Source organism: Anastrepha ludens, chromosome 4, assembly GCF_028408465.1.
Source record: "Anastrepha ludens isolate Willacy chromosome 4, idAnaLude1.1, whole genome shotgun sequence".
In the NCBI taxonomy this organism is placed as follows: Eukaryota; Metazoa; Arthropoda; class Insecta; order Diptera; family Tephritidae; genus Anastrepha; species Anastrepha ludens.
Window position 1 is genome coordinate 80,836,157 of NC_071500.1, and position 288,358 is coordinate 81,124,514.

Genomic DNA, 288,358 nt, shown 5'->3' on the forward strand with positions numbered 1-288,358 from the left:
AGATGGGGTCTTCAACCTAGGCATACATTATGGCTGTATAAGGCGGTTATACGACCCATTTTATCGTATGGTTCGGTAGTTTAGTGGAAAGCTCTAGGGAGAGAGTACAATACCAAATTACTCGGCAGAATATGCCTGTGCAATAACGGTCGATGCAATCAGATCATGTCCTAGAAAGGTTCTCAATGCACTGACACACGTTATTCCAATAGACCTACCTATAAAGAAGACGGCAACCATGAGTGCATTTAGGTTAAATGAAGCGGGTCGCTGGAAAGGAAAAACTTATGGTCACGCTAGTCTATTATTGCGACAAACTCAGTTAACCTCGGTGAGGACTGACTACATCGTCCCGATGGCAACGTTCAATAGGAATTTCGCCACACTCTTTCCATCTAAAAAAGAATGGAATAAGGGATTCTCTCTACATAACTTCGATACCACAGTCTATACAGATGGCAGTAAAATGGATTGTGGTGTTGGAGCTGGTATATATTCTCATAGACTTGGAATTGAAAAATCTGTGCGTCTCCCTAATACCAGCAGCGTCTTCTAAGCGGAAGTACTAGCAATTGGGGAAGCCTGTAGGTTACTAATCGTAGATTTCTCTTTTAAGGGCAATATCGCTATTCTTTCGGATAGCCAAGCCGCAATCCAGGCGCTGGACGCGACTATAACAACCTCTAAAGTGGTGGAGCAAAGTAGGAATAGCCTCACCAAATTGAGTGAAAACCATAGAGTAACCTTAATTTGGGTCCCGGGACACCGGAATATAGAAGGTATAGCGCTCTTGCAGTACCAGTATTCACTCCACTAGGTGAGGTCAAGAATGCAATTTCCCTAAAATAAATGCGAATTGCAGATTGTGGATCGAGAGACCAGACGAAATGCAAAATCAGCAGAACGTTATGGCCCACCTACAACCACAAGCAATCGTCGACATTAATAAACATGAAACGACGGGACACCTGTAGACTTACGGCAGTCATAACTGGCTTCTGGTCTATCGGAGAACAAGCCGCCAAAATGGGCATCCCTCACAACACATACTGTCATAGTTGTAAACAACCGGATAAAAAAGAAACAATCTTCCATTTCCTCTGTGAATGCCCTGCCCTATGGAAGGACAGAATGTTAACCCTGGGCAAAGCGCTGTTCGAGAGTCTCGAACAACTGTCTGACTTAGACGTCAACAACTTAATAAAGTTCCTAAACCGCGCAGACTGGATATAGTCCTGCTGCAAATAACTGTTAAACAATTTGGTAACGAGGATGTGGCAACAAAATGGTGCGGAAGAGCTAGTTGGATTCTGGATGAATCACCATTCTAACCAACCAACCAACCGGGGGAAAGGGAAATAAATTTATCCCGTTTCTAATAATACGTTCACATATAAGTAGATGATCTAAATTTTCGTGCTTTACTCCCAATCCGCAATTAAAAAGCGAGATTTCCATACAAAATTTCTCTCCCAAAATCTGAGATTATAAAATGATCTAGATAATAACCATACTTTTTGGGTTGTAATGTTTTCTGTATTATCAATAATAATCATTACGAATGTAAAGAGAAACATCAAAATAAAAACTAAATAAAATGGGCGCCGGCAGAGAAAAGAGGTTTGTAGATATAATTCTAATAATATTTTTGTGAGATATTATTAATTATGCATTCATAGGTATTACAGAAAAAAGACGCTTTGGCCTATTATTGCTTATTATAAAATGTATAAGCGAATTTCGAATGCGTATTGCTGCCATATTTCTTCTCTTTGTCTTTTCTTCATATCGTTAATAATAACACAGGCCACCAAATTTAACCAACATTCAGACCCAGAAACCAGACTATATATTTCCGAAGGTTTATGATGCGCTGAATCCAAATCTGGCCTCAGAATTGCTCTATCAGCTCTGGTTTTCGAGATATCCTAACCCAAATGTGCAAAAAACATCGTTGTTGCCCATATTTGAGGTTATGTAGCCTTGCAGTTGTTTTCTTTCACCAAAATTAAAGGATGGCATCTTTAAATAAAAGCCTTCTCTTTTCACATGTCGTTGAGTTTGCTGAAATATCATTTTTTTTTCGCTGAGATATCGCATTTTGAAATTTTCATGTTTCTAAATTTTCCTACACCTGAAAATCGAATGAGATAACATAGACATGATATAGTCGATTACTAATTTTCTTAAATTGAGTCTTATTTTCTTAAAATTTTGTCTCACACCATAAGTGTGCTGACTCACCACACCCCTACACTATCTAACCTTTGGGTACCGATTCACACACAGCCCTAACCCCTAGAAACCACCCCTATCATACCGCAAGCAGGCTAGCCCACTTAACCCTGGGGACAGCGTTTACTCGCATATTTTTTTTTAAATAAGTCTTATTCATCTAGATATCAATTCAAGAAAATTAGTAAATTTGCACGACTTCGCTCCTCAGCTGTCCACTGCTGCGCACGATTCATCATTGAAAGAAATTCATATTCAGCCCTACCATAGAAACCGTCGTAGAAAACCATCATGCATCCGACTCGCACGCATATAAGCTGCTGGACATGCATGCATGAGCGTGTACGGGAGCTATCAGAAAGTATTTAACTATTGCTTCGGGCACACGCTCATGCATTTGCTGCCCAGCAGCTTATATGTGTGCGTATCGCGTGACACACGTACTTGCTTCGTGCCACACATACTTATTGTCGGCTTTTGCAAAAATTCTACAAATTTACAAAAACCCTTTTAGTTGACGCTCCTGTAAAATTCAATTTTATATGTTTATTATATTTTTGAAAATGATTCCAATTCTAAACTAAAGTAAAAAATACTGTAGATTTGCAAATAGCCCTCCAGTGAACATTTCTGCATACGAACTTCGTTCTTATTTAAGGTGTCTGGCAACATCAACTTTTCAAATTACACAAATTTAACAATAAATTACTTAAAAACTATAATCCTCCGGAGGGTGGGTGCGGTTTTCAGGTTTTCACGATATTTCAACGCACCATTAAAATACGGTCGTGAAAAACGTAATTTTTTATGTTTTCTTGGGGTACTATAGGACCCCTTACCCAATGGGGTTGGTGGGCGACGTCGCCCTTCCCTCCCGCTCCGCTCACCAACCAAAACAATGTAGTGGTAATGAAGAGTTTACCCCTAAATGTTCTTACAAAGTAACTGCTATTTGCGCTTTTTTTTAGGTACGTAAACAAATTGTTTAATTAAGAAAAACATTTTTCTAATAGCGGTCGCCCCTCGGCACCAATGGCAAACCTCCGAGTGTATTTCTGCCATGAAAAAGCTCCTCATAAAAATATCTGCCGTTCGGAGTCGGCTTGAAACTGTAGGTCCCTCCATTTGTGGAACAACATCAAGACGCACACCACAAATAGGAGCAGGAGCTCGGTCAAACACCCAAAAAGGGTGTACGCGCCAATTATATATGTATATATATATAAACAATTTGTTCATGTTAATAAATACATTTTTATTTAAGTAAATTTATGGAAAGTTTTCATTGATTACATATCAAACAATATGAGCTTAAAATAAAGAAACAAGAAATATACTCAGTAATTTAAAAGTACTTTGACAACCAAAAGCTCAAAAGTAAAACATTGTAAGCAATATTTTGTCTCGCTGCACTAAAACATGCATAATACAGGTAAGTTTTTCTATATTCTAAAACTTTCAAAAAAAAAAAAATGGTGCATGCAGTAATGCCAAAACGTAGCGCGTTCTTCCTAAACGTACTCTAACCCTTGAAAGACCATTATCAAAAGTAGCAGCAAAGCTGCATAATTGTATTCACATTGAAATTTAGTAAAATAGTCGCTGTTTAAATTTAAATCTTCAAAAGTTTTATTTTTTCATCAGTCTCCAGGTATAATCGTTTCTAGTATCCACATTTTGTTTTCAATATCATGCTGACGTATACGTCGGTAGTACAAACGTTGATTGCTGATTGTCAGACTTCCCAGCATCTTTATCAAAAAGTTGATCAACAATTGGTTGAAAGTGATACTTTTGTGGATAACAATCAATCTTCGAATGTACAACCGTTTACACAATTTCTTAGTTTCCAGACAAGTTTTATTTTGTGTGCTTTACAATGCTTTGCCTTTTTTGAATTAAGATTAATCTTACTACTAAGAATTAATAATAATAATATACACATATTACTAGCTCTAACTAATTTTCATCATTTCCAATCAAAAGGAAGAAATAATAAAAACATTTTTTAATTAATTTAAATTAACCTCAATAAACCTAAATATTTCTCAGAGTGAAAAAACACCAGTATTTCTTTATAACATTTACATGACAATTGTACACTCCATTTCATTCATTATTTCCCCCCGTCACACCCGCCCAACTTAATACATACTAAGGACAACATAGGATCCCAAACCATGCCCGATTCCATGGTGTTTCGCCCCCTTAGTTTGGTAATATATCGGACAACAGGTCTTTTGTTCCCGTCGGCAGAGTATCAGGGAATTTTATATCAAACGCCACAAGTAGATCACCTCTTCTCGTTGGCTCCTTAGGGAAGGGCAGCCCTCTGCCCGGTATACGCTTAACTGTGTTGGGCTTAATGATCTCCCCTTGTGAATTCACCGTAATTCTATCGCCTTGTAATGTTGATACCTGCACAACGGTACCACAGAGCGCTTGTTTTAAACTTATCTGCGCGTTGTATTTGATATCACTGCCCTCGCGTTTGAAGAGCGGATGTGGCTTGTCACGTATGATGAAAATGATATCTGCTGGTACTTTTCCAGGTGTTTGGTCATGTCCGTTAAGTTGGCCCCGCCATTTTTGAATTTCGTGTTTATTGAAATTGTGCTGCAATGTGCTATTCTTGTGCCGTATTGTGCCGCCAAAAGAAATTTTATATCTATTTTTTTTCTATTATTTTTTCAATTTTTAAATTATCAACCGTTAAGCTGGCCCCGCCATTTTCTCCGATCTGGAAAAATTAAGAAGCACTGAGTTCTGTTCGACTTGTGCTGTTTTGTGCCACTTTTTGTTTTCTCGTAATTGCCAAAATAACAGTGAAAAATTTTTTTTTTGTTTTTTCGAAACACACAAAAATTTTTTTTTGCGAAAAAATTACTTGTGCTGTATTGTGCTATGCCTGTGTAATATTTTTGCCCTCTAGCGTTTTTTTCTAAGACATCTAATTAATGGAGAAAAATTGAAAAATAATTTTTATATTCTAAAAAATTATTTTTCAATTTCTCTCCAATTTAATATAGAATATAAAAATTATTTTTCAATTTCTCTCCATTAATTTGACGTCTTAGAAAAAAACGCTAGAGGGCAAAAATATTACACAGGCATAGCACAATACAGCACAAGTAATTTTTTCGCAAAAGAAAATTTTTTGTTTTTTCGAAACATTAAAAAAATTTTTTTGCGAAAAAATTACTTGTGCTGTATTGTGCTATGCCTGTGTAATATTTTTGCCCTCTAGCGTTTTTTTCTGAGGCGATAAATTTATGGAGAAAACTTAAAAAAATAATGTGTCACGTCTCAGTTTTGTTCACTACCCGGTATATTTGTGTATTATATGGCGCGCCTGAAAGTTTACACTTCAAAACAAAACACTAACACTACAGATTTAGCACACATACGGCAGTGTTTTTTTTCCAAAAGGAAACCTACGCTATCAAGATGACACAAGCATACACAGTCTTCATCTATACTTGGACATCTTGGAGGGGCATGTACTCTTTTGTTTCGAACTGTATCAAACGAGCAGTCCAAGTGAGTGGACGTGCGTCAATAGTTTTCTGTTTTGTGCACCGTTATATCGGTGAAATTATAAAATTGGATAACAAATTAACATCACAATCTTAAAAATAAAACGCGTTCTTTTCTTTGGTAAGTAGTTTCCTCATTTATATCTCATTATAGCTCACTGAATTGAAAGTGCAAAAAACTTTATTCGATGAGCTATAAAATTGTATGCAATGTTTCGTCATCTGAACTCCAGCTGTAAGTCTACGCAGAATTGCACTATCAACATAAAACATACGGCATTTTGTTCGTTTTTTTCAGTACGTGAAAGACTCACGCCTTCGAATTTTAGCAAAAATCAATTTAATGTACTAAAAAGTCTTTGTAATGTCAGAAATATATCTCTGTATATATTGTGTCTCTGAATGTGTGTCTATATATACGTGTGTCACTCTGTCGACACTCAAGACACAATTGTGGGAACACAGATGAAAGTGTCGTACGGAAACACACCTATACCTATCAGTGTGGCCACACTGATTTCATTATTCATTTTTATTCACTATTCAACTGAATTTAACGTCGTTATGAATTCGAAGAATTAGATCATTCGAGAAGCGTTCTTACAACTACAAGACACATAAAAATTAGAGTTCTTTTACAAGTTAATATATTCATCTTAATCTTGAGTTTTCTTGGAAATAAAGCGTGTTAGTTTTAATATAAAAATATATGTGGAGTTTTATTCCCCCACACAATGTAAACAGAAACACACATTCACAGACACAATATATACAGAGACACATTTCTGACATTATAAAGGCTTTTTAGTACATTAAATTAATTTTTGCTAAAATTTAAAAGTGTGAGTCTTTCATTTACTAAAAAAAACGAAGAAAATGCCGTATGTTTTATGTTGATAGTGCAATTCTACGTAGACTTACAGCTGGAGTTCAGATGACGAAACATTGCATACAATTTTATAGCTCATCGAATAAAGTTTTTTGCACTTTCAATTCAGTGAGCTATAATGAGATATAAATGAGGAAACTACTTACCAAAGAAAAGAACGCGTTTTATTTTTAAGATTGTGATGTTAATTTGTTATCCAATTTTATAATTTCACCGATATAACGGTGCACAAAACAGAAAACTATTGACGCACGTCCACTCACTTGGACTGCTCGTTTGATACAGTTCGAAACAAAAGAGTACATGCCCCTCCAAGATGTCCAAGTATAGATGAAGACTGTGTATGCTTGTGTCATCTTGATAGCGTAGGTTTCCTTTTGGAAAAAAAACACTGCCGTATGTGTGCTAAATCTGTAGTGTTAGTGTTTTGTTTTGAAGTGTAAACTTTCAGGCGCGCCATATAATACACAAATATACCGGGTAGTGAACAAAACTGAGACGTGACACATTATTTTTTTAAGTTTTCTCCATAAATTTATCGCCTCAGAAAAAAACGCTAGAGGGCAAAAATATTACACAGGCATAGCACAATACAGCACAAGTAATTTTTTCGCAAAAAAAATTTTTTTAATGTTTCGAAAAAACAAAAAAAAAATTTTTCATTATTTTGGCAATTACGAGAAAACAAAAAGTGGCACAAAACAGCACAAGTCGAACAGAACTCAGTGCTTCTTAATTTTTCCAGATCGGAGAAAATGGCGGGGCCAGCTTAACGGTTGATAATTTAAAAATTGAAAAAATAATAGAAAAAAAATAGATATAAAATTTCTTTTGGCGGCACAATACGGCACAAGAATAGCACATTGCAGCACAATTTCAATAAACACGAAATTCAAAAATGGCGGGGCCAACTTAACGGACATTGTTTGGTCACCTTCTTTTTGGAAAGTTATCTTTGTTCCCGCCTTCCAACCAGGCTTCACAGTTATATTCAGCACTTTCTCTTCTTTACGCTGCTGTCCTGATGCTATTGACATACGCGAGATTTTCATTTTCTTTACACATCCCTTATCAACTTCCTCGAGGGAAACATATAAATTGTGTTCGATGGGAGGATCTTGTTGTTGTCTTTTACGATTTGGTTGCGCGTTAAATGATTGTGAACGGAAAGCGCCGCCACCTCCCATTTGAGAATAGATGTCATCATCATTGCCAGTAGCCATGAATATATTCTGTGAGTCACCAAACATGCGACTGGGATCGCTCGAACTAAAGAAAATGCCAAAAGGATCCGACGAACCAAAGAACTGTGCGAAGGTGGCACGGGGATCACCATGGAACTGATATGTTCTGCTGCCACCCTCTTGTTCACCTGGTCCACCTGGTATGCCACCTTTCAATCCTTCTTCACCGTATTGGTCATATATGTCACGCTTCTTCTTATCTGACAGTATTTCGTACCCCTCGGCAATTTCTTTAAATTTTTCTTCAGCCTCCGGTGTTTTGTTCTTGTCAGGATGGTATTTCAACGCTAATTTACGGTATGCCTTCTTAATCTCGTCATCATTGGCATTTCTGTTGATCCCAAGGATTTTATAGAAATCTTTTCCCATTTCGATGAATATTTATGAACTTTTGCAATTGTAGTGAAAACTGCAAATAAAAAACACAAGTGAGTTTTAGTACAATTAAATACAATATATGTATATTTATAAACGTTCCTATGTTATAGAATGCGAACTCGCATAGAGCATCGTATAAAAGGTTACATTCCGATAAAATTTAAACGTACGCGTATTATTATATATGCATGCATGTGCATACAACGGAAAACATTAGTGCTTCACTCGATAATGCAGCATATCGAAGAATTTTCTAGAACTTTTTTTTTTTTTTTTTTCTGTCACTCGCTAGAGAAAACAGACGGTTGGTCACGTTCGTATGAACAAAATGAAATTTTGCCAACTGTATCACATTTTCACAAGTTTCTGGCACATTTGGCACTGCTGTTTTAATAAAGTAATTTGCAGTCTGTCCTGCTCCAACTAAGGCTTGTTGGCCTTATTCACTGCAAAAACATTTGTGAATACAATACGCGTTGGCGAGGGCACTACCAAATTTGTCGTAAGTGATTTCATCGATAATTCAGAAAAAATCTTGAACCTTCCTGGCTTAACGTAAAAATTTTATTTATTAACCACATTTTATCCATACGAACAAACACAAAACTTTCAAGCTTCTAAGGTTATTAGCCTAACAACTTTTTTCCGTCCCGCATAAAAAAAATTTCGTTTAAACATTTACCTTTGTTCACTATTTTCTTTCAAGGTTCAGCTTTCTTTTGATGCACTCAAAATTTTTAACAATTCCCAAAACTTATAAACAAATAAGGCTGTGTTAACTAGATTTATAACAATATTTTTTCTTCTACAATTTTCCACTTAAATCACTCCGTTACTTTCTTCACTTTTAAATATATATTTATATGTTTCGTTTTCAATTGTTCTTTTATTAATGCACCCACTCGCCAAACGACACTCCTATTTATAGAAAGTTAGTTTCACGTCTTCTAGAATGTTCCAGATCGAGTTGACATTTCTCAAGCATTCCATTTCGTTACTGCGTCATTCCCTGATAAGTCAGAGCGAGTTCGTCAATATGCTAAATAAATTTTTGGTTAGGTTTGTTCACGTACCATAATTCAATAATAAAAGGTATGCTCAGCAAACAGCTCTCTCTTTTCTCGTCTCTTTTAAGTAAGTTCACATATGCCTTAATTACCAATAAATCCACAAAATTAATCTACCCGTTCACATATGGCAGATTACCTGCAAAATTGGCAATCAGCTGTTGTGAAAGGGTTTTCTTCATAGAGATTATTTTGGTGCAATATTTCGTTGTTTTTGGTTTGTTTAACTATCATTAACGATATGAAGAAAAGACAAGGAGAAGGAATAGCTAGTTTAAATGCGCTATTGGCTACTAGTAATAAACAGTTGGAGGAAATGCGTAAACGACGTTTACTGAGGTGAGGTGAGAAATCTCGCTTTTTAATAACGGATTTGAAGTTAAGTAGACAATCTAATCAAACCAAAAACTCCAAAATATTTCACAAAAACAATTTCTATGAAGAAAAACCTTTCAAACCAGTATTGACCGCTGATTGTCAATTTTGGAGATAATCTGCCATACTTATATTTATCGCTAATTGTAATAATATGTGAACAAGACACTGGGTTGCTAACTCTAAAGATTTTAAGTAAAGGTGGAGGAAAACTGAAATTTGTAGAAAAAAGATTTTGTCTTCAGAAGAGTGTGCTTATGAATAAAAAATATTAAATACATGTTGACATACCGCTGAAATGAGGATATTTTGGAGCATTTTATAGGGGCAATGCGCGTGGAAGATAGACATTTTGACAATCTGAGCCCGATACATTTCAAATATAGGTTGCCGAAGTACTTACTATGTTGCTTTAGAAATACATATGTAAGTTAACAACAAGAATTCATTTAGCAATATGTAATTAATCACAGCCTCCTAGCGGCAAATGGTTTTATATGAGGAGAAATAAACTCGGAGGTTTGTCATTGCCTGCCGAGGGGCGACCGCTTTTGTAAAAAATATTTTCTATGATATGGTGTTTCGTGTCCGGGATTTCGAGCACGTGCATTTCCGAATGGTTGTCACGCATCAATCATCCGTCGATATAGTAATAATTAATTTAAATATATCAGTAGAGGTAGTCTAACAGTCTCTTAGTCTCTTAGAAGTATAAGAATAATCGTGGTTTTGGAGTCAAAACTGCAAACTGAAGTGGGCAACGCATAGTAAAATAAAGCGTAAGAATTCTTAAAGTTTGATTTTAGTCAACTAAATTTATGAGGAATCCGCTTCTTCTATGAACTATTCATTAGGGTCATAATACTTAGGTAGCATAATAGATTCACATTGGCGAAACTTCGCAACTTCGGGATCAGTTTTGAATTTAAAAATTAATTCACAAAATACAAAATATAATTCTGGGATTAAGTTAAACCATTTTTTTGTGGTGGCCGCCGTAGCCGAATGGGTTGGTGTGTGACTACCATTCGGAATTCACAGAGTGAACGTAGGTTCGAATCTCAGTGAAAACATCAAAATTAAGAAAAACATATTTCTAATAGCAGTCGCCCCTCGGCAGCCAATGGCAAACCTCCGAGTGTATTTCTGCCATGCAAAAGCTCCTCATAAAAATATCTGCCGTTCGGAGTCGGCTTGAAACTGTAGGTCCCTCCATTTGTGGAACAACATCAAGACGCACACCACAAATAGGAGGAGGAGCTCGACCAAACACCCAAAAAGGGTGTACGCGCCAATTATATATACATATATATATATTTTTTTTTTTGTATCATATATTTATTTTTATTTCAAGTAAAAAATCACTTTCTTGCTACCATTTTTACCAAAACGGTTTTAATTTTTTCACTACTCCTTCTTAAATGTGAACTTTTTTAAGGGAGTGTCAGAAATCTAGTGTCACAAGTGAGCAAAGCTTTAATAATTGAATCATGTTCACGTACGATAGAGTTTGATATGATGGAATGAAAAGATTCCGGTTCCGGAAACGATTGCATGCCTGAATCAAAAACTCCTCATATTCAATATAATATAACGCTATTAATTGCAGCGTTCGGAGATGAAATGATGTTATGCGGATGCTTATTGATTTCACTCCCAATTACGCCCTATACGTAGTAATCCAAGGGAATAAGATCTGGGAAGTTAGGTGGCCGTAAGTTCGGCGTTATGTGGTCATAGAAATTTTCAGCCACCCAATCTTCTGTTGTCTTCGCTTCGTGTGAAGGAGGAGATCCTTGCTGAAAGATGTATGGGCTATCACTGCGGACACTATGAATCCAGCGTTTCACTATTGCCTCTATAACCTCGATATATGCAACAGAATTCACTCAAAATCCTTGAGTAAAGAAGTGTGGTGGCATGGCGTGCTCTCTGTTGCTCACAACACCTGAAATCATAACAGTGACTGGAAATTTCATGTACATGGCAACAGGAGCCTCTGTAGCATTGGAACATAGCCATCTGTCATCTTGCCGTGAGGCAAAGTAGAAAGTTGCCAACTTTGGTGTATTTCGGCATAGCGTACGGCACGTATTCGACTTAAATGCACATAATCTATTTTGCTGTCAGTGAAATTCCTTGCCACAACGGACGAAACGGACCCATTGTGACGGGCTTAAACATCTATTCTCAACGAATTTCGTCAGATCAGCTTCTTCGGCGCTTTAGTAGTGTGCAATTTCATACATTGCAGTATGTTGTAATTCTGATAACGAAATTTCGTTCGACGAAAATTCACTCAGCGATTTTATTATGTTTATACTTTAGTAGCAGTCATCTTCAGCGCCATCTATAAGTTTGTGAGGAGAAAAATAAATTCCACTTGGACAACACCTGGTGTGGAAGTAGCAGCAAACAAAATGAAATCGGTCGAAAATATTGGATAAGTCGGAAAACTTGTAAACTGCGAATAATTCATTGGAGGTGGTATTTCTTGTTAGAAACTAAGAATATGCTGACTGGAAGTTGTTAAGCAGATCATATAAACATACAATTATTTTTAAACCGAAATAATATTCTTATATTACGAATATGAACAAAATGATTGTTGCTAGAAGTGAAAATAGAAAGTGATCAAAGTGAAGGAAAAGTACGGATGAGAGAATGTTGAACAAACATACACATGTATTTGTTGGCCTACAAGGGAACGTTCAAGGCAATGGCTTTAAAAGTTCACATTTGGACAAAATAAACAAAGTTTATTAAAGACAGCGAATAAAAAATCAATAAAGAGAAGGTGTCAATACATGCGTAAAAGTTCTAATTTATAAACGCGACTAAATAAGGGGGATTACTAAACTATACTCCAGAACGAAATGAGTAAGTAGCTGTTGTCAACAGGGAAGTAAAAAATGAAAATTTACCACAAACATATGTAGATATGTATCTTATATTAGCTGTGTTTTTTACACGCATATGCGTCTGCATTTAAAATTTGTGTGAAGCAATAAGCGCACAGGTTTATTTGCTCTTATGAAATAGTTGCAGATGAAATCGGTGCTTTAAAATTTTGTTTTTAGGTTTTATCGGCTTTTTACGCTCTGCTTTATCGACCGTAAATATTAAACGAAATGTGAGCTGAGAAATACGATCATATCTTGCAATTCACTTCTACAACTCTGAAAACGACTAAACTTTACATTACTACCACGATATATTTGGTTGGGGGACTAAGGAGGAGGTGGCGTTTCACCTAATAGAAAGAGCAAGGTCACACCATAATAACGATGAAATTCACAACTTCCTAGGGTCCCTGTAGAACCGCAGGAAAAGCTTCAAAACTAGGTTTTTACGACAGTCTTTGCATCTTGTACTAAAATATCGTTGAAGAGAAATGTATAAAGCAGTTGTTAACCCAGCAAGCATTTAACTTAGGTTTTATAATTCATACTATTAATGAAAATGTTTTATTATCGTAAAATTTCTAAGTGACCCTGACGAAAAATGTATTATTTTTATAAAAAAATTTTGACTAAAAAATCGCGCAAATTTTTATTTGAAATTTTCAATTTTTATGAAAATATTTGATCCCGATTTTTTAGTCTAAAACTTCACTCTTTTTGAAAATAATGATTTATCGAAAGCTAAAGGTTAATTTAACTTTTTTAAAAACTACAAGGTTCTATCGAACCTCATTTTTGGTTGATAAGATTTTTTCGGTTTCGCTTTATTCTTTTCTCACGATCGTTCCTTTGACAATTCGTCCCGCACATTTATTTCGTGTTTTGTTTCACTGTCAAACATCTTCAGTTTGGTCTATAATTTAACTATGAATCGTCTTACAAACGAACAACGCTTGCAAATCATTGAATTTTATTATAAAAATGCGTGTTCTGTTAAGAAAGTTTATCGCGCGCTTCTTCCATTTTATGGTCAGTTCAATCGACCAACTGAAGCGGCTATCAGCAGGAAGAATTGCAAGAGCTACCAATGTATCCACAAAAAGTCACAGTTTGGTGCGGTTTATGGGCTGGAGGTATCATTGGACCGTACTTCTTCAAAGATGCTGCGAATCGTAACGTAACTGTGAATGGTGAGCGCTACCGTGAAATGATATCCATTTGTTTTTTATCCAAAATGCAAGAGCTTGACTTGCATGACATGTGGTTTCAGCAAGACGGTGGTGCCACACGCCACACAGCACGCGTAACAATGGGCTTGTTGAGAGGCGAGTTCGGTGAACATTTTATTTCACGTTCGGGACCTGTCAATTGGCCACCCAGATCGTGCGATATAAAGCCTTTAGATTATTTTTTGTGGGGCTATGTTGAAGCTCATGTCTTTTTAGACAAGCCTGTTTCAATTAACGCATTGGAAGACAACATTAAAGCATTTATATGTGAGATACCGGCCGAAACATTGGAAAGAGTATGCCGCAATTGGACTAAGCTGATTTGAAGCGTAGTCGCGGTCATCATTTGCATGAAATAATCTTCAAACATTAAATTATATGTACTGTATTATCGATTTAAATAAAAATTTCATGCATATTTCTGAATTTTACGTGTGTTTTTTTTTTAAAACTTTTCTATAGCTCTTAAAAAATCACTCTTTAAAGTAAATTTAAGAAAATTAGCTTTAAAGAAAAATCAGTACACAAATATTCAATTCATTCTAAAGCATTTTTTTTTTGTTTATTTCGAAAAAATCGGTTGAACGGGGCAGAAGTTGCTACTCTGCAGCGCCATCTGGTGGCGGGTGGCAGCAATGAGCTCGAAATCGTTATAGCCATCCCTGGTGATCAGAGAGGACCCTATCTCGTCGACCTTGCTCGTGAGTCCGTCGCAATTAAATTGAAGAAGCTTGAAGCTTCTTGGTAAGGTCGTAGTAACTCGGGGGGGTGAGGGACGCGTGGTGTTGCCTACGTTGGGCCTGCTGTGCCATCCGCTGTAGTTGTTGCGGCCTGATGATGGTGGGCGGTCGCGCCACGGTGGCGGTTGCGGGTGCAGAGCTCTGCAGCAGGGGGCAACGTAGTCAGTTGTCCACTCACGGGTGGTGCGCAGGCCGAAAATGGCACCAGCCACTGCAAGAATTGGATTTGACTGATACCAGATTCCGAGGTATTCTGGTCTGACACACGGAACAGACTGTGCGGGGGACCAAGAGCTGCTTGTTTGTCCCCGCACTGGGGTTGCAGCAGGAGGGAAGGGGATGGGCTAAGTCGGGGAAGTTGTGTTGATCCTTACCGTGGAGGAATGGGTTGTGGTGGCGATTGGTGGTGCCGGCGGAGTAGTAGCCGTGGAGGCATCAGACGCCTGCTGGCGGGAGCAACACGTGGCCACACACCGTGTGGACCACTCGCTATGGGTCTTAAGGTGGCTCCACCCGTTGCAATTATTGCTCGTAACCGAGGTGGAGTTCGGGTGGAGCCGTTTATGGCAGACGCAGCAATATAATACTTCTGGCCCAGGGTTGGATTTAATTCCAGCTCTGAGGAGAAGCATTTGGAACAAGGTTGCTGCAAGGAGTTGCTCCTGTGACGTAAGGGGTGGGGTGATATGCTGTTCACTAGACAGGGCTGGTTTACTGGGGCGGCAGCCCTTGGTCGGGAAAAACCCGAGTCATTCCGGTAACGTAGAGCCGGCTGCCATGTGAATGTTTCCTAATTTCCTCGTCTTGTTCCTGTTGTTATCTTTTCTTTAATTTCTATACTTCTGAAATGAGCAAATAAATGGCAATATATGTATTTAAATGTCAGCTGTATGGCTATACTACCAATAATAGATAACATTCAATATCGTCTTAACCATTGCGATATCACGGTTAAGGTTATGGCATTATGGTATGTCATCTCTAATTTAACCTTAGTTGGGTAATCTTTAAGCGGAGCCCACTGTTCATGCACTTGTACTTATGTGTGGCTTTTTCATCTATGGCAGACATACTTGGATGCACGAATGTGAATACATGCATGTATACTAATGTATTAAGCATCGAACAGGTCAAAAACCTTCGATACAATGCGTATTTTTATTCACGCAGAGCAGATAGAGTAATGCTGGTCTTGTTGGCAATACACTGTTCGGTTTTTATTGCGTGCGGTATTGTTGGTTAAAAAAAGAACAAATCATCATTTCCGGGGTGCATCTTTTACGGAAATAACTGAGAGCAATTTTTTTTACAGATACAGTGAAAACCCTATTGAGCGGGCAGTCACCGTCAAGTAAATTTTGCTCGACCAAGACAGATGTCCGGTTATAGGAGAGCTGATAAACTACTTTTATGATATTTTGTCTATTTCGCTATCTTTGAAGCCAATAGTTTAATAGATCGAATTCATTAATCCCAAGGCTCTGAGTAATTTATTTAGCAATTTTTTTAGCTGGAATGTTTTCGATTTTAGTTCCGTCTGGTTTCCTTAAGTTTAATTTTATTCAGCACGCATATTTATAATTTACACTTTTTCTTTCTCATATTTTTCTGTGTCATTTATTGTGTCATTTATTAAAAGAATTCAAAACAGAATTGCATAAAATATTTTATTCCAGGTTGGTTTTCAATCCTTTTTTTTATTCTGGGGGCACCTTAAGAGAAATTAATTTGTGAAAAATTATGAAGCTTAAGTGAGGTGTCCGTTTAATAGTAATGTCTCATAGATGAGTTTGAAACGCATTTAAGTTATAAACTAATATTGCAAAAAGTCATTAAAATAGTAACTACTGAGTTTTATGTCTAAATTTTTCTGACCAAAAAATATGCCTTAGTTCGTTTGTCATTACTGTGCAAATTTGTTTATGATTTGTGATTGTTGTAGCTTTTAGTGTAGATTATAGTGGTTTTATATGAATCTCCACGAGATGCAAATTATTTAACCTAAAAATAAACGTGTTTTACTTCACACTAAGTGTTTGATTTTTTCAAAATAATGCTTATACGAGTATTAATCAAATTGCTTATCTTATGTATGTGGAACAGGTGACATTGGAGTGCATATGCCCTTATATATTGTACAATAATTAAAGGAAAAGTATGACATTTATCGTTAGCAGGTGTACAATTGCCTTTAAAAAATAACCGCACATTAAAAAAGAAAAAGTTAAATAACATTTTTGCAAAATACAATAAAATTGCCATACCCATAAACAACCATTTTAAAGAAAGCATTATATATAGACATATGCTTTCTGGTATGTATGCATATATTTTTTAACGAAATTTATGATGTTATTCGCGCACGCATTGAATGCATAAGATATTTATTATTATAATATATATATGAACTTGAATGCATCCATACATATTTACATATATTCAGACCTATAATATGTGTTAATAACACATGGGCGGAAAAGTTCCGGGCCTAACAAAGAAAACTCGTTTTTTTGTTTTTTTTTTTCAAAATTAGCTTTATTCATTAGCGTAATTTCCATCAAGGACAACACCGTTATTCCAGCGCCGCTCTAACATTTCAGTACCTCTTTTGTAGAACTCTTTATCTTTTGCCTCAAAATAGGCCTCAGTTTCAGCGATAATCTCTACATTCGAGCGAAATTTCTTTTAGGTCTGCGAACAGCCAGTAGTCGCTGGGAGCCAAATCTGGCCAATACGTTGGATGTGGACGTTTGTTTTTGTCAAACGTGGTACCCGCTTTGAACAGAGCTTTCTCATGTCAGCTAACTCACGCAACTTCACACGATTTTGTGGATTTTGTTGATGTTTTCTGCACCATCGGACTCTACGACCACGTTTGAAGTCGGGAAATCATCGTTTTATTGTTGTTTCTAATTGAGCGGAGTTCCCATAACACTTTTCAAGCCATTGCTTTAAAAGCAGCCCTTAGCACAATAACTCACGAACTAAGGGGGCGTCCATAAATTACGTGAGATGTTTAAGGGGGGAGGTGGTCGAGTCAAATCTCATCTAATCTTACGTTGGAGGGAGGGGCGGACTCGGCAAATATCACGCAATTTTTTTTTCTGATTGAAACAAAAAAAAAATTATACTATTTTGGTCCATTATCCAGATTGTACATGCTTAAGATTTAATCTTAAGCTTAATCGTGGTATGATTAAGATCATTCACTAATTCGTTCGAAAGAAAATAATTTCATTCATACTTCGACATTATACATTACTGCTGTCAAACCACCATATTTGTTTTATACCAAATAGCTCAATTTAATCTGAATTTACGGTACAGTGTAGCCCGTCGTTTGTTTTCGCGCCACTATCAGCCGAACGCGCGACTCGATGAACAAGAGCGTACGAGCTGAGTGGCAGCGACACACGGACAGGTTCCAACCTTCTTTGTTTAGAGAGAGCCAATATTTACTCCAGGTACATTGCAGTTGATTCATATCAAATTTTTATGCGTGCCTATTTTATTTTTTTTTTTTTAGTTTTTTAACGAGCGCGAATGTCAACAAATTTTTATTAAGAGTTACAAAGGGAAATTGTTTTTAATTTTTTTTTTAGGTTGTGAAATGCGATGATCAGAACTGCTGCAGCCCACGCCGGAGTGATCTGCATATTATTCTTCACGACCGTTTTCTGCCACTTCCATACCCTATCACTTAGGCTGATTGACGTTTGATAATTCCGGACTTTAAAGAACATGACGGAAAGTCATTTGCTCCATTTCTAATACGCCTACCGATTCAACCGCAGAATGCCTTTATCAGCACGCCTTATGATCTCTATTGCCCAAGTATACGTGATGATTTAGAGAAAATATGCTGCAGTACATGCGGTATTTACTTCGCATCTATCACAAGAGCTGCAGAACACAGGCGAGCAGCTCACATTGCATCAGCTAAACAAGCGCGTATGTACCGCAAAGTGCGACCCTCACGGATTGTCGCAAGACGAGCTAATGAGTTACTGTGCGCAAGCGTCAACGGCTAAGAGTGATTTTACTGAAAATCATATGGACATGTTGGTCCCAATAGTCTCTCTTGAAACCGCGCAGGATTCTCCATGGACTGAATTAGAGTAGATATTCTTTTTTTAATCGCAGTAGTTACGATTTAAGTCTTCTACTCGTATTGTTAAATTTTTATTACACTTATAACTCTCAGTAATATTGATTACTAGTCTTAACTAGTCGTAAATAAAAGCACGAAGCAATTTTTTTCTTTTTACAATAACAATCCAACGCGTTTACATAAGAAACCCACATTTTGAAAAATCTCACGTGAGATTGGGGGATGGGAGAGGGGGTTGAATAAAATCTCACGACATCTCATCAGGGGGGGAGGGAGTTACAGAAAATTGAAAAAAACACCTCACGTAATTTATGGACGCCCCCTAATGAATCGAATATCATTAAAGTTTAACAACTGCAATAAAAGTAGGGCCATCTATGTGTTGGGCCCGGGACTTTTCAGCCCATGTCTAATGTGTCACACGCTATTAAAATATTTAAATTATGTCCCTTTATTGTGATTTTTCATTGTGAAATATCTACGATTCATTCATTATATTAATCTATTGTCTTAAAATCATTTCATATGTTTATACATATATATGTACATATGTAGACGCAACCATCACTTACTCTGCTGGGAAATGCACTAGTATCCGACAGGTGTGCTTCTTGAGATTTTACAGTTTTGACTTTTTCACGTTGCACGATGATGTCCTCGGTACTTGCAATTTCGTGCCACACCTTCGGCTACAATACTATATTGTACGTGAAACCTAGTAATACGACCTCTGTTAATGCGCAGAAAAACAGTTCAGACAGAGAAGAGCTGATTTAAGGGTCCTTCAGTTGCTATTAAGCTACCTGTTCAAATTTTCATGTCCGCCATTGTATAAGTATGTGAAAGAAAACTCACCAAACTGCCGCTGTTGCACTAGTTCATAGGGTAGATAGTTCTTGGTTAGATTCTTTGGGCAGTCAATATATACATACTTTAGTTTCCTCAAACGAACTTACTAAATTAAAAGCCGTAATTGTCACTCGACACCACGGTCGTAGTATATGAAATTAGCGATTACTTAGGCTTGCTTTTCGACTTTATCACTGCCACACTTTGATGGTACATCTTGCTAATCACGTAATGAGTAGCGAAGTGAGTTGCTATTGGTGCGATATCATTCTAGTCCTGAACTAAAAATTAGTTTTACTACTCCAGAATTTCCATACAGGGTGTCTATATTCAAACGTATATGTGTTTCTGTGGGAATGACCTTTTGTTTTGTTTGTGATTGTCTAGCCGAATTGAGAGTAATTAAAGAAAAGCTCAGACATATATACGAGGGCGGATCAATAAGTCCGTGACTTTTTGTATTTCTGACCTCTTTACTGAAAAAGAAATACTGCTCCTGCCAACAGGCATCTGTCAGTTGACTCCTGTCAAAATTTGAACGTGCTGCGTCAGTTAGTTTGTGTTTTACAGCTACCTTTATCAGACGACCCAGTAATTTGAGGAGAAAATGGAAAAAACTGAATTTCGTGTGCTTATTAAGCCGATTCACCCTTAGAAACCCACTCTTTCGACTGTTGTTTGGTCTCTGGTGTGTGGTGATGGATGCATGTTTCGTCCACGGTTACAAAACGGCGCAAAAACTCCTCCATATTGCGATTAAACAACGCCAAACCTTCCTGTGAAGTTGTTACACGATTGTGTTGTTGGTCGACTGTGAATTACTGGGTAGTCTGATAAAGGAAACTTTGCCGAAGGAACCATACTTCTAAAACGAATTCTGATGTCCCCCAATTTGGGTCGAACTTTTAGTGTCTTTTGTGGTGAGGCAAAAAAATCGCCCATTGCTCTGTGAAAATCATATTCTAGAGATCAAAATAAGAAACTTTGCCGAAGGAACCATACCTCTAAAACGAATTCTGATGTCACCCAATTTGGGTCGAACTTTTTAGTTTCTTTTCTATAACTCACTTGAATTAATTTTTTCATTTATCTACATATGTTCTGATTAAATAAATTTCTTAAGAGAAATAATAGATATTATTATAAATAAGTAATAAATATTATTATAAATAAAAAAAAAATAAAGGAAAAACATAGCCATTTAGCTGATTTTTTCATGTAAAGGCCAAAAATGGTGATATTTTGAAATTGGGGGACATCAGAATTCGTTTTAGAGTTGTGGTTCCTTGGGCAAAGTTTCTTATTTTGATCCCTAGAATACGATTTTCACAGAGCAATGAGCGATTTTTAAATCGACCCGCCCTAATATATATATATATATATAATTGGCGCGTACACCCTTTTTGGGTGTTTGGCCGAGCTCCTCCTATTTGTGGTGTGCGTCGTGATGTTGTTCCACAAATGGAGGGACCTACAGTTTCAAGCCGACTCGGAACGGCAGATATTTTTTATGAGGAGCTTTTTCATGGCAGAAATACACTCGGAGGTTTGCCATTGCCTGCCGAGGGGCGACCGCTATTAGAAAAATGTTTTTCTTTATTTGGTGTTTCACCGAGATTCGAACCTACGTTCTCTCTGTGAATTCCGAGTGGTAGTCACGCACCAACTCATTCGGCTACGGCGGCTCAGACATCTGTCAATACAAATTTGATCAAGCTCTGACATGTAGACCTATAATACCGTTTTTGCCGGTAACGTGTTAAAAAGTTTTCAAATTTACGTCCGGAAACTGTATTGTATTTTTTAGGCGTTTGATATTTAAGAAGTGGGATCGAGCTTCGGAGTAACCGATGTGCTGCTAGAAACTAACCTCGGTAATAATATTTGCAGACAAAATTTATGTCAATCTACTATTTCATGCATCTAATCCTCATAAAAAACTGCTTAGATATGTACCTACCCTAAGGTAATAAATAAATAGTAGTACAAAAGTATATTTTTATGTAAGATAAAATTCAAGCATTTGTTTCTTCATTTAATCTGTTTTTCAAAGTGGACAAACTGCTAATTAAAACTTAATGTGGCATTAAATATTTTGATAAATAGAAACAGAAGAAAATACTCATTGCCTACCCTATGGCTACATGGCTATAATTAAAATTAACCTTACGAATATATTGTATCATCACGTATTCTCTTACAGAGCGTCCTGTATAAATGCACAGTGGGTCGAAAATGAATCCGTCAATAATACAAACGACAGAAAAGTAGAGTACACAATTTGTACCCTTTGTTATGTAAGTACATATGCTACATAGTCACACAAAATTATTCGCACCATTTATAAAAATACAAGTCAAAGAAATATTGGGGTTGTTTCAAATAGGGAATATACGATATACAAGAGATATAAATATTATATATATGTAAATAATTGGCGCTTACACGTTTTATTGGGTGTTTGGCCGAGCTCTTCTTATTTGTGGTGTTTTATGCCGCCTCCGCACGATAGATGGGTTTTTGACGAGACGAACATTTTTCATGACACTCGGAGGTTTGCCATTGTCTGCCAAGGAGCGACCGCTATTAGAAAAACCTTTTCTATCATTTGGTATTTCAAGTTCGGGGTTTCGTACCCGGTACTCGGGGGTAGGTACGGCACCCGCCGACAAGTCGAAAACAAGCAGAAAGTCAAAGTCACAGATAATCATTCCATCGGTTAAAAAGGCGTCGAATTTCAAATTTCCCTTCTGTCCGATAAAATCCCGTTTGGCTGCACGGTAAAATGCAAATTTTACTTCGACTGTTAGCTGTAATTAAAAGTGGCAGCTCACCAAATGGTTGCAGCGTTAGGAAAGAAAATACTTCATGCGAAAAAGAAAAATGCTTGAAAGAAGAGGAAGTTTTCACGTTGAAAAGCGAGTGCTAGAGTATAAGTATATAATTCTACGGATAGTCTCAGAGAACTTATAAATGCATATGCACATACACATACGGCCATTGAAATAGATACACATGCTCAAGGTAGACATTTCGTTTACTATTTTCCGATTTGAAGATAATTCTGGAGGAAACTTCCTTTTCAATTGATTAATCGCCGCACAATGGGTTGCCTCATAGAAGTGAGTGCTCCAATCGGTTTTTTAAAATTAGCTTTATTACAAAAAAGAATGTAACATTGTACTGACTTATAGATTAGCGTGATGCGTCTATGGACTAAATATAAGATCTGTACTGTGATTCTTAGAGGAGATATAAGAGTGAGTGGTTAAAATAAAAAATTCGTGCATTCGTCTTATGGGGAAAATGCCAAACATTCTCCGTCAAGAGAAAAACTGATTGATTAAGCTATTTCCAACTTTCACTTTAATTCACTAAAGTTTAATGGGCTTTAAAACTGTGTACCACATTTTTTTTATGTAAATTTGTAGAATTTGTATAAGCCTTGTGCAAAGTTTGAAACTTGGATTATGGCATTTGTTATAAAATGAACTATATTTTTATAAAAAAATATTTAGAATTCAAAAATCAATAAATAACTCGTCCAAACTTGTTAATATGTGGTTTTTCAAAACAGATTTGTGGACTATATTCAATTCGTTTGATATCGGACCTAACAAGGCAGCAAATTTTAAAATATAAATAAATACTCATTGCGATGTGCGGCGAGCCCTTAATTTTTGTTTTGTAATTTCAACTGGTTACTTGTTCAGATAATGAAGCTGTATATATAAGTGTATGTATTTTGTTTTTTGTTTTTTGTAAGTCATTCCAAAAGCCAGAAAATGTCTACATACAACCAAGGACGCTAAGTAAATACTTAAAAAAGTAAAGTCACTTTGTAAGAAAGTAGAACCATAAATTCAAGGCTGATGGTAATGTCGATAATAAGCATGGCTGAGGTTTGACTAAAAGTACCTGAAAAACGATGACAAAACCATTACAAATTTATTCGAAAGAAATCCTACCCTAAGTCTCAGGCAAGCGATACAAAAGCTCAGTGACATTTCCATTTGAGCAATCAGACGTAGATCGAAGGAATAGGATACCAGCGTCCATAGCACACTTTAAAGACCTTTTCTTCATTGAAGTCCATATTCAAAACGATTAGTACAATATAAAACTTGAATCGGGGTAGAATCAAGGATATGTTCACAGACGAATTATCTTTCGTTGTTTCGTATTCATGGAAGAAAGCCTGGAGTGGTAAAGGCACAAAATTTTTTCAACGGAATATTAAACATCCGGGCAGGGTTCATGTCTACGGATGCTTTACTGACAAAAGATTCGGTACTTTACACAAAGCCTCATCACAAAGTTAAGGATCAAATGAGAAAAGTTTTTTAAAGTCTGTGTAAAACCTCTGTGGACCAAATGCAGCGGGTTGGTTTCTTCAAGAAGCCAATGACACAAAACACCGGAATCGACTTTGCTTATCTTGGAAAGCAGAAAGAGGCATACACAATAGCTTTACTACCCTTCGTAAAGTACGGATGCCAATTCAAAAGGTGTGGGCTCCAATGAAAGCGTAGATTTGGCGGGAAAAATGTGTGCAACAAAACAGCTTGATACATCGTGATTTGGGGGATCATTCTCCAGATTATGCTAATCAACTAAAGTAAACGAAAAATGTTCAAGACGATGCCAAGCTATTATAGACAGTAATGGAGACTGACGGCATATTAACCACAGCTCGGTCTATGTTTTGAAGTATATAACTAAAAACTAAAAACAAATGGTAAAAACAATAGTAATAAAAAATAAAAGAAAAACTAAGTATATTGGTTGTTTAAAGGGTCCCGGTGGTCTAGGACTCGAAAATTTAGGATATTTTCAAGAACTTTTTTTTTACAATAAAAAAAAAAGAAAAATCATATTTAATTTTTTTGTTTTACTTCCTTTACATACAAAAATGAAAAAAAAAAATTATTTTTAACATTAATAACTTTAAAAATAGCGTTGAAGTTGACCCTCCATTTTGGCTCTTCTATTTATCTGAAACACAAAAACGAAAACAATTGTTAATCAGAATAACTGTAGCTATGTTCCGTTTTTTTTTTGTCGGGACATACTAGCAAGTATAGCCCGAACCAACCTCTTGTAGTTTTTCAGAACATTAGGGTATCGCTCCCAGTCCTCAGCAAGGTTAGTTCAGACACAATTAAATCCATTGTACTGCACTCGGGTTCCCTTTTTAATTTTCTTTAAATCTACTCGACCTCCGAAGAAATCTGAGTAGATCTTGTGGTGCCAAGGAGTCAAGGTGGTCGCCTCTTAACACATCAGTGCCAAAGACCTCAAGCCTGATTCAAGCGAAGGCGGGGCAGACGTATAGAAAGTGGTCCGCCGTCTCATCCTCCTCTCCACATGCTGGGCAAAGTGCACTGTTTGCCCATAGAAAGTGACACGTCATCGGTCCAACCAGCCTCCTACGGTCCTCTCTGCTTAGGGACAGGTGGTTGGACATGGACATGCTACCTGGTAGCATCAAAAACATTGACAAAATGGCGCGGTTTTGAGTTTGACACTCTAAAAATCGGTTTTTTTTTTCAGTTTTTTTTATCAAAAAAATACGAAACAATAGAAATAATAATATGATTCTATGTGAGCGATAGCCATTGATGCTGTGAAGAACATATTAAAATCGATACGGTTGATTAGTTTTTTCATAACACCAGGCCGAAAAAAGTCGTTTCGAGATAAATGAGTTTAACGTTTGAGGTACAGAAGCGCGCGGACCGCTCTTTACCTAGTTAAGTAGACTGTGGAAGCTATAATATTGGGAATTCCCGCATGAAAATTTCACAGATTGCAAAATTACAAAAATCTATTTTTTGAAATTTCTAAACCACCGGGTCCACTTAATCTATATTCGAACAAAACAATTATTGTTTTTTTTTTTTTAATATAAATGTAAAACTTACATATTTAATTTTTGTTTTCTGGATGACTAAATCCAACTAACTTTTTAATAAATTGATCAGAATTATTTTAACTAAAAAAAAATAGTACAGCAATGTTGAAGAGGACTTCCGAGGAGTTCTACGTTAGTCAGTTCTACGTTACCGGAATGATCGTAAATCCGGCAAAGGACTCTCACACCAGTGGCATTCACCAAACAACAGTGGGAAGATTAATGTTGTTACAACAATAACAAAGATTGGGATTCCAAATTTTACTATCTTTCCATTTAAAGAAAAAAAGTGCGCAGTATTTGGGGACCCTTTATAGATCAACGGATGTAAATAAAGAATTTTTCTTTCTACGTAGAAGGTAGGCGTAGTAGTGATTTGTGGAAAATTTGGTAGTTTATAACAATTTTGCCCATTTAATTTTTCAATCCTCCTTTAGCCAGAGATGTACGACATTTCATTTTAATATCTCTTTTTTCTACTAGATTAATATTAGGTTGGGAGAAAATAAATCCATTTGCTCAAATGGGTTTAAAACTACATATTTTATGATCGATCTCTAATTCCTGGGTGATGCTACGACTACTAACATGCCGGTCACCAATTACAATTTCAGCCTTTATCAAAGAAAAACTGTAAAATGTACCGAATTTTCTCTTTGTGGATTTCCATTGTTAACACCCTGTAACTCACAACTGGATGAAACAATCAAAAAACAGCAAAAGAATTAGTATGAAATGTCACCTTGACAACGAGTGCAAACTTCAAATTGTTTGATCGATACTTTACGAGATATCAATCACAACAGCCATCTACCGAGAAAATAATGGATTTGCTTTTCCCCAAACTAATACAATGTACAGACGGACGAGCATACATTGTAGAGATAATTCTTCCTACAGTAAAAGGGTGTTCCTATTTAAGCGACCAGCTGTGTATACTCGTTTTAAATTGTTTTAGAGAAGAGTTCCTTTACGAAATGAGCGCAAAAAAATTGTGCCTTTCTCAAGAACCGATGTCATGATGATTCGAGCAATTTTAAGTTTGAAAAATTAAAAAATTCGGCACATTTCGCTTTAGGAGCTCGGTCCATGCAAATGGCATTGCCGCAACAAACGGTCGCTGTTTTGAATGCGTGAAAGTGTGTGTGCGTGTGCGTTTTTCTTTTCGTACAACAACAACGCATCGCGGTGTTTCGGATAAAAGCGTAACGGTGTGACCGCAATTGTAGGACCTGTAGACGTATAGAAAAAAAAGTACATATACAATTTTGTACTACCAGTAATTTTTCCTAAATCAAAAGTGTGTGTAAGGGATTAAAGACGTTCGGTTTGTTGGAAAAAGTGAGTTGATAATTTTTTGTAATATCTGCAACTACAAATGCGTATCTTTCGTAATCACCGAAAATTTGCACTGTATGTATACGAATTTTATGGATTATGAAATTGTTGCAATTTCCTAATTGAAGAAAACAATTGTGACTTACTATTTTTAAAATCTACATACACATTTGTAGCATTTAAATAATCAGAAAAGCTATTCAGCTAAAGTATTGAAATAATTTTTACTTATATTCAAAAATATTCATAAAATATCAGTTTTTAAAAATAGCTTGAAAAGCTGTGCTCCCGTTGTTGAAATTGTGTCGCCATAACAGCCGCCAGTAGCAGTGTCGCGGAATGGCCATTAAAAATAATAAAACTTTCGAGTTCTAAAAACCAGTGTACGAATATTTGTGTATGACATATATTTTATGAACTGCGAATTTTCGAAAATGGTGCCCCGAAATTTATCTACATATACTTTTTTTTTTGCTGTATTCAAAAACGACATTTATATTTAATGAAGCTTAAACATGCAGTACTCGTATGTACATGCGCAACCGACTAACGGAATGACTGACAAAATTAAGTGTCGAATAAGTACATATGTGAATTTATGTACGTATGTATGCACATTTTAAATAATATGAGTGATCTAGTGTAACTGACCATATTCGAACGTTGGTCAAATTATAAAGGACTGATTTTAGCGCGATCAGTAACAACCCATATTATTTAATACATATATATGTATCTCTCATACCTATCGCTGGCACAGCAAGCATACCGCCAAAAATCAGCTTTCGTCTTTAAACCTCAGCCGCACTTGTTTCCCACGTCTTTTCTTACAATCACATCCGAAAAAAGGGCATACATAAAATAAACTAAAACTAAAAATGAAATTTAAAAAAAACTAAAACTCATTGGTGAATAAAAACATCTGAAGCGCCAGAAGTGCTAGAGATGAAGCATTTTGTACATTTCGTTGCTGCGTTATTTTTAGCTAAGCAATTAAATCGTATGTTCAACAGTTTTTTTTGTGTCAAATTTGCATTGAACGCTGTATGTTTCTGTTTGGCGTAAGTATAAAAATAACTTACTTGGGCGTCATTATTTTGAGACAGTTTTCTTTTAATACATATACTTAGTATGTATGTATGTAAAGGGTCTTTCAATAAGCACACTCTAACAGGAAAATACAACAAAATGCAAATGTAGAGATAGAAATTTTCATTGTTGATTGCATATGATTCCTCATTTGACTTGATATATTTGCATAGAAAATAAACCAGCGCCACCATTTCACCGAAAATATTAATGAAATGCTCTTTAAGTTTCAAGATCCTTGTTGTAGTTATTGTAATTGTTAACAGACACTATTGACCTTTGTTACGATCCCTGATGATTTGTTAAACTTTTCGGAAAATTAATAAACAATAATGGCCGACATGATAGTTCAAAGAAGGACGCGCTGAAAATTGTAGTATGTATTCGGGTACGAGTATATTTTCTATGGTAAATCTCAGTTGCATCTTTTCATGAGCGAACATAAATTATTCTTGAAATTATCGCTGAAAAAATTTGGCAAAAAAACTCCTATGTATGTTCTCTAGAACTTTCTAAACCTGAGTTTTATTTTAAAGTCCACTATATGATATTGGTTATAAATTTCCATTAAAAATATATTATTTCCCCATTATCTCAGAGTAATATAGTAACTGTAATATGTATCTGTCTGTAATCAAAATTAAGTGATTAATTTCTTTTGCTAGACCGCAGTTGTAAAACGTTGACCTTTGTTGTTTACCATGCTAGCACAACAATAGAATACCACCATAATTTATAACTGTCAGGGTGTCAGGCGATTGCACTTAATTGTCAGTTGCCCTGTCCTAAATGACTGATTTATTAAAAAAATTGCGATAGGAAATAGCAGGAATTTGCTTCGAAAAAAACGAAAGACTCTGGTGTTTTGAACAGAAAGTAAAAGTCAGTGCTTGAGATTATTTTTGGCCCTAGGTTAGGTGAATATGGCGTCGTAGAGAGTCATTGTACGAGTATGCAGCAATTAGGTTCCATTTTGAAGCCATATCCTTCGGATGACCGTATTACAACTAACCAGCGCAGTTGACAATGTTGGTCAAACCCTGCAGCGAATTGAAGCACTCCTAAAGCAGTCTTTCGCTTTCTTACTAAAGCTGGATATCTACATAGAAGATAGTTAACATTTTCTTGTTCCTTTTCATCTCTACAACTTTTGCTGTAGTCATTGAATGTTATAACCAGTATTCTGGATGTCAATAGTTTAATGCAGAGGTGTTAGGTAATGCAATACTTTTTGACTATGCTATTCCTTTGATTGGGCTCGAAATTAATGCAATAATTTTTGGTTAGTCTTGATTGGGACTAAAAAAGTTAGGTTAGGTTGTGGTGGCGGTCGGTCAGTATGACCAACTCACTTAGACCTCACAGGTCCGTTGTGATACCACTGTGCGACACGGGAACCTTGTTTATTTACTTTCGTGAAACCATTTTGAGGCTCTTATGAAGCGCAGGATTGGTCTAATCCCCGCGCCAGATAGTTCTGTAAGAGAATTGAAAAAGTGTTTACCTAGACAACCTGCTCTGATTTTAGCTAAGGCTGGACAATTGCAAAGAAAGTGCTCTACTGTTTCTTTCTCCTCCTCATCTCTGCAGCTTCTACAATATTCATGGGAGAATACTCCTAGTCTCAAGGAATGCCTTCCAAATAGCCAGTGGCCGGTGACACAAGCCACGACCTCGAGATATCTTCTCTTGAGAGGCTAAGCAATTCCTTTGTTCTTTTCTTGTTTATTTGCGCCCATAGTAGCCTGGCTGTTACGCATGTATCTTCTTCTTCCCATGACCTATTGGCCTCTTGGATAATGTTGTTATTTACTATTAATTTACTCGTGGCCGAAGGTATTCCAATGGTACTTTTATCGCTGAGCAGTTAAAGAGCAGTACCTTTTCTGGCTAGCTCATCAGCTTTGCAGTTTACCTCAATGTCTCTGTGTCCCGGAATCCAAATAAGGCTGACCTTGAATACGACGCTAATATCATTTAGGGCTGCTCGGCATTCCTGTGCAACCTTTGATCTCAGTATAGCCACATTCATTGATTTAATAGCCGCTTGGCTATCCGAGACTAAAAAAGTTAGTCTATATTCATTTTGTTAGTCAGGTATCGGAAGTCATCAACTTTTTATCACCTGAATGCAATTATTTTATTGCAATCACAAAATCTTTGCGATTTGCAGTCTTTTGTTGTTGAAATCTGAGACTTCGTTTATATGTATAAATTTTACGTTACTTGTGCTCTGAAAGCGAGAACAAAAAACATGCAAACCAACCAAAGAAAACAATAAACAGCTCACCCTTTTGTATGTGCACATATTCACACGCTCTTCGTTAAGGATTGCGGCAGATTGGAAAGTGCATTAACACAACATTTAACATATTGATGCAACAAAAATTTATTTGCCAGCTGTATATTCAATACGATTCTTTATTTATTTCAAATAGTTTCTAAAATAGTTGTAAAAAAAAAAATTTTGTCGCTCCAACTTGTGCGAAATTTCGATCGATTTAAAGATATTTCTTTTTCCCTTTCTAAAAACTAGTGGTTTTCGAGTTGAGTGTAACAGTCTTCCCGATATCAGATTAAATTTTAAGTGTTTAAATGAGTATCTTAATTTGCTGTAACTTACTTCTAAAACAATATTCAATCTTCTAACAACATAGTGGAATGGCTACAAAATTCAAACAAAGAGGGGTATAATTTCGAAAAAGGCAATACATTTTCCTTCCTTTAGTTCAAGTCGTTGGGACTGATACTTAAAGTAAATTTTGGTGGTGTTGTCTAGATGAGAGGCTTACATTATAAGTAATGTATTGTGATCCAGTTTTTAGTAACATGAAGCTCATGTATACATGAATATATCCAATTTTATACTAAATATTTATTCATTTTTTAAGAGCTATAGGAAAGTTTTTCAAAAAACATACATAAAACTCAGAAAAATGCATGAAATTTTTATTTAAATCGATAGTACAGTCCATATAATTTAATATTTGAAGATTATTTCATGCAAATGTTGACCGCGACTGCGCTTCAAATGGTCCATCCTTCTTCTTCTTCTTAATTGGCGCTATAACCGCTTACGCGATTTTGGCCGAGTTTAACAAAGCGCGCCAGTCGTTTCTTTCTCGTGCTAACCGGCGCCAGTTGGACACACCAAGTGAAGCCAAGTCCTTCTCCACCTGATCTTTCCAACGCAGAGGAGGCCGCCCTCTTCCTCTGCTACCACCAGCTGGTACCGCCTCGAATACTTTCAAAGCCGGAGCGTTTGTATCCATTCGGACGACATGACCCAGCCAACGTGGCCGCTGGATCTTTATTCGCTGCGCTATGTCTATGTCGTCGTAAAGCTCATACAGCTCATCGTTCCATCGTCTGCGATATTCGCCGTTGCCAACGTGCAAAGGTCCAAAAATCTTACGCAGAATCTTTCTCTCGAACACTCCAAGCGTCGCTTCATCGGATGTTGTCATCGTCCAAGCTTCTGCGCCATACGTTAGGACGGGCATGATGAGAGTCTTGTAGAGTGTTAGTTTTGTTCGTCGAGAGAGGACTTTACTACTCAATTGCCTACTTAGTCCAAAGTAGCACTTGTTGGCAAGAGAGATTCTACGTTGGATTTCAAGGCTGACATTGTTATCGGTGTTAATGCTGGTTCCTAAATAGACGAAGTCTTTTACAACCTCAAAGTTATAACTGTCAACAGTGACGTGGGTGCCGATACGCGAGTGCGCCGACTGTTTGTTTGAAGACAGGAGGTACTTCGTTTTGTCCTCGTTCACCACCAGACCCATTCGCTTTGCCTCTTTATCCAGTTTGGAGAAGGCAGAACTAACAGCGCGGTTGTTAAGGCCGATGATGTCAATATCATCGGCATACGCCAGCAATTGTACGCTCTTATAAAAAATTGTGCCTGAGCGATTAAGTTCTGCGGCTCGCACGATGCTCTCCAACATCAGGTTAAAGAAGTCACACGACAGGGAGTCACCCTGTCTGAAACCTCGTTTGGTATCAAACGGCTCGGAGAGGTCCTTTCCAATTCTGACGGCGCTGTTGGTGTTGAGCAACGTCATCTTACATAGCCGTATTAGTTTTGCGGGGATACCAAATTCAGACATCGCGGCATACAGGTAACTCCTTTCCGTACTGTCGAATGCAGCTTTGAAGTCGACGAAAAGATGGTGTGTGTCGATTCTCCTTTCATGGGTCTTTTCCAAGATTTGGCGTATTGAGAATATTTGGTCGATGGTAGACTTTCCAGGTCTGAAGCCACACTGATAAGGTCCAATCAGTTGGTTGACGGTGGGCTTCAGCCTTTCACACAATACGCTCGCTAGAACCTTATAGGCGATATTTAGAAGACTAATCCCGCGGTAATTGGCACAAATTGCAGGATCGCCCTTCTTATGGATTGGGCAGAGCACACTTAAATTCCAATCGGCAGGCATGCTTTCATCCGACCATATTTTGCATAGGAGCTGATGCATGCACCTTACCAGCTCCTCGCCGCCATGTTTGAATAGCTCAGCCGGCAGTCCGTCGGCGCCCGCGGCTTTGTTGTTCTTTAGCCGCGTTATCGCTATTCTCACCTCGTCATGATCGGGTAGCGGAACGACAATTCCGTCGTCAACGATTGGGGTATCGGGATCTTCACTTTCTCGGTGACATGCGCAGCTGTCACTGTTTAATAGGTTCGAGAAGTGTTCCCTCCATAATTTAAGATTGCTCTGTACGTCGGTCACCAGTTCGCCGTCTTTGTTCTTACAGGAAAACGCCCCGGTCTTAAAACCTTCTGTAAGCCGCCGAACTTTCTGGTAGAATTTTCGGGCGTTGTTCCTGTTGGCCAGCATCTCAAGCTCTTCGCACTCACGTATTTCGGCCTCTCGTTTCTTCTGTCGGATAATACGTCTCTCTTCCTTTTTCAGCTCTCTGTAGCGATCCCACATGGCTCGCGTTGCGCCCGATCGCAGCGTGGCTCTATAGGCGGCATCCTTTCTTTCTGTGGCAGCATGACATTCCTCGTCGTACCAATTGTTTTTTCGGGCTCGCCGGAATCCGATTTCTTCTTCGGCGGCGGTACGTAGAGAACGAGAAATGTTGCTCCATTGTTCGTGGATGCCGGTTTGTTGGGCAGTACTCTCTGAGAGCAGGAGTGAGAGTCGAGTGGCGAATCTTCTGGCTGTCTGTTGTGATTGCAGCTTTTCGAGGTCGAACATTCTTTGCGTAGGTAGATGCACGTTTTTTGCTGCACAGAGGCGCGTGCGCAGTTTGGCTGCAACAAGGTAGTGATCCGAGTCAATGTTGGGTCCTCGGATCGTACGTACATCTAATACACTAGAAGCGTGTCTTCCATCTATCACAACATGATCGATCTGGTTTCGCGTTTTTCGATCAGGGGACAGCCAGGTAGCTTGGTGTATCTTTTTATGCTGGAATCTGGTGCTGCAGACTACCATGTTTCGGGCCCCGGCGAAGTCGATCAGCCTCTGTCCGTTACCGGATGTTTCGTTGTGTAGGCTGAATTTTCCGACTGTGGGACCAAAAACTCCCTCCTTGCCCACCCTGGCGTTGAAGTCGCCAAGCACGATTTTTATGTCGTGGCGGGGGCAGCGCTCATAGGAACGTTCCAGGCGCTCATAGAAAGAATCTTTGGTCGCATCGTCCTTCTCTTCCGTCGGGGCGTGGACGCAAATTAGCGATATGTTAAAAAAACGGGCTTTGATGCGGATTGTTGCGAGACGCTCGTCCATCGGAGTGAACGACAGTACTTGGCGACGAAGTCTCTCTCCCACAACAAATCCGACACCGAAATGGTCCATCCGCTTAGTCCAATTTTCGCATATCAACCAAGGCATATCTATATATGTATATATGTATAGATACGCCTTGGTTATCAACCACCCCAGTAACACTTGTTTATCATCATAAAGAGATCGCAGCAGAGAAAGTACATGAACATTCTCTGCTCTAAGCCCAGCTAAGGGTATATTCAGAAACGCATTATAATGCGCAACGTACTTTTGCAGTGTTGGCAATGCGTTCAGAAATGCTAATGTGGCAGTACTGCAAATACATCGCGTTCCAAAACGCCATTTTTGTATCAAACGTCACGCATTACTTGCAGGAAAAATTGTAATACTGCCGCTGATTACGCTAATATGATGTCTGATGAAAACTGAGTATAAAACTAATTTTTTTAGCTTTTAATGCAAAGATATATTAAATATACGTTATTAAAACAATATTTTATTACATTTTTCTTGATTTTAGCGATTATCTAAGTACATCGGAAGTAAATTTGTTTCTCAGAGTCCGACTGAGCATGGAAAGTGAATTTGCTTCAGGGAGGAGGAAAAAGAGTGTTTTGTGGAATAAGGTGACGGAAGAAATAAAAAAAATGAATAAAGATTTGAAAATAGACGGGCAAATCGCGCGGCGAAAATTTTCTAATTGTTTCAAAAAAGATTTTTTTTTTTGTTTTTTGAAAATTGGAAAAGTAATGAATTACAATCACAATAAATTAAAAAGCCTTAGCGACTAGCAAAAAAGATTTATTTTTGGGAATTTTTCGTTTTAATGAACATCTTACTATATGTGATCTTCTTTTTAGCTTTACACGTCTTTTTTTTAAATTTAGCAAAAAACTATCACTTTTTACTTCAAATATATCGTCAACAACTAAACTCAATAATACTTCAATTTTAGTGTAAAACGCGTTCATAAATGCAACAAATCTTTTTGCAAATCGTTAACAAATCTATCAATTGCATCACTTGTCACATTGGCAGTGCTGCCAGCGCTGCAATTACTGCGCATTTATAATGCGTTTCTGAATATACCCTAAATCTTTCAAAACAGCAGTTGACCATTGTTTAGCTTTTGAGTAACTGGCGGAACAGATGGTCCTTGTTGTTTTTCAAGCACATGAGCAATAACAATATTCTGATCATCCACAGGCGGCATTGCATCAGGTGTGCTGCGGGGTGGAGGCGGGGGGCGTTTACGATCTGACTTCACAAAAAAGTCAGCATCAGCTTCTGACAGGTTAACACATTTTAAATTAAAAAGTTTGTTGCATTTGGAGCATTGAATTTTCGGCTGACCACGTTCGACTTTTTGCTTGCATGTGCAAAGCATGCTAACTGTGTCCAAGTAATTAATATTTAGTCATAAAGCCTTTATTTTTTTGTCACAGCGTGCATTCTTCTTGGCATCTATTTTCCCCCACTCTTCTTTAAAGCGCCTTCTATGTCTTTCTTGTTTTTAATAAAATGCTTTTTCAGTTGGTTTTCAAAATGAGCCCACGTTGATGTCTGGAAATTGTGGAGGTGTTTCAAGTACTTTAGAGCAGTTGTACATAAGTCATAGAGGGACATCAAGTAGCTTATGCTTGGGATCGTTGTCTTGATTGGAAATTGTTCTTAATTCCCAAATTTTCAGCACTTTGGATCAAATTTTCTTTCATAATTGTTAGGTGTTGTTGTGGTCCATATTGCCGTTAATGAAGCACAAATTTCCAGTATCAGCAGCGGACATGCAACCCAATACCATTATCATTAACTGTCGGACGTACGTTTTTTGCTGCTCGGAGAGGTCCTTCCCAATTCTGACGGCGCAGCTGGTGTTGAGCAATGTCATCTTGCATAGCCGTATTAGTTTTGTGGAGATACCAAATTCAGACCTCGCGGCATACAAGTAACTCCTTTCCGTACTGTTGAATGCAGCTTTGAAATCGACGAGAAGATGGTGTGTGTCGATTCTCCTTTCAGGGGTCTCTTCCAAGATTTGGCGTATTGTGAATATTTGGTCGATGTTAGACTATCCAGGTCTGAAGCCACACTGATAAGGTTCAATCAGTTGGTTGACGGTGGGCTCAGCCTTTCACACAATACGCTCGCTAGAACCTTATAGGCGATATTTAAAAGATTAATCCCGAGGTAATTGGCACAGATTGCAGGATCGTCCTTCTTATGAATTGGGCAGAGCACACTTAAATTCCAATCGGCAGGCATGCTTTCATCCGACCATATTTTGCATAGAAGCTGATGCATGCACCTTAGCAGTTCCTCGCCGCCATGTTTGAATAGCTCAGCCGGCAGTCCGTCGGCGCCCGCGGCTTTGTTGTTCTTCACCTCGTCATGGTCGGGTAGCGGAACGACAATTCCGTCGTCAACGATTGGGGTATCGGGATCTTCACATTCTCTGTGACATGCGCAGCTGTCACTGTTTAACAGGTTCGAGAAGTGTTCCCTCCATAATTTAAAATTACTCTGTATGTCCGTGAATATTACGTTTGTGCAATTCCGTTCTGAATTTTCATTAGCCAATGTAAGTCTTTTTTGCAATGTGTGATAATGAGAGCAGCGGTTTTTTCGATGTGTCCGCAAGTAAATGCCGTCAATTAGTGACTTTGAGTGCGTTAACACCATTTTCCCTCAAACTTCTTCAGCATCACGCAACGATAGGTTCCGCTTTGTTACAGACAAATCAATTGCACCTGCACGGGACATTTTTTGACCTTTAGGGTATGTAAGCTAAACTTTTTATTATTAAAAAGCTTAAAAATATATATTTTCTCTGGGAGCCGTGCTCCTTTATTCAATCTAAACTTAGAACTGCCTTTTTACAAACAATATTCTTACGATCTAACCTACGTTTGCCTTACTGCCGCAACGGTCAAAACTGCTGAACTGCACAAGTGAAGTTGTTTATTTCAACGTGACTTCTATGATATTTTAGTGTTACGGTTCACACACTTTGGTGTCCGACTATTTGTTATTTTATATTATGTTAATATGTGTCATGCTAATATGTACATAGGAGCACTGGTTCAAATCGTTTTTCATATGCGAAACTCATTTTGTAAAAAACACGTACGCTTTCTACATTTTTCACGGATCTAACAAATTGCACAACGCGTATGCGAAAAGGAGACGCCTATTTGACAGCATTTAATTTCTTTTTATCACGTTCTCGCTTCTATGTAGCATTGGCGCTTACACTTTTGGTTGGGTGTTTGGCCGAGCTCTTGCTCCTATTTGTGGTGTGCTTCTTGATGTTATTCCACAAATCGAGGGACCTACAGTTTTATGCCGCCTCCGAACAGAAAATGTTTTTTTATGAAGATCTTTTTCTGGCAGAAATACACACGGAGGCAATAGCAAAGCCTATTTGAAAAAACCTTTTCAAACCCGGGCACTACCGAATGTTAGTCACGCACAAATCCATTCGGCCGCCCTATACATGTGTGTGAATTTCTGCCTCCCCTCATAATATTATGTTCGTATGCTTATTATTCTATGACTCAACTTGAAGACCAAACTATTCGCGTCTTTCAACAATGTATAAATAAGCAATAGACATACAAGTGTGTACCCGTTTTTTGGCAAACTACTTCACAGCCCACAAGGTATAATAAAATACATTTTCTGTTCTATAAATATGTAAAATATATGTAAGTATGTATAGTAAACTTAAAGAATATTTTGTTTATATTCCCCATCTCATTAATTAATAAGGAAGCATTCCGATAATTTTTAACATTTGACCGAGCGATTTTCTTTTTTGTCCTTTACATACTTCGAGCTAGTTTAGTGTTTTGGATGAAAAATATTTTTCAAACTAAAAAGTATGAAATTAAAGAAGGTAGCCTAATTAGGTACCTACCACGTTAATGAAAATTCTCCATTAAAGGTATTTATTAACGAATGCCGATTCTGACCAAATATAAGGAGTTTTTAATAAATATAAATTAATATAAAAGTATCTTTTTTAAAACGTCTTTTATTATTACATGATGAAAAAATATTTTGCGGCATTATAATCCTTGAATTCGGTTATCATATTTCATGAAGAAAAAGCTGAAATGTTGATTGAAGTATTTTATTGGCTACGAAATTTAGTCTATTTATAGAGTTTATTTATTTTTAAATAAAATGGGACTGAATTCGATATTGCACTGTGTAAAAATAACAAACTCATTTCGATGTTGTTTTATTTAATTTCAGCACAAGGACACCTTAAACCCAAGCGCCCTATATGCCTCCTATACATGTGTTTTTTTGCACTCTTGCGCCATCTTTCTCTTTATCTTTATCTTTCTCATTCCGCATTAAGTCTTTGTGTTGCATAGTTTGTCGGCGCCAAAGACCACATACCATGACCACCGTCACCCTACATAGTATTGTCGTACTTACGTAAATTAACGAGTGTCTATAGTACGCCTGTCGTCCTGGCGGCTGTGCCCCCAAGAGATATTGATTAGCCAGCTAACGGCAGCGGAACATGCCACTTAGCACGTCGGAAGCGCACTCAGACTTCTCCCTTCTCTTGCAAATCACTCGTAAGATATGTAGCAACCCACTTGTGCTCTCAATCCTACCACACTCGCCATACCGTCACTCCTCTGTAGGTATGTGTTACTAAGTATATTCGTTCATGAATACTTGCATACTTTATTCTTATAGAATGTGTTACTATCCACTTGTATAACAAAAAATGTACGTCCTTCAAAAGTTGGCCTCCAATTCATTTATATTCTATGGCGGCTTTCCTCATGTAATTTATGGTAGTTATGTTATAGGGATTTTCAAGCATTTAAAAAGTAAATTATGAAGTATACATTTAGCTTTTAAAATGTGAATTATGCAATTCGTTTTTTTTTTGTGCTCCACAAAAGATTTGTTCCATTTATTTTTCTTATTAAGAGTACACATAAAACTTGAAGTTAACACTCATCTGTACTCTATTGATATACCTCTATCTGCCCCCTACCCCCAGCAGAGCAACCTGTAAATTAATATTAACAAGTATGGTTGCCAGCTGCTTTTGAAGTATGAAGTTTGAAGTATGGTAATTCTCTTTACCTAATGCTAATTCTGCGTAGTACGCAAAACATCCAACAAAAACATCAACACATCAAATTAAATTAGGTAATAACAGAATGTAAAAAAATCAGCAGTTTATTTTTAAACTTAATAACGGGTGACCAATAGCTATGAAAACTTTCCATCAACAATATACAGTGTGTGTCAGAAGAAAAGAACCGGTTTTTTTCTTGTAACTTCTAACTGCATAATAGTCCCACTCAAGGGTTACGACGCCAGTGCTAACTCAGGTTAGTGTCGTTCGAACTTTCCCGTAAACGCAACCAAACAAAAATGAGTAAGAAGTATGCAAAGCGTTTCGAGGCGGTACTTTTATGCACGCATTCGAAAGGGCCGAAATTATCCTACGCCGCGGCTGCAAAAGTAATTAAAAATTCAAAAAAGTTTGTTTTGATGTGGAATCAGCGGTATAAGGTGTACAAAAATGTTGATGACTTTTCCGAGCGCGGCTTGAAGCGAGTGACGACAAAAAAGCAGGATAAAGTGATCGTCCAACTTTTTAAGCGGAGCTCTTCTTTGTGACTACGCCAAGCACGATCAGTTCTTGCTAAAAAGGGAATAGATGTGAGTATCAACACCATCGAACGTCGACTGAAAGAGGCGAACATATCCTACCGTCCCACATCATCAAAACCACTGCTTTCAGAACAATACATTGAGAAACAACAAAACAAGAAAATGGGGTCAGAGTATTGAAAATGTGTGGGTCAAGTTGGCAAAATCTAGTCCTGTTTGTCGACGAGCTCGCACAAAAGCTGGTTCAAAGCACGAAGAAGATGCCAGGCTATACTAGACAACGATGAATACTACAAGGCTTATTGAATAATTGCGACTCGTAGTTTTGTACATACTTTCATGTAAAAAAAAAACAAAATTTAAATATATATCTTTTGTACGGCATGAATAAATGCGGTTCCTTCTTTCTGACACATACTGTATAAGGGGTGTTTCAAAAGACGCGCTTAGATGTTTCAAAATAAAACATGTAAAAATTAAGATTCTTTCACCTTTCACTATATTCTTCAAAATACGGTTCACATTGGCGGCCGCCGTAGCCGATGGGTTGGTGCATGACTACCATTCGGAGTTCAGAGAGAACGTAGGTTCGAATCTCGGTGAAACACCAAAATAAAGAAAAAGTTTTCTCTAATAGTGATCGCCTTTCGGCAGGCAATGGCAAACCTCTGAGTGCATTTCTGCCATGAAAATGCTCCTCACAAAAAATATCTGCCATTCGGAGTCGTCTTAAAGCCGTAAGTCCCTCCATTTTGTGGAACAACATCAAGACGCACGTCGCAAATAGGAGGAGGAGTTCGGCCAAACACCCAGAAAGGGTGTACGCGCCAATTATATATAATATATACATATATATATAAGCACATCTACAGGTAAAATCCGTCAAGCAGTCGATTCATGAATGCCTAATTGTTGAGAACGTCGGGATGGTTATGTTGAAGGTTGTTCAGCAACACTTTGCGCTACAGCAGCAATATTCTCTACAGAAGTCCAGTTTTTGGTGTGTCATATTTTTTTCTATCCTCGACTGATTTTTTCACCAATCTTTGAATTGTCGCCTCATCAAACGATTATTTTCACCAAAACCTCGAATTTTCCAATATGTTGTTTTTAAAGATCGACCATTTAGATAATAGGTTTCAATAATTTTAACGCCTTGTTCTACCGTGAAAATTGTACATCTATCTACTTGAAAAATTTCAAAGATGACATAAAAAATGTACCCTCTAGGAATTATTCACTACTGGCTTCTAGACGTCACATTCGAGGGACCCTTCATTAGCAAATATCAGAGTAATTTGTTATTTCATTAATGCATCTGAAAAGTAGGGAAACCATTAAATACTGGAAATCGAAATACTGGTTCAACTATAACTCAGCTGTTTGGAAAATTATCTTCTATAACAATTTTTTTTGTACCTTAATTTAATGGCATATTATTTTATTCCCACGACTATTTCGGCTATTTTCGAAATAGGGTGCGCAACACAGTTTTCATAGCCTGTTGAAAATTTGTGGCGGCACCTTACGAATGGTTCGGACAATATTCGGGATATAAGTCTGATTCCTTCCTATATTGACTACAATAAACGTAACCACAGTAATAAATAGTTTCTTCTTTGTCGTTGTGTTAATATTTTCTTCTTCTTCATCATCTTGAGTGGCGCTAAAACTGCCTAAAGGGTTTGCGCAACCTCATTAAAGCGATGCAATTCTGTAGTTTGCCACCATTGAAGAACGCAGCCTGCTGCTTCAGATGATGCCTACCCTATTCTTTCCCAGCATAACAGCGAGTACTGGATTCGGAAAGTGCTGACTTGTCTACTACTGCGATGTAGGAATCTTTGAATAAATCGTTTATATTTCAAGAGCCTCTACGGAGTCACACAGATGCATAATTATAATTCTTCTAAAGATCTGCGTTAATCGAACAACCGCATTTGCAAAAAATCTTTGAAACTTTCCAATAACGTCAATCATAATTCGCCGTTGAAGCGTAAACAAAGGAAACTCGCTGACTATTAAACGGACATCTTTCTTGGGTGGACATTTTTCCCTATATAGTACCAAGTTTTAGGTATAAATTTGAGAACAAATTACTCTCTCTTGGCCGGGCACGGACAGTTATTTTTCATAAAAGTTATACAAAAACATCTATTGAGCGGACGCGAACCTCTTCAAAAGGCAGTAAGATTTTTTATCATAACAAATCAAACAAAAATCTCCGTAAAAAATATATGTAAATGTCTTAGAGGCAATACATATCGTTAAGAAGCCTTAACAAATGCTCAAACAGAAGCCATATGAAACTGTTTCCAAGAAGCAGGTTTTAACAAAAATAGAAATGTGTCAACTGACTTCGAGAAGACTTGCCACTAGCATGAATTACCAAAAACCCTTGGCCAATTCCGATGAAATTATAAGAAGAGAATTTACAACCTACATTTCAGGTTGGATTTTTTTATTGATGAATTCATGGAAACTATTGACGATAATAGTATTGGCACTGAGAATATTACCGAAGAATCTAATGATTTTTTGTCAAACGAAACGACTTTGAATGCAGTTTCAAACTTAAAGCGATTTTGCAGCATTGACTTTACTGCTTTCGAATTGTTACAAGAGAATGAGAGCCAAAGCCAATCTACTAACATATCTAATTTTATGTATGATAGTTTATTGACTGAAATGTAATATTTATTTTTACTCTCTTTATTATATAATAATAATACTTTTTATTCAAATAAGAAATAATATTCATTGAATTAAAATATTAAAAAGTTCTAAAATAAGCGGACACCTCTCTTGGGCGGACAAAAGTTGACTGACGGTGAGTGTCCGCCCAAGGGAGGTTTTACTGTATACATATATATGTATGCCCATAGTTATTGATGAAGTGACTCATAAATGCATATGTACACATAAGATGAAAATATTTTAAAACGAGGACAAAAACAAGCAAGTAGAATGCATTAAAATTTTGTACAAATATGTAGCTGGCTGTCGCCTGTGGTTAATACTCATTGCGAGAATGGAGGATAATTCAAATTGGAATATGTGTAGCAGATCGAAATAAGTCGGCAAATTGCTACATACCTACATACGTATATGCGAAAACACCGAAATGCATTATTCATCTGGCCGTATGCGAGTTGTATAGGCAGAAGTGCAGTGGCAGTCATGAGGTAAAGAAAAGGAAAAGCGAAAAACGATATGAAGAAAAGTTTATATACTACATACATAAATCATACGCCCTTTCCAACGTGCTCCCGCCACTTGGTAGCTCAACAAATGCTCATGTGTGTGTGCGCGAATGCTTATTCGCCGTCTCGGAAAAAGATAACTGAAAAGAAAAGACAACATAATATAAAGAAAATATTTGTGCCATATTTCGCATTACACATCAAACTTTTAAATATGCCACCGAAACGAGGCTTCCATTATTATACATACAGACTGGCCATCGAGCACATATTCTCTATATCGTGCGTTTATGACGCCACGTGAGTTTACCGCTTGCATTACCGTTGATTTTACCAAAATTTTCCTCATTTGGCAATGAGCCAAGTTTCAAGTTTTGCCTCGACCTACAGTGAGTGCGGTGAGATTCGATATACCATTCATTTCCTGCTTTTCGGCTAATTTTTGAATTTCTACTTTTCCCCACAGTAGTTACCTGTAGTTATGTAGTCTGATTTGATTGCTGCAAACATTTTGAATATTTTCTTGTTTTTCTCCTTTGTGCCGCTTCTTTCTTCTTTTCGGCAATTTGTTCAAAGTCATGCCGTTTATATTATTCGTGTGCAGGTTTTTAGCAACTGTTGCTGCTATATTTATTTATATTACGCTTATCCGCCCACATGCGAACTTTCAGGTTTCTAAATACAATTTTTGCACGCAGGCATTTATTTACGCGCTTACGTGTAGTCGGAAAACTCGCTTCGTCGATTTAAAATATTATAATATATTTGTACACCATATTCACACATATATAGTAGTTTGACAAGTACATACATATGTTACTCTCTGTAAAAAGGAAATATTTCTGGCGGAAATTATATTGCTACATTAATTTTGGGCCAAAATAACAAGGATGGATGTTGAAAGCCTTAACTGCTCAGACATGCAGATACGACGCTTTTGGAATTGTTCCTAACTAATTTTTTTTAGAGCAAAATGTGTTAAAATGTATCAGCTATTCGATTTTTTAAAACACTATTTAGTAGTGTTAAGTGTTTATGATCTAATTAAAGTTTTTTTTTTTAATTAATTTGAGGTTAATATTAGTTTGGGAAAAATAAATTCATTGTTTTGAATAAAGTGAAGGCGAAAATGTAAGCTGAAATTGTGAATGGTGCCGATACTGTAACAGTTAATTACGTGTAATTTTGGTTTCGTCGATTCCGTTCAGCCATTTTTGATGTTAAAGATGCACCTCACATAGGCACAGGGCCGTAGAGAGCATATCCGGGCCCCGGGCGAAAATTGCAAATGCGGACCCTTTCAAATGATGTCTAATTCGTATAAATACGTATAATCTCGAGTCCGGGCCCCTCTGAAAACTCCGGGCCCGGGGGAAAAAGTACCCGATCCCTCCCCCTCTCGTCGGGCCTGCCTGCCGTCGTCGAAAATCTTAATAAAATCACAGAAATAATCGAAGTTGACCGGGTTATGATAGGTTAATGATAGTTTTAAGTGATACATTTAAGGAGTTAAGGGTAGTCAGAATTTTCAAAAAATTGGATTTTTTTAAGTATAAAAGTATAATATCTTAAAAATATTGTGTGAAAATTTGAAGTGAATCCGACAAATACTTTTCGAGTTATTCAACAATTAACAAAGGTCGCTCGGCCGCTCCGGAGCGTTCGAGAGCAAGTAAGCTTTAAATGTGTTTTTCTTAAAACTATGTTTTTTGAACTGAACTTTAACTTAACTTAAAAACCGCTTGGTAGATTTCAATAAAATGTATACTGCTTTTGAAAAACATAAAAAACTCGTGCCTGATCGAAGGATTTTTTTCAAAAATTTCGATTTTTTTTAAACAATTAATTGTCGGTTTTTTTCTCGAACATCTGAAAATTTGTTTGTTAATTTTGAAAAAAAAGCTTGTATCAGGCACAAGATTATCTATTAATAAAACTAATTTCTCTTGTCCGTTTGATTTTAGATGAATCTCCAAGGACGAGTGATGATCACCGCAAGGGACTTCTGGAGAAACGATAACTTGTACAATTATTAATTTTTTTTGTTGAAATTTTGCTAAAGACAAGTCGAAACATGATGTATTAATGCTATATTTTTATTTTTGTAAAATAAAGCAATTGACTAGCAAACAAAAAATATTGAAAATCATTATTTTTTCGGACCTCTGACTACCCTAACCCCTTAACCTTTTTGCAATATCTGGCACAGTTAAATGATGTTAGGACTTGATTATGGCTTTAATTTGGTTATTCATACTTTACGTAAAAAAATATCAGAACGGAATTTGTTAAACTGCATCAACTGCTTGGCGGCTTTCAAATCTTAAGGAAGTAAAATATAATAATATAATAAATTACGTCTAATATCTTTATGCAAAACTAATAACTTGCAAAACAAAATTAAGTGAATTTTGCTTTTGAGGTGCGTTACAAGTAACAGGAGAAAATCATAAATAAATTGCTTTACAAATTTTAACCGATCACAATGGGTAAAGTTAAAATTTAACGGAAAATATTTTTCCTGAAGGTTCAAATAATTTTGTTTTCACGAAAAGCGATTTATAGTAACAAAACAAAGACTGATCCGATTCGTATGGCAGCCGCTACCACGCTACCACGCTACCGGAACCTGAATTTATAATCTACTGTTTATATGCTGTTATAATAACCGCAATCTCCGAATTCAACAATCTAATCCCTTAGGATAGTTTACCAGAACAATACCTTTAGCTGCTTAGCTATTAGTTTATATATATAGGGTTTTTCAGTAAGAGCGCTTCAACTTTTGAACTTTTTTGAATAAAACACAAACGGTTTGACTTTTTTAACTAATTTTTTTTTATTATCGAGTTTGAACATGTACATTTAAGTATGAAATTCGATTTCTTTTGCATGACCACCGCGTGCACGTTTTACGAAGTCCAATCGTTGAACCCAATTTTCGACCACTCTTTTGCATAAATCGGCCGAAATTCCAGCAATTTCGCGTTCAATATTGGCTCTGAGCTCACAAATCGTCGCCGGCTTGTTACTGTAGACCAATGACTTCACATAACCCCAAAACGGGACGGCTTGTTAAATGGACCGTAAAATGGCCGTAATGCTCTTAAAGTAGCAGCAACAGAACGATTATTTTCATAAAAAATTTGCACGATTTGTAATCGCTGCTCAAGTGTGTAGCGTTCCATGATGAAATGTATACTAATGAAGTATACAAATGACAAGCGAAAAATAAAAAATATTGCGTCGTTCACCCTCCCTATCGGAAAAAAGTTGAAGCGCACCTATTGAACAACCCTATATGTGTATGTATATATAATTGGCGTGTAGTTTTTTGGGTGTTTGGCGGAGCTCCTCCTATTTGTGTCGTGCGTCTTGTTGTTGGTCCACAAATGGAGAAACCTACAGATTTAAGCCGACTCCGAACGGCAGATATTTTTTATGAGGAGCTTTTTCATGGCAGAAATACACTCGGAGGCCATTGCCTGCCGAGGGGCGACCGCTATTAGAAAAAGCTTTTCCTTGATTTTGATCTTTCACCGAGATTCGAACCGACCACGGCGGCCGCTATTAGTTTAGTTTCTTAAATTCTTATATGAAATTACTCTGGCGGAAACCTATCAACTGGGTTTTTAATATGAACTAGTGCAACGGGGTTTCAAAAATATGGCTAATTTTAAAAAATATATAATAAATAATAAGTAAATCAAATTTTTTAGTGTTAATTTCTGATAAATAAAATAAAAACATTCATAAAAATGTATTTGTATTTGGCATTTACAAAAACATTTTTTGCTTATTGCAGATAACAACGATTGCAGCAATATGGTCCAATTGGATCAAGAGAAGAGCACACAGTGTGTAGTGCATGATCTTACGCCCGGTTCAGAGCAGAAGAAAATAAATATTGTAGTGCGCTCGCAGTCCACCATTGAGAAGGTGTTTCGTAATATAAGTACGCAGTATCCCTACGAGGCATATGATTTAGTGCTGCAGCCAAAGGATAAGGAAAATCCACTGGTAAGAGAATTCAATCATTTCTATCCAATATAAAAATTTAATTTCCACTGTTATTTTTAGATTCATTTGAATGTGCGTCAGTCAGAGCTTCTTTTCAGCATACCCGGCTTTGTACCACAGGAAAAAAATATTCTTGTTTTACTGCCCTCTGGAGTTTGGGATGGAAATATTAAAAAACGCTTTGATTTTGCTAAAACAGTGACCAAAAAGAAATGCGTTTCAAAGTCAACAAAAATGTCTACAACGAAGACGCCCACAGCTAATGCTACTGCACACGATTCTGCTCCAACCGAACTTAAAGTTAGTACGCCAGCAACTATTACAAATGGTGTTGATTCCATCTCCACTTTTAACAGCACAATGAACGGTGATAAGGAATTTAGAGTGGACAACGCTAGCCACGATCAAGAACATACTGATGTCATGGCCAATAACAATCACAATGAGAGCTTATTAAAAAATAATGTGGTGAGCAAATTGGATGATGATGCTGTTTCATCAACCATAGCCGAGAAGACATCACCTATGCATACAGCGACTGCCATAGCTAATACAAGAACCACTAACACCACCTCGAATGTACACTCATTGAAATTGAGTCCTCTTTCCGATCCAGAGCTTTTATCTGACGATGATTTGGCGCTTGGTGCATCTGCTAGTCCCACCGAGACAGAACCTTTTGGGGGTGATGGCTTGCTTAAACTCCGCAGCACATCACCACGAAGCCCTAAATTCGGTCCACTTACTGAAAGTGAAATGTACCAGCAGATGACACTTGAACGTGATTTCATACGGTTAGACAGAAAGCTACAACCGACATCTGCTTCTGCGTCTACCATCACAACAACTGCATCTGCCGCGACCACCATGTCGACAATGAGTACGGGTGGAGCAAATGGATATGTGGGTTTGGTGAATCAAGCCATGACATGTTACTTGAACAGCCTGCTTCAAGCACTCTTCATGACGCCAGAATTTCGCAATGCACTCTATCGTTGGGAGTTCGATAACGACAACGAAGCCAAAAATATTCCTTATCAGCTCCAGAAACTTTTTCTCAATTTGCAGACCTCAAAGAAATCTGCTGTAGAAACGACAGACCTGACGCGCAGTTTTGGATGGGACTCAACTGAAGCATGGCAGCAGCATGACATACAAGAATTGTGCCGAGTTATGTTTGATGCGCTAGAACATAAATTCAAGAATACCAAACAAATAAATCTAATCGCGAGCTTGTATGAGGGAAAAATGATCGATTATGTGAAGTGTCTGGAGTGTAATACGGAGAAAACACGCGCCGACACCTTTCTCGATATACCGCTTCCAGTTCGTCCATTTGGCAGCACTGTCGCCTATGGAAGCATCGAAGAAGCGTTGCGTGCTTTCGTTCAACCAGAAACTCTTGATGGCAATAATCAATATTTTTGTGAAAAATGCAATAAAAAATGTGATGCTCACAAAGGTTTGAAGTTTAAAAACTTTCCTTACATACTGACTCTTCATCTGAAACGCTTTGACTTTGACTACCAAACCATGCATCGCATAAAATTGAATGACAAGTAAGCAAATAATTTGGAATGTATACCAATCAAGAATTAGTTGTTAACTTATATATGTGTAATTTTATTTGCAGAGTCACTTTCCCGCAAACACTGAATTTGAATAGCTTCATCAATCCTGCCGATCAGGAAAGCCAAGCACGTGGCACTTCCATAGCCGCCAATGTGGGCACCTCTGTTGGTAACGCTACACCCAGTGGGTTTTTGCCGAATAGTGCAATTGCCGCTAATGACGATTGCAGCACTACTGACAGTGGCTCTGCCATGGAGGAAGATTTGTGTTGCAGTGGCACTGCTACTGCCAGTTCTAGCCAGCATGAAAATGATATGAATGATGATGATGAAGGCATAGATATGAGCACCAGTACAGATCACCGTATTACCAGTAGCAATGCCAGCGTTGAACAGCGTATAAAACATAATACCGGGCCATATTTGTACGAGTTATTCGCTATAATGATACATTCGGGTAGTGCTTCAGGCGGTCACTATTACGCTTATATAAAGGAATTCGACAACAATGAATGGTACTGCTTCAATGATCAGACTGTATCACCGGTGAGTCCTGACAAAAGAACTTGTTATTGCCTTAGTTGGAACAAACTTTCGATTACTGGCAACTCATGTGGGAACGGACTGTTGTTGTTGTTGTAGCAGCACAAACATTCAACTACACCGTAGTGACAGTCCTTTGCCGGATATAAATCTGGGTCGTGCCGGTAATCATCGTTTGAACGGAAGGCTGCGTTAGTGGAAGGCTATCCCTTGAGATCACAGCGGGGTAACCGTTTGATGATTATTGACCCGATTGTCAGTTCTACGGACTGCGAATTCCCCAAAAATTTTGGTCCACCAACAAAAAAAACTCTTTTTGATGATAGGTGTTGTAGCAGCCTTGCTAACGGTGTTTTCTTCTCTCACAACAATGTCATATTTACGCCACCCTGTGCCAGAGCTGTCATTTATTTTCTCAAACTGTTATACTCTGGCCAGGCGAATGTGTGTCATTTTCTGCCGTCTAAAAAAGTGAGGGCGAGCGTTTTCTAGTTGATTTTTGTTTATCTATGAAAACTTTAATTGTTATAAAGAAACTGGAAGTAAATCGTCCATTATATTCAAGTTGTTTTGTTATATTAAATATATAATTTATGGAAGTCTTGACAATTTCTTGTTCTATCCTCATATAAAATAATACTATTTTCGTAATGTCATCATATGAAGAAAGGACATTTTTCGAGAATAAAAAACACTATAAGACATCTTATAACAATAAAAACATTAAGTATAGTTTTTTCTAGAAGTCATATGAAAGAAGTAGTTACCCGGATTCTAGCTTTAGAAAGAGAAGAATAATTTTCTGAAATAATATATATATTTTTTTAATTAATGCTGTTATTTTTGGAGTTTTGTCCACAACACTTTTGATTTTTCGTTTAATGTTAGGCGGACGACCTCTTATAGGTTTGCTTGCTAATGACTTTGTCTCAAACAAGTTTTTTTAATATTGTTTGCACTGTTGACGACCAGCAGCGATGGAATGCAAAGATTTCCCCTCTTTGCTTAATCGTATTATTTATTTGCTCTCGCACCGCAAACTTCGTCAATCGAAACTAAACTGATTTTGAGTTAATAAACAACTGATAATTATTTGGTTTTTCTCAATATTTAAAATCAAAGCGAAAGTGAAAAGATCTCAAAAAATTGAACTTTTAGTATTTGTCAGTATCTATTTCTCTGCGACTGCTTTTTCATGATGTTTTTTTCATTTAAAATTGTTTTACATAACAGTTATTTTCGGTCCCTGTTCACAAGCTTTTAATAGTGGTATTAAATGTTTTTGTTTTTTATTATTGCAACTAGATCACCGAGGAAGATATAGAGAAGTCATTTGGTGGTGGCTCCAGTCGCGCGTATTACTCAAGCGTTTATAGTTCAAGCACAAATGCATATATGTTAATGTACCGCCAAATAGATCCACAACGCAACGAACATGCGACTAAAGCGACCGACTTCCCCGAGCATATCAACCATTTGCTGCCGCAACTCCACCAGGAGGAAGAAACACGAGTTACGCGCAGCTCTGGTCGTCACGGAGTTGTCGTCTCAGATTTGTCCGTTCAGGAATTAGTGAAGCCGCGCGTCAATTTCTATAACCCTGAATTGAAAAAGATGAAATCAACGCGGGTTTATGTAAGTAACTTTAATGTGAACTCGGTCTTGGAGTCGGCCTATCAAATGTTGAATGTGGAGAAATTTGCACCACTGTCACGTTGTCGCCTCGTTGTTTACGATGATATGGGAGAACAGATTTGCCAATCTTTGGAACATATCAGCGATCCATCACTGACCGAGTTACGTCGACAAATGGATGGGGCATTGGAATTTTTGATAGAAACAAAACAAGAAGGACAGGACTTTGAGATTTACAAACCAGGCGGCGTCACTTGGAATGTATATATAGTGAATGTGTGGAAGATGCAACTTGATGGCCCTCATCTTGTATACGCGCCTACAAGAGACGCAAACTCGGCACTGTTGCACTCGATCGCAGTTCGCCTTAATTTGAATGAAAATCAATTGTTATTAGCCACAGTGAAGACTGACGCTTTTGTTGCGCTGGATTCTGCGCCACCAAATAGTGATTCACTGGAGGGTATGCAACACCAAGTTATAACACAGGAAGACTTGCAGGAAATCGCACAAGAACAATTTAGGGGCTTAACATATGTTTACCTTAATGTGCCCAATACGGATCCAAGCACGTTGGAAATCTTAGGCATACCCGCTCTAGAGACGCCCACAATTGAGGTAATGCAATACTTTCATAATTGAATTTAACAGTAAATTTAAAATAAAAACTGCTTTCTTTCAAGATCAACACTGATGTTGTGGATGCAGTGCAAATGAACTCAAATGCGATGCACACCATTAATTCCTCCATTGGTGAAAACACGTCAAACCTTTCGCAAAAGAACTGTCAGTCCTCCGGCAACTCACGCGAATCACCTCTCCTTCCCGCTACTTCTACGTTGACAGGCCAGGAATCTAACTCTGAAGACAGCAGTTTAAGTGACGGCGATCGCACACTTGTCGAATCGATGAACAATCGTTGCGGTGGTGACAGTCAAATTTCATCCACCAGTAATTCACCTTATCTGTCCAGCCCTGAGGATGATGCGTACAATAAAGCCAATTCGCTGAAACGCATTCACGACCTCTTCCAAATGGCACCCGATCGCACAATGGAGAATGCTTCGCAGTCACGCAACAATAATACGCCACAATTCTTCTATGCGGAAAAAATCAATGCGGTTGACCCCAGCACAATCTCATCAAGTATCCACAGCAGTAGCGCAAACGATCCAAACGAGGAGTTGGCACGCAAGCCGACACACTCGTATAAAATCATAGTAGATCCGCACATGAAGATGTCAACGTTTACGCGGCATGTTGAATCTCTGATTGGTATTTCGTCGAACTATTTTAAGTTACAACACAAATACGAAGTCATCGATCTAATGTCCACAGTGCTCTTCGTAAGTATGGGCGAAACGTTGAGCATTGAGCTGGGGAAAAAACTGCAACCGGATGAACACAAAGCGAAGATCTCATTTATGCGCCTGTCAGAACTAGACAATGATACTGGTAAGTTGCCCTGTATTTGTGAATGGGTCTATAAAGCCAGCATGACGGTTGGCGAGGCAAAAAAAGAACTAATAGCGAAGTTGCATCGCATTGATGCAAAATACAAAACGCTTCTTTTGAATAATTGCCGCCTGTGGCTGAAAGGTGGGCGCAATCCTATTAAAATCATGAGCGACGACGAAACATTAGGGACTGATCTGCGCTCATCGGTGGCAGCGGAGGTGAGTATGACAGATATGATTATTTTACATTTGTAGATTTTTTGTCTTTCCATTAATTAAATTTTTCAACAGTTCCTCGTTCAAGAGTGTGAGGATGGTGTAAATCCACAAGTTGGCGAAGACAGTCTTACCATTTTTGTAAGGCGTTGGTATGCGGATAAGTTGCAATTGGATAAATTCCAGGAAATCACACTAGAAAGTAAGTGACAAATTAAGCTTATATAAAAAGTTTAAACCAAAAAAATCGTTCGTTTCAGAAAATAATGAAATAAGAGAGGAGTTGGCCAAAATCACCGACATCCGACAAGAGCATATAGCCTACAGTAAGGTAAATCTAATGATAAGATTAGACAAAAAAAGTGGCCTTTGAGCGAATAAACTTGTTTCTATTTCATCCATAGATAAATGGTTCTTTCCCGTGCACAAACATTTCTTTGTTGAGTATCAACAGCACGCTTAGTTGGTTCTCGATACCAGCAACATTGGACAAATATCCACTAACCACAACAGTTAATGGAAATGTCTACTTTTACAAGTACGTTTTACTATTTATTTTTATACACGTGCACAAGTCTATTATAATTTTGCTCACATAACGGTTGTATGCAAGAGTAAAAAGGAATCAAGAAAGTGATAAGCATATGTCTGTATGCTTAGAATCGCTGTTGTAAATGAAGGAATATTAATCACATTAGGTACAAATGATGAGCCCAAAAAAGAAAAAAAATATACATATACAATGAAACTAAGAATGGGCGGTGACGTGACCCACTTTTGGTGTATTTGGTACATATATAGCTCCACACCTCATTTAGGTTCGACTTACATCAGAAGGCATCCTGTGGCTGTCCTAATAGCGGTATTTTGGCATGTCTGGAGCTTAGATATAGACTAGATATAGGAATCCACTTAGCCGTGTCTGTCTGTCCGCCGGTGCTGGCAGGATTCAAGTTAGAATTCATATATCTCAAACTCGTACCGTATATTATATTTTGACCTATGGCGAAAACTATACAATCGTAACTCCTAACGCCCCACTTCTTGTAACGATAATTTGCAAAATTGCCAAAAATATGGTATTTCAACAAATAATGAAGAAACTTTGCTAAAATTTGGACTAACGGAGGATAAGAGACGAAATAAAACTACCCACTCCTGAGTAAATGTGTGTGTGTTTCTAAAAGCCGCACTATCAAATTATCGAATGTGGTACATGCATTATACTTCATTTACGTAAATATATAGTTTTGAGGATTATTCACGTTAGGAAAAACCCCGCCTAACTCCCATGTAACATAAACAGATTCAAAACAAACAACTTGAGCAAACATTTTTACGAATCTTGTTAAACATATTAGCCTTGTCAACGTGTATAATAGTATTTAAAATGTTGAAAACTGTTAATAACCACGCCCAAGGTCTGTAACACTATAATTTTGATAAAATTAAAAGTAGAAAATATGTCGGTAGCTAATGACAAAGTTTTTTTTGAAAATTTAGTTAAGGAATTTTTTTCGAGAAAGAAATTAGGTTATTTAAATATATTCCAGAATACTCGTATATGTATAAGTACACTATGCACTAACACGAATAACATTGAAGTGATTCTTATTTCAGTATATGCCATCGGGGTTATAAACTTCGTTTCGGTCCGAATTTACACACTTCATTACTGCTTAAGTTTACATTTAAAATTCCGTTTTCTGTTTGCAGAGATGTTACCAAAGCACCCAAAGAACCGACTACCGAAGAGAGGCGCGAACTGAGCGCCCGCGAGAAGCTGCGTCTTGATCGTTTAGGCTGCATGTCAACGTCACTATATTCACCGCGACGCGAGCGTGCTCTTAAAATATATCTTGATTCGCCACAATCCAACAACAACAGTAGTACAACGACGACGTCTTCATCTGCGTCGACAGTAATAGGGGCGCCAGCAACACAGTCGGCGGAAGATTAACAAATAGACGAAATTAAATACTAATAATAACAACTACATTTTCTTGGCAAATGCTCGTACAAGTTGTGATCTGTTTTGTTGTTGTAGTTTGTCAGTTATTTTGGTCGGGGGGTTGTTTGACCACGTGTGCGAGATTGGAGGACAAAGTGTTTACGAGTGCCAAGGATGGGTATTATTATTGAGTAATCTATTGACTGATTCAAAAAACTACCGACAAATGAATGATCACCATCACCATTGTTGGCGTTTAAGAAAAAGTGATACCGCAATTTTCTTCGAGTCTTTCTGCAATTAAAAATGTTTATTCATTATTTTCATCAACAAATAAAAAATAAGAAAAACTGAAATTATATAATAAACAGTCTTAAAACAAGCTTAATGCACTATTAAATAATAATTTGTTTTTATTTTCAATATTTATAAACTCTTACGCATTACAGCGTGTGGGAATCAACCAACTCTTCCCGCTTTAGCATTTCTAGATTGGCGCGATAACCAATTAAGTGATTTTAGCCGAGTTCAACAGAGCAAACCAGTCGTTTCTTTCTCATGTTGCTGTTGTTGTAGCAAAACCCTGCAGGTGCGGTGTAGTGACTGATCGTCATCGTCTAACTCATCTAACGGTAGGTCCAGGAAGCGTACTGTTTCGACGGGTTGGGTGTGTGGGTTTGAAAGGGCATGCAAATAGATGGTTAGTATCGTGTGGTGTGCCTTCATATGCCGGACATATACTGAGTATGTTAGGGTATATTCTGGATAAATAGGAGTTTTACCTAATACAATATACAGAACGTAATTGCGCCACAGTTGCGCGGGTTTCGCGAGGCAGCTGAAGCTCTTCATCTGCAATAGGTGATTATTGTTCTCCGATAACGGCATTCGGAGAGTCGGGAAGTTTAGGAAGGTGGTAAGAGTCTCCCTATAAATGTCGTTTAACATCTGTTTGTATACTGCTCGGTACAATAGTTGTAGTTGTGTTTTGACCTGGATCTCGTTAGTGTAGTTGAGTAGATACTAAAAAGATCCTAAAACGCCGGCTCTACGTATCGGAATTGCTCGGGTGTTTTTCGACTAAGGGCTGCTGCCCCAGAAAACTAGCCCTACCACTGAACATTTATCTCGTGCTAATCGAAGCCAGTTAGGTATATCAAGTGAGCCCAAGTCGTTCACTTGATCTCTCCAACGCAAAGGAGGTCGTCCTTTTACTCTACTACCATTAGAAGGCACTGCATCAAATACTTTCAGGGCTAAAAGATTTGCATCCATTCGGACGATATGAAATAGCCAGCGGAGCCGCTGGGTCTTTATTGGCTAAACTATGAATATGTTGCCGACGAAGCGCAACGATCGGCTGTCTCATCACTTTCGAGGGTGCACTTCATACCCGAAGCGATGGAGAATGGCACATATGGCTCTATGATATATTAAACGTGGACAATAACATAAAAGATGTTCTGGAGTTTTCTTACCTGATCTACCCGGCAAGCTCCAGCTGGACAAGTTTTATTTATGCAGTATTAGTATACTTTGCATAGCTCTGAGCCAATTTTCGAAGCAATCGTCGTGGGCCTTTTTTCATCACGAGATTGAATTATCAATTCACGCACAGCATGTTTTTTTTTCTGGTACTATCCCCGCAAAACCAAGAAAACATGATGGTGCTTCATTACCAAAGATCGAGGTGAACTGACCGGTATACTGCTGCGGGTTTCATCCATGGGTGTCCTCCTCCTATTTGTGGTGTGCGTCTTGATGTTGTTCCACAAATGGAGGGGCCTACAGTTTCAAGCCGACTCCGAACGGCAGTCATTTTTATGAGGAGCTTTTTCATGGCAGAAATACACTCGGAGGTTTGCCATTGCCTGCCGAGGGGCGACCGCTATTAGAAAAATGTTTTTGTTAATTTTGCTTTCACCGAAATTCGAACCAACGACCTCTCTGTGAATTCCGAATGGTAATCACGCACCGACCCATTCGGCTACGGCGGCCGCACGTAGTTCATACAAGTGGTGAAATTCTCTAGACAAAATTTAACAGCTATTAAATCTCGTTCGTCTTCGGCTTCGTCTTCCACTTCCGCTTCGCTTTCACTCTGTCTGCATCCTTAGTGTCGATTTCTTTTTGTGTATATGCGAATTACAACTCGTCATGATGTAATCCCTTCCTCTTCTTTTCACTCGACCGACTGGATCGATGTGTCCCTTTGCCAAAAATTTAGTGATTGTGGCTATATCTTATTACTTACTCAATGGTTAAGCCCATTTTTGAAATAACCGGAGTTTTCCAGGCCATCAAACTTTTTTTTTTTGGAATTTAAGATGTGTTTGGCGGGATTTTACATCCACAAAAAGCCAGGGTGTTCTACGTTTGGTATTGAAAAATAGCTATTTTCACTATGCAAAACTAAGTGCTCTGGTGCATTAAAGTTTTGAGAATGACATTATTTAAAAGGAAATGTTGGCAGCACTAAGAAATTAAATAAAAGACTTGTTTTTAAATATGGAAACGAGGTCCGTGTATGAATCAAAAAAGCTGTAATTTGTTCTGATTTGATCAAGGAGTGGACAGTTAAAGATTCTGTGAACGTAAGAGTTAATTTCACCGTACATAGATCAGTGTTATTGGCCCCTATTTTGTGCAAATATACGCTGTCATAAGTACATCCTGCTAGTATTCTATTTACCATTTTGATAATTTTGACATCAAAGGAAGCTTTATGAAACCAAGGTTTTGTCGGCAAGCATTCGTGCAGTTTGGCAAAAAGGTTTGGTTTTTCTTCTGAGAATGAACGAAAGCCGTCATACCAATCCCTGAATATTAAATTTCTTATAATTCTTAGTGCCTCTTCAAAAGTGAATTCAACGCTCAATATTGAGCCGTAGCAGACAGTTTTCTTTGCAATAGCATCGACTCTTTCATTTATTGGAATACCAACATGTCCAGACGACCAAATCACCCGAACACTGTCAAAACCGTATTCATTTACCTTTTGTTTAAAAAGAGTAACACAGCAGTTGTTGGAGCTTGCTTTTTTGAGCAGCAGACATGAACTCGAGACTATCAGTAAAAATACAGATACTCATTTTGCATTCTTTCGCAATATTTAAGGCCTTAAGCAAGGCCCATAACTCACCAAAAGTGGAGGAGGTTCGCATTTCTATTTTAAACAAATGCTCCGTGTTGTGTGTAACATTAAAAATGCCACACCCAACGGCATTAAGCACAACAGACGCATCAGTTGCCAGAAGATCGACACCATCACGCTTGAGTTCATCGATTTTTTCGGCAAAAATAGCTTTAATTGCATGATTAGAAAATTTGCTTTTAGTTCTAGACAAGGAGTCATCGATCACCAACAAGTTTTCACAGTTTGCAATCATTAAGTTTACTTTGGTATTCACAAAAATCTCTTCAAACTTTTTGAAAACAATGCTATAACTGGATTTAACCTCTGCAGAGTTTTCAATCATTTTGTAAATGCTAGAGCTTGTTTGTTTTAGTTTCAAGATTTCTTTGGCAGTAAGACAAAGAGATCTTTCAGTGGGTGGTAACTCATAGGCAACAGCATACAGCAAGGGAACTGGTGTAGCTGGACGAACCTACCATCAAACTTAATATCAAATAAGTATAGGATAAACAAAAATTCAGAGCACTCGTAAGGCCGGTCGCGTATCACAGCAATGCATGCTTGTAGCCACTTCTCGCGAATATGCGGATTTATTGACAATTGGATAGAACCTGACCTCCGTGCCCATATAAAAGAATTTTGCACGTAATGTCATAATCATTTTAATTGTCTGATGGTTAATATGGCGACCGAAAAGTGACGCCACGTTTTTTTATTTTTCGAAAATTAACGTTTAATGGGAGGGGAGCGTGGTTATTGATTAATTTCGTAAACATTCAATAGAAACTTACCTTGCGTCGTGGGTAATGCTCTTGCCGAATTTGCCGATGGACGGCCGGAAATTTAGTTTTAACATATATGTACATACGTGATTTTTATCCGATCTCAATATTTTTTTTTTGGAATTTGAGATGTTTTTGGCGGGATTTTACATCCACAAAAAGCCAGGGTGTCTCAATAATATTTGTGTCGGATCTAAATGAGGTGGGGATCGCATGGACTAAGTTTCGCCAAGTTGTATTATTAGGACTCATTGATAGTACTTGACGGAGTCTGCTCAAATCAATCCTCTATTATTCTGTGCCTTTTGATTCCTATATGCTTTATACTCAATCGTTCCGTGGCCAAATTATAATACCCTTGTGCGCGCCAGTATAATTATAACCTAAAGTTGTAAAGTAAAGTAAAATGCTAATATAATTTTTAGAAGAATTAGTTAATTAATCTACAAAAGGTAAGCAGGTAAAAGGTAAGGTAAACATACCATTATTTAAAATATTTTACTCTTTTTAAATGTCATACTATCATTGATTATTAGTAGAGACGCTTAATTGCCTTGCTTTGGGTATTTCACCTCTAGATGGCACTTTAATCAGTAAGATATGTGTTTCGTATTGTTAAACACATTAAACATATTTTATATTAACACTAATTAATTCACTAAAGTTACTTGAAAAATGTGATCAAATAATTGGTTGGATATTATAACAATTCCAGTAAATAAACTTTTTCACACTTGAGTGCAGTGTGGTAGCTCCATCAGCTGATTGTAATATTTACATTTTATTAAGAGATGTGAGTTTCATAACACAGCAACGATATATCGAAATTGAAAAAATCCAACTATTGCGAGAAAAAAATGTTATTGTTATAGATATAAACATATTTATTTTGTTATTTTAGTATGTTTCTTAGAGTGAGGTAATTGTAATGGATTGTTCTTGTTTTCATTTTTTCTTTGCAATGGCTCTTTTTAAGATATGCCTAATGTTGCGAAATATTGCACTGTTTTCAATATCTGTTTAATTATGCTACATTACGCGAGTAGAGCACATTTTCTTATAGCTATGTACAACTGTACCTTCTACAGGTTATGTTAAAATAGCTTCGTTAAATCAGAAATGTTAGGTTGAGATCTAGAATTCCACTGTTAAAACATATCTGTCTTACCGTATTTGGTTGTTGTTGTTATTGTAGTATACTTAACCCTATTAGATCACCGGTCATCTTCATCTAGCTCATTTCACGGTAAGCCCAGGAAACTTGCTGTTTCGATTGGTTGGATCCAGAGAGAGAGGGGTGTTAGATGAGTGGATTTGATGGGCATCTGAAAAGGAGCTTAGTGTCGTGTGGGATGCCTTCACATGCGTTGGGTAGTCGGTGTCAATTCTGGATAGGTAGGAGTTTAACCTGTTACAGTATACAGAACGTAATTGTGCCAAGGTTACGAGGGTCTCTTGGTGTAGCTGCATCTCTTCATCTGCTATGGGTGTTGGTTGGACTCTGATAACGGCATTCGGGGGTCGGGAGCTTAAGAAGGTGGTAAGTGTCTCTCGATGAATGTCGTTTATAATCTGTCTACTGTCCGGACCAGTAGTTGTGGATTTGTTTTGCCCTGGATCTCGTCAGGGTAATTGAAGAGGTGTCTCCTAACGTGGCTGGGAGGCGGTTCAGGTTCAAGAAGGTGTCTGCATGGGTGAGATCTGCGGTAGCTGCTTGCCGAACAGTGTGTTGTGCTCCTTCACAGGGAGCATCTGTGCCTCGTTAAGTAAGTGTTTTAGTGAGGACATCAGGAGGTATCCCCAAGTCCTGCCGGCTAGCGACTTCAGAACCTTGTTGCGAATTTGGACTTTAGTAGCAATTGCGGTTGTGTGTGCAGAGAAGGAGAGCAAACCTCCTTTGTCCAGGTGGTAAAGAGGGTAGCCATGGAATTATTGGGGGAAAGTTGTAGATTCCTCGCAAATCCTCCGGATCTCGTGTCATTACTCTAACATCAACTGTCATTTCGTAGTCTAATAACCCAATTTTCATTTTATCGCGTCATTTGACAGAAGTTAAGATACTTTTAGTAGAAAGTTAACATAAGTAGTAGAAGGGTAACATAAATCAATTTTGCCGATGCAAGTACTTCTTATCTATATCTACTTAATAAGTTTGAGGACTACTTTAAACTAAGTAGTAAAGTCCTCTCTCGACGAACAAAACTAATACTCTACAAGGCTCTCATCATGCCCGTCCTAACGTATGGCGCAGAAGCGTGGACGATGACAACATCCGATGAAGTGACGCTTGGAGTGTTTGAGAGAAAGATTCTGCGTAAGATTTTTGGAGCTTTGCACGTTGCCAACGACGAATATCGCAGGCGATGGAACGATAAGCTGTATGAGCTTTACGACGACACAGACATAGCGCATCGAATAAAGATCCAGCGGCTACGTTGGCTGGGTCATGTCGTCCGAATGGATACAAACGCTCCGGCTTTGAAAGTATTCGATGCGGTACCAGCTGGTGGTAGTAGAGGAAGAGGAAGGCCTCCTCTGCGTTGGAAAGATCAGGTGGAGAAGGACTTGACTTCCCTTGGTGTGCCCAATTGGCGCCGGTTAGCACGAGAAAGAAACATCTGACTATGTTAAACTCGCACCAATTAAGAAGAAGAAGTTTGGTGACAGCATCGATACCAGGATTAATTGATTTTGAAATGGAAATATCGAATATCTACTCATCTCTAAATGCAGTTGTATTTATTTTCTGCGAACATAAACAAACTTTTGAATTCCTATTAATACAATAATGGCAACGTATTATTTTGTTATTGTTGGACACAATGACAATCCTATCTTTGAAATGGAGTTCACTACTGTTAATAAAGAAATGCGTGTAAGTAAATTTACAACCATATAATTTTTTAACCTGCACCCCTTATTAATTTTTGCAGAAAGAGGATAGTCGGCATTTAAGCCAATTTATTGCACATGCTGCATTAGATCTCGTAGATGAGCACAAGTGGAGAACAGCTAATATGCAACTTAAATCCATCGACAGGTTTAATCAGTGGTTCGTCTCCGCATTTGTCACTGCCAGCCAAATACGGTTTATCATCGTGCATGACAACAAAAATGATGACGGTATAAGGAACTTTTTTAATGAAATGTACGAAACATATATTAAGCATTCGATTAACTCATTTTATAAAATAAACACGCCCATAAAATCGCCAATTTTCGAGAAGAAAGCACAACTATTCGGGCGAAAGTGTTTGTTATCACTGTAAATTTTGAGAGTAAATATGTATGCAAATAAATGTAGAAAAAATAATTATAGGAAATAATACATTAATTTGTGTATAATATTATATTATAATTATGGTGTCTTACTACTCCTTTTGTGCCCGAATAAAGAGGTCTGCGACACCTCCTTACGCTGCAATGTGGTATAGGAGGAACTTGCAACTGCATCGTTATTGCTGTTTTACTGCTCCGATTTATTTTGCATTCCTGAATGACAAGATTGAATTTGTTCCAAATTTTAAATACCATGTCTGGTATTATAACAGAAATAAGTACCGTGATCATGAATTCTGGGCCAATTCTTAAATTTTCGATTTGGTATCTCTTGTAACAATAATAAATAAAAAACTGGGGCGTACACTTATGTTAGGGATTTTGCCGAATTTTTCCTCCTACTTGTCGTGTGCGCCTTCATGTTCCACAAATGGAGGGTCAGACAGCTTTGAGCCGACTACGAACGGCAAATGAGGAGCTTTTTCATGGCAGAAATTCTTTCATTGCCATCAGACCACGTACCAACCATTACTACGGTGGCCGCCGTAATAATACAATGGTATACTTCTTATCAGTTTCTTATAACAATTATAAAATGTCGCATGCATAATTTGTTAGCAGAAGCCGAAAATAGCCGTGCCACTTTTCAAAGCCGTAAATTGCTATTTTTTTATGGCATGTCAAAAATAAATAGCTCGTTGTAACTGTTATAAAAAGTTGTTGGATTATCTCTTGGTTAGGGTATCCCGGTAGATAGGCGAACAACACTGGGTGATGTGCTTTGGGAGTTTGGTTTTTAACAATGCAGCTTATTAATTGAAGAGAAGCTAGGCCAAAAATTAAATTAATTTTATTTTCTATTTAATAAATATGTACATATGTATGTCTGTATATTTATTAACTTTGTCGAATATTTTGGGGTCTCTCGAGTGTCATAGTTAGGTTGGTTAGGATAAATGGCTGCCTTTGCGAGGGGGCAACTTGGACAAATATTCGAAACTCGTCTGTTGTGACACCATACAGGGTATAGGAGAAGGGACCTTAGGGTGATCATCCTCGACCATGCACTTTCGACGACCGATGGTGGCTAATTTACGTTCGTAATTCCGCTTCAAGCTACAGATGAACTTCACCAGATATGTGATATTTAAATCCGCAATATCCGCAGGTGTAGCGAAAAAGTGAGAGACCAGATGTCTAAATCTTTGCCCGACGAGAGCAGGGTACCTGGGAAGAGGGTACTGAGATGATTCCTCCTCATCCTCCGGACTGCTTCTCCATAACGGACTTGAGGCAATTCTAAGTCTCACCGGATGAACACCAAACGGATAATGTCCGGTAAGGATACCCACCAAATTCGAGAGCTGCAGCTTTGCTAGCCTTTAGAAAAATTCCCTCGAGCGCTCTTGATCTACCCGTGGCCAGAAGGATCTAGCCCAGCGCTCGCTGAGTTGACGCAAGACCCATCTTCCGAAGAGTAGAGCACAGGATCTCAAGGGAACTCCAATTCTCATTTTGCGATGAAAAAAACTTTTGTTGAGCAGCTTTACTCGAGGAACTCGACCAACACTAAATAAAAGGTATAAGCCCCAACAATCATTTATATATTGTAGATAATTAACCTCTTCATAAATAACTTCGATTGCTTTTTATTTTCGTTCGCAATTCCATTTTTAACAGTCATCAACCTTTAAATACCTCGCATTAAACAAGATTTCATGATGTATCACAAAAAAAAAAAAATGAATTGGTCAATGAAAAAAAAGTTTTGTTTAATGTGAACCTGTTATTTTTGGACTCTCTTTGTTAGATGTCAGAGATTTTTCCGAAATTCTTTTATTATCGTATATCTTGTTGCATGTCTTAAATGAAGCGACCAACAATTTTATGCTGCTTCCGAAACGCAGACAGTTTTTATTAGTTTTACATTGCAACAATACGGCCATCTACATAGTTAGATGTACGCTTTTCGCTGCACAGAGGCGCATGCGTAGTTTGGTTGCAACAAGGTCCGAGCCGATGTTGGGTCCTCGGATCGTACGTACATCTAATGCACTAGAAGCGTGTCTTCCATCCGACACCGAATTTACACTCCTTTACATGGCAGATGTAGTAGACGTCGCAAAGTAATATGGTTTTCTTGCCTTGCCCCATCCATCGCAGCTCTTGGATGGCAGTGATGTCAGCCTTTACTCTCACGAGGACATCAACCAGCCGGGCAGAGGCACCTTCCCCATTAAGGGACCGGACATTCCACGTGCATGCCCTCAAATCATAGCCCTTAGTTTGTTTGCAGGGGTCGTCATCAGTGTTGGAAGTTCTCATCCGAGGCTTTGGGTATGTTTTCATTGGGGGAGGTTTTTTAAGTGGCGGGTCCCAAACCAAGCGCACAACCAGCTATCCTGGAATGTTTCGCCTTCTCACTTTAGCTCACTCCCGAACGGGTGTTCGGAAACTACCCAGAGGATATGCTTGATGGATGCTTGAACCATATGCAGAAGAATCGTCCTGACCACTCCCAAGTGAATGGCGATCAGTAAATTTCCCCACTTGCGGGGACTTCTACATATGGAACAATCCTCTTAAAAAATCACCCTTTATTTAATGAAGCTTGGTACATACATATATTATTCATTTCTCTTTGTTCAGGTTAGTTTGGTAGAATATAAACTCGCAAGTAAAATTGTGAAAAATTGGCGGTGCCACCTCCACATTTGGGTAAATGCGTGTATCTCGATAACGACTTAATAAAAGCCCGCTCAAACTTACTTGTATTGCTCCCCACCTCATTTAGATACGACATCCGTGCTATTGAGTTCGGATAAAAACCACGCCCACTTCCTATATGTTACACCAAAATATCCGTCCGTCCCGTGGATGTTCACCGGTCGTCTTCGTCTAGCTCATCTAAAGGTAGGCCCAGGAAACATGCTGTTTCGACCGGTTGGGCCCAGGGGGAGAGGGGTGTTAGATGAATCGGTTTTAGGGAACATGTGAAAAGGTGGTTAGTGTCGTGCGGGGTGCCTTCATATGCTGGGCATATGTTTAGTATGTCGGGGTCGATTCTGGATAAGTAGGAGTTTAACCTGCTACAGTATTCAGAACGTAATTGTGCCAGTGTTACACGTGTCTCACGGGGAAGCTGGAGCTCTTCATCTGCAATAGGTGGTGGTTGGACTCCGATTGCGGCATTCACCGGACAGTCGTTTATTGACTGTCTTAAACACTGTTTGGCCCAGTAAATTTCGGTCTTTTCGGTTTCAGTTTTGTCCTGGATTTCGTCGGCGTAGTTTAAGAGGTGTCTCCTGACGTGCCCCGGAGACGGCTCAGGCTTAAGCAGATGTCTGCAGGGGTAAAACCTGCGGTAACATCCTAGCAGGAACTGCTTGCTGAGCAGTTTGTTATGCTCCATTACTGGGAGCATTTGTGCCTCGTTGTGAAGGTGTTGAACGGAGGACAACAGAAGGCAACCGGTCGCTGCCCACTGCGTGTTACTAGTTTCAGGCGACCAGATACCCAAAATTTTGGGGTTGTTTACCGTCAGAATTGGTGTGTCGTCGACTTTTACCTTAAGGGACAGCTTGACCTCCTATGCCCAGGTGGTAAAGAGGGTCGCTGTGGACTTAGTGGGGGAAAGTTGGAGATTCCTCGCAGTGAAAAATTGAGAAAGGTCGGTGAGGCAGTTGTCCACTTTGGAACACAGGCCATCGATGTCATTGCCCGACGCCATTATCGTACAGTCGTCAGCTTATGAGACCAGGGAGACTCCCTCTGGTGGCTGGTGAAGCTTCGAGATGTAGAAGTTGAACAGCAAGGGAGAAAGGACACCACCCGGGCGGTACACCTTGCTTAATCTTCCTCTGCTTTGATGTTTGATCTCGAAAAATCACTGACGAATGGCGACCGCTCAGGTAGTTTGCGCACCACCTCTTCAGCCCTGGCGTGAGTGTCGACTGATAAATATCATCTAGTAGCGTGGAATGGCTGACTGTATCGAAAGCCTTCTTCAGGTCGCTACTAGGACAGTCCTCTCGCAGGGGCGGTTTTGGTTAAGCCCGCGATTTATCTGGGCGTTTATGGCGGTGAGTGGTGGTGCTATGCACTCGTTAGAAACCATGCTGATGTGGGGCTGGGGCCAGATGTTTCGTGAAGAGTGGGAGTAGGAGGGCTTCAAGGGTCTTCACTACTGGGGAGAGTTATCGGACGATAAGATTCCCCTTGGTTGGCGGGTTTCCCAGGTTTCAGTAGTGGGACCACTTCCCCTGCTTTCCACTTGTCAGGGATGATGAGAGTGGCCAAGGCCAGCTTGAAAACCCTTATGAGAAACCCTACTCCCAATGGTCCCAGGTTCTTCAGCATCAGCGCGTTCAGTCCGTCATGGCCAATGGCTTTTCATGTTTTAGATTTATTGATGGCCCCCTAAACCTCATCACCGGAGAAAGCAAGTAGCGCACTGTCGTTCGTCAGTTTGTGCAGCCTTCTGGTAGCACGACGCTTGGTTCTGTCGCCCGGAGGATGCAGTATAAAGAGTCGTTGAAGATGTTAGCCACCTTGTCGTTGTGCTTCGTCGGGTTCGACAGGGGCCTAACGGTATACCAGAGCTTACTCATCCCAGAGGTGAGGTTACAGGTCTTCAAGTGCTCAACCCGTTTAGTCCGCTTGTGTTGATCTACCAGCTGCCGGATCTCCAAATTGAGATCCCTTATGCGGGGATCTCGGGATCGACCTGGCGTAGGTGGTCACGCTCGTTTGCCAAGTTGGCTTCTTCGGCAGCAGGAATGAAGCGAGCCGCAGCAGCTGTGAGCACCTTGCGGAATGCGCGTTCGCCTGCGCGCACATCGGTGGGGATGGGAAGAGCGGCGAAGGTGTCTTCAGTGAATTCCGTGAAGCCGGCCCAATTAGCTTTTTTAAAGTTAAAATAGGACCGGTCGTTCGCGGAAACGAAGTCGGCAGGTCTCAAGCGATAGCATAGGTCGCCACGTTATGCTATTTATCAGACCCGCGTTAGTTATTGTTAGATCAGGCGAGCTGCTGCAATTGCTCACTACCCTGGTGGGGGCGTCGTCGTTCACAGTGCTGCCGGTTCTACGTTACCGGAATGACTCGGGTTTTTTCCCGACCAAGGGCTGCCGCCCCAGTAAACAAGCCAAGCATAACTCTCATTGTCTATAAGTCTGTTTAATTCCAAAAATTAACAGCCAGCCCAAATTAAATTGTATTAAAATGAGTGTGGGTATATAAAGCTCAGTAGAGATCACACCGTACGTCCTTATCGATAGTAATACCATTTCAAGAAATGATATACACCTGGGTAATTATGGTCAGGACAAAAGTATATATATATATATAGTAGGCAGAGGCGAGGTCGCAGTACACATCTGAATATCTGTCGATTGTCTCTATACAAAACTAGTGCGAGAAGATAGTGCATTTTAGCTACGTTCACGCCATTTTATTCCACCTCCTCTGCAGAGAAGGAACAGTCGAACAGCGATCAACCTTCCCCAGCACAAGAAAAGTGTTATGCTCAATGTTATCTTTAGGACCTCAAGCAAAATGTGAATCCATGGAGTTTTGTTTGTCAGAACTTTGAAAATCAACCGTTTAGCACTAATGAAATATTTATTGTTGCACTTCATGTGGAATACATTGAACATCTAATGCAAATGTTTATTTATAAAGGAAACTTACAATACATATACAGAGGACAAAAGAGGCTTCTAAAATTCTTTTCATTATGAAACATTTTTAAATACTTTTACGATAGAGAAATTCTTGGAAAACTTCAATTCAGAAATGAAAAGGATTTAACATAAACGTGCTACTCGTATATAAACAGAAAATATTCTTGTATCCTTTTATTAGTTTTTCATTATTAATTTCTATAGAACTTGTTTTGTTATCGTCCTTTTTAATTCTTACATATTTATTTATACATCACGTGAATTTATCAATGCTTAACATCAAATACATTTTTATTTTTTATTAGTTTTATTCCAAAAAATGTATATATCTCACAATGACTGTGAGTGCTCGTACGTAAACACTAGTTCCTACTACTGGATCTGCATAGCAAAATAATATTAAATTAGAAATTGCAACTTTCTATCCATTAAATCTATAAAATTTTCATACATTGTATAATGTATGTGAAGTATTGAAATAGATTATATTTCTGTTCTCATCTGAAAATATATTTTCATATAAATAAACAAATTTTCTCAGTGTATATTTGTTAATAAACATATATTGTTATTGGTTTCTAAAACCTTTTCGAGCTTTGTAATTTCACAAATTCTATCGAACAAAGCGCAAATATATGCATGTATGTATAATATAAACAGTATGTGCAGTTCGAAAGCATTGAAAATTGCATTTTACCGTTCAAAATGTATATTCCCCATACATTTAGACCAAATTCACATGCTACTAAACGAATTTGTGTGAGGAAAGAATACATATTACAATACCCTTGCGTATAAATCATTTACGTCTTAATGAATTTATTTACATAGTTTTCGTTTCCGGCGCACGCGGTACTACTTGGACTTTTTCCCCGTAACCGCATGCCGTTTCTGTTGAATTTTATCTTTGAGATTTTTTATTAGACTTTCAATGTCTTCCACATTGTACGCGTATATAAGTTTGCATTGTTTAGCTTGGATGTTGCCATTGTTCAGGTTCTTCAATGCATGTTGCAAACAATATACATTTCCTTCCTCTGTTTTAATCATTGAGATGTACAAATTAGCTCGGCATAAGTCACACTCATTTTCAATAGATTTATGTGGTGGTTGCTGTTTTTTCGCCTTGGTACCTTTTTCATTGGCCACCTTCTCCGTAGATGTGACACCAGCAGCCTAAATTGAAACGCAATAGTGTAAATATTTGCAATATTATCAATTTATCATTAGCACATCCTAACAAACCTTAAGTTGTTCCCGAGCGGCCAATTCTTTTTCATATACCTCTTGCAGCATAGGAAGCATTTGTTGCAAGGTGTCAGATGTTACACGTTGATCATATCCCAAAGCAAAGAGCAACTGCTCTAAGGAGAACATGGCTGGTTCGCAGCTATCATGGATGTCCTTAAAAATTTTAAATATAATTATGAAATAAGAAAATCGAATGTGCTTTTTAAGTGCTTACTCTAAAGTCTTCTTTTGCCAGATCCAGCCAGGATGTAGTAGCGAAATAAACGCTTTCAGAAACTACGTAGCCAGTAGCCAAGCTAGAAGTGTAGGCACGAGGAAACACAACAATAAATTCGCCTGGCTTCTGTTCTATGCGACATAGCGACACTCCGCGATCAGTGAGCATGTGCGGTGGAACCATAACCGTGTCACAAGGCAGCCAAATAGTTTTATTTTGGCAATGTGTGGGAATGAGTGAAGTAAGTGCTGATCGGAAGTTAGCGCTCTGGTCATCTGGAATGCCGTACCACAGTTTTGAGGCACCTGTGTGTAAGTACTCAATCCACGAGAGCCCGTGGGGATCGCGGTACCAGCAGCAAGCAGAAAACAGCATGCCAACATGCAGAGTTGGTACAGTTACACCCATTACAGGGCCAAGCGAACGCAATACCGATCCTGGATTATTTGTGAGCACTTTAAGGTTCCAGGGATGGCGCGCATAATTCGATCCTTTGCCCTTTGGACCAGGACTGGGGAAACCATAGCCCCAGCCGGAAGAATCGATAGAACCAGAGTGCACGCAAACGTGACTGTCACGTACAGCAACGTGACGCCAAAACTCAGCCTCTACCTCATTAACAATGGGTTCGGTATTCTTAAACCACAGAGCCATAGTATTGCGTGCAATGCGATAAAATTGACTAAGCGGCATACTGCGCCCTTTCACAATGCACTCCATTGACACACCATCCACCTCCTCCTCCGACTCCTCATCATCTTCCGAAGATACATCATCTTCCTCATTGGACACACTTTCAGTGTTCACAAATCGATCGGCATTTCGTCGAGCACGAGCTTCACGTTTCGCCCAATCTGCTTCAACCTCATCGAATAGCTTTTGACGCTCAGCCGGCGATAAGGTGTCGTAAGGAAGCAAGTACTTGCAGTATATATCATCAAGTTTCGTTACACGATCCTGTGCCAACTTCGGAATGCACATTTCTTCGGCAACGCGTGCCCATTTCTTTTTTTCTATCACCTCCTTTAAGCCACCTAGCTCTTGCACGGTATGATATAGGCGCGGTAGATCAACTTCCATGCCTCCAATCCATGGTGGGTGATTCATCACTATGCTTTGCGTTGCTAGATATTTTTTAATTGCACTTAGCTCCTTGGCACTTGGACCCCAGCGATGGAGCATCTTATGTACGTATTGATTGTAAGCTGTGAAACGCATTTCATCCGAAATACGGCATTCAGGTTTGAATGTTGGAGGAGGAATTATTTTGCAAATGCCGAATCGCGCTGCAATGGGAGTGATACGTTCAATAAAATCTATAGGGTCTGCGAATTCCTTTTCTGTTGGTCGGAAAATAGGCGCCTCTACCATCTGGGTGGGATCGTCGTGACGCGGGAAAGCGGTGTTATTTGACATTTTGATGGGTGTGTCATCCTTGAATTTCTTATTTGCACCATGAGCTGATGGACCGGGACCAGCCCCGCCCATTCGTGATTTTGCCGAACCTGAAAAAAGTGAAGAGTTCGAGTTGACACGGACTAATCCACTTCCCGCACTTGCGCTTGCAGCTGCTGCCGATGTTGATGGCTGATTTGTAGCATCTGCACCTCCTTTGAATCTTGGCTGGACAGTGCCGATTGGTACATTTTTCAAACTATTTGATGAAGATTTATCCACGTTTGATGTCCCTGTTGATGCTACAGCTGGGATTGCAGTATTGGATTTTTCACCTTTTTTTGAAATTTCTTCACCAGAGATATTTGTTCCTGATGTCGTGGACGACAATAGTGTTTGCGAAGTTGGTATCAAAGTTTTCATAATGTCGGATACATTCATAGACTCTGGTAGTGGTTTTGAATTTGAGCCCATTTGAGCTTTAGTCACCAATGTTGCGTGCATTATAACCTTTTGGTTTGGGCCGTCAGGACCCTCTCTACCTAACTTTACAGCGACACCTTGGATGCCTCCTTCGCCATCTCCACCGGTCCCAACACCTTGCAAAGGAATATAAAATGTATGGCCCTCAGAATCGGAATCGACGTCATTATTTACGATCTCTTGCTTCTTGACGCCTTTGGTTGACTTGGCAGAGGATGTTTTGCTGCTAACACCGGGTTTTTCAGAATCCAAACTTACTTTCACAAGTTTACAATTTTCTGATGGGCTCAGAGTTAAGGATACAGAACTGTTTTGTGATTTAGCAGCTGTTTCTTTGTTAACTTTCTCATTACTAGATGCAGCTACAGCGCGTTTCTTTCCCGGTGAAGCTTTACTAGTTGGAGTGTTTGGAACAGACTCTTCATTTTGCGAATCACGGCCGCTTTGTCGTCTAAATGCTGGCGTTGAATGTATTTTCGTACCCTCCGCTTCATCATCATCTTTATCGAAAGAATAAATTGATTTCTCATTATCTGCGGAAAATGCACCGTATGAAAAGGGCGCCGATTTCTTGTGACTTGTCGTTGTTGTTTCTTTTAATTCAATTTGTTTTGGTTGGTTTTTCTGATTGTAAACAGGAGTTCGCTTTGGCGTTTTTGTAGTCGCCGAACTACTGATCGAAAGAGTATTCAATGCAGGTTTAACTAGAGTGACATTTTTCTCATCTGCCGCAGGTATCACCGTTGTAGTTGTAGTGTTCTTTTTTCGATTTTGCTTCGGCGTTGGAGGAACGTCTGTAGATAATGGAGGAGTAGATGCAGGCAATTCCGGCTGTGCCAGCTTACCAACAGCAGTTATTTTGTGGACCGCACTGGAGGTCGTTGGAGCGTCTTTTTCCTTTTCAACTTTATTTTGCTTATTGTCCTTACCTGTAGTTTCGCTAATATTTTTTTCTTCTTTGAATTTTTTAACAGCAGTATTTTTTTTGTCTGTTTTTTCGGAACGTGTTGCCTTAGCGGGGGTTGCGGTCTCGCTTATTATGTTTGCATTTGAATTTGTTTTTACGTTTTTCTTTTGTGTTAGATTTATAGCTTGGCCACTTGTTCTATCATTATCAGATGGCATGTCCAATGGATTAACTGTATCCATTATTTTGCCATCATCCTTTCGGTTACCTGTTGCAATTACTGGCGTTGCCTTTAGAGAAGGACCTTTAGCAGACCAAGCACTTTCGCTCTTACCTAAATCACGTGTGGCCTTCGATGATGAACTGAAAGAAGTACTTTCCTTGTCATCGCGCGTAGGTGGCGGTGTAGTAGCGAATAGATTTGGGCGTAAATTGTCGTCATAATCGTCGTCCAAATCATCTTGAATCTCATCCGGATTTGAGGAACACTCAATCAACCACTTTTGTATTTGTTCATGTGTCATGTTAACTTTCGCTTTACGCCGCTCTTTACTCGATAATTGGTCACCAATATAGCCTTCCGTGGGCACAACGGGTCCCAATACTGGTTTATGAATTGAACCGCACTTTCCCAAAGTACACTTTGTGTTGTCCGGTCCTGAACTTTGAGCCAAACTAACGCTAGCTATGCCAAATACCTTCCCAGATTCTTCTTTACTGGGCATCAGACTTGCTGTAAGAATGCTCCCAATTTCGTCTTTCAACGGATCTGCGGATGTAGCTGCTTGTCCAGCTGTAGCCGAGGTGGTTACACTGGTCGTTGCGGTAATTGCCACTGATGCGCCTGTACCGGGAATTGCCATTTTCGACGACAAAGATGAGCCGCCAAGTCCACCTTTCGTAACTGAAGATAGTTCAAATTTTACTGGAGATGGTGAGGGAAAATTGTTTGTACGGGGTAAGGTTGTGCGATCAAATTTCGGTGTTAGAAAAGTTGGGTTTATCTTCGGCGACGGATATGCTTCAATTGGTGGTGGATAAGTTGTTGGTGCGGCTGGATATTTTAGTGGTGACTGCGGTGGAAGAGGCACCTGCAAATGTGGTGGTAATGTAGTACTACCTATGGGAGTTGGTGCTGTAGGAGACTTCGCCGTTGGAAATGGATGAGCAGCTGGGCGTACATGTGGTGCGTGGTAGTGCGGCGAAGCTGGTGGCATATATGATGGTGTTTTGTTGAAACTGGAATTCATTGTTAAATTAACATTTGGAGATGGAGGTGTAGCCGAAGGTATTGCATAAGTTGCCGGTACATTTAATATTTTGGATGTTGGAACTGGGGACTTCTTTTCAATTGTTTTAAACGGACTAGGGATCTGTGGAGTTGTACTCTGTGGCGTTACTGCATTTACCGGGGAAGCGCTGGCAACTGGTGTTGATGAATTGAGAGGAGGAGTAGAAATGGGTTTACTCGTTATTGGCAACATCATCAACTGATTTGGTGGCAGAATGTTTTGAGATGTACTGTCACATTTCCTTGAGTCTGAGTGGTCAGAATCTTTATCATTCGATTTTATATTAGCCTTAATTGCCAAAGGCTCGTCGTCGGAATCACTGAAATTTTTCTCGAGTTTGCGTTTAGTTTCGTTTACCTCTTTGTTCAACAAAAAATCCTCGTCGTCAGAATCAGCTTTACTGAGATCCGATTTCTGTTTATTACTTGGTGCACTTTCTACTGCCGTTGTTGATACTTTCGCAATTGCCCCCTTCTTCACAAGCATTCCTTCAATTTCTCGTTTAACCGGTGCTTGTTTATTTTGTTTGGGTGGGCGTCCGCGCCTTGCAGTCATTGGTTTTTCAACAGGAACTGTTAGTTCTGTTGATACTGGCTTTGGGGAGTCTCCTTTCAAGACAGGCGCACTGTTTCCAGCACTTGTACCAACCCCTGTTGCTGCATTCTTTTTTAATTCGTTTTCCATTTTTTCCATTTCTTTAACATTTGGTCGGTCGGGAAAACTATTCAATGATAAATCATCATCTTCATCTTCAGCCAGCTGAAGTTTATGCCCGATTATACCCATATAGATAGCAGCTGCCTCCTTTGTTTTTCGCGATGGCCGTTGAAATCTTGCTTGTGCACCTGTGGTGGTCTCATTTTCTTCTTCACCATTTACTGCGGAGATATCTGACTTAGATTTTTTGTTTATTAATTGGCGTGCAGGTGACTGTTTTTTCGGAGATGTTGGTGCTACTCCTTTTTCTACCTCTGGCTCTATCTCCACCCCTTCATCCATTTTCTTTTTTGCTGTTCTGCCTCTGCCTCTACCTTTACTTTTAATAATTACTTGCTGTTTATCTTCGGGCACTTCCTTTTCATTGCCATTGGAAATTGAAATTGCTTCAACTTCACCTTTCACTGCATCGATTTCCCCAGAAGCAGATATTTGCTGTTCTGCCTTTAACTCCGTAGTTAGTTTCTGTGGAGTTATCTTTCTTGCTAACTTTCCTACACGGCCAACTTTCTTAGGTGTTCCCTTAGCGCCCTTTTTAAGTTTCATAGACTTAGCCAATGGCTGTTCGTCATCTGACGAAAAATCAAAGACATTTAACCTATCTTTATTTTGAGCATTCAAATCCTCACCTTCCTTTTTTTTACCTTTCTTGGTATTTTTGTTTGCGAGCTGCATTTTAGGAATATCTGCATTCTCAGTTTTCGGATCATCCTCTACAGCTTTTTCAGCTTCAGCATCTTCTGTGTGAATCACTTTTACAGGTTCAAAAAACGCACGCTGTCTTGTCATACGTCCTGACGGTTCAGGTGATGGTATAAATATTGGTGACTCTTTTTGTCTGGGTCTTTTTATTGATATTTTTTCTTTCGCCTTTGGCTTCTCATCTGGCTTCTGTGTTGTTTTTGTGGATTCTTTGGAATTCATTTCTTTTAATTCCTCTGGTACATCTTCTGTCGTAACATCTTTCCCTTTTTTGGTAGCTGAAGGTGGCCTGCCCTTTCGTGAACGACACGTTTCGCTTTCCTTCGAAGGTGTTTCCGATTTACGCTCCTGTATGGTGGGTGTTTTCGATTTTTTCCCATCCCCTTTTCGCACCAAAAATGACTCTTTTTCTTGTTCTTCCACCTTAGACGCATCATCTTTTGCAGAATAAAATTCATCGCACTCCTCATTTTCGTGCTCAGTTATTTGTTGAGTGTCCTTTGCAACACCACGATTTGATCGTCTCTTTGTATCCGGAGAATTATTGCACTTATCAGCCTCCGACGAATTGACGGGTTGTCGATCTGCTGGAGGACGACTACGACGATTACCCCCAGGAACTACTTCTGCACGCTTTCTTACAGCAAATGATTTAACATTATTATCAGCAATATCAGGTTTACTTTCTTGTTTCGTAGAAACTGCTGAGACTGGTTCATCTGCTTTGGTTTCCGTAATTTCGGATGCTGCTACTGCGGTTGATGTTGCATGCTTGGATGTCGAGGGCTTTGGTTCTTCCTTTTTTGATATGCTGCCCTTCGGTCGGCCTTTCTTGCCTTTTTTACCACCTTTGCCTGGTTTGGAGGCGGGTTTTTTGACTTTGCCCTCCGCTTCATTTGTCTTTCCTTGATTCAAAAAGTCTAAATGTGCTGGCAATGCAGGTGTTCCCCGAAAACATAAAAACGTTAGAAAGTCTTCCGTTTTTGGACGCTTGTTTGGTAAAATTTCAGTTGGAGGCTCACGGCTCTCTGAAGATGTGCTCGGTCCGGTATTTGAAGATGAAGATGCTGCAATTACCGAGCTGTATGACGATGTTGGTGCATTTTGGCCTTGGGCAAACTTTCGTTGGGCTTGAACTTTGGTCCTGTATATGAAAGAAAAAAAATATACATAGGTTATTAAGAGGTATAGCACTATTTATTAATTTAAAAATAATAAAATTATCGACAACAACAGCTACTTGCATATTTAGGTCCGTTTGTTTTATCTACTGTCTATTAAAAAAAAAACAAGCAACTTATGCCATTGCTGTAGCGAAGTGGAATTTAAACAAAGATATGTGATTGGCTTTTGTATTAAATTTTGTAAATACTTTAGGGCATCCCTTAAAAACACTTTAAAATGCTGAATCTTTTTAATCCCACAAAATTATGATTGACACTAGCGAGTCAATGCTTAGTGATGGAGAAAGACCAGGTAGTTCACAGAATTACACCCAGGAAACATCGAAACACTACGAGATCTCCTAAAAAAAATTAAAGTAGTAGTAAGTAAGTTATCGATTCCTTAGACAACTATGAATCGCTTCTTGAGCGAGTTTTTGGTCTGAGTAAGCTCAGTTCAAGAATTGTGCTTCACAATCTGATAATGCACTATCTCATCGGCCAGGACCACTATCCTAAACAACTGCCCTGAAAAGGGCATACGAGGGTCGTTTGAAAAGTCTGTGCAAATTCAGAGAAATGGCTCTAGTGACGCGTATCGAGGTTTCGTTTAGTTAGTAGCATTTCCTGGAAGAACACACACCAAGTTACAGCCAGATCGGTATATTTCATTGTGTTTGGCATTCGTTTGAATCGAGGAAGTCGAATGAATTTCTTTTTCGATCACGACATCGCACCAATTCACGCCTTAGCAGTTGTGGTCGCAAAATTAATGGAAATAGAGTTCCAACTCGTTTGACATTCCCTCTATTCGCCAGACTTGGCTCCTTCGGACTATTTGGAATTTGAATTCAAACGAGAAAAAATTCTATTTGGAAAGGATCAATAAACTAGAACAGCGTTGGTCGAAGTTTATACGCCTAAAAGAAGATTATGTCGAAAAATATAAAAGGTTTACCCTAAACATAAACTCTGCGTTCTTCAGAGTTGCCCGAAATGGAGAGAGCTCTTTATCGTTGGTTTATCCAAATGCGAGATAAAAACTGGCCAGTAAGTGCTCTAATGTTGAAAGAAAAGGCAAAAACACTGCATGCTAAATTTAAAAAAAAAATGAAGCAAACGTCTTCGCTAGTGATGGATGGCTCCAAGGATTCAAGAAGAGGTACGGTATTTGTCTTCTTAAAATATGAGGCGAAAAACTGTCTTCGCAACCTCAGCTAGTGGATCCGTTTAAAGAAAAACTTAAAGCTAAAATGGCCGAATTGGAGTTGTGCAACGATCAGTTATATAATTCTGATGAGTCGGGGTTATTCTGGAGACTTTTGCCAGAGAAAACATACGCGTCAAGTTTGGAGAAGAGAGCCCCAGGGTTAAAGTCTGAGAAGCAGCGAACCACGTTTTTATGCTGTTCAAACGCCACTGAATCCCACAAGCTTAAGCTTTTGGTAATTGGAAAGGCGAAGAATCCACGCTGCTTTAAAAACTTTCAGTGTCCCAACGACTATAAGAGCTCGAAATCCGCCTGGATGACGTCGGCTATTTTCAAGCAACGGTTTCAGGAGTCATTTGATCCACAGGTGAATATTCCTTTTAAGTTTTGTCCGATTTTTAAGGTTAACTGGTTGTTGTTTAAGATTATATCGTTTTTAAAGGAGAAAGCCTTACCAATTAAAGCTCTCCTCCTAATCGAAGACGCTCCTTCTCACCCAAATGAGGCTGAACTGACAACGGAGAATGGGCAAATTTCGGCAATGTTTATGCCACCAAACGTTACTCCCCTTATTCAACCGATGAATCAGAATGCAATAAAAATCACTAAGTTGCATTACAGAAATAGCCTTCTAGCTTCAATAGCAGCAACAAAGTCTGATTTGCTTGAGTCGTTGAAAAAAATTAACTTAAAAACAGCTATAAATCTTTTGCATACGGCTTGGTTTCGTGTTGGTGAAGCAACATTAGCTAAGTGCTGGAACAGTATTTTAAATATTGCTGTAAGCAATGATGATCCCGAAGATCCGTTGGCGGTTTTAAAAGAAAAATGGGAAGCTGTACTTCGCACCTTGATGAGCAACACCGTCGATCTCCTTAGTAGTTTAAATTCTGAGGTTCGTTCGTGTTCGCAGATATGCGCAAAGATATGTATGTGGTTATTGAAAAAAACTTTTTTTTATTAAAAATTTCAGATTGAATTCACGTTAGCAGCCATTCATGAATGGAACGAAGATATCGAGGAGGGCAATGCAGATGACGATCATCAACGAGAGGACGAATCAGATGATGACAGCGTATCAGACCAAATGGAGAAAATGAATCCGACTGAAACAGTTGAAATTTCCAACAAGGCGTTAATATGGGCTGATCATGAAGACATCGATTAAAATGATATGAGTGTGCTAAGACGGTTAAGGGAGAAAGCTGTACTTCAAGTTTTAGAAAAACAGAAGATACAAAAAAAGATTACTTATTTTTTTGAAATAAAACCATCTTATGACTTAATTTCCAATTAATATGTAGCGAAAACAAGAATAAAATGTGAATTTAAAAATTCTCACACTCCCTTACAAAAGGTCGCATTTAAGAATGGCGAAGAAAATAGAAAAATTAATTAGTAAAAATGGTATCTATAAATGGTACAAACGGAAATTGCCAGGAGTGATATTAAAAAAAAGGTTATTAAGTTAAACCCAGAATGATATAATATTTTGTGAATTAAATTTTAAATTCATAACTGATCGCAAAGTTGGGAAGTTTCGCTAATATGACACTATTATATTACCTAAGGTTATGACTCTAAAGAAAGTAAATATTTCATAGAAGAAACGGACCTATTCATAAATTTAGGTGACTAAAAACAAGCTGTGAACATAGCTACGCCTTACTTTACTATGATTTGCCCACGTAAGCTTAGAGCTTTAACCCCCAAGCCGCTATTAATCTTACATTCCTAACTATTTGACAAACTACCTCGGGCATGAAACACCAAATGATAGAAAATGTTGTTTGTAATAGCCGTCGCTCAGGCAACGGCAAACCTCCGAGTGTATTTCTGACATGAAAAAAAATCTTCATGAGAAACCACCTGCCACCCGGAGGATGTGATTAATTACATATTGCTAACTGAGCTCTTGTTGATAACTTATGTATTTCTAAAGTAACCAAGTACTTCCCCAACCTATATTCGAAAGGCATCGGGCTCAAATTGTCAAAACGTCCATCTTTCACGTTCATTGCCCCAAAACGATGCTCTATGATACCCTGATGTTAGAATGTTTTCCATATTGTTTTGGTTATCGACTTACCGAGCAAGTTCTTATACTTAAAAACCCTTTTGAAAATAAAATGAAAGTCTTTTATTATTGAACCATAATGAAACATGAATTTCATCAATGCTGAATATATTAAAATGGTTAAATGTCAAACCATTAATAGGTCTATTTATAAGTTCGTGCGGTTTTACAACAGATGGCGTAACTTGATTATTATTCCATCGATCCACATTTCCAAACATTCATTGGAGAGCTACTGTCGTAAGGCACAAACGTCAGTATAAGTTTTTTATTTGAAGCGTAAACAACAATATTTTTACCACACTTGAAAATGTCGAATTTCGTGCCAAATAATGTGTTTTTGCGGGGAATTCTTCTTCATTATTTTAATATGAAGAAAAAAGCAGCCGAAAGTCATCGTATCTTGGTGGAAGTTTATGGTGAGCATGCTCTATCTGAGCGAACGTGCCAGAAGTGGTTTGCACGCTTTAAAAGTGGTGATTTTGGCTTGGAAGACGAAGAACGCGAGGGTGCGCCGCCAAAGTTCATGGATACCGAATTGGAGGAATTGCTCGATCAAGATCCGGCTCAAACGCAAGAAGAGGTTGCAAAAACTTTGGGAGTTGATCAATCAACCATTTCCAAACGTTTAAAAGCCATGGGAATGATCCGAAAGGTAGGCCATTGGGTGCCGTATGAATTGAAGCCAAGAGACGTTGAACGCCGTTTTATGGCATGCGAACAACTGCTTCAACGGCACAAAAGAGAGGGTTTTTTGCATCGAATTGTGATTGGCGATGAAAAGTGGGTCCATTACGACAATCCAAAACGTCGGGCAACGTATGGATACCCTGGCCATGCTTCAACATCGACGTCGGCGCAGAATATTCATGGCCTGAAGGTTATGCTGTGTATCTGGTGGGACCAGCTGGGTGTTGTGTATTATGAGCTACTGAAACCGAATGAAACGATTACGGGGGATGTCTACCGACGACAATTGATGCGTTTGAGCCGAGCACTGCGAGAAAAACGGCCGCAATACGCCGATAGACACGACAAAGTTATTTTGCAACATGACAATGCTCGGCCACATGTTGCACAAGTGGTCAAAACATACTTAGAAACGCTCAAATGGGATGTCCTACCCCACCCGCCGTATAGTCCAGACCTTGCGCCATCCGATTACTATCTCTTCCGATCGATGCAACATGGCCTGGCTGACCAGCACTTCCGTAATTACGATGAAGTCAAAAAATTGATCGATTCGTGGATTGCGGCAAAACCGACCGAATTTTTCACAAAGGGAATCCGTGAATTGCCAGAAAGATGGGAAAAAGTAGTAGTAAGCGATGGACAATATTTTGAATATTAAATTTGTAACCATTTTACGTCAATAAAGTTTCAAATTTCGAAAAAAAACCGCACGAACTTATTCATAGTCCTATTAATTGTTTCTCATAAAATGAAATTTACTTTTAATGTTAAGAAAGGCGCTCTCCCGAAATATTTGAGTCACAATTCTTGTTATAGTAGCTCCACACAATTATTTAAAAGATAGGGATCATTTTAAGGGGGGAGCCTCATGTGGAAGCCTCAAAAAATCGATTTTTTCTTTCGATATTCTGAAAATATAGTATCTTAAGAATATACTGTGAAATGTGCATGCCGAAATTCTCAATATTATAGCTTCAACAGACCATTAACTACGTAGATAGCGGCCCGCGCGCTCCTGTACCTCAAACTTTAAACTCAATTATCTTGAAACGACTTTTTTATAAACTACTCGTGTTATAACTCAAAAAGTTATCGACCGATTTGTTTGAAGTTTGGTGAGGCCTTTCTGTACATTACTATCGGAAGGATAAACCTAAAATTTGAGATATTTCGCGTTGATAAATTACTTTTTGCGGGTTAAAAATGTCAATAAAATAGCCCTAAATTCTGATTTTTTTTTCAAAGGCTTATTTTATAATTAATTTTATACTTGTCTTTTAATTTTATAGGTTCATCCTTTCCGTTAATATGTTATAAAAAAACAACCAATTCAATTTTTTTGTTTCAGATCGATAGATTATATATACATATATAATTGGCGCGTACACCCTTTTTGGGTGTTTAGCCGAGTTCCTCCTCCTATTTGTGGCGTGCGTCTTGATGTTGTTCCGCTAATAGAGGGGCCTACAGTTTCAAGCCGACTCCGAATGGCATATATTTTTATGAGGAGCTTTTCTATGGCAGATATACACTCGGAGGTTTGTCATTGCCTGTCGAGGGGCGACCGCTATTAGAAAAATGTTTTTCTTAATTTTGGTGTTTCACCGAGATTCGAACCTACGTTCTCTCTGTGAATTCCGAATGGTAGTCATACACCAACCCATTCGGCTAGGCGGCCGCCTAGATCGATAGAGAGAAGTTTCCACGACAGTCGGTTTTACGTTACCGAAACGACCCGGATTTACATCCGGCCATGGACTGTCCCTCCAGCAACATTCCCCGTATGTAAGTATGGGGAATGTTTATGCTGCTACAACAACAACAACAACAACATCGATAGATTAAGAGTAATAAATAGAGCAGTTTGGGACCTCGCGCCGTAGGCAGCCAACAAGAAATGATCCTGAGCCGCCATTTTGGAAAAAAATGAAACAAATTTTTTTTGTACACTCGAAAGGGTAAATAAAGTTGTGTTAAAGCTTCAAAATACAATAATATAATTATTTCATCATCTATAAAAAATATGTTTAAAAAATGACCGATTTTGAGGCTTCTGTATGAAGCTCCCCCCTTAAGCTTCGTTATTGCCAAACAGAAAATGTGGAGCAAGATCTGAATTAAAAAGATTTGAAAGTGTATAATCTAGACTGCTAGCAGATATAAATGTAACAACTAGATGGCACTCGTTTTATTGCATTCATCTCTTTTTCAGTTAGTACTAACCTTAAAAGGACAGCTTTTAAGATGATATTCTATTCATTAGTTCGAGAGTTATTGTGTTAAGAGCGACGCTATTTTTGTTATTTTCAAAACAATGAATCAACAAGAATTTCATGTTTTAATTTTACACTGCTTCTTGATGAGGAAAATACCATTCAAGCGAATCAATGGCTTGAAAAGTGTTATGGACACTCCGTTCCATTAGAAACGAGAATAAAACGTGGTCGTAGAGATACCGAAGATGAGGCGGTAACACCAGAAAACATCAAAAAGATCCACACAATCGTTTTGAATGATCGCAAAGTGAAGTTGCGTGAGTTAGTTTACATGAGAAATCTCTGTTGAAAGAGGATGCCACGTTTGCTCACCTTTGACAAAAACAAGAACGTGTTGATGGTTCTTGATGTTGGGAAAACTACATGTATTGAACTTCGAATCGCTCCCACATTCACCGTATTCGCCAGATATGGCTCCCAACGACTACTAGCTGTTCGCAGACTTAAACAAAATTGCTCGCCGGTAAGAAATTTCTCTCGAATAAAGAGGTTATCCCTGAAACTGAGGCCTATTTTGAGGAAAAAGATAAATCGTTCTACAAAATTAGCATTTATTCTTGATGGAAACTACGTTGACGAATAAAGTAAGTCTTGAACAAAAACAAAAAAAAAAAAAAAAACGGTTTGTTTTTTGTTAGGTCCGGGACTTTTCAGCCCATGTGTTATAAAAGGTGGTCAGATTGGGCGTAGTTTTTCCCAATAGGGGGTTTTTTTTGACAGATCACGCGTGAGAACTGTTAAACTAATAAATAATTTTTTCAGTATTGGTTGACATTTCATCTTGGAAAGACTCAACAGCTTTTACAAATCGTACGGTGTATTACGAAAATCGATGCTTTGTGAAATGTGTTCATCGCGTACCCAGGCCAGTTTATGGTGTTCAGCGGTGAGGCCCAATTTTGATTTAATGGCTACGTTAATAAGCTAAATTGCCATATTTGGGCTGAAGTGCAATACGAAGTCATTCAAGAAGAACCATTACGTCCATTGAAAACAACCGTTTGGTGCGGCCTAAGGGCTGGAGGAATGATCGGCCAATATTTCTCCAAAGACGAGGCTGACACCAATGAAACTGTGAGTGGCGAAAGCTATCGCGCAATGATAAATGACTTTTTGATGCCGAAAATTGAAGCCCGTGATCTATACCACATTTGTATTTGTTTTCTTCAAGATGACACTACTTGCCATCGTCTCGGGTCGGGGGATTGGTCACTAAGATTGTGTGATCTCACACCTTTGGGCATTTATTTCTGGGGATATATAAAGTCGAAATGCCTCGTGGATAAACCAGCCTCGATTTAGGCATTTTAAGGCAACATTACTACTAAAGTTATTCACGACGTACCGACTAAAGTCCTCCAACGAGTCATTCATAATTGATGATTGCGGATAAACGAAATACGGCGTAGAGGCGATCAACATCCGAAAATAAATGTCATGAATGGTTCTAATAAACATTGCCCAATCAATTTGAATTTTTGTTGCTTTATTTCAAATTAAAAAATTGATCACCCTCTATATATAGATTGAAAATTTTATTTTACTTAATTTGTTTTTAAAGCTTAAAAAGGCGTTAATAAATACAAATATATAATATAATCAAAATAATATGAAGATAAAAGAGTATAATTGCTTCATATAGACTATTATACTACATAAATGTATAATTCAATGGTAATCGTTACTGATATTCAGTTATAACTAAAATTTTCAAATTATTAGTATACAAAAACTCGGAAATATTGAACAATCTATGTTAATATGCACAAATAAATTATAAAAGAAAGTACAATCCAATTCTACGCTTTAAAAATTTAAAAGGCCATTTAATTTATTCTTGTGTCGATAGTTCTTTACTAAGTATCTTCCTATAACATTTATGTAGTTGTTGGCGAGCTTTTAATAACAGAAGACACAGTGGTAGATTTAGATTTGTCTAAGTTAGGGAAGATTTAGTGTCTAACACGACAATCTCCAATGCGACTATTTTTCTTTCGGAAAGTTAATAAGACGGCATACTATTTCTAGAGTATAGTTAATTTGCCGCAGCCACCGTTGCCGACAGAATTTGTGTGTGTCTTCGATTCGGTAGAACTCGGGTTCGAAACCCACTATGGACATGAAACAGCAAGTGCAAGAAAAGAGTATTAGCTATTCGGAAGGCAGTATTAATAATTTTGAAGAAATAAAAAGCAAATCATTGCTGATTATAGTTATTATTGAATAATTAGCACAAAATTTAGTAATTTCCGTTAGCTCATAAGCCCACCAATTATTTTAATTAGTATAAAAAATATAATATAAAATAAACATCTAGATTGTATTTTTGAAACCATAGGGATTATATCAATCGTTTAAATTTCTCGGACTCGCCCACCACTAATTTACACCTTGTTATTTGGAATTTTATATACATTACTTATTGTGGAAAAATTGCCGAGGTGAGGAATGTAAAAAAATTAAGAAGATAATAGGCTAAACGGGCACCATTATTAGCTTAATCAACGCTATTTGATATTTAAAATACTCTAATATTTAGCAATGCACATACTTACGATTAATTCCGTTATTTCAAAAATAATATCTTTTTAAATTTATTAAAGTAGTAACTTATGCCATGTGTAGATCAATTTATGCATGCCCGTAAAATATATATCACTATTTCTTATGCCATTATTATTTAAATATTCAAGGAATGACTTATGCCCTATGCCATTATATTGTATGTACATACCTACATATGTATACAAAATAATTCATGAACAGGTACATACACACGTACGTTATATATGTCTATCTACATATATATTTGTAAATGAATGGCATTCTTTTTTTTACTATATTTGAGATAATTATCCACACACCCCTCAAAATTCTCTGTTTACCCTCTTTACATTACTAATTCGTAATAATACGTATTGATCTTCAACACCGGCCTTCTTGCAACTAAACACAATTCTTACCTTTTAGGCATTTCTGGTGACGACTCTACTGCTGTCGGTTGAGGTGGCGGTGACTCTTTGCGTTTCCGCTTGGAGTCTTTGGAGACGACCATATTTCATTCACCCCTTTCGCCTCTTCGCCCACTCCTAACTTTTCAATTCACACTTGAATTCACTTGAAAAATATTTGCGATGCTAATCAGCCGCTTCAAATATTATTACAATCCGAGTTCTCGTTACCTTTTCTAAATAACACCTTCTTACAAGTTTTTTCAGTTTTTGTCAATTTTAATTTAATGTGTACAAATCGTATAAATTACTCCAATTTACACACACCACCACCGCAACTTCCCATTTTTTCCATTTGCAAAATTTTCATCGACGTCGTAACTAGAAAATTTAACTCCATTTTTCATTGCTTTCACTTCAAAAACTTGCTCATAGTAACTTGCATATAGTAACAAGCAGTTCACTTCAATAATTTTCAATATTTAGTACAATTTGTGCCACATTTTTGCCAGGAAAAATAATATTTCATAAATTCTTATTTTCTTCTCCGATTTGCAATCGCTTTGCGTTTTACCAATGCTTCCAAAACTGTTTGCTTTGTGTCATGGCGGACGAAATACAGAGGTGAATTTTGCAGCACTGCATTATAGTTTAGAAGCATTTGTTGTACATGTATCTGAACATTTTTGTTATTTCAAAATAAAACATCATTTTCGCTTACTTTGAAAGCAATATGTTATTAAGTATATTATTACTAAATACTTTGTTATATTTCCATTTTTTTATCCATTTTCATATAATAGAAAATAAGCGCCAAAATGCTTTTGGAAATATACTTATCGTGACGGGCAGCACTGGAAAAGGGGTTGCTTTAGAAACTCAAAATACACTTATATCCTGAAACATATAATAAATTATTTCGTTTGAATCGCCTTTGACTATCCGTTTATACATCCAGATATATGCGAAATCCAATAATCAGCTGTCATATTTGTTTTGTTTGCACCCTCAAAGCTGCAGTAGTTTCTTCTCCTTCAAATTAAGAAGAAGTTCAATTTCTTCACTGCCATTATAATACATTTTTCTTGAAAAAACAAGCAATACAAATATTATTCAAAATTATGTTGAAATTATCTTTACGAACTACAAAAACAATACAAAAAAACCACAAATTTTTGTTAACGAAATTATCTTATGTAGTTTCATTTATAGAGTTACTATTTCCTTTATTGTAGAATTTATATGTTTTTATAAATTTTAATGTTGTATACCAATGTATGTGATTTACATAAAGAATTCTCAAATAAGTATCTGTTATATATCATTGTATTTGCTATAATAATACTATTGCTAAATAAAATATTGGAATAGTGGCAATTAAATTTGGGTTTACAAAGTCGAAGCAAACAAAACTCATAATCTGATAAGAATTGCCAATCTATTAAATTCTCCAAAATTATTTACATGGAATACCATGGTTTTCCTCAAAAAACCGTTCTCATATATGGTCTATATAAACTCATCCTAAACAATGTATATTTAATGCTCTTGATCACCCGTGATTTCATACTTTATTTTTGTTTGGCAACGGGAAAAACACGGAAACCCTGTTAATAGGTGCGCTGTGAATTGCATTTTTACCATTTGGCAGCTAAAAACATTGTGTGTCAAAACCCTCTGTTGAAAAGTTTTTAAGTACAACCAAAAGTCGGCTATTATTAATATAATTTTAATTGAGAAATAAAATGGCGGACGGTGCAGGCAGTTGGTGCTTAATTGAGAGTGATCCCGGGGTATTTACGGAACTGATTCGTGAATTTGGCAAGTTTATTTAGCATTGTTTTTAGATTTATTTAGTATGCTTTTTGTTCGGCTTAAAACTAAAATTAAGCAATTTTTTAGTGAATTGCAGCCTCCAAAAGTAGTGTAGAGTTATCTAGACTCGATATAGATAGGTATAGGTAATTGTAAGAGTGCGGTCAAGCAATATAATGCCCAAGTCCCGTTTTCACGGATTATTATTCACAATTAAATAATATTAATTTATAATTTAAATGAAATTATTTTTCTTTAATTATTAAGCATAATGTTTGCTTCTTTGTAGGATGTGAAGGGGTGCAAGTAGAGGAAATTTGGAGCTTAGATCCTGACCTGTTTAAAGACCTCGAACCTATACATGGTTTGATTTTTCTATTCAAATGGGTCCCAGACGATGAACCCACTGGTTCAGTAGTGCGAGATAATCGGCTGGATAACGTATTTTTTGCAAAACAAGTTATCAATAATGCTTGCGCAACACAAGCTATTCTTAGCATTCTATTGAATTGTAATCACGAAGACATAAAGTTGGGAACAACTCTTACCGAGTTCAAGGAATTTTCACAATCTTTTGATCCTTTAAATAAAGGCTTAACCCTAAGCAATGCCCCAAAAATCCGCTCTGTTCACAATTCCTTTGCGCGACAAACACTCTACGAACTAGACAGCAAAAATCAAAACAAAGATGATGATGTTTATCATTTTATTGGATATATACCTATAAATGGGCGTTTATATGAGCTGGATGGTTTGAAGGAGGGCCCAGTGGATTTAGGCGCTGTATCATCCGATCAGAATTGGATCGACGTCGTTCGTCCTATAATTGAGAAGCGAATGCAAAAGTATAGCGAAGGAGAAATCCATTTTAATCTTATGGCGCTTGTATCTGATAGATTAAAGATTTATCAACAAAAAATAGACAAACTTTTGTCTACTGCTGACGACGCTATGGAGACCGACGATGATCGGCAGACTGAAATAGCTAAATTGCGTTCGAAAATTGAATACGAAGTCGAAAAAAGGAAACGTTATAAAGTATGTAAAAATAAAAGCTATAATTATACCAAACATTAGTGTTTCTATTTGATTTGCAGATCGAGAACATACGGCGTAAGCATAACTATTTACCATTTATAGTAGAATTACTGAAAATGTTGGGAGAACAAGGTCAGTTAATGCCTATCTATGAGAAGGCGAAAGAACGCGCTGTAGAGAGAGAAGCAGCCACCTCAAAAAGCAAATCTTAAACACTTAACTATTGACTACATTCACAAATCTTACGCATCGTTGTCATAGCATTTTCATTGCACTCAATACTATTAATTATAACATTTGGTTATCTCCATTCATTTATATTCATCCCGTAAACGGATTGACTGCCATGGAAGAACAGAGGTGGTTCCATTCCGGTTTGTTTAGATTTTGCAAAGGAAATAGCCGAATAAATCTAATTTGTGCTATTGGTAAAAAAATTGTTTTATTTAAAGTGAGCCTATCAGTAAAAATGATCGTTAATTTGGTGTTTTTAATTTATTACTCGTAATATATTTCAAATATTGGCATTGATATATATAATATATAATTTAATGTATATATAGTTAATCTTTATTACAATATGTATACTATACAGATTTTATTCGGTTTTGTATTTATAATATGTAAGTATTGTATATAGGAATATTATGTTAATCAGTGATTTTGTCGGTTTCTAGGTTTTATTCATCCAAATTGTGGATTGACTTTCAAGGGTTTTGATTCTAGTTTGGTGTTGTATGCATATTTTGCTTTGGGTGCGAGTGTTTGATTTACTTATGTAGTCTTTGAATTTTCATTGAATATACATATCTATGTTAATATGTTTGACTGTAGAAAATTGAAAATTATAGCATTAATAGCACAATAAAACATAAGCAAGAAATCATTTACAACGCATTTATGTTTAAACAAAATAGATACTAGTTCACATAATATTGACAAATTTATGTTGTTACCCTAAACAAATATGGATTATACATATTTACCTCTTCTTCTGAATGCATTTATTATATGCCTAATATATTCTCTTGAAGTTACAGAGGCAACCCTTATTTTCTGCAATATTTTTGATTTACTTTTAACATTTTTTTATTTATTAGTTCCTTATGATTAACTTTGAATTTTTATATTTTTTTACGTACTTTTAAGATACATATTAAATTTCTTTTACCGTTCTTTTGGTATTGTATAAGCTGTTTTTCTTAAATTGTGTTTCTATAATTAACTTTTCATTTTGCTCAATTTTTTTTTGTATTTTCAAAAACAAATTTTGAAATTCGCTATCATAACTTCTAAATTTAGCACTTACGAATATTTTTTTTAATTTTGAATTAATATAATTGTTTGCATGTAATTTTGAAGACACAACAGTTTCGGGTCCAGTTCAAGGAAGTATAATTTCTTGTTATTTTGTTTAATGTTCTCTCTTTTACACCATCTTACATGCCGCCATACGTCCTTTAACCAATGTTATTGTTAAGTCTTAAATCCATCGAGATGCGTAGTTTGTGCGGAGGATTGTTGAGCGGGAATTGCTTGCACCGGTTCACCACTTTCTCTATGAACTGTAATTGTATAAATGATTGTTTTTGTTTTGCTTGTTAACATTTCAATGATTCCTAAAATGATTCTATAGCATTTTGGAAGCACATCAAATTGGAATAGTCATGTTTGGAAAAAATTGATTTGTCTGATTAAATTGAATTGCCGAATTGGTCGAATAGTGATTTGGATTGTAAGATGGAAAGCAATTGTTTGGCGGCGGTATACCTGCAGCTTGCATGCGATTGTATAAGTTCTTCCTCTTCTTCTTTAAGATCAAATCTAAATTGTAGCCATCAGAGGTTGTTCTGTCAATTGTTATAAAATAGAATAATCAAGAGTTTTAATATGTTATTACTCACATATGTATACACACACACATATGTATGTAGATAACTTACTTTTCAATGCGATTCATTCCCAATAAATCCTTGAAGGATAGGTATATTTTGTTCAGTGTCAAACTCGGTAATCCCTGCCCCAAATATCGTACAAACTTGACCTGCTCACATTTGGGTAAACCACTCTCATGGAAGTCCAAAAAGGATCTATGATCGGAAATCTTATATTCCTGGAACAGTAAAAGGTGGACACAAAGATGACCATTAAATCATTTGTAGGTACAACGACATACGTTCCAAAGGCAAATTTGTTAGTGCATGCTTAAACCTTTGTTTCAGTTAAACTGTGAGTAAGTTTAAAAGCAGAATTTCGCTGGGTTTAACTTCGATTAAAAATTAACCAGTTAAAGACGCACTAAAAATTGGCCCAGGTATATAGCTGTAGTTAGTCGGGCTTGTGATTGTTGTATTCGCAGTTAACATTAATATTATATGTTTGTAATAATAATCAAAAACATTATAAGAGTGTAGGTAAATAATTTACCTATTAAAATTCAAAGATAAGAAGGTGTCCAAAAATTTGCGCAAGTGGCAACTTTAATAGGAAACAGGTCATTTGTTCATTCGTTGTAAATATTTTTTGATTTCTAATATCTACACTATATACAGTACACTATATTTTTCTATACTTCTGTCTTTTTTCATTGCCACACTTTACTGCATAAGTTGAGAAAATTAAATTACGAAATCTTTAGTGAATTTCGGGAAATCTGTTTGTTATTTGGCTTCAAATAACAAATGCATTTAACAGCAGAGATACATATATTCTCATGGCAGTCGGTTCTACGTACCGGAATGACTCGGGTTTTTCCTGACAAAAGGCTGACACCCCAGTAAACTAGCCTTATCGCCACTGGGGCAGGTCCCTGCAGTAAAGTTGCTCCCAATCTCCTCAAGGCTGGCATTCAGACTAACCCTGGACCCGAAGTCTACTCCTGCTGCGTTGACCAAAGACGGTTCCACCTAGATCGTGTAGATGAAACCAGTGCACCGGGTGGTACCACCTGAAGACTTGCTCAAGCATAAGGAGTGATTCACACAGTATGAGCCACATGTTGCTCACGCCGTCCGGCGCCATTAGAACCCACGGCTTCTACCTCGCGCAATACGCTGGTGCAACCATCCAGCAACTCAAATAGAGTCTCTACGTTTGCCCTTCCACCTTCATGCGTCAATGCCCATGCGAGGCAACCAGCAGCTCTTGGTGGGATACGGTACACTAGACAGGGCTAGTTTACTGGGGCGGCAGCCCTTGGTCGGGGAAAACTCGAGTCATTCCGGTAAAGTAGAACCGGCTTCCATGGGAATGGCATACTAAACATATGTCCGGCATGTGAAGGCACCCCGCACGACACTAACCACAATATCACATGCCCCATCAAACCCACTCATCTAACACCTCTCTCCCTCTGGAACCAACCCGTCGAAACAGCTAGTTTTCTGGGCCTACCGTTAGATTAGCTAGACGAAGACGACCGGTGATTACACTACACTGACAGGGGAAAGGTACTGCTACAAAAACAACAACAGCAGCTCTTGGTCCCCCTTACAGAATATTCCATGTGTCAGACCAGAGTACCTCGGAACCTAAAATCAGTCAATGGTGGTGGTCTAGTGTTTATAGTCCATCACACTATGCAATACCGTTTTTTTAATATCAAAGAGTAGCTGTCCGGTCAGGTGATGCCGAGCTCGAAATATTCAACACATATATACCACCTGTCCCCTGCTGCCCGGCTGAATATCACCCTAAATTTGGTGCGCTCATCAGAGGTGGAAATCGTTTGGTTGTAGGCATGGGTAACTGCAGCAGCCCGCCTGACCTAACAATTGCTAGCGCTGGCCTGATCAATAGCATAACCTGGCGACCTAACTATTTACGCATTATCGTCTCTATTGAAAAATCTGCTGACTTTGTTTCCGCGAACCACCGTTCCTACATTAACTTCAACAAAGCTAAATTGACCTTCTTTGCGAGATTCACCGAGAACACCTTCGCTGCTCTTCCCATCCCCACCAATGTGTGCATAGGTGAACGTGCGTTCCGCAAGATAATCATGGTTGCAGCGGCTCGCTTCGCCCCAGCCGGGAATACTTCCTAATTTCCTACCCCAAGCAACCACTCTAGCAAACGAGCGTGACTACATACGCCAAGCTGAGCCCGGGGATCACCTAATTAGGAAATTCTATTTTGAGATTCGGCAACTGATTACCTAACATAAGCGGACCAAATGGGGGGAGCACATAAGCGGACCAAATGGGGGGAGCACTTGACGACCTGTAACTTCACCTTTGGTGTGAGTTAGCTCTAGTCCACTGTAAGGTCCTTGTCGAACTCGACAAAGCACAACGACAGAGTTGCAATCACCTTTGGTAGTTGTACTTTGTCGGACCTGAAGTGATTTGCGAGTTTCTTTAGCTGACAATCAATTTTGCGCCCTCCGGTCGATAGGTCCAAGCCTCATGCCACCAGACGACTGCACAAACTGCCAAACAACAGTTCGCCACTTGCTGTCTTCAGCGATGAATATATTTTGTTTGTTAACAACGAATAAAAATATACTATTGTAATATAAGTATATTTTCTAAAAAACCAATCGCAACGTTTAATTTTTAGTCATATTTGTCTACTTTTACGGGCAGAAACATTTAACTCTGTTTATGTCAAGTATGCGCGTCTTCGCTGGGAAATAATTAAGCAGGCAGAAAAAGTTTTTCGAAACAAAATTAAACAGTTAAAGGATTAAGACTTTTGTTTGAGATATTTTATGTAAACTAATTCAATGTGCAAGAAGTAAATATTCTTTTTATGAAGTTTCTTGAGTAATTTGCACAAAAAAACAACAAATTAAGCACTCAAAGCCCATTTTTCTAATATTTGCGATATCACTTGGCTACTTGGCTGAAATTTGAAATTGAAAGGAGATTTGGTGGCTCCTAAAAACACTCAGGCTAAAAAGCCCATTGTATTTAAAGCTCTGGAAAGGGGATAAATAGACAAGGAGGGAAGGAGAAAATTATCAGAGAAAGACATAGGCAAGATTAGAGACAGAGATAGAGATAGTTAGTCCTGAGAGAATTTTCCAGATTCTTTGGCAAATCTATAAATATCCTCCTGTTTTAGAGAACGAATATTACTCAATCTCACGACATCGGAACCCAAAACTCGTAGCCGTGCTCTTGCAAAGGCAGGACACTCACAGAGAAAGTGCTCAGTGCTATCCGCCTCCTCCAAGCACGACAGGCACATTGGGTCCTTAATGATTCCAATGGTGGTCATATGCTGACCCCATGGGTTGTGTCCTGTAATGATACCGACCATCAACCGAACGTCTTTCCTTCCAAGTTTTTGTTTTCTGTTCGGACTTGCCACAAAACACTTTGCAGTTCTGCAGCGTTCTAGACCGCACCATCGCTCTTTATGTAGATTGCTTACATAATCGCTGATCCAATTCATGATTCCTGTGGAACTGATTCCGATTATTGGCTCTGGCCCTTGTAGGGGAAGCGTTGATTCACGGTCAGGCGAATCACCATCTGACTTTATTCAAAAAGAAAAATATTTAAAATAGCAGATGAAAACATGCAAGTGCCACGATCAGCGTATAGTAGTTCTGTTCGTTGGTAATCCCAGTATGAAATTGCCTATAACAAAATTCTTGAGAGCTTTGAATTATTCTCTAAATTCAATAAATGCTGATTGCCACGGTTGCATGTTAAGCAAAATACAACAATTAAATAAAACTTTTGGTCGAAAGTTTTTTAGTAAACATTATAATCAGTTCATAAGTTTACAATTCACATATAGTTTTCATGTGCCATAAAAATACCAACAAATATTTGCTTTCTGACAGTATTTTGTCTGGAGGAAGATTGCTTTGATATTCGCTTTACAAACAGTGTTGTAAGGTCTCGTTTTATGCGGTAGAAACGTCCTACAGAAAAGTGAATATAAAAAATTCGCATTAAAGAAGACTTTACTTGCCTTGAAAAACAAGCAATACGTTCCGTAATTTTTCAAAATCGCATAAAACCAAAACAACGAGTTAAAACTTAACTTAAAGCGCATAAAAAAGATGGCAGAAATTAAAAGAAATAGGCTGCTTCGTAAATTACTTCGAATGTTTGAAAGAAATTCATATAAAAACTTAACTTAACCAACTTCCTTGACCCGGAGCCCGTTCTGCCCCACCCTTCTGCAGCCATCAAAGCCACGGTTAGCAAACGGGTTACTCTAACCCACAAGCGAGCTTGGCAGGCTGAGAGAGGCTGCAGATGAACAAAACTGATGTTACCTGTCATGTCCGACCGACTGTCGCAGTTCCTCCTGTCTCTAAGCAGGGGGAAATGTAGGCGGGTGGTTGGACTGATGACGGGCCACTTTCTATGGGAAAAGCACATGGAAAAGGTGGGCATCTCAGACAGTGCACTCTCCAGCGTGTGGAGAGGAGGATGAGACGGCGGACCACTTTCAGTGGGTCTGTTCAGCCTTCGTTGTCACAAGATCTGCTCAGATTTCTTCTAAAGAAAGTTAAAAAGGGAACCCGAGTGCAGTACAATGGAGTTAATTGTGGCTGAGTGCTATACTTGTTAGTCTGTCAAAAAAAAAACATTATCATTAATAATTATCTCTATCTGATAATGCTTTGCACCGTTCGCGAGGTGGTTCCAAATCATCTTCATCACCAGACGAGACCTACAGTATTTGGCTATTTGACATACGAAAATGAGTTCGGAACTATTATTAGTTCATATCCCTATTGTTTCTTCTCATATACACCCCGTTGCAAAGTTATACAACAAAAACCATATAACGCAAAAACCATATAACAGGGTTGAAATATATATTTTTTTTAATTTCATTAAAACTTTCAACTTTCTGGGTATGCACTTTTATAGCCCATTGAATTTAAGTATAACAAAATGTACATGAGTTTCATGTGACCACAAAATCCATTAATTTTTGGGACATTTTTGATTGCTTATTGCCATTAGCTTTTACGGTTTCACGCTTCCAATTTTTACTAAACGAACGGACTGCCCAAATTTAGTTTGTGTACTCAGAAAACTTACAAGGAAGGGGAAATTGAGCAAGCAAAGTGACATTTCAGTTCATGCTGAATATTTTTTACTTGTAGTTTGCCTTCTAGAAAAACAGCGTAGTATCTGTGATAGCTGTTTTCAATCAAGTTTCTTTAGTAAATTGTCGACGAAAAATGCTCACGGTCATCGTTCTAATACATTTCATGGCTATCGATATTTCACAAATTTCGCTGTCGAAAATGTACAAGAATTAATCTTTTTGTTCCGATTCACTTCTTTTAAGATCAAGGTAGGATTAAATGTGCAACTACGAAGGCCACCATGTATTTTTTTTTTTTGCATTTTGATGTGATGAATGTCAAAAATCTGAATTTACTTTCAGTCAAAATCTAATATTTCTCTGGCGTAAAAAATAAGGGGACGGGTGACAAGCAAAACAATGGTCTGGTAGGTCTTATTTGCCATACCCCTCGAAAATAGTTCATATAACTTAAACTAACATGCTGTCATTATAAAAATTCCATCAGTCTTTCGCTACGTAAAATGTTGAAAGTCTTAATTAAATATCTTCATTAACGACTTCAAAAACGTAAGTATGCCACTCCACTGCGAAACAGGCGTCTTTTTAGCAATAAAATATAAATATGTGTTACAATCAAATCAAATATAGGCCAAATAAAAATGTTTTTTTCTAAAAGCAGTGGTGAGCAAAACTGTTAACCTTCTTACTAAAATCAACTAAATACCATTATAACATTTGTTCTACCAACAATATCAACAACATTTATATACCAGAACGACGCTAGAACTCTCATTTTTTTAAACTGGTAAACAAAAAAAAAAAACATTCTTTAGCAAAAATATACCTACGTTTAATTTCATTTACAAGTATGTTTGAGAGTTTTACGCCACAGAGCAATTTGGTCTGTTATGACTGAAATAGTGATGTTGCTCGAAATTTCGAGCAGAGTTATATCAAATAATTATTTTCTTATTCAATTTTTGATTGTCGTGTCGATCAGTGTATATTTCACGTGTTTGCAGATTAACAAAGAACAAATCAAATAATAAGTGCGTTTAAAAACTGTTCCCAATTAGACCTAATTTATACAGACTTTTTGAAAACCTTTGACAAGGTGGACCACTCAATACTTTTGTATAAGTTGGAATACAATGGGACTGGAGGAAATCTCTTGAAGTTCTTCGCCAGTTTCTTAAAAGGTAGGAAACTACTAGTGAAAATTGGACCCTTTGTGTCTAAAGTATAGTCAATGCATGGTCTGGTATACCGCAAGAAACTCATTGCGGCCCTTTGCTGTTTACTATTTTTATAAATGACTTACCTAAACATTTCAAGTTTACAATGTTTAATGTTCGCGGACGATACAAAACTCTCCAATAGATAGTCAAAACTTACAGTCGGATCTCGATGCCTTTCAAAATTGGTGCTCATCAAACAATCTATTTCTGAACGTCAATAAATGTTTTATTTTAACATATACCAGGAAGCCGAATTACTATTTTGTTAACTACAAATTAAATAACTGTATCCTAAGATGAAGGTGGGAAATGAAAGATCTTGGTATTATTTTTGATACTAAACTTTCATTCACTAAACATATTGATTATTGCATATCTAAAGCATTTGCATTGGTTGGTTTCATCAGAAGAAATTCCACTGATTTTAAAAACAGTCAAACGTTGAATCTCTCTATGTTGCCTTAGTACGATTTCGCATTCATTAATATGGAACCCATACTTTGAGGTTCATTCGAGGAAAATCGAAAATGTACAAAAGATTTTCACAAAAAGTGTATTGTTTAAAATGGGCTGGCAAGATTATTCGGCCACTTATATAAGTCGCCCTAAATTACTTGGCTTACAGTCATTACATGATAGGCGAATATACTTCTCAATAATCTTTGTCTATAATATCATTTATGGTAATTCGATTGTAAAGAGTTATTAAGCCAAATCACAGTCATTTTTCTTTTTATAGTCTAAGAACTAATCGTTTATTTAACATTTCTAATAATACCTCTAATTATGCAGTTATTGTAACATCATCTATACTGTAAAGGTGAATGAATGTCTGTACGTTGTCCGCGCATCACTACGAAACGACAACACCAAATGACGTAAAAATTTTTATACATTAATATTTTCACCCAATGAAGGTTAAAGGCATGTTTTTATGATGGATTTGAGTTTGAGATAGAAAATTAATAAAAATAATTTTGCTTGATATTTTTCTGATTCGTTGTTTTGATTTTATTCAACGAGGCATAGCAACGGATGCCGGGTATTGTAATGTTATGGTTATTAATAAAAATTTATTTTCTATGAAGTAATTGTAATTCTTTTATATATATATCCTTAATCCCTCAAAACTATTCCTACGCGAGCGGGGCCGCGGGTTAAAGCTAGTTAACTATAATGATAATATTGTGCGATTTAAGCTCGATCTGTTTACCATATTTAATTAAGTGAATTAGTCTGTAAGAACATTTTCTGTAGACTGAAATAAATAAATAAATAAATTACCCAAGACGTCGAAGAAAATGTTACGGTTTTGAATTAGAAAAAGCATTCAACTAGAAAAATAGCTGAAAAACTAAATGTAAGTCGACAAATGGTGTTCAATGTGAAAAAAGACAAAATATTGACGGAGCTGTAAGCAATAGTGGTCGCCCTAGGAAGCTTACTGATGCAGATAATACAAGCATCTCCTTGATTATTATTGCAAAAAAAAAAAATAGGGCACATTTTCCGCGAAGCTGTTGCTCGGCTAGAAGTTCAAGGGAGTACGGGGATAGTGCGACGTGCTTTGAATAAAATAGGTACGGTTGCCGCATAAAAAGAGATATACAAGTATAAGTACATACATATGTACTATATGCGCTGGGTGAGTGGATTATCAAAGCAAGACTTCAGTTCCCTAAAGAACGGCAAAATTGGACTATTGAGGGCTGGGAAAGGATTATACAGTTAGACGAGTTGAATATAAACTGGCACCAATCCGATGGTAAGGCATATTTTTGACATCCATCGCTTCCAAGAAAAACTTAAACGGTGACAGGTGAAGCAAACTGTGAAGCTAACGGCTGGATTTTGATGAGTTCGGCCTGCTTCACGAGGGGACGAGTTGGCCCCCTATATACATATGTAGAATTAATAAAATCAGAAAATGTATATCCACATTCTGCAATCACATTTGCCTGACTTCGTGGACGAATGAGCATATCCTGCTGAGAAAATTATTGTCTAGAAAGATGGCGGCGACCCGAGGCATACTGCGAAAATTGTCTTGGCTACAAAATTCAACTTATAAAAATTTTAAACGGCCGGCACAAAGTCCTAGCCTTAAGCGAATAGAACATCTGCGTGCATACATACATACATACATAGCCCATAAAGTCTGCGTTTACCTTACGAATATTTTTGTGTTGCTTAAAACTACAATATAAATGTAGGTATTGTTCAAAACAAAAGTTATGAGATTTTTCACTTCATTATAAAATTATAAAATTGAGAAAAGATAGAAACAGTTTTCGAAATATTGTCAAAGATATTGGGAGAACGTTTTTCTCTGTATTGAAAAATTACAAGCAAAGCGGGATTTTAAAATCTAAGCTCAGGTCTGGGCGTCCAAGAACACTATCGATCCCAGAAGTGCGCAGCATAATCAACAATGGTAGCAATGGTTAACTTTCGAATTACATAATCAAAAGCTGTCGAATACGTGCGCCAAACATTTAAAAAAAGTAACTGCTAGAAACGTTTTACGTGACGCTGAATACCACTTGTGAACAAAACAATATTTATTGCGATTGCATAGCGCTAAGTGGTATGAGTCAGTTGGAATTTGAATCGACGTTGCATAAATGTAATTTGAAACAGAGTGCCGAAAATTTTGGACTAACAAGAACGTTTTGGTTCCAACAGGATAATGATCCAAAACACACCCAATGACCAAACCAACAAAGCTGCCAAATACTTCCGCAGAATATTTCTTTCAAACACTTCACAGAACGCTTCGGTGATATTCACACCGTTCAAGTTTCTGCGCCATACGTTAGGACGGGCATGATGAGAGACTCGTTCCCCACCAACCCCATTCGCTTTACTTCTTTATCCAATTTGGAAAAGCCCAGAGCCGGCGTTAGTGGTATTGAGCAACGACATCTTACGTAGTCATATTAGTTTTGTGGGGATACCAAATTCAAACATCGCGGCATATAGGTAACTCCTTTTCGTGCTTCGAATGCAGCCTTAAAATCGAAAAAAATATCGTGTATCATTTCTTCTTTTATGAGTATTTGCCAAGACTTGGCGTATTGTGAATATCTAGTCGGTTGTAGATTTTTCAGGTCTACAGGGTTTGATTGAAAAGTAATGAGCCTTATTTTTTTAAGCAGTTTTATTAAACCTTTTGGCTTATACAACTAATATTCTTTAAAATAGGACCCTCGAGCGTCAATACACCGCTGGTAGCGGTCCTTCCACATCGCGTTCAATTCGGCTGTCACAGTTTTTTGGATCGCCTCGATGGAGTCGAAACGCCTCCCCTTCAGCTTTCTTTTCAGGCGCGGGAACAAGAAGAAGTCCGGCGGGGGCAGGTCTGGGCTGTAGGGAGGGTGGGTGAGCACGGGAATCTCCATCTTGGCCAGTGCAGAGGTGCAGAGGAAGGCGGTGTGCGCCGGCGCATTGTCGTGATGAAGGGTTCAATTGTTGACGAGGTCGGGCCGAACCCGGGCGACGCGGTTTTTCAGCCGAAGGAGCACTTCTTTGTAAAATGCCGCATTTACAGTGCTTCCTGGAGGTACAAACTCCTTGTGGATGATGCCTCGAGAGTCGAAAAAGATGATCAGCATGGTTTTGACCTTGGATTTCGACATGCGCGCCTTCTTGGGTTGTATCGATTGGCTCGTGTGCCACTCCGCTCTCTCTCTTGCCCTCAGGATCGTACTCAAAGCACCAGGTTTCCTCTCCTGTGATACAATTGTCAAAAGTATTATCCTGTTCGTCACTTTCCAATACTTCACGACTCTTTTCCACACGCAATTGCTTTTGTTCATCAGTCAAAACCTTTGGAACCAATTTGGCACACTCTTTGTAATAAGTTAAATTCAACTCTCCACTGATCTCACGTAGACTAGCACGACGGTCAATGTTCAAAAATTCACGAGCCCGGTTCACATCTTCGTCTGTTTGCGTCGTCGAAGACCTTCCAGATCGCTGTTCGTCTTCGACGTCCTCCCGGCCTTCCTTGAACGACTTGTGCCACCGTTTTACCTGGGCACTGGACAGAGATTGGTCCCCGTAAGCCTCCTTGAGTAGCCCAATGGTTTCGGTACTCGTTTTGTTTAGCTTTACGCAAAATTTGATCGAGTAACGTTGCTCCAACGATCGCTGCATTTTCGCCACTGCAAAATCCTAACACACTTTTAAAAGAGCTTTCACGCGCGGAGCGATGTTGACTGCACCGCTGTTGCCAGCGAACTGGGGCCGGTTTCTAGTGGAAGGGGAAGGTCCAACGATCATTTTCCCCTACCAGCCGATTCGGTTGATCGCTTGGCAGACGCTCCGTGCGGGAAGGCTCATTTCTTTTCAATCAAACTCTGTAAAGCCACACTCATAAGGTCTAAACTGTTGGCTGACGGAGGGCCTTTCATACAATACGCTTGCTAGAAGCTTATATGCGATATTTAAAAGACTAATCCTGCGGTAATTGGCAGGATCACCCTTTTTATGGATTGGGCAGAGCACGCTTAAATTCAAATCGGCAGGCATGCTTTCATCCGACCATATTTTGCAGAGGAGCTATATTTGCAGGTTGCTACAATTACTTACCGTTATGCAAAAACTGAAGTGAAGAATCTCGTTATTTTGTTTGCTTTTGTAAACTAAGAATGCAATAGAGAAATAAATAAATATATGTTTTAAACTATAAATTTGTATTTGATTATATTTTTATAGTTGGTTAAAAAATTTAAAAACATTTGTAAGATGAACGCAGACTTTATGGCATATGTGTATGTATGTGCGCAGTATCGAAATTCGCTATCAAACATGGAACAATTGTGGCGACATATGCAGGCGGAGTGGACAAATAACCCCACTGCATTATTGAAAATTTGGTAGAAAGTATGTACTATATGCCCAGAGGTGTCAAAGTGTTTTTTCAAATAAAGGTTCATGACAAAATATTGATATCTATACGAGATTTAGTTTTAAGCGTAAAAGTGTAAAGAGTAAACTACCATTTTTTTGTTTACCAATTTAAAAAAGGAGAGCTCTAGCTACTATGTTTTGGCTTATAAATGCTGTTGATATTGTTTGTAGAACGTGGGAACCGGTCCATATTTTTTTCTTATGTTGGTAGGACTGTAAGACAAACATCTATCACTACTTATCCGTTTTGAAGCGTTTGAGAGATGCTGTACGTCACAAACGGCCGGAAATGTGGGCAAACAATTCTTGGATTTTGCATGATGATAACGCGCCATCGCATCAAGCCCAAATTGTGCTGGATTATTTGACCAAACACCAAGGAAATACCATCGTGCAAGCAACGTATTCACCTGATTTGGCCCTGTGCGCCTTCTTTTTGTTTCCCAAGTTGGAGTTACCACTTCGTGGAAGGGGATTTCAGTCGATAGAGGAGATCAAAGAAAATGCGACGAAGGAGCTGAAGGCCATCCCTTCGTCGACCTACCAGCGGTGCATGGAGGACTGGGTTAAACGTTGGAACATGTGTGTTGCTTCAGACGTGTTGCTTCAGATAAAATAAGTTAGCCTGAAATTTAACTCTGTTTGTGTTTGTTTAAACATTCCCGGTACTTTCTGGCCATAGGATATATATACAAGTATGTATATACAGTATTTAGTCGCGTTCAAGAAACGTGTTGACGGTTTTGCTTCCCACTGTATGTATTAATATGAACATATGGGTAGACATAAATATAGAATGTGTTTATGTATATGTATACGGATATTTGGGATGCCTTCGTATGCTTCCTTCGTTTGCTCACATTGCAAAATTTGCTGAAGTTCTCGACGATTATATACTTTTCGTAAAAAGTTACTGTTTGATTACTCTGAATACCGAACTGTTTGAATATTTCCTGTTTTTTTGGCGGCAAACGCGTTATATGTGTACAGACCCCATCTTCAACTCTGTGCGTTTCATGCACATCGAAATTTTCGTAGATTATTAAATTTTCCAAAACTTTTGGCATGAGACATCTTGGTGGCAGCGATTCAAAATTACTTCCTACTCTAGAAGCACAGCTACTGTCCAGCGAACCGCTAGTATTAGGTCCAAAATCCATGCTATCGTTTGATTGCTGCTGAACCATGGTTTTTAGATCTACAAAAAAAAAATTAGGACACTTAAAAGCTAATTTCAATAAACTAGATAAATACAATAAATGAAATAGTGGAACGAACATTTGTTTGGCAAAAAACTCTATTTTTTAATAGAATATGGAAAACATCTTACCCCAGTCGAGCATATTTCCTCGCAAGCAATGCGAGTATGTACATACATACATATGTACCATAAATATACACATAAATACATATTCAGCACATAAGCGCGTATGTATGTATGTGCATACAAAAGCTCTCATAATTGATTGCATAGATAAAGAAATACGCTCTCATAGAGGCACAAGTGTGCCTGAATTTACACGGCAAGATGGCGCGCGAAATGGATTTAGCGATCGTATTAGAGTCTCAGCGCTATGCTGCCGCGATGCCAACTATTTTTAGTTGCTGCAAGCAAGCTCGATCCGTCATAGTAATCCTCATATAAAGAAAATTATGAGAGCAAATACAAACAATAAAAAGTATAATATAAATGAAGAGACCAAAATCGCAGTTATATGTATCACATGCACGTATTGTGCTCATGTGAGAGTAGATTTGATAAAATAAAATAATTCTATTAAGTTTATCCACCTAATTAAGTTTTGCAAATACAAGTGTTCACTTCAATGAAACGCATTTTTAGATTCAATGTTTTTTTCGACAAATAATATTTTGATTAAAAAAAATCTTCATAATCTCCTTTTGCTAATACATTTTACAAAAACAAAAAACACATAAATTCTAAACACATAAGAATAATCGTTTTAGGACACACATTTAGCATGTTATTTGTATATGCATGTGTATAGATATGAACATGCAGTTGAAAACTTACATAAAACATGTGTACTTATGTAAAAATGCAAGTGCTTACACGGACTATACATTTTATAGCTAAGTAAATTTAAATAATCTCTTTCAACGGAATAACATGGCATATATATATGTTTATATATAGTCTATTATGTGTGTATGGATGTAGTATGTATTTAACTGTATGTAGAAAAATATGTAAAAGATAGTTAAAGTTCTAATTCTTCAAGGAGTATTGTAAAATTAATTTTATTTTAATTTTGTTCAATTACTGAGGAAAAGTCACAGAATAATATAGTTAAGTTTGATTTTTTGTCCATCTCTGTATAGTGGCCCAGCTAACGTACGAAATTTAATTTAATTCGGTTGTAAATAAAAGATGCATACAAAATTAGGTTCGCAACTAAGTTTCCCCAACTAAGCTCAATAGATGCCGCCAGCAGTGTGTGCTAGTCGATTAACATAACCTAAACGTCATAAACCAAGCTTAGACGTATGGTAAACAAACTGCTTCCACACATTAGTGATTTTGTTTTGGTATCATATACTTTTGGTTTTGTGAAAATGTCTGATTTTGTGCCGAATAATCGTCATTTGCGAGAAGTTTTTCAAAAAGTTTCAAAAAGTTTATGGAGATGCTGCTTTAAGTGAAACAACGTGCCGAGATTGGTTCTGTCGCTCCAAATACGGTGATTTTAATGTTGACGACCGTCCGCGTGAAGGAAGGTCAAAAACTTTCGAAGACGCTGAATTGGAGCAATTGCTCAATGAGGATCCGTGTTAAACGCAAGAAGAGCTTGCTTCAGTATTAGTATGAGTTAAAACCAAGGGATGTTGAGTGTCGTTTTTTCGCCTGTGAGCAACTGCTCCAGCGGCAAAAAAGGAAGGGTTTTCTTCATCGCATTGTGACGGGTGATGAAAAATGGAATGAAATGGGCAATACTTTCAATGATTCACTTGTAACCATTTTTTCAGAATAAAGTAGTATTTTCATAAAAAAAACGACGAGAACTTAGTTGCACACCTAATATATATTTTTTTATTAAAAAGAGTAAACCTTGCAGCGTAGCCCATTCTGTTAAATTCGTTTTTCGGCACATTTTTGCGAGTTTTGGCACTTACAGTGCTGGACAAAAGTTTAAAAAGGATTAAAAGTTTCACATCATACGAACATAAAAGCGTAGAATATGGGAATAAAACGCAATAAAATTATTTTCTTTAAAACTGAATGAGAAACCATATAGTAGGGAAGACGTCATTGAATATTAGTAGAGAAAATTATTAAAATTAAATTTTAAATAATTCGAAACATTAAAACTTTGCATTTTGAAATAAAATGGGTGGTAAAAATACAACTCCTGAAGAAAGCGAAATTATTGAAAATTTTTTTTTAAGATTGAAAAAGCATTAAGGAGATATGTAAAAGTGTTTTGAGGCGCCAAAAAGCGGAAGAGCATTCAAACTTTCACTTGTCGACAAGCGCAGAATTATTAGTTTTGTGGAAAAGAGCATAAAACCAGTTCCTCACAAAAAAAAAAACAGCAACCATTTCGGAAAAAAATAACAATGAGGTCATTTCATTCACATAGGCTTCTGAATAAAGCAGATTATAATGCAAGAATATGCCAAAGTGATCTAGCAGCCACTAAAATACAATGAAAAAAGAAGACTACTTGAATATTTTGAAGGAAAGCTTAAATAAAAGAGCAATAAAATTGAGCTTAGGCAATAACTTATATCTGCATCACGACAATGATCCGAAACACACCGCCGAAATAGTGCGACTTTGGATACTATAAGTCGTTCCGCAAATAAAAACACATCCCAATCGCTTGACCTTAACTCAATCGAGGAATTATGGGACGAGCTTGAGAAAAGGTTAAGAAAGTATACTATAACATCCAAAATCGACTAAAAGCTGTTATTTTAGAAGAATGGCGGAAAATACCGGCCGAAATACTACGCGTCCAAGTGTCCAATATTTTTGTCCAGACATAAAGTGAAGTGCTTCGATGTTTTGAATTATTTGAAAGATTTTTAACAAATAAAATCTACGAATTTGTGATTTGAAATATGTGCCTTTAATACTATTTTAAAGAAACTGATATTTATTGAATTTTACTCCTATACTCGATGCTTTTACATTAATATGGTGTGATGGCGGAAGCTTTTGTCCATCACTGTAGGTATGCATCTTACCATGTTGTAATCTTGAACCGACTCACAAAAATTAATCTAATGAATCAAAACGCAACTTCTGGTCGGCCAATTAACATCACCGATTAAGCTGATTATCCTATTTTCGATTTTAACGTCATCAGTCATAAAAGTTTTGCTGGTACTCACGAAACTGCTATGAAACTATTCGCTTAATGTTTGGTTATTGTTTGGGTCTGTGGTTTTTCCGTTATTGTTTCTAGATTTTGTAAATGCCTAACCCTTAACTAAATTTACGACCCATCACGGATATTATTTTAGCTGTCAAAGTCAAAAAATCGATAGTTCAAATACTAAACGCTAGATGGACCACCCAGTACTTAATCTACGTGCACATTTGAAGGAGGATTTTAGCTTGAAAAAATAATCAAATAAAATTGGAAATAACGTAATACATATATTATATAATACATATTTTCTAATGCATATTTTACAGATTTAACGCTACTATAGTTTTGATTAACTAATTTTCCAACTTATTCGATTACGAATTACATAAATGTTAATATCAAAATCATTTGGATAAACCTCTTGACATTGACATCGGGATGTGTAAAGGTTGCTGGTGTTGTTGTTGCAGCTGATGGAAGTGGCCCGGTGGAAGTTGTGGAGGTGGTGCTTGTAACAGTAACTGTGGATGTGATTGTGTTTGTGGTGTTTTTGGAAATTGTGATTGTAAAGGTTGCGGCTGTAACGGTTGTGATTGTAATGACTGTGATTGTAGCGGTTGTGGTTGTAACGGTTGTGATTGTAGCGGTTGTGGTTGTAACGGTAGTGATTGCAGCGGTTGTGGTTGTAACGGTTGTGATTGTAGCGGTTGTGGTTGTAACGGTAGTGATTGCAGCGGTTGTGGTTGTAACGGTTGTGATTGTAGCAATTGTGGTTGTGATTGTGGCACGCATGGATTGCTTTTACTGGAAGCATTACCTAAAAATCCAAAAATAAAAAAAAAAACAAGTGCATAAAAATTATAAAAATGTTCATCAAATGTGCTTATATGTGTATTATTTAGAATTTCTTTAAGTACTGCGCTTTCCGACTTTTTCTGGAAAAAAAAAATTATTTTATAAAATGGATGACTTTTGGGAACGAGGTTTTTCGATTCGATTTCGGATTTTTTACAATTTTAAAAATTGTCTGCAATACTCGTATTTTCGCTTTTTATGCTTGTGACAATACTATTCCTATTACACTAGTTTACAGCCATTTTGCACTAAGTGCTTAAGGGGTTACATGGGTTTCGTTGGTTGAAAAAATCGATTTATTTTTTTTTGGCTTATTAATTTCTACAACATCTCAGGAATATTTCCTAAATTTTCAAGTCGATCCGAATAATAAATTCGGAGATACAGCCTTTGGAATGTGTGCCCTCCAAGCCACTTTTATTGTTATTCAAAACTTTAAACGCGTTTTTCTGGAACCGTGTTTTCAAAGTCGGTTGTCAAATGTTCTCGAAAACTACTCAGCCGATCTTGATGAAATTTTACGCAGGTGTTCGAAATACAATTTACTCGTGCTTGAACGAAGGATTTTGATTTTTTTCAATTACAACTATTTAAAAAAACAAAATGTTAAGCAAATTTGACCGAAATTTTCATTTTTTTGCAAAAATGTCTGCCAAAATTCCAATTTTTTTTCTTTCCTTCGTTCAAGCACGAGTTTATGGTCTTAACTAAAACACTTATTTTTGTTTTTTCATTTTTGATGAGCCTGTCAGGAGTTATGCTGACAACGCGGACGCACCTTTTTTTTCGTGGGGTCACCGGAAATAACGTCACAATGGAGGAGTTTTAATTTTTTTTTTTTGAAAATTTCAGAAATTATTCTTTAAATATGTATCTATAAGACAGAGAAAAGTTTGAATTAAATAAATAATTTTTTACATAGAAAAAAAAAAATTGAAAATAGGCCTTTTTTACCCGACGAAACCCACGTAACCCCTTAATGTACGTATATAGTAGTTGCTCGAGGGATACTATCTATCTATTTTTTTTTTGTTTTTTTGGAAAAAACAAAGATATATGTTGATATTTGTTATTGTAATTACTAAGGTCTGTATTGGACAGTGACCTTTCGATTATGGCCTCCGAAGTCATTTACAAGACATATCGCACACATTCTTCGAAGGTGCCACAACTAAACACTTTACAAACCCGATTTTTTTGTAATATTTTACTATTCAAATCTTAATCTGCTGCAGTATATACTTAGTAGCATCTCACAAGTAGCTCAAGCTAATTATCTGCAATGAACGGTGATCAGACTTCGCGAAAGCTCGCCCTATTGAAAGTTCCTTACATCCTTAGGCTGACATATGAATTGTTGGACTTCGCCAATAATTCCAAATGTATTTTTCGAACATGTTTCAGCCTCTAGTATGTGTGAAAAGAGAGAAGAGAAAAGGCGAACAAGAATGTAGGAAAAAGAAATTACGATCGGAACCGCCTTATTATTATCCCCATCGTGTGTGTTGCAGCGATTTAACTATCTTAAATGGTGTAACTTCGGCTGCCACGTCACCGGGTAGTCAGCAACAGAGCTCTACTACTCATTTCACTCGTATTCACAGACTCGTTCAATCAGAAATCGTGCAGTCGACAACGAAGTGTCATGAGTGATGGTTCCGTTGATTTTTTTCGAATATCAGCAACACAATCTCAGTTTTTTCGTAATCAAACCGCTGTCATGACTCCGGTTACGTCAGTAAATTAGCAGATTCCTTGAAAATTGCAGAGCCGTTTAACGGGCCGATGTAGTGTGGCCAACCTTCTCAATTCTTTTCACCACGGCTCTCTTATATTGAGAATAATGATTGTTCGTTTAGTTGCTATGTAACAAAAAATTTGAACATTTTACATTTCCTATATTACAGTTGCCGCAAGTCTTGTTACTTTTTGGAAACAGAAAAGTATTTGTGTCGAAGTGCTTTAGATAAACAATTATTCTCGTATTTCGTCGGGTTGAAAATCCAATAACATGGTTTCGATTCCATATGCATAGGGCTAAAATGCATTGCCTGCTTAGATATGACTTTCTTGATTTGCCTTTCGGTATCTAATCCATTTGATTGACATTTTTCGTTCAATATTAATTTTTATTAGATAAGCTGAGCTTTTACATGCATCTCAAAATAGAAACTGCCCATCAATATGCTTGCAGCATTACGTCATAAGTGTTGTTTTTTATACAACAATTTTCAATAATTATTGCAAATTATCCCAAACAGGCGTTCGTTAGCATCAACAAATTTGACACTAACCAAAAATTGCAAGAGCAAAGTGACAGTTCGATGCGAGAGAAGCATGGAAATATTTTCCCTAGCAGGAATTATCCATGGCGAAAATATAGGAACTAACAACAAATGATTGTAATTTATGTAAACAGATTGGTGTTTTTGAAATTTGGACTTCTGTGTGCTTTTTGGCTGCTTCTGTGGTACTTTACAGTTTGAGATTTATAATCAAAAACGATAGCATGAGCAATTTAGCAACGGAAATTATTACCGTTCCGAAATGTAAACTGGTAAACATTTGCTTCTGTTGGTGTTCTTTTTATTAAAAACAAACTAACTAACAGCACTAGCTGATTGGTCTCATTCTGTATGATTTTGTTACTGATTGCAAATATTGTGTTCGATACCTATTTTGATATTCATGACTTTGTTTAAGCTTTTGATTTTTATTGCTATGGCTACTATTCTTATCGAACAAACCTAGAACTGTCAATTCAAGTCATTTTTGCCAAGTCATAAGTGTGAGCACATTACAGGTATACTTTGGTATATAGCCTGAACATTTTTTCGAGATGAATTTTTCAAGACAATGCAATCAATCAGAATACGACCAACGCCAAAACGATTAATGTACATATGCCATTTTGCATAAAAAAAACGTAAAACTTTAATGTGGCACTCCTTGTAAATTTCATATAACATATTTTACTTTTCATTTTCTAACTCACGAGTTGGATAAAACTTTTATATTTTATTATATGTACCTATGTACATATACAGTGTCTCTTAGCGATTTTTTTATTATTTGTAAACCAGTGTTATTAGGTAATGTTTCTATTAGGCTTTCAAAATGTCCTCCCAACTAGGAATTTTAAGCAGATGGTGAATAAAAAATAAAACGCAATGATTTTAAGAAACAAACATTAAATAAAAGTTAATAACTTAATGAACAAAGATTGCAGAAAAAACTAAAAAGAATATTTTCGATGTAATATATAAGTATATGTATGTGTGCACTTTGAAATTGTATATATGAGGCTAATAGATATGTGAAATTACATAGATTAAATTTATTTATGTAAATGCACATGCTTTAAAAACGTATTTATATGTACATTAAGGCGGTCCTTAATAGGGCTTCAAATCCTAATTATTTTTTTATTTTAACAAAGACCCTCAGTGTGTAACAAAATTGTAGAATGTTAATCCTTAACGCAAATATATTATAACTTAATAAAGCATCATTATAACATAACATTTGTATAAGCTATCAAAACAGTTTTTATTTTATTTTCTTCATCATTAATCGTACTATGTTAAACAAAAAAACTCTTATCAATTATCTTTGTTATAAACCAAATGGCGCAATTTAGATTTGATTTCTCTCATTAGGCGTTGGACATTAGTTTTGGGTTACGATATCTGTTGCTCTCTGTCAATTCGTTTTAAACTGCTGCTCATTTTTAATTTCTGGTTTAGATTTTATTAATTTTCTCTCAACAATTGCCCAATATTTTTCAATGGGTCGCAATTGTGAACAGTTTAGTGAGTTGTGATCCTTTTGAACAATATTTACCATACCACGTGGTTTCCATTCTAGTTCATGGCAATGCGGTTATAATGACACGATGCTAAATCGGGCCGGAGCAGAACTGGGTCTGTATGTTGTTTTATGAATGGTAGCAAACGTTTTCGCAAATACTACAATAATTCATATAAATTTCTTGATAGTGCCCTTGGTAATGAACGTTTTGCCTTTTATACCACGCAGGCAGATGGCTTGCCAAACCAAATATTTTTCCAACATTTTTAGCTTAAAGACACCTGCAACTCATTCTCTTTTCGTTGCAGTATAAAACTCAGTGGCCTGAATCTGCTCAAAGTAAGCTTAATGTATAGGGTTATTCAATAGGTGCGCTTCAACTTTTTTCCGATAGGGAGGGCGAAAGACGCAATATTTTTTATTTTTCACTTGTCATTTGTAAACTTCATTAGTATACATTTCATCATGGAACGCTACACACTTGAGCAACGATTGCAAATCGTGCACATTTTTTATGAAAATAATCGTTCTGTTGCTGCTACTTTAAGAGCATTACGGCCATTTTACGGTCCATTTAACAAGCCGTCCCGTTTTGGGGTTATGTGAAGTCATTGGTCTACAGTAACAAGCCGGCGACGATTTGTGAGCTCAGAGCCAATATTGATCGCGAAATTGCTGGAATTTCGACCGATTTATGCAAAAGAGTGGTCGAAAATTGGGTTCAACGATTGGACTTCGTAAAACGTGCACGCGGTGGTCATGCAAAAGAAATCGAGTTTCATACTTAAATGTATATGTTCAAACTCGATAATAAAAAAAAAATTAGTTAAAAAAGTCAAACCGTTTGTGTTTTATTCAAAAAAGTTCAAAAGTCGAAGCGCTCTTACTGAAAAATCCTATACATATGTTTTATTGTCCATAACCACACAGCCATGTCTTCACTGTTTAATTTTCTGCACTCTTATTTGGTTTATCATTTAGATTGGGTGCCATAATCTTTTTATATGATCATAAACCTTCACTTTTCCACACTTTTTGAACATAACCTTTCCACCTATAGACCTGTTTTGCAGCATCTCGAATTGGAAGGCATCGTCTTTTTCGAAATAATGACACCACTTCTTTGGCTTGTGGCTGCGACACAAATCCATTTCTCTTCCACTTTCAGGCTTTCGTTCAACCGACAAGGTTTCATTAAACTTTCTTAACACATAACTTACCGCACTTTTCGGACTATTTAAAGTTTTTGGATGATTAAGTTTGTGCTTCTAGATTATACGTTTTACTTATTATACTTTCAGGCCCTCTTTTAACGTAAATCATTGCATTTTTTTGAACCAAATAAAAATGATCATAAGCCATAAAATGTCAAATTGCCTTAATAAAAACACTAGCGACATATTGTGATTCAAACAAAAAATGTGTTAATTTTTAACATAGCAGCAGTCCCATTTCCAATACTTTCGCTTCAATTTCCGGGTTAGCTCCATAAAATATAATATGTAGTTGCCAATAATTTTTTGGGAATGCTGCTGGGATGATACTATTTGGACGGAAATAAATCAAAGACTCTGAACCAACTTAAACAAAAATTAGAAGGGCTTTTTGTGCAAAAGTTAAAGTTTGAAAATAAAGACCACCTTTGTGTAATCACAATTCACTACTACAATTCATCCTTCGAACTAACCTGCTGTAGTATTCGATAGGAATCGTTTCGTTTTGTCCAGTATATAAGGCAGATTGTAACCATCTTTTGTGTATCTGTGCGAAAAAAAAAATTTAATTTCAAGCATTAAATTAAATTAAAATTAAAATTAAATTAAAATTACATGAAGATTTATTGTTTTTAATCAAAATCATTTCATTGCTATTAATCATGTGAATACTTACATTTCTGTTCGTTTGGTGCAGAAAAGATTTTTGAAATTACTATAAATGCAAAAAAGCGTAAAGGTTGGTAGTCCTTGCCCCAAATAACGAGCAAATTTAATTTGGTCTGCCTTGTTTAAGCCACTTTGATTGAGTGAAAGAAATGGCCGATGGTCCTGAATGTCATATTCCTTGAAGAGATTAAAGAGAATAGAAATTAGGATTTAGTGTATTATATTTTTGACATTATAACTCTAAAATAAACTCGATAATAATCATCCTCATCATTGAGTCCATCGTAGTAAAGTTACCAATACAACTCTCCTGTGGACTCGAAAGAAGTGCTGCCAAACTTAAATAACAAATTTTAATGCTTCGGTATTAACTGGCAAGACGTAAACAAACTAGCTTTAGCCTAAAAAATTATTTCTTTAGCGTTATTTTGCAATTATTTTCCTTTTCTTGCATATAAAATGAATTCTATTGTATGTGGGGTAATAATATTTTTGAATGAAGAAAGGCGAAAATTTAGAATACTTCATACAGTGGAAAAAATTGAACATTTGATTCTTTTAAAAACAATACTTGCTTGCTAAAATATATGTGACCTGGTCTACGAAAAGGTACCTTACGTGCGAAAACAAGTTTTCGAGAAAACAGCAGTTAAAGTTTAAACTTCTAAAAACCCTTGTAACTTTTTTAAATATTAATAGTTTTCAATCCGGTTTGGCTTATTTTCTTCAGCGTAGATCACAGTATCAATAAAATCACAGAAGAGTTGAAAAACATTTTTTTATAAAAAAAAAACCCGAATAACAGTTTTTAAATATTTTAATTAACTTTTGATATTGAAACAATGCCACAATTCGTGACAAAAATTTTGACAAATCCTTAAAAACCACCATTTATAAAGTTATGAATACATTTTTTGTAACAAATTTTTTGTCTTCGTTATTCTAATTTGTATCATGACAAAAAAATCAGTCTTTTTCGTATTTGTACTTTTCTTTTTTTTTACTTTTAACAAACTTTTAAACAAATTATGACTTTCTGGTTTTCACTATTTTAAAGAGCCTTTCACACACTATTCGAATCAACAAAAAAGTGAAAAATGATTTTTTGACACGTAAGGTACCTTTTCATAGACCAGGTCACATACCTATGTATATAGTATGTATAATTTCAAAAGTTTTAAATTACAGATTTGTTAAAAATTTGTAATTGAACAAATTATCCTCTATACAAATTGCTTTGTATAGAGGATAATTCAAGTGTTGCGAATTCGTCGTCAATGAATGAGATTCATAGTGAGATTTGGTGTTAGGATTTTTTCTGGAAGGCGGTTACCAGGAAGATGTTAATAATTATGATGTACTAATTGGCCGGCCCCAGAGGGTCGGGGGAAAAATACATCTGCGGTAAGGCATGCCTGTCGTAAGAGGCGACTAAAATCCGGCAGGAGAGGAAGGGGTTCGGCTCGAAAGACCTCACATACCCCGAGTATCTCCAGCGGCAGGGCTGTAAAGCTCATCAGGATCGAGAACAGTAAGATCCTGATTACGGTATACTGGAAAATATTATTAGATTAGGAAGTCCATGGGCTGGTGAAAGTAGTATTCTATCACCTCAGTACTGGAGGGTGACACCGCACCGAAATGGCTGATAGGATAATGCTACAATCGCCTCTGTCCCGTTAAAACTCTGGCAAGCTTTCGGGTACGTTCCTTACACGCCACCATTAAGTCGGTGGTGCAGGCTCAGTTGAGAAATCCTGACTAGTCCCTGTCCTGTCCTCTCGACCAGATGTGATGTTCGACGTTTACAATGCCTGCATTACTCAAAGCATCTTCCCTAAGCTGTGGAAAATACAGAAACTGATGCTAATCAGTAAGGGTAGGAGTGACCCAGCGCAACCGTCAGCTTGGCGTCCGCTTTGCATGCTGGACAGCGCCGGGAAATTGTTTGAGAAACTCATACAGCGTAGACTTACAGAGTCTGTTGAGAGAAGTAGGAGGATTGTCAGCAAGGCAATACGGTTTCCGACGCGGAAAATCAACCCTTGGCGCAATAGAGGAGGTAGTAAGCAGCGCTCAACGCAGACGCCACTACCTGAACCGCATCACCGTGCTGGCAACGCTTGATGTACGAAACGCCTTTAACAGCCTACGATGGACAGACATTATAAAGGCACTACGAAAAAGGTTTCGAATACCTGCATAAATGCTAAGAATTCCCCAGAGCTACTTGAGTGAGCGCGAACTGCTATACGACACACCAGATGGTCAGAAAGCGATAACGTCTGGTGCAGCTCAAGGATCTATTTTTGGCCCCGATCTCTGGAATCTGAGCTACGATGCGATATTGAGCATAGAAATGCCAGGAGATACACATTTAGTCTGAGTAGATTAATGCTAAGTAGATTAATGGCAAACATCGGTGGGCCAACACAGAGCAAAAGAAAGCTAATTATGGCGGCCACAAGCTCAATTCTCCTGTACGGCAGCGAAATATGGGGAATTGTGCTAAACTGCAAAGCTAAGCGCAAAGCACTGGAGGCTGTGCAACGAACAGCTGCACCCAGAGTTGCCTCAGCCTACCGCACAGTCTCAGGCGCTGCAATTTTCGTGATCAGCGGTCAGATACCCATCGACCTCATGCTCCGGGAATGTATGGATGCGTGGGACTCCAAGAAGAAACACGCCATCACTAGCCTCCCAGAACGGAGACGCCAAACTTTGCAGCGTTGGCAAAGACGATGGGACACTGAACCGAGTGGCAGATGGATGGCGAAACTTTTTCCATCAATTGACAAATGGGTCCAAAGGAACTTCGGAGAAGTGAATTACTTCTTAACTCAGTTCCTCTCGGGTCACGGATACTTCCGGAGTTACCTATACCGTATGGACAAGGTAACCGATTCCAAGTGCTTGTACTGCGAAGCTCCGAGCGATGACGCTTTTATATTAGTTGTGACAGATGGCTCGCGGAAAGAAATGCTCTGAGAGAGCAGATTGGCGACATCGCACCGAGCAACATAATCAGCAAAATGCTTGAACGTGGAGACAGCTGGAACGCGGTATTGAAATACATCGAGAACGTACTACGAAAAAAAAGATTGACCTCGACACAGTGCAACAAAGTGAAGCCGCCCAGATAGAGACACAAGAAGACGAGCTTATAGCATGAAAGCTGGCTACAAATATAGCGGACCCAGACGTGGGGGAATAGAATTGGTCCTTTATGGATGCCGTTCTGGGCCCTCCCGAAGTAATATGGAAAACAGTTCCGGGAAGGGTGTCTACCCGGAAGGAGAGGAGGGATCGTTTTAGTGGCCACACCACACGACGCAGTAGACGGCGGTCGCTGTAAGTGCGAAGGCATTTTAAACCCTACCCACCCATCAAAAAAAAAATGTACTAATGGCCCGATCAACATTTTGTGCAATTTTGAAACATGTTTTGAATACATTGCAGTTACAACTAACACCTATGGATTAAGCAAAATACAGTTTTTCGGGTTTAATATTATAGGTGGACGAAACACACAAAATAATTTCATCTACGGAAGATAATATTCTGTACTATAACTGTAAAGGGTATTTCAGCATTAATTATAATACGGATGAAGAACAAATTCCCATACTCCACCGTGTGAAACTTTCAATAACAAAACACATGAATTGCATAATCAAATAATATGCAGAGTTCTCGAGTAAGCCATCCGAGATGCTTAAGAACATTAAAATTCAAGTAATTTCTGTTTCTAAAGTAATTTGCAGAATAGTTACCATACAAACATTTTTGTAATGCTGTATAGGATAAATAGGAAACAGTGAAAATACGTAAATTTAAAACTTTATCAAGTAGCCATTTTTAACTGTCAGGGCCTGACTAAAGTTGTTTTGATTAATAGACACATCCTTTAACTAAAACGAATAAAATTTTGTTGTTTAAATAATCTTTAAAATTGAATATCTCGAAAATGGTTCAGTTTTACGCATTTTGTCCTATAACCAAGTTAATAAAAAAATTACCTAAATATTAATGCCTTTAAGTATCTAGGACGTCTTTCACGGTAACCCTGTATAGACGGTCCGGCACTTGAAGTGTAACCAACTTCAGACCGCTAGCGCAGCTGACACACGGGCATCAGCTGTCTGTTAGTTGGCTAAATGGCAATCCAAAATCAGTAAAATCAGTAATGGATTTCAAACGTAATAGTGTGATTATACTATATTTGGCTGGAACACCACAACCAGCGATTGTTCGTGACCTCGAGCAACTTAAAGTAAATAAAGTTTTTATTTATAGCACCATTACTCGTTACAATAATACTGGTAGCATCCCGAAACGTCATAGAGGTGGTCATCAAAAGACTGCAACGTCACTTGAAATGGTTCAAAAAGTGAGGAAGCGACTTGAGCGAAATCCCCCACGAAGTGACAATCAAATGGCACTGAAATGAATCAATGGAACTGAAAATATATGACCATAGCATCCGCCGCATACTGAAATTTGATTTCAAAGTCAATTATTACAAGATCTAAAAGGTGCATGATCTTACACCAATCAGCAAAAAGTCAGACTTAGAGCGTTCATTTGGGAAGTTGAGTACTCGATTGGCCACCAGGAGGCAGCACCCGGCATAGGTAATAGTTTGAGCCCCTAATATGGGCGCTCTCCAATCGTTTTCATCGAGCTTGGCGTCAATGTAAATGCGAAGTATTATCAGGAAAGTATTCTGGAGGTTGCTTTGAAGCTGTGGGCAGACAATCATTTCGGTGGCAGAACATGGACGCTTCAACAGGACTCGGCATCGTCTCATAAAGTTAGAGTGAACCAAGAATGGCTAAGAAACAACGTTCCAAACTTTATAACGTCCACACAATGGCTCTCCCGACGCGAATCCGATGTATTATTACCTTTGAGCCATTTTGGAGAGCAAGGTCCGAACTAAAGGTCACAAGTCTCGAGGTGCTGAAAAGAGCCATTGTCCGCGAGTGGGACAAAATACCTGCAAGTCACATTCGGGCAGCTTGCGATTTGTTTCTGGATCGTAAAGTAAATTGATTCTTTTGATTTTGTAATATTTTCACACATTTTTTACTTTGAATTAAATATAAGTAATTTTCCAAACTAAATTTATGGTCGTTTTAATTGGTTACACTTCGAATACTGCACCCTGTATATACCTGTGTTATATAATTGGCGCTCACATCCTTTGTTAGACGTTTAGCCGATCTCCTTTTCCAAAGTGTGGTGAACGGACGTCTTGAAATTGTTCCACAAATAAATGATAAATGCAAAACAATAAATAAAATAAAAAAAATTTAATATACGTCGTTTAAAAAGAAGTAGAAATCAATTTTTCCAAACAATACTGTAGACGTAAACTTAACTTATGTTACGTAAGAACTTAAAGAGCTCACTTAATTTTTCCATATGTTTTTCTTCTCAGATTCGTTGAGCTCAACAAATAATCGTAACAAGAGTAGTCCCTACCTCATTTAACTCGATCCTAACTCTAAGCCTGGTCTCCTGCTTTCCTTCAGCTAAGCAATACTTTTAACTTCTTGCGCTATTTGGACGTGCTATACACGTCCAACGAAATTTGGTTTCAAAATTTAAAAGACGTCTCACTCACGCCTTTAGAGCTTTCTGAACTTCCTGTGTAAAAAATAGCCAATCTTTTATTAAACATAATATATATATAAATATCAGGTCAGTCCATAAGTTCGTGCGGTTTTTAAAGGTGGTTTTAAAATTAATAAAAAATATGTTTAAAGTATTTATTAACCAATAATATATTTTCCTTCATTATTTACAATGTCTTCCTAACGTTTAGGCAAGTTTTTAATTCCCTGCTCAAAAAATGTGTTGTCCTTGGAGCCAAAATACGCTTCGATATCCATTTTTATAGCTTCTTTTGAGGAGTAGTTCTTGTTACTCATACGGGATTGGTGATAATCCACGGAAAAGGTGATAATCACAAGGTGCAATATCCGGAGAGTATTGCGGATGCGGCATTAGCTCCTATCCGAGCTCGTTCAGCTTGCCTAATGTTTACCTTGCGGTATGAGGTCTTGTGTTGTCGTGGTGAAACAGAACTTTGCATCTATTCACTAAAGACGGTCGATTTTTTTAACTGCAGTTATCGTCTGGTTTGGTTCCAGAAGTTCATAATAAACAATACCGGCCATATCCCACCAAATAGACAGGAGAATCTTCTTGGGGTGAATGTCATATCTAGGGGTCGGTTCTGGTGTTTCATCTTTATCTAAACATTGGCGTTTGCGAACAGGATTATTGTAAAGGACTCATTTTTCATCACCAGTAACGATACGGTTCAAAAAACTTTCATTTTCAAGCCGTTGCAGCAGCTGAGAACACACATTCACTATCTGCTGAAGGTTGGCGACGGAAAGTCTATACGGAACCCATTTTTCCAGCTTTGAAACCTTTCCCAACTGAACCAGGTGCCCATGAGCTGTTCCATACGATGAATTTAACCTCTGAGCTATGATATCGACTGTCAAATTTGGCTCAGCTTCCACGAGTTCGAGCAAGACGTCGGAGTTAAAGACTTCAGGACGACCAGCGCGCGGGGCATCCTCCACGTCGCAGTTACCACTTCGGAATTTTGAAAACCACAATCCTTACACTCACTTTTCGAAAAGCGCAATCCTTACACTCACGGTATCCTCTCCGTGAACAGTGTTTATTTCTGCAGCAGCAGTTGTTGCATTTTTACCACTTTTATAAAAAAAAAAAAAAATACAAAATATGCCTCTTATACGCGTTTGAAGATTTCAATTTATTTTTTAACAACACGTGTTCCATCCGCGATTAAAATCACTTGTTGAATGCACAATATATCAAAGAAAATATAAATAGTTCCGTTATATTTCGTGAATAATTTTTTGTATGCAAAAATCGTAATAATAAAAATTACATAAGTGAAATTATGGGTAAAATACGCACGAACTTATGGACTGACCTGATACAAGAGGTTAAAAGACACACATTTATGCTAAACATGTCTTTCAAAATTGGCCTGGACTAATAATACATACATAGGAGAATAAGAGAAGATCCCACTGGGAAGAGTTTAATTTGCTCCGATACATACGAATTCGCATGGAAAAAAATGTTCGCTCAAGGGAGAGAAGTATGCTTGTATTTGGATATTGAACGATTTACTTCCACCATTTTGTAACAATTAACCCTCCGTTGGGCTTCTGGGTCTGACTAGACTGACTTTTTCGACTTCGGACTTGAATTCAACAAATTTCTATTATAGCTAACGATTTGAGCTTCCACGTAGCATCCTAAAATTTAATTTTCTACCAATTTATGGATATAACCTTTTAAGAAAGATCCTCGAACAGGACGAAAAAGCCAGACCCGGGTGACGAACCGAAGATTTTAAAAAAGGTGTCCAAGGGTGGGTTAAAATTTTCACACAACTATTTTGATGAACTTGTGTACACAGATAAATTAAAATTATCTGGCCAATGCCCACCCTCACTTTTCGTATATGGGAGAAAATTTTGCACTTTAGTTTACACGTTTAGAATGCAAAATTTTACGAATAAACAAGGAAACGTACGAATTTGCTGAGAACAAAACACGAAAATTTTACCAGTTATGCCGCGAGAAAAGAAAACGATATTAGATGTATGTACATATGTATGTAAGTATCATATTTCTTATATCCGTAAATTTTTTGTATTATATCTGCAATTTATAATATCTTAAGGGTAACATTGTTGGCATGTTTCGTTGAGATCTCTCAATTGTTATTCAAGAGCACAGATAACCGTGAAGTGAACAAAGCTATGTTACCACTAGTGGTGTTAGTGTGTCACAGCGGCACTACTATCCGCATCCCTTTGGCAAAACTTTAAAATCAAACCCAAAAGGATTGGTATAGAACTAGTCGCCTTTTGGGAATATTCTCCCATCTTATACATACAACATATATAAGTACACATGGCATGTGCTCATACTTAGACACAAATTCATTCACAGGTAAATAGAAATATATAACACATATGTATATATCTATATATTTACCTCAAGGATAGCAGTCCCGTGAGCCCGGGCGAAATTAACTCATTCAGTCGAACTGCGTAATCTCTTGACGTTTACAATTAGCTCAAACGAATTTCCCCTATTCGCCCTGCTAAAAACTGTGAGTGTGCATTATTGCCAACTTAAGAACTACGGTAGGCTCCTTACGAAACCGGATTGGAGTCAAAGCCCAGATAAATCGTACTTCTCTGTTCTTACGTACACATTTTATGCAATAATAAAATAATTTTTTTCAATATGACTTTAATTTTGTGCGATTGCTTATGTTTTTTTTATGAAGTAGAATAAATACGTTTAGAGGTTATTTCGAAGGTGGAGGTGAATATTTTTTGTTAATTTTTGTTTAATGTTTTTCTACATTAATTTTCCTTTATTATGTATGCGTTTCTGCTATATTTATAAAATGCATTCCTTTGTCTGTATTAAAAATATTTTATTTTAAAATCAGTTTATATTAAATTTTCAATGGATTAATTTGATAGCATATTTCAATGCTTTCAGTTATTGAATTTTTACTCATATTAAAAAAGTTATGTTTCAAGGTGAATTTTGGAGTTAGTTTAAAATAGTCCCGAAATCCCGGTATCAAAATTATCCGCTAATATTTACATCCCTAATGCACATACAATATAAAATTTAAATGAGTAAAAGCATTGAGTTCAAGGAAGACTGCTTACATACACACATGCGTTATGCCCAGCACACATATCCCCTGATACTGGCGTGAAAAATAGTTCATATATTATATAATATTATATATACATACATACATATGTTTTGATAAAGCAAGGTTAGTAATATCACTTTTGTGTTTACAACTTTGGCAGATTTCAACACAGCATTACTGTCAATTTGTAGTATTTTCCTACAAATGGATCCCACCATAAAAGTGTATTCTGAACGCTGAAAGAGTTTTGCATCACACATATAATATGCAGAGAGATAAACGAATTAACACTAAACCTACCATGGACGGGTCAAATGACCCATTTTAAACTTCTTGTCAGAAGTTCTTAGAAATAACATTATTAAATCGTCGTTTGCCTTCACGTCTTTTATTAAAAAAATACATCGAATGTATTTTTCAATATTTACTCTTCTCTTGCTTATTGTTTTACCGAGAAATATATGTGATCTTAATAATATATATAATATTTTAAAGACGGGTCATTTGACCCACATTGGTAGGAATAGGAATACATAAAATACCGGTAGGTTTAGTGTTAAAATCAATGCTTGCGCATTTGTAGTAGTAAATTTGATTATCTTGTAATAAGTTGACGAAAAATCTGCGTTCATTCGACCGGTTCATTTAAAACAATACTTGCCATACTTGGTACCATGCGATCTGACGGCCTATATAGTATAAAATCCGACTTAAGATTCTTAGCAATTCGAATTTTGTGACTCACCAGACCATAGAAAATCTTGGTTCGTTTGTTTACTGTTGACTTTTTGCTTACTGTTCTTTTCAAAAATCGATTACCGTAAATTGATATACTACCTCGGTACTGAATATTTAAATTAAACTGCACGATTCTGATTGGGTTTATGCTATGGAAACACTTCTTATGATGACCATCGGACATTTGTAGAGAAACATCAAGACGCACGCGGCATTTGAAGAAGCGACTCAGCGTAGTTATGCTAAGGACAGTGTGCGCTTTAATGTTAGTTTATTATTTAAGTACTTTTATTTTTCAATGTAGTAAAAGTAAAGTAGGTACAAGAAATATAACAAGATTGATTGAAGTTATTTAAGAAAAATTTGCATATTTCGTTAGTTGAGCTATAACCGTCGATAATCTGAGCGAGTTAGAACGTTTAATTGATACAACAAAATTTAGAGTAATTTTGTGAGGGTGAAATGAAACTTACTTATGTAAGAAGATTCTGAACAGCAGATAGTCTGAAAGCAAGTTTTACCCTTAGCGAACTGATCACTGTACTATATTAGATACATATTTATTTATAATTAAAAAGTAACTTATCTATGAAAGCGAAAAGATTTGAGTTTTTTTATAGCACATTTTCATACTAAAGTTTTGACTGCCAAATGAAATCGAAAATCTCAATTAATTGCCATGCCTGAACGCTCCATTAGTATTATTAATGGCTCCCCTCACAACTTTCGTATGACTTCGCTTTGTTTAAAATAATATATAATATTTTACTTTTTTAATATAGTTAAACTTTTAATTTTTTTTGAGGTTTAGCGCTTTGTAAGTCTTACCTCCAGGTATTTTTAAGTCGAGTTATAATAAAAATGTGTTCTAAATAGCATAAACTCATGATATAGGTACAATACATTTTTTGCCATCCGCGCTATTAGAGGTTTTTCTAAAATTCTGCTTTTATTAAAATTATACATACTTTGTAGAAACAGATTTTGAATCTTCCTTATTATAAAAGAGTTTTAATGTAATCAAAAAATTCATATACTAGGTATAGGTATGCATGTAGGTATAAGTATAAAGCCGATTTTCCGAAATAAGAGAGTGTTGGGTACAAAAAAACTGGAAAAGCTAAATGTGTCTAATATATCATATGAATTGCTGCAAAAAGATACGAAATATGTATTTCAGAAAACTTTTAATGAAGCTATTACGCTGGCAAGTTAGCAAGCAGCAAGTAGTCAGTTCGCTTTTAAAGGGTTGATTTCACGAAGTTTGTATGGGCTTGGTTGCTTTCGGATGTGTGAGATTAGGTAGGCTGAGATCACACCACCCTTGACACCCACTGTTTATATCTCTCTTTCCCGTAAATTGTAAATTTATCGTATAAGTGCATGCATACATATACGACCATATATGTATGTATATAACCAGAGGTACTTATGTTTGAATAAATATATTCATGTATGTACATATGCACACATGCGTTCATGTGTGCGCTTATGGATATGTGTGTATTTTAGGTTTTGATTATGTTAAAAATCAATAGAGCAGAGTGAGGGCAGGGTTAGGATGGAACGACCGAGATGAGTGGGTTGAGATCGGCTTTTAGATAAAATGCATAGAATGACTAGAGTATACGAATTCATGTAGAAATCCAAACCACATACATACATGATCATACATACATTCATGTTATACTTGTATGTATAGAAGTACGAGAGCACATAACTAGGATAACATATAAACATACGAGCAGAAACATACATACGTACGAAAGTCTATAGCTATTTAGGTATGTGCATATAATTTCGATAAGTTGTCTGCTTTTGTGTATCTGCGGCAAGTGAATGTGGAGTTTTATGCGTATGTAGCTGGAAAGCTCTAAAATTCTTGAGGCCTTACTGCACAAACTAACTAACCAAACAACCCACCTTCGATTTGACATGCATAGTTGGCGGAAGTTTAAGACGGTTGTGGTGGCATTAACTGCCTGCCTACAATAACTTTTCACCGACACACCTACAAATCAACATTCGCAATCGCACTCATATTTCCCGAAACTGATTTTCACTTTGTTCACGAGCACGAGTAACCACCAACCTCACCATCTGTCTGAGCATCTCCGTTTGGTCGCCAGTGTCGTGTGGTGTTTGGGGTGCATGTCTGCACATACGTATATACATATATGTATACATATGTAGGTGTGGCTGTGTAGATTATGTTGTGTTGCTATGGACGTGTGAACGGACGAGGAGTCAAGTGTTGATTCTATAGTTCGCAATCGCGCACAATTTCGGCTGTTGATTATGATTACTGTGCATATAGTGCGAAGCACAGACGCATATAGTAACTATGGTTCATGTACATACACACATACATCTGTACGTGCTTAGATGATCACAGGAAGAGAGAAAAAAGGAGATGGGGCTGCTATCAACGAGCAGCAGCACTCACGCATATAGTATTTTGGTAATTTAAACCCTTTGAATATTTAAATACGCTGTAATGGGGTGACTGTGATAGCGTAATATTTTGAAACAGAAGTCTAAATGCTAAAATTCTGCATGCAATACGTAAATATACACGTTGATAATATGTATGCATTTTCAATGCTATAAATTTATGAAACTTATGTACAGTAAAACCTGTAAAGTAGAACAACGTTATAGATTGGGCACACGAATAAATTAGCAATAATATTTTGCACTAAAGTAAAACAGACTTGTTTGTCTACGATATACAGAATGCAGAGGTGTGACCAAAATCAGACCGTTAACCGGTTCCTAGCGATTTGTAAGGAATCAACTGGTTTACTGACGTAACCGGGTTTTTTGACAGCGGTTTGTTTACGAAAAAAATGATATTGTGTTGGTGATATATGAACATCAACAACAAAATCAACAAAACCATTACTTCGTTGCGGACTGAACAACGGCTGATTGAACGAGTGTGGGAGTACGTGTGAAATGAACGGGCAGAATTCTGCTGTCGAGCACCCGTTAAGGTGGCTGAAGTTACTCTCACAATTTTGATTCGAATGACCAAGCCTGATAATCTATCATCCTTGTGCTTTGATACTATTAAACTGTTATTAAAAAGAATAAAAAATAGTTTAAAAAAACTAAAAAACACGCTTTTATTGCCAATCGAACTAAAAAGTAGAAAATAAATTTTAATGACAAAGAGACCTATAATGAAGTAATAGCAAATCGAACGATCAGTCATAGTCAACTACCTCAGAACAGAATTATAACAAAAATTAAGATACAAATAGAATAATTCAAATTAGAGTTAAAAGCGCAGTTATCGGCCGTGATAAAGAAGTAATCGGGATGAAGAACTTATTTCGTGGAGGGAGTCTGAGAAACGGCTACCTCACTCCATTGGCCAGTTTTTTTCGATTTTCGTGGTGTGGTGCACTATGAATTCCTTCCACCTGGCCAAACTGTTAATAAGGAATATTATTTGAGCATTATGCGTCGTTTACGTGAAGCAATTCACTTAAAAAGAATTATGGACCAACAACTCTTGGTTTTTGCATCACGATAATGCACCGTCTCACACTGCACTCGTTCTTCGTGACCATTTCGCCAAAAATTCCACGCATATCGTTCCGCAACCACCGTATTCGCCTGATTTGGCTCCGTGTGACTTCTGGCTATTCCCAAAACTCAAGAGAACACCCCGGGGAACGCGTTTCGAGTCGATTGAGGAGATAAAAGCTGAATCGAAGAAGGTGCTGATGGCTATACCGGAAATGGACTATTTGGCATGTTGCTGGGATTGGAAAAATCGTTGGCATAAGTGTATTTCATCGAGAGGGGATTATTTTGAAGGGAATGAAATTGATTTACAAGAATAAATAAAGATTTTTCATTTTACAACCAAATTCACCTTACTTTTTGCCCCCAGGTAAAAAAAGAAAATATTAATCCTGGCAATTCTAATAAGGATAATGGGAAACTTTTATCAAATTATTGCATTGTCATCGGTCCTTGATAGGTGTGCAAAATTTCAAGTCGATCAGATTTTTAGAAGCCAGTGAAAATTAAGCTCAAAGATTCCGTTGCATACATACATACATACATACATACAACCTGACCTAATAAAAGTGTGTTAAAAATACAATGCAGGAATAGCTTCGGAAAACAAAAAAAAATATAGTTATTGAATGAAGTGTCTACTATAGGGTGATGAGGTACGAACGATGTGAAAATATATTTAAATAAAACAACAACGGCGTGAGATAAGAGATTGGTTCTGTCTTTCTTTTAAAGCTACACCCAATCAGTTATGTAGGGAGTAGCACATTGTAGAAACAGACGTCTTTAGGACGTAGGACACTTTTGCTTGTTGATATAGCCGTTGAGCCAAAAATGGTCCTCATGCGGAAAGAATCTTTGCCAAAATCCGGATTTCCGTATTTACAACTAAGTCGGAATTTTGATAACAATTTTTAAGTAATTTTTTAGTAAAGTGATGGATGATAACATGGCAAATCTTACTGGAAATGTTGACAACTGAACTTCGTTGGTAACTTTTTAGTAAATTTAATTTTGTAATGGTTGCTAATTTTCAGAATCAAACAAGCTTATAGATAATAAGAGTTATAGCTTGAAACGTTAGACCGATGGACGGAAATTTCGTTTTAATATACTCGTATAAAAAGTGAGCGTAGTTTTTTTAAATCTCAATAGTGTTTATGCCGGATCTTCGTCCTAAGTTTGGGTGAGTTTTATTACATACATACGTTATCGATATTTACTCAAAAATGGGGGTGGCACCGCCCATTTCGTAACATTTTTCTTTCATCGTTTCACTTTTACCGGAGTATAGTCATTTCGATTTGTTATTACAAAAATCAGGTTTTTCTTTTTTGAAAATTACCGTTATATGGAAGATGGGTGTGGGTGTGCATCGATTTCGTCCATTTTCAATACCTTTAACAAGGGGTACTAAGTTTCATTGAAATCTATTAATTTTTGCTCGAGTTATTGAGATGCGGAGATCGGCAAGTAAGTAAAGTTAGTTGTTGTAGCAGCATAAACATTCCCCATACTTACATACGGGGAATGCTGCTGGAGTGACAGTCCTTGGCCGGATATAAATCCAAAGTAAGTAAAGTTAGTAATGAATGCTGCTTAAATATTCAATATTTTAAATCTTTCAACAAATTTGCAAAAGCCCATTTATAGTCCCTTAAATTTCGGCGATTTTGTGAAATAGTTCAAAAATCGCGTTTTTTTTTTTAATTTTGTCGCTGACAGGGTTGGATGTTGTCTTCCCTATAAAAGAAATATCGAGTATTTGTTATGTGTAGAAAATGCACAAGGCAAGTTCACAACAAAGTTCGACACAAAGTTTGAAACTTGGATTTACATATATGGATTTTGTAGGAGAATTTTCAAGAAAAACTACCTATTAACATTAAATAAGAAATAAATAAAATGCCGATACTTGTCAAAAATATAGTTAATATATTAAACGCGCTGCATATCAACAATATGGAAATGTTCATATAAGAAAAGAACAAGAAAATATCAACCCTCCCTGGGTGGAGTTATAAACAAGGCGAAGTCCAAAATAAACAAGACTGGCGCAATAAAAATGTTTTTGATGGCGCCATATTTTTAATGAGTTAGAGCGCTGGAAGTTACATACCTAGCTGACTTCCAGTGAAAGCTTGGTCACATTCGGTTCAGTGGAAGCGAAGTTATTGCGTCTAAAGTGTCAGTATGTTTGTGTCATCGATACAAAAATGAGTTCAAACAAAGAGCTAATATCAAATTTTGTTTTAAAATCGGTAAAACGTTTACTGAAGCATTTGAATTGATGAATAATGATGATGATGAAATAAGTTTGTGGCGATGATTGCCCAAAATCAGTAATCACCGAAATTGTTCGTAAATGTATCAAAAATTAACCGAAATCATCGTTGAAATTCATAGAATCGGAGTTGAGTATCTCCAAAACAAGAGTTGAATATCTCCAGACATTTCAATTGATCATTTGGGCTTACGAAAGGTCTGTGCACGTTTCATTCCACACAAGTTAACTGAGAACCAAAAATTGCTCAGAATTCAACATTCGAAAGACCTCATTGAAGAGGCGAGAAAAGACGAGAATTTCCTTTACAACATTGTAACTGGTGATGAAACGTGGTGTTTCCTACATGAACCTGAAACTATGCGTCAAAGTGCCGAATGGAAGACCCCAGACGAGCCATCACTAAAAAAATCGCGTTTGAAGAAGTCAAAAATTAAGTCGATGCTCATTTGTTTTTACAATTCCAAGGGAATTGTTCACAAGGAGTTCGTTCCACCGCCTAAACCGTCAAAGCAATTTTCTATCTTGGCGTTTTGAAGCGTTTGTTGCATCGCATTATAGTTGTAGAATTTCACACTATTAAAAGTAATGAAATTATTGTATAAACCCATGTAATAATTTTACCAACGTAAAAAATTTAGTTCCCATTGAGAGAAGCAATCACCAACGCAGATAAGGACAACTTTTGCACGTAAAGACTCTTCAGAGTTGGAAGCATTCATATTCTCAAGGACATTAGATTACCAGGTTTGGCCTGCAATTATGGTGACGGCTGTCACGTCACCGGGTAGAATTCTGCCCCTCATTTCACATGTGTTCACAAACTCGTCCAATTAGTCGTTGTTCAGACGTAATCTGTGGTTCGGACGGCAACGAAGTAGCATGAGGATTGGCTGGGTTAATTTTTTCGTATACCACAAACACAATCTCTGTTTTTCCGTAAACAAATCGCTGTCATGGCGGTCACGTCAGCCAATCGGTTGATTCCTTCAAAATCACTGAGAGCCCGGCTAATGGCTTTAAGTAAAACAAAAAACCTACTAAATGGTGAAATTAGTAAAAAGAATTTTGCTTTATACAAGTGATTCTTCAATATTTTACGAAGGGTGCATCCCTTCATCAAAATCATGAAATAAATATAAAGAAAATCGATAAAGTGATTACGACAAATGCAAGGCATACGCTTAATGTCTATAATGAATAAATCAAAATTGGTCAATGTAATAGATTTATTCAAAAAAGTTAATCGATTATACCTATTGTTCTTTAAGCGCTTATTTAAAGATTTTATGCGGAAATCCTTCCTCATTTGAAAATTAGTTTTTCAATAATAATAATTTCTCGGAAAAGTTTGTAGCGCCAGAAAATATTTCGCAATTAAACACTTGAATAATCTCCTCCAATAAATGAAAAATTAAGCTCACATACTCTAGAATGATGGGTTTTTCTGCAACTGGCATGGATTGACTTAGACTTTATTCACAAATAAGTGACATTTTAAAGATTTTCCTTATTTTTTTAAAAAAATTCAAACAGAAAATTCAAAAAAAACAAAAAGCACGTATTTTGCAGACAATAACAAAACTGCCGCTCCATTGCTGATCTGTTTGTAAACTGCAGTTGTCTAGTATACAAGTGTCAAAAAAGAATAATTATAAATCTTCGGATAGGGTGATTAAGTTTGCGCTACCTTGTGTATGTACATGCCTTCAAAGAAGCAACACATGAAACATCTAAAGAATAAAGCCAACTTTGTAAAATATGTATAAGGCAGCCGAATGACACAAAATTAACTGAAAAAGCTGCCTCAGTACTTCACCGCCATGAACTCTTCCACAAATTTTGTATGTACTGGATATACAATACATAATAAAATAGAACGACTTATTTCCAGTCTTATGTAGCCCGTACATCCTCATTTGTATAGGGTAGAAAATAATGTACTTCTGGGTTTATAAATAAATATAAAAAAATATAAATAAATAAATAAATTCTTCCAAACTAATAAAGAAATTTAAAAAATTTGTCGAAAATAGAAAAACCAAAAAATTGAACAAATTGTTTTTCCTGATTGGAAAATTTGGAGTTCAGAACTGCTTTGCTGCCTACAAAGCTTCCTGTACTGCTAATTCGTCTTAAAGGCAACTAAAAGGTATGTACCGTCGTATTCAGTGAGGCGCGGTTTCGAAATCCATTGTGAGAATGAAACACTAAATGCCTCCTATTTGTGGCGTGTGTGTTGATGTGATCGATTTGGATCATTTCCTTGTTGCAGCCAAGCTACGCACACGCCTCTGTGCAGCGAAAAGCGTACATCTAACTACGCAAAGAATGTTCGACATCAAAAAGGTGCAATCACAACAGACAGCCAGAAGATTCGCCACTCGATTCTCACTCCTGCTCTCAGAGAGTACTGCCCATCAAACCGGCATGCACGAGCAATGGAGCAACATTTTTCGTTCTCTACATACCGCCGCCGAAGAAGAAATCGGATTCCGGCGAGCCCGAAAAAAACAGTTGGGACGACGAGGAACGTCATGCTGCCGCCGAAAGAAAAGATGCTGCCTATAGAGCCACGCTGCGATCGGGCGCAACGCGAGCCATGTGGGATCGCTACAGAGAGCTAAGAAAGGAAGAGAGACGTATTATCCGACAGAAGAAACGAGATACCGAAATACGTGAGTGCGAGGAGCTTGAGATGCTGGCCAATAGGAAGAACGCGCGAAAATTCTACAAGAAAGTTCGGCGGCTTACAGAAGGTTTCAAGACCGGGGTGTTTTCCAGTAAGAACAAATACGGCGATCTGGTGACTGACTTCCAGGGCATTCTTAAATTATGGAGGGAACACTTCTCGAATCGAAGAACAACAAAGCCGCGGGCGCCGACGGGCTGCCGGCTGAGCTATTCAAACATGGCGGCGAGGAGCTGGTAAGGTGCATGCATCAGCTTCTATGCAAAATATGGTTGGATGAAAGCATGCCTGCCGATTGGAATTTAAGTGTGCTCTGTCCAATCCATAAGAAGGGCGATCCTGCAATCCGTGCCAATTACCGCGGGTTAGTCTTCTAAATATCGCCTATAAGGTTCTAGCGAGCGTATTGTGTGAAAGGCTTAAGCCCTCCGTCAACCAACTGATTGGACCTTATCAGTGTTGCTTTAGATCTGGAAAGTCTACCACCGACCAAATATTCACAATACGCCAAATCTTGGAAAATACCCATGAAAGGAGAACCGACACGCTCCATCTTTTCGTCCACTTCAAAGCTCCTCTCCGAACCGTTTGATGCCAAGCTTGCGAAGCTTGGAGTGTTTGAGAGAAAGATTCTGGGTAAGATTTTTGGACCTTTGCACGTTGGCAACGGCGAATATCGCAGACGATGGAATGGATGAGCTGTATGAGCTTTACGACGACATATACATAGCGCAGCGAATAAAGATCCAGCGGCTACGTTGGTTGGGTCATGTCGTCCGAATGCATACAAACGCTCCGGCGCTGAAATTATTCGATGCGGTACTAGCTGGTGGTAGTAGAGGAAGAGGAAGGCCCCTTTGCGTTGGAAAGATCAGGTGCAGAAGGACTTGACTTCACTTGATGTGTCCAATTGGCGCCAGTTAGCACGAAAAAGAAACGATTGGCGCCCTTTGTTAAACTCGGTCAAAATCGCGTAAGCGGTTATTGCGCCCATTAAGAGAAAAGAAGTGTTGATATTGTTCCACAAATTGAGGGACCTACACTTTTAAGCCGACTCCGAACGGGAGATATGACAGAAATACACTTGGAGGTTTGCCATTGCCTGCCGAGGGGCGACCGCTATTACAAAAAACTTTTTCTTCATTTTGGTGTTTCACGGAGATTGGAACCTATGCCTTCCGAATAGTAGCCACGCACCAAGCATTCGGCTACGGCGGCTAATAGGTTGGAGAAAAAGAAATCCATTATTTTCTAGGTATCATAGATGGGGAACAACAGTATTAATTTTTCATTGTTGACACATTTAGTCTTTAAATTTTACTCTTCACCATTGCGCAGTGCGATTACTCTGTGCTCACCAACACACTCGCAAAGCTTATTTTTGATGACTTCTGTTCTAAACGTTTGTGATACCGGGCAAAATGAATGTGCAGGACGAACTGCCATAGGAAAGATAATGACAAAAGAATAAAACGAGACAAGAAAAATTAAGAAAATTTTTATTATTATTTATTTTAGAAAACCCTTAAAAAATGATATGAAATCGGCAAGGAATATCAGTCCATATTACTGCGGTAAGAGAAAGAATTGTCTGCGGTAACAGAATGGAGTATTCTATTGATTAAGGGATATGATTCCGAGCTTTCATATTCCTCCCTGCCAACTTTTTCATTTTTTCAGAGTTGAGGAGTCGCTATTCCGCTATTTTTTCAAAAAGTTTAAAATATACTTATGGATTATAAAACTTCGCTATTTTAAGTTACAAGTAAAGAGCAGCACCGCTTCCCTAAAAAAAAAAAAGAAAATTGAGGCTCGATGTTGTTTTTAAATTAAGTAAAATTAACCTTTGGCTTTCGGTAAAAAAAAAATTTTTTTAGAGCAAATTTTCGTCTGCAGCGCTTTTGTTATTGAAATATAAATACATATGTATATAAATTTTACGATAAAACAAGATTTTCAAATATATTATGAATTATAATAACCTTAGTTAAATGCTTGCTAAATTTCTCTCGAATCATATTTCAGTACAATAAGCAATTACGGTCATAAAAAACCAAATTTTTACGGTTTTCCTGGAGGTTTAATAGGGATCCCAGAAGGTTGCGACTTTCATAGTTAGACCGGTGGTCTCGTTTTGTCCAAAAGGGACACCGAAAGGCTTAGAGGATACCAATATGGTGGACGAGCAGACGACTGCAAATAAATTAGAATTATTTTTTCATACTTGCAAATAAATGAGCTGATATATCTACTTTAGGGTTTACAAATATGTCTTTGTATCAGATATCTGGACAATAGTGAACTCTAAGTCAACGATTTTTTTTTAATTCTTTCTGCTTGAAGATTTAACCGGCGGTAACAGGGTTATGATGGTGCTGCTGCGATGAGTGGGACTTTTAAAGGTGTTCAAACTTATATATTAAAAAACTTTTGAAAGTTGTTTAGGCTCACTGTGACGTTGGTACAAAAATAGAGAAACCTATTCCGACTCCGAACGGTGGATGGATTTTCATGAGGAGTTTTTTCATGGCAGAAGCAATTTTAACTTCAATTCCTGTAGTTTTGCCATTGTTTCTCATAGTCAAATACTCATGCAATATAAAGTTAACACGTTCTTTTGATGTCTTTACGATGTCAGCTAACTTACGCAACTTCACTTTTCGATCATTGAAAACGATTTTGTGGATTTTATTGATGTTTTCTGGTGTTACCGCCTCATTTGGACGTCCACTGAATTGTGTATCATCGCTCTACGACCTCGTTGGAAGTGAACAAACCATTTCAATATTATTGTTTCTGATGGAGCGGAGTCTCCATAACACTTTTCAAGTCATTGCTTCGCTTTCCTCATCAAGAAGCAGTGTAAAATTAAAACACGAAATTCTTGTTTCTACAAAAGTAGCATCACTCTTTGCACAATAACTTACGAACTAATAACGAATAGAATATCATGACATTTTAACAGCTGTCTGAAAAAGAGATGAATACGAGTACAGTAAAACTAGTGCCATCAATGTGTTAGGTGCGGGACTTTTCAGCCCATGTATTATTTCGTGCTTGTTGCCCAGTGTTTCGAACCTTTACATTTCCAAATGGTAGTTACGCCCCTACTCATTCGGCTACGGCAGCCGCCATATGTGTACATCCATACATATACGAGGTGTGTTCAAAAAGTATCGCGAAATTTGTGTTTTTTTCAAAAATTATTTATTTATTCATTAACATCTATTTTGTCCTCTTCAAAGTAATCCCCATGAGATATTATCCATTTGTCCTAACGTTTTTTCCAATCTTCGAAGCACTTCAAAAAATCATTTTTTTTTTCTTGCTCAGCCGTCGATGCCGTCTTTATATCGTCAATCGTAGTGTAGCGTCGTTCTTTCATGGACCACTTCAGTTTCGGAAACAAGAAAAAGTCACAGAGGGCTAGATCTAGGGAATACGGTGGTTGTGGCATCATTAGTGTGTTGGTTTTGGCCAAAAAGTCGCGCACAAGCAACGATGTGTGAGCAGGGGCGTTATCGTGATGCAAGAGCCAATTTCTGTTCTTCCACAAATCCGGGCGTTTCTGGCGGATTGCTTCGAGCAAATTGCGCATAACTTGCACCATGATGCACCACGCCCCTACAATCGAAGAAAACAGTAAGCAAAACTTTTACATTCGACCGAACTTGGCGCTCTTTTTTTGGTCTTGGTTCGTGCGGCAGCTTCCATTGAGATGATTGAGCTTTGGTTTCCACGTCATAACCATAAACCTACGATTCGTCACCAGTTATGACCCTCTGGAGCAGATATGGGTTGTCGCGGACAGAGTCCAACATCTCAAATCATTGAAAAAAATCTAATGGGACGAGCCAATCGATATGCCTAGGTCCTCAGCAACTTCTCTAACGGCGATTCGACGATTGGCCAATACCATTTTCTTCACTTCATCAAGTTTTTCGCCTGTTGTTGAAGTGCTCGGGCGTCCGGCACGCTTTTCGTCGTTCACATCTTCTCAGCCGTCTAAGAACATTTTGTGCCACCGATAAACGTTGCTTTGGTCCAAAGTAGCTCGTTACGTTTTTCAGACAAAATTTGATACAGGTTCTTTGATCCATCTTTTTGAATAGGTAAAAATCGAAGACGAGCCGAAACACGTGCAAGCAAAGCAGCTGTCAACAATTAACTGAACATTCGAAATGGCCGAACTCGTAGGCATGTTCGGTGTTTAGAATTACATTAAAAAAATTGTAACGTGTCAGGAAATCAGTTTTACCGTTTCCCTTTCGTCAGTTTTTCAATTGGCGGCTACATATGAAAAATTACTGACCGAAAGGAGAGAAAAATTACAGAAAAAGTGGGTAAATATGTACATATATACAAATTTCGAGTAGGATCGAAACTGTAGCCGCTCCACATATGAGACAATACCAAAACATTTTCGAGATAGCAATGAAGGATACAGAAGGCCGCAGGAATGTAAACTAAATAGTATTGGTTCCAAATTCATTAGAATGCCATCAATTAAGAACCAGTGGAATTATCTGCAGGGTATCAAGAGGACAACTAACGCTCTGCTGCATATGACCATAATATGTTTAGTATATACATACGTAAAAGTATACAAGTAAGTACACATACCTAGTCACATTCTTATGTACATATATCAATATATATCTACCTATATATTGACATACACTATAATTCGCAACAACAGAGCGTACATATTCATGCAAATATGCACATAACCATCAGTATGCACACATACATATACATATATAAGTATGTATTACATACATATTATTATTTTAAAATTATCATAAGCGTGTGTGAGTAAATTGCGTATGTTGTATATGCGTTTGTTTGCTTTCAAGCATAGTTCAAAAATTAGACTTGAAGGGCGTTCGAGAGGAGCTTAAAGGTATAGAGCTGGCCAGGTGGGTGGTAGGAATGCGAATAAGACATTACGGACGCAGACGGACTGTCATTTCTCTTACTTGCTTTCACAACCAAACTGGGATTATAATAGGTGCGCATTCATACCTACATATTTACGTATGTTTATACTTATATACGATGCAAAATCATGTGTGTCATTTCGGCCTTACGTCTGCCACATGAATAGTTAGTTTAATTTTGGGGTTGGTTCAACACAGCAATTTATCTATTTGCCCCGTGCATGAGTACTTGGGAGCTTTTAAGCAGCACACATGTACCCATGCAGCATATCAGGATTGGTGAATAGTTTCATTTGGTCACTGGGTAGCTAAATGGAAGTGCTATGCTGATAATCTATGGGTGTTAATGGGTGGTCGCGATGAGAAAGTGTGTACTGGACGAAGGACATACGAATATGAACATCGTTGAGGGTTTAAAAATTTGTAATGATTTCTCTCACTTCAGCCTCAAAACTTTTACAAATGAGGTTACTATACAAACATACATATGCACATATATAATTACACCACTGTCCCACCCCAAAGAATACTTGCGACTTTTAAGCAACAACAATAAAAAGCCACAAAGTCGTATGTGAAATAAAATAGTTTAACGTACATATAGGTATATATGCTTGTACATATGTACATCTGTATATATTTCCATACATTCTACGTGAATATCATATTAGTGACTGTCGATATTATTACTACCGTTATGGAAGTGAGGTTAGGTAGAAGGTTGGAGCTCTTGTAACAGTTGTTGTTACAATTTGCATAGGAATATCTTATGTATGTGTATTAGTAAAAATTCATATTTCACTATATGTACACACTTGTATAAATGTTACATCTGGTTGGGAAGTTTTGAATTTGTATGCTCAGGATGCGCGCTCACCCATACATATGTATATGCATATGCACATATGTATGTATATGCATATATTAACTATTAACATGCCTACTAGAAGCCCCATAGGCCATGAAAGTACATATATATGTTATGACTTGTATATGTTGAGAGAGTCAAGCCGAATGTTACCCATCCTATCCTTGTGCAAAACCATATTAATAAAATAAATATGTACCTATGTATATGTGTAAATATTTTAAATTGGAAATTGTAAAAACTAGCATATCTATTTACATAGACGCTCATTTACAAAGGAATATGTAGCAAGCATATATTCGATATATTAAAATTAAATAATCATATACATGTACATATGTAAGCAAACTTGGCGCAGGTACAGTAACCACTATTAATACAGGCAAATATACACAAATATATAATATATATATACATGTATGTATGTACATATATAGCATAAATGCTGAATATATCTCTCTATAATAAAAAAATATGAATTCTTCTTATCCTTTTTCGACCGAACACAATGGCTTAAAATACCTCAACGAGATGGAAGGCTGACTGGAGAAATGCCAGAGAGACAAAGAGCGCACGAAAACTTATGACAATATTTGTTATTTGCAGACCGTAGAAGCAGCTGAGGATACTCCAGTCCATCAGTCAAGAAGTTATTTTTGCGATTTTTCTCATGGAACCTGAAGCCAATTAGGAACATCGAGTAAAATCCATACCTACTTAACTTGCATTAGGCTTAATTAAAGTAGAGGGCTATTCTCTCTTTTTTCAGTCTTCTTTTTCTACAGTTGTTTGTCGGCAATCGAATGGGTCAAAGCTTAGTTTCAATGTGTAGGTGCAGGTAGGTACGTCCATTAATTGCATTGACGGGCACCCTTGTTTTCGTTGACCACTCATAGGCACTGAATCGGATGATTTTCCACGGGGTATCATACATATGACATGACCAAACCAACTTAGTCTTTGTATTTGTATTCGTTTTACATTGGTCATGCCATTATAATTATCGCACTTCAGTCCGACTTCTCCTCGGTTTCGAAAAAATATATATATATATACATATATAAGACTTGCCACACAGGACGATTCTTTTACAATTGAAATAGCCCATAATTTAAGTTTTGTCAGTTAGCCTGAACTTCATGAGAGTCCTGAGTCTCTGTAACTTAGAGGAAGCTTGAGCGGTATAAATAGGTATAATTTATGCGTACCATTGCAGGAGGGCAATGCTAAGCCTCTGCGTGTACTATTAAAACGTTTCTCATAAAAACCCATCTACTGTGTGGAGGCGGGATGAAACTCCCTCCATTTGTAGGACAATATCAAGAGACACAGCAAATAGGACCCAAAAAAGGTGTAAGCGCCAATTACATGTATGCTATTATATTTTTTATTGCTAAATATGTAGTAAGCAGATAAACAATTAGCCGAAATTTAATCATAAGCATGTTAAATAAGTGCTCACCTGACAAAACTTGATAAAGTTTTCGACGACTATCGATTTGTCTGCCAGCGTCATTTGCCCGGTAAAACGTACTCCCAGTTGCTTTAAATTCTCCTTTTTCTTCGCTGGCAATTTATTCATGTGCTGAAAGATACCTTCCTCTACTTTGTGCGATGGATGCACATCGAAGTTGTCTTTGATGGTAAAGGCAGCCAAGGGCTTGGGTGCACTAGCCGCAGAACCTGACTGCAGCATTGTAAAGTCAGAACTGCCTGTAGCAGCGCCTTCAGAAGAAGTATTCGAGTTGGAGGCATTTAGGTGCGAGTTGGGGAAGGGCAAATTCGATACCTCTAGAGAAGACTCATTCGAGTTGGAGCTATTAGTGGCCGTAATATGGTGCATATCGAAGATGGTGTGCTTTGAATCATGATCGAATACATCCAATGTAGTGGCATCGAGACTATTGGAAGCGCGCGACACGGAGGACAACAAAGCGGCTGCTTTACGTGAAGAGCGAGATTTGTGTGTCGTACTGCTATCCAAGTCGATCAAACTGGACGCCGATGATTGTGATTGACTAACTTGCACTGTTGCATGGCTACCGGCGTCACTTTGACCTTCGCTGTTGTAATCGTTAGAGTGACGCAGGTACTTTAGGAATTCAAAGGAACCATCAAAGTGTTGTGCTGCTCCTGGGCTAGCGGCGATAGGCGTACCCGGCTGATTATTGCTATGCAACTGTGGTAGTGTGTGTGGTGTGCCGGGTGACGCGGTGACCATTGGATTTGCAGTTACGGCACTAGACCAACGTTGTGGAGTAGTGGGATAGCTTTGCGTCGCAGGTGTCGACAGCCCGTGTGGAAGGTGTGGTGTAGCGAGGTGATCCTGATGAAAGGCATTGGTAGCGAGGTTGCCGGTTGGGTGAGGCGCATGACCGCCATAAGGATGTTGAGCATGTGGATGCGAATGTGGCACATGAGAAGGATGCGTGTGATGTGTTACATGCAAATGGGAGCCATGTTGCAGCTGTTGGATGCCTGGCGGTGCCAAATTAGGAGCGGTCGCAGGCGTTATCGCTGACGCATTTGACGCTTCAGATGAATTTTGGGCACAATTACCGACGGCATTCGTTTGGCTCGCACCGTTAAATAGTTCTCCGCCACTTTGCACCCCCGTCGTGTTGGCGCCAGCACTTACGTTATTGTTGTTGACGCTGTTACTAACACCATTGTAATACTGTTGTTGCTGTGACGCTGACGCCTGCTGAGCTGATGGTGGTGGCAGCGGTGGCGTGCTTGAACCCGCACTCGAGCCAAATACTTGAAAATCCTCGAAGGACGAAAACTTGAGTTCGCCATTGCTTAAATACTTCGCAAACTCGGATGAATCGTTGAGGGAATTAAGGAAGAAAGAACTAAAATTATTGGATATGCAAGACATCTTTTCTTATTTCAAACGAAGACACTTTACGTTTGCGTCGATACTACACGGATTTGCTCTCCTGCTCGCTTTGCAACCCTTCGCGCGTTGCTAGTCTCGTGAGTTGATGTGACGTGTTTGCACGCTGTGTGGTACTCAGTTGTTTAGTTAGTTTACAGTTGGCTTAGTATTGTATTGTTGACGTTGTGGGGGACACGAGTGTTGGGGGAATTTTACGTTTATGCGCTTTCGCGGCGGAAGAAGGAAGGTTGTGTGTTAACGTGTTAATAATACTGTTAATAATTCCACCGACCTTGACGATTTCAACAACTAAGCGTGGTAGTTGTTTCTATTTTAGATATTGAAATTTTAAAGCTTCTTTTCAGTGTAGGAAATCAATATTTCACTATTCTTCTTGTATTTGCTTTATGTAAATTTGTTTGCTTTATTTCTTTAAATTACTTAATTTCTAATTATATTATTCGATTATTAGTGTGTTTTTGTTCTTATTTTATTTTTTGTTTGACTGGTTAAATTGGTTTACAAAAATGGCACATAATTTCTGGATCTTCCTTTTTTAGGAAGCTCGTAGACTTTTTTTTAAATTATAGACCCTTAAGGGTTTCATACGATTTTAGACTTGCTTTACACAGATCGTCTCTCTCACTCTCGTCATATATTGTCTTATTGCTTGGTAATTAATTAACTTATATTGTAACAACACTTTGCATGTTTTATGCGTATACGCAACACGTACATACATACACATGTACATACAGACACTAATACAAACACAAATACCCCATACGTCGCATTATTTCGATTTTACTTTTTGAATTAACAACACATGTATGCTTGTATATCTGATTGTGTTTTTGTTTCCTTTGCCCCGCCTTGGTCTAGCGTTTGGTTTGAGTACACGCTTTGCTTATTCAATATTCAATTGCACTTTCTTGTGCAGATATTTCTATCCACTACTGCTGCTCTATCTATTTTCGCTCAATTTTCTTTGCTTTTCTCTGTGACTGGGTTCGGTTCGGTTTGGTTTTCTTTTAAATATTAAAAATTATGAATTTTCTTTCGACACTCTTCTCTTTACGAAAATTGCTTTGCCTCGACATTCCGACGCGCGTCAGTTGTGCATGTATGTGGCTATGCCTAGCTGCTATCGCTATTTCCACTAGACTGATGCGTCTGTTGGTCGTCCGACCGCGGCCAGGCGTGCAAGTAGCAGACAAATAGGTAAGCAGTCAGGCAGGCGAGCAGCGTGTTTTAGGCGGATTTTCACTTTAATTTTCTTAGTTTTCTTTCCGTTTGCTTGGCACTTTAGTTATTGTTTGCCTTACAACTTTGTGCTGGCGTTAATGTTTCCTTTTTAATTTCTTTAAAATTTCTGTGGTGGTTGTCGTATTTTATTACATTCCTTTTTACTAGCTGTGTACAGATAACTTTTTATATTCTCGCTTTTGTAAATATTCATGCACATGTATCTATGTTATCTAGCTTTTCTTCTAATTTTGTATAGGCTGCGAGCTAGCCAAACCTGCCTATGCTTTGCATTTCTATCTCTAGATTGTCATTTAAAATTTTAGCGCTCAGTGTCACAGCTGCGACTTATGTATATACATATGCTTACTCCTACCGCTCCAGATAGTGGAATTGAAATTCTTCGGAAGAGTTTTATTTCCTTCAATTTCAGTAAAAATCGTCTATCAGTATTGTTACAATAGCATGTAGTTTATACTGCTGAAGTCCGTGTCACATGTATGTATGTACATAAGTGATGTTGTTCGCTTTTCTTACGTTTCCCAAATAGTTACTTTCCTGCACGTTTTTATTACTTTAGCCGTTTACCTGCTAGCAACTGTCGACCTGCTATACTGCACATCTAGTATGGGTACAAGTTTTCTCTAATAATTTTGCAGTGTTTTTTTTTTCTTGTTAACCACTGAACACTGAATCAATCGAAATCGAAACGAAAAATGATTTCAAGTCACTTTTGAACTAACGTCGTCACGCACCGAACCACACCGATCTCAAACTAAATGTGAATTTGTCTGGATTTACTAAAGGAAGCAGTTAGCAATTGGCAGGCAGCGACAGTTTTGAGGATTTTGATTTCTCATTTCACACTCACTTGCTCACTCATATACGAGTTTTCTTCTACCTCCAGATCTACTCCTCTTTTTTACCGTCGGCTTCCTCTTCCTTCGTCGTGATTGCGCGTAACAGGCAGGCAGGCAAACAAGCAGTCAGGGCAGCAGGCAAGTTAACGATAGCAACACTCGCTTACGAAGTAAGACGTTTGTCTGTCCTCCTGTGTGTCTATCGGTGCTCACAATTTGATATTTGGGTAGGCGAGTCCACACACTGTATCGAATAGAAAATACACGCAAAATTCGTAGATTTTACAAGATGTTTTGTTGCGTTTTTACAGCACCATGTCGTATAGGCAGTAAAGGAAAACGTGCTACGATTATGACGGAGGCAGCGATGTCGACTTTGTGCCAAGCCACCACATACTCACAGATCTCGCCGGCCGCAAAGGGGTGTTGCTCAAATAAATTTATTTTAAAATTTTAACCCTTAAACGTCGTATACCGTCACACCGGCCGTCACTGTGCTGAACAAAGACTGACACTGGGTAACGTAACGCCAATTTCAAACGCTTCGAGTATGGCATAGACAGCAAAATGTGTCCCAGCAATGTTAGCAGCTCATCGTGCTCTCGCAGTAATGCTCATCGCTGTGGTGGTAGTAGTTGGTATGATTATTGCCCTCATTATTGTTTTTGGGCATGGGGCTATGTGAGAACATGTATGGTAGGTTGTTCATGGGGGGCACCAGTGCTTTGGTGGCTATCGCCTTTTTATGCTATTTGGCTCTCTGCCTTTGTCGCCGCTCTGTTGTGACTTGTTTCTTACGTCTTAGATCTACATTTATTTCACATATTCGAATGGAGCTCAAAACAATGCCGCTCTTATTTTTCGTCCACTCTCTGTCAACATTATTAAAACATTAAGCTGCCTCTGGCGCTCGCGTTCATTCACTGTTTTGTTATGGCTTTCGTAAGGTATATGGTATATCGTTATTATTGTGATGGGTGTACGTTTTAAGTATTTTGAATAGGAATGTCCGCGGCGGTAAAGCAGAATGATTTGCCTTTTCTAAGCAGATAACAGGAAGAGAGTTGCCATTTCACCTTGTAGTATCCGAGCGCTGCAATAATACCAAGAAAAGGGTAATTTTACTTTTCAATAATTTATTTGTACGTATGTACATATATAAACTGTTTGCTAACGTGCTATTTATATTCACATTTGGGTAAGAAAATAAGATTAAAGTATATTTTATATAAGTGGGAATAAATGATATTATAAGGGGTGTTCTTTCGACTTTTTCTTTTGCCAAGTTAGAACTCATCATATAAGCTATATTCATCATGTGAATTGATTGCACACTGTAAAGCAGATGCGGCTCATGTTAGAAGGACGGGTGTTTTTCATGGTCGAGGTAGCCATATAAACTATATTGTCTGTAGGCACTACATACCATACACATTGCAAGCTAATAAAACTAAAGTATTGGCCATTTTATAGCGTGTTTAGTACTTCATTTGAAAAAGGACCTTTAAAATAGTAATACCCAAAATTGGCCGAGCGAGTCTCATACATTGAAAAAATTATATTTCTGTGTAAATGCGTGAGATTTCATGCACATTTTTCATTCAAATCAGAGTAACCCAGTAAGAGCTTAGGATGTTTCAACATCCCTTAAAAACTATTAGATTTATTACCTGCTCGATCCAAACAATATCTGTAGTAATGTTGTAATACAAAGGTACGCCAATAACAAGTACGACAGCCATGGTAGCAGTTACGACTGCTGGATGTATCTGTTCAAATATTGTTTTTATAAATCACTTGAAACTTTTGGTGAGTAGTATACACTATACTTATGTATATATTCCTATGCTCGCCTATACTCCCCTGTGTAAAATAATTTCTTATGAGTGAGCATAGGCGTGCAATAATTTGGAAAATGAATGCCTACGAGTTTTACAAAAACAAAACGACGAAGCGGGTATACGCTTTGGGTATTAGTGCTCTAAAAACACCTTTAGAATATGTACATTTATTGTTTTTCAGCAATGGCGAACGCAGTACCATAAGATATTCTTTTTTCTGGGAAAGTGTTCCTAAAAATCTTTATGATGTCACACGGGGTGAATGGTGGCACCGTTTTGCTGAAAACACAGATTCTCCAATTTTAACTCATTCGGTACAGGTCTTAAGAACTAATTAAACATAGTTTGCTACCACTCGGCAATGAAGGTTATTTAGTTTTCAAAAAACCATGGTTCGGTCTCTTTTAATAGATAAAATGGGTCTCATGGAGAATACGAGAAATGTCGATTGTTCTAAACTAAGTATTTGATTTGTTTGCATGTTCAGAGAGATTGAACATAAAAACAATTTTTCATGTTCTGTTAGTTTTTGAAATCTGACCCACAATAAATTTCGTAACTATCATCTGTCAAAAGCAAAAAGCCATTAACCGCCAAATGAAGAAGTTTTGGTATCTACAAATAGAGTGATACTTTTTGAGCCCGTGTCATATAGTAAAGGATCTTATTTTAATTTATTATAAAAAATGTTTATTATTTATTTATTACAACACTAGTAAAGGATCTTATTTTATTAACAAAAAATATTTGTTAGTTTATTGTTTGTTAGATACAACAATAGTAAAGGATTGATTGATAAAAGAAGACTGAACAATAATGTTATCAATTCAAAGTCTTTTATTAAAAGAAAATGTCATTCTTAGCATTTTCGTTATGTCTGGGAACTAATTATTTTGGTAAACAATTCTAGTGAATTCTGATGAATTGTTTACTACTTTTACAAAATCACGTAAACGTAAAAAAAATTGAACTTGCAAAGAAAATGGCAATTGTTGAATTAAAATAAATGAAATAAAAATTATAAAAGTGTAACTTAATGAATTTTTGCGTGTGAACCAAAAAAAAAAAAATATGTTGGCGCGTGTACGGAAAATTAGGGCGGCGTTTATTTATAAGAGAGAAAAAAATGGGGTGGTACTATATTATATTGGTTGGTGTTATTATAGAGATTAAGTGTCACTATAAGATAATATCCCTTTAAATGCCTTTAAAACTATATCGCTTTTGAAAGGTGAAGTTTTTCGAAGTTATCTACGAGAGTAAATAAAAGAAATTTGAATAGCGCATCTTGTGTAGCTTGCTGAAAAGCAAAACATATGCAATAGATACAACATTTGCATATGCATGTAAATGAATTTTTTAGTGGATTGGTACCAAGATTGATTTAACACCAAATTTGGACATCCGAAGCAAAATTGTTTTAGGGTATTTGACAGTACAATTATGTCTGCTCAAAATCGGTAAGTATTTTTCCAAACTATAACCATTTTTTACACTTGAAAAGCGATGTTAGGAGCTTTAGACATTAGTGTGGTATAATCATGATAGATTGGTGCAAACGTCGTTCAAAGGTGTTTAGATGTATTTTAATTTGTCGTGTATGAGAGATTCAGTTGTAAATAAAGGATTCAGTTGTAAGCCGACTCCGAATATGACTATGAGAAATTAGCCCAATATTCTCAGATAAGCAGATTAGCAAATATTCTTGTCATTGCCTGTCGAGAAGCGACCGATTTATCCTATTTAATTTCTGCACTGAAGATGCAAGACCCATGAACAAGAGCCGCACGGCCTATTTACTCTGGTTGCCATCGGACTAAGCGTATTGTACCCTAATTCCCAGAAGGTCATGCCAGGTACCAAAATATATTATAACCGGATAGTAATTCTATTGCTCAGAATTGTCCTGGCTCTTGAAGATAAAGATACGGCTAAGCATTGTTTTCGCGACTTCAATAAAAGTGGTAGTAGCAGTGCAAAAGCAATTGTATCCAGGCGCATTCATTAAAGGTGGTGGCACTAGAATAAAAAAAAATTTATTCAAGAATAAATTCGCTTTATTTCATTCTGTGCTGATAGCCACATGGACATGACGAAAGAAAAAAAAAGCTGATTTACCCATATCACCTTTAATAGATTCGCCTTGACTTGTATTTTATTTTTGAAATTTGATGCTTTGAATGTCCAAATCATATAATTACTTTACACGAACTCCACGAATTCCAATCAGAATATAAAGAAAAGAGATAAAAGTAAAAATCTTTCACAATTTTTTTTTAATATACCACGTTTCTATAAATGGATTAAAAAGTAGAAAATAATTTAATTACAATCCTAGACTTATGGAATTAGTCTTGATTTAAAAATTTTAATAAAAGTCAATGAGCAGAATTTAGTGATATGTGAAATGAAAAACGTGGGGCGCGTGTAATAGGCTTGACTTGATATGAAAAGTGATTTATACCCTACCCCAATAGTTTAAAATCGAAATCACATTGGTAGTTGCGCAGTAGACCGTTTAGGTCTAAGGCTGTGTGCGAGTACATCTAGCTTCGAAGTTCCATGTTAGCCTTGAAGCAAAATACCACCCATCACGCAATTCTATCTTGCTTGTTTTATGTTCGAAATAAATTTGATTTTCTGGCCAGCAAGATTTTTGTAGCTATTTTAACCCGATTGCCAAGGGAAAGTTGCATTCAGATTATAACAGTATTAAGGTATTATAATCAGCTGACGGATTATAGTCAACTTACGGTGTTATATAAAGCTTACGGATTTAACCTTCGGTACATACACTGTTGGGGTGCGAGTCACCCCACAAGATTTTTGATGGGTTTTGGTTTGTGTATTTCTAACATCTGGAAATGTACCGTTAGCTGTATTTTAGTAATGCCGATTTACTCTTCGAAATTAATGCGGTAAGTTCTCAGTAGTCGGTGCGCACCGAATTTATGCAGATCTAAAAAGAGTATTGGGTAAAATTTACCACAGTGTGAAATTCGCGTACTTTTTTTTTGCATATACTGCCAGCGTCAAAGGAAAGTGTACACCACATATTTGTAAGTTTTAACTATTTAGTTGTTTTTTTTTATATTTAATTTTGTAGAAAAATATAGTTCATACTACTACAAAAACCATACAACATAGCTAGCTAAATATCTGATAATACTAACTAGCTTCTTATGAATTCCCTAACTAATTTTTATTAATTTGTTATTAGTACTGTTTTTAGTTTATATATTGTAGTTTTTTGAAGTCCAAGATAGTTTTCCGATATATTTTTTTTTTAGAACGCAAAGCGTATTTCTGATAAATATTTCTTATAATATTATCTGATATCTTTGAATAAATAAAATTAAATAATCAATTTTAAATGTGTTTTACTTAAATACTTACAAGGAAAAGTGTAAATTAAAACTTTAGTTCTGTTTGTGGAAAAAAGTTTATGAATTGGGATGAAACTTACCCCAGAGTGTCGCTCACGTTAAATAATCAGGTGTGCCTACCGAAGGTTAAAAGTGTTTTTAAGGTATTAAATGCTATAAATGATAGCAACAGAGTAAGTTGACTTAAAACCTTATCAACACTGATACATATATACATCCATAAACATGACATTGTACACTTGTTGTATGTGTCGATTTTTACGAGTATATACTTATTATTCTACTTACAATTGAGCTAACTTTTTTTACTTTCTTTGTTTGGTCAAGGTGCAAAATATTCTTGATAAATAGTTGCAGACGATCAGATGGACGCCACATAATTCAGAACCGGACGGCCAATTGCCTCAAATGCCCTAAATAATACCGGTGATTTGAGGGCCTTGTTGTGGTTTTGGACCTTAGAGAAAATTGAGGTTTATGCGCCAAGAAGGAGTACAAACTATAAATGTTAACGTGCAATAGCATGGGATTATTGATAGTCGGTACTCAGTTATAAATTGATCTCTTCCGTTCAGGTGTTGAATAAGGTCGTCGAGAATTTAGTAGGGGAAAGTTGGAGATTTTTGCATGAAGAAGCAAACAAGTCTGGATATATATATATTGGTTAACTTTTGAACACAAGCCATTGATGTCATTGCCGGACGCCAATTTTGAACAGTCGTCAGCGTAAGAGATGTGGTAGTTCAGAAAGCTTCGAGATATAGGAGCTGAAAAGCAAAGAAGAAGACACCACCCTGCGCTGAATGTTGAATCGCCTATTTACTACGATCAACGTTGTCCCCTGTGATCGTTTGGTAGGTTTAGGACCCCAGGATTGTGATGCACGTTAAAGTTACCAACTACCAATCGGTTTTCACCTGCGATAGGCGCACCAACGTCAGGGCAATATGATATTATGATGGCGAAGATATTGCCCCGGCGGTCGATAAGAGCGTTTCGTTTAATTGAGTTAATCTGGAAGGCAGTTAGCAAACACTTTTGTTTAGCTTTTAGGGGAAAAGGCTTTAACTATATCTATGTAGTATTCAATTTACAGTCTAACTTTTGAAGATTTTTCGGGGCCACTGGCGACTCATTTGCTTTTTAATTCTCTTGAATCACTCTGCAGATACATTTCTGATCGAACTTTGAATGTTTTTGAACACAATAGATGTCGAAAACTTGTATATTACAAGAAGAAACCTTCGAATTTAGACACCAGCAGAAGATTTTGTATAATTCTGATTAGAATTAAACTTTTTTCGGTAATAAAACCGGTAATTTAATATTTTTGCATACCAGGCTCGATAATAAATTCTGTGAAATGCAAGCAAATTTTCTTTTTAACAGCAATCACATTTTGGCTTTGCTTTTTACAATTTCTATAACAAAACACAAACATTTTATATTCTGAAAGTAGAACTTGCAATCTTTAAAATAATATAATAAGTAATTATTCAAGAAAAATAAACAACACAAATCGCAAAGGTATTAATAGGTAAATTGTTTTTAAAGGCAAAGAGTAGAGCACAATAGGACGTTTAGGCCCAAACTAACGGGGTTAAGGCTATTAATGCTTACTTTCGATTGATTTAAATATTCTTTTTTTTTTATAAATTGATATAATAAATATTTTGGGATCATAAGTAAACGTTTTTAATTTTCTCTAATAACAGTTGCAATTTTGTATGAGGCGCCTAGATGTATGTACAATTGTGTGTATGTATATGCATGCATACATATTTATAAAATTATTATTGGGCTTATGTACACACCTGCGTAGGCATCTATTTACTTACATATGTTTTTAAAACATGTAGGTACATAAAGGTACACACAGTTACACATAATATTCAAGTAGTTAAATGCAAATAAAAGGAAGTAAATAAATTCCTTCGCACTTTCCATCCAACGCCCCATTAAGCGTTACCGTCAACCCTTGCCATATTGAGCCTCAAATTGCGGTTTTCACACATTCAAACTTTACCTTTTCCGCTTTAGTTAGATTGTTTTGTACTTCTCGATTATCTTTTATCGTCATTCATATGCACGTATTCACCATCCATACTGGTCACTAATGTTGTTCTCATTCATTCTTATTTATTGTTCACTTAGGAAAGCATTTAAGCATATGTAATTTTTCAATTAATTTTAATTATAAACTTAATTAGGAAATATATGAAAATGTATACAAATGGGGAAAAGCTCTTTCTGTTTCACGCACTTCTGGTATATTCCAACACATGAGAGAAAGTGATGGCAGATAGCAAATAAAAATAAATACACTTTGTTTAAAATCAAAATTAATTCACACACGCCGTTGCCGTTGATGTTGTCGTCTACCGTCATCCGACAAATCTTTAGCGCAGAGCTTCTACCGCAACTGAATGGAATTCATCCGAAAGTAAAACCAATGAGTGAAAAGAGTGGCGGCGTAGAGAAATCTGGTCTCAGTTGGCCGAATATTTTGCACCTCTCAGATACTCGTACATTGTTAAAGTCGCATGCGCTTCAGGGAGATTATTTGTGCCGGTAGTAACATTGCAATACAGAGAGAATATAGCAGAAAGAGCTCTTAACAGATTGGTAAAGCGCCAGCTAGTTCTCTTTTATAAACGGCCACATTCCATAAAAGCACAATTTTTATACCCGTGCACTTTTGCACAATGGTATAACAGTTATATGTAATAGCATTAAGGAGCCGCGATAGAAATAGACATTCGTATACATGCATATCAAAACGCTCAGAATGATGAGGGGAGTCGATTAAGCTATGTATATCTGTCCGTCTGTGCGCTCGATAACGCGAGAAAAAATTAAAATATTTCAATGAAACTTGGTACACCCTTTGCTTTTTTCCCAAGGTAGTTTGATGTTGAAAATGGGTGGAAATGGTCAATAACCAAACCTGCCTCCCATATAACGGTAATCTTGAAAGAAGAAAACAATTTATATCTCTGTTATAAATAAAACGAAATTACGTTGCCACATCCATGACCCACACCCACTTTTTATATGGTATGTTAAGATACAATTTCGGTCCATCCTTTTGATGTTGCAAGCTATAAATCTCATCTATGACACAAGACAGCCAACCCAATTTTATTTTTAAATGCGCAGGAATATACAAGTATAAAGTTCTGTCCGGGCGGGATTTAGACTTTCTTACTTGTTAATTCGTTTTTTTTTTTTTTTTTTGGTGGATGAGGTAGGGTTAAAAACGCTTTCGCACTTACAGCGACTGTCGTTAACTTCGTCGAATGGTGTAGCCACTATAGCAATCCCTCCTCCTTTCTGGGGCAAAGTCCTAGGTAAAACTTCTCTAAAAAGATGCAAAAGAGATATTCTGCATTCATATATATTTCGAATAGTCATTCAGTGTGAAATGTGCTCGCTCGGACATAAAGTAATCATGTAAAAATATTTTTTAAGAACTTTTGTTTCAATAAGTGAGTGATAAGAAAACCTCTCTTTTTACTACTGTTCTTTTAAAACTGTTCACAGTAAAGTTATGATGATTACTTCTGCCTCTGTAGGTTTTGAAAAAAAAAACGAAGAAAACGTATAATCAAACACTTTTCCCTCAAAAAACAGGAGAATCCAGCTGTCTTGGAATCATGCTAAACAAGTTTTTCCCTTAAAAGTGTATGAAACAATTCATGCATGAAACAGTTTTACGAGGAGCGCATTTCTATATCTATTCTCGATCAATTTCTCGATTGAAATAGTTGATTTTACGTCAAAATGACGTCACCGATCCCAGTTGTGCTTCTCTAAAAAATTAATCGAATTGATCGGCAACCGTGGTAGATAATTGACGTGTTCCATTCCATTTCAGTGCAAATACTAGATTGAAAGTATTCCGAATGAATAGATAGATCACAAGGTTTGGTCATACGAAGTAAGAATAATTTCATGCTTACTTTTCTTTATGTTGCCACAAAGAATTGTTGACTCCGTTCCACAAATTCCAATCGAGCAATTCGAATCGATTCGATATGATGTCATTATAATCGACAATTTTGTCGATTTCGTACAGAAATGGGCTGAAGATCACTTAGTAATAGGGCGGTCACAATGGGTGCGTTCTGTTCGTTGTGACAACACATTTGACTGACGTGACGTATAAAACGTACCGTGGTGCCACAATGAAAATATTGCTGCATACAAAACAGATTTTCTTGCCGTGAAAGCAAATATTGAATTTCCTTGTATATAAACAAGTTTTTAAAGAGGATTTTAATAGAATTTATGGTTGTTGTTGTTGTTGTTGTAGTAGCATACGGGGAATGCTGCTGGAGTGACAGTCCTTGGCCGGATATAAATCCGGGTCGTTTCGGTAACGTAGAACCGACTGTCGTGGAAACGGTCGGAATTTATGGTAGTCGTAGACGGTGAGTGCAACCATAACTTTGAACTCGGGACACACATTCATGTTTCAGGAGCTTTTATGAAGCCTCGCATTTTTTACACTCTTTTAAGCTTTAATCGAATAGGATGCATTTGAATCTGCTCATTTTATTTCAATTCCATTCATTTTCTGCATTTAGTTTGCATTTTATTTGACTCAAATACCTATAATATAGTTTGCAGTCAGAACGGACTCATTGTGAAGAGGTGGTTTATAAGAAGGTGGCTTTTACGTTTAGTCTTTAGAATGTGAAAATCTGTTTACAAAAATTTACAGTTCAGAGTAACTTAAACAAAATTTAACAATTTAGAGAGTAAATAAAAAAAAGAAATCAGAATTGCAACCCTACTGTTATTACGTGTTTAATTTGCCTTGGGTTTAATTGAAGAGTGATAGAATAGAAGATTTCCTAAAACTTACTTTGACGTCAGAATCAAAACAATATGAATAGAAGGTAAAGAAGTGTCAAAATTCCATACAAATACAAAAATGATATAAATGAGAAACAAATTTGAGCAAATTTGGGTAAAGATATCAAATTTATTAGTTTATTATGAAAATTCAATTCGGTTACCGAGAATATATGTAACTAGAAGTACCTCGAAGTTGCCTAAGTGAAAAATATATGATCCTAAATATCTAAATATAAGCGAAATGGTTTCAATTATAGTTTTTATTGTGCACGCATGTGGTCAAAAAAACATAATAATAAATAATAAAATCTCAATACCAATTTTAGTGAATATGTATAAGATCTTGATCGCCCTCAGAAACTAATACACTTCCTCAATTTTTTGTTCTTCAATTATAATAATTATTGTTACTACAACAGGGAAGTATGCAGTCCCGCATTTTAAAAATCACCTTTCTCTGATTTAAAGACTCACTTCAAAAAGCGTACGCTTTTTAAATGTTCATTTCTTGTTATAGCTATCTGACTGTCAAACTTAAAGCAAGGGATGTAGTCATTGTACAAGTAAAAACACTTTTCTTTTTCATATTTTTGACCAAGGGTGCCTGGTGTGAGTTTGACATGCAGTCAAGTGTGGGATGGTATGAGTGCTTGATCTTTTCGTTTGAGCGTATTGGCGCGGTTGTTATACCCAATTAAAATTTGTATGGTAACATTAAAAATAATAGAATATCTATAAATGCAAAAAAATATCTTTGACTTGAAAAAGTTACAATAACAAATATTTTTAATATATTTCCTAGCTATAATATTGCGCTTTTATTGAGAAATTTTTGAATTTTCACTTAATTTTTTAGGCATTTTATTTTTTTTAGACATGCGATTTTCTATGAAATTTAATAATTTTTATGCAAACGTGTTATAAAAAAACGCGTTTTGGAATCAGGTTATTTCAGCTGTAGACTTTTTTTGACAACCATCTAAAAGTGTTTTTACTCATGGATATGTGCAATGTATGTAGCGAACTTTAATGGCGCAACCTGTTATTCTATCATTCTTAGGCTCAACTTACGTTTGGTTTGTAAAATAGGCTTATTGTCGTTAAAATGGAAAAATGGACCATGTGGCATCATCGGGACCAGCTGATGAATCATGAAGGGCATATGTGTTCAAAACAACGTGTCTGGGAAGCTTAGGGATTTCGACAAAACTTATCCATTTATAAATAAAAGTACAGAAATTTGGAATGAAATTCGTTATTGAGAGTATAAGCAAATCTTCTGGGCGGCTTGGTCACTTAGTACAAAATGAAACAGAGAGGCTATTTCGTACACCTATGTTATTACAAACCACTAAAGTGAGGAAGGAGGAGATTCATATGCAATATAGAATTTTAACTGATGTTTTTATGTAGGGTGGAAGCATTCCGTATCTAACGCCCGAAGTTTTTGAATATATTACCAAGGAGATACCAGCGTTACAGTTTTCATTATCAACAATCGATCATATGACGGATTCACTCAAATTGTTCAATGATTCCTTCGGCAGGTATGTTGGTTATCCAGAATGTTTGTCTCTGTTGATGATTCGGAACCCGTGTGAGTTCACACCTAGCGGACATAACGATAAAGACACGGTACCGCTTTTTACAAGACGTGGGAAGGAAACGTGTACTGCAAACAGATATATGGATATTATAGAAATTATAAAACCCGATATATATCAAGGCTTTTGTGACGCAGATACAAATTTGGACAGTGCCAAAAAGCGTTTAGTAAAGAGCATCGATAGAACAGCACAGTTTATGGATATATGTTATGGGCGGCATCAAAATTCAAATATATCAAAAAAGTGCACATTGTTTGGTAATTATTTTTTATTTAAGAAAAATACTGTTGCTTAATGAATTTATGTTTATAATTTTAGTACCAATTGTTGGGGGGTACAGCATGTTTGCTCGTTCAAATTCCATTAATCATGCCAAATCGAAAGGAGGCAACGCAGCCGGGGGCTATATATTTGAGGGCTTTCATAACTACGGGCTTAGTGCCACAGAGGTAGGCGCTACTGAGTTAACATCTGTGATGACACATTGTTTAAAGGAACTACCTGTTAATAAACCAAAAATGATGCCTGGAGCGTATACACCGCCAGTAATATTGGAATTAATATCCTTGGGAGTGGATATTTTTGATACATCATATGCCTACTGTGCTGCATCCAATTATAAATTGTTAACATTTAGCTTTAATTTAACAGAGGCTAAAAGTGAAAACATGGAGCCATTCTTGGATATAACTACAGATAGGTAGTAAAGGTTTCTTTTAAATTAAATTTAGTTATCTTATTATTTTAATATTTACAGTTTAAAAGAGGATTTTACACCAGTATTAGTGAATTGTTGCTGCTTGACCTGCAAAAAGCATACACGAGCGTACTTATATCACCTGTACAAAACAAAAGAGTTGCTCGGACCAATCTTAATTATGATGTAAAGTAGTTTTAACATAAAAAGTAGTTTTAACATAACTATTATATTTTCTTATTTTCAGACATAATTTGCATCATTTGTTGGAATTTTTCAATGTCATACGTACATGCATTGGCGAGGATAAATTACCTGACCTAATACAACTTATTAAGTTACAAGGACGCGACGCTGCGGTCGATTATAGTATTAAACCAAACTCCAAAGCGACTAATATAAGTGATAAAGACAAAAATTTTGCAATTGCTAAAAACGGACTATAGTTAATTAACAATATATTATATTATTACAAAAAAAAAAAAAAAAAAAAATACATATTTATATGGGTACAATTTTTACTTGTACATCACATAAAAGCTTTTGAACAAAACTCTTGGCTTTTAACTTTTCTGATGATAAGTGGTAAGTTTAAATTTTCGGTGAGAACAATGTTTTTTTTTGAGTAAATATTAAATTGCCAACTTATAAACACAAGCCTGTCTGCTACCTTGGATTTGTTATTGTGCGAAATACTCGTAAATTTCTTTGTACACATTTCCAGTTTCATCTTTAATTTTTGTTATCACCTGTTGCTCCGTAAGACTTTCAAACAAATGTTCATCTGCAAAAAGGGAAATAATCAAGGAAAATGTGCTTGGATACAAAGAATCGTGAACCTCATATTCTATACCTCCGACCGTCACGTAGCCGGATATTTCACAAAACCCAATATTGCACACATTTAAGTCCTTCACGTAACAAAAGGATTTCCGTGCAAACACAAACACTTTTAAGGTGTCTTCAACTCGCTCATTTCGCGTAGGGGTTAGAAATAGGTTATGTGGAATGTTATGATCACAGAGCCATACTATAAAGTTGTAAAGCTTTTGCAATTGTACAACAAAAGCCTCGTCGTCAGTAGATTTTTTAAATATAAAGCATACGGCTTCTGTCGGCATATTCTCGCTTAAACGGTAAATATGTGTACCTTTCAAAACTTGCAATTCCTGCGAATTAGATAACATATTATTCAATTTAAACGAATTCGTTTAAGTATCTAATAACAAATGCTTTACCGCCTTGTCCACGTATAGATCTGTAGTAATGTACAATAGATGTAAATGCAGGTGATTAACTGATGCCAATGCACCGGGACTATTGTAACCAATTCGGAATGCCTTTTTTTCGTCTGCTATGTTAAGCAAAAATGATATACTAAATTTCAAAGCTAATGGAGTAAGGCACTGAGGTTGTCCTGCTGCAACATCTGGGCATATCAACGTATGGAACTGAGTTAGGGGACTTTTATTGATTATTAAAGAAATGTCCGTGTTTTCATATGGTATTTTCATTATCAGTTCCGGTGGATTAATTTTTTTGAAATTAAATAGATCTTCATTAAATGTTTGTCTCAATTTGGCAATGGTCTGAGGCACACGACGAAGCCGGGTTCTTTCTGGGTTATACTGAAATCAGTCATTAGTATACCGGATATAATTGTTTTTAATACTTACTTCCATGTAAATGAAATTGTTTCCGGGCAAGAACCTAGATTTTGTAACATTTAAATTATATCCGAAAACCTTAGGTGTATTTTGTAACAATAACCATTTGTGCTTTAATTCATTCAAATATTCTGTTGCTTTGGTTTTTAAAGACATAATAATCATAATAATAATTGCAAAAATCTTTTTAAGTACGAGTGGATTACAAACAGTTTATAAATTGCCAAAAATTGTGCTTTATTTACATTTGCGAGCATACAGCTGTTCAATTAAAGCGTTGCCATACTCCTTGGGGATAGATTAATATATGAAGGAGTGATGCTGGAATTGTGTACCGCAAAGTATCGAAAAGCTACAAACAATCATTTTGCGAGACATAAATAAAGCATGTTCTCAAATATATCGGCAATGGAGCATTATTCATTGATTTTCTCCGGAAATAAATGTAACCAGAGTAGCGCTGGTAGTTAAAATTCTAGCTGTCTACAGATTCTTGCTTATTACGGTGAAGCCATTCATCGACAGGAAACGGGCTGTTTCAGCAAGATGGAATCGTTCTTACTACAGTCGGTTCTAGGTTACCGGAATGACTATAACGGTTAGAAGCCTTCCCTAAACATTTCGTCTACTTATGTGTAAGAAATTTGAAATTTGTACATACAAGGGACAATGCAAAATATATCTTTGAGCCGCTGTATATTTTGGAAAAGAACATACATAATTTCGTGTAATGGCAAAACAAAATGCGTTGAACTGAACGGCGATACGTACTTTAGAATGCTCTGCATAAAATAATTTATGAGAATTGTGGTTTTTCATATGAATCTTTATATGCACGTATGCTCAAGACCGATTTCATTGTATATGTACGAGTATACAAACCATGATTCAATTATTAAAGGTTTGGTCACTTGGGATATTCGATTTTTGACACTTCTTTCAAATGGTTGTGTTCAAGAAGACTGAAGAAAGTGCATAAAATTAAATTAATTTTGATAAAAGTGGTAGCAAAAAAGTGTTTTTTTTTACTTAAATGAAAGCAAGGTGTGAACGGCCTGAAAAATAAATGTAAATTAAATTTGAAAATAAATAACATTTTTTATGCAAAATGCAAATGTATTTCATATACGAGTATGCACATATTGATGTGTATAAATAAATACACATGCCCCACATAGTCTGCGTTCCCCCTACAATAACTTTTTAGTGAATGAAACACACAGCCTGATTTTATAATTTTTATAAATGTGTATATATTTATATGTTTATTATATGTTTAAGTTTCAAAAGCAAAAATAAATTTCAAGATTCCTGACATAAGTTTTTAGATAACACGTAAATAAAGCGACCATAAAGTCTGCGTTCAGTCTTAAAGTCTAATACAAAAACATGATATGCTATTTGCAAAAATTAAATCTAATATTTAGTTGGATATCCACATTGCTTCAGGACTTCAGTCAGCCTATTTGGCATTGAACTTAGTAGTTTCTCTGTTTCCTCTGCTGTTATCTTCCTCCATTCTGCCTGCATGACACTTCACAAAACCTCTTTACTAGTAATCACTTGTTGACGAATTCTTTTTTCCAATAGATTCCACAGATGCTCGATGGGGTTAAGATCTGGGGACTGTGGCGGTGTTTTAAGCTGTTTTGGGACGTTGTGTAAGAGCCAAAGCTTAACGATCTCGCCTGTGTGCTTCGGGTCGTTATCTAGTTGAAACCAAAATGTTCTTGATAAGTCAGTCGAGATTTTCTGCACGTTGTTTTAAATTCCGTTTTAGTATGTTCAAGTATCCCCATTTATCCATCGTCGAATCAATAAATTCTAACTGACCCACCCCATTTGCCGCCATGCAGCCCCAAACCATAACCCCGCCACCTCCGTGCTTAACCGTGCCAACAAGATTTTGCTTTCAAGAGCAGTTCCAGGTTTTCGCCAAACAATTTGACGGACTTTTATTCCGAATATACAAAATTTACTTTCGTCTGAAAATATTACTTTTTCCCAGAACTCAGGAGGCTTATTTATGTAATCATTAGCAAACTGAATGCGTTTACGTCTGTTCACAAGAGAAATGAAAGGCTTTCTTCGGGCGACTCTACCATGGTATCCAGTTTAACGTAGAACTTTTCTGGCAGTTTCCGCGCAAATACTTTTTTTAAATGTTTGATTTATGTTTTCAACTAATTTTGAGGATGTAATCCGGGTGTTAACCTTTGCCAAGTAGATTATAGAACGCTCTTCCCGGGTCGATAATTTTTTCGGACACCCTGACCCGGGCTTAGGTGTAAAAATTCCAGTTTGCCGAAAATTTGTCACAACTCGCTGAATAGAGGAATACGTTCTCCCAATAGATTTTCCAATATTTCGGAAACTTTTTCCGTCTTTCCACACTTTTATAATTATTTTCCTCTCAGAAATCCGTATTTCTTTTCTCTTTCCTTCCATGTTCTTTAATTATCTCCAGTTATAAATAAAATGTTAAATTAAGCTTTGTTAACATTCAGTCGAAGTAATGCGCAATCAAAAATTAATATAAAAAAGGAAAAATATCTTAAAATTATCGGTATCATTAAAACAAGCAGGCTGAACGCAGACTTTTTGGTGTCACATTTACATGCTGCTGCAACTATTTTCCCGTTATCTAAAAAGTGAAGTGGGGAATCTTGTTTTTTTTTTTTTGGCCTTGAAAGCTGGGAATGAAGTGAATAAAAAAATTGTAAAGATTTCAATTTAATCATAATATTCTATTTTGTTTTTAATAAATTTAAGGAGGCTATTCGGGTGAACGTAGACTTTGTGGGACATGTGTATATGGTATACATATACAGAAGCTATTAGCTATCGCCGAGTGTGATATTAAAAATAAAAGGTTTAACATAATCCAAGAATCATATTTTCTGAATAATTTTTTAAATTTAATATAAATTGCGAAGTTTCGCCAATATGAAGCGAATAAATTATCTTAGCTTTTGCTTTTGAATTATTTCATATTTACCATATTCGATTATTCTTGCCTCTACTCATTTAAATTATTTATTTTTACTTTTTCAATTGCGGGATGTGATCAATTACTATACTTATTGCTAAATATACCATTGTTGATAATTTATGTATTTTTAAATTGACTTTTCCCATCGGTCACGGATGGTCAAAAGTCTACCTTCACGCATTGGCGCATAAAAATCCTATGTGATGTCCTAATTTAAGTGGTATGTAAGGACGCATTTCATGTCATACTGGTCCTGGACATACCGATGCAAACCCCCGAATGAGTTATTGCTTATAAGCACATCATTTTGAAAACGAAATGTAGTTATAGAGTGATCTCAGTCTACTGGCATGCCTGCCAATCAGGCAATGCCCTGTTAGGACCACAAGAAGATTTCTGATGTTCTTCCAGTTCAGTTTCCACAGTCGGTTTGTGCGGGCCGTGTTCCATTCTGGCCACGTCATTCTACTTCTTGCACAGGTTAGGGATTGGGTCCATAGCCTATTGGCAGCTCTGATAGTGTGTTGGTCTATAAGCATCTTACAAGTTGGTATAGGTATGTTCGCGTTGTCTAGTTGGATCGGTAATGTGGTACCCAATCTCGCTAGTTCATCTGCTTTGCAGTTGCCTTCTATGTCTTTGTGACCCGGCACCCAGAGCAGGTTTATTACAAAGTAGAGTAGAATGGGGTAAGATAGGTATGGGGGCACAATAGGTAGGTGGGGTTTTCGTCGCACTGTTTTTGCAGAGGTCACTCGTCTTATGTGAATTGAATACGTGGTGGGGAACAACGTTCGCGACTGTCATTTCGGCCGTCACCATTGATTAGTTATCCTAGTTCTGGCGTCGTTTAGTTTTTTGTGAGCTTTTCTCCGACATACCATTTTTTTTATTCTACGGTGCAGTGCATTTAATGTATACACACATACATGTAAATATTTGTCAGGTGAGTTTATTTTACGTAGAAAATAATGCTGAACACGAATAATGTGTTAGTTTTTTGATATTTTTGTTTAAAAAAAAAATATCGACACTAACATAAAACATGTGCTTGGGGGCACTATAGGTCAGCCGTCTGGGGGCATTACAGGTCACTACTTTTAATTGAATAAAATAAATTTTAATTGTTTTTGCAGCAAAATGGTGCGTAATTATGTGCGAAAAACGCCGAAACGAAGTGAAGAGGACGTAAAAAACGCAATCGCGGCAGTCCGAGATCGCGCTAGTGTTCGATCAGCCTCTAAACAATTTAAAATTCCGTTCGAAACATTACGTGCTTGCGTGATGAATTAAAGAAAAATTCCTAACTTTTATAACATGTGCAGTGTTCATACTCTATAAATAAAAGTTAAAACGTTAATTTCCAAGCCATGTACATTGTTCTTTTCCCCTCACATATAGTGACCTATCGTGCCCCCCGATTTTGAAAATATCGAAAAAAAGTACCTTTGCCTTATTGAATGCAGCTTCCAAAATATTTAGCCAAACATAAGTCAGTATAACCAAAATGTTAGCAGATAAATAACCTTTCAAAATCTTGCTTATTTTTCAAAATCAATGCAAAAACACCGTAGCAAGAGCTCTCCAAAAAAAAAATGACCTATCTTACCCCATTCTACTCTACTGTGATAGTTTTGTCAAAACGTCGATACATTCTTTTACTGTCTTCGAGTTAATATTAGGCTATTGTAAAGCTTTCAAGACCGATGGGCTATCTGAATATATATTTATATCTCTTGTGGTGAGAACACTTTTATTTACAGTGATCCGTTAACCGGAATGAGGTGTTGGCATTCATTTCCTCAGAGTGAAGGCCTCTACCTACTTGTTCATTTAGCTTGGAACCATCAGTATAGAATATACTAATTCCGCTTCTATTGCCCATTACCCCACTGTCCCAATCTTCCCCCGTTGGGAAAGTTGTGGTAAAGGATATGTTTACATGCAGCTTTTAGAACAGGTATCCTGTGTTTTTTGGTGAACATAATTAGTTCTGTTTTGTTGGGATTTACCCCAAGACCCCTCGATACATCGTTCAAAGCATTTTGCATTATATTGCAGATGGTATCTGGGAATTTTCCTCTTATTAATATTGCAACATCATCTGCGTAGGCTACTACGTGTATCCTCCTTTCCTTTAGATTCTTTAACAATTGATTCATTGCCAGGATCCACAGCAGAGGAGAAAGCGCCCTCTATGTCTAGGAAGGCTACCAGAGAATACTCCTTATTCTCTATTGATTTCTCTATCTCTGTAACTAGTGAATTTAGTGCTGTTTCCACATAATATATATAAGTAAAGAAATAAAAGATACCACATTTTTTTATGTTAATTTTTTTTTTTTATGTTTAAGTGAATATTTGTGCAGCTGTACATATGTACGTATGTATGTATATACAAGGAATTGGAACTGAATATGGAATGAGATGAAAAATACACGAATATTTAGGCATGAATATAGAATGGTTCAGGTTCATTGTGATTCTCTTCCAGCTCTTGTTTCTTTTGGAAGTAAGGATTGTGTTTGGGATCCGAATTTAAACTGCAAGAAAATATAAAAATACACAAATAAATAATAATATAAACTAATGCATTTTTGAGGAATGCGGCTGCTAATTTGAAGTGTTATTTTGTGCAACCTCATTGGTAAACTTACTGATAGTAGTTGATAGCTTCTTCGCACTTAACGTTGTACCACCAATCGCAAGCAAATTCCTTCTGATTGAAAATGGTGCCGTTGGTGCAAAGAAATGATGCGCCTTGATGACCCTCCCGACCATCGTGGCAAACATGATAGGCCTGACAGCCGGTCTCAACATTTGCATACATTCCGGGAACAGCTGGTACATTGGCACAATGGAAATTCGTGTGGGGCACTTCATGGTAAATGGGATAATCCACGCCAGGTGCACCGGGTATTTTCGAAAGATCTTGTTTTTCTTCTCTGCGATGTTCTTCCGTTGGGGGATGAAACAGATGACCGTAGGTCTAAAAACGTGAATGATTAATGAATAATACAAAGAGTTTAAAAAAATAAGGAATAAGTCAACGAATTTAATTTACTCGTAAAATAATTTTAAATTCAATTCAATTGAAAATTAAAATCAATTTTTAACACAGTGGATGTGTTTGCATATACAGTCTGTGTGAGAAGAGAGGAATCGCGATTATTCATGAAGTATAAAAGATATATAATATATAATATTTAAAATTTTTTTACATAAAAGTATGTGCAAAACTACGAATCGCAATTACTCAATAAGCTGTATAGTTTCCATCGTTGTCGAATATAGCCTGACATCTTCTCGGCATGCTTTGAAGCTTTTCTGCGTAGCTCGTCGACAAAGAGGACCAGATTTTGCGAACTTGACGCACGAGTTGCTTTAAATCGTGGACTATCTTTTCGACAAGATGTGTTTTCATAACACCCCACACATTTACAATGGTGTTGGCGTCTGGAGACTGGGAAGGCCAGTCCATTACTGTGACGCCATTTTCGTGTTTTGTTGTTTCTCAATGTATTTTTCTGAGAGTAGTGGTTTTGGCGATGTGGGACGGTAGGATATGTTCGTCTCCTTCAGTCGTCGTTCGATGGTGTTGATACTTACATCTATTCCCTTTTTTAGCAAGAATTGTGCGTGATTGGCGTAGTCGCAAAGAAGGCTCCCGCTTATAAAATTTGGACGAACACTTTATCGTGCTTTTTTGTCGTCACTCGCTTCAACCCGCGCTCGGAAAAGTCATCAACATTTTTGTACACTTTATACCGCTGATTCCACATAAAAACAAACTTTTTTGATAATTTCGGCCTTTTCGAATACGTGCAATACCGCCTCGAAACGCTTCGTGTACTTCTCACTCATATTTGTTTTGTTGCGTTTACGGGAAAGTTTCGAACGACATTAACCTGAGTTAGTACTGGCGTCGTAGCCCTTGAGGGGGACTACTACGCAGCAAAAAGCAGAGCGAAATATATCTTGAAGTTACAAGAAAAAAACCGTTTATTTTCTTCTGACACAGACTTATATGTACATAGTCACATTTGTATAAATAAATAGTGGTATATATTATATATAGAATATAAAAATTAAGCCGAAAAAAGTGTGCGTTTGTCCGCGATAATCTCAGCAACGCGTGTGAGGAAAACAATGAAAGTTTCACACATTGTTGGTGTTGCCTTGGCAAAGGTTTCTGTGAAGTTTGGTTGAAATTCGATAACGCGTGTGTGTGCGGTGCGTCGGTTAAGTGAGTGTGTTTTTGCTATTTGCCGCACGTATTTTTTGTACCGCACATAGCATTCATTAGAATTGAATACATTTTGGTCGTGTGTGTCTGGGCCGATTATTATGAAATTTGGTATATATACAATATGTATATATTTTTCCACGGAGAAGGTTAGTATAATATGCTTATTGATTCCACTCGCCACCAGGTGGCGCTGCCGAAGGCCAAAACGAGGACCCGGGTAACCCCGGTAATCTCTGAGTGACCAGGGTCTCGAGATATAGCCGAAAAGGTGGACCAAGGTACTCTTGGATGTGTTTGTACAATATGGGTGTCAGATGGAAGCTGTTGATGAAAGCTTTTAAGTGAAGTAATTTTTTATGCCCGTTTCCGGGATAAAGAAAGGAGATGGAGCTGGAGATGGAAGAGAAAAAGGAATAGCTACAGGAAGAGGAAGAGGAAGGCCACTTATTATTAAAATTTAAAAAAAAATTTTAAAATGTTACATCTACGCTTATTATATAAACGGCATATGCGGATGACATAGCTATAGTAGTTACAGGAAAGTACCTGGACACCATCAGTAATGTGATGAACAACACTCTCAAAACGATACACCAATTTGCATCTCGCGCAGAGCTAGGGATAAAAGCAGAAAAAACGGGCGTGGTACTTTTTACCAGCAAGTACAAAGTTCCGGCGTGGAACCTCCCGAAGCTAGGCAACTACGAACTACTTCTCATAGATTACGCGAGGTACCTCGGAGTAAGAACTCAACAATTAATATATACGTGGATAGTCAAGCAGCAATAAGAGCAATAAGCTCATATTGTATTAAGTCCAAAAATGTTCGACGGAGCAGGGAGGACATAGAAAGGTTAGCTGGAAACAGTAGGCTGCATATCTACTGGGTACCTGGTCACAAAGGCATTATGGGGAACGAAATAGTAGATGAGATAGCAAAAAGTGCTGTGAGACTACCATTTGAACAAGAGAACGACATACCAAAAGCGCTAAACACAATATACAACGAAATGGACGACCACATGAAAAGGCAAGTGGAAGCTAGGTGGACTAACCTGACCACATGCAAAACAGCAAAAGTCATGTGTAGAGCTAACGACAAAAAACAGACTCAATTCGTACTTACGCTCTCGCGAACTATCATATGTATGCTAACACGTCATAATCTATTGGCTGCACATGCGTACAAGATATGTATTGCTAACACGGACAAATGCAGGAAATGCAGAGAGGATGTTGAGGAAACTGAAAACCTTCTGTGCGTTTGTCCGTCATTATTAAAAACGCGTTTAAAATGCCTGGGAGCCCCACTGTTTGAGGGTCTGGAGGACGTCCCAAAAGCGAATCTCCCAGCTCTGCTTAGATTCGCCAAAAGCGCTGACATTTTACATGTAGACATTTCAGTATTCATAGAGGTCGGCCTCCATCTGGTATCGCTAGGGACCAAAAGGTCTATGCGTGGCTTATTGCCAACCAGGCTAACCTAACCTAACCGAATGACATATGTAGGTCGATTAGATGTACAGAGAAAACAAATTATACGAGTATACGAATAAAGCATGAGAACATTGATGAGTTATTATAAAGCATATTATAATAAATTAATTTCAATCTTTTTTTTGATTATTATTTATTCTTATCACCAATCAATGGTTCATCATATCCAAAACTGTGACTTAAGTGTGTACTGTGTCATAAATTTATAAACACAAGCAAAGTTATGTATATCAGACTGCAAAAAAAATTGGAAGCCCCCTTAAATCTGAGGGTCTGCGCACGGGCCTGGCTCACAGTAAAGCTTGAAACTTGTATTTGTAAACTCAATACATAAACAAGGTGGAGCAAAATTAATTACCCCATCGAAAGATTTATGGCGTCGATTGTCAATCATATTTGACACTTATGAGCTAGACAGCTCAATATACAAACAGATAAGCAATGGAGTGCTATACGGTCCAAATAAAGGTTTTCGTCACTCAAATTATTTTTTTATTTAGCAAAAAAGTTATTCAAACACAAACTTATGATTAATTTTGCATCTATTAAAAAAAATTAATTATATAATATAATTTTGATTTACATTTATTTTGCAATACACATAAATATTTACATTTATGAGTTGCAATGTTTGCTACTACTTTTTCGTTTTCATCTCAAATCTTCTATGTAAACTATTTTCCACTATTTAATTACAGTTTAACTCTACACTTTCGCTTTTGATTATCGCTTAGTATGGAGAAATTCGCGTGCCACATTCTCATATGAATTGCATAAGCGTTTGCAAAAGAAAGAGCTCAAACGTGTGCCCCCCGATGTTAGTAAATAGGCATCTAGACGATCCATTTGCCCCATTCACTATTTCACTATTTGGTGGTCACTTGGCCAGGCATTTGCAGTTGATTTTGCAGACCGGTTCCGCTGCACTGCACAACATATATGTGTATTTTCCAAATCGTTGTAATTATCCACATATCGACGAAAAATTCAAATACATATTTTTAGATCTTTCTGCATGCGTTACGCCACATCGAAATGGTTCGCTTTTTCAAACCGCTTAATTTTTGGGTCAAAAGTGAACGCTACCTTTGCTGGCCATTTAACAAGCTTAACTCACATGTGCTCACATACATACTTATGCCAGTGCACTTGTAAGTTATTGATTGACATATTAACCGCAAAGGCGAAGTGTATTGAAGTGAGCTAGTTACTTTTTAAGCAAGTATTGTTTGGTAACTCGAAAATATATGTATACCATAAGTACTTTCATGTAAATATGTTGATTGAATTATTATCTTAAATATGTATGTACTATTTACCTCCACTTGCACCGCTATTGAAGCCGCAATACAAACAAGCGCAAGAAGTAAGCTGCTGCACAATGCCACACTTTTCGTATTCATCTTGAAAATATATATTTTGTTAATATTTGCAAAGAGTTTAAATTTGTTTGATCACGCCTAATTAGGGTTTCTTATGTTTTAAAATTCCCACCGTCTTCGAGTAGCTTTAAATTGGTACTGATTGATAATATTTATAACTCCTCTAGTTGTGGCTCCAATTGAAGAAAAACTCAGCGAATAAAGTTTATAAGTTCAGTAGCCATTGCAGTCAAAATCCGTTAGAGACACAAATATTTGCAGAGCATAAATATGTGTGAGTGTGAAAGCTTCGCAACTTTAAGTCACCTTTTAACGAGCAGCTTCAGTGCATGTACCACCTATACATATACAGTCGACGTAAAGCTTTATTTGATAAGCTCCTTGCTATAGAGCGAAATACACTACACAAGCGGCTGATCAAACCTATTTTTTTTCCATTTCCACTTACACTATACAAGCAGGGCTCGTTCAACACAAAATTTTAGTTTACTTCCGGTGAGTGGTGAAACATATAGCGGCTGTACCACGACATTCGCTATTTTTCTTTCACTAAATTCTTACTTCAAATTGTGTTAAAAAGAGCGTTAAGCTGCTATTAGTGGTGTATAATGCCATGACCGTAACCATAACCATAGCCGCAACATTGCAGCATTCGTCGGTTAGTCATGCAGTAACCATAAATTGCTGATATTGAAGTAGAACTAATGACAACATTTGCATTTTGCCATCAAAAGACGGATTAATTTTCCACTAAGTCAATCAATATTTCGTCGTTAATTTCTAATATTTAAATTTTTATCGCAAATGTCCAAAAAAAAGGAAAGTATGTCTCAGCTATTTACTGGCTGTTCGCAGAACAACCAAAATTCAATAGATACATATGGCTATACTTAAGGTTAAGGCGTTATGGTACGGCACCTAACACAAGGGCTGAAAAGTCCCGTGCCTAAGACATAAATGGTACGAGTTGTATTGTATTCACCTCTTTTTCAGTTAGTACTTACCATAGAAAGACAGCTGTTAAAACTTCATTATATTCTATTAATTAGTTTTGTTATTTTCACAATTGATACAAAATAATTTCGTGTGTTAATTTCAGACTGCTTCTTGATGGGGGGAAATACCGTTCAAGCAAAGTAATGGCTTGAAAAGTGTTATGGGGACTCCGCTCCATCAGAAACAACAATACAACGACGGTTTGCAGACCTCAAACGTGGTCGTAGAGGCACCGATGATGCAAAACGCAGAGGACGCCCAAATGAGGCAGTAACACCAGAAAATATAAAGAAAATCTACAAAATTCTTTTGAATTATCGAAAAGTTAAGTTGCGTGAGTTAGCTGAAATCGTAATGACATCAAAAGAACGTTTTGACTTTATATAACATGAGTATTTGACTATGAGAAAGCTCTGTTCAAAGTGGGTGCCGCATTTGCTCACTGTTTTGTTTCATCTAGACAACGTACAGTGTCACAAGTCAATCAAAACAATGGCAATGGGTTGAACTTCGAATTGCTTCCACATCTACCGTATTCGCCAGATTTGGCTCCCAGCGACTACTGGCTGTTCGCAGACCTAAAAAAAATGCTTGTCGATAAGAAATTTTGCTAGAGTGGTTATCGTTGAAACGGAGGCAAGAGATAAATCGTTCTACAAAAGTGGTACTGAAATGTTTCAGCGGCGCTGGAAGATTGCGTTGTTCTTGACGAAAATTACGTTGATGAATAAAGCTAATTTTGACCAAAAAAAAACGAACAAAAAAAATTTAATAACTATATCAATTATATAACGGGATTGTCCTACTCTGTACTAGGTTTCGTAATGTCTCCAAATTGTCTGTTCGGTATACCTTTAAGATTTTCTTTACATCATTTATCATATTGCATCATCTTTTGGCCACATCATATAATAAATACGCTGTTTTTATATGAAGACCATCAGTTCACCAACTATGGGATTAAACTTATTTCTTAAATACGCTCTTATTTGCTATATTGCTTACCTTACTTTAAATCTTTTGGAATAATAAAAATTAGGCACCTCCGATTTGCTACTTCTCTGCTCGCTCTCTCTTTCGGCACGGCTCACTTCTCGAAAAATTTGCATGTGAATGCAACAACAAAGTTATCGAGTAAGATTCGCCGCTTGTAATATAACTCACTGTCTATATACCAGTTGCTTTATCCATTCGCTACTTGCTAACGCTTGGTGAAGAGAAGAGGCCTAATGAATATATATATATATATATAGTATATATACATATATGTATATACATACATATATAGCTATTTATATTTACTTGTATGTCTGGCCCCGTTTCTCATCCCATGGCCTTTTTGATGTTGTTCTGTCAAGGTTATAATAAAGTTAATGTAAGCCAATAACTTATTAGAATGATATACCGAAATTTTATCAAATTCTTGATAGTGCGCCTGAAGGTATGCAGCGACATTTTATACATAATATTAACCCTTTCGCAGGGGATTTGCTCAAACTTTATTTTTGAGTTTTTGGATACCCATTGGTACTTTATGTGCATAGAAACTAGATGAAGCTTGTAACTTATGTAGATAACGGTATTTTGAGGTGGGACATATGTGTCCCAACAGTATTTAAAAATGGGATATATTTGTCCCAACAGGGTACAAACTACACCTAGAAAGTAGAAACATTTTTTTGGTAATAACATATGATTTGCACTTTTATTTATTTTATAAATGTGATGAAGCGAAACATTGAATACAGAATGGCAAATTGCAAGCCCGGCAAATAATTTTTGTTTTTTTCGCGACTTTTCGAATGGCGCATGCTACGCACCGACGTCTTTTAGACTGCTCTATGGGTAAATGATCCCCCACACTTCTCATTGATTTATACCTATTCGATGATCTTCCAGACAGACGGGATAGTTTATATGCGGTAGATTTCTTTCCTTTTTCAATTAGCGACTCAGCAATCTCGACCAACACTGGTAAGAAGGCAGGTTTCTTCCTATTCAGCTCCGAATATATAACCCAGGTGTTTACAGCAGCCATCATCATGCCACGATAAAATACTTTTTTCCACCATTTATTTGATTTTCTGTTTATATCATGCAATCCCGACATTTGATCTGCCAAGTCCACACCGCCCATTATTGCGCGGTACGTCTTTACGATGTCAGGGCATGGAAACTCTGCTTCATGGTTATACGACATGACAAACATGCATCCAAGTACTCGTAATACATCAATTTCTCCGGAGTCCGTCTGAAGAAGTTTTTTTTTGTTTCGCTCCGTTATGGGTATTTTCCTGAACCTCTCATTAGTACATTGGGCAATGTACAAAGACATGCTTCTTGGAAACAATTTGCGAAAAATTTTGTAGGGGGTTGAGTGGCGCCCAATATTTACCAGAGAACGTAAATTCATATTCAATTTACGTTCATATTCATATTCAATTTACGTTCTCTGTATTTACTGCAATTTTGCATTCGCGGTGGTTACTAACCGACTTTCTTGAAACAAATGACTCATTCGGTGTGCTCCAAATAACCTTGCCTGAGTCTTCCTCACCTCGTGCAGGTTGATCGTCTATGCCACCATTCTCGTCACTCAATCCGGTCTCCTCTGAATCGCTGGAAGAATCGTCATTGCCAGTGGTTTTGTCTAACTCAGGACGATAAATATCATCACTTTCGTCACTAAAATCAGTTCCTGATTCCATGGATTCATCATCATCTTCTTGAAGTAATGCACTAATTTGATCGCGATTTAATTTCGACATTTTTGCTGTCTACGAGGTTGCAAAAATAAAAAAAATTAGCTGTGTGATACATTATGTACAACGTACTGCTGGGACATATATGTCCCTATATAAAGCCCTGCTGGGACACATGCATCCCAAAATTAATTTTCGTTGAATATTTTTCACAAAACTCTTATTAAAATATATATTTGTACTTACCAGTAAAAGGGCAATATTTTTCTTTAGAAAAATCAACACTTCTTATAAAAATACGTATTATTTCACCAAAATTACGCGTAAATTTGATGCAATATTAGCGACTGCTCACAAACAACTGATCAAAACTAAACACGATTGAAACAGTGTGGAATGCGGATAACGGTAAATTGTAAGTATTGTTCGCAGCTACTGATTGGAACATTTTTGTTGAGTTTCCTATTAAAATTGCAAGTTTCAGGGTGAAGTGAACATGTTGTGGGATATCAGTGTCCCAACAGTAGCGAAAGGGTTAACTTCCAGAAAGATTTTACTGCACTTACTATTATTTCCATTGCATTTGCGGATACCTGTGAGAATGCGGGCACATTAAGGGTTTCAACCCCGGCAACCTGGCAATTTTTTAACGAATATCCCGGAATAGTTGATACGAACTCGCGAATAAAATAATTCTTATTTTTTTTAACAAAATATTGCAATGGTTTGGAATAAAAGCTTATTGAAACAAAAAATCTCATTAATCTAACTAACGGTATTTTTCATTTTTGTTGCACAGAAACCCAGTGTGAGTGTGCTACATTGCCAACATTCAACAAATTTTATCTAACTTTCTATAGCTTTTCCGAGAACGCTACACAAATCCGGAAACCCAATGAATGCTGCAAAATTATAAAGGGTGATCAATTTAGAGGTATCGGATTTTAAATTGAAATAAAACAACGAAAATTCAAATTTTTGGGCAATCTTTATTATTTTTGTGTAAAACCATTCATGACATTTATTTTTTACAAATGTTGGCCGCAACTGCCAACTGTATATCGGACTGTTTATCCATGTTTTATAATGTCTTGGCAAAAGAAAAAGAAAAGCACGAGTTTTATTGAACAACTGACATGCAGTTGGAGGTAGCAGCATTTGGCGACACTGCGAATGGAACGGCTTTTCATTATTTCATTTTGTGCTGACATTCTAATGTGCACGGCGAAAGAAACAACAAATACAAATCCGCTGCTACTGACACCATCCTTAATAGATTCTTCTTGTAGAAACTCTTCAAAAAAATATAAATAATAGAAATTGTTTGCCTTTTGTCTCAAGAATTTATTGTGGGAAATTGTTTTGCCGTAAGCAGTCGGCTTAAAACTGTATGTTCCTCCATTTGTATGTAAGCATCACGACGTACACCACCAATAGTAAAGAGGAGGTCGGCCAAACACTCAATAAAGGGTGAACACCAATTAAATAAAGGATTTTCCAATAAGAGATGTTATTTTGATATTCAAAGAAAAATGCTATTTCTTAATATAAATGATCGAATGTTTATTTCATTATAAAGAGGAAGGTATGCCGTTAATAGTGGAAAATAACATCAGGCAAATGACCATCACGACCACGCTTAATGGACAATATCATTTTCATGAAATTTTCCATAACCGAATTCCAAAGTGGCTGCTCTATGTCCTCGATAGCCTCACGAATCCCATTTTAGAGGTCTTGAATCGACCTTGGGCTGTTGGCGTAGACCTTCTCCTTCACGTGGCCCCAAAAAAAAAGTCACAATGTGTGAAATCACAAGATCTCGGTAGCCAATTGTTATCACCTCTTCGAGAGGTAACACGGTCCGGAAACTTTTCTCGTAAAAGATCAATTGTTGCGTTGCTTGTGTGGCACGTAGCGCCGTCCTTTTGAAAATAAACGTTGTTCAGATCAATACCATCCAATTCCGGCCATAAAAAATCGTTAATCACATCTAATCTAATCTAAAGAACACCTCTTATTGGAAAACCCTTTATATGTTTCTATAAGTGTTTTAATTAATATATTTCACTTTATATGGAGGTGAAGCCGCGGGCACATGCTAATAATTTTATAAAATGGCTTTGATGAAATTTTGTCCATTTGACCATTAAATCAATGTATCTTGCTAGAATTATACCCAGTTCAATGCAAGGGAAAGTGAAAATATACTATTTACCAGGGCATATCAAGTGAGCGTTGATATAACTTCAACTTGAGTATAATCAGATTTCATTTACTTGCACAGCGTTGTAGCTCTTTAGGCCGAGTTCATACAGCGCAACTTTTGCTGCTTCAAATAATAACTTGTGGAAGATGGGAGGACGGTCAACACGCTTTGTGTTTTCTTTCTTCTCACATTTGTTGTTGGCTGTAAACTAAAACCATTGCAAACAATGGAGTTGCCGTGTGTGAATACGACGGGAAACATCAAAAGAGAATTCGCAAAGTTTAAGCAACAAAAGTTTTCCTGCATGAATGGGCCTATGTTTCAATCATACAATTTTTTACATTCTATTCGGGTTGGCGTAATAAAAGTGGGGGTAAATCTAAATTTGAAATATTTGGATAAGCGTATTTTTAGTAATGAGCATACCTGCATACATACAGGGCCGTAGAGAGCATATCCGGGCCCCGGGGGAAAATTGCAAATGCGGGCCCTTTCCCATTTTGCCTAATTCATATAATTCGAATTACTCTCGAGTCCGGGCCTCTCTGAGAACTCCGGGCGCGGGGTAAAAAGTTCCCGATCCCCCCGCCCCCTCTCGTCGGGCCTGCATACATACATATGTGAGTCCACCTAACCTTGCCTGCGCTGTTATTTGAATACTAGTTTTCATTCATTCAGCTAAACTTGATTGACGGAGACTGCAGCATCTCATCAACGTACCTTTGCGTATAAACAAAAGGCCGCTGTAAGCAATTGGTTTCACCCCTTTTTAGATTTCGTTGCCAATCACAAGCCACAGTTCTTTTTTATTTATAATTCATTTATTATTTTTAACACAAAACATAATCATTAATCTAAATAAGAGGGTCATATTACTTGTATAATGAAAAAAATAAAATAAATTGGTTTTTATTATATTAATGAAACTGTTAACTATGCATCGGCTATTAGCATTCATACCCATGTACAAGCGTACATAGGTACGTATGAACCATTATATACAAAATGCTGTGGCATGCATGCATACATATATGCATTGTATGTATGTAGTATAGGTAGGTGTACGAGATTATTTACTTATATATAATAGTACTGCTGTTGTTACAGTTTAAGTGGAGAGCTTCGTAAAAACTCTTAGATTTTATGTTTGGAACTGAAGATTGCATCTCCACCTTTGATGGCCGCACTATTTTCATGCAAATTGAAATTGTTAAAAAGCTCATCAAAGTCACTGAATAGCTAAAATAAAAGTTAAAAATTTGCTATTAGACGTCAGTCACATTAGCCGCAGGCAGTAATAACTCACATGTGCAGAAGCGCTCACGTCAGGCACATAATAATCCCCTTTGCTTCCGCTCCCTGGCAACGCTGCTGAAGATGTAGGCGCTATAGGAGTGTTAATAATGTTAAAATTTTGATATGATTGCGTCCTAAATGGATTGCTGTGGCCTTTCTTCTGTCTGGGTGTTATATCCAGGTATTCCGCTGAAAAATAAAATTATTATGGTAGTGAAAATGTAGTGTGAGCCAAGTTTAGGGGTACGTGTCATGAAATACTTTTCTTTTTGGGCTGTAACTTGACTTGATTGAGTTGTGTGTTATGCAATTGCAGTTGTCTGTATGTAGGGTAGGCAGTTTTTGATGGCGATGCATCATTTAATCGCCCGTGTATTTGCGGATAAAGATAGGTGGTTTCAATGGACGGTGTGTCACGGTGGCGATATCTGCCTTCGGTGGGAGTGTAACGGCCGTCTGAGCTGAGTGCTATTTGAAATACCACTCTGGGGTTCTTGTTGTAATATTGATACACCTTTGGGTAATGAAATAATATTATACATTAGGTAAAAATTACATAGGTACATAAACAATATTATTTTTTTAAATTTTTTTAAAGTTTAGATTTGTTGGAGTTTGCTGTTGCCATTCAAATCAGTTCGTAAAAGCGTACATACATACATACATATTGTGTATGCTTGCATGCCTCAAATTTCTGGAGCTTTTGATTTAGTAATCGCAATCACAATTGTGAAAAATAAATACGTATGTATGATATGTATGTACTTTTCATTCAGAACATATTTTTTTTTCGTTTTTTGGCAGCCTCAAGTGACTAAACTGTCAGCTAAAAGATATTATGAAGTTTAGATGTGTTTACTTGTGGATTGCGTTGCTCTGTTACGACTCCATCTGGTACAGAGATGCCGTCCTTCTGTAAGCGATTCAAGAAAAGACGATCAGTTTCGAATGCTGTATCTGGAATTTTACCACCCGCGTGAGGTAACACCTGCTCACGGTATATTTGCCTTTTCTGAAAAGAGAGAATTTCAAATTCATTTATTTTCATTTTGTATCTTAACAGTATTTGTATCATACAAAAAATTACACACATTTTGTGAAATTTTGCTCTATTCCATTCCATGTGTTCTGCAGCTGTATGGCATATTAAAAACTATTTTAACGTGATTATTTTGACAGTCATATTCAGGTGGACAGTTCAGCGAAGAACAAACAAAACATGTTTTTGGCTCTGGTATAGTTATAATATGAGGGTTGGTATTTATAATTCTGGCCTTGGGCACTTCTAGTATTAACAAGCGCCATCTGACTTTCCCATTGGAAAGTATGACATGTTTTACCACAAACGCAATAAAAACGTTTTGATGTGCGAGCCATATTAGTGTTATTTACAGTGGTTTTAAAATTTTTCTCGGAATCGACAAAAATTCATCAATGAATCATTATCATCATTACTGTGTTTTTTGTAGTCGCTGTTTTTAGTGCACCGACGATTCCTGGTAAGATCATTCAAAATCAGTTCTTGTGCCACAAAATATCGTCATTCTACATACCGTGAGATTGAGGCATTCACCGGCATTAGTATGACGAGCAGCAATAAGATTTCGCAAGATCACCTTGTAGTGAAAGAGGTGTGTTAGCGTTGGATTCCACACTATGTAAAAACGCCCTGGAAAACGACTTCGAAAATTGATTCAAACAAATGCAAAAGTGTATTAATCCTCATGGAGAATATTTGGAAAAACAGTAAAACCCTTTTCAACCAGCAAGTTCATTTTTCCATTGTTAGGCCAGAAATATAATTAGCAACCCTTATATTAATGTAAACTAATGATTTGTTAATTGTTTTGAAACACATTTTTTTCTAGAAATACTCATTTAAAATATCGCAATTATGTGAATTGCGCGAAATATATTGTATAGCGATATTGTTGTTTGACAAATTAAGTGAGAAATAATTATTTTTGGTTATCAAAGATTCGATTTTTTACAGCATTTGATTGAGAGAGTAAAAAGATTCGAATTAAATTTTTTACAAAGCACAGCTTGTCGGATCTCAAATGTAAGATGGTCAAAATGGCACTTCAGAATTGAAATGAATACAAGATGTGTATATATTCTCTGAAAAGGGAGGGCATATCTACTATAATAAGACATATCTACTAGCAGATATTAGCAAGCTACACTGTGGCATCTAAGGAACGTTTATTTCTAGCCTTACTATGCCGCTGTTGTTAGCGGCAGCCACTTCAACCTAAATGAAATTGATAGCTCTTTTACCCACCTATTAATACTGAACGTTTTGATATTGGAAATCTACCCATGTATAAACGCTTATGACATCATCTATACAAATACATAGTTAAATGTAAAACGAATTTTGAATGCATTTTACGGCACATAATTATATGAATGTCGGTACAATGCTATCGGTTTGCGATTCATTCTTGTTGATGTCATTCAGCATTTCTTCGGTGGTTTCATAAGAAGCTTCTTCATGATAATTTAGAGTGTGCCATCTACCGAAGATATGTATATAGGTCGCCATTGGAAACGAAATTCGTATGATTTTAACAGTGGTACGTCACGCGTAAGTAAACTCAGTTACCGCAGACACATCAAAATAAATTGCATTAGTGTAGTGAATTTGGTGATGGACCATAACTATTTTTTACTGCTAATTTCTTTAGTTTTATAGTCTAACAGCGGCGTTACCAGTTTTCGTGTTTTGTTCACGTAATTTGTGTGAAGTTCTGATTTTCTTCTTCTGCTCGAAAAAAACTGCTGCTGAGGCTTCATTATTTCTCTTATACATACATATATTTACAGTGCGACTGCCGTTCTGTCACGTTGCAATTGTAGAATCATATTCGTCATTAATTTCAACTCTTTTACTTTCCGGCAAAGTGTGAAAATTTTCAAACATGCATGCAACCCATGCGGGTGTGAATAGCGCAATTACCGGCAATGCTAAAAATCACCAATGCCAACAAAAGCAAAGCTCCACCAGATGGTTGTGTGCTATTACATACATCCTGTTTTAGAGCTTCCAATGATTTTTTATGTGCCATCGTACATTCATTCCAAATAATGATTTAGCAATTTTGTAGTACTTTTTCCATTCCTGAGTCTTTTCCGATTAATTTGAAGGTCAAGTGTACGCAGTTTTATATTTCTAAACCGAATAAATGTGGATCAAATCGGACACTAAATACAATTTCTTTAGCCCAACCATCTTGTAAAAATCCGAGGTCTTTCAAAACATGCTTCTAAATGTTGTTTTAAAATAAAACATGTAAAAATTTAAATTCTTTCAGATTTCACTATTTTGATTTAAATACGGCTCTTAACATTTATAAGTGAAACAAATTACATAATTTACTGCCTAATTGTTTAGAATGGGCGGCCGCCGTAGGCGAATAGGTTAGTGCGTGACTACCATTAGGTTCGAATCTCCGTGAAACACCAAAATGAAGAAAACGTGTTTTCTAATAGCCGTCGCCCCCCGGCAGGCAATGGCAAACCTCCGAATGAACATATTTCTGCCATGAAAAAGCTCCTCATAAAAAATATTTGGGCTCGGAATCGGTTTAAAACTATAGATCCCTCCATTTGTGGAACAATATCAAGTCGCACGCAACAATATATATATATATATATTATATATACATAAATTTGTTTAGAACGTCGAGATATCGATGTTGAAAATTGTTCAGCAGCACCTTGCGCTTCTTAACAGAACATTCAGTTTTTGTTCTGCCAGTCTATTGATCTGGACAACGTTTATTTTCAACAAGACGGCGCTATGTGCCATACAAGCAACGAAACCATTCATCTTTTACGGGAAAAGTTTCCGGACCGTGTTATCTCTCAAAGAGGTGATCACAATTGGCCGCCGAGATGTTGTGATTTCACACATTGTGACTTTTTGAAGTGAAACTTCTTTAGGCGCGTCGGGGGCCCCAAGGCAGATTGAAAATAGGCGAGTGAAACGGTAAGTTCGGAGCGTTACCGAAATCCGTCAAATGGGCGGGGCCAAGGAGCAGCTGCTCCTTCCCACTCTCGCCTATTCGCTCTCTCTGAAATGTATATAGCACACAAGTAAGCATTGAAGTAGACTGGCGACATGCAGGCAACCGACAATCGACAACCGACAACGGGTATTATAGATAGCCATAGCCCGTGCAAATGAGTGCTGTGTGTGAGTATCAGATAAAGCGCCGATTGAATGTGTGTAAGCGGGAAAGCAATAAGAAACTGCTGTGAAGTAAATAGATGGTAGGTATGGAGGAGACGAAGCGATACAATGAGTGCGTTTGCCAAACGAGTGACGATAGTTGAAGTAGAAGGTTGTAAAATGACATTTCAACCGTTTCGGTGATCAAAGCAAATTGATTAAGGCGCCAAAAGTAGGCAAAAAATACCATTGGAAGTGCAAAGAAATGTCAGCGTCAAGTGCAACACTGCACCCAAGTGTCAAATTTGAAGCTAAGGACAAAAATAAATAGTACAAATTTATGTAGAGTGATATAGAAAAAAAAAATATGAAAACCTGAATTTAACACGAGAGAGGGGGGAGAGATTTAAACCGGGGCTCCCATGCATGGAACAACCAACTTAGAAGTTTCCCTTCTACCGTGCGTGAGTCTGACAGACCCTAGTTTTTTTTTTTTGGGCCACGTGAAGGAGAAGGTCTACGCCAACATCCCAGGATCGATTCAAGACCTCAAAAATGGAATTCGTGAGGCTATCGAGGACATAGGGCACTCACTTTGCAATTCGGTTATGGAAAATTTCATGAAAAGGATATTGTCCTGTAAGCGTGGTCGTGGTGGTCATTTGTCTCATTTTCCACTATTAACGTCATACCTTCTTTATAATGAAATAAACATCCGATCATTTATATTAGAAAATAGCATTTTTCTTTGGATATCAAAATAACACCTCTGTTTGGAAAACCCTATATCAAAGCTGATTTAAAAAAGGTACCGTCTAGGAATTATTCACAACTGGTTTCTAGGCGTCACTTTTCAAATATCCTTTCTTCACATATTCTTCAAAAAGCGCAGCAGTCGTTTTTTATGGATAATTAGAAATATCAGGTGCGGCCAAGCCTTTTATCGCCTTAATGTTTCCTACCACCAGCAGGCACCGCATCAAATATTTTCACGAATTTATTTAGATATGAAACATATCGTTAATATGACATGAAGAAGTATAGAGGGTGGAGCGAGACATGGAAATTATTTTACTTCACATAACACATGGCGACATTTTTAAACAATTCATAATCATAATTTTAATTTTGACAAAGCTAATAGGACTATGAATAAGTTCGTGCGGTTTTTTTTCGAAATTTTAAACTTTATTGACGTAAAATGGTTACAAATTTAATATTCAAAATATTGTCCATCGCTTACTACTACTTTTTCCCATCTTTCTGGCAATTCACGGATTCCCTTTGTGAAAAATTCGGTCGGTTTTGCCGCAATCCACGAATCGATCCATTTTTTGACTTCATCGTAATTACGGAAGTGCTGGTCAGCCAGGCCATGTTGCATCGATCGGAAGAGATAGTAATCGGATGGCGCAAGGTCTGGACTATACGGCGGGTGGGGTAGGACATCCCATTTGAGCGTTTCTAAGTATGTTTTGACCACTTGTGCAACATGTGGCCGAGCATTGTCATGTTGCAAAATAACTTTGTCGTGTCTATCGGCGTATTGCGGCCGTTTTTCTCGCAGTGCTCGGCTCAAACGCATCAATTGTCGTCGGTAGACATCCCCCGTAATCGTTTCATTCGGTTTCAGTAGCTCATAATACACAACACCCAGCTGGTCCCACCAGATACACAGCATAACCTTCAGGCCATGAATATTCTGCGCCGACGTCGATGTTGAAGCATGGCCAGGGTATCCATACGTTGCCCGACGTTTTGGATTGTCGTAATGGACCCACTTTTCATCGCCAGTCACAATTCGATGCAAAAAACCCTTTCTTTTGTGCCGTTGAAGCAGTTGTTCGCATGCCATAAAACGGCGTTCAACGTCTCTTGGCTTCAATTCATACGGCACCCAATGGCCTACCTTTCGGATCATTCCCATGGCTTTTAAACGTTTGGAAATGGTTGATTGATCAACTCCCAAAGTTTTTGCAACCTCTTCTTGCGTTTGAGCCGGATCTTGATCGAGCAATTCCTCCAATTCGGTATCCATGAACTTTGGCGGCGCACCCTCGCGTTCTTCGTCTTCCAAGCCAAAATCACCACTTTTAAAGCGTGCAAACCACTTCTGGCACGTTCGCTCAGATAGAGCATGCTCACCATAAACTTCCACCAAGATACGATGACTTTCGGCTGCTTTTTTCTTCATATTAAAATAATGAAGAAGAATTCCCCGCAAAAACACATTATTTGGCACGAAATTCGACATTTTCAAGTGTGGTAAAAATATTGTTGTTTACGCTTCAAATAAAAAACTTATACTGACGTTTGTGCCTTACGACAGTAGCTCTCCAATGAATGTTTGGAAATGTGGATCGATGGAATAATAATCAAGTTACGCCATCTGTTGTAAAACCGCACGAACTTATTCATAGTCCTATTAATACGAATAAGTTATGAAAGATTGTATTAAAATGTATACACATAAATGAATCTGTAAGAAGCACATCTGCGGCAGCACTGATTGTACCTGTACATATCACATAAATTAAAAATCAAAAGAATTCCGACTCATTTCATCGCATAATCAATTGCATGCAAGCTTTACGTTCTCACTATGTACTAGGTTGTTCAATATGTTTTGCCGTTCGATAAAAAAACACAATTTTATGGTTTGAAATACACTTTATTAGTCAGTATAGTATCCCTGAGCATCAATACTCTTGTTCCAATGAGATTCCAATTTATGAATTCCGTTCCTCAAATGAGAATCTGGAATGGCTGCCAAATATGCTTCTATTATGACCTCATCACTCGATGAAAAACACTTTCCACGCATGCATTTTTTAGGTCTGGAAGCGGATGGAAGTCGCAAGGGGCCAAATCTGGTGAATACGGTGAATGCTCCAACAATTCGAGCCTTAATTCATAGATTTCAGCCATTGTCAAAATGTTGTTGTGACATGGTGCATTGCCTTGATTGAAAATACTGTTTTTTTTTTGGGTCTTTTTCAGGAATTTTTTCATTCAGCTGGTCTAAAAGGTTACAATAATATTCAGAATTCATTGTTTTACCAGTTTACAAGTAATCCACAAACAAAATCTCTTTCGCATCCGAAAAAACTGGTGCTAAGACCTTCTTGGCCGATTTCTGGACCGAACTCGTTTCGGAGCGGAAGAACCAGTTTCACAGCCTCTTGTTTTGATTGAGGATCATGGTGATAGGCACAAATCTCATCCATAGTGATGAATCGATGCTCAAAATCCCTTTATCCTTTCGCAAACGCTCTAAATGCTGTTGAGAAAGTCGCATTCGAATGTGTTTTTGTTCCATTAACGAATGCAACATCCATTTTGTACACAGCTTTCTGAAACCCAATACTTCAGTAAAAGTATTGCTTACACTGCCCAATGAGATGCCTATGGCTAAATCTCTTTCAGTGACTCAACGACTTTCCAATACGATATCCTGTATTCTTTCTGCGATTTCTGGTGTTATTGCTATTTTTGGACGTCCTCGACGGGGATCGTAATCAAGGTTTGTACGACCACGTTTAAATTCAGCAACTCTTATTTCTACTGTACTTTTTCTTCATTTTGAATCTCGGTGAAAGACCAAAAGGAAGAAAAAGTTTTTTTCTAATAGCGGTCGCTCCTCGGCAGGCAATGGCAAACTTCCGAGTGTATTTCTGCCATAAAAAAGCTCCTCATAAAAAATATCTGCCGTTCCGAGTCGGCTGAAAACTGTAGGTCCCTCCATTTGTGGAATAACATCAAGACGCACACCTCAAACAGGAGGAGGAGCTCGGCCAAACACCCTAAAAGTCCTTCGACACTTCCAACATTCGTTCATAAATTTCCTTTGTTTTTAACTCTTACAACCATCGCACGACATGTACTTGATTTTTTCCATTGTAGAAAATACAGTGACATGTCGATACTAAATGGCTTTTAAACAACGAATGAATTTGCAGATTGAAATGAAACTTCACATACGTTCATATGAAGAGCGTACCAACATAACAAAATAAAAAAAAACTTAGGGCTTTCTTAAAACACCGCAAAACTTATTGAACAACCTAGTACTCATAAAGGTTCTCACGTAGCTACTTAGCATATGCGTAATCAACCATTAATTCACTGCTCCATGTCTGCGTCACTATAAAACTTATACAGCTCATACAATTCCATTATCTGCAATACTCGCCGCCGTAATCAATACGAATGAATGGAGCACTGACTTTTCGGCAGCTTTTCCATATGTAATTCTTCATGCCTAAGGTATTTCATGCTTAGTCAAACTGGCACCTTCATAAACAATATCATACACTTGCTTAATGATTTCTGTTGTTGTTAAACTTTAGACGCCCACGATATGCAGTTCTGTGAATACATATTGAAATAAGTGTAGCTTTCAATACTTTTAAAACAACAACCCAAATTATAGTGGATGGACGACAAGGCTTAACAAATTTAATAACTGCCTGAGAAATGAGAAACAGTTATAAATGATTACTCTTACTCCAGCCTTAAGAAACTTAGAAAGCTGTTGATTTTGAATTCTTACGCAAATTGAGAACGGTGAGCGAATCATGATTACCCATAGATACCCATGATTAATTTCTTTTTAATTCATTAAGCCTGGAAAAATTTGTATGAGATATTAATTTTTTGTATAAATTTATTTAAAAACTGCATATATATACTATTATGTTTTAATATTATGAGGTCCACTCTAATTATTTATTTATTTAAATTAGATCTACAGTACAATGAACTTTACAGACTGAATTCAAAATAAGAACAAAACGAGAAGTGAACAATTAAATTTAAAACTAGTTTAGGAATTAAATTAAGAATCTTAATGAAATCCGATTTACTCAAAGAAAAGGCTAGTTGATGTGAATTTGTGAATGCATTAAATTCCCGAAGAACTCGAGAAATCGATATGTTTACCATAAATGTGTGTCTTTCAAAAGTATTGTAATATTAGGGACAAAAGGATACCAGGTTAAAGTTAGAATCGAGGTAGGTGGTAAAAAATAGGAATTACTGTTTGTTAAGAGCATTTATTGAGCTCAAAGGAAATTGAGAAGAAAAACAGATGAAAAAAAAATTGCGTGCGCTTATTTATTTTTTATGAGACTGTATGCGGAAGCTGATTTGACAGCTTGAGCAAACATTTATAAGCTCTCACATAAGTTAAGTTAAGTTTACGTCTTCAAGCCGACTCCGAACGGCAATATTTTTTATGAAGAGCGTTTTCATGGCAGAAATACACTCAGAGGTTTGCCATTGCCTGCCAAAGGGCGACCGCTATTAGAAAAAACTTTTTCTTCATTTTGGTGCTTCACCGAGATTCTGAAATCCGAATGGTAGTCGGCTACCGCGGCCGCCAATATTTCCTTAAAATATTCAATTGTTAAGCACGACCGCATTAGCATCTCTAAATTATCTCATTTTGAAATGTTTGGGATTGTTCTTGCCAGTATATAAATCCGAGTGGTTTCGCTAACGTATAACCAACTGTCGTAGGAAATATCGGTACTCGCCAAAATTGCGTTAAGTTTTTTCTTTTATCAATTTCTTTTTCTTGAGAAGAAATTACCAAATTGGAAATCACACACTTTAGTAAACTGCTCATCCGTTCAAACTTTGCTTAGTTACTGCACGCGGGAAAAATTTAATAAAATGTAACCTGGTTTGAAAAAAAGGTTGTAAGAGAGGGATAGACGGGTGTATCCTCATCTTAAAACTGAAAAGCGTACCCTCCCGAGGCTTATAGTTTTTAAGTAATTTATTGTTAAAGTGGTGTAGTTTTGCGAAAACTGAAATAAAAACGATGTTCGTCGGCAGACACGTTCAGTTTGTAAATCTGCAATATTTTTTGCTATAACTTAGAATTGTGGAACATTTTCGAAACTATAAATATATAAAATTGAATTTTGCAGAAGCGTCGACTAGAAAGGTTTTTGTAAATTTGTAGAATTTTTGCTTAGACATTTTTTTTTGCGTAAGAGGCCTTCGGCCGCATTTAAAAAAATAACCCTCATTAGTTCAACTCCGACTACACAATCCACACTCTTTTTGCATATAACTCCCTTCCACATTAAAACCACTTTTCCACATTTCCACATAAAAAACGCGTGATACGGACACAACATAAACGTAATATTAACTTTGTGTATCACCCTTGCAATAGCTCACTAAAGACACTTATATGACTGAAAATATTTAGAACTTTTTAATTCACCTAATAGTTCTACAATTTGACTTACTTTTGGAATTCGATCTACAGCAACTGCAATGGTTACAAACAAAGTAACCAGTAATGCACACAAATATATTTGGGACTTCCCCATATTTTCGCGAATTGTTTTTTTTCTATATGTTCAAGCGTAGATAAATTTGAATGAGCAATTGATTGGATATTAATTTCTATGACTGAAAACAAATTGGTTTTTAAATGAAACGTTTCACTCCAAAATATTATTGAGCACCTTTTCGCTTTTTGTCAATTATAAGGTACACTTAGAGGTTAAATCGTTTGTACCCACAAGAGTTTTCAAACAACAGTTAATAATAATTCAACATTTATTTTCAACGGAAGGTGGCTTAGCTACTTTAGCTTTTGTAGCATAAAATAGCGATAAAACCCAAAAATTCTTGCATTAGACACTTGCAACTGCAACCGATGAAACCACTTATTATTTTACACCCCCTAAGGCACTCAAATGATTTTCATGCTAATTATTTTTGTAAATATATAGCCGATAATTGCGAAGTTATTAAATAGTAAGTTATTGATACTTGATGGCTGAATATAAAATCGTAAATTTATGCAGACAAATTTTTTTGTTATAATTTATGTATTTTTTTTTTACAGCAGCAATAATGCAAAAACCTGAATTCAACACTTTAAAAACAATAAAAAAAAACAATAAGTATGTCTTTCTAGGTGTAATTCGAGTACTTTGCAAACGGATTTCTTAAGCTCACAGCAGTGTTTGCGATTTCATATTAAAATGATGTGTTCGCGACGACGAATTGCTACAGAATAACATTTAACAATTTATTTTGCTCGACAGCGAAGACGCGCTCTAAGTTTGCATCTGCATCTGCAGCCATAGCTATTATCTAAGTGAAGCAGTTGTAGCCATGGTTATGCCTGAAGCGTGTTGGTGTTGCAGCTCAGCTGATGCCAAATCGTTGATGGTACGGAGGGCTTGATGACTACTTGACTAGTCATAAACACACACATACATATCTGCATATTATGTATAAGTACTTGGCTGTTTGGTTGGTAGTTGTAAAATTTGAAAGGGACGTTTCATCGGCTCAAAATAAAGTAGCCTGGGAGCAGCAGACAAACGGCGTACCAATCACTAGACCGACCAACCGAGCTTTGGTTTGCAAGTTAGTGCAAAGTTTTATTGGTGAACGGTGCAAATTTTTCTTCGAACATTTAATTATTATCATAGCTATGTAAAACAATGAGTTCGAATGGAGTGTACGTGCCATCGTCTGTACTGCTACAAATTAACCGAACCCACACTATTGAAAACAGTACGCCCCAGCACGTCCACGTTGATTTACCAATGCGGAATCAACTATTGAAATTTAGTTTTGTATTAGATAAAATGATGTTTTCTTTCACCAAAAATCACAAGACAACACCTGAAGATATTTTGTGGTGTTCGCTAGCCTTTCAGGCAAATTATAATAATTAATCTTGTTATTTGCATTATTGAGTTGTGTAATCAGCATTTTTGATTGCTGAAGTTAACAACGCCAATCCCAGCATGAGGCATTTTTTTTACATAAATTCGCTATGCCGCCAACCGCAATAGAGGTATTAGAAGCAAAGAAGGCGAAGCTTCTTTATTTTATATACAAAGAGATGCACATCTACATATAGTTAAATTAATATATACAACGAATGTACTTATCCATTGCATATACATACACAAGTATACATATTTAATGCTTCAGGTCGATTTCAAATGATCTGGTTCGCTGCAATGCTTACTGTACTTGAAACTTGGTCACGAGACTACAGTGTACCACCTTCAGACTGCGCTATTATATGTAGGTATATTCATTGTGACATTCAATGAGCTGCGCGTACATATAATTGTGTGTACTAACTGGTCCATTGAAAGTGAACGTCATGGCAGTTTGTCGCTTAAGTCTTTCACAAATTTTATGAATATTGCGATAATTGCGTTTGAAGCTGTGCTCGGTTACAAGAACAAAATTATTTGTATGAAGATGTTTTGGTAAAACTACTCAGCATTTCTAATGTTTGCAAATCTTTTGATTTTCACATTTCACAGTAATTCAAATATTTTACTAAAATTACTCTCAAACTGAAAAGTTTATTTGGAAAAACAGGGCAACGTTCAACTATTAGCTTAAGGGGTTAAATGGGTTTCGTCGGGTAAAAAAAGGCCTATTTTCAATATTTTTTTTTCTATGTAAAAAATTATTTATTTATTAATAGATAGATATATACTTATTACTCACATCATTCTTGTTTTCACTTCTAAAAATGGTGAAATCAAATCCAATTTTCACTCATCAATAAAATTACCTGCAGACCAACCACGATTTCATCCCGTTTCAAACATGGCGAGTTTCTCAGAAAAACGGTTCGCATTCAATACTTGTTAAGAAATTAGCGTGCCTAGGCTTTCATTTCATAGTTCTTTGTTTTTTGGAGTTCTATCTGTTGAATCGTAGATGTATGGTTGTCGTTAACAATCATCAGTTATATTATTTTATCGTGACATCTGGAGTCCCCTAGTTAATATTTTAGATCCTTTGCTATTTGTCTTGTTTATCGAGGACATAAAAAACTTTTTTTACTTTATGCTGACAATCTTAAAAATTATTCTATTGTAAGAAATTCATCCGATTCACAATTGCTCCAAAAGGAGCTTAATAAAGTTCTTTCTTGGTGTATTAGTAATCAACTGTTTTTAAATGCATGGAAATGCTACCACACGACTTTCGAGTGTCGAGTGTTTCTCTCGTTTAAAGACAGCTTATTTTATCTTTAATTGTCGTCTGAGATCGGTCAGTAAAACGTTAGCCTTAGGAACTATTTTTGACAAAAATTTCATTTTTATTAGTTATACTAGCGTATCCTCGCCCGCTTAGCTAGGCGATAAATTCAATGATTTGCTGAAAGAGAATAAAATTAATACGAAACAAAGCAAATTATTTGATACAATTTCATTCGAACTTTATTGTAACACTTTTTGGTAGACAACGTTTTTGGTTTTTCCATCTTTCGCGTAAATGAATAATGACGATGGTTTGCCTACTCGTGAGCAAGCTACATACAATTGTCCATGAGAAAAAATTAGGTATTCTAAATTAATACCGCACATTTGTAGAGACTGTCCTTGTGCCTTATTAATTGTCATAGCGAAGGCAAGGCGAATAGGGAACTGCAAACGTTTCAACTCGAATGGTAAATCCGTCGGAATCAGTGGAATTCTGGGTATCAAAACGTCTTCCCCTTTGTACTTCCCTTTCAAAATTGTTTGTCCAATAACGTTACCCATTAGCTTCTTCACAGCGAGTCTGGTACCGTTGCAAAGTCGTGGCACATTAATGTTGCGCAGCATAATAATCGGTGCTCCAATTTTTAATCGTAAATTATGAGGTGGTAGACCTGGCAAATCGATTGAGTTTAAGAATTCAGTTGGATAATTTACGACATCATCTTGATCAGTAATAGTGTCCATTGACTTACTTATATGCAACTATGTCACCAGGTATTTGATCCAAAATAGCTGCTAAAGGCATTGACGTCCTTATTTTTCCCAGCTAAAATTGCTCTTTCGCTGAGCCAATCATGGTTTTTGTAATGTTGAATTAAAAGGTCAAAAAAATCGATTTTTTTTTTCCTGAAATCAATAGCTTAGATATTCAAGAACATGAGACACAAATTTTCAGAGTTAAATTCCAAGTATTTGCAGAGCTACAGAGCCGAGCGTAGTGCGGCGTCGAGCAACCGTGCGCTTATTGTTGTAGTGTATTGTTTCTGTGTACGTCTCTGTAAGTGTTTGTTTCTCGGCTTTTCATTTTCACGAGTTTACCTATGAAAATTGCAAGTTGTATCTTGTACAGAAGTTGGATACTTCAGTGGCAAGGCGCTCTGGGAATCTATTGATAACTCGGCTTACAATATATTGTTGGAGATTGTACACATTTTTTTTTTTAGTTCAAATATAGATTAAACTATCCCCAAAACTTCATTTGGCTAATTGTTTTTTTTCTCATCCTACAACGTTTCGCGAAAACTACTGAATTTAGGACATCTAATTGGCCCGCCGGCCTCAATGCCTTTTTAGACTGTGCAAAAGTGCAGAAATTGTTAGGCAATCTAATCATTCCTGTTGAATCGACAGACATTTGCCCATTTCGGATTTTCAGTAATTGGTGTGAAAATTCAGCTGCTGACGGATCGTTCTGTAGTTGAACACGTACGTTTGTAGCAAATGTAAGCGTGTTTACAAGTCTCCATAAATACGATGATTTTAAGCATGCATTGATTTCATCTGCAGCCGTAGATTTTGGGATCACAGGTAATGTTTGCCTGAAATCTCCAGCCAATAAAATCATGGCACCTCCAAAGACTGTTTGGCTTCCTCGTAGGTCTTTAAAAGTTCTATCAAGTGCTTCCAATGGTTTCTTGTGTGCCATAGTACACTCGTCCCATACGATGAGCTTACATACTTTAAGAACTTTTGCCATTCCAGATGTTTTCAAAATATTACATGTTGGTGTTTCATTTACCTGCATATTCAAAGGCAACTTTAATGCAGAATGGTCTGTGCGACCGCCTTCCAGTAATGTAGCCGCAATTCCGGAGGAAGCGAGTGCCAATGCAACGTTATTATCTGATCGAATTGTTGCTAATATCAATGAAATAAAAAAGGCCTTTCCTGTTCCCCCAGGAGCATCCAAGAAAGCAATCCACCAGTTTCATGGCTAACATTATTCATGATTGTATCATAAACATGTTGCAACTTAGCAACACGACACAAATCGTTTCACAATAACGAAAAATTTGCATATTTATTCAAAAAAAGTTGTACATATAAAATGAATGTTAATTTGAAACTTAATCTAAGAATCGAGCAAGTTCTGCGGCAATTTTCACTAAAAACACAATTTGTACAATATTTTAATTTTTTCTTTTTTTTATATGAAGAAAATATTAAAAAAAAAATTTTTTTTTGCTAAAAACCTTTCCCTAGTGGATCCCTATAATATGAAAAAAGAACGAATAAAATTGGCTTCGTATCGGCCCAAAAAAATGCGTACAAACGAACATCATTTCATTTTTATATATATAGATTAATTATATAATTTCGAAATCTTTTGCAATATTAGCGTTTATAAGGGGCAACAGCGGCAAAGAGTTTCCATTTTATATTTCAAACAGTGGCGGCGATCTACCACCTTGATCAAAAAGTTCTCGGCACAACCGCCAGGTGACGCTCTAAGTCAACTGATTTGAGTTATTTTTATTTGTTAGGTTGCCACATCTGTGATTAACATTCCTACCAAAATTTTATTGCCATTGAAACAACGAGTGTGTATTAATTTTTGCGTTAAAATGAAGTCAATGGTGCGAAAACCTTAGACTTTTTTGGGAAACTGTTTTGGTAATGAAACTCTAAAGGAAATAGCCGTTTACGAGTACCACAAGCGCTTCCGAAGAGATAGTGATGGCGCCCTGCCATAGCAATGATTCGTGTTTGCACCATGTTGCTCCAAAGTTGGCGCGAAAAGACCTGAATTTAGTGAATAACAGGAATTGCGTTTATGTATGGGTATATCGCCAAAGGCATGATATCCAAGGCTGAATCTGACCCAAAATTCATCAAACGCATCATTACTGGATACGAGACGTGGGCTTATGAGTACGACACGCAATCCAGACATAAGGTGTGTGAGTGGAGAGCTCCTAATGAACCAAGGTCAAAAAAACCATGTCGCTCTCAGTTAAAAAAGATAGTATTGCTCACGGTGTTTATGCATTACAACGGTATTGTGTACCACATATTTTTGACAGAAGGCCAGACAGTTAATAAGGACTATTATTTGGGCGTTATGAGATGTTTACGTGAAGAAACTCTCCAAAAAAGAAATTATTTGTGGGAAAAAACTCGTGCCATCATTATCCATGAATTTTTGGCACAGAACGAAAAAATACCATCCAATAGCTAACTCCGATGGTTCTACCGAAAGTAGAGTTCCAGGAATATTTCGAGAGCTGAATCACTAGTTGCATGCTGCAAGATGGTTGTTTCCTGACTAAACTCTACCAGGTGTGCAGAAGTGGAAAACAAGAGACGACAAACAATGTTGCTAAAGGGTGATTTTTTAAGAGCTATAGGAAAGTTTTTCAAAAAAACACACTTAAAATTCAGAAAAATGCATGAAATTTTTATTTAAATCGATAGTACAGTTCACATAATTTAATTTTTGAAGATTATTTCATGCAAATGTTGACCGCGACTGCGCTTCAAATGGTCCATCCGCTTAGTCCAATTTGGGCATACTCTTTCCAATGTTTCGGCCGGTATCTCACATATAAATGGTTTAATATTGTCTTCCAATGCGTTAATTGAAGCAGGCTTGTTTGAATAGACATGAGCTTTAACATAGCCCCACAAAAAATAACCTAAAGGCGTTATATCGCACGATCTGGGTGGCCAATTGACAGGTCCCGAACCTGAAATAAAATGTTCACCGAACTCCCTCTCAATAAGTCCATTGTTACGCGTGCTGTGTGGCATGTGGCACCGTCTTGTTGAAACCACATGTCATGCAAGTCAAGCTCTTGCATTTTGGGGGAAAAAAAGTTGGATATCATCTCACGGTAGCGCTCACCATTCACAGTTACGTTACGATTCGCAGCATCTTTGAAGAAGTACGGTCCAATGATACCTCCAGCCCATAAACCGCACCAAACTGTAACCTATTCTGGATACATTGGTAGCTCTTGCAATTCTTGCAAGCGACGACAAACAATGTTGATAGCATCACGCTACAAGATCTACCAGGTTTGCAGAAGAGCAAAACAAGCGACGACAAACATTGTTGCTAATTGCATGCTGCAAGATCTACCAGGTGTGCCGAAGTGGAAAACAAGCGATAATAAACAGTGTTGCTAGCACCATGCTGCAAGATCTACTAGGTGCACAGAAATGGAAAACAAGCAACGACAAACAATGTTGTTAGCTGCATTGCCTTTATCTTTTGTCTGTGATTTTGTTCAAGGTGTTGTGGATTGTACCTACCATCTGGAGCGAATCTGTCGTAATACCCCATCTAGAGCGCTTCGCTTAATTTAGATGTTCTGCAATATCAACTTTATAAGAACTCTGAATGCAAGAAGTGCACCCATCATGAAGGCTCTGATAGAATTCAATACTATCTGAACAATTCAATTAAACTTCTTAATCTGTAAGCCTGTAAGACAATTTCTTTTGTTGACTAATTTGAACTTCAATAAATTACAATTACATGAATAAATTACAACTACATATGTATGTATACCTATGTATGCATGTAATATAAAAACTATTTAATGTTAATTGATTATTTGCAATTTACCGCATTTTACTTTTTTATTATGTGGTATAATTACTAATAATTGCTTTTGCTGGCCCAAGTGGAAGCTTCGAGCCGATGTAATACTTAATAGATCGCACGGTCACTTGAGTTGTCGGAGGAGCTTTAGCGCTCATTGTTCCGAAATTGCCGAAATACGTTGCTTGCGATCCTACTTACTGACACGAGCAAGTTGTTTAAAATTAAAATTAAAGTGAAGTGTTTTGAAAGCTGGTCTTTTGTGTTGCTCTTTTCATGTACGTTTTTTTTCTACTTATTTATAGCGTTCATTTGTTAGCCTATTCCATCTTACGCTTGCTGTTATTCAATAAAGCAAATACAAGAGTCATTTTATTTATTTATTTATTGACCTCTTGCTAATTGTACAATACTACTACACAATTATATTTACCTCTGTATCTGTATCTTCCAAAAGCGAAGAAAATTGGTGGTGTGACGGCAACTGTCATGATTGTCAAAACCTTACAATCGAATTCAATGCCAAAATAAAATGTAGATCAATGTCAAGTATATGTATGACAAGTAACTGAATAAAATAGAAAAAAAATTGAAATAATTGTTTCAAGTATTAACGTAGAAAGTCTCTTCCGCGCTCTTTAACTAAGAGACATAGCCTCTAACGAGAGTCTACTTGGACATAAGGTGACATAACATAAGCTATGAGTGCAATTAAAATTAAAAACGCGTAGACGATTATACTGCTGTGACGATTATACTCCTTCGACTCGGGTAGTTAGCGAAGGCAAGGGTGCTTAACAGCGCAATGGGAGGGTTAATTGCGGAAGAATCTGCCTGTGCTACCTATGAGAAATCGGTGCATCTTCGCAAAGCAGAAGTAGGCATTTGTTTTCGATGCAAACAACAAACTACATTAGAAGAAAATGAATATGAAACCATTTTTCTATGCCCTATTAAATTATGTTACTTAATAATTTTGTATGCATAAAAAAGTTAAACTGCCAGCTCATTGATGAGTGCGCGAATGATTGAAAGACACCGCAATCTCTATTTGAATCGTCGATTTTGATTTAATTGTTCACTAATTTTTACGCGATTTCCTTCACACTAATTAGCCATATTCAATACCTACTTCACAGATACAAATCGCTAATCAGTTGCAGTGATTTGCACTTCACAATTGAAATTTCTGCCAGAAATTGAAGTTGGAAATTCTACAGTGCAACTTTTGTAGTCCAGCAAGCATGTTTATCTGCAAATACTTGTATCTTATAATCATAGCAACTTTTACCATAAAGTGGATTGCAAAATGTGCTAACATAGCACCACATTGGCACCTCACAACACACCATCAAACTGCCACGCTGGAAGAAGCTCTAAAACAATATTTTGAAAAGAAAGCCAATGTCTTGCATGTGCGCGTTCACTTAAAGCGGCCAGGACATGCGAGATATGTGATCTTGCATCATCTAACAGATGTTTTACGGAATTCCACAGATCTTACTTTTTGTATTACCATTGGCGATAAGTATCTTCGAAGTAATAAAGATTTTTTACACAATTTGTGGTACGTGGACTCCTACGAAGCATTGGAGTGAGTTTAACAACAGATATTATAAAATTATTATATCTGTGAATTTTTGACAAAATTTATTCGATTTCGGCAGTTTCGCCTTTTAAATCTGTAATAAGTGATCTTTCACTAATTCAACTTGAAATTTTATTATCTTATAATACATTTTTTAAATTAGATATTTCATTAAAACCCTAAAGTCAGGAAGTCGATTTGGCTGATTTTTCAAAAGGCCAAAAATAAGCACGTAAGATTATGGACGAAAGCAGAAATATATTACTTTAGGGAAACTAATTTTAAAATTAGCGAAATGTATAAATTTACGCGGAAGCGTCTCTTTTAAGCGGGCACTTAAGGGACTGAAAAAAGTGTACGCTTAAGAGAAGTGACCGTTAGGAGAGAGTACACTGTATACCGTGTACGAACTTTATGAAATTTTTAAAGTCCTTATCTTGATCATTTTGTTGTTGTAACAGCATACGTTTTTGGGAAATGCTGCTAAAGTGATAATCATTGCCCGGCTATAAAATAAGGATCGTGCCGTTGACATGGAGCCGACTGTCGTGAGAAGTTTGTCAATCACGGTGTGGTAGTTGACCAATTTTAAAAAAGCAGTGTGCTTCGTACTAAGACCAATACTTCAACCAAACTTCTTTAATGTATTAGTATCTCCTCCACTATTCGCGTTAATGCATGTAATGGCGAATGGACGGAAATTAAAACTTTAGTTGGTGAATATGAATCGAGTATAAAACCGAAAAAATCACTGTTTCGTGTGGACTTATGTCAAGCGGTTTCATTGGCCCTTATTTCTTCGGAGATGTGCAAGGAGCTGCGTTCACAGTCAATGGCTGCTATCTAAAAGAGATCCACTAAGATGAGCTCCGTACAGCAGAGCCGCGGCAGCTATTAACCCCAAATTATTGTTTAAACTTATTGCCCTCGAATGCGTCATGCCCCAGGTTTCGAAGAAGGCCCTATTTCTCAAACTTTTCATTATTTAAGTAATATCTGGGATTGATCGACTCCAAGGTCTACATAAAGTACATAAAGACACATGCCTGTCCCTCTAATCGATAGCTAGAAGTAAATATAGTCAGTTGACTAATTAATATAAAGGGTCGTACCCTTGGTGAATTTTCAATCTTCGCGGCTACGTGCGAGTATTTCAAGAGACGTGCCTAGATGTTATTTTAAAATGAAACATGTAAAAATTTAGATTATTTCAGGTTTCACTATTTTTATTCAACATACGGCTCTTTCAAATTATCATTATTATTATTTTTTTATATTATCCATTTATTTATTTCGATCTGTTTAATAATATTTAACAATATTTATACTTAAGGGGTAACACCACTGTAGAAATTTCAAAAAATTGATTTTTTTTTTATAAGCTTAAAAAATTCTTTGAACCTTTTAAAATACAGAACAAAAAGTTTAATACGTTACCGAAGTTTATTTCATAAATATTTTAAGCTTTTAACAAAGCTTTAGTGACTGCTACCTAACGATTTCTCCAAATTTCCAAACTTTAAACGCGTTTTTCTCAAAACACGTTTTCTGAAATTGGCACGCAGCATAACTCAAACAATTTCAAATATTTTTAATCAGGTTTTTCACTAAGTCTGTATAATAACCTTCTTAAGAGAAGAGCGTAGGGGATTTTCGATAGATTAATTTAAACGATTGTTATAATTATTTAAGTGCCGTTTTTTTAGTCCAAAATAGTGCTTTTTCCTTCAAATGCTTGCTAATTCCACAAAAATAAATATTTTTTAAATCCCCTACGTGTTTCTCTAGCTATTCTTATCTAGATTAAGAAAAAAAAATTTCCTTGTTCCAGATTAAAATTTGCACCCTCTGTGCTGCGTGCCGCGGAGCTCCTTCAAGAGAAACCACATTACAAAAATGTCTCCAATGCCGCCATTTTGTAAAATTTTTCGATCAAACTTTGTAGTTTTGTATTTTAGTATATAAGTAATAACTTCCCAAATCAGAGTGATTGTTTTCCCTTTCTTTCTACACAAAAAAATTCTTTAAAAATCGTGTTTATTTTACGCGTGTAGAGTGGTGTTACCCCTTAACCCTCCGATGTTCATATGGGTCTGGCCAGACCCATTCGATCTTTAAATGTATGTAGACCTTTTATTTTTAATATCTGCGGCTTCTTAGTCCATGACTTCCTAAAATGTAGTGTGCTAAACACAATGAAGTAGCAAAATTAAGATTTTTGCTATATTTGTTGTAAAAATAATAATTTTAAACTAATTTCGTTAATTAAGCTCACATGGGTCTGTGCAGACCCATATAAGCTTCTCATGTAAATTGTTCAACCGTTAGGTGTAAACAACTAAACTGTTAGCGGAGGCAGCGGCAGAGATAATTTATTAGTTGACATTTGAAAATTAAAGTGAACACGTGTTTTTTAATTAGTGGGAAGTGTTTTTTTAAATAAAATGGAACAAGTAAATATGGATGAAGTTGATGTGATGACGCGTTTGCTTCGTAAGCTAAGTGCAGCAAATGTGAGTCCGGAAGAACGTCAGCGACTTCAGGCACAAATTGAAGAAATTATGGGACAGGAGTCCGATCCATTTGAAACAAGTGGCGACGTAGAAGATGATGAATATTTTCCAGATGAAGATGACTTCGGTGAAGCATCAGATATAGAACAGGAAATCGAGTTAGAGGCTGTTCTGGATGAAAACCATGATGATATTGAGGATTTGTACAGAGAAGCTATCGCCCTTCACGCTTCAACCACAATGGAATCATGCAGCACATCTATTACAGGTCGAAAGATGGTAAGATGTGGAATTCAAATCCTCCACCACCTGGAAGGCCTCGTTGTCACAATGTTACAACTTTTACTCGTAAAGGGCCACTACGAGGAGAGTCACCGAGTCATAAAGCTCTTTTCAAGCTATTGCTGTCTCCTGAAATCGTAAGTATCACTGTGCGGGAAACTAACAGAAAAGTCGTTGAAGCGTTTCGTCTATGGAATGAAAAGCATCCCAGTAATAAACAGCGCTCTTGGGTTATGACTAACGAAGACGAAATGTATGTTTTTTTTTGGGATGCTACTTATTGCTGGTGTATTCCACTCGAATTCTCAGCCAGCGAAAGAATTATGGGCCAGTTACAATATGCCAATTTATAAGGCCACTATGTCATTGAATCGGTTCAAGAGCTTAACTACTTTCATCCGTTTCGATAACAGTGGTAGTCGTGCTGAGAGGTTGAAGCAAAGCAAATCTGCTGCCCTGGACGATGTATGGCTCATGCTGATGGCCAATTTAGAGAAAGCATACACTCCGGATTGTCATGTAACCGTCGATGAACAGTTATTTCCATATCGTGGGCGCACTCGATTCACCCAATATATTCCGAGTAAGCCGGCAAAATATGGCATGAAAGTGTGGTGGATTTGTGACTCTGTTTCAAACTACCCTTTGAAAGGTATAATTTATACCGGAAAACCACCAGGTGGCCAGCGAGAAACGAATCAAGGTGAACGGGTCGTCATGAAATTGATGGAAAATTATATGGACAGCGGTAGGACTGTTTATGCTGACAATTTTTTTTCAACATACAACTTGGCAGAAATGTTGATGGATCGTAGAGTGGCTTTCGTCGGTACCGTAAGAAAAAATAAGACCTTCATTCCGCATGAATTGCTTAACCCGAAGCGTGATGCTTAAAGCACTTTATTTTATTATCACAATAATAATATCGCTCTGTGCTCGTATATGGCAAAGCCGAAAAAGCCAGTAATTATGTTATCCACTACTCATTACCGTCAAAGCACCTATCCATTGAAAGGATTCAAGCCAGATCAAATTTTGGACTACAATAAATTTAAAGCGGGGTAGATACAATGGATCAAATGTTGACTGGCTATTCGTGCAAACGCTCGACAAATCGTTGGCCACTGGCAATGTTTTATAATATGCTTGATATTGCATCTATGACGAGCTGAACCCGGCAAAGCAGAGTGATAAGAGGCGCTCATTTATCATTCAATTGGCACGGCAGCTAGTTATCCCACATATGACGAAACGGGCGACTAACCCATTAGTATGGAGGTTTGCTCATATAAGACAAGCAATGAATCTTTTCAATATCAAGGTGAGTATGAATTATATACACACCTACATATATCTCCGCGTATAAAGATATGTGTATGCATGTATTCATATTTACTAATTTAAAATAAATTATTTCGCTACTTTTAGGTACCGGAATCTTGTCCATCGACATCAGATGCAGCACAGCAACAATAATATGCTCAAGTTTCTTCAACACGGTCATCGTGCTACCATTGTGCTGCTTCTTCTTCGAAAAAGCGAAGTAAAACTCGTTATAACTGCAGCAAATGTAATCGTCCCATATGTGTTAATGAACATTACATGCAACTATATAGTTGTAAACCCAATTGCTCTTCGTAATTAATACTAATCCGTTCAAATAAATAAATAAAATTATTTTTAAAACCGTATTTCTTACATTATTTGTATGGGTCTGGGCAGACCCTTATGATGCACTTACCGCATCATAAGGCACCGAACATCGGAGGGTTAAAACTACGAGATATGCATGGAAAGCCACCATTCATCAATTTTTGCTTTCTAGCAGAGATCTTTTGCTGATTTCCTCTTCAATCTGTTAAAGGAAATGGGATTGGTGATGCATTTGCGGTCATCCTGAAAGTTTTCGATTGGAATCTTTGGAATATTTCGATGTCTGAGTTAGCTGCGAGGCCGCAGAATTCTATGCCATATGTCCATACTGCTTTTAGGATAGCTGAGTACAGTGAAAGTTAATTTTTGAGGGAATTGCAATTTAACAGCCAATAAATACTTCGAACTTTGATTTCTAGTGCTTTGCGATTAGTAAAAAGCTGAGTTTTCCATGTAAGCTTGCAGTCAAGATGCGTAAGAGATATTTTGTCATTTGGGGTATTATTGTCTTATTGAGGTTAACGTGTGAGCAAGTACGATATTTCGGTTGAGCGTAAATGTAACTTGAACAGATTTTGTCTCATTTAATTTTATTTTCCAATCTTAGAGCCATTCAGTTATTTCATCAAGTTCTTTTTGGAGTTTAAGAGAAGCCATATCAGGGAGGAAGTGAATACTCGCGGTGTCATCTGCAAAAGATCCGACGATAGTTTCCTCCGTAAATAATTGGTAGATTGTGAGTGTAAAGCAAGTACCTGTATAAGATACGACCCATAATGCTGCCTTGCGGGCAACTAAGCTTCCGCGAGCTGAGATTGTTCTTCGTTTTGTTTTACTAAAAACTACCGATTTTTTAGGTAGGATTTAATGATCATTTTTATTTGTGCAACTTTCTATTGTGGAGGAACAAAACCAGTTAATATTGTGGTATTGCATTTATGCGTGAGAAAAGATATTCCTTCTGCTGGGAGTTGTTTGAATACTTCTCCAGTGATGAGATTACATTCGGGGGTTTTCTTGGTTTTAAGCTTTTTCATCGCTTCTTTCACTTAGTTTTTTTCAAATTTTTTTATGGGTGGTTCCATCTGGTGACTGAGCTCCAGGATGTCTTTAACTTTTTGAGCAGTACTTAGCGAGGATTCGATATTAAGTGAAAAATAGTATCATTACATGTCCACTATGAGCACGGCAACAGGTAAAGAACCAGTTTCTTGAAATTTTTTCACCCAACCTTTGAATTGTCGACTCATTCGGATGATTATTTCCACCAAAGTATTACGAATTTTGCGATTTGTTGTTCTTAAAGATCGATCATTTTCATAACAAGTTTCAGTAATTTTAACACGTCAAAGTCAAAGACACTACTGACATCTATTTGTTACTTTTCAAAGACCTTTATAAGCGAGTTGGAATATATCAATACTAGTGCTTTTTGACAGTTATGCACTATAACTAATTGAATATATATTTTATATATATATACATATATATAATTGGCGCGTACACCCTTTTTGGGAGTTTGACCGAGCTCTTCCTCCTATTTGTGGCGTGAGTCTTGATGTTGTTCCGCTAATGGAGGGGCCTACAGTTTCAAGCCGACTCCGAATGGCAGATATTTTTTTATGAGAAGCTTTTCCATGGCAGAAATACACTCGGAGGTTTTCCATTGCCTGCCGAGGTGCGACCGCTATTAGAAAAAACTTTTTCTTAATTTTGGTGTTTCACCAAGATTCGAACCTACGTTCTCTCTGAGTTCCAAATGGTAGTCACGCACCAACCCATTCAGCTACGGTGGCCGCATATATACATATACACTCTAAAATAATGTTATTTATGTGAACTGCCTTGACATAGTATTTGGTCAGAATAGTCCGAAGAATTAATGTTTTATGTCGACCAATCTGTCATCTATCGGAAAAGTCACACAGTTGATTTACATTCAACTTAGTAAGAAGGTTTTCGATGAGAGCAGAACCTAACTTCACTTCTCATTAATGTGATCTTGTAAGAGTAATAGGATATCTATAAAGAAATTTGCTACCTTCTGGACGGAACAGCGAGAGATCGAACTGAAGCAGTATTTGCAAAATACCGACCGATATGCGAGTATTCATCCACTATTGCATCGACTACTACGACTAAAAGTGCGTTCACATACGTAGTAATTAGCAATAAATCCACAAAATTAATCTACCCGTTCACATATGGGAGATTGCCTGCAAAATTGCCACTCAGCTGTCAATACTGTAGTGAAAGGTTTTTCTTCATAGAAATTATTTTGGTGGAATATTTCGGTGTTTTTGGTTTGGTTATTATTAACGATATGAAGAAAAGACAAGGAGAAGGAATAGCTAATTCAATTGCGCAATCGGCTGCTAATAATAAACAGTTTGGGGAAATCCGGTTTAAAAAAATTATGGCAGCAATACGTATTCGAATTTTGATATTACATTTTATAATAAGTAATAAGAGAACAAACGCTTTTTTTCTGTTATATGAATGCATAGTTAATAATACCTAACAAACTTTTTATTAGAATTATGTCTACAAAACCGTTTTCTATATTCTTTAGTTTTTACTTTGACGTTTCTCTTTACATTCGTAAAAATAATTATCTATAATACAGAAAACACAGACAATCTAGGATTATTTTATAATCTCAGATTTCAGGAGAGAAATTTTGTATCGATAATCTCACTTTTTATTTACGGATTGAAAGTCAAGTACGAAAAAGTAGATAATCGACTTATATGTAAACGTATTATAAAAATTTAGGTAAGCGCTCCTGAAGTTATTAATATCGGTTCAGAATTTCCATAGTAGTATTGTATACAATTGCCAAATGTAAAACTTTAATGCCGGTTTGATATTGCTAGATAATATAAAAAAGTAATGAATTTAAATACTGATAAATGCTTTTCCGAGAGTTTTCCATGCTAGAAGAATAATAACAACAAATTTACTTGTTTTACTTAATTATTTTTTTTTCACTTCAGCGATGTTTTACCTTACAAAAAGGAGCATTTCGGCAGCAGTCCAGGTGTTTATGCCATCTACTTGGTACAGCATAAGGAGACAGACATTATCAAAGATATTCGAAAGATTCTAGCAAAAATGTTTTCGCTCCATATTATCGACGTAATAGTTATAACGCTTAACATCCAAGGTGAAGGCTTTTCGGTATATTCTTTCGAGGTTTTTAGCGAAAAACACTGTCGCAATGTGAAACCAGTTGTGGTAAACCATTTTATTGCTGGACATTTCAACGAATCTGACCTATTTCCAAACAAATTAAAAAATTTTCACAATTGTCCTATACGGGTTATATCAAAAAATGTGCCGCCATTTTTTTCACATCAGAAACAAAACGCTGACGGTCCCATTATATTCAAGGGCGTGGAAGCTAAACTATTGGAGACAATCGCTGAACATTTGCAATTTCGAATAGAATCATATATAGCGGAATCTTGTACGAACGGTGATGTTTACCTAAATGGCACCATGACAGGTCCATATTATCTATTGGATAATAATGAAGTTGACATACTAATGGGATACTTTTTCTGCACTGCACAACGTGTTCTCTTTTTTGAGGAGAGTTTTTCGTATTTTTCTTCTGCCATGGTTGTCATTGTGAAGCACCATGCACCCAAACCAAATCTTATCTGGATGCTTGATCCTTTTAAACTGAATACATGGTTAGCTCTACTGACAATGACTACAGCCGCATCTATTCTCATGTATGTTGCACGTCTACGTTATCACCACGGCAATTGGTTAGACATTATTGGCAGCATATTCGGAGAGCCACGCGTTGTATTAACAACAAATAATTTGACTCGCTTGTGTATTGCACTTTGGTATAGCAGTTTAGTGATCCTAAGCAGCGTTTACCAAGCTAAATTATTTGACTCATATAACCAACCGGAACCCAATGTGCCGCGCACCTTAAATGACTTACAGGAGAATAACTTTACGTTCTTAGTGCGGAAGCATGCGGACATGAAAAACTGGCTGCCTGACCTTAAATGGCCTCAAAGTCGTGTACGGTTTATCAATTCGTCGGAACACAATCTTGTATTTGAGAAATTAAAAGATTCTACCGGCAATGTGGCTACTTTAAGTACTGTTGCGCAAATTCAATACTTTGAACACAAACACGAATTGCGGAATGCTTTTGACCAAGTTCCCGAAACTGTACGGCTATGCGAGATTTGTGCATACTTTCAGCATCATTCGTATTTAGTCAAACCTTTCAACAATGCCATATTGATGATACGTAGTAGTGGACTTATTTCGAGGTGGTACGGAAAAGATATTGCTGGTGCAAGCGGAATGTGGAATACGCAACCTAAAAGCACTCCCAAGCAACTGGATATGGAAAAATTTACAATGGTTTTTTTTCTATTCACATGCGGACAATTGCTGGCTTTTATTGTATTCATTCTGGAAATGATAAGTGGCAAAGTCAAATGTCAAAAATAAATAGAAATGAATATACATATATTATATAAGTACATATTTACATATGTAGATTGAATGTTTGTGTAAAATCAAATGTCATAGTTATCATTTATCAAAGAAGTTAGGAAAAATACATGGTTTGTTCGCTTATTAATACTCATAAAACTATGGCTGCTTATATATGTACACACAATAATTGTAAATGAATAAAATCTATTATTGCAATTTTAAATCACATACATTTTAATTTTCAACTGATATACTTCTTCTTCTCCACATATGTACAAAGTGGGTGATCTAACGTTTGAAATTTGAAGAAAGATTTTTTTTCATTGCATTCATTTGTTTCTTATTTGAAATCCATATGTTTAATTATAGCAATTATGGTTAATTATGGAGCAATATTTCATTCAAAAGACCTCCACGTCTGGCCTTGCGCTATGCAATGCAATTAACCTAATTTTTCTATTATATAGATCAATATTTATCGATGACTGCACTGCACCAATTTTGTTTTTGAGAACGCCAACTGTTACTGGATGATTCGCATAATATTTATCTACATTTATTCATTTTATTTTGCTTTGTTTTCTTTACGAGCTACCGGAAACTCAGTTCGAAGTGTTTCCCAATTATCGGGCGCCTCCGATACGTCACTTCTCTGCTCACTATGTTTGAGCTCTGCTCGCTTGGCGTAGAATTTGCATGTGAAAGCAACAGCAAAGCTATCGAGCTAGAATCGCAGCTAGCAGGTATGGTTATACCTCATAAGACTTGTATAACTCATTTTTAACTAATAAATGTAATTTTAGGCAACCCTATTACAGCGCTTCCAATATATGCTTATTTATGCCTGTTGCTTCATCTATTCGCCACTTGCTTACGCTTGGCGAATCGAAAGCGCCGTATGTCATTTATGAAAGCTATTTTTCAATGCGGCCTAAAATATCAATTCAACTCCTACCAGTTGCGGTTCGGCTTTAGATTAAATGCCCAATTTTGCGGGCTTTGAAATGCCATAACCATAACCATATAAATCAGCTATTACAATCAACCATTAGTCGACTCATGAATGCATAATTATTGAGAACGTCGAGATATCGATGTTAATGTTGCTGTTCAGCAACACTTTCCGCTGCAGCAAAAATCATAAACAGTGACGAAGACAATAGGCCTCTTCTATTCGCCATTTTCCCGCTTGCTATCTCTATGCTCGATTAAGTTGACGAAAAATTTGCATGCGAAAGTATGGTATAGCTCATTAGGCCGCACTGCCTTACCGTTTAAATGTCAAGTTAGTGAATACCCATGCCTGCATGCGTCCACCTTATCGAGCGACTATCGTAAGACGAAATTTTCATTATTGCACTTCATGTTAAAATATACGGGAACTAACTAGTAGCTGCTTCCGAAATAAGCTAGAAGTGACAGCTGATATAACCTAACCCAACATTTACACCTTCTATGTATGTACAATATATATATATATAATTGGCGCTTATACCCTTTTTGGGTGTTTGACCGAACTACTCCTCCTATTTTTGGCGTACGTCTTGATGTTGATCCACCTATAGTTTTAAGTCGACTTCGAATGGCAATGGAGCTTTTTCATGGCAGAAATACCCTCAAAGGTTTACCATTGCAGAGGGGCGGCCACTATTAGAAAAGCATTTGGTCTTTCATGCACGGAGATTCGAACCTTTGCACTTCCGAATGGTAATCACTCATCAATCCATTCCGCTGTGGTGAGTACCTTACGTTAAAATAGCTCTGTTAAGACAGAAATGTTAGGTGAAGGCCGCGAATTTCACTGTTAAAACATATGGCTTACCGAATCTCTTGCCATCACTCTTAACTTATCACTCTGCCATTTCGTAGTTTGACAGCTCACTTTTAATTTTACCGCGCCATTTACATGATCTAATACAGCGACCCGATTTTCTTGATGGCAGTTTTCTGACTACCCCAGAATTTTCAAAAAATTAGATTTTTTTTTGCACTTTCTTAAAGTGTAATATATAGTCAAAATATTGTGTGGAAATTTGAAGTGAATCCGACAAATACCTTGGAAATATTCAACAATTAACAAACGGCGCTCAGGCGCTCCGGAGCGTTCGAGAGCAAGTAGCTGGCAGCAGCAAAACTTTAAATGCGTTTTTCTCAAAACAATGTTTTTAGAACTGGTGATCACTGTAACTTAAAAACGGCTTGATAGATTTCAATAAAATTTATGCTGCTTTTGAAAAACATAAAAAACTCGTGCCTGATCGAAGTATTTTTTTTTTTCAAAATTTCGATTTTTCTTAACTGTTAATCGTCGAGTTTTTTCTCGAAAACCTGAAAAATATTTTCTGAGGCCACCATATAGTTAATTTTGGAAAAAGAGCTTCGATCAGGCACAAGATTATCAATTAATAAAACAAATTTCGCTTGTCCGATTGATTTTAAATGAGGACTTGTGATGATCACCGCAAGGTACTTCTGGAGAAACGGGCTCCACACAGACAGCAATAACTTGTACAATTATTAATTCCTCTTTTTTGAAATGTTGCTAAAGCCAAGTTAAAACATGATATATTAATGGTATGTTTTTATTTTTGTAAAATAAAGCAAATGACTAGCAAAAAAAAAACATTATGGAATATCATCATTTTTTCGGGCTTCTGACTACCCCTAACCCCTTAAAAATGAAATGTTAAAACAGCAAGTTGCCCACACAAGAAAATGGGACAAAGTTAAATAAGAAATTTTACAAACCTTAAGAGACATGTAGTAGAAGGTATAGATGTGGAGTAACGCTTAAGTGCATACATACATACATAAATATAAATATATGTACGAGCACTTGTGGCAACCGATTCCTTTCTGCCAATCAAATAGTTTACGTTCAGAAACGGCGCACAACGCAGTGAGCAATTTTCCAAAGAAAATAATTAAACAAGCAATTGCAAATTTAAACATCCGTTTAGCATCTTCTTTATAGGCCTTTATTAAAAAATGCATCAAAAATAATATTAATTTTTTTGGAATTTCGTTGTTTTATATACATACATACATATACATGCGTGTAAATACATATGCACATAGTTATGTAGTTTTGTAGACAAATGTGTGTGTCTGGTATGCAAATGTACAAATTGACCATATAAATTCAATGTCAAGTATAAATCTTCATTGACATTTAACGCATTTGCGAGTATTTATAAATGCAACCATATTCATGATAAAATTGAGCTCACACATTTTTCGCTCACTTAGAGCTGCTTGACAATGAAATTATGCATAAAAATATCTGTTTTATACTCTTTGCTCATACAACCTAAAGCAATGTACCATACAAATGTACTCGTATGTACATAATATTTGTATTTAATATTTAAAAATGTTTGCTTGATTTTTATTATTATTCTTGATACAATATTTTAATAAAACGTATTCTGAGTGATTTAGAATGGATGGCTTACTGATATCTGAATACTATGTAGATAAATTTTACAAAAGCAAAAACTATAAAAATACAATCGTTTGAAGTACTACTAATTTAGTTGACTAAAAAAAACACAACTTTCAAACAATAATTGAAATTGAATAGACAACTAGATTGTACCTAGTTACATATTGGCATATCAATATACACATAACTTTGTTGATGAATGAGCTAGCAGGAAATTAAAACTAGGTGCTCTAAAATTAAAGATTTTTACATCTCTGTAATTAGGAAATAGGATGAATTATTAAACAGTTAATGGAATTGTTAACTACATTTGCACACACAGTGCAATTACAACAAGCGTTGTGGCGCTATAGCTTATAGTATATATTTACATATATAACTAAAACAACAGTGTATGGAGAGACATATAGTTCTATTTGAATCTTAATAAAAATTTATAAAGAGGCACTTTTTTTAATACACGTTTCTGTTGCCTTTCTAATCTAAAAGAAACAGCTATACTTAATTTTCTCAGCTTAAACTATTCATATACATTTTATTATTTTATGTTGTATGTATGTAGAGACTCTAGAAACATAAATATGTATACATCATATACTTTTACTTAATACTAACTAAAACTTCAGTTAAATTATCCAACGGTATAGCGACAAGAGCGTGTTGAAGTGCGAATTCATATATCAAAGCGCTCTTAATGTTTCGATACTTTTGCTCAATACCTGTGAGCAGTAGTAATGTTATAAGCTTCTATGTGCTGCTTTCGCTTGCTGCATCCGTTGTTGTGTATATTTTCATAATGTCGTTTATTGCACTCATAGAACCAAAAATAAGTGCTGCGATACCGCAAAATCCAATGACCACATTTTTCCACAGAATCCAATTAAAAGCACCAAAGCCGGTATCCCAATGTGTGATGAGCTCAATCAGTACCTAAATCGATATAAATAGATATGTATTTGGTAAATTTAACACGTACAACATTTTAGTGGTATAATGACTGGATACTACGATATAATGGGTGTGGTTAAATACTTACAGGGAATATAAGTCCTAGTATGGAAAAGCAGAAGGCACCGATTAGCCCCATGAACGGGGCAATAGTAGGCACTGAAACGGCCAATACAACGGCGGCGGTGACGAGTACGGTTCTGCAATTAAATAGATGCTCGATTTATTGTGCTCGAAATATAATTGTGCTAATTTGCTACACACTGCATGAATAAATTTGTAAATTTCGACAACTTGAATGATGTAAACATACCTCATAACATAATTTACAAGTACGGGACGTTTTGTGCATCTATCCTTGATACTGTCCCAAACAATCTCAAGGCATACATAGAATTGCAGACCGAATGTACAGTACACAGCCAAGGCGATCAGCACTTTGACAGCTTGCGCAGGCCTAAAAGAAAATATATGTAAGTATGTCAGTACGTATGCAAGTATGCAAATGGTTGTCATCTATGTATGTATTGATATACAGGGTGGACCATATAGCGTTTGCTTTTTGAACCACCTATTTTTTTGAGAATGGTAACACAAATGACATGTCAAATTTGTTCATAATTTACTTAAAGGTTTAACATTTACGAAATGGGACGCTATACGCTTGAACAAAATTAGGAAATATTGTAAAACCTATTTCCAAAGTGGTGAGTCTTCTTCTTCTTTTCTGATTTTCACATCGGTGGCTACGTCAATAAGCAAAATTGTCGGATTTGGGGCTCAGAAAATCCACACGTTATTGTAGAGAAGCAAATGCATCCACAACGAGTCACTGTTTGGTGCGGTTTTTGGTCTGGCGGCATCATCGGGCCATTTTTTTTCGAAAATGAGCGAGGAGCCGCGGTTACAGTAAATGGCGAGCGTTACCGTGATATGCTGAACGAGTTTTTGTTTCCAAAAATTGAAGAGGATGACATGGACGACATTTGGTTTCAACAGGAGGGTGCAACTTGTCACACTGCCAAAGTTACACTCGAACTTTTGGCTACCGTTTTTGAAAACCGAAAAATCAGCCGAAAATCCGATATCAATTAGCCGCCTCGGAGCTGTGATTTAAGCCCGTTGGACTATTTTTTGTGGGGAGCCGTTAAGGATAAATGCTATGCGAACCATCCAGAGCCGATTGATGCTTTAAAACACGAAATCGAAGTTTCCATTCATGAAATTCGAGCCCTAACAATAGAAAATGTGCTAAAAATTGGGTTGATCGAATGGCCTACTGTAAAGCCAGTCATGGCAGTCATTTGAACGATATTATTTTTCATTCATAAATGACAATGTTCAGTCTTCAAAAAAAAAAAAGTTTGAAACACTATTAATTAGTTTTTTTTATAGCCAATTCAAAAAGCAAATTTTACATGGCCCACCCTATACTTATATATACATATATAAATAAATATGTATTTAAAGCGTACTAGACTCACCATTCATGCACCGGTAGATTCAGTGTAATACTCTCTTCTGTACTTGTACCATAACGTAGGTAGCCGAGGAAGCCGAGCGCCATGTAGATCAAAGTAACACCAGACATGCCCTGACTTAGTACACCGCAGATGCCGAGGAAATGGCGCGGTTTTTCCATGTTATTCTCCAGCGGCATTACAACACCGATTGCCTCCATAGCGAATATGGTGATGGCAAAGAAAGCTGGCAGTGTGGAGACTTTCGCGAACTCCCTCGTCGTCACTGGCGGTAAATCACTAACTAAATAATAGAAGGTTATGCCCAATCCAAGGCCCATGAAAATATTAGCCACCATGGAGACGGGGGCAAGATACTTCAGATTTGGTATCCACGAGAGTAGAATTAATGGAATCAGCAATGCCGAGATGAGTAGGCGAAGTGAAACCTGATAACCCAACCAGTGGCCCATGACCTTCAAAAGGAACAAATTACATATTACATAATTATACCAGTATTAAATTAAAAATACTTTATATACAATGAAATATGTTAGTATTTGAATACATACATATGTACGTAAATAAGGCGCGTTTGCTGAAAGAGTGTCATACGTAATAAAAAATAAAAATTTAAAAACTGTCTTTCTACTTACTATTCCAATCTAAGTAAAAACAAAAGAATTATTTCTTTCATGCAGATATTGTTATAGGATCGTGTCTTGAATTTTTTACATAAATTAAAAGAAATGCAGAAATCGCCAAAATTGTATACTCGCCCACGCTTACGCACAAGGGCATTACTATTTTTTGTATGTAAAAGCATAAAGAAGCCGAGATAGGTACCTATATCGCACATATGTATGTGCATACATATAAGTATATACCAAAATGCTTAGAATGATGAGAGGAGTTGATTTAAGAAATCAAAAGCAAAAATTAATGTATTTCATTGAAATTCGATATACAAATTACTCTTTGTCCTATACAGATTGATATTGGAAATGGGCGAAACCTTTTACAAAAGAGAAAACCCTAAAATCTATGTTATAAACGAACCATAGCAAGCCCACTCTGTATATGTTAAAACTAAATTTCCGTCTGTCCGTTTAATGTTACAAGCTGTAACTCTCATTGGCTCGGAGTTTTTTGATTCCAAAAATTAATTTTCCCAAATAAAATTATGCTAAAAGATGCGCGGGTTCTTTTTTTACGCGGAGGAAGCATCGAAAGCCTTTACTACGTCTGCGTTGGACCTTAACTTGAACTATACCTTCTACTGTCTAAGTACCGACCCCCTCTCTTAAATCACATACTTACTTACCTACTTTTCACATACAGTCCGACAAAAGTTGCAGGCTTTTTAATCTTCCCACTGTTTTGTTTATTTTCATGTGCCCAGACTATGTTCAGCTCACTTACTTATTTTTTTTATGATTATGATTAAGTGAATTTAAGACTATTTTAGCAAATGAGTGATATGTACGTACATATGCATGTGTATTTAAAAATACATAAATGTTATGGACTTTCGGCAAAACTTTGAACTCGACTTAACCTTTTTCTACCTGCCTTGTATTTGTATTTATTTCAATATTTTAAGTATTAACTATTCACAGCTGTAACTTTAGAACTCAACTGAATAAAAGCTGAAACAAAATATAAAATTTTGTAATAAAAAATTCGAATCTAGTAACTCAAGGTAAAAACTGCTAAGTCAAATATATTGTTTCACTCAAAGTCTCCGTATACATATGTTAACGCAGTTAAGTACCTGTTCGAAGTTCTTGGCCACGATTACTGTGTACACGGAACAGGTACCGAAATAGGTCAAAAAGAGTCCGAAAAGTATGGAAAATTTGGCGACAGGCGCAAAGCCACGTGCCCATTTTGGCCCATTCTGAAAAGCCACCTCAGCAACTTCGGCGAAGCTCATCTGCGTGCGACGCGACTTGTAGTAGAGTTTGTGTGCGCATTTCACCTGTAAATGTAAGTGAGCTATATAATATAATATATAATATAATGTAATATAAACACGTACGCATGGTGATACAAATTGATAAATACATATTCATTTGTAAGTATGTGCATGCGTACGTATATGGTATAATTCAGCAATTTCTTATAATTTCTCTTTTCAATTGCACACAGACATGCGCAACACGCATTAGCTTCGCTGCACTTTGTATTTATGTTTGTGTGTGAATCTGCAATACATACCAGCACATAACTGCAGTGTGTACAGATGAATGCTGTGAAGATGGTAGCAAAAATGCCAAGCACAATGCCCGAGTACATGAACGCGATAGGCATGGACAGGATGCCAGTGCCCAAAGAGGCCTTCAGCAAATGCGTGAGTGTTTCGTTATCACTAAAAAACACAAAATAATTAATCAATATAATGAATAATTATAGCTTGAAAATGCTATGGCACTCACGTTGTTGGATTTGGCACCTTGCGAGCCGCAAAGGGATCGAAATCTGAAGACGCCAGCGCCTGTTCGACATCTTTACGGGGCTGAATTTTATATCTGAAAAAAAAAATTAAATATTAGTAAAAGCTTTCCTTATACGATTATTAAGGTATAATAAATACTAAGTAGAACTAAAACATAGCAATCAAGGTTACTACCTCTGCTCAAGCGTTGGTACTTCCGCTTTTTTCGTGTCACACATTTTTTAATTGCACACAATTTAATAATACTAAACTGAATGTTTATGCTTTTATCACGAAACTCCAACTAAGTCTGCTCTACGAAAGATATCAGTTAATTCGTTGGTTGGCTATGCAGTTCTGCTTCTGTCATTTGTGATGTTGGTTCCGTTTTACCAAATCAATCACTCGAATGCAACTGCACAAGCAGAATAAAAAACACACCACCTTAAGCTATTGTTTTATAGTGAAATTCAGTAGCTGCAGTTTGGGCTTCGACTTGTTTACGGTTGCGCTATGTAGTTCTTGTATGTATATATGTATGTGCTTGCGGCTACGGCTTCAAAAATGCGCAACATCTGCAAGAAAATCGCGCTAATTACGCTCAACTACCGACTGACGTCGAATTGCATTGCCCACTATTGTGGAGGGTGTCGGCGGCCGTTGGCGGGTTTTGTAGCAGTAACTCGGCCATTCGCTTCAGCTCGAATTCAATATGGTCAAATACCATGATGATCAAAATGATACCATTATGTACTGACTGACGCGCGGGAAAGTGAATTCAAAACAACAATAAAGAAGAGAAACATAAAAAGACGTATACTCGTATTATACACCTTTGCTGCGAATATAATTATGTTGGGTGGATAGACGCTGACGGTGGAAATTGAGAAGTTAGCGAAACATATTTGGTATTGTCTGTTCATTGGCCTTACTTGAATGACTGTTCGAATTGCATCAGCCGCGTCGCTTACAAGTGCATCTTCCAGCTTAGCTCAAATCAGCACAAAACAATTACCTTCTTGGCAACTAGAAATGCTGCAGTACAAATTTGTTATTGTGTGTGTGTTACAGAAATTGGCGTTACGTAGTTTATGAGTGATAAGAAATAAGCATACTTTTAGGAGCGCACGATAAAATGACAGTTGTTGCGAAAATGTAAGCCGTCTTTATCAGTATAAATAGAATGAAATCGCTAACCGAACTCAACCCTCGAATGATATTCGTCCTAAAAATTCGCTCAGTAAAACAGAACGAAAACGAAACTCGAAATTCTTTTCAATTATTATTGTCTGTTTCGTTTACTGGGTAAGCAATTTTTTATTTGATTGACTTTTAAAATACATGCATTAGCATTTTATTTTGCCACCGAGTAACAGAAGAACGCTTCACGTATTCAAATAATTAGATAGCGACAATTTTTGCTAGCCTTTTTCGAGTTTTTGAACATTGCTCACCTACGACGAATGGACTTTTCCTTAAATTACTTCTGTTGTAGCTGCAGGCCAGAAAAAGAGATGACAGCGTCTAGCATTTCACTGATTTTCTTTGCTATACACATTTTTGCAAGAATTCAGAGCATCAGTAATAATTGTAGGCAACAAAAATGAACTGGCTCAAGTGGTACCTGTACAAGCTAACTGGTGAGAGACCTTTCCACAAGCGGGGAGACTAACTCAAAGTAGCATTTCTTTCACATAACGAAATTAGCTAAAAAATATGACTTGGCAGTTTAGTTTTAAAAAAATTGTTTCAAAGCATTTGAGCTTAAAGATTTTAACATAAATTGAGTGGGAAGTGAAGAGTTGATGGCAATATGTTAATAGTCGCAGCATTGCTCAGAGCAAAAGATCGACCACAAAACGGGTTTAAACTATTTGCGAAAAAAGTGTACGCAAAAATAATGGATTTCTTTTTCCCCAACCTAATATTTAAAAATTGTTCTCAAAACCGTCGGGTTTTATGTAACTACCGGGGCAAAAGTGAATCAGTTGCAAGTCTTGTTAGTCTATAATTAATCACGTTTTTTAATTAGTTTTGAAATTTGGAACTAACATTATAATGTCAAAGATTTCACAGAAGCCTTATGCTGAAAACAGTGAACACCGTAAACGCAATCCCGAGTCAACTGTTCCGATCAAACTAATGAGAATTCCATGTAAATGAAAAATTTCTTCCTTCCGTATCGTAGTACCGTAGATTTTATTTTACGATTTTTAAAAAATCCCTTAAACAATAATGTGTTGGTCGTGTCACAAATAAATTACAGTACAAAAAGAAATTTCAGTACATAAATTTAAATACAAAAAAAAAAAAAAAAAAGGGAAAATTTGTTCCGGTATTGTTTTGCAATTTATGGGAATAGATTCAAAATCACATCACCGATGCTGGAAAAATATTTGCTAATAACGAAGATTTTGGGGCCGATAAAAAATATATATATTTCATATCTGTTTTTATTTATATATTTTTAAAATATATATATGTATCTTTTTTACGGTACAAATACACTTAAATATCTGAGTAGGGTATTGAATTTACCATAAAGAAGAATTTATCCGAAATATATATCCTAAAGGGCCCGCGATGAATTTGGTATAAGGTGCATAGAATTTGGAGAGAGTTTTTGTATAAAGTTCGTAGAGATATGGTATAAGTTTCCTAGTTCAACTCCTGACAAATCTACCCTTGGGAGATCATTATGAATTGAATTGTCATTAAATGTATTTTGTTGATCAATGGATTTTGCATTTAAAAAAAATTGCATACAAAATATTAGAAATAATATATAATATAACAGCAGAGCAAAATAGCAGAGGTTTATAAACATCAGTGATAATATATATGTATACATAAATGCATTGTTATATTATATCATTATAAATATGAAAATAAACCGCAGCGGCATGCACAGTGCTTACAATTTGATTGATGTACACCGATAATTGGATCATATGACCCTAACTTTAATCTTTTTATCCACGATTTCAAGTTTAGTATACATACGAGTATTTAATTGCTTGCAAGAGATAGTTTTCAAAGCCTAAGGAATCGTTACAATAAGTTGTAGATTACACAATGAGAGTAGTTAATTAGCTTACGGGCATGCATGTTTGTTGTCCTACGAATGACGCCAAATATGGCAAATATTTGTTTGTATGAAAACTCTCTTCGTCGCAGGTTGTCTATTGCCCGCCGAGGGCCGACGAATGTTAGAAAAACTTTTTGATATATGAATGGGATTACGCTTGCAGTTGGATTGTCATGCACAAATACACTAGACTAGGTTGGCTACTGAGTGAAAAATTATCGAGATAATAAATTGCGGTGCCTAATAATCTCAATTTCAATGATTACATCAGTCGCTGACGCTTCCACTAATACTTGTAATTATTTTAATTGCAGTTGAAGGTATTGAATTTTCATACATATGCATGTATGAACTTACTTACACACAGTGTAATCTGTTTATAGATTTTAATAGATGCATGAAATATCCACATTCGTATGTGGATTTTTGCAAATAGAATTTATTTGACTTTAATATAACATAAATAAAAAATAGGCTCTTAAGCCGCAGATATGAATGTTTCATAGTTTAAATAACCCATTAAAAGGTGCAGAAGGCAACTTACTGATCGATTACACTGTGCGACAAAAATTAACTTTTTGTTATCCAGAAAAAATTGCATAAGCAATTTAATTGTACAAAATAATGCTACGCTAATTGAGTATTCCATTTTGTCATCAATTTTATTTTTGAATAGGCTTACAAGTTTCAAAGGACTACATTTTCAAGAAATTGTTTTAAGTACTTATACTCTATGATATTTTATTTATTTATATAATATTATATGTACAACCATGGATTATAACCTTAAGATTGACCTAAAGAATAGTTTACTTAATAAAATCGTAGATAAAAGAATTAACAATAAAATCAAAATTAAAATTACAGCGAGGAAAAAGGAAAAAAAATATAAAAATAGTAGTTTTGAAGTAGGGATTAATTGGAATTGATTGAAATAATGAGAAATTATTTGAGTACATTCAGCAATATTCGACAAAGCGCAAGCGCTCTTTTATACCTTTAATGTTTCGGGGAAAGTTATTCCAAAGACGGACAGATAATACAAAGTATTGACGTTCAGTCACCAAACAATTGTATTTCATCGGGACTAAGTTTAACTAATGGCAAGATTTCAAAAACATAAGTCGATCTTTGAGGTATCTGGGTTCCTGAGTATTTATGATCTTCTGGAGTAACACTAAACATTAATGTGGATATCAAACGAAAGAGGATATATTCAGCTATTCACTCATGTATGTCACTCTCGCCAGGACAGATATAGATTTTTATATGGTTAGTTGCATATAAATATTTTATTTTTTGGGAGGAAAGTCCAACTATCTTTTATCGAAGAACGAATTTAAAAAGTAAATCAAAAATTTTGTTTATTAGTTACAATAGCTGTGTTACAAGGGTGAATGATCGGGAACCGGATAATAATTTTGCATGCAAATGAAACAACAACGAAGTGCTTCTTATAGAAATCTTTTTCACTTTATGTTCGTTTCGTGTTTCGTCATTAGTTTGGCAACACTGCCTTTTGTAATTGATTACACTGGCAAGTAAATATAAAATGAAGTAAATTAGAAAAGTTTTTATTTCAGAGATAAATTTCATGTTGAATGAAATTTTTTGCAAAAAAATTTAATCACACACTATTAGGCACAAGCTCTTATGTCGAACTGATAATATATCAATTGATTAGCTCTTGAAATGCGTCAATTTTCTATTGAATTGCCGTTGTCTTGGAATGCCCGTTATCTTCCATGCTGTCATCCTCCAAACAGCAAATGTTGTGTAGAATAAATCCGCCTATATTTATTTTAATGATTCGAGTCCAAATCTGTATTTTCTTTGAAATGAAGTAATCGCCTGAATTTTATTTTAAGCATCCCGAATACATTTTCGACAACAATACCTGTGGAGGAGTGCAAGAAATGGCTTATATTTCTTCTTCTTATTTATATATATCAAATCTACCGACATCCGTAAAAATGATCCGATCGTTCTAGTGGGAATTGATCAGTGAGTTAGATAAAACAAGGAAACATTCTCAATATCATAGAGTGAGTATAAGTAATCGAAACTCTTTATTGAAAATGTAGTCCTTGGAAACTTTAAAGCCCATAAAAAAATTGAATTGATGAGAAAATAAAAAACTGAGTGTGCAGCAAAATTATATCTATAAAATTTCTAGTGCATATGAAATTTTTTCTGGATAACCTATACTGTGACACGCTGTTACGATAAAAAATGGTTTCACTAATGTGGTAGAATATGACTATATAATGTTAGAAACAGTAAAAGATGACACTCAGGAAGAAATAAGGTCGATGTATGCATTTCTTGCCCGAATTGCCCTCGTTCACAAGAGTAATGTTGCAATGACTGTCCTACAGAAAAGGAGCTTCAAAGCACTTAATCGTCAAATTGGTGTTTTTGTTTTTTCCAAAAATCAAAAAGAGCTTCGAGGAAAAAATATTGCTGATGAGGAAGTAAAAGCGCTATTTCTGCCAGCTCGAAGGTCTAGTAAAAACGTATTTTTTAGTGTAATAATATACATAAACTTTATGAATTATCTGAGAACGAAAATATATCGAAAAGAAAAAAAACTAATACTAATAAAGTAAATAATAAAAATAAAAGAACTTGAAAAGAACCCTCACCTATTCTGCTTATTGATACAGACATGCATATGTAATTAAACGCATTCAAAGTATTTTCTGAATAAATTAAGTGATAAAATATGCTATTAGTTCACTGATAATTTTTATTTATTCACCAATTCATTACTGATAAATACTAATGTGTAAATATTCATACATTACGCGGCGCCAACTGATGTTAAGTAAAGTTAATAGACTTCAGAAAGAAGCTCGAAGTGGAAACTTTCTAAATAAATTTCTAGATTAGGAAACTAAATACTTAAATAAAGACAGTTTATGAAAGATATATTAATTAAATTAATTTTATTAATATAATTAAAATGAAACCGTATTTTTGTATTTTTATTAACTAATTAATTATTTTCCTTTTATTTACTTTTTCCAGACATAATTTAGGGAATGTGAATATTCATAAATACTTTCATACAGCAGACGTGACTTAGCGTCATTATGAAAGTTATTAGATCTTACAGTGAAACTATTAGATAAAATGAGTTTTACAAAGTGCAAAAAATTTTGCGCCCAAAAGAACAAATTATACAAAAAATAAATTTGTTTGTTTACAAATGGTTCAATCATATGCTTTCAGCCAAGGCGAAGTAGACCAGCTGATTTATTTTATTTCTTTCGCCATGTACATTAGGAAAGGATGTCGGCACAATATGAAATAAGGAAAATCGCAACAAAATGTTTTTATTGGTCTAGTGGCATCACCTTTAATAAGTCCCCCTTTCAAATTACACACATTCTGAAAATATTTCTCCAGCACAAAATGAGCGACCTGTCATTTTGAACTCTAATCTTTAAGTTATGGATAATTGTCTGCCTAGTTGTGTCGGCTATTTTTGCGAAGAAGAGAAGAAATATCAAATTTCAAAGCAACAGGGAGTTTACATAAGATGATTTCCCAGGCGATTAGTTGAAACAAAAATTGAATGATACGTTAAATGTGAAAAAGTGCCAACTTGTTGACACAAGACGAATTTTAAGGGTTAAAATACGAAATGCTAACACTTGGCATAATCTTCTTACCATTTCAAAAACTTTTCAACATTGATTTTATTCTATTTATTATGTATGTATTACATTAACAACAATTTTAAACGACGCCACTGTCTAAGATCTCATTTTCAAAATGGACCCACACATACCCATACATACTACAGAACGTATACAAACCCAGGGTCGCTCGAAGAAAAAATTGAATAGTTCAAACTTGGCTGGGGACCAATTTTGTGGAAAGCGATTAGTCAAGAGGCTGTTTACACCAGGCGATTGTTGCTTTCAACAAAAATCGAACGTAAAATCGCTTCATGTAAAAACACTCTCTAAGAAAAAACGGGCGTTGGCTAGTGCACAAGATTTTGGTAAAAATATTCAACAAAATGTTGAATAAAAATATATTTCTATTGATTGTTTTGCAGGAAAATATGAATACACTTTTCTGTTTCGCTTCCATTTTTTTAACAACAAAATATTAATTTAAGTGTAAAAATATCAAAAATACCAAACCATCATCATCAAAAGACAAGTAAAACAACAGTTCATTACCACTGACTATATGAACGCGATTTAAACGAGGGAATGCTTATTGTAAGCGTACATTTATCCTCTAACTAGTACATGAATGAAGTAAATCCTATAGCGCACGGTCTGAAAATGGACTAGAAGCTATCCCGAATCTTCGCCTTAAAATCATCTTGCAGTGAGGATAATCCTCACTAAACTCTCAAGCATCGTTCGTCCATACTTTTTCAAAACTTAATATGCAGCTATCGTCACCTTATGTAGTGGCTCACGCACACATAAATAAATAGATCAGCGACTAGTTTTTGCAGCTGTAGTGACGTATCGGCTTATGTTGATCAACCATCTACTATTAAAAAACTTAAACTTAAGCCAAAAAACAAAAAAAATCAACGCAATTCGTGCGAGGTCATCAAGTACAATATTTACTCTCAAAATATCCTTATTACTTTAGCATTAAGATATTGTATTATTCCGGTTTTTCTTAAAACAAAATCACGTGCGCTTGTCACAAAATAAGATTGCGTGTGATAGATAAATAGTTATATAGGTATGTATGTATATGCACAGTGCATATGACAGTCAATTTCGTGCTAACCGCTGGCCGCCCTATAATAAACAAGTAAGGAAGGTTAAATTCGGTTCGGACCGAACTTTATATGCACGCGCACAATTTAATGAAACTTAATTGGGCTAGCTGTTAATTTTTATTTGATTCCATAGAATATAAGAGCCTGTAAAATCAGACGGGCGAACGGAAATTTGGGATTAATATAAAAAATCGGTGTTGGTTTCGATGGGTGTGGTGTTCGATCTCAATAATAATTATGTTGGATCTAAATGAGATGAGTAGAAAAGCGTGTACCAGGTTTGGGCGAATTTTGTAAGCCATTATCGAAATACACTCATTTACCCAAAAGTGTAATTTTATTTATAGCAGATGTATCATTTTCCCCCTTTTTTTAACTACCGCTATATGGAAGGTGGGCGAAGCTTATTCACCGATTTTGCCCATAAATGCGTACCTATTTTGAGCAAAGAGTAAAATGTGTACTGAAGTTAGTTACGTAGTTTACGGACGGACAGACGGATAGCAATGGCTAAATCGACTTCTCTGAGCATTATGGAATATACATACATATGCACATATACATACGTCTATATCCATTTCGACTCCTTAATACTGTTCGGCCGTCGTAGCCGAATGGGTTGGTGCGTCACTACCATTCGGAATGCACAGAGAGAACGTAGGTTCGAATCTCGGTGAAACACCAAAATTAAGAAAAACATTTTTCTAATAGCTGTCGCGCTTCCGCAGGCAATGGCAAACCTCCGAGTGTATTTCTGCAATGAAAAAGCTCCTCATAAAAATATCTGCCATTCGGAGTCGGCTTGAAACTGCAGGTCCCTCCATTTGTGGAACAACACCAAGACGCACACTACAAATAAGAGGAGGAGCTCGGCCAAACACCCAGAAAGGGTGTACGCGCCAATTATATATATATATATGTATATATATAATACTGTTACATACAACCGTTATGTGTACAAAATTATAATACTCTTGGGCACAATTACAGGCGTCTTTAAAAACGTGTTGAGTTTGCAGTTCAATATAGCAACACCTATTAAAATTTGTCGACTTTGCTTTAAAAAGTGATCAAATTCATAAAACAACACCAATTAGAAGCGCTGACATAAAAAGCAAAAAGAATGTAAAGTAATTTAATAAACCAACGCTGAAAGAGAATATTTTCAAATGCCTTCGTTGATAAAAATTAATTTAAACAAATTGCTACATTCATATTTGTATACATACTCGTATATATGCTTCAATTATGTAATTAAACTAATGAAATAAAATTACTCACTTTGTAGTGCCATCGCCGGGCAGGAATTGTTCCATTTCTTGTGGAGCTTGTTTACCACCGCTGTCCTATAGTTTAGAGAAATTCAGAAAAAAATTATATGTAGACATTAAAAAATTAATAGATTTAAAAGAACTTACCGCTATGTTAACCATTTTGATGTTGTGTTGTAGTTTTAGTCAAAAACTGCAGAAAACAATTTCACTACCAGGAAGTGAGTAGCCTCAATATGGGTTTTCTCTTTAAATTCGCTTCAGTTTTATTCTGTAATCAATGGAAATTTAAAATTTAAATTATTCATCATATCAATTTAAAATAAAGTGAAATCGGGATAAATTCGCAAACTCGTTACAGGTAAGTTGAGAATTGTGGTAATTCGTAAACAATAAATAAAAATTTTTCGTACTAATACTTATGCAAATACTTTTAATATTTTTGATTAATTTATTATTTAATAATAGTGGAAAAGATGGCATAAGGCTTTTATTTTACTTTCAAAAAATGTATATACAGGAACTAAATAATTATTTATCAGAGTTGCATGTAATAAGAGAGCTCAAAATCGATAATTGTTTTACGAACGTTTAAACCGCGTGCATGCACTCTGCATTGGAAATTGATGGAAATATTACCACCCTTATTAATTTCCAAGAAAAATTATTAAAAACTAAATTTTTAGATCACAGTTAAGTCGGAAATAACGACACAAAACAAAGTAATGCGTGAATGCAAAGTGGGCATCCGAAAGGTGCGGCACGTAGTTTGTTGGATGACGGGTGAAATTCACGATAGCGACGAAGACGAAATGACTAACATGCTTCCCCGTACCTCACTGCAAGAGTTCGAAAACAAACTAAACCAACGGGAATTGTAAAATAGTAATTTCGATTTTCATTAATTTATGATGGACATTTAAATCAAGTTTGATAAATCAACTGTGACTAAAAGTTACATCAAGTGTGATTTGATTACTTCATTGTTGACTACAAAGAAGCATTGGAGTGAGTAGTATAAATATAATAAATTCATAGAGGAAGATGCAAAATCACTCATATAAAAAATTGTCCCTGAACTTTGTCACATTGGCATTAAGAATATGTGATGAAGGGCTGGTAAGGCGATGTACCATCTACTTAGCACAATTAAGGCTATTGAATATTTGTTCCAAGACAAGGATATATGTGTACTCTCACCAATTCATAAACAGGATGATCCCACCCTTGGCGCCAATTATCGCAATATAAACCTTCACAATATCGTTTATAATGATCATCGGCCAATTCGCTAGTTCTGATCAATATGGTTTTTGACAGTTTTTCAAAACCTAGAAAGGGTTTCTGTTGACCTCAAAGCCTATTTCAACATAAAAGAGGCTATCCAAACGTACAATCTAAATTTGATATTCCTGCGAAAGTTCTGCGAACGTGGCGCACGTAGATAATATTAGCTTGAGGAGGTAGTAGGAGCACTGAGAAATGAATAAGGTGGAATGTTGAATTGTACGGATATTGTGAATAGGACACAAATGGAACAATACGGTGGCGTGACCATGCACCCATATACATATTGTACGATGATGCTCCGGTGAAAATATACTTCGTTTCGGCGTCCTTGGGAAGACAACGAAGCAAGGGCGCCCGCGTACACAACTGAAGGGCTAAGTTCAGTATGCACTTTATATAAATAACTTCCGCATCTTTCGACGACATTTTTTAATTACGGCCCAAACCGGCAGATATAAAATTTAAAAATTCAATTGCAACTTTCAACTAATAAAAATCTTTACTGTTTGGGTATACTTAAATATTTTACTCACTATGCCTAGACTTTACTCGTCAGATTATTAAATATATTTTGTAGTTACATATAGCACTTTATACGATATTTATTACCGCGCGCGAGCACTGAATGAGGTGGAACTAAATGTACGCGCTGAACTGAATCTCCGCTTTGAATAAGGTATGGAAATCGTTCATGTTATATTTTAGCATATTTTATTTGCAAAGATTTCTATACTTATCGAAAACGGGTAGGTATAGAAATACGTACACACGAATACAGGCCCGGCAGTTCGCTTTCACTCGGTGTGGGTAGTTCGTCTATCCAAAACCGAAACCCTCAGACAGTGAGACTAATAAATCATGAACCACGATTTCTATTTTATGTATTTTATTTTGTAGCAAAAACTACATATATTCCGAGGAGCATTTGGTTACAAATGAAGAATGAGCAATTGATTTAGTAAAACATTTAAGTCCATTTTTCACATTTACCCTATGATCAAAAAGTACCGGGAATGTTTAAGTAAACCAAAACAGAGTTAAAATTCAGCCAAATTTATTTTATCTTCTTCATAATATGACCCGTCTGAAGCAACACACATGTGTCAACGTTTAACCAGTCCTCCATGCACTCCTGGTAGGCCGACAAAGGGACGGCCTTCAGCTCCTTCGTCACATTCTCTTTGATCTTCTCTATCAACTTGGGAAACAAAAAGCAGTCGTACGGGGCCATATCAGGTGGATACGGTGTTTGCACGATGGTATTTCCTTGATGTTTGGTCAAATAATCCAGCACAATTTGGGCTCGGTTCGATGGCGCGTTATCATCATGCAAAATCCAAGAATTGTTTGCCCCCATTTCCGGCCGTTTGCGACGTGCAGCATCTCTCAAACGCTTCAGAACGGATAAATAGTGACAGATGTGTGTCTTACAGTCCTACCAACATAAGAAAAAAATATGGACCGGTTCCCACGTGCGCGGTTCGTTTATATTCAAAATTCCCAGTACTTTTTGATCATAGGGTATCTGAGGAAACATGTAAAAATATTATTTGATATAAACGATTTTGTAACACAGTTGTCCTCAGATACATCTTAAGACGCCAAAGTGCCAAAAACTTCATTTATTCGAATATAACGACGATGGTATCCTCATTAGCAATCGCACGAAATGCCCACATTCTGGAATAAGGTCTGCATGCCACGTATAATTTTTTAAGGTAGTCAACGACCTCTTTCACCGAATTTACTTCTTCGTTCTGCGTCTTCATTAACCTCATGAGTATTTGCTTATGGCTCAGTATTTCTTTGAATCGAAGACTTTATAGAAGTTTATTTCAGTGTGGGCATCGTTGAAATCTCCCACAGCGAATCGTTAAGTCGTTTTCAAAGCAATTTTTATGCGGCACTGTTAATAGGTTTAATACTTTGAAATACTGGTTTTCATAACATTTATACCATCATAACATTCACTACCTCCTGTATCATGAAGTTACCTAATTTTAGCCAAAATTGCTTTGAGGTACTATATGTGAAAACCCTCTAAATAAAAATTAAGTGAAGATCAATCACTGAGTTAAATTGAAGTATTTTACGCTTGCTAAAAGATACCATTAAAATGTTTGCAACTAATAAACATACTACCTACCTTTCAATCATAATTTTATTTGTATTTGCTGTGTGGATAATTACCCATCCACAAAATTCCGTGTGGATACTCATCATACGCACATTATTTGCCAAGCCTGTACATATAGGTATTTACTACATGTGCAAGAGTGCACTTGTACCTGTAGAGCAACGCACAAGTGTCGAACTGGTGGGCTAGAAAGTGGATTTCGAACCAAGACTAGAGACCGTTCCTTCCATATGTGTAAGCTTCTGATGAACTTTACGGGGCGTAGACCTAGGAAGTGTCAATTGTCCCATGATGCATCACTTTTTTCACTTTTTCGATAGTTCGAAACTAATACTAAATTCGTTCGAGTATTAATTTCGAAAGCATATGCAAATGTATATACATATATGAACATATGTATTTATGTATCGATGCTAAGTGTACAATTCAGGTTCAATTCTTGGGATATATTGTATTTAGAAAACAATGTTTAGTATTTTTTCTTAAATGTTTGTACACTAATTTATAACTTTAATAATGTAAATGTAAATTTTATTAGATCTTCTTTCTAGTTCGACTTAAAGCTGCAAATTACTGTATAAGAAGCTGTTGTCATCACATGACGTCTCGAGCAAGGTGCCAGGTGAAAATAATTCAGAAGATGTAGCCAACATCAGACCGTTAACCGGATCTCAGTGAATTTGAAGGAATCAGCTGATTTGCTTACGTCACATGGGATATAATTAACAACGGTTTGTTTACAATAGAGGTCGGCAAAAACACAATTGTTCTTCGAATAGCCAAACCTTATAATCTATCATCCTTGAAAGTATGTAGTTTGAGTTTATTTCCCGCTATTCGCTAAGAAGCGAAGTGCTTCACAATTGTCGAAATTGCTATAATTCTGAACCACAATTTTAGTTCACTTGCTCTGGTTTTTGCTGCTGGGGAATAATATAGCGCATTCGCATGTTAGTATAGTTGTTAAATGCATCGCATTGAAAAGTGACAACGTGAACCTCCATATTTAAATTGCCGGCATTTGCCGACAAATTAATAAAATTAAACGATTGGATTGGACGCGTTGTTTTAATTAGTGTAAACAATTGTTTTGCGGCGTAATTTATTTTGATGGATAATGTCTATGGAGAATTTAAATCTAATACATATGTATATGGACAGCTCTCATTAGTATTAAGGGCGCGATGCGTACCGGCCCGACCGTTGCGATGGAGATTGAGCTCGAGCTCATATCGCTACATAGCTAGGGAAGGTTTTGACAAAGAAAAAGTGATATCATCAAAGAATATGAATTCTTTGAGCCTGCAGCTTCCACTTGCCCGAACCCTCAGAGATGGTACCACTAGGATCGAATATTTAGGACTGGAGTACAACTGCTCTGGAAAGAAAACTCCAAGAGTGTGCCCTGCACTGGTATACAGATGACTCGAAAATAACCGAAAGCATGGCCGCTAGAATATTTGGTCACAAGACGTGGCTGTCAGCGTCGATAGATAGTTTTCCATGAATCTTTCAGGCGGAAGATACCCAGCTCCATCATAGATTTATTGAGAGAAGTGAGGTATTGTGAAGTTCAATGACAAATCTCCGAGTTCTACCATTTGAAAAAAACATCAACAAGCGCACCAGGAATTGGACCCCCCTACACCTATCGCAGGATGTAGGCGCCAATTATCCTCGTATACTTTATATACATATATATTAATTATACAATATATGGCAATTTTTTTTTTGTTGCCAAGGAGTGCCGGCAGTATTCTCCAAACATTTACGCGGAATGCTTATACCGTTACAGCAGCAAAAACAAATCAAAAACCAATATCACGAACACTATATTATTCGTTATGAACGTCACTTTGCCAAAATTAGTTGCTGCTGTAGTGATAGACTGTAGAAAAAAAAGTTTTGATATAACATTTCACTGAATTATTATAAGTGGGCAGTGTTTTCATAGGAAAAATAGGTCAAAGAAAATAATTACTTTACTTTTTGTGTGATGACGTATAGGCGGATTTCTGAATGAGTACTCGTATTCAGCACAGTAGACCAATATTAAAGCAACATATAAAATATAACATAATAAATGCCTTCTTTCCTAGATGCTATGGGGCTTTTCAATACAAACATAATATAACTCAGGCAAATGATCAAGAATCTTCACTTCTTTGAAACTTTGACTTTTTGAAAGGTTGCAACCCAAGCACATTTACCAACTAAATTTTGCTGAGAGACTGTTAATGGCGTAAATTCGACTGATTTGTTTAATATTGAACTGAATCACTTACGGCTGAGCTGTTTTCGGTACTTCGGCCAGTGGGGACTCTCACTGTCATAGAAAAATTCAATATTTAATATGTTGACACAAGTTCAACCACCTGGAAGGAAGATTATTACGATCCAATGATTACGATATGATGAACTGCTGCAACAACAACAATACTACGATCCAAAATAGTAATAAGTGCCTTTAAAAGTGCGACCGCCGATTTAGAATTTTGGTAGAAATGTTGTACGACGTTTTGACTTTGCCCGATCATACAAAACTTGGTTGTTTTTGCTGTATGTTTTGTAAAATTTAAGCTTAAGAGCACAACAATCTGTAAAGGTATCCATTAGTAAGAAGAATCTGCCAGTCTTTGTATTCAATACACTGAAAAGTGGGAAAAAGTGCTATAGCCACGTACATTTTTGTAAAAAAAGTTTTAAGACGAACGGAAATTCAGTCTACACATGTGATTTTTATCCGATCTCAATAATATTTACGGCGGTTCTAATCAAGGTTGGGTGTAATGCGTGCACCAAGTTTGAGCGATTTGTATTAAGTCGTTATCGAGATAGTCCTATTTACCCAAAAGTGGGCATGGCACCGCCCGTTTTACAAAATTTTACTTGCTTCGAATTTATTTTCCTATATTCAACATTTGTACCATTTTCAATACAAAACTACCTTGCACAAAGTGGCAATACTTGCACCAATTTTCATTGAAATATATTAAATTGTTCTCGAATTATCGCTCGCACCGACGGATGGATAGACGACCTGACAGATGGGCCTCTCAGCATTGTGAGCATGTTGGTGTACATATACACATACATATGTCTATATCTATCTAGCTTTCCTTATACGGCTATATACAACCGTTATGTCAATAAAATTAAAATACCCTTGTACAAAAGTGCGCGTGGATGTAAAAATGAAACCTTGGAATTTCCAATCGTCGATGCACACTGATGCAATCAAAAAATGCATATTTAAATCTAGTTAAACTATATTAATAGGGATTGGTAAAGTTTTGTCGACAAGCCAACTATTCATATAGTATATATAATATATAGTATATACAGTATATAATAAAAAATATTGTAGATATCCGCTCTACGAACGTGCGGGAATCGCATTAAAATTCTTATCAATTTATGTATGTGAAGGTCAAATAATAACATTAAGCGATAAGTTCCCACACGTTCGCAATTTAATTAGTTAGCACTGTCGAGGAAATGTAAACGTAATGGAACAAAGTTCAAATAAATATTTTGTATTATAAAATTGTATGCCTATATCCGCTGTTAATCTAGATTTTCACTACTATTCATATTTTTTTGTACTTGGCGAAAAGCTGGTATTTTGCCTTGAAAGCTACTAAAATCCGGCCCCCCGCTAAACGAATGCTGCCAGGCGGTTTTAAGTCAATGTTAGGTGGGGAAAGCAAGTAAGTGTTTCTCGATTATCGACCTCGCTTAACGCCATTGTATATAGTACACCCATCCCACCAATTTTCCACTTGTGTTCGGCAAAGCGTAGAGATCTCCATTACTCCACAATGTATATATGTATTTATGTAAATGTAAATGTAATGCATTTGTATGTGTATTTATATAATTAATACTTATCATTGTAAGTTAATAAATATTAACATTTATAATTGTATAAATATTATTCTACGCATGTACTCGTATGCACATTTTATATGTTTGTATATTTGTTTATTTGTTATTTCGTTACATCTTTACTTAGTTTGATAGTCATTTATATATGTACATACACCTACATAGATAGAATCTCCGCCCGTACTCGTCAGCAGTGACAGGATTTTTCAGAAAAGTGATTTTACGTTTTTTCGTGCTTTTAATGGATATTCTCTCGCTAGTCACAAAGCACATAATGTGATAAACAGAGTTACAGCAACAACTGCAAATAATTATTACAACACATTTAATCGCATGAAATTGCACAGAATTGCGGCGGGGACGGATTTCCGCGATTTTACCATGGAAAAATATGTATATATTTAGAATCATTTCTATTTTCCTCGCCGGGTTGATGAATCAGGTCTGCTTTTCTAATCACTTAATGACAATTGTGTATTTAAAAGAAAAATCAGGCCAATAATATAATATTTATTCAATTCGCACAAGAAAACCCGAAAATATCAATAATTAAAAAATAAATTGTTTTTTGTAACAATGAGCTTGAACGAGTTGCTGATAGAGGAAGTGCGAAAATACAAATGCATTTACATACGATGGATCTCTGAAAGAATACCGAATCGTACAGACGAAGGGCCAAATTAGGGAGGAGATTTTGAACATGGTAAATGCAAGTTGTAAGTATTCTGAAGTGTATAATTTGTTCATTGTGTACATAATTAAGATGAACTTTGGTTTATTATACAATTAAAAGTTGTAACTGATAACGCGAATGTGTGAAAAAGTGTTCATGCAAAAATATCAATGGCAACATTGCGTCGCTACAACCAAACACAAACACACACTAACCGATGTATTATGTAAATATTGTATGTAACTAAAAGAAGGCAGTTGTTCTCTACGGGATAAGTTTTGCTCAATTTTCTGTTCTCTACGGGACTACGATTCGTCGGTTAGTGGGCGCACCATAAGACTCGTCAATGAAATGATAAAATTTTGTATTAGGACAAAGTTCATCTAGAAAGCAGTTATCTCTGAGATTATTAGCTTAGGACTGTCTTAAAAATTATTTAAAAATGAAATGCCAGAAAATGGGTATTTTAGAAAGCTTTAATCCAGAAATATTTTGGGTAGGGTTACCACTTAATGTGAAATATGCTATTTTCATTTAATTTGTTATAAAAATTAAGATGTGATATGGTAATATATGTATGTACTTATGCACATACATACATATATGCATCCATAAGCACAAATGAAATTTGTTGAAAATATTATAGTTTCTAATTCTACAATAGTAAAATTTTGAATAGGAACACACTATATTTTTATTATTTATTTCGTTAGATTTCATAAATAAAAAAAGTTAACCTCAAACACTCTTATTATTTATATAAATACATATAAACATTGTAAAATGGTATTTACTACATACAAGTAGAATAATCAAACGATTATTTATTTATTTGCACTATATTCGGTGGCATAGCGGATTTTAGAAATTTGAATTTCGGGTCGACTTTTTCTATTCAATTGGAAACTCTAGTTCTCCTCATCTCTTCTCATCTTTTATTCAATTGGAAACTCTTTTTCTATTCAGCTCAAACTCTATTTCAATTGAGTGTAAAATGATTTTTAATTAGTGTTCAGCGCTTCGGTGAAGTGCACTAACTTGTCTTTCCTTAATCTAGATAGCACAACAGCTGATGTTTGTTTGCACATTCGATTCCATTGCTTGAATGATTTTAATACAAAATAAAACGTTATAAACAAATTTATAAAAATACTTTTAAACAAGTGAAGTGTAAGCTTTGTGCTGGATTTTATAGAATGAAAATTTTTTTTTGGTTAAATAGATGTATGCACAATATATGACTCTCTCTTTTTTCCTCACTTCTGTAATATAAAATATTTCGCTGATTTCAGCGTCACTATAGTCAAATTCTAGAGAGGAATTCGTTCAGTTGAACTTTTTGTCTCCGAAGCCGTCTAAAGAGTTGATTGTTAAACTCAATTCAATCCAGACTGATTGGCCGTTTAATCAGAATTTAAACTACATTTAAAAGGTGCGTATTAGGCCCTAGGGAATATAATTTATGCTTAGCGAGGAGTTTAGGTTATCGAATCCTTGATTGGGAGGCGGTTTTTCAACAGGGTGATGTGGGGCGTAGATAACACTTTGATTGAGCTGCAATGCAGGCAGTTGGGTTTGAGTGTATCAGTAAGCATCTATGAGTCAATTTTCAAGAAGACTGCATAAAATCTTAAAATCTCTTGATATCTAGGCTGGTTATTGTGCTGTAGTTTTAAGTTAATAAATATTTTTTACTCGTGCTTTTGTAGGATTAAGGGGGGTAGTATGGTTAATTTTTTTTGTCGACACAGGTGATTTATTCAAAATTTTAAAATTACTTCATTAAAAAGTCATATTTAAAGAATATTGTGTGAAATTTTCATTGATTTTTATGAAGAAATGAGTTGGTGGCAGCGAATCTTCGCGGACGTCTCATAAAAAAGTTTTATTGCGGTGTCCCTCAGAACTCATTACTGGATCAACTAAAATCAAAAAACCAAATTGATTTCATCAGCTAATAAAGTTTCGCAGGTAACAACGTCGAATTTTTTTTTTTTTTTTTTTTTTTTTAATTTTTTAAAGCGCTTTGAAGTCAAAACACCGATTTTTCATAAAAAAAACTTGAAAACTTTGTTGTTTTAAAATATGACAAAATTAAAAAAAAAAAAAACTCGACGTCATTACCTCGTGAATAAAGTAAAGAAACAAAAAAACCAAATTTGAAAAGAATCGGTGCAGTAGATATGAATCTACAGTGGACACCGACCGTAAAAAAGGCAAGTGTGAGAAAAACGCGTTTAAAGATTTTCGGCAGCGTGAAATCCGGTTGGAGAGGTAGATACTTAATCCTTTGTGTCTTTGTCAATTTTACTCTAATGCACTTCAAACTTTCACACAATAATCTTAAGATGTTATAGAATAATTTAAAAAAAAAAAAAAAAAAAAAATGAAAAAAAAAAACCATACTACCCCCTTAATTCCTTTTAATATTTTTTGGTTAAATTCCATACTGATTGTTGATATACAGTAATGGAAAAATGTCCAAAAAGTGTATTGCAAAATGAGTTTTCTACAGAGTTACAGTTTTATTTTAAATCTAATCACAACAAATTAAAAAAAAAATCAATTCTTTAGTATAAAATAAAACTGAGGAGGAAAAAAGCAAAACAGTACAAATTTAATTAGTACAACTATCAACACCTCCGAACTATGTATACAAAGATTTTACTACCACAGATTTTCTCTATATGTAGAACTATAAGTATTACGCATGCATGTAGCATACATATGTAATTATTTCTATACTATCTATATATACATATGTATATATAAATGCATTTTTATTTCGATCATGTTTGTAAAATAATGTGTATGCATAATTTAGCGGTTGGAAACCACATGCACACATTTGTACTATTACACAATTCGCAATGCCATCGCAAGAAACTCTAAGAAGCGTGCCAAGTTTTATTTGCATAAATGCACATACAGGGTGGGCCATATAGCGTTTGCTTTTTGAACCACCTATTTTTTTGAGAATGGTAACACAAATGACATGTTAAATGTGTTCATAATTTACTTAAACGTTTGACATTTACGAAATGGGACGTTATACGCTTGAACAAAATTGGGAAATATTGTAAACCTATTTCCAAAGTGGTGAGTCTTTTTCTTCTTCCGCGGTTACAGTAAATGGCGAGCGTTACCGTGACATGCTCAACGAGTTTTTGTTTCCAAAAATTGAAGAGGATGAAACCCGAATAATCAGCCGAAATACCGATATCAATTGGCCGCCTCTGACCTGTGATTTAAGCCCATTGGACTATTTTTTGTGGGGAGTCGTTAAGGACAAATGCTACGCGAACAATCAAGAGACGATTGATGCTTTAAAACACGAAATCGAAGTTGCCATTCATGAAATTGGAGGTCAAACAATCGAAAATGTGCTTAAAAATTGGGTTGATCGAATGGCCTACTGAAAGGCCAGTCGTGGCAGTCATTTGAACGATATTATTTTTCATTCATAAAACAATATTCAATCTTCAAAATAAAAAAAAAGTTTGAAAAAATATTGATTAGTTTTTTTTATAGCCGATTCAAAAAGCAAACTTTACATGGCCCACCCTATACATACATATCTATTAAAATCGCCATAGCCGATTGGCTTTGTTTATTTGTTGGTTGGTTCCGAATTTGGTGCGTCCAAATATTTTCTAATAAATACCACCTCTCGACAAGCCTTGGCAAACCTCCGAATGCATTTCTGCCATTAAAAAAAGTTCTCATAAAAACCATCTCCTGCCGTTCGTTGGTGGCCTATATGTATGACAACATTTAGACGCAGTCCACGAATTGGAGAAAATGCTCGAACAAAAACCCAACAAAGGATGCATTCGCAAGTACCAGAATTACTTCTATTTTAGAGGCCTCTTAGAAGAAGGTGTTCGGTTGCGACAAAATAAATCATATATGTACATATGAACTTTCTCACAAATACTAAAATACTGTGAACTTAACAGCGCTAACAGTAAGAAACAAAAAAGAAATTTGAACTGAGTGGGATCGTTCATTTGTCGCTCGATAGCAACAAAATGCAGCTCATAATAGAATTAATTCGTGCTATTTTAATGCGATGTGCGAAACATGTGAATTCATGATGTCACAAAGCTGATATGTAGATGTATATACATATGTTGTGTTTCGCGTACTACATTACCCGCCATCTTCAACACGTTGAGGTGAAGAAGTAGAGAAGAGAAGGCAAGAGATTTGAGTGCGAGAAATTTGAAAATTTGCGAATTTTTGAGAGAAAATTTAAAGGAAAAAAGTATCGCAGTGTTAAATAACTATAGAATTATTACTTTCGGACAAGTTTTAATAATTTATTTGTTTCTTATTTCATTTAATAATTTTATTTTACAAAAGTCATATAAAACCTGTATTCAAACTTTCTGCACATTAAAAAAAATTAACTAATTTTTACTAAAATTTTAAATTGTAATATCAAATTTTTAGAAATATTGTGGACATTTAGTTTTATAGCCTATTGAATTGTAGAATAATAAAGTGTATGCTTGAAGTGGCTCAAAGCTCTCGCTGATGCTTAACATTGTGTTGGGCGTTTTCTTACAATAAAAAAATGGAGAAAATGCATAAGACCGCCAGCAAAAACAATTGTCAAAAATCGACGAGTTTTTTAAACCACTTTAAAAACATAATGGGCTATACTTAAATTTTTTCAATTGCTTACTAGAAATTTTTCAAAAAATTCCGATTGAAAAGTTTTAAATTTTTTAGGAATATTTGTGGACTTTTTTTTAATTTTGCACAAAATTCGAAACTTATATTTTTATATAAGTATATAGGAGTATATGCACATAAATTATTTGTTATGTGTTAGGTCGAATTTCTAGAGTTTAACATGGTCCTACAAATGTTGCGCCCTACAATTGCATGCCCTCTCCAAACAGTGGATGTTTCTTTTGTGAAACTTTCTCATGGCTAAGATACACTCGCGGGTTAGTCATTGCGTGCAGAGCTGCTAGCGCTATTAGAAAAATACACGTTATATTATTTGGTTTTTCATGTCCGCAGAGAGCTTCGAACTTGGCACAAAACGATTGCTAGTCACATACAAATCAACTCAACTACGTCCACCGCTACATACATATTTACATAGAATAGTATGAGCTAAAAATAGTTTTATAGCTACTGACTAAAGCATTGACGAGGAATTCGTTTGATTTGCGCTATCTTAATTTGGCACAGCAGTAAAGACGAAAAAAGAAATGAGTACAAATATGCATAGATGAATATGTTAAAAAATGAAATAGTGCCAGAAGAAAATAAAAATAAAAGCACAAATAAAAAACGTAAATAGTTGCCGACTTCATTCATAAAAAAGTATAAAAGCAAAATTAAGTTTGTTATATGCAAAAAATGTTTCTCTTTATGCATATATGTTTGTGTGTGTAGTATGTACATAAATATTGTATTAAATATAAGCGTTTTAAATATAAACGCGTTAATTATAAAATAAAATTACTTTTATGGCGGTAAAGCCATATCGACAATACAGTGGTAAATAGCTACCAGGTCGTCCAAAGTTAATTGGTCTTTAATTACTGATTAGATTGCAAAGGCATTCAGGTACGCGTACATTATCTTCATTCATAAATAAGCCTTATCACATGGCAATACTTCAAAGTGTTCGCGAATGCAGCGCCAAACCTGTTTCTGCACTTATCTGGACATATTATGCATACATATGTATGTATATGTATGCGATGATAACCGAAACCGAATAGATTTTTGTGTGTATACAATTCGGTAGATTTCGGGTTCGAAACCCACTGAGGTATGAAACACCAAAATATAGAAAGCATTTTTTCTAAATAATAGCGATCGCACGTCGGCAAGCAGTGGCAAAGCTACGAGTGTATTTCTGCTATGAAAAAGCTTCTCATAAAGAACCATCTGCGGTTCGGATGCGGCATAGAACTGTAGATTACTCCATTTATGCGACATAACAAGCGATGTAACGCGAACTAGCGATAACTTTCGTTTCTTAGTTAAGTACTTAGAGCAACTCGAATTGTAGGCACCTATGCTATATTAACAGTGTTAGAAATAAATTAACGGCGAACTTTCTGATGAACATTTTTGTGGAACATTTTAACCCTCCATCTACCGTACAAACTAAATATTCTTCAAAATTAAAAAAAAAGGATCAAAATTACCCACACGGTAAAGAATATTTCCAGAAAAATGTGTACCATTAAATTTTTTTACGGACTCTTGCAGACAACTTTAACGGTAAATGCAATTTTATATGAGCTTTTTCAAATAATTTTCCTCAAATTGAGAAGTTAGGTTCATAATTATTATACCGCATTCGTACCGTTTTGCGTTCCATTTTGGCGCGCAGTGTTATGGGGAATAAATACATTTTTGTTCGTATTTCATTAAAAAACAAACTTGTTTTCGGAGGGCCCTTTACATATTTTGGCTACCGCTCACAATTTCTCTTAACTATTTTTAAATCCATAAGTGGCAAGTAAAAACACACTTAATATTTATTGTGGATACGTGTGTATGTATTTTATGGCATTGAGTACTTGAAATACAAGTGTAAATCAAACCATTTTGATCCACTTTTGAAAATGCACTCGAAACTTATGCTACCAGTCGGATGTATTTAGATAGATTAGATTAAAATATGTATGTTCAAAAGGGGTATTCGCAGTCGAGTGACAAAATTATGCAATTGCATATAGGAGCTTGCCTATAATTATTAGGCACCTGATCACTTATATATGACTTGTAGACAAAATTTTACAAGTTATTTATTTATTTGTTTCTTATTTAATGTTTTTTATTTGGATTTAATGTTTTTTCATTTGGATTTATTTGGTTTTTGTGTGAGAATGAACAATTTTTCATTAAAAAATTGTTAAAAAGAAATAAGAAAGAATAAGAAAAAATAAAGAATAAAATGAATGGTTAGAACTTGTGAATAAGCCCCTGTACTATAGTTATTGAACGCACTGTAGATCTTAAATTACTTATAATGGATTGTTCAATAGGTGCGCTTCAACTTTTTTCCGATAGGGAGGGCGAACGACGCAATATTTTTTATTTTTCCCTTGTCATTTGTAAACTTCATTAGTATACATTTCATCATGGAACGCTACACACTTGAGCAACAATTGCAAATCGTGCAAATTTTTTATGAAAATAATCGTTCTGTTGCTGCTACTTTAAGAGCATTACGGCCATTTTACGGTCCATTTAACAAGCCGTCCCGTTTTGGGGTTATGTGCAGTCATTGGTCTACAGTAACAAGCCGGGGACGATTTGTGAGCTCAGAGCCAATATTGATCGCGAAATTGCTGGAATTTCGACCGATTTATGCAAAAGAGTGGTCGAAAATTGGGTTCAACGATTGCACTTCGTAAAACGTGCACGCGGTGGTCATGTAAAAGAAATCGAGTTTCATACATAAATGTATATGTTCAAACTCGATAATAAAAAAAAATTAGTTAAAAAAGTCAAACCGTTTGTGTTTTATTCAAAAAAGTTCAAAAGTTGAAGCGCTCTTACTGAAAAACCCTATATTTTGGTGGTTTTGGTGGCGTGCCTAATACTTTTGGCCAGGGCTGTATATAAGGCGCGTTGTGAGCGACCTTCATTAAATTGCCGTTGCAAAATTATTGGAAATAAACTTTTCATGCAGTTTTTCTCTGTTTTCACGCCTTCAAGCAGTGATTGATAACGGTGGTGGACCTACTAAATAAAAGAAAGTGAAATAATTTATTTTTTGTAAATGTATGAATAAATATGAATTCCGAAAAAAACTACATGAACAGTTTTTCAATTGTTGTATACTTTCTGGTAAATAAGAAAATATGCTGATGTATATAGACTTAAGTCCTTTACTGTATATACATACATATGTATATAGGTGTGTAGGTATATACTTATGTATATGTTCATTTTATGTTGCTGAGTTTTTTTCTACGAAATAATTCAGTGGATTCAAATGCCAAACTGAGATGCTAATCATACCATTCATGTACATATGTATGTATATGCATGCAATGGATTTTTGGTATTGCTAATTTGTACTATGGCACATGAAAATGCGTGTATTTTGTTGGTGTATATCATATGTAATACTATTATAATTTACTATGCAGTGGTGCAGAACAGTTGCACCGAATTGCGAGTACCACTATGGATTGTGATCAGACACATGAACAAACACCTGACCAAACACATCAACACGACTCGTTGACTATTATTGTAATCGTAGCGTTTCGATTGTTGATGATGGCATCAAAAATTATCAAAATTAATGGCTAGTATGTACATTAATTTGTCTTAACTTTCTCATGTCAGAAATTAATTAATTAATCGCCAGCATTATGTATATATGCAATATTTTACTTAAAACCATACATTCTCATAAAATAATTTTACTGGCAACTATTTTCTATATAGATACACACATACACATATACATATATTTGATAGCGGTTAAAAGGCACCATACATATACTCGCAAAAAGTAATCATTTATCTTTTGTGTTTTTGAAAGGTTAATGACTGTCAACAGCATTTGAATAAATTGACGATTTTTGTACATCAGCCCTGCAGGAAAATTGATTTCTTACTAAATGATTATCTTATTATTCAATGCGACAATAGTAACCCAAGAGCTTGAAGGACGTTCATATTCTGCAAAAACGCACTATGTTACAAGAAACGTCATAAATTTATTAAACTTTCGTAATTTGTTGGAAAAAAATTATTTAAATTCATTGCTACATGTAAATGTACATATGTTACATAATCACGGCTAATTTATTGTTGTAACAGCATACGTTTTTGTGGAATGCTGCTGATGTAACAGTTCGATCGATTTGGTTAATTTTTTTTCTTGTGTCCGTATTTTTCAGAACAATGTTTGTATACAACAATTCTGTTCGTATCGAAATTTACTTATATTATATATCCCCGCTCATTTTAGTAAAAAGTAATTTAGACTGGCTCATAAAATTTTGGAGTTATAACTTTTCACGACAGACGGACGGAAGGAAATTTAGTTTTAATATTTAAAAAGTCGGCGTCGTTTTTATCCGATCTCGATATTGCTTTATTTTTTTTATAGTATTATTTATATAATATATTATATAGTATTATTTATTTATAATATTATGTATCCAATTTTTAATAACTCGTATTCAGTATACACGCATTAACCCAAAAGTAGGCGCGACACAACCCATTTTTTCAAAAAATTGCATGCGTCGTTTTCTTTGAACCAAAATCATTATTTGTACCGAATTTGAGTAATTTTTCTTCATTTATGACAGAGTTTTCTTCTTTCAAGAAAATTACCTTTATATTGTAGTTGGTCGTGGTTATTTGCCGCTTTCGTCAATTTTTTATACCTAACAAAGAATAATACTTGTATCAAGTTTCATTGAAATATATTGTTGATTTTTGCACGAGTTATCATGCGTATGGACGGATATGGCTAAATCGACTCCTCCCATTATTCTGAGCACTTGGGTATGTAGTATGTATGTCCATGTGCTATATGTCTCTTCTATATCGATTTCTTTATGGGTCGTATGTAACAGACCGTTATGTGAACACCATTATAATAGCCTTGTGCACAAATGCACGGGTATAAAAATTCACGCACTAAAAATCATTTGTATGACCCAATTTTACTCATATTTGCAACAGATATTGGTGGTAATACCAAGAAAAACAATTTTACGTTGGGGCACATTTATACAGATCATTTCAGCAATCACGAATGTTTTTAGATGCCATTGTTATTGGTTAGTGCTCGCGAACAAAATTTCTTGGAATGAGTACGAACTGTCAGCGGTGAGTTGGGCTTGGGGTAAAAGATTTTTTTTTTTAACCCTAATCCCATGTCGTTCCATTTGGCCTTAATCCCATGTCGATGGGTCGTACGCGTCCGCGCTTATTTCTACTATATAACGCCATCAGACAGTTAGCAAAAATGCATAAGGTATTTTTTATGCTTTAACTAAACATATCCGAAGAGATTTTTTGAAAGTTTTTTTATTTTAATAATATTTTATCATAAACAAATGGTTTCCTAAAAAAATCATGATTTCTAAACGAATCGGCCCGACACGAACGACCCATCAACATGGAATTAGGGTTAACTTAACCTTTTTAACAGTACAGTCTCCACTCTGATTTGAGATCAGAAGATATGACACTCCGCGCACTTTGGTGTGCCAGGAACAGCATAAAACCGCTGATATCTACTCCTTGATGAAACCATTGTTTAATCAATTGTATATTTTTTAATATTGATCATCTTTCACTTAAATGAGGGTAATGAAAAAGACTGAACGTTCAGTTCTTACTGACTGACTTTGTTCGCACACTATTAACAATTATTGTATTATTATAGTATAACCCTTGTGTAAACCCTTTGTGCGCCGGTTAGACTTTGGCGAAATAAACTATTGCAACTGTAGACTAGAAAACACCCGTTACAAAAATATGTGAAGTCGATTTTCCCTACAGGCATGTTCGTAAGACAGAAATTCGAGCTGATAGTATTTAAAAACTTCAACCGTGAACTAGAGGCGCACACAAGCAAAGAAAGAAGAAAAAGACAAATGGTATGTACGAGTATATGTAAGCATAGTATGAACACATGTATGTATGTATACAAATTGGATACCAATTTCGCATTTAAGGTGTCGAGAAATGAGAACACAATGTTGCGTCAGCCAATTTTCTTCGTGTAAAGTTTTTTGACACGCTTTTAGTGAGAGTATAGCCTAGTAAATATTGTATACATGCATCAAATGCGTGTAGGTATGTATGTGTTTACTATTTTTATGCCTTACGTTGCGCTTCTCGAATGTCATTGTGAAACACATCCATACACTTGCAGCCATTAAACCACTAAAACCCAAAAAGGAGACACATTTAAGAGCCAACAGAAAACGCGCTTATATGTACATCGTATATAAATATAATATAATGGTTATGAATATTGTTTTATATATTTTTTCCTTTTATTTTCAATGAAGAAAATCTCCTCGATTTCAAGAAGAATTGTCATTGCCTGCCTAGTGTGAGCACTATCAGAAAAACGAACCGCGGCAAGTCTAGTAATACATACATATGTAGTTCCGCACAAAACCACCCGGCTCCAGCGCCCAGCAAAAAATTAGTATGAAATAAAGTATTTTTAGAATACCTCCATTTCAAAACTTTAAATCACTTTTCAAAAGTCATTAGAAACAAATTTGTGTAAATATAGTAATGCAGACAATTTAGTTTTACTAGTCATGTTCTAGAGATAACAGCATTTTGTTATAAAACAGATTCTCAAACACGTGTCTGAGAAATAGATTTTTAAGAGTCCAAACTTCAAAGTCCGCAGCTGTATACTTGCATACATATGTACGAGTATATGTATGTAAGAATTACTCACAGTCGAAAACAAAATTGAGTTGCTAATCTTTTTCAATTACTTATTAAAACTTATAAAATTGCTAAAAGTATATTTACAGATTTTTATTTTTTTGCGCGTACATTTACACTCGTATGTCACTCACCGACGTTGAATGTCAATAGCCTCCTGCATAGCCTTGATTTGACTTCTCGGAATATGCAGAAGTTAAATTCTTTAATTTTCTGGCGGCTCCAACGAAATCTCCTCGATTTCAAGAAAGCATACATACATCCATATGTACATAAATATATGTAATTCGTAATAGAATAAAGAAAAAAATTTTGTATGTGTGCACCTATTGTGTGCATGTACATATGTATGTTATGTATATGTATATGTCGACAATTTCCGCCGCACAGGCATTTTTGGCAAAATTAGTTGTTTGCTGTCTCTCAATATCAGAATTGAAATTGAAAGTTCAATTCAATAAGCCGACAATCAATGTTAATTAATTGTAAAAACGATAACAATAAGTCGGCTGAAAGAATAAATTCAGATACTTTCAATGTCTGCATTACACAGTACATACGCATGTTGCGGCCGAAAAAAACTGTACAGCAATTTCACGCTGATTACCAGTGACGGATGCAATGTGTACCGCAAGAATTTATTTACACCATACTGTGTACGCCATACTTTGAATGTCATACTGTGTTATATCCTCTTAATTGGGGACTTGGTAAACGATCGTAGGGCGCAACTCTTGGCAGAGCTGATAGACGATTCGATGTTCAGCACTGCAAGCGAGGACGCTCCCACCAAGATAATGGGTAGCTGCAGCATTTCGCCTTACCTAACAATTGCTAGCGCTGGCCTGATTAATCGCAACCCATTATCGCCTCGATCAATAAAACCGTTGAATTTATTTCCTCAAATCATCGTACCCATATTAACTTTAATAGAACTGTTTGGGTCGGCTTCGCGGAATTCACTAAGAACGCCTGGGAGTCACTTTCATTGCGCTTAAAACAGCGATCGGCACTTAGATTCAGAAATGCAACAAAGTTCCTAAGATGCATGGTTGCACTTGGGGTAAAAAAAGAAGCATGGCTCGCATATTGCCAACATATGCCAAAATACTTCACTCAGGACGACCAGAGAGATGCCTCCTGATGCCCCGATACAACAAGCAAGTTACTGTAGTAAGCATTCTAGTAGGCACTTACTGGAGGCTTCTAAATCATTTCACTGACAAGATCCAAGACTATACACTAGAAAAATTTTTTTAGGATCGAATTCTAATAGTGCGGAAAAGTTGCACTGTTAGACTAATAAAGTGTGTGCCAAATTTCAGCCCAATCGAACGATATCTTCTGTCGCCAGCAGAAGCCTCAAATATTTAAATTTCAGTTGATATTCTGAGGAATTTTATTTTTTCAGGATATTTTTTTTAATAAGGACTATAAACTAATTAGACATACATTTATTCAAGATTAAGCACCTCTACACTATAAAATATCAGGTCAGTCCATAAGTTCGTGCGTTTTTTAAAGGAGATAAAGATTTTCAAAAAAGTCTCAGTATACAAACGGGCAATGAGCACCATTCACCGGGGAGCCCTTACCTTTTTTATGAACTTTCGCTCTCCGAACGTCGATATTGGAGTTCAACTACCACCCATAGCAGGGGAAGAGCTTCAGTTGCTTCGTGAGACCCGTGTTGCTCTGGCACAATTACGTTGAAGATATTGCAGCACCTACTTATCCAGAATCGCTCCTGAAATATGTGGTACTCCGACGACTCTGACCACCTATTCACATGTCCCTTTAAACCCACTCAAACCAACTCCTCTCTCCCTCCGAACTCCCCCGTCGAAACAGCATGTTTTCGGAACCTACCGTTAAATGAGATTGACGACGACGACCAATGACTTTACAGTGCTGCTACAACAGCAACGACAAGTAAGTAGATAAGTACAAGTAAGTAAAAAAGTAAGGATAAAAGGTCGTTAGACCATTCAAGAATATGTACATACATATGTATGTAGGTATGCGGACAGACTCCCGTATTCATTTACATATATTACATATTAATTGACAGTGAGAGTAGTCATCGCCGTCCATATGCTTTTTTCGCTTTACTTTGCAAGCTTTGCCACAAAACGTGACCGTCTAATAACCAACGAATGCTCTTCACCAACGGCACAACAATACAACTCAAGCAGCAACGCGAGTGCTTTTGCTTCTCTTAAAACCGTCATGTGTTTTGCCGGCTAATTCTAATTCTCTTCGTGTGCTCCTAATGCCACGCCAACAAATGAGTAAATAAGTGCTTATACATGCATATATACCCAAAGTCAAGTCAATCGTAAAGTTGGTCAGCCAGTTTGCACATATTACGTACAAATTTATTTAACTGCATACGTATACGTATTTATGTATGTATAATATTAACATATTCGTAGACGCCGTCAAACACGTGCTGCAATATGAGCGACAATCGATTCGATTCTTGACGCTTATGTCTGGGCGGCCCATTAACCGGCAGAAGAACTGAAACCATTGAGTTAATAAACGTGCAAATGGATACATATGTATACCTATATACATATACGTAGGTACATACATATATGCATGCATGTATAAGAGTGATCAATACTAAGCAAATACAACATATGTACCACACATGCTAACAATAAGTAGGCGATTTTAAGAAGTGTAGGATGCGATTCTTTATTATAAACTTGTATATTTTTAGCACTAGTGCACTGGGCTATTATAATTTTGTTCATATAACAGTTGTTTGTAACAGGAGAATGGAATCAAGTTAATTATAGACACACATAGTATATATATTCACGTTCCCGAAATTAAAACATTCGTCTTTGATGTTACTTCAAGAACTGACTTTATTTCTTAACATAATAAGCATATGAACAACAACTACATATCGATGGTTTTCGAGAAAAGCGACACAACTCAAAATTAACTCAAAATTCGGAGTTTTGCCGTTAAAAGCAAAAATCAACTACAGAGTTTATATATTTTTGTCTGGAAAAGCGTCATAAGCGAATCTTGAAGCAATTCTGAGAGATGGCGTTAGTGTCGTTTTGTCAGGTGATCGAATTGGCGCGTCACTTATCTAGAAAACTGACCCAACTCAGTATTTTGTATTTTTGAAATAACTAACTTTTCTCGAAAACCATCGATATGTGTCTTATTTACCATGTTCTTATATTTATACTTGCTCTAACGTTGTATTTACACTTAACAGTTTTACTTCTGTTAACTTAACATTATGTATTTAGCTACCATAATGCACATCAAAATTTTCAGAATTCTGAAAGGAGCTGATTTAGCAAGTCAGTATGTTCATTCACTTTTGTAGCCGACAATTCATACATTGAGTTTCATAAAGGGCAGTAATGTGCAACTTGATTACTGATCTTGAGTCATGATGTATATCACAACTTAGTGCCAATCTTCCAAATTAAATCCTTCTAATGGTAAAACTGTGAACCCCAACCAGAGGCCGACTACCTCGCAAAGTGAGAAACCCCAGCGGAAGGAAAGGGAACAAAAGAAGTAGATGATCTGGCTCTCCTAGAGGGGACTGGTCTAAGGCCCCAAATAACTGATACCATCAAAACATACCGATGCAAGCAACGAATTAAGGATTGCGATTTACGTTTTGATATTTGGAATATACGAACAAAGCTACAATCCGGAAAGTTGTCCGGAATAGTGGATGAGTGTATGAAATACAAATTTGACTTAGCAGCTCTACAAGAAATACGCTTTGCGTAACATGGTGAGATTAGAAAAACAACCTATTCAATTTTCTTCAATGGCCCAAACAAACGAGGACAGCTTGGTGTGAGCTTTTTCATAAATAAAATACTTAGAGAAAGTACTCGTATAACCGCCTTCAAACCAATTAGTGAAATACTCTGCATTATGAGACTCAAAGGAAAATTTCAAAACATAACAGTTGTAGCTGCGATATCTCATCAGACTATTTTGCAAAAAACACTTTATATGCAAAATATGAGTGGAGGCAATGGTCTGCACAAGGCTGTAGAGTTAATGATGATTACGATGAATTGATACATTGGAAATAGATGCAAATTATACAGTAATAACACCCATATACCCTAGGTACATATAACGGTAATTTTCGAAAGTGGATGTATGCGAAGTTTCTGTAACTGTCAAAAAAAAAGATAAAAAAGATTATATCACTCAAAACCCATTTTTTTGTTTTAAGTTTGGAGAATCTACACCACTTCATCACACTCTACGAAATATATGTACACGTATACAAGTGAAAAAAGTGAAAATAGTATGATATCATATCCAATAGAAGCTTTGAACAGGGTCTATCACATTTTAAGAACCCAGCGAGTGCTTCTCATTAGAAAGTTTTTGCATTAACCTGATTGCTGGTAAACCTATACTAAACTCAAAGTGATTCAAGATTAATAGTGACTTTTTCGGATAATCATGAAGCATTAAGAGCCCTAGACTTAACAAGAACTCTTATTCTGTCTCTAGTAATGCAAAGCCGAAAGATTGCTACAAGGTTGCTTCATAGGTATAATGTTGCTTTGATTTAGGCGTTGGCAAAAGGGAAGTTAATGAAATGCTCCCGGAACGGCTCGGCTTTGGATGTTTCAAAGGCAGATGGGATTTTCAATCCGATTAGATTAGACATATGAAGGAAAGGTTAACAATCTCCTCTTTGGGCATTGAATATTTGGTATTCATTCAACCAGATTAGCAATGGAGTACAGGGACGGAAGAAACATTTGCAGTTATTCAGATTTGTGTGCGAATATATTGAATTTTCTGCGTAAGCCTCGCTTCGACAGTCAGAGAAAGCTAAATTATGTCAGCTCTTTAATTTTTTTTTTTTAAACGAATTAAATACAACTAAGACGATTTGCCACTCTACCCACTTTCAATTGTTTTCTGCTTTTTGAAGTTTAAATTCTTGCCAGTTGTTGCAGCAAAATGGTTCATTTTTCGTTTTGCTAATTAGAGGCGTAAAACTCTCGCCACATCAACCAATTTAGCTGACATATGTAGCTAAAACTTAGCTATCATTAAAGTAGTAAAAGTACATGCAACCACTACAAGCACGAAAACGTGGTTGACATATTTAACATATGTACATACATACATTCAAATATTAATATGGTTCAATAAAAAAAATTCATTGAAAACTCTTTAATTGGATTACGGCATTTGCGTGCGAATGTTTTGCGCGTGCGACAAAAGAAAATATGTATGTATGTCTACCGCCTACCCCTGTACCCATTCCACTCCGTTCCAAACCGCTGGTAATACTATATTCGTTTGGTGATGAGCCAAGTTTTACAAATTTTGATAGCCTTTGTGCCGACTGTGTGGTGAATGAGTTTATTATCGAACTTAAAAAATAGCCGATTGTGCTTGTGTTTGCGAGTATTTTCACTTTAGTTCCCAGGTTCGATCCCAACTACTAACATTAGACGTAGAATTTTCTATCAAACAGCAGTCGACGCTCGGCAGACAGCGAAGGTATTTCTGCTGAAGAAAGCTTCTGCTGCCGAACGGCAGGATGAGGTATAAAACTTTGGCTTTCAACATTTGTAGGAAGACATTAAGAAATATAGACCAAATTTTAAGAGAAACTAGAACCTAAGACCTCGGAAACAACTTAATATTATTAAATATTGTATTTTTTAACGACTGTTCAAGTATTAAGCATTCAAAATCTAAGTTGTATAAGATCTATTAAACGAAAACGAAAGAGTATCCACTCAAAACCAATTTCGATTATGGCATAGCATCTACTACTCATAAACATGCTTTCCGCAAGAGTTTTGCCGTATTTTCTATGCGTATTTTCGAATTTCTTAAACAAACTATGATGAGGAAGTTAATATTTCCACGTATTTTGACAATATTATATCTTCCATTAACAGTATTTTTTACATTTGTTTTTTACAAAAATAAAAAAAAGGGTTTTGTATATATAATTTATTTTTGATAAAGAAATAATATTTGTAAATGTGTATATTTTACATTTTTGATTTCTCATGAAGTACTAAAACTAAAAGAATATTAAAGGCACATATGCCACAGTTGGTTGTTATAATTATAAACAGTGTACGGTTAAAAACAAAATAAAATAAGAAAAACTTTATTAAAATAAAAAGGTGTTTGTGGTAATTAAAAAATAGTTGAATTGACTGTTCCCATTAATTGCTTGTTAGTGTATAAAATAAATTGACTAAAGTATATTAGGGTGGTTCTGCTCTTTCTAATTAAAATCCTAAATTTAACTGCCATCCCAGCGGTCAACGTGTGACTCCAAGTCCACCAGAAAAGAACAACCAATAAATTTCAGACTAGCTTTAAGAATTGTAGACCCGCACATATTGATCAAATAATTTAAAGTTTACGCTGGTTGACAAGCTGAAATTTTACACTAAAGAAATTCTTTTGCTGTTTTTGGTTTGTTCCGTTCAGTTGTGAGTTACAGGTTGTTAACAATGGAAATGAACAAAGAGAAAATTCGGTACATTTTATAGTTTTTCTTTGGTGAAAGCGAAAATGCAAGCCAGACCGCTGAAATTGTGAATGGTACTGATACGTGCAATTCTGGTTTCGACGATTCCGTTCAGGCATTTTGGTCGTCGTCAAAAATGTCGATAAAATCATAGAAATAATCGAAGTTGGCCGGAATGTCGGGGCATCGCCAGGAGCTAAAGATCGACCATAAAACAGTTTTAAACCGTTTGGGCGAAATAAAAATTAAAAATAATGGATTTCTTTCCTTAATACTTTTCATATTTTTATTAAAATATACATGTTTTTACAGATAAGTCAACTTCTTTCACTGAAAACCATAAGGCAAGAATTTTTTTTATTAACTAAACTTTTTTCCTTGACTCCAACTAGTTTTAGGTGATTTATCCAAAATGTTAGTAAATATGGCAAAGCTAGCACAGTAAATATGAAAAAATAAAGATTTTTTTTAACTTTTTTTAAAATAACAAATATTCATTTTTTTTTTTTTCAAATAGGACCGGAAAAAATCTTAAAACTTTATTAAGCGTTGAGTTGAAAATAAAAGGTTTAAATCGCTTAAAAATTATGACCCGTAAAGTAATTTGAACCTCAATTTCCAGGTTTTCCTCACTCTGCCTGCCGATCTTGTTGTTGGTACGTCGGCTATAGTTTAGAAAAAGATAATCATTTGTTCACTTTAAAACTGTTCCTTAAGTATATGCACAGAATATTGTTTATATACTCAGAAAATCGGCTGCCACATTATCTGTCCAAAATTGTTATAAAGAAAGAAGTCTTCTGGATTAGAGATCTAAAGAACTTGTTTAGTAAAAACGATGTCATTTGGCGAGCAGATCCAGAAAGCTGGATAGAAGATGCCAAATTGCTTTTAACAAACCACAACCAGGCTAGGATGAATATGGACATACAAAAAGCCTTAAGTACTAGTAGGATATATAAGGAACTAGCTTTAACCCGCGGCCCCGCTCGCGTAATAGTAGTTTTGAGGGATTTAGGATATGTATATAAAAGAATTAAAAACAATAATTTCATAGAAAATATTTTTTTATTAATAACCATAATATTACAATACCCGGCACCCGTTGCTATGCCTCGTTGAATAAAATCAAAACAACCCATCAGAAAAATATCAAGCAAAATTATTTTTATTAATTTTCTATCCCAAACCGTTTTTCAACTTTGCATTTGGGTCATAGTTGAACAGCTTATGCGGATTATGAAGTCTATAGTGTGCTATAAATAGTGGGAAATAGAAAAAACTAAGATTTTTTAGATTCAATTTTAGGAAATATTCGATTATTAGTGAGAATGAGAATGGTGGCGCGGTCTGGGAGCTGTGGGAAGGGAGTTCCATCATAAAAACATGCCTATAACCTTCATTGGGTAAAAATATGAATGTATAAACATTTTTACGTCATTTGGTGTTGTCGTTTCGTAGTGATGCGCGGACAACGTACAGACATTCACCTTTATAGTATAGAAGATTAGATTGGTCAAAAGGTCTGGTTTATTTAAAAAAATATGATATACAATAGAATCAAGAATGTGGATAATGAGGGCTAGAAATGGCATGATAATTTTAAATAACAACAGATTTGACACAGAAAATAAAGCTTTCTCAATGTGTAATTTAGGCGAGCTTGAAAACATAGCACATTTCCTAGCGCGCTGCCCAATATTAAGAGAATACAGAAAAGTCTTTTTCGGAAAATTTACCTTAAATGATTCACAGCTGATTGAGATTCTCAATGGGGAAAATGATCATTGGGATAAACTTTTGCGTTTCATTAAATATGCCTCTAGATACACAGATTACTTAATAAAAGAGTTTAACTGGTTTTAAAAAACCGTAAACCGAATAATTGTTTTGTACGAAAAATAAACCGACATACGGCTCATGCCATTGTTATTAAATTATTGTAAATATTTATTTTTTTCTTAATATTACAATAAGTAAATTTCAAATGTTGTATATTTTACCGGGAGATTGATAGCAAGCACCAAAACTCTGTGGCAAATATTTAAACGTTTCATTATTACAAGGAATGAAAGGTCTATAATACTTTAAAGGCTCCTAATAGCCTAGGCGTCCGATGCTAAATCATATTTTCCAAATTTGCTTGTAAAATATGCTATATAAATAAATAAATAAATATTCATCAACTATTCATTTGAGTCCCAGCTAATAGTTGACTCAGTGCGCATAATACACGTTATTACATCACATTACATTATTTTGACCTTTTGCACCCAATAGCTGCCTAGGGAATAGAACATATGAAGCATATTTTTATTTAAATACGGATTAAAAAATAATTCAACAAAACAAACGTGAAAGCCTGTATAGAGTTTACGGAAGGTCATGTGTCTTGGCCCGTGAATAAATGGCGAGATATATTATGATCAGATGAAAACAAAATCGATTTATTTGGGCTCCAGAAAGTATGTTCGGCGCCCGCCTAACACGGAATATAATCCCTGATTCACGGTAAGATATAGCGGCGCTTAGGTCATGGTATGGGGTAGCCTTCATATAGCGATATAGGCCTAATTTATTTGATTGAAGGCATCATGGATCAAAAGGCAGATGTAAAAATATTAGGCGAAGTAATGTTTCCTTATGCCAGAGAAATGGGTATATCAGCAGGATAAATATCAGGAAGAGGCCAAAAGACCGCAAAAGAATGGCTTAGGGCAAACGGGGTTGAGGTTATGCGTCAACCTCCCATAGAAAACTTGTGAAACGATATCAAAAAAAGTGTTGCTGCACGGCTCATTTCATACGGCTTTGAAGGCTTTTCATGCTTACAGTCAAAAATAATCTTGTATTATGAAAATTACTCCTATTTTTGTATGGAACTAGTTTTTAATTTGTTTACTTAAATTGAAATTTTAATTTTTGTTTACATTTCATTGAAATATGTGAACAGATAAGTCAACTTCTTTCACTGAAAACCATAAGGCAAGCATTTTTTTTATTAACTAAACTTTTTTCTTTGACTCCAACTAGTTTCATAATAAAACCATTCTTTTATTGAAAATTCAAAATTGCATTTTCATGCCAGCACTCCTATTATTTTGTGAACAGGTGTATGTATGTATGTATTATTGTTTTATTATTGCGGTTAATTGGTAACCGAATAACTACTAAGCTAATTTTTGTGCCCAATTGTATTATAATTTTGTTCACATAACGGTAAAATTTTGACAAATTAGTCGTCTCACTCCCACTTTTGGGTAAATGCAAGTATCTCGAGTCGTACTATCCCTCCCCATCACTAAATTCCGATATAAATATTAATGAGGTCGGATAAAAGTAACGCCCACTTTTTATGTGCTAAGACTAAATTTCCGTTCGCCCGTCTGAGAGCTATAACTCTCATGGTCTATAAGTTTGTTTGATTCCAAAAATTAAGAGCTAGCACAAATTAGGTTCTACTAAAACGTGCGCAAGTGCATAAAATTCGGTTCGAAACAAACTTGGCCTTCCTTATACATATGTTTTTTTTTTTTGATTATACATTCAACCACCCTAAGGCGTACGATTGCATATGTATATTTTATAGTACATAACGAAAAAAATGTATTTTAACATGAAAATTTCACCTGTTCAAATAACCAGAAAAAGCAATGTTTAAAGGGACACAATTGCAGAGTGTTTAAAAATAATAAAGTGCACTCATTTTATTTTTGTTTGTATGAATGGCGTCAATACGCCTGTTTATAAAATATACATATGTATGTATTTGCAATTGTTTGGGTAAATATATTAGTTAATAGGTTTATGTGCATGTATACATACATATATGTATGTATGTACATACATATATTTTGAAATCAATTATTTTTTACATAAATATCATTTATGGCTTTTAAATCCCCACATGCATGTATGGCGCCGGAAATACAGAGGTGTGTGCTTACTGCATGTGCTCAGACATACAGGTTCTCTTATCATATTTTCGCAAAAAAACAAATAGATAATGGTGCCATTTGTGGTCGACATTTCTTCATTTACGAATTTCAAGGAAACATGCACATGAATGCTTAACAACATTTTTAGCTGACGGCAAAACATTGAAAATACTTCGAATTGAAAATATTTCGAAGAAATTTGCGAACAATGAATAGTTTCTACAATGAGCCGCCGCTGACTAAAAATAAAATAAAAATTTCGTAATTTTATTGAAGTAAACTATGTATGTTAGATGGCATTCGTTATGGGCTGTTTGGAAATTTGACTTGCATGAAGTCAAGAGGCATATTCGTGAATGTTCGTAATAAAAATAGAAAATGACTACGTCACGAACACAAGCAAAAAGGGGCAGATGCTATTGAAGGGAGGTTTGTAATGAGTATCTTATGTAAGTACGAGTACATATGTATATACATATATTTCATATATACATATGTACAGACCAACTTGAAAACTTAAGCTATTAAATATTTTAAATAAATTTTATTACAAAATCTCAATACACAAAATTTGCGGAAATAAACAAATCAATATTTTCCACATAATTAATAGCAAATTTTTAATGGGATGAGCTACAAAACCGCCAGCCAACAAGTCTACAAAAAATTTATTTAAAATCTTTTTTAGCTTAGCAATCCAATTTATGCCATTTTTGTTTGAAATATAACAAAACAAGGATTAGTTAATGGCATCGGAAAGCAACTACGTCTAGATCCCATAAAATGATAATTTTTAAAATCACAAAAATAAAGTTATAGTGAAAGTACATACATATCGCTCAATTGCTGCAAAAGTGTCGTAATTCAAAAAATCAAAAGGTTGAGGAAAACGGTTTCCAGTAAAAGCAAAGATATACCTATCTTATGAGCTACTGTTAAGTGATAACGCCATGAATTTTTTACACAGCATAAAAGAAGTGCTTGGGGTAATTTCTGCAAACTTTTTTTATTTATTTGTTTTTTATGAAAATTGAGGCAGCATCGTTAAGACTATTTTGCCTTTTGCCATACATTAACTGGTTGGAAGTTTCAAAATTCAAAATCAAATATTTTTGTGCAACGCAAACTTAAAATTAACTACGTATAAATAAAATCAAAATAAGCTTATCAAAAAGAAAGAAAATATTTTTTGGATTACAAGACACTTGAAGCTAATGCGCCACATGCACATATGTACATTGTTTGAATGTATAAATATAATTGTATCTACATACCTACACACACCAAAATATTCAGAATATTATGAGCAATAGATTTAGCCATGCCTGCTTGTCAGTTCGTCTGTACGCAAATAACTCAAGGAAAAAAAGTATTTTGGCACACATTGCTCTTGGCATACTATAAGGTAGGTTTGCCATTTAAAATGGGGGAAATAGGTCAATAGCCGAGCGCACCTACATACATATATGTATATGTATATGTATATGTATGTATAGCGGCTATTTTCATAGATGAAAACAAAATTGTTTTCTTATACGACAATTCTTAAGTGAAATTAAATGATACCTAATTAGGAAATTCGGTATGATTCATAAAAACATAGAAAAGTGGAACTTGCATTAAGCAATAAATTAAACATTACAATTCTAGCACGAAACAGTGCACTTGGTCCCACTGAGCATATATGTATTTGAGGATTAGTTAATGGCATCGAAAAGCAACTACGTCTAGATCCCATAAAATGATAATTTTTAAAATCACAAAAAAAAAAAAATTATAGTTAGTATATTTATATTTCAGAAGGCAAAACAAAAAAACAATAATTTAAACTTCGAACAAGTCGGAATTTAATACTCATAGAAACTATGTAGTATAAATTGGTGGTTCTAGATTCTTGAATAGCCGATAGCCCTGGTAGCTAGTGCTGTAAATATATTACTTTATAATTTTAATTATAATTTAATAAATAAATAATAATAATAGATTCTTGAATTGCACAATTGCCGATTTATATTCCGTACCTGCTTTTTCGACGTTTTAGTTCAGGCTTTGCTGATCCATATACTCTAAACCTGTAATACATATACCTCTCATGTGCTTTTGAATATAGAATATGCTTTCTTTATTTGGAGGCCATATCATGCATGTCATATTAGTGGGCTTGAACGAGTCCGGAAAGTCTTTGTCCGTTATGCTTTGCGCTCTTTCATTTCACTGATCCAATTCGACCCTTTAAAGGTCGGCTTGCTCATTACCTTAAATCAGTAGATAGTAGAAGGACAACTCTCTACCGCAGTTTCGTTACTCGAGAAAAAGAATTTTAATATTCTTTAGCTAAGCTAACGATATCATGATATTTTCGGATTACAAATGGTTAGAACTAATTATGCTTCTAATGTTGCGATTTCTAGAACTTTGTGAGAATTTAATTCGCTTTCAAATCATATTCGCCCAGATTTTTCTTCCACAAAATTCTACTTGAAAATAATACTAAATAAATTGTTTAACCAGATTCTAAGTACTCTCTCACATTCTTTCTCTGCAAGCTGTAAGAAATGTTACATAGTAAAAATAAAACATAATTGCTTAGCCATAATTTGTTTTTCATAGTCTGTAAGAAAAACTGTATTTATAAATTATTAATAATTAAAATAAATAAATTAAATTTGTTTTTAAAATATATATAAAATGGATGCTATTTGATGCAATAAACAATTGGGGTTTCTCCACAAAACATGTTCATTCCGCTGGTATGGTATTTTATCTCGCCAATGTTATCTACTTTTCGTATAACAACCACAGGTTGGTTCAATACCTCCATTTATACATCTTATACTCGTAAAATAAAGTACCGAAATGTTAACGTATGTAATGTACTTACATAAGAATAATATTAAGTTAACTTTGCACAGAGTGCTTCAATTCGAATGCAAAAGAATTTTTAATTTTAAAGCTTAGCTACCCGGGATGGTTAGTTTTAGCATAATTCGAAAGAGTCTATAAAAGGTGCAATCAGAACGGCGCTTCAGTGCTACTCAGGGAGTGCCAGACTGGCATTTCAACCATTTCACCATAAAAGGGGCATGGCAATATGCAAAAATGTGGTAAAAAATCATCAATTGTTGCTATCGATTGAAATAATTTTTCGTTGTAGATAAACTTTGAAATAGGTATTTACTTTCGTTCCGCATCAGTAAAATTAGTTAATTATTTTATAATAGAACCAAAATTTTTGAAACAAAAGTAAACTTGTTTCACAAAAACGCTGCTTTTTATATTATATTTGCTGTGTGCCACATGTGTCGAGCTGCATTCAGCGAAATTATCGTAAGCAAGCAAAGCAATGGTGGGAAAATGTGCGCTAATGTGTCTATTAATTTGTTTTTTTGCTTACTGTTTTCTCTTTTTGCGTTTATCGATGCCATGCAATATTGTTTTTGCATGTCTATTCTTTTGACTGTGTTTTGCTTTTTAGCATTGTTATATATTTTGCAAAAAAGTTCTGTGTGCTGATTTATTGCAAGCACTTTTCATCACATTAAAAAACAATAAGGTGAATTAATTTAAATTAATGAAGAAGTCTTTTTAGAGAAACGAATCGAAACTTACAGTACTGTGTTTTCAATGTTCGTTCTCTTCAACGCAGTATTATTTTTGGATGTACTTATATGTATTTCTTTAATTTCGTTTTGATTTTGACCTTACATATTCATGGGTGTGTGCTATGTTAATGCAGCAAAGATATGAGAATTCCTACTGTCGGAGAAGACAATACAGTTTTTCTGAGACTTCCCGGTCTTCAGCCAATCATTTAAAAAGCTCAGAACGAGAGGTACGAGATTAATACTCATCGTAATAAGCTTTTTGTTTAATTGCATGCATCTCGGCCGCAATTTTACCGAGTTTAAAATAAAAATGTAATATTAGCTCCTTGTTCGAAATTCATTTCTCGACCGGTGGTTCAAAAGCATTGTCACATTAGACGCTAGAACGCAGTTTCCATTAAACCAAATGGATTCACATTTTTGCACAACATCCATAATGGTTTTTGAGATATAAAATCAGTCCAAGAACTGTTGCGTCAGACTATGTACATATATGCATATGTACTTAATATAACTACGCCAATTTCTCTAATATTGTATAGCGAGTTTTCTGTAAATTAATATAGGAAAATTATTCTTATATGATTTTGATTTGTTCTCTGCAGTATATGTAGGACTTTGGAACTGGGGTAAAAGACTTTTGAGTCATCTTCGATTCCAAACTTACGATCTCGAAACACATTGACTATATTGTGTCTAAAGCTTTTGCAATGTTAGGAGAGAAACATCAGACAGTTTAGAGATCTATATACTTTGAAGTCGCCGTATATTTGCGTAGTCAAGGGTCACCAGTGTCCTTTTACGAAGTTTAATTTAACGCGTTCAAAAAATATCTACCAAGATCGCTTTGTGTAAGTTACCATGGCAAAATTTCCTTCCCTCTTATGTTGGGACACGCATGTTACTCGGTTTGCAGTCATAAAGATAAATGATAATGAACCAGTTGCTAGCTGTTTTAGGCTTTGTAATACTCAGACAAAAGTCACATCGACTTTGATTTCAATATTATTAAGTTGAAAATTAATTTATTTTTGTTATCGAATTATTTAGTTTAAATAGTTTTAACAAGTCTGTAAGAAATTAATTTTTTAAACCGTACTTAAAAAAAATAAAAAAAAATAAAAAAATTAGGAAAATAATAAATCTCTTTTTTGTTGTTATTTTGACAAAGTACATACTAATATTTAAAATATAAGTGTATGTGCATACACAATTTACGGTTTGTAAAGCAAATACTGTGTTTCTTAAGAAATTTTTGCCAACGCAATTTCTTTTGCCTAATAAATATTACACGTGAAATTCTCAAAAGAAATATGTGTATATATGTATGTGTGTATGCATGAAAAATTGGCGAAAAAATTATGGCGCTAAGTACACAAGCAAGTGTAATGAGACATAAGTAGTTAACATGAATGGCATATAGGCATATACGTACATATGTATAACATATATATATAAAATATATATGTATATATGCATGTATGTACTTAAATTTATAGCATTTACAGACCGTATACTAAAGCTTTTCATGCACATTTTATATTTTACGGTCAGCTGCAATTCCCATTAAGCAAAATATTCACACACATATATATACATATATGTATATGCGAAATGGATTTATAGTAAAAATTATGGGAATTTGTGATTATGCATATTGTGATCATGCATGTGTTCATAATAAAATGCGCAACAGGGATATTTTTAAATTTGGCCACTAAAGCTTTCACGAAATTTCTTTATTATAAAGATCAAAATACGAAGGAAACTATTCGGATAATGGCTACATAATTTTCTACAAAATACGAACGTATATACATATAATACAATATTAATAACCATCACATCAATGCCGTATCACTCATGTGCCAGTTGAGTATCGTTGAAAAATTAAATATCGTTGCCTTCTCAAATGGATTGGATGGATTGAAATAAGTCCGGCATAGTGACGTTTTTTATCCTCAGACCACAATGAAAGCAAAGGATGTGTGTGAATTTGTATCACTGATCGATACTAATTGACACTGATGCTGAACTGAGACGACACGGATGTGTGTGAAAAAGAGAGGGCATAAAACTGTCGGCTACTCCACTCACACACATCATGGCAAGTATGTATGTATGCAGTATAATTGCATACAGCATACGTTGCATACAGCATACATACGTACATGTCGTTCCCACGACAGTCGGTTCTACGTAACCGGAACGACCCGGATTTATATCCGGCCAAGGACTGTCACTTCAGCAGCATTCCTCGTATACGCTCAAGGAATTTTTATGCTGCTACAACAACAAAACATATGTATGTATGCCAAGGACTGTCGCGCTTTTTCGGCAGTGGGCTTAGGCACCCTGGTTTGAGGGATCACTTTTTTTAAAACGTAAGCAAATATTTTGCTATTATAATGGCCTTGATAAAGAACCTAAGTAAATATTTGAAAACTGATATCAAAATTCATGGAGGTTACATTAGGTTAATAACGTGTTCGCTCAAACACAGAAGTCATATAGAGGATTTTGAATCTTATGTGTAATGAATTCTTTCGCATGGAAGAACGCAGAGCCAAAACAGCTGAGTCAATGCAAATTAAAGTAAATGTTTAAAAAGTAAACCCTAATGATGCTTTTGCAAAATATATCAACCTGAAAAGGACTATTTATTAATTGGAAAACTAAATTATTACATAAAAAAATGGAGACCTGAAATAAACAAAATATAAATTTCTTTATTTTTTAAATTTTTCTATGTAGGAATGCAAAGTTATCAAAATTAGATATAAATTAAAGGCAAAGAGGCCGGTGATCTGCAGAGGCAATTAGCATTGAAATTAACTATGCGGCTTAATTACCTCCTGTAAGTGCCAAGATCTACTCAGATTTCTTCGGAGGTCGAGTAGATTTAAAGAAAATTAAAAAGGGAACCCGAGTGCAGTACTTAATTGTGTCTGGGTGCTGTACTTGCTAGTCTGTCCCGACAAAAAAAACATACCTATGATATTCAAAATCTACTTAAACGAATTTCGCAAGAAAGGTCGGAATATCATTATTTAACTACATATTATGCACCATGAATGTAATTTTTTTTTAATTTTCAGGCTAGTTTCTAATTTCGGAACTCAGGAAATGCCATTTTAAGATCCCGAAAATTGTCTAGTACTCGTATTGCACTCATACAGGGATTGAGTATGTACAGCCAACGAATGGAAGGCTTGAATAAATAAAGGGTGATCAGATTGGAGGTACTTTTCCAATAGGGCTTTTTACAGATCACTCATGACTATTGTCAAACTAAAAACATAATTTTTTTCAGTACTCATTGACATTTCATCATGGAAAGACTTACGCCTCAATAACGTTCAATCGTACATTTGTATTACGAAAATCGACGCTCAGGCCAAATTGTGGTGCTCAGCGATGAAGCCCATTATTATCGGTAGCTTAATAGCTAAGTCAATAAGCAAAATTGCCGTATTTGAGCTGAAGAGCACCTCGAAGCGTTTGGTGTGACCTATGGACTGGAGGAATCATCGGCCTACATTTCTTCAAAGAAGAGTCCCATGATATCCACAACATTTGGTTCCAAAAAGACGCTGCTACATGCCATACAGCCCGTGAAAGAATGGATTTACTGTGTCGTCGTTTCAATGATCAATTCATCTCTCGTCTCGGACCAGTGGGTTTGTCACCAACATCGTGTGATATCACACCTTTGAACTTTTATTTGTGGGTGTATGTAAAATCTACATGATTTTCGGATAAACCAGCTTCGATTGAGGCATTGGAAGCCAACATTACTAAAGTTATTCACCGAAGTCCTGCAGCGAGTCATTGTCAACGAGTAAAAATTGATGTTTACGGATGGTCGATTTAAAGCGCAGTTGCGGTCAATATTGTAAGGAATTACATTTAAAAAATAAATGGCTATACACAAAAATAATTTCCCAATCAATTTGAATTTTTGTTGTTTATTTTAATTTAAAATCCGATATCACTAAATTGATCACCCTTTACATATATTACATATTAGAGAAGCGTTCAATTTTGTTTTTGTTTTTCGTCAACTTCTTCAGTTTTTCACGGTAAAACCAGACCCCTTTCGCAATATGAATTATTAAACAAATTACATAAAAATGCAAAAAGATTTACGGAAAATAAAAGTTCTAGGTACATATATACTTTTTAACCTTCAAATGTATGTGCAAAAACATTACAGCAAAATAATGTAAAAACACATTAAATATGTACATATACTCATATATGTATTCATATAAAATACATAAGTAATCACACTATCATTTGCTCAATAAATCATTGAATAATATTTGGTTTATTACTATCATTAGAATATTGTTAGATAAGATTAAAAAAATATGAATCACGGTCATCAATACGATGACGTCATAATGCTATTCAATTCATACAAGTATATACATATAAACCTAGTATATACATAGATAATATTCACAATATTCATACAAACATCCACACGAGGTGTGGCTACTAAATAACGACACTGACGCAGACACAGAAGAAAGACATACGCGTTAAACGCCAGCGGCAGTCAGCTGTTTAGCAAGAACACTCACTTCTCTTTCGAATCCACTACCACTCACTTCTATAAACAAATCAGTATATTCATTACATTCCAGCTCTTTTTTCGCCGGAAAAATGGTAAATGTAACAATGAAAGAAATAATTGTTGTGAAAGTTCAGGACATTTGTCACGGGTTGTAAACGTCAAAAACGAATGAAAATATCAAAAAAAAAGTCGGTTCAGAGAATACTAAGTATTAATCAACATTTGAACCGTCATGTCCTTGCTGAACAAAGCGGAAGTTGAAAAAAGCGACTCGAATTGTTGAAGAATAAGCTACGAGTTCTCCACCAAGACAATGCGCAGGCTCATTCCACATTGTCTGTTAAGAGGTTTCTAGCCAAGCAAAGCATGCCAGTTAGTCTTAGACCATGCTACTTTTTCCACGGAGCTTATGGCTCCAAGCTTTTGCTTCCCAAGGTGAGTGAAATTCGTATTAGAAGGACCAAGATTTAAGTAACTGCGAAAGAGGAAGTGACATGCATCCTGAAGAAGGTATCAGCATTGTTTCACACTTGCAGCACTTTTCATGGAAGACTTGCATGTAACGTTCTGGGGATAGAGATGGGTGTATATTTAACGTGAAAATAAATGTGTCGTGCGCGAATGGACAAAAACGTTCCAGCCCGAAAATAATTCTTTTCAGAACCTGCTGGTGGCAACAGAAAATGAGGAAAGGCCTCCTTTGCCGTTGAACTAATTCAAAATCGCTTGGGCGGTTAGCGCGCTAATCAAGAAGAAGAACAATTAGTAAATATGCATAAATGTATGTAATCAAAACACAATTTTTTGCAGCGTTAGTATCTTTATTTAATAGCCTTACCGCGTTTGTTCATATGTGAGATTATAGAAAAGTATAGGAGAGAATATAGTTAACACCTTCGCACACCCTGTGCTGAGTGTAAGTTTAATTTTCACACCTACGCGAATTTTCAAATTCAAATTAGTGCGCATTAAGTCAGTCGTCACTCATTTATGCCCTATAAGTAACGCTCTTTCGCGAAAGTCGCATCCATTAGCATTGTCATACATATGCAAATTAAAGTTGCAATCGCGGTTGTCGTATTTGACAAATTTTTGGTTTAATATAATCGTACATTTACATATTTAAACTGCGCATGCAAAATATATGTATAAGGGGTATTCATTTCAACGCTTAAATGCCTCGTAAGCCACGTAAGCGTCGTAACCTTAAGAACTCGTAAAATAGCTGTCAAAATTGATACAAGAAGTGGTTTACAAAAATTGCGTGCGAAGACAGAAAGCAAACCTGCCTACTGGAATAACCGAAATATTATACAATATTTCCCGAGTTGCGTGCATGTAACAGTTTAGAACTTTAAATTTAAGTGCTTCGCAAATTTAAACGTTTCGATGAATACCCCTAATATTATTCGCAAAAATTTCTATTATTTTCAGAACGCATTAAAATAACTTTTTTGTCTACAGATAAGTACTTATGTACGAGTTGTACGAGTATGTAAAATACTAGGCAAATTAGAATTCACAGCCCTTGTGTCTAACTGGCCAGAATTGCAAGAGTCAACAACTAAATACTACAACCCTATATTTTTCAAGGTCCGTATACATTGATCGATTAGGGTTTGAGACACACATTTGTGTGCCACATACACAACTGTGAGCAAGTCAAACACTTACGTCATAAGGTGGGGTCGTAGTTCTACGACCAAAAGTTTATCTACATCTCTATTCCTTCAAAAACACAAACTGATATGTGCATTCATACATATGCACATTATATAGGTACACTTATTCTATTTGCGTTTTTGCTCGTCATCCTACAGGTATATACATATGTAAGTATGCATATTGTCATACAAAAACGGCTCAAATGCATGTGTATGTATATATGCATATTTAAGTAGTAGAGCAATGTGTACAGTCTTCTGCAGTAAATTTAAGGTCACCTGAGTTGAAGTCAAAAATACTAAATTTAGTAAAATAAAATTTGTGTGTACTTTCAGCTTTTTCAAATAAGTATTCAATTGTGAAGTATACTACCATGAGAAACCAGAATCAGTAATTTATTTATGTCTTTCTCACGCACCGCTGACTTAACGTGATACGAGTACCATTGCATAGCTGATGCAAAAACAAATTTTAAAACTTGTATGGCCAATAAAAATGTATGCATTGCTTGGAGATTGGACGAAAGTATATTTCAGCTGGTACATATGATTGTCGTTGGTGTTGTTGTAATAGCATAAAACATACATTTTTGGGGAATGTTGCTGAAGTGACAGATTCTAGACCGAAGTTAAATCAGGTGGTCTACGCTATAATGCGATGCGAAAGGAAATTTAGTCCATTGTATAGCAATATCGCTTTTAATTATAGATATATCTTTTATAGAAAAAAAGTTTAAAAAAGTTAATCACATAGTCAACGTTCTATTTGAATTTAGACCACAAATTGTTTTTGTAATATAATTTTCTTTCGCATAACGAATGCTATTCGCTTCTCATTACTGAGCCTACATTTGACTGTTACTGTTACTGTTGCTGCTCGAAATTCTGTTAATATTTCATGCAATTTAGTCATTTCCATTCCCCAGGGAATTTAATCGTGTTTATGAACAAAATAACTGTAAAATAAAGGAAAAATTATCATACTGACACTAATTCAAAAATATTTCCTTAAACTTTTGCTCTGTGCTAAAATCGTCAAGTATCGATTATTTTAAATTCGAGAATACATATAACATTTGCAAGCGTTACGATCTTTTTCAGTAAGTGAAGTAGTATTGCAATTTCAATTCCAAATTCGAGTAAGCCTTAAACGTTTGCCCATAACTGTATTTGTCAAAGTATCAACCCATGTACGGCTGCATTGCGTGGGTAAAATATAAATCTTCACTCTATTTGGAAATCAATACAGAAAAACGGAAATATCAAATCAGTAATCCTAAAAAATGTATGTAATAATTTTATAGCAAATCGAACTTGTCAGAGGTATCTGCCTGAATATAAGTCTACTAAAAAAGTACAATTTGTGATTTGTTAAATACTTTATGTTTTTTGAGCAGATAAATATACTTGTATAAGTGTAGGAATTTAAATTTATTAACTTATTATACATATATATTTCATATTTGACCCTTGTGAACTAGACAGCTGCAGTATACAAACAGACAAGCAATGGAGCATGCAAAGGTCAGAGTAAAGATTTCCATCACTCAAAATCAAAGTTTTTTGTTAGTAAAACAGTTATTTAAAAACAAAATTGTATGAATAATTTTGCACCACTTTGTACTTGAATTTTTTACCAGTGTCCATAGAAAAAAAACAAATTTCAAAGCCAAACTTTATGCTTCTACTTACTTCCACTATAAATGTCGGCTTTCACGAAAAAATAAAGCCATTTTTTAAAAACATTATGAAGCATAGGCTTCGAAAAGTAGTTGCTTGAACTCAAATACAGGGGAAAATTTCATCAATATATTCGATTAAAAACGAATTTATAAAAACATAACTGTAACTATTCATAGCCTTAAAGTTTCAAAAACAAATATTTGTTTTGTTAAACTAAATTTATTATTTGTGTTTGGTTTAAAAATAAAAAAACTTTAAATAAGCTAAAGATCAATTCACTGATTGTTTATTTATCAATGTTTTATAGAAAGATGAGATAGCATTAATTTATTTAAGTGAACTACGCGACCTTTCTATGACGTCAGCTCACACGGAAAAAGCTAGCAATTTGTTTTTGTCGTGATTTATTCGCAGTTCGCAAAAATTAAGAATTTTTTTGTCCTAATTTGGTAGTCCAATTTACAACTGGACACTTCATTTCAATAGTTATGAAAAATCGGCAATTTACTTATAAATTAATCAACTAGCTTTTAATAAATTCATTTCTCAGCACTTCTTCGAAGCACAGAACTTTTTTTCAAATGCTTAGGTTGGCCAGGAGAAACTCTAACATTAAGCTTTAGAAATCTTAAACACTTCAAAGAAGTGTAAATCGCGTAACTGTACATGGGTTTTTGGACAGCGAATTAGAAGTTAAAAAAGTAGTTTTATTTTTTACAAAGTCTCCCAATCAAAGAGCGTAATCGATTGTTTTTGGATTTGCTAGATATTCATTTTTTCTGGCATATTTATTATTTAATTTGTAACTGTAATTTCGCCGCTATTCTCTGCGAATTATTAATTTCAAATACAAATGAAGGAGTGCAAATTCATAACATTGACTTCATTCCCAAATTTTGCCTGTCTGTTCAATCTTATGCAAACGCGCCACTTTCTCAATAAAAATTGTCCAAGGCTTTAAATGTGCTCGTATTTTCGGTTGGTTTTGTGAGCAACATAAAGTACTGCTATTTTGTCATAGTAAATAGTAAATTACACGGTCGAGTAAAGTATTTACTACAACACATATAGAATTCTGTGTTGGTCCATTCTGTTTTTGAGTAACTTTTTTGTTAAATGAAAAAATAATTTTGAATGACGTAAATCTTTATTTTGTCGTTAAGCGCTCCATTTCTTCTCTGAATATATAGCTTTCTAGTTCGCAAGGGTCAAATATAATTGGCGTACAACGCCATTTGCATTATAAGTCTGCCGATAAAGTGATTAATTGTGTGCCACCTTGTACAACCTATTGACAAAATACCTTTATATTTGACTACCACGGCAAGCGCATAAACCTCTGACAGTCTTACTACTATTTATACATGGTTAATGGTAGTAAAGGGTTAAGGTATGGGCCTTTAGCACTGCGACCATATTGATCTATTGTGGGTGCTGGTGTTAGTTATGCCTAATTTATGTAAGTGTTTGTTGCAGGTGAAGTGACCCGAGAGGGCGCCTGTGAGAGTGCGAATGCTCTTTTTGTTTAACGTGAGGGCCATATTAGCTCTTTTAGCGTTGAAACTTAAGGTACTTGACCACCTTGGAAAGCTAAAAAGTACAACATATTCAATAATTTTTTTTTTCATGTTCTGTATAATATATTAAAATAAATTTTTTTTTTAATTTTTATTTAGAGCTTATATAATACAAAAAAAAATTGATTTATTAAAATTTCTTTTTTTAACATATATCCAGGAGGCGCCAAAGTCGAGGCCTGAAGAAAATCATGTCTTGCGGCGGACAGTTAATCTTAGAAATGGTAATTCTAAAACAAAAGAGAGAAACAAAATTTTCAAAAGGAAGGTTCCTTGCGTGAGAATTTACCACAAACTGACACAAAAAAAAAATAATAAAAAAATGGCGGATGTTTGAAAAAAAGTTAAGAAAACACCCCTGTTTTTCACAATGTTATGCTTAAAAAGCAATACTTTATTAACTTTTTTTTTGCAAAATGTGGTAAATTGGCATACAAAACATCTTAACAAATAAAACAAGACCAAAATCATTAAAATCGGCTAAGCAGTTTCGGAGATAAAGTGTCCGCCATTCGAAAAAAAGTAATTTCTGGAAAAACGCGTTTAAAGTTAAAACTTGCTATTTTCTTTCAGCTGAGTCAGCAAGTAATGAGTGCAGGATGCGCCTGCACATTTTCACTGATTTCACTTTGTTAGAATTCGAATTTAAAAAAACAGTTTCAGGTGATGATTTTTAAAAGTATAAGGATTGAAAAAATGTAAAAAAAAAAATTTAATTTTTTGAAACTTATAAGGTGGTCAAGTACCTTAAGAACTTTTTGGAGTGTCTAAGACCCTCTACATTGTTCCAATGCTGATTTATTAGAGTTTTGGCTCAGTATTTTACCTTTTGTTTTAGGCTGTTTTTGTTAAATCCAAACATGGGACTAGGTCCGATGAAATTTACACCTGACCCTTTTTTGGCTTGAAAGTCTGCCTTTTCGTTACCGTCATATCCCTCATGTCCTGGTACCCAAATTAATGAATCATTGATTTTGGATGCCAGGTTATTGAGTGCCTTGTGGCATTCTAAGTGAGTTTTTGAGTTGCAGGTATAGCTATCTAAAGCTTTTAGAACGGATTGGCTGTCCGAGTGTATTCTAATCTTTACTCTCTTGTGGTTTCTACGTTGCATGCTTCCATTATTGCGTATAATTCCGCTAGGAAGATGGTGGTGTCCCTGGTGAGAGTGAATGATTTGTGGATTCTGGGCCCCACTACTCCTTCTCCTACACCATAAAGTGTTTTTGATCCATCAGTGTACCATTTTTGTGAATCATCATTCATCCATTTTGGGTTTGTTTTCCACTCGTTCCTCTCAAGAAAGGTAACTGTGTATCCTTTTGTGAAACAGCCCAACCCTCAATGTGGTCTGAAACTTGAGCCATGCTTATGGTTTTTTTGACTTTATTTAGGATACTTAGGTGACCGGTGAGGTTGCCTACTTTGAAATTTTCTTTCATGTGTAGCATGAGTGCTTGCGTAGCTGCTTCCTTTTGGAGTGATATATGAAGTGGTGGGAGATTATGGAGTGCTTCCATGCCAGCTGTTGGGGTAGTTCTCATAGCCCCTGTGATGCATAGACAAGCAAGCCTCTGTACTTTTCCCATTTTGGTTACCGCTGTTTTTTGAATAGATTTTCTCCACCATACAGTATGATTGGTCTAATCATTTGGGTGTATCCAGAGGGCCATACTAGGGCTGAGGCCCCAGAATCTCCCTAGTAATTGTTTGGTTGTCCACAAAGATTTCGTGGCTTTTTTTATTATATTATTTATATTTATTTATTATTCAACAAACGCCAATCGGCAACTTACAAATAAAAAAGAGAGTACAGAATAAGAATTTATAGATTTACATATAATTTACATATATGTAAAATATATTCTTCACGACATAATTGATGTTCTTAAGTATTGCGTGCACAGCTTATTCCAAAAACGAAAAATTAAGACAATCTCAATTAATTTCGAAAGCGTCTCTAGATTCTGGCACTGCTATGGAGTCGTCAATAAATATTAAATCTATTACAATACAATGCGTAGACATCAACCTGGAGCATTGAAAAGGTTATATCTCCAGCTATTTCCGCTATTATCACGCAAACAGTTCCTCAGTTTCTTTATGTTCATTCATTTACCTAACCCTGGGGCATGTTTTAAAATGAACAAACACTTATTACTAAGTTTACATAAATAAGACAATAGAAACCCTACCCTAGAAAGAAAAACGACAGGTAATCAGTTATAATATATAGTTATAGCAAGTTTACATATGTCTGTCCATACATATATTTGTATTTGAATATATAAATGTAACAGAAAAAGAAAATACATACATATGTGTGTGTATATGGTTGCTTGGTTATCTAGCAGTGGTGCATGTGCATTAATAAACTTTAGCTTTGGCTAAGCAACAGTGCACGCTTTTAAATTTTTCTTATTTTCGAACAAATTTTGGTTTGCTAAAATGCTTCTAAATATATTTTACTGTTAAAGTATTTAATAAGGTAATTGTGTAGAATATTTTACCAACGAAAACCCTCCTTGCCGTTCAGCACAAGAAAACTATTGTAATTTAAGCTAAATTCATTGCAAGCCTCGCAAAAGTCTGTTAACATTCATAACAGCAATGATTGCTCTAACCAATAACATTTGGTGCAGTACTTTCTTAATGTTAATGTACATTTATGTGCAATGTATTTTTAGAACATACGCAAATGCAAGAGAAATGAAAAAGGCAAAAAGAAGACTAAATGTATACATACATACATACCTACATTAGGCTGAATGCTTTTCTACCACGTCGGCTCTGTAGGTGGTTATACAACGTGCGAGAAATAGTAACAAATGAGACATTGTTTACATACACTTGTAATTGCAAGTCCCGAGTTTTGTGTTTGTTTAAGTTATGACTGATGTCAATGCCAACGTAGCATCAAACATTTGGTAGGTAATGCGATTGTGGTTATGTAGCTACTTTCACAATTTCGATGCTTAAATTATTTTCAATATTTTATACATATGTATATACATACACAAGGTGGGGCAAAATTAAAATTTAGAATTTTTGCAAATGGCGTCGCACGTCAATCATATTTGACATTTGAACTAGACTAGAAAGCTGCAGTATACAAACAGACAAACAGTGGAGCGCGTAAAGGTCACAATAAAGATTTCTATCACTCAAAATAACTTTGTATTGTATATAATACAAAAAGTTATTCAAGTTGTAATATAATAAAACAAAAAGTTATTCAACAACAAAATTGGAGGTTTGATTTTACGCCACCGATGCTGATTATTACATAAGAATGTATGCACAACTTTTGATTGTTTTATAACTAAATACCAAAAATAATTATAAATAATACATCTCTAAAACTGCCACCCACCGATTCGGTTCAACTGTGCATATTTACTTTTTGATATTCGTTGACGTCAAATACTTCCATCGACTTCTTCGTCATTCAAGATACTTAATAAAATACGCTTTTCTTTAAAATAATTGTTGTTTAAAGGTTAGAAGAATAATTCAAAAAAGAATTAGTCAAAAACGAGTTCTACTGTTAAATACCCATACACTGTACTCGTCCCACTTTTTAAAACATTTTTGGGCCAAATGACACAAAATAGAGAGAAAAAAATAAATAAAAATAACAAATGCACACAATATAAACTCAATACGTACATATGTATATACATATGTGTATGTGTATTAGTGCGTTTATGTGCAGTTCATACATACATACATATCCTAATGTGGCTCTCAGTGCGCCAAACGAAAGTGATACATCACAAGAATGAAAGAGAAGTGTTTCATCACCATAATGCATATGCTCGTAAACATACAAATTTACTGGTATCCTGCAGAAAAAATGTAAGCGAAGTTATCTAAGACCCCTATGAACTGGTTCTAATTTATCTAATAAAAGTATATTTCAGAACTAAACATGAAGAGCTCATCAAAGATAAAAATGCATTATTTAAAAACTGCTACATTCATACGCACATATGAAGAGTAATGGTAAAGTAGATTCAATTATACATTTTAATGAGCCTTTATAAGCAAAAGATACGTTTTAGATGTGATTTTATGTTGATAAAAACTTTAAAGTATTTGAATCTGAAGCTGAATTAAATTTTACGAAGATCTTAGCGAACGTTTTCCGAAATAAAATTTAATATAATAATTTCTGTGAACACAATTTATTTTAAACTTCAAAGACTACTTCCAAACAGAGTGTTAAAAAAATGCTGAAACAATGTACAAAATGTTTACGGACCACGACAGAGATATTTAAAGTAATAGCATTTCGAGTTCAGACTGGCGATTTGTTTCACAACATTCAAAATTCACATGCGCTTGGTTTGCCTCTCAAGAGACCTCCTTTTCATACACTTAGAGAATATATGATATTTTGTCGTTTGATATCCTCTAGAAAAATTCTGGTAGGTAATTTCACCACACTAAAAATCAATTAAAATTAATTTGAAGCAATTATACTTTGGTATCCACTAAATGTTTTCCCAACATGTTTCGTGGTTTTCATAGTTTGCTGTCTTTGCTTGCTTTTAACTTATGTTTTAGTACAAAATATGTATTTGTAAACTAGTATGGACTCTTCGTGTAGAAAAAATTAAAAAGAATGTATGTATTTTCTTTACGTACTTCTAAAATGGACAATCTAAGGATCTAGCTTTCAATGAAAACCAATAATTCAATTAAATCATAAAACGTGGAGAGAACTACCTCAGAATCATGAAAAATACTATATATATATTTGTGCGAAAAGGAATGAGCAACCTAATTGAAGGAGTTAGATGTACTTCGATATTTTAGCTTAACAACTCCAGGCCAAATATCCACAGCACACGACATAGAACATAAAGTCATGGCTTTAATATAATATAATATTTTGAAATAGATAAACACATTATCATAGTCTCTGCGTATAAATCTGCCAGCAAATATTGGGGAAAACATTAATTCGAGAAAGCATAATGCACAATAAGTTAGGGTATCTATGAACTCTACGGAGCAGTGTTTAAAGCGATGTCGTGAACGTCAAATGGAATAAATCGAATGTCACCATTAATAACTGCATGGACCGTACTTTGGCTCCGACCCCATGTGTTCTCCCATCACTTCTTTTGAGAGAAATATTACGAATTTTTCAATGAAATTCACAGGAGATGTTCACTTCGTGCTTATTTTGCTAAAACTAGCACCAACACTATTCTGTTAATAATAGTTTTTAAGTTATTTGTTGATAAAGTTTGTCTTTTATCTTCACCAAATTTTGATAGAATAAGTGCATTTATCACATTTATTTTAATAAATATTGAAACTATATTAACATACACATACGTTTTTAACTCTTTTTATTTATTTATACCACAAATTAACCATTTATATTGCATTTTTAAGTTGCTAACTCCAAATATGCCAGCTAAATTTACAATAACTGAAAAGCATGACTGAATGGAGTGCTGCCAGAAGCAAAAAATAAAAAAAATAATAGAATGCCATTGAAAACGAAGCAACATAGGAACATAACTTCCACACACTCTTTTTTGTTAGAATAATGAGGGAATGGGGGTTTACAACCTCTAAGGTGTATATATCGAGTTCATAAATATATATAAATACAATATCGATGTGATTTTCGAAATACAGTTCAGCTTCACGTAAAATTCCCACGCGAAAAGGAGTACTACGCAAAAATACTGTGGATTGCCTGGCCGGAGTTGGACTGATGAGGGTTATTTTTTTGAAGCGCGGCCGAAGGCCGCCCACGCGAAAAAGAGTTCTACGCAAAAATACTGTGGATTGCGTAGCCGGAGTTGGACTGATGAGGGTTATTTTTTTGAAGTGCGGCCGAAGGCCGCCTACGCAGAAGAAAGTTTTACGCAAAAATACTGTGGACAGCATAGACGATTTTTTGTTCCAAATTTTCGGCTGCGGCGCTTTTTTTTCTTTTTTTTTTAAATATATATATGTATATATATATACCATATATTCATAATATAGTGAAAATTTGGAATAAAAAATCGCGCGATTTTTTATTCCAAATTTTCGCCTGCGGCGCTTTTTTTTTCTTTTTTTTTTAAATATATATATGTATATATATATATCATATATTCATAATATAGTGAAAATTTGGAATTAAAAATCGCGCGATTTTTTATTCCAAATTTTCGCCTGCGGCGCTTTTTTTTTTTTTTTTTTAAATATATATATGTATAATATAGTGAAAATTTGGAATTAAAAATCGCGCGATTTTTTATTCCAAATTTTCGCCTGCGGCGCTTTTTTTTCTTTTTTTTTAAATATATATATGTATATATATATATCATATATTCATAATATAGTGAAAATTTGGAATTAAAAATATATATATCATATATATAATATATATCATATATTCAAAATGCATACAATCAAACATACTTTACTGAAAATCAAGCATTAATATATATATGTATATAAATATATACATATATCCATAAATATACCTATATATATATATATATATATATATATGAATAGACGTATATAATATAGAAATAATTTGTAAAATTTTGTATTTCTATTCATTTATTATCTTCTAAAATTGTTTATTTATACGATGTCTGGCAGCACTTCGGCTGGTTGTAGTAACCAAAGTAGGAGGATTCTTGGTCAATTTTACAATTTTTAAACTCAAATAACTTAAAAACTATAAGCCTCCGGTAGGTTCTGTTTTCAGTTTTAAGATGGGGATACACCCCTCTACCCCCCCTTATACCCCTTTTTTTAAAAGGGGCGGGAGAACAAATGGGGATTTCCCCCGTACTTTTATAATTCTTTATAATTCTCCATGCAAAAACAATTTTCCATATAAAATTTGAGCTCTATTTAATTTTATTGCATGTTTTTTATATGCACAAATCCGATTCATTTTTCTGCTGGGAATGCATACATTAATGTCGAGGAGCACAAGTGAGTTACACTGTTCATATGTCTCTCCTGTTAACGTCAAAATAGGCAACAAAACGCTATCGCGGTTAAGAAGTAGCACAATGCAAACCATATATAAAGCAGCTTTAGTTTATTGGCCGAATTAAATTTAAGGCTTTTGTTAAGAAATTCAATTAATTTATTTTCACAAAAATTAAAACATTTTTCTCACAGATAATACAAGGAGTGCAAAAGTCCAATATCTCAATGCTATAGTAAAGATGCTACTTACATACATACATACAAATATGTATTGTGAATTGTCATTTTCGTAAAGGCGACTCGTTTGTCGCCGATTTACATAATAATGCATTCAACTTACATTTGCTTAGCTCCTTTCTCACAGTTCTCACAGCCAAATACGAGTATGTATTTATTTTCCTATTATTTCTTGGCGGTTTACTTTTCAATTTTAGTAAATTTATTATAAAAGGCAAATATCATAATCCACTTTTCACTTTCTTAACTTCCGCTGACTTTTAAATTCTAAGTGCAAGGGTGCAAATTGAGCGCTCTTTCTTCTTTTGCTTTAAAGAAAACAATAGATATTCAGATTTTTGCAGCACATAAAACCGTTTCAGATGCAGGAAGTTAAATAATTATTATATAATAATAAGAACTACAAAAATGGAAACGAAAAAGGATTTTGCGGTTTTGCAATCAGTAAAATTTAGAAAACGCGGAGAATGTGCTATTAAAAGTGATCCAACACACATTTAATTCTCTTCAAAATTTGCCACCAACTGAGTGTGCCGGGCCAGCACATGTCGCTTAAATACGCGCTAGCAAGCGAACAGTATGCACATGGGAAGCGCACAGTCTGCTCTGTAGCTTAGCATAGTACTTCACGTGAAGATTTGCCACGCATATTCATATGTATTTACTGGTGCCAAGAACATTGAATGTAGTCTCCCACCGTGGCAGAAAATTCTCAGACTCTCTCTCTCTCTCTCTCGCCTCGCTATAGTATTCGTGAAACTTTTTTAAATTCCTTGCTCTATACTTTCCAATTTTTTGAATAAAGAGACATGATTGTTGGAATCTCCCGGCAACATGTGGCCATAACAAGAGTTGAAATATGTAAGTATATAGTACATAAGCCCACAATTTGGTGGCGGAAAAAAATCCAACCGTTTCAGCTAAATATGTATGTATGTAGGTATATATGTACATACTTGCCCTTCATCAAGTACATACACGAATTGAATTAAATTTCAAGTTATATTTTGCACCATACAGAGAGCATTGCAACAAAAAAAATTCAAATTTTCAAAATTGATCTATTCGCTTTTCAATCCATGGGGCAGATCATGTATAAATATCATATATTCTATTGCTTGGTTCTGAGCGGGCACAATCCAAGTCCTCTAAGACATAGCAGCCAAAGTTAACCGCATAATTTTGCCACGGATGGTAAAATCTTGTAAACTATCACTGTTCAATCAATTAATTTATTGAATAGTATAAATATATGTAAATGTTGCCAACCCTGAATATGTTAACAGCTGTGAAAACAAAGATAGATTTATTTATTTACTTACTTAAGTCTTATGTAACAATAGTTCGCCTACAGACAACTCTATGCTTAAACTACGAGAATCACACTTAAATTATTATTCCATAATTTAGAAATATGATATTCTTATAGATTGAATATATGTGATAAAATTCGCAAAAAGCATTTTAGCGCAACTACTTCTAACTTGTTTCAAGATTAGCTTACATTTAGCACTATTGGGTCCATAAAACTCGAGGTCGGAGGGCGAAGTGAACAAATACCTTTGTATACACTCAAGTCTTTTAATGTGAAAACCAAAATATGGTATCCAAATGAATACCGCTTATTCAAGTTTGGATCGAGCTTAGGACGTACAAAAGGCCTTCAGGATATACGGATCACTAAAATCAGAGGCTTTACGTATGTATATATTTTTGTTGAATGAGAGAGTCATAAGTGACTACTGTTTCCTCAAAAGAAAGTTGGAACTTTTTGTTTTATTAAAAAAATTAAGTTTTTTGGAAACCAACCTTAGATTATGTTAAAAAAAACTCTATCAAACAGAGCTATCAGATGAAGACCGCAATTTTTATTTCATAGCGCCATTTGCATTAAAAACATCAATTTCTGAACGCATTTACTAATACTGTTTTCTTGTTACCTCCGTGTCTGCCAATGTTCTCAATTGCTCAATAAGAAAACGGAATAAAGTTAAAACAAAAATTTGACAGCCACAAAAAAGTGTAGATGTGGGTTAAGGAGATTTTCGAAATCATTCAAATATAACTGTAGGAGTTAAGATGACGAAATCATCAACCATTCAACGTCAGCAAACAGGTATCCTTAATTCCAGTAAGAATCCTTTCGTGCTCCTAATTTACCTTTTTTATTTACTCCACCAAATCCTGTGAGAGCGAATTCCACAAAATTGCACTCTCAGCGCTCTTACAGTCATTGATATTGTGTGCACGTGGTCGATGGTTGATGATGAAATTTAAAAGATGAATTGCATTTTTTCAAATTTAAACTCCCACAACCAAAAACAAAAACAAAAACAAAAAAGATATATGAACATATAGCATTGTCAAATGTTCTATGCAAGTAAATTAATTAAAGTTCCTCAATTTATGTGCATGTGTACACCTGTATGTATGTATGCCTGTGTGTGTATGTAGTACATTCATACAATAGTAATGACCTATTATAACAAGATACCATGTCTTACAACAACGTAAACATTGCGATTGATTTCTCGATTTTCAATAAGTTAATAAACTGCAAGTGTATGTATGTATGTATGTATAGATGGGCACACAGTCAGATTGTATCGTGGTAATCGTGCGTTGCTTCTCTGTCGAGCAAGCACCGCGACGAGCAACGTTTTGCTCATCTATGATATATGTATGTATGTGTATACATATATATGTGCATGCGTATATAATATCCGGGCAGAGAACCTGGCTAGTTCTGAACTTATGAGTTCACAATCTTTGGTAGTCACCACTAGACTCGCTCCAATCGACTTTGCTTATAATCAGTTGTAATGTTAACGTATCCTAAGAGAAAGTCAATTGCCCTCCCTCTGCATTACCATTTGTCAGCCACTTCGTTGGTACTGGTAAGACACTAATAGACTGCCAAACTCACTAGTGTCATTGCACTCCACTGTGGAACAAATTCAGGTTAGCAAAAATTAGGTCCATTCTGAGAGTGGCGGGTGAAAATAGAGGCGAAATTAGAAGACTCGTATCGCGCCGTTTTTTTATGTTAGTTCGAATTTTTTTTTAATCGGCCTTCGAAGTTCGAAATCGGAGCAAAATTGTTTATATGGTTTTTTGGCTATGACTCGTCGACTAATTGATATTTTTTCAATCTGTAAAAGCCAAATTATTGCTAGAGGACCTGTGCAACAATTACAATTTTTGAAAAAAATTGATTTCGAAAATTTTTGTGGTACTTATGAAACAATATACTGAAAATCGGCATTTGACTGCAAACTTCGAAGGCCGATTAAAAAAAAATTCGAACTAACATAAAAAAACGGCGCGATACGGGTCTTCTAATTTCGCCTCTATTTTCACCCGCCACTCTCAGAATGGACCTAATTTTTGCTAACCTGAATTTGTTCCACAGTGTTATACAATTTTAGTATTTCATTTTTACAATATCATCTTTATTATCATATTTATACGCCCACTAGTGCCCAAGAATATCATAAGATTGTCCACATAATGATTGTATGTGACAGGATAAAATGCAGCAGAGTGAGGAGAGGAGGAGTCTATTTAGCCATGACTGTCCGTTAATATATTTTCATGAAATTTGGTCCCAGGGAGGTTGGCATTGAAATCATTAACCACGGGTAATTTCAAAAAAGCAAAAAACGGACTATATCTGTTATAAATAATGCATAATTACTTAAATTTGTTGCAAATAATGAACCCAAAAAAAAATATATACGACGCCTGAAAACTCTTCAAAAATCTATGGTGCCACGCCCACTTTTGGGTAAATGCATGTATTTCGATAACGACTTAGTAAAACTCGTAAAAACTTGGTAAACGTATTACTCCCTACCTCATTTAGATTCAATATAAATAGCATCGAAAAACTACGCTCACTTTTCGTTTGTTAATGTTAAATATCTGTATATTTTCGAGACATACATAATAATGTATGGACCGCTGGAAAGTACTTAGAAAATTCCAGCTAAACGTTCAACTGCTGAATACACAAATAAAACCTATGTGCATCCATCTTTGGTGAACGCAGTATAATAGTTGATTCGTTTCAATGACAAAGTGATTTGCTTTTTTGTTATTATTTCGCTTGAATGCGTGCAACATTATGATCGAAATTTTGCCATTGAAACCACCAAATTTCAAAAACATAATATGTGCAACAAAAAAAGCCCCAAAACTAAAAGTATTTTTGTACTAGTACTATCACCTTGTATGGATTCGCCTGGAATAAAACGAAACGTCCAACTGTTGAATGCACAAATAAAACGAAACAAAATGGAGCAACTGCAAGTAAATGTAAATTGCGGGTGTTAGCTTGCAGGTCGAATGTAAAAGAATGCAGCAACTGTTACTATATTACCTAGTTACATCGCGAGTAATACAATAGCAATTGACACTTGTGTTATTGGTGGGATATGCTATGTGTATACATACATCCATACAAATGCACATGCTTTCTCCCCATATGCTTGCGTATATGAGAGAGCGTTTGGAATACCTTTGCTAATAGAACAACTCTTCGCAAATTACTCTTCTTCAGGGTTTTGTACTCTTGCGCAATTTCACAATGCATCATACTATCATATATGTATGTACATATACATACTATTTTAGAAGCGTCATCATGACTTTTTATTTTATGTATGAATGCGTATGTATATAATATTTTGCTATATTTTATTTACTTATTTACATGATATATAATTATTACAATAATAATTATATTACGAAACTGAAGGCACTATCTGCTAAGACTATCGGACTGGGCTGCTACTCGTATATATTTTTAACAGGTATGTGACATATAAATAATTAACATATTTCCAGTAATTTATAGCTTCTGTTTGTCCGAATTCCCTTATTTGTTTCTGGCTCAGAACAAATCGAAATACATTGCCACTTACAGTTACTTACACACAAAATGGTACACCTCATATATGTATATATATATTTTCATCTTAAGTTTCACGAAAGCTTAACTGCTGAATTTAAAAATTAAAATTTCACATCACCTAAAAAGTAGTCCCAACAACAATCCTGTTTTAGTTGGAACTAATGTCGTCAAAATATCATTACTTTTTGAGATTAATGTAAAGTTCATAAATTTATTTGTTCTAAATTTATCAAAAAAAAATTAGAGACCAAAACATACAAGTATGTCATGCAATTCGTGAATTTTTTTCTTTATTGGTGTAGTAACCGCCTAAGTTTTTTTATTGCAAGTTAAACCGAGCAATACTTTTAGTTAAGCTGTAGCTATACCACACTCACTAACAAGCTGTCCTAATTACTTACCATGGCATCGTTCGCATGATTACACAGATTTACAAATAATTAATACTTTTTTTACCCAAAACCAGATCATCCAATTCACTTGTAAAATCGACCCTGGTTTTCCTAGTAACAATTTGTTTAATTTGTTTAGGGCCTTTGCACAAATTTTGTAAAGATGTTAATATAATATATAGATTTAAAATTCGATTATATTACCCTAAAAAAATGGTTACTAGGAACACCAACTAATGATATCACAAAAATTGATTCTGTGTTCGCCACTTGTTAAATTTTACTTAGGTATGATTACTTTATAAATTTCGAGCTCGGAATCGCCTGTCCGGACAGCTATACCTTGACATTCTAAGGTGCTGTCCCTGCGGTCGATGCCTTCATCCACAAGACGATACTGCACTGTGTGGTGGACTATAAACGCTAGGCCACCACCATTGTCTCGCTCACGATCATGTCTGGGCACGTTATAGCCATCCCTGGTGATCAGAGAGAACCTAGCGTGCTTAGTTTTCTGGACCGGAGCTATTGGGATACTGTGTCGGCTTATAAAGTCAGGTATTCCGGTCTGACACACGGAACCGACTGTGCGGGGGACCAGGAGCGGCTGGTTTGTCCCCGCACTGGGGTTGGAGCAGGAGGGAAGGTTTCTTACTGTGGAGGTATGGGTTGTGGTGGCGGTTGAAGGTACCGGCCTATCAGGCTACTCCCCCTGATGCAAGGCAAGGCCGTTAAGGCATCAGACGCCTGCTGGCGGGAGCAACACGAGGCCACCAACCGTGTGGATCACTCCCTATGAGTCTTAAGGCCTGAACGGATCTTAAGGTGGCTCCACCCGTTGCACTTATTGCACCTAACCGAGGTGGAGTTCGGGTGGAGCCGCTAATGGCATACGGAGCAATAGAATACCTCTGGCCCAGGGTTGGATTCAGTACCAGCCCTGAGGAGAACTATTTGAAGCAAGGTTGCTGCGAGGGTTGCTCCTGTGACGTAAGGGGTAGGGTGATATACTGTTCACCAGACAGGGCTAGTTTACTGGGGCGGCAGCCCTTGGTTGGAAAAAACCCGTGTCATTCCGGTAACGTAGAACCGGCTGCCATGAGAATGGGAGAAGGCAGATTTAACAGCGCGGTTGTTAAGGCCGATGAAGTCAATATAATCGGCATACGCCAGCAATTGTACGCTCTTATAACTTTTATAAAATATTGTGCTTGAACGATTAAGTTCTGCGGCTCGTACGATGCTCTCCAACATCAGGTTAAAGAAGTCACACGACAGTGAGTCACTCTGTCTGAAACCTCGTTTGGTATCAAACGGCTCGGAGAGGTCCTTCCCAATTCTGACGGCGCTGCTGGTGTTGAGCAACGTCATCTGGCAAAGCCGTATTAGTTTTGTGGGGATACCAAATTCAGACATCGCGGCATACAGATAACTCCTTTCCGTACTGTCGAATGCAGCTTTGAAATCGACGAAAAGATGATGTGTGTCGATTCTCCTTTCGTGGGTATTTTCCAGGATTTGGCGTATTTTAAATATTTGGTCGATGGTAGTCTTTCCAGGTCTAAAGACACACTGATAAGGTCCAATCAGTTGGCTGACGGTGGGCTTCAGCCTTTCCCTCAATACACTCTCTAGAACCTTATAGGCGATATTTAGAAGACTAATCCCGCGGTAATTGGCAGGATCGCCCTTCTTATGGATTGGGCAGAGCACACTTAAATTCCAATCGGCAGGCATGCTTTCATCCGACCATATTTTGCATAGAAGCTGATGCATGCACCTCCCTCGCCGCCATCTTTGAATAGCTCAGTCGGCAGTCCGTCGGCACCCGCGGCTTTGTTGTTCTTTAGCGTTATCGCTATTCTCACCTCGTTATGGTCGGGTAGCGGAACGTTAATTCCGTCGTCGACGATTGGGGTATAGGGATCTCCACATTCTCTGTGACATGCGCAGCTATCACTGTTTAGCAGGTTCGAGAAGTGTTTCCTCCATAATTTAAGATTACTCTGAATGCCAGTCACCAGTTCGCCGCTTTGTTCTTACAGGAAAACGCCCCGGTCTTAAAACTTTCTGTCAGCCGCCAAACTTTCTGGTAGAATTTTCGGGCGTTGTTCCTGTTGGCCAGCACCTCAAGCTCCTCGCACTCACGTATTTCGGCCTCTCGTTTCTTCTTTTGGATAATACGTCTTTCTTCCTTTTTTAGCTCTCTGTAGCGATCCCACATGGCTCGCTTTGCGCCCCATCTCAGCGTGGCTCTATAAGTACGGAATTCAGTGAACGTAGGTTCGAATCTCCGTGAAACACCAAAATGAAGAAAAACATTTTTCCTAATAGCGGTCGCCTCTCGGCAGTAAATGGCAAACCTCCGAGTGTATTTCTACCATGAAAAAAGCTCCTCAAAACTATCTACCGTTCCGAATCGGTCCCTCCATTTTTGAAACGACATCAACATGCACGCCACAATTAGGAGGAGGAGCTCAGCCAAATACCCAAAAAGGGTGTAAGCGTCAGTTATATACTTATATATTATACACACCTGCTATAAAAGTGAATTCACACTTTATTATCACTGAGATACGAAGAATAACAAAGTTCTAATTTTTTTTTATTTAAAATTTTTATGAGCAAAAAATACCAATTGGCTTAAATTGTACTTTCTCACAACAAAACTAATTTTCTCCATGCCAACAACATTCAATTATACTTAAATATGTCCGAAAGAATACTGAACATACGAATCTCGGACACTGGTAATAGATATTTTAAGTTATTAATAAAACGTATTACATTTTCAAATTTGTTAATAAATATTTAGATGCACTTGCATGTATATTTTATTATATAACTGCACACATATCTGCTTAATTAATTATATAAATATTCTAAATCCAATTATTTCCCTTCTTAGTAATTCTGAAGGTCCACGCGAACTTCAATCCATTCTTGTCAATATGATTCTTTGGTGGGAAGACAATATGCAGTCTCTTTCCATTTGTGGTCCACTACAAGAAATATCACATACATACATTGTAAATATAGTAAAGAAAAGTATGCGTTAATTCCATGTTTTAATTTCATTACATTGATTTGTATATTCTCCATTCCCAAGAGGGTAACATTCATATCCCCTTTACTGGTGTCAGTCATAACGTCTTCATAGCCAAACAACAGAACATTCGACTTGGTATCCTTGGCGAAAGTACCAATTGGATACAAATCTATTTCATTGGTATCGTAGGGATATTCCAGAACGATCGCATAAATTATAGAAGATGAATTAGTTGGATCCAATTTTTGTGTGTACCACACATTAGGCGTAACGCTGTCGTTTTGGTAAATCCATGGCTTACTGCCATAAATTGCCTCACCATTAACGCTTAGCCATTTACCCATATCACGTAAGCGTTCTTCAAATATTGGTAATATTGTGCCATATTTCGTTGGTCCCACATTGATGAGCGCATTGCCATTACAGCTAACGGTTTTAACAATTTCTGTTATAAAATATTAACAAATTTTAGACACGGTATGTGCTTCAAAAATTGAGCATATTACCAGAGATGAGCTCCTCTGACGTCATGAAATCATTGAGACTAACGTCGAAACGTTGTCCCCAGCTACTTTTGTCCAAAGTAAAAGCATTTTCCCATTTGTGTAACTGCACAACGCCGGGATTATAACGATCTTGACAATTGTAAAAATCGCCATGGTGACATGCAGTGCCAAAACCCCAACGATCATTGGTAACAATTGTGTCACGCACCGGGCTATCGTTGTACAACCTAGAGATACAATTTTTATTGAGAGATGAAATATCAGCTAATTTCCTACAATAAAAATTACCAAGCAATAAATTCTTCTGATTTCCAGTATTTAGCCGGTGCCTCCCAATCACCATCTGACCATAAGATTTCAGGCAGATATTCATTTACTAATTCAATTTGCTCTGGACGCATTTTTCTGTTGACATAATCTTGCTCCAAAAAGATATGCAATTTATCCTTAATATATAAACGATTAAACCATTCGAAAAGTGAATAATATAGACCAAATTTGAGTGAGGTCTCTTTGCGAATTGCGGTTGAAAGCTCACCTGAAAACGACATTAAAGGAAAATTAATTACGAAAATATGCAGGAAAGTAGGTAACTTCAGAGAGGATTAAGTATGGGTATGCGGTGGCAGATAATGGTGTTTCAATGGTTATTTATCAGAAAGGATGTGAAATGGGTAAATAGGCATTCGGAAGTTCAGTCTCCAAAAACCAATTTGATAGAAAAAGTTGTTTCTAATAGCGGTCGCTCCTCGACAGATAATGGCAACGCTCTGAGGTCCTCATAAAAAACCATTTGCCGTTCGGAGGCGACGTACAACAGTAAGTCCCTTTACATATAGAACAACATTAAAATGAACAGCACAAATAGAAGTAAGAGCTCGGCCAAACACCCAAAAAAGCTGTCGCGCCACTTATAGTTGTGGTAAAATAAATCCAATAAGTTTTGCGCAAATGGTTTAAAACTGTTTATGGTCATCTTTAACTTCTGTACCGTGCTACGACTACTATTATGCCGGTCAACTTCGATTATTTCTGTAATTTTATCAACATTTTCGACATTATCGACATTTTCTTTAAATCAAAAATGCCTGAACGAAACCAAAATTGCACGTAATTAACTGTATTGGGATCGGCACCATAAACGCTATTCACAATTTCAGCGGCCTGGTCTTCGTCTTTATCAAAGGGAAACTGTAAAATGTACCGAATTTTTCTTTTTTGACCTACATTGTTAACACCCTATAACTCACAACTGAATGGCCCAAACAAGAAACAGCAAAAGAATTTTTTGGCAACAAGCAGAAACTTTTTTGTACACTGGACATCTGAACGGTCCTACAACTCAGCAACTAGCACCGAATAGGTCTAAATGTTACAAAAACAGAATGTGAACTCATATATTTCGAGGAGTTTTCAAGATTGAGAGATTCAAACATTTAAAAATTGTCTAGCGACCTATAAACTATTGCAGTGCGACTACCAAGAAGCGTTTAGCCTTTCTTAGAGAATCTGAATCTTTTTTGTGGTACTCAAATTTAACCTTATCTTATCTAATAAAAAACTTACGAATAATGTCTCGCTTCGGTCCAATATCCATTGAATTCCAGCTGAAAGACGCTGTAGATGGCCAGAGCGTGTAACCGTCATGATGTTTGCTGGTTAGTACTACATATCTAAAATGTTAATAAATGCTTAGTTTTGTTTTATCTATACTTATATTTATAAAAATGCCAGCAAATGAATATTAATAATTCAAAAATTTAAAACATTTCCAATGATCTGCCAAGTTTGTAGTATATTAAGTACCGTAAAATAAAAAAAAAATACTTTAAAAAATGTTCATGTACATACATAGCCAGAGTAGATAAATCCGCCCATAAAAATTGCAATATTGAATGACCAAATTAAATCATTAAACTGTAGCTAAAATGTGTACATTTTCAAATTTATTTTAGTTTAAGTTGAAATGGCCAGAAAAGAAATCACTACATAGACATGCAAGGCTATCTATTTTTCTTATGTGACGCCAAAATTAAGAAAAAATTTAAAAGAACCTTCAAAACAATTTTAAATAAAAACGAGAGCAAAACAATTCAGTTTGTGATCCAGGTTTATTTAATTTTAGGTTTATGTAGGTTTATTTAATTTTAAATAATTTGGAATCTATTATTTCTATCGCCGCGACACTTTTAAAACAAACAATTTTGATCGGAATTGGAATTTATATATATATTTATCCTGTCTTTAAAATATATTTTTGTTATATTAGAATATAGAAATACTTCATTAAAAAAGCACACAAATTATAAACATTACTTTTAGCCCACTTTTTATCACTCTAATACAATTTTGCACAAAAAGCTAAACACTAAAAATTGAAATACAATTTACCTTACCTTGCTCCACTGTCGCGAAAGAGAAGCGCCCACTTTGTAGCATTAAACAATTCAGCAGTAAATTCATGAGCGAATTCTTGATAAGAGAAATTTGGCTTGTAGTTGCTTTTCATAAAAGTCAAATAGTTTGGATATCGTAAATCTGAAAAAAACTCGGAAATTAAACAACTGCATCGTTGTATCTATTTTAGGGAGTTTCAAAATCACTCACTTAACCAATCCTCCCAAAACCATTCAGAACCAAAACTGGGCACTGAATACACGCCCCAATGTATAAAGATGCCAATTTTCGCCTCATCATACCAGCTCGGCAATGGACGCTTATCGAGACTATCCCATTTCGGTTCATAACGTTCCGAGGCTGCTGTTTTGATAACCATCAGGCAAACTAAAGATACACTTAGTAGCCGGCTGGTCATTGCTTATTAATTGATAATACTCGTAGAACAACAAAAACAAAGCTGAGCTATCGAAATCGAATGTTATAAAAGCCGATCGCGAAGATAAGCATCCGCTATTAAAATGAGCGGCCATAAACAAACGTCGCTATGCGGTAATAAAATCTAAACTTGCTCGCTGGAAGATCGACTTGACACTGTGAGCGCGACGACGCTGTCTAAACTAGCGATTGATTTGACGCTTTGAAAAGCACACTGACAAAAAATGCCGTGAGCTGAAATGTTAGAAAGCGAGAATTTGAAAATTGACTATTGAAAAGTAAACACAGATGCATACATATGTATGAGTATCCCAATAGGAAGCTGCGAGTATATATGTATATGTACATATCTATCTTGGGTAAAGAATAGTTAAACCGCTAACCAAAACTACTCTTATGTACTTCAACAAATTACTTCACTCAAGCGTAACGTCGATTCCCAAAAGCGAATGCAGTTCCCGTGATCATTTTGCGTACTTGTCGTATGATATTTTTCAAACGCAAAAAATGCATGTTTTATCCAGAAAATAAGTGGAATATTGCTGGTCATTTCTTTTTGTTTTCTGAGTTTGTATAATTCTCCCAGCTGCTCCGCACTTTTCGGAGCTTACGTAGTGAACCTATGCTGATCATGGAAAATTCAAGCCGTATCTTGAATTGTGCTATGAAACAAAAGGAAAATGGAAAACAGTCTCTAAAATGGGGGAACTCTCAGTAGCAGGTTTGAGATGTATTTTAGGGCCAATTTTTGTCCCGAAAAAACTTATTTTAGATCCGTTTTTTCTATTGTAGGAAAAAGTTTAATCGGCAAGCAATAGTATTCGCTCTTTAGATCAGTATTGCTTCATAATGTGTACGAGTATGAATGTAAACATATTATTTTTTTTCGAAATAAAGCACTATCAACCTGTTCTTTCGGCGTTAGTTTTCATCCTCTCATATAAAATTTTAAATACTTACATATTTTTCTTTAAGAAGTATGCACTTCCACGTATGCATTAAAACGAAAATGCAATGGCTAATACAATTGGTCAGCGAAGTTAAGTATCTTGGCCTTGTCCTGGCTGTCAAGCTTAACTGGAAAGGCATGCTGCCGCAACCTTGTCCAAAGCAACAAAGCTGTTACGATCGACAAACGTCTAGCAGGAAAATCTTGGAGCTGTAGCCCAAGAATCCTAAGATGGATGTACATCGTGATAATAAGACCAATGCTGACATATTGAGCGGTCGCTTGTGCATCGAAAGTCACTCTCTCGGCGGAGAGGGCAGCACTAACTCAACTTCTGCGCTTAGCATGCGTGTGCATCACGGGAGCGATACCGACCTGCTCTACAGCTGCGATGGAGGTGATGCTTGAGTTGACACTGCTCCACATAGTTATTCAATAATCAGCCAAGCGTACCATGGAAGGCATTCTGTGCTGATTGGCAGTTTTTTAAGCAACTTCCAAGCGGAGATGTATGCCTCTATGTGCAGAAATAAGCTTAGACAGAAATGTCAAGAATAAGGGAATTGCCACTCTGAGTGATAGTCAGGCGGCACCCATGGCCCTATCGTCCTGTGAGATAAAGTCCTCACTGGTCCTTCAGTGTATCGAGGAACTTATGTACTAGGAATCGCATAATTGCATCCGGCTAATTTGGGTCGCAGGACACAGGGGTATAACTGGGAATGAAATAGCGGACGCATGGACAACACACAATCAAGAAGAAGCTGAGAAGTTCAGAGCTCAGGCTAAAGGAGATTTGCGGGCACCAAACTATGGGAGTATGCCAGGCGTAATCCTTACTGCGAGAGTACAATCAAAGGAGGTTTAAAAAACTCATAGCCTTCCCAAAGATAAACTGAGAATGCTCACGCGCATTCTCACAGGTCACGAAGTCATCTGCCTATGATCGGGATTTGGTCGACTCTTGTCGTTTCCATGACCAATCTAAAGGGGCTCAAATGCACCTTCTTCTGGAATGCAGCGCTATAGCGTGGAGAAGGTTGGGACATCGTGGCCAATTGCAGCCAGAGGAAGGGCACATACACTCAATCCAACCCAGCTCTATCCTGAGTTTACTAAGGGAACTGGGTCTGGATGAGGTACTGCAATGAGTAGAGAGCGCAATAGGCCATGAGGTCGAAGTGCAAACCTCTTATAGATTCTAATCCAATCTACTAAAATTAAACTGATTTCATGATAATTTTGAATATTTTCACATTTGCACATGCTTTCATTTCAAGCGAACGATATTAAGCTTTAGCAAAAATGGTACATGCCTCACAAAGGGTTAATTTGTTTGTTTACGCTTTTTTGTCATATAAGTCATATATGAGAGAGAGAGTTCGACTGGTTTGTAACTTCTACCTTGTTGAATGTGCCTTGCGTGAACCGCTAACTCTACTTCTCATATTTTACAGCTATGTTATTGTTGTTGTTGTAGCAGTACCTTTTCCCTGTCAGTGTATCGTAATCACCTGTCATCTTCGTCTAGCTCATCTAACGGTAGCCCCAGGAAACTAGCTGTTTCGACGGGTTGGGTCCAGAGGGAGAAGGGTGTTAGATGAGTGGGTTTAATGGGGCACGTGAAAAGGTGGTTAGTGTCGTACGGGGTGCCTTCACATGCTGGACATATGTTTAGTATGTCGGGGTCGATTCTGGATAGGGAGGAGTTTAACCTGCTACAATATCCAGAACGTAATTGTGCCAAAGTTACGCGGGACTCTAGGGGAAGTTGGAACTCTTCGTCTGCGATTGATGGTGGTTGGACTCCTATAACGGCATTCGGAGGTCGGGAGGTTAAGAAAGTGGTCAGAGTCGCCCGATGAATGTCGTTTATGGCCTGCCTGTACACTGTCCGATCCAGTAACTGTCTGTTTGTCTTGTCAGAGATCTCGTCCGCGTAGTTGAGGAAATGCCTCCTGTTGTGTCTGGGAGGTAGCTCAGGCTCGAGCAGGTGTCTGCATGGGTGAGGCCTGCGGTAACACCCTAGCAGAAACTGCTTACTGAGCAGTTTGTTATGCTCCTTAACAGGCAGCATTTGGGCCTCATTATGGAGATTTTGTATAGGTGACATCAGAAGGTATCCTGTCACGGTCCTTAAAGCAGTGTTTTGGCAGGTCGGAAGCTTCGTCCACTGCGAATCACTGGTTCCAGGTGACCAGACAGGCGCAGCATAGTATAGAACCGGTCGGCCAATTGCTTTAAAAGTCGCCAGCAACATTTCCTTGTCAAAGGTAGCCCCCAAAATTTTGGGGTTGTTAACCGTCGGAATTTGTGTATCATAACTTTCACCTTGAGTTGTAGCTTGACCTCCTTTGTCCTTTGGCGAGGTATTCGTTTACCTTGGAACGGCCATCAATGTCATTGCCCGACGCCATTATTGTGCAGTCGTCGTGCAGAACTTGAAGTAGCTGAACGTTACAAATGACTGGATCTTTCACCCTTTTCAACTGATAAGCTGATAATGTGAAAAATGATATACTTAGCTAATCGCATTGGCATTGAAAATAATTCGATCATCTGCTACTCTTTACGATCTTCTAGTACTCTCAAAAGTATAAACTTTTTACTATAAATCGAAGAGCTTAAAATAGATGGCCATATATAATTGGTGCTCTCATTCTTTATTGATTGTTTGGCCGAGCTCCTCCTCCTATTTGTGGTGTGCGCCTTAATGTTATTCCACAATTAGGGAGACATACAGTTTTAAGTCGACTCTCGAATGGCAGAAGGTTTTTTAATGAGGAGTTTTCTCTTGACAGAAATAAATTCGTAGGTTTGCCATTACCTGCCAAGGGGCAATTCTGGATGGATAGGAGTTTAGTCTGCTTTGGTATCTAGAACGTAATTGTGCCAAAGTAGAGACCGATTACGGCATTCAAAGATCGGGAGTTTAGGAAAGTGGGAAGTGTCTGCCGATGAATGTCATTGAGCGTCGTCTAAACACTGTCCGGTCCAGTAGTTGTCCATTAGTTTGGTCCTGGATCTCGTCGGAATAGTTGAAGAGATGCCTCTTGGCATGCCTGAGAGACGGCTTAGGTTCTAGCAGGTGTCTACAGCAGTGAAACCTACCCACCCTAGTAGAAACTGTTTCCTGAGCATTATGTTGTGCTCCTGCCTCATTATGTAGGTGTAGTAGAGGGGACATCAAGAGGCATCCTGTGGCTGTCCTGATAGCAATGTTTTACCATGTCTGAAGCTTTATCCACAGCGAATCACTAATGCCAGGCAACCAGACGGGCGCAGTGTAATTTGGAACCGACTGGGCATGTGTTTTAAATGTCGCCAGAAATATTTGTTTGTCTTTGCCCCAAGTGCTGCCGGCTAATGATTTGAGAACCTTGTTGCGGTTTTGGACCTTAGTGGTAATTGCGGTTGCCTGCACTGAGAAGGAGGGCAAACTGTTGAAGTTAGCACCGAATATTTTGGGGTTGTTAACGGCCGGTATTGATGTGCCATCGACTTTCACCCTTAACTGCAGTTTGACCTTCTTTCCCCAGGCGGTAACCAGGGTCGCCGCGAATTTGGTAACGAAAGGAAGACAGGTTATTGAGATAAAAGCTCACTTTGGAGCACAAGTCATCAATGGCCGAACGCCATTGTCGAACAATCGTCAACATAGGAGTCCAATGAAACTCCCTCTGATGGTTGGGGGAGCTTCGAAATATAGACTGGCGTTGTTGTGTTGTTGTTGTAGCAGTAATACAAACCCCCGTCAGTATAGGTTATATCACCGGTCGTCTTCGTCTAGCTCATCTAAAGGTAGGCCCAGGAAACATGCTGCTTCGACAGGTTGAGTCCAGAGGGAGAGGGATGTAAGATGATATGTATGTTTTAAGGGGCATGTGAAAAGGTGGTTAGTGTCGTGCGGGGTGCCTTCACATGCCGGACATATGTTTAGTATGTCGGGGTCAATTCTGGATAAGTAGGAGTTTAACCTACTACAATATCCAGGGCGTAAATGTGCTAGTGTTACGCGGGTCTCACAGGGACTGGCATTGTCCCATTGTATACTACCACCACTACTATTTTAAGCATTTTTCCGCCTTTCTATTCTTTGATGCTGAATGGAGCTCCGCAAAGAAAGGCTATGTCCCCATCGATATTATTACGCCAGTCTCTCCATTTAAACTACCTCCATATTTAACAGAGTATTTCTGACGCCGATTTGTATGGATAAGGCATAAAACCATACTCGGTATGAATGAGAAATAGTGAGGAAAAATTCTTTAAAGCTGTAGAAAGTGGCATTTCTGATGGTTCATACAAGTAGTACCAAATCCTAGAAAAGTTGCCTAGCCTAGATCGTTTAGATAGGAATTTTTTTCGATAATCGTTTTACATTCAAAAATCAGTTATGGTATTTCCTTTCAAATGTTTACAGTAATTTACAGCATTTTTGCGCCGCTATTCAAAGGATTTAGAAGATCCGAATACCAGGAAATTTCTATAAAACTCTTTAGTGCGTTCAAAACTCGACAATGCCTCTATTATATGGAGTCCAATCTATAATTGACAGGCCCTTAGATGTGAAATGGTGCTATATATGTATATTCATTCCATTTGCACTCCAATCGATAAAATTTGAAGAGCCACTTTGTTTGGTTCAATTGACTGTTCAGAACTTCTCGGACTGATTCGTTTTAATGTACCCAGCAAAACTCTTCGTGTGCAAAATCCTTTGTATCTCCATGTGATATCTATCTTTCTCATACACTTATAATCAATTAGAGCATTTCATTCATTCGGGCCGATGTTTGTCCGAATGATATGTAGGAGCAGGCCCGACGAGAGGGAGGGGATCGGGTACTTTTTCCCCCGGGCCCGGAGTTTTCAGAGGGGCCCGGACTCGAGGGTAATTCCAAGAAATTTCCTGCTTGAAAAAATATAGTAAATAATACTTCTACCAGAGTTCCGTCACAGACTTTTTTTGGTGTCACCATATCGAATGTTATGATCACGATTACGAAGAATAAATATAATATGGTGATACAAAAGTGTATATTACTGAGCTCTTATTAAAATGGAACATTTTATGCTACTGATTTATAAGGTAATTAATAATTATAGTGATGATTAGATTAAATTTAGATAGTTGTATTTTAAATGAAGACCAATTTTGAAACGTAGTTATTCTTTAAAGCAATTTGCAATTTTAGGTAAAGAATCTTGAATGCCTAATAGCAGATCTACAATTGTTACGCAGCCAATGGGGATCGATTTTAAAAGAATGTCAAACTGTTGCAAAAGGTTTGCCAAACACTTCGTCAACATTGCCAGCAAGCCGAAAGAAGAAACGTAATGATGAAGATCCTGAGAATTCAGCGGAAAATATGACCGCCGAAGACATTGATTTCAAGAGGAACACATTTCTCGTCATCATGGACTCAGTTATCACTGGCATTGAAAATCGGTTTACTGCAATTAAAAACATAAAAAACAGTTTCTCATTCCTGTGGCTATTTCCTAAAATTGAAAAGGCAGAACTTCAGACAGCAGCTCTTAATTTTGCTAAAAAATACTCTTCTGATGTGTCGGAAGAAATCTCAATTGAGATGTGTCACTTGAAGAGTGTGTACAAGGCGAATTTTACTGGAAATTCGGAATGTTGTATGCCTCCGTTCGACTTGTTGAATGCCATCACAGCTAAAAACTTGGATACTCTTTTCCCGAACATCTGCATTGCTTTGCGAATATACTGCACCCTGCCAGTATCGGTTGCCGGCGCCGAAAGATCGTTCAGCGCTTTATCAAGGATCAAAGACTACCATCGTTTTTGTTCAACTCAGAGTCGAGTAACAGGATTGGCAACTTTGTATTTGGAGTCTGAGTTAGCAAGGAAACTTGACTTTGATGATATTATAAGAGCTTTCGCCTCAGCTAAAGCAAGAAAAGCAAAATTCTAAGCATCGTGGCAGTTATTTTCAAATATTTGTAAGGCTCACAAAATGAATAAAAAATTTTAACTTTTTTCAGCTGCGTTTTTTATTTCAGATCTGCTGAAGAGTTTTCTAAAATTCATTTTAATCAATATTTCATAATTAATTCTATCAAAAATTGTATCAATGAGTTTTTCAATGTTTAAATATTATATCACTATAACATAATACGCATTTTGATAAATAAAAAAAAATTGAAGGGGCCCGCATCTCAAGTTTCCCCCGGGGCCCGAATACTCTCTCCACGGCCCTGTGTAGGAGTAGTGCAGACATTTTTTTTTCGTGGTGGATGGCGTTGTTGTCGAAGTATTTCGAAAATATTGTTTATGAACCGCTTTAGTTCTTACTCGCTGGGCCATTTACCCTGTAACAAAAATAAAAGTATTTGTGGGCATAATAACAGTAAAATATACCCTTTTTGAAATTCTCTTTAGTAGTTTTTTCGATTTTGATGATATTTTCCATACCTTTTAGCGGTCGTCGGAACCGAATCGGTTTGTGCATAAAACTTATGTGGTTTGTTCATGAAGAAAAATTATAATTTGCATATATTTTCACTTTTATCTTGTAAAAATCAAGGTCTTTAAAAAACGTATGTTTTTAATTGTAATCGGAGATCTTTTCTATCAGACTTTTAGTTTTTCAATGGTCCATAGTTTTTTAATTGTGGGGAATCCACGTTTTCCTAAAACCAGAAAAGTTTGGTTTTAATTTAACTTTAAATTTTGGGATCTGATTTTCCATCATTGGTTCTGAGTACATTTCTGCGAAGTTTTTACACATGAAATCAAAAATATATGGAGGTTGAATTAGTTTTAAAGTTTTTTTTCGAAGATTTGGGGCTTTATTGTGAAAAAACGGTACAAAATATTTTATTCGAAGTATTGGCCATCGCTAGCTACAACTTTCGCCCATCTTTCGGGCAATTTCCGGATGCCGTTTCTCCAAAATTCTGGCGCTGCTTGGCTATCCATGACTCAACCCATATTTTGGTAGCCTCGTACGAGGAGAACCGCTGGTCCGCCAAATCGAGACTCATATGCCGGAACAAATGATAATCGGAGGGAGCTATGTCTGGACTATACGGCAGGTGGGGTAACACTTCCCAGCCAAGCGTTCCAAGGTATTTTTTGACAGGTTGAGCAACATGCGGCCGAGCGTTGTCATGTTGCAAAATAACCTTGTCGTGCCTTTTTACCGTTTCCGGCCGTTTTTCTTTCAATGCCCGGCTTAAACGCATCAATTGCAGTCGGTAACGATCCCCCGTGATTGTTTCGCCCGGTTAGACCAGCTCAAAATATACGACGCCGACCTGATCCCACCAAATGCAGAGCATGATTTTCTTGCCGTGAATATTCTGCTTGGCGTGATTTTTTGCGTTTTGGGTTATCGTAGTGGATCCATTTTTCGTCGCCAGTCACCACCCGATGCAAAAAACCCTTCCGATTTTGTCGCTCGATCAGCAATTCGCACGTAAAAAGTCGCCGTTCGACGTCGCGCAGCTTCAACTCGTACGGGACCCAATGTCCTTGCTTTTGGATCATTCCTATCGCTTTTAGACGCTTGCAAACGGTTGATTTATCAACGCCCAATGATTCAGCAAGCTCTTCTTGGGTTTGGCACGAGTCCTCGTTTACCAATTCCCCCAATTCCGCGTCCTCGAACTTTTTGGGCTGGCCAAGACGCTCCTTGTCTTCGGTGTGAAAATCACCACTTTTGAATCGTCGAAACCAGTACTCACATGTTGAAATCGACGGAGTATGGTCTGCGTAGGCCTCCTGCAGCAATTCACGGGCTTGGGCTGTATTTTTTTTTTAAATTGAAGCAGAAAAGCAAAGCTTCCCGCAATTTGCGTTTCGACGGCACGAAAGTTGACATACTCGGAGCACGAAAACACTACGTTGTTTATACTTCAGCGAAATGACAGATACTGATAAACAAAGCCTAGGGATGAGGCTTTGTCATGAATATATATCCAGTATTGCCAACGCGATAAAGTGATAAATAGCGCCATCTGTGTGTCACCTTTAAAACTAATTCGACCTCCCAATAACATAATCGTTTTTCATCCCGAGACAGTCGAATCTATGTTGCCGGAACGACTCGGACTTATATCGGGCCGAGGACTGTCACTCCAACTACATATGCACATTCCACAAAAGCTCATATCGAATGTTTCACGCTGTTATAACAATAACAATAACATAGATCGTTTTTCAAGTTGATACTAAAATGCAAATTTTATTTAATTTCTTATATGTAGATAAAAAAATGTAATCTCTCTTGAAGTAAGTTAATTATGAAATGTTTTTCTTTCTTAATGAGCATTTTCTTCGTATTATAAAGTAAATTATGTGTAAAGTCTTGATCAAAGCTTATTAATAGTAATATTAATTAATATATAATAATAATAAAATAATTAATATACAATAATAATATTATTATTAATACACTTTGGTCAAGATATTAGTTTTTACATTATTAAAAAAATCCGTGATTGCGATACATGTAATGAGAAAAATATTCTTTTGATGCAACTAACGCAACAAAATATGTAAATATGTATAGTATGTGTATATGTATGTAAATTAATATATAATATTATAGAGTAAAATATTCAAAAAAAAAAAAAACTTATTACAATCAATCAACAAGTTAACAT

General features: G+C 36.3%; 13 protein-coding genes across 23 annotated transcripts in view; 5 read left to right on the forward strand and 8 right to left on the reverse strand.

Moving 5' to 3' along the window:
* Positions 1-3,682: 3,682 nt before the first annotated feature.
* Positions 3,683-9,185, reverse strand: LOC128859973 (dnaJ protein homolog 1). Of its 2 annotated transcripts, XM_054097155.1 has the most exons (4): positions 8,965-9,185; positions 7,578-8,313; positions 6,553-6,556; positions 3,683-4,778 (listed from the first exon to the last, which is right to left on the reverse strand). In XM_054097155.1, exons 2-4 carry the CDS (start codon positions 8,271-8,273, stop codon positions 4,444-4,446), a joined length of 1,035 nt encoding a protein of 344 aa, XP_053953130.1. In that variant the 5' UTR covers positions 8,274-8,313; positions 8,965-9,185; the 3' UTR covers positions 3,683-4,443. The 2 variants fall into 2 exon arrangements, with proteins under 2 accessions (XP_053953130.1, XP_053953129.1); XM_054097154.1 differs by lacking the exons at positions 3,683-4,778; positions 6,553-6,556; positions 8,965-9,185 and adding an exon at positions 8,406-8,787 and having other exon boundaries at positions 7,368-8,313.
* A 2,922-nt stretch (positions 9,186-12,107) lies between these two features.
* Positions 12,108-54,289, forward strand: LOC128859974 (ubiquitin carboxyl-terminal hydrolase 47). 3 transcript variants are annotated; one of them, XM_054097158.1, is made up of 11 exons: positions 12,108-12,604; positions 21,760-21,853; positions 46,302-46,516; positions 46,577-48,075; positions 48,150-48,633; positions 49,936-50,883; positions 50,949-51,941; positions 52,014-52,140; positions 52,199-52,269; positions 52,343-52,476; positions 53,655-54,289. In XM_054097158.1, the coding sequence occupies exons 3-11, from the start codon at positions 46,322-46,324 to the stop codon at positions 53,896-53,898; spliced, it is 4,695 nt and encodes a 1,564-aa protein (XP_053953133.1). In that variant the 5' UTR covers positions 12,108-12,604; positions 21,760-21,853; positions 46,302-46,321; the 3' UTR covers positions 53,899-54,289. The 3 variants fall into 3 exon arrangements, with proteins under 3 accessions (XP_053953133.1, XP_053953131.1, XP_053953132.1); XM_054097156.1 differs by lacking the exon at positions 21,760-21,853; XM_054097157.1 differs by lacking the exons at positions 12,108-12,604; positions 21,760-21,853 and adding an exon at positions 26,551-26,811.
* Positions 54,290-60,504: 6,215 nt separating this feature from the next.
* On the forward strand, positions 60,505-61,165 carry LOC128861755 (probable trafficking protein particle complex subunit 2). The gene is made up of 2 exons (XM_054100138.1): positions 60,505-60,682; positions 60,741-61,165. The coding sequence occupies exons 1-2, from the start codon at positions 60,596-60,598 to the stop codon at positions 61,074-61,076; spliced, it is 423 nt and encodes a 140-aa protein (XP_053956113.1). The 5' UTR covers positions 60,505-60,595; the 3' UTR covers positions 61,077-61,165.
* Positions 61,166-66,916: 5,751 nt separating this feature from the next.
* Positions 66,917-84,721, reverse strand: LOC128859976 (serine-rich adhesin for platelets). Of its 2 annotated transcripts, XM_054097160.1 has the most exons (5): positions 84,117-84,721; positions 73,662-74,878; positions 68,236-73,604; positions 68,016-68,174; positions 66,917-67,946 (listed from the first exon to the last, which is right to left on the reverse strand). In XM_054097160.1, exons 1-5 carry the CDS (start codon positions 84,206-84,208, stop codon positions 67,626-67,628), a joined length of 7,158 nt encoding a protein of 2,385 aa, XP_053953135.1. In that variant the 5' UTR covers positions 84,209-84,721; the 3' UTR covers positions 66,917-67,625. The 2 variants fall into 2 exon arrangements, with proteins under 2 accessions (XP_053953135.1, XP_053953134.1); XM_054097159.1 differs by having other exon boundaries at positions 68,236-74,878.
* Positions 84,722-85,729: 1,008 nt separating this feature from the next.
* LOC128859979 (ubiquitin carboxyl-terminal hydrolase isozyme L5) lies at positions 85,730-87,394 on the forward strand. The gene is made up of 3 exons (XM_054097168.1): positions 85,730-85,925; positions 86,209-86,957; positions 87,017-87,394. Exons 1-3 carry the CDS (start codon positions 85,850-85,852, stop codon positions 87,167-87,169), a joined length of 978 nt encoding a protein of 325 aa, XP_053953143.1. The 5' UTR covers positions 85,730-85,849; the 3' UTR covers positions 87,170-87,394.
* An 81-nt stretch (positions 87,395-87,475) lies between these two features.
* On the reverse strand, positions 87,476-147,438 carry LOC128859977 (ras guanine nucleotide exchange factor L). Of its 5 annotated transcripts, none has more exons than XM_054097165.1 (8): positions 147,047-147,438; positions 136,270-140,886; positions 111,013-111,182; positions 110,810-110,883; positions 100,978-101,315; positions 88,901-89,070; positions 88,728-88,807; positions 87,476-88,522 (listed from the first exon to the last, which is right to left on the reverse strand). In XM_054097165.1, exons 2-8 carry the CDS (start codon positions 137,686-137,688, stop codon positions 88,434-88,436), a joined length of 2,340 nt encoding a protein of 779 aa, XP_053953140.1. In that variant the 5' UTR covers positions 137,689-140,886; positions 147,047-147,438; the 3' UTR covers positions 87,476-88,433. The 5 variants fall into 5 exon arrangements, with proteins under 5 accessions (XP_053953140.1, XP_053953136.1, XP_053953139.1 ...); XM_054097161.1 differs by having other exon boundaries at positions 88,429-88,807; positions 147,047-147,169; positions 147,284-147,438; XM_054097164.1 differs by having other exon boundaries at positions 88,429-88,807; positions 136,270-138,357; positions 139,471-140,886.
* A 3,605-nt stretch (positions 147,439-151,043) lies between these two features.
* Positions 151,044-152,644, forward strand: LOC128859978 (queuine tRNA-ribosyltransferase accessory subunit 2). The gene is made up of 5 exons (XM_054097167.1): positions 151,044-151,239; positions 151,297-151,747; positions 151,809-152,190; positions 152,248-152,373; positions 152,435-152,644. The coding sequence occupies exons 1-5, from the start codon at positions 151,129-151,131 to the stop codon at positions 152,631-152,633; spliced, it is 1,269 nt and encodes a 422-aa protein (XP_053953142.1). The 5' UTR covers positions 151,044-151,128; the 3' UTR covers positions 152,634-152,644.
* On the reverse strand, positions 152,629-154,305 carry LOC128859980 (GDP-D-glucose phosphorylase 1). The gene is made up of 4 exons (XM_054097169.1): positions 153,864-154,305; positions 153,426-153,815; positions 153,041-153,356; positions 152,629-152,971 (listed from the first exon to the last, which is right to left on the reverse strand). Exons 1-4 carry the CDS (start codon positions 154,017-154,019, stop codon positions 152,868-152,870), a joined length of 966 nt encoding a protein of 321 aa, XP_053953144.1. The 5' UTR covers positions 154,020-154,305; the 3' UTR covers positions 152,629-152,867.
* A 4,894-nt stretch (positions 154,306-159,199) lies between these two features.
* Positions 159,200-182,381, reverse strand: LOC128861887 (uncharacterized). The gene is made up of 9 exons (XM_054100264.1): positions 181,618-182,381; positions 172,037-172,189; positions 171,439-171,691; positions 171,188-171,366; positions 171,019-171,120; positions 167,418-167,747; positions 163,912-164,043; positions 159,504-159,835; positions 159,200-159,389 (listed from the first exon to the last, which is right to left on the reverse strand). The coding sequence occupies exons 1-9, from the start codon at positions 181,699-181,701 to the stop codon at positions 159,293-159,295; spliced, it is 1,662 nt and encodes a 553-aa protein (XP_053956239.1). The 5' UTR covers positions 181,702-182,381; the 3' UTR covers positions 159,200-159,292.
* A 12,230-nt stretch (positions 182,382-194,611) lies between these two features.
* On the forward strand, positions 194,612-199,477 carry LOC128861888 (uncharacterized). The gene is made up of 4 exons (XM_054100265.1): positions 194,612-194,660; positions 195,691-195,720; positions 196,465-196,493; positions 198,011-199,477. The coding sequence occupies exons 1-4, from the start codon at positions 194,612-194,614 to the stop codon at positions 199,475-199,477; spliced, it is 1,575 nt and encodes a 524-aa protein (XP_053956240.1).
* A 2,939-nt stretch (positions 199,478-202,416) lies between these two features.
* Positions 202,417-267,662, reverse strand: LOC128859981 (proton-coupled amino acid transporter-like protein pathetic). Of its 3 annotated transcripts, none has more exons than XM_054097171.1 (11): positions 267,568-267,662; positions 267,176-267,380; positions 217,024-217,147; positions 216,887-216,951; positions 207,757-207,849; positions 207,539-207,689; positions 207,093-207,299; positions 205,343-205,794; positions 204,172-204,315; positions 203,947-204,058; positions 202,417-203,840 (listed from the first exon to the last, which is right to left on the reverse strand). In XM_054097171.1, the coding sequence occupies exons 3-11, from the start codon at positions 217,036-217,038 to the stop codon at positions 203,658-203,660; spliced, it is 1,422 nt and encodes a 473-aa protein (XP_053953146.1). In that variant the 5' UTR covers positions 217,039-217,147; positions 267,176-267,380; positions 267,568-267,662; the 3' UTR covers positions 202,417-203,657. The 3 variants fall into 3 exon arrangements, with proteins under 3 accessions (XP_053953146.1, XP_053953145.1, XP_053953147.1); XM_054097170.1 differs by having other exon boundaries at positions 267,477-267,618; XM_054097172.1 differs by lacking the exons at positions 216,887-216,951; positions 217,024-217,147; positions 267,176-267,380; positions 267,568-267,662 and adding an exon at positions 207,951-208,163.
* Positions 267,663-274,987: 7,325 nt separating this feature from the next.
* Positions 274,988-278,944, reverse strand: LOC128861859 (putative alpha-L-fucosidase). Its single transcript, XM_054100235.1, has 7 exons — positions 278,542-278,944; positions 278,331-278,472; positions 277,501-277,607; positions 276,223-276,472; positions 275,935-276,161; positions 275,461-275,873; positions 274,988-275,381 (listed from the first exon to the last, which is right to left on the reverse strand). The coding sequence occupies exons 1-7, from the start codon at positions 278,747-278,749 to the stop codon at positions 275,262-275,264; spliced, it is 1,467 nt and encodes a 488-aa protein (XP_053956210.1). The 5' UTR covers positions 278,750-278,944; the 3' UTR covers positions 274,988-275,261.
* A 9,254-nt stretch (positions 278,945-288,198) lies between these two features.
* Positions 288,199-288,358, reverse strand: part of LOC128859983 (leucine-rich repeat-containing protein 59) — a 4,154-nt gene continuing 3,994 nt past the window's right edge. The window contains exon 4 of the mRNA XM_054097173.1: positions 288,199-288,358. This exon is cut by the window's right edge and continues 1,253 nt beyond it. The gene's annotated coding sequence lies outside the window, so the exon portion shown is untranslated.

Bases quoted from the DNA above. Each gene is read 5' to 3' on its own strand.
- LOC128859973 (XM_054097155.1), bottom strand. From the start codon at position 8,273: ATGGGAAAAGATTTCTATAAAATCCTTGGGATCAACAGAAATGCCAAT.
- LOC128859977 (XM_054097162.1), bottom strand. From the start codon at position 137,688: ATGTCTTGCATATCCAATAATTTTAGTTCTTTCTTCCTTAATTCCCTC. The intron at 111,183-136,269 runs GTGAGCACTTAT...AATCTCTTCAAG, and splicing joins ACTTTATCAAGTTTTGTCAG to GAATATGACATTCAGGACCA. The intron at 101,316-110,809 runs GTTAGTTCGAAG...TTTTTTTTGTAG, and splicing joins CCTATCGAATACTACAGCAG to ATCTAAAAACCATGGTTCAG.
- LOC128861859 (XM_054100235.1), bottom strand. From the start codon at position 278,749: ATGACCAGCCGGCTACTAAGTGTATCTTTAGTTTGCCTGATGGTTATC. The intron at 276,162-276,222 runs GTAATTTTTATT...TTGTATCTCTAG, and splicing joins TCAGAAGAATTTATTGCTTG to GTTGTACAACGATAGCCCGG. The intron at 275,382-275,460 runs GTAATGAAATTA...TATTTCTTGTAG, and splicing joins TGGAGAATATACAAATCAAT to TGGACCACAAATGGAAAGAG.
- LOC128859980 (XM_054097169.1), bottom strand. From the start codon at position 154,019: ATGATTATTATGTCTTTAAAAACCAAAGCAACAGAATATTTGAATGAA. The intron at 153,357-153,425 runs GTAAAGCATTTG...TCTAATTCGCAG, and splicing joins ATCTATACGTGGACAAGGCG to GAATTGCAAGTTTTGAAAGG. The intron at 152,972-153,040 runs GTATAGAATATG...CCCTTTTTGCAG, and splicing joins CGGCTACGTGACGGTCGGAG to ATGAACATTTGTTTGAAAGT.
- LOC128859976 (XM_054097159.1), bottom strand. From the start codon at position 84,208: ATGGTCGTCTCCAAAGACTCCAAGCGGAAACGCAAAGAGTCACCGCCA. The intron at 74,879-84,116 runs GTAAGAATTGTG...TTTCATATACAG, and splicing joins TCACCAGAAATGCCTAAAAG to GACCAAAGTTCAAGCCCAAC. The intron at 68,175-68,235 runs GTAAGCACTTAA...AAAATTTTTAAG, and splicing joins TGGCAAAAGAAGACTTTAGA to GACATCCATGATAGCTGCGA.
- LOC128861888 (XM_054100265.1), top strand. From the start codon at position 194,612: ATGGAGGTTTGCTCATATAAGACAAGCAATGAATCTTTTCAATATCAA. The intron at 194,661-195,690 runs GTGAGTATGAAT...CATCTGCAAAAG, and splicing joins TGAATCTTTTCAATATCAAG to ATCCGACGATAGTTTCCTCC. The intron at 195,721-196,464 runs GGTAGATTGTGA...ATATATATTTTA, and splicing joins AGTTTCCTCCGTAAATAATT to TATATATATACATATATATA.
- LOC128859979 (XM_054097168.1), top strand. From the start codon at position 85,850: ATGGCGGACGGTGCAGGCAGTTGGTGCTTAATTGAGAGTGATCCCGGG. The intron at 85,926-86,208 runs GCAAGTTTATTT...GCTTCTTTGTAG, and splicing joins GGAACTGATTCGTGAATTTG to GATGTGAAGGGGTGCAAGTA. The intron at 86,958-87,016 runs GTATGTAAAAAT...TTTGATTTGCAG, and splicing joins AAAAAAGGAAACGTTATAAA to ATCGAGAACATACGGCGTAA.
- LOC128861755 (XM_054100138.1), top strand. From the start codon at position 60,596: ATGGCAACGTATTATTTTGTTATTGTTGGACACAATGACAATCCTATC. The intron at 60,683-60,740 runs GTAAGTAAATTT...TAATTTTTGCAG, and splicing joins CTGTTAATAAAGAAATGCGT to AAAGAGGATAGTCGGCATTT.
- LOC128859978 (XM_054097167.1), top strand. From the start codon at position 151,129: ATGAAATTCGTTATTGAGAGTATAAGCAAATCTTCTGGGCGGCTTGGT. The intron at 151,240-151,296 runs GTGAGGAAGGAG...GTTTTTATGTAG, and splicing joins TGTTATTACAAACCACTAAA to GGTGGAAGCATTCCGTATCT. The intron at 152,374-152,434 runs GTAAAGTAGTTT...TCTTATTTTCAG, and splicing joins GGACCAATCTTAATTATGAT to ACATAATTTGCATCATTTGT.
- LOC128859981 (XM_054097171.1), bottom strand. The intron at 205,795-207,092 runs GTACTTAACTGC...TTCCTTTTGAAG, and splicing joins TGGCCAAGAACTTCGAACAG to GTCATGGGCCACTGGTTGGG. The intron at 204,059-204,171 runs GTATGTTTACAT...ATTTAATTGCAG, and splicing joins CTTGTAAATTATGTTATGAG to AACCGTACTCGTCACCGCCG.
- LOC128861887 (XM_054100264.1), bottom strand. From the start codon at position 181,701: ATGGGGAAGTCCCAAATATATTTGTGTGCATTACTGGTTACTTTGTTT. The intron at 171,121-171,187 runs GTGAGTTATTAC...CTTTTATTTTAG, and splicing joins ACGTGAGCGCTTCTGCACAT to CTATTCAGTGACTTTGATGA. The intron at 167,748-171,018 runs TAAGAGTTTTTA...GCAACCTCGTAG, and splicing joins TCAGTTCCAAACATAAAATC to ACAGCAAAAATGTCGAAATT.
- LOC128859974 (XM_054097156.1), top strand. The intron at 52,141-52,198 runs GTAAGTGACAAA...CGTTCGTTTCAG, and splicing joins CCAGGAAATCACACTAGAAA to AAAATAATGAAATAAGAGAG. The intron at 52,270-52,342 runs GTAAATCTAATG...TTTCATCCATAG, and splicing joins AGCATATAGCCTACAGTAAG to ATAAATGGTTCTTTCCCGTG.